General features: G+C 43.4%; 6 protein-coding genes across 9 annotated transcripts; 4 read left to right on the top strand and 2 right to left on the bottom strand.

Moving 5' to 3' along the window:
* The first annotated feature begins 50,746 nt into the window (after positions 1-50,746).
* On the top strand, positions 50,747-52,896 carry LOC120054896 (transcription factor AP-1-like). Its single transcript, XM_039002615.1, has one exon. It carries the CDS (start codon positions 51,191-51,193, stop codon positions 52,172-52,174), a length of 984 nt encoding a protein of 327 aa, XP_038858543.1. The 5' UTR covers positions 50,747-51,190; the 3' UTR covers positions 52,175-52,896.
* Positions 52,897-58,032: 5,136 nt separating this feature from the next.
* On the top strand, positions 58,033-67,989 carry si:dkey-86e18.1 (uncharacterized protein LOC557342 homolog). 4 transcript variants are annotated; one of them, XM_039002611.1, is made up of 5 exons: positions 58,034-58,332; positions 66,407-66,447; positions 66,557-66,631; positions 66,773-66,959; positions 67,292-67,989. In XM_039002611.1, exons 1-5 carry the CDS (start codon positions 58,266-58,268, stop codon positions 67,798-67,800), a joined length of 879 nt encoding a protein of 292 aa, XP_038858539.1. In that variant the 5' UTR covers positions 58,034-58,265; the 3' UTR covers positions 67,801-67,989. The 4 variants fall into 4 exon arrangements, with proteins under 4 accessions (XP_038858541.1, XP_038858539.1, XP_038858538.1 ...); XM_039002610.1 differs by having other exon boundaries at positions 58,035-58,332; positions 66,770-66,959; XM_039002613.1 differs by lacking the exon at positions 66,407-66,447 and having other exon boundaries at positions 58,033-58,332.
* Positions 67,990-87,645: 19,656 nt separating this feature from the next.
* LOC120054895 (tumor necrosis factor ligand superfamily member 6-like) lies at positions 87,646-90,290 on the top strand. Its single transcript, XM_039002614.1, has 3 exons — positions 87,646-87,927; positions 89,113-89,221; positions 89,414-90,290. Exons 1-3 carry the CDS (start codon positions 87,646-87,648, stop codon positions 89,827-89,829), a joined length of 807 nt encoding a protein of 268 aa, XP_038858542.1. The 3' UTR covers positions 89,830-90,290.
* A 73,440-nt stretch (positions 90,291-163,730) lies between these two features.
* LOC120054893 (glycosaminoglycan xylosylkinase-like) lies at positions 163,731-179,991 on the bottom strand. Its single transcript, XM_039002608.1, has 8 exons — positions 179,821-179,991; positions 179,480-179,727; positions 179,181-179,267; positions 178,949-179,058; positions 178,581-178,752; positions 178,216-178,407; positions 165,724-165,783; positions 163,731-165,524 (listed from the first exon to the last, which is right to left on the bottom strand). The coding sequence occupies exons 1-8, from the start codon at positions 179,947-179,949 to the stop codon at positions 165,293-165,295; spliced, it is 1,230 nt and encodes a 409-aa protein (XP_038858536.1). The 5' UTR covers positions 179,950-179,991; the 3' UTR covers positions 163,731-165,292.
* A 16,153-nt stretch (positions 179,992-196,144) lies between these two features.
* Positions 196,145-285,307, bottom strand: LOC120054266 (ras-specific guanine nucleotide-releasing factor RalGPS2-like). The gene is made up of 18 exons (XM_039001689.1): positions 285,263-285,307; positions 284,824-284,943; positions 278,180-278,230; positions 267,750-267,833; positions 264,386-264,475; positions 264,144-264,236; positions 262,713-262,839; positions 209,820-209,957; positions 209,652-209,742; positions 209,322-209,525; positions 209,001-209,152; positions 202,243-202,297; positions 201,715-201,792; positions 200,587-200,692; positions 199,388-199,480; positions 197,907-198,012; positions 197,318-197,409; positions 196,145-197,240 (listed from the first exon to the last, which is right to left on the bottom strand). Exons 1-18 carry the CDS (start codon positions 285,305-285,307, stop codon positions 197,211-197,213), a joined length of 1,755 nt encoding a protein of 584 aa, XP_038857617.1. The 3' UTR covers positions 196,145-197,210.
* Positions 213,673-259,345, top strand: LOC120054892 (angiopoietin-related protein 1-like). The gene is made up of 7 exons (XM_039002607.1): positions 213,673-213,964; positions 232,655-232,914; positions 232,995-233,323; positions 233,581-233,872; positions 256,656-256,849; positions 257,613-257,883; positions 258,088-259,345. Exons 2-7 carry the CDS (start codon positions 232,707-232,709, stop codon positions 258,273-258,275), a joined length of 1,482 nt encoding a protein of 493 aa, XP_038858535.1. The 5' UTR covers positions 213,673-213,964; positions 232,655-232,706; the 3' UTR covers positions 258,276-259,345.
* Positions 285,308-288,358: the final 3,051 nt, after the last annotated feature.

Genomic DNA, 288,358 nt, shown 5'->3' with positions numbered 1-288,358 from the left:
GTGTGTGTGTGTGTGTGTGTCAATGGGTTCCGGTGTCAACACCCCTCTAGGGGGGTTCGGGGGCATACCCCCCTGTGATATTCTTTGTTTTAAATAGCTGTGAAATGGTTGTTTCAGGTGAATTTTGAAGGGAAAATACATCCAAAAAAGTCCTGATAATTTGGTCCATATACACCATCAAAACTGAAACACAAATATTGTTCTATATTACTTCTGGGCTCTCCTCCGTGGCTGACGTGAGTACAACATTTAAACGCGTTAACCTTCACAAGGCTGCCAGACCAGACGGCATCCTTAACCACGTCCTCAGAGCATGCGCAGACCAGCTGGTTAGTGTGTTTACGGGCATATTCAATCTCTCCCTATCCCAGTCTGCTGTCCCCACATGCTTCAAAATGGCCACCATCGTTCCTGTACCCAAGAAAGCAAAGGTAACTGAACTAAATGACTATCACCCCGTAGCACTCACTTTTGTCATCATGAAGTGCTTTGAGAGACTAGTCAAGGATCATATCACCTCTACCTTACCTGTCACCCTAGACCCACTTCAATTTGCCTACCGCCCCAATAGATCCACAGACGAATCAATCACCATCACACTGCACACTGCCCTATCCCATCTGGTCAAGAGGAATACCTATGTAAGAATGCTGTTCATTGACTATAGCTCAGCATTCAACACCATAGTACCCTCCAAGCGCATCATTAAGCTCGAGGCTCTGCGTCTGAACCTCGTCCTGTGAAACTGGTTCCTGGACTTCCTAATGGGCCACCCCCAGGTGGTCAAGGTAGGAAAAAACATTTTCACCCCGCTGATCCTCAACACTGAGGCCCCACAAGGATGCATGCTCAGCCCCCTCCTGTACTCCCTGTTCACCCATGACTGTGTGGCCATGCACACCTCCAACTCAATCATCAAGTTTTCAGACGACACAGCAGTAGCAGGCTTGATTACCAACAATGACGAGACAGCCTACAGGGAGGAGGTGAGGGCTCTGGGAGTATGGTGCCAGGAAAATAACTTCTCACTCAACGTCAACAAAACGAGATGATCGTGGACTTAAAAAAACAGCAGAGGGAGCACCCCCCTATCCACATTGATGGGACCGCAGTAGAGAAGGTGGAAAGCTTCAAGTTCCTTGGCGTACACATCACTGACAAACTGAAATGGTCCACCCACACAGACAGTGTGGTGAAGACCACAGGATGCTGAAGAAATTTGGCTTGGCACCTAAAACCCTCACAAACTTTTACAGATGCCCAATTGAGAGAATCCTGTCGGGCTGTATCACAGCCTGGTACGGCAACTGCACTGCCCGCAACCACAGGGCTCTCCAGAGGGTGGTGCGGTCTGCCCAACGCATCACCAGGGGCAAACTACCTGCCCTCCAGGACACCTATACCACCCGATGTCACAGGAAGGCCAAAAAGATCATTAAGGACAACAATCATCCGATCCACTGCCTGTTCACCCAACTATCATCCAGAAGGCAAGGTCAGTAATTGGTGCGTCAAAACTGGGACCGAGAGACTGAAAAACAGCTTCTATCTCAAGGTCATTAGACTGTTAAATAGCCATCACTTGCACATTAGAGGCTGCTGCCTATATATATAGACTTGAAATCACTGGCCACTTTAATAAATGGAACACTAGTCACTTTAATATGTATACATATTTTGCATTACTCATCTCATTTGTATATACTGTATCTTAGTCTATGCCGCTCTGACATTGGTCGTCCATATATTTATATATTCTTAATTCCATTCCTTTACTTAGATTTGTGTGTATTGGGTATATGTTGTGAAATTGTTAGATATTACTTGTTAGATATTACTGCAATGTTTCTGCAAAGCTAGAAACACAAGCATTTCGCTACACCCACAATAACGTCTGCTAAGCATGTGAATGTGACCAATAAAATTTGATTTGATTTGATTACTCTTAACAGATCAGAAAGTCACCGTCAAACCCCTTCTTTAACTACATTTAAAGGTCAAAATCCATTATTCTATTTGTGTACTCTTCACCACGTTTGGCTAGTACATGGTCTTGAATAACTTAGTCTTTATACCCAATTAACTTAAAGGAGTTGAAAAAACTCCATAAACATCTTACTTACACAATTTAATTGCAGTATTAATTCATAAAATAATTCAGTGACACTCGAAATATAACTTTTCAATATGGATCAAACAATAGACTTCAAAAAATACATAGCAACAACCCATTTTCATTCACCATCAAGTAAATAACATACACATTCAATAACAGTCAATAACCGGTTGCAACCTTATACAATGGTGGGCATATAGTGGTGCAGAGAGGGATCAGATCTTCAGCTTCAATTAACTTAAATGCACCAAATGCCTGTTTATGCCTGTTACTGCCAGAAACAAAATTAGGGCATATTATTTTCCTATCTATGGTATCCATCTTCTCCTGGTGGAAATGACAGACGGCAACATGGTACAATCTGCTTTGTGTTATTTTTGAGCCGTGCTTTACCAGATTACCTTATAACTCAAATTCCAAATTCTCACTTGATGAACTGTTTGTCCTCTCCCTGTGGCTCAACATGGGCGGTGCTTTCCCGCTCTCTACTGACTGTCTCTGACCCCTGTAATGACAACCAAATGAAATCAGAATGCAGGCAACAACTGTTTTGTTATAGCATTGGGCTACAGTCAGCAAAGATGTGGAGTTGAACTGATAGTGCCTTCCTTATAACACAAATTCTCACCTGATAACCTGTTTGTCCTCTCCCTCCTCAACATGGGCGGCGCTCTCTCTATTGCCTGTCTTTGAATTCTGCCATAATCACGTGACCTAACAATCATGTGACCAAATTCCATTATCATATGACAAAAATGGCTGGCCTTAACAATGATGGGGTTAGCTTATTAACATGAATTAGATTCTGCTTTTATTAGCTGAAATATTTATTTACTGTCCAGCAATAGGTATAGCTAGCTAACTGAGAACATATTACTAGTCTTATGAATTGTACAGTGTAGCCATTAATTAACTTACTTACCTCTGCACGCTGAAAAAAATCGTATTTCCTGAACATTTCTTGTCTTTGGCATTGGCATCTCCATTAAGGGCACTAGCTACTTTTTTACTAGGGTGACCACTGACTCACTAAGTGCTGTTCATCTGAAACTGCAGTTGAAAAGGAAAAGGGGAAGATCCAGATACTGTGCTAACGTTGGTGCTAGCTTAGCTACCTAGCTAGCTACAGTGCCTTCAGAAAGCATTCATACCCCTTGATTTTTTCCACATTTTGTTTTGTTACAGCCTAGTAGTTCAAAATGGATTAAATATATATTTTTTCCTCACCCATCTATGCACAAAACCCCATAATGACAAAGTGAAAACATGTTTTTAGAAATGTTTGCAAACTTCTTGAAAATGAAATAGAGAAATATCTAATTTACATAAGTATTCACACCCCTGGGTCAAGCCCCTTTGGCAGCGATTACAGCTTTGAGTCTTTCTGGTTAATTCTCTAAGAGTTTTCCGCACCTGGATTGTGCAACATTTGCCCATTATTCTTTTCAAAATTATTCAAGCTCTGTCAATTTGGTTGTTGATCATTGCTAGACAATCATTTTCATGTCTTGTCATAGATTTTCAAGTAGATTTAAGTCAAAACTGCAACTTGACCACTCAGTAGCATTCACTGTCTTCATGGTAATCAACTCCAGTATAGATTTGGCCTTGTGTTTTAGGTTATTGCACCTGCTGAAAGGTGAATTCATCTCTCAGTGTCAGGTGGAAAGCAGACTGAACCAGTTTTTCTCTAGGTTTTTGCCTGCACTTAGCTCCATAATGTTTGTTTTTTATTCTGAAAAACTCCCCAGACCTTAATGATTACAAACATACCCATAACATGATGCAGCCACCACTATGCTTGAAAATATGGAGAGTGGTGCTCAGTAATGTGTTGTATTGGATTTGCCCCATACATAACACTTTGTATTCAGGATAAAAAGTGAATTGTTTTGCAAAATTATTTGTAGTATTACTTTAGTGCCTTTTTGCAAACAGGATGCATGATTTGGAGTATTTTTAGTCTATACAGGCTTCTTACTTTTCACTCTGTCAATTAAGTTAGTATTGTGGAGTTGTTGATCCATCCTAAGTTTTCTCTTATCACAGCCATTAAACTCTGTAACTGTTTTAAAGTCACCATTGGCCTCATGATGAAATCCGTGAGCGGTTTCCTTCCTCTCCGGCAACTGAGTTAGGAAGAGCGCCTGTATCTTTGTAGTGACTGGGTGTATCGATACATCATCCAAAGTATAATTACCATAATAAAAGGAATATTCATTGTCAGATTTTGTTTTTTTACCCATCTACCAATAGATGCCTTTCTTTGTGAGGCATTGGAAACCTCCCTCATCTTTGTAGTTGAATCTGTGTTTGAAATGCACTGCTTGACTGAGAGACTTTACAGATAATTGTATGTGTGGGAATAGAGATGAGGTAGAAATTCCAAAATCATGTTAAACACTATTATTGAACACAGAGTGAGTCCATGCAATTTATTATGTGACTTATTAAGCACATTTTTACTCCTGAACTTAATTAGGCTTGCCATAACAAAGGGGTTGAATACTTATTGACTCAATACCTTTCAGCTATTCATTTTTTACTAATTTGTAAAAATTTCAAAAAACATTATTACACTTTGAAATTATGGGGTATTGTGTCTAGGCCAGTGACATACAATTTCAATTAAATCCATTTTAAATTCAGGCTGTAAAAAGTCAAGGGGTATGAAGGCACTGTAATGTTGGCCTAGCTAAATTAGTCAACCTAGCATTGCATCACTCACTTTACACAATATTTTCTCCTCACCAATAGTTTGCTAGTTACACAACAACAACATAGGTATACATTTACGAAATGTTCATGAAGTTTTACTTGTTTTAAACTTCCAAACATTTCAACTTTGGAGCACTTTTTCCATCACCAACCCAGAATCTGTCCCAAACTGAAGATGAACCATCCTGTATTAAAATACATAGTTTATGTTTATGTTTTGATATTGCAACGTGTCTACTCTAGAACCTAGGTCATTCACAGTGATTGAAAAGGCTAATAAGAGTGCTACTGAAATAGATAAATGGGTCTGTCAACTGAGAAATTCACATTCAAACATGTGCCTCTAAAAAGGTCAACATTGGAATAATATTTAAATAGATTTTGCAAAAATGTACAGGTAACTGACAAAATAAAGGAAACACTATACTATGCACCCCCAATGTTAGTTAATTAAGCAGTTAACATCTCATCATGCTGTGTGTGTGTGTGTTCTGTGTGTGTGTGTGTGTGTGTGTGTGTGTCTCAGTCACCAGATCTCAACCCAATTGAATACTTATGGGAGATTCTAGAGCAGCGCCTAAGACAGCGTTTTGGACCACCATCAACAAAACACCAAATTATGGAATTTGTCATGGAAGAATGGTGTTGCAGCCCTCCAATAGAGTTCCAGACACTTGTAGAATCTATGCCAAGGTGAATGGAGGCTGTTCTTGAGGCTCGTTGTGGCACAATGCCCTTTTAAGACACTTTATGTTGGTTTCCATTATTTTGGGCAATTACCTGTACACAAATAATTAGCCTACATCTCAAATTGTAGCCTAGGTGATATGTTCACACCGATGCTGACCTGAGGGAGGCAGCAGAAAATGTAGCCAAACTTTTAATTACATACCTACGTAAATGTGACCCACCACCTGGATTCGGTCCTATGTAGCAAAATTTGAAATTCTGTTTTTTACATTCGATAAAAGTAGAGACTCACAGCTAGAAAATGGTATATCATACACTGCAGTTGAGGAACAATGGGAAAGTAATTCTGCTATGAAAGTTGATACATTTGTTACCCCACTTTTGAGAAAATGGCCTGTGAATGTTTGGAGAGCTCTTCTTCATCTACACCCTTTCAGCATTGTTCACACCCTCTTAAGCCTTAACCCCACCCATCTCTTTAAGGATTCACATGTGCTAAACACAGTGAATAAGGTAGTGCAGTAAACACCAAATATTTCAAGACTAAAAATGGTGAAAGTAGTAGCAAAATCTATTAGTAAAAATACACTTTATTTAGTCCTTGGCCTATATCCTAATCTGACTTTGGTGCAGGTCATGTTGTTCTTCACATTACCGTCTCTGGTAAACACACACTATATCAAAAGCAATTTCTACAGCTCCGACTTTCCAATCAAGATTTAACCTCGTATTTTTCAGAGTTCCCAGTTGTTTTGATAGCGGCAATATTACCATGCACCGTGCATGAATCTGCAGGTAGCTACAGCTAACCAACTAGGTTCAATGTTAGCTAGCTAGATAATATTACACTATAAATAGCAATATAAATGGATTTCTGAGAAACAAATAACACTACTACACAGATCATACACGTAACGTTACGAAACAGCCAGCTAACGTTAGCTAGCTAGCTAACAGTAGGCTTTAACTTGCAATGAAAACAACTTTCTGACAAAATTCTAAATGTATAACATCTGAAAATGTAGCTAGACTCTTACTCACATACATGGATGAACCCTTCTCCCTCTTCGTCATGGATGCCATGGTTGCCCTTGGTTTGAAGATGTATTCTGGAGACTGGTGTTTTATACAACAGCCTTCTGTGTTCAATTTAAGCATAAAGGAATGCAAAGGTAAAAAACAACAACATGCAGGCTAGCTTTAGAATAACTGTAACACTTGAAAATGAACGGCTGAATGAGTCTAAATGTCACGTTCTGACCTTAGTTCCTTTTTTATGTCTTTATTTTAGTTTGGTCAGGGCGTGAGTTGGGGTGGTCATTCTATGTTGTTATTCTATGTTTTGTTCTGTGTGTTTTATTTCTATGTGTTTGGCCTAGTATGGTTCTCAATCAGAGGCAGGTGTCGATCGTTGTCTCTGATTGAGAATCATACTTAGGTAGCCTGTTTTCCCACTATGGGTTGTGGGTAGTTGTTTTCCGTTTTCAGTGTTTGCACCATTCGGGACTGTTTCGGTTTTCATTTTGATTCTCTTGTTCTTTTTGATTTTGTATTCATTCTCATTAAAAGATATTATGGATACGTACCATGCAGCATTTTGGTCCTCCTCTCCTTCCACCAACGAAAGTCGTTACACTAAAAGCCGTGGCTAAAGACTTCCTTTTTTCAATGATAACATCTGAGCTCTTAAAAATCCTTCTTTAACCTGTCTCCTCCCCTTGATCGACACTGATTGAAGTGGATTTAACAAGTGACGTCAATAAGGGATCATTGCTTTCACCTGGTCAGTCTATCATTGAAAGAGCAAGTGTTCATAATGTTGTGTACACTCAGTGTATGTCATTTGATTGGCTGGTTTCTCACCCTTCGCACCATTGGGTCAGTTTCGACTTCATGTTCTTTCCACCCTTTCTGACAAACCAGTCCATGCTCTCTCTTGCTCTCTCTCTCTGTTTCACTCTCTCTCACAAAGGAATGCGTGGTGATTGAGTGAGTGGTAGGTCTGTAGCTCTGCTGTTATCTTTTGAGGTTAGAGTTCATAGCTCTTATCACTCATCTCTCTCTCCTCTGTCTGTGTGTGTGTGGAAGAATGTTGTAGAAAATCCCAAAAGACCATTGGGACCCTCCACTATGTGTGTGTGTGTGTGTGTGTGTGTGTGTGTGTGTGTGTGTGTGTGTGTGTGTGTGTGTGTGTGTGTGTGTGTGTGTGTGTGTGTGTGTGTGTGTGTGTGTGTGTGTGTGTGTGTGTGTGTGTATGTGTATGTATGCATTTGTGTGTCAGCATGAAGCACAGTTGAGAAGTCTCCTACTCTTATGAATATTTACGGGCTTCGTGTTTGCTTTGCTGGTCTTCTCACTTTACATTTTTCTGGCCTGGGATTTTAACCAGCAACCCTGCGGCTACTGGTCTGTTTGTCTACACCCTAGTCTCTAACCACCAAGCAGACCAAGGTTAAGAGAGAGTAAAAGAAGGAAAGAGAGAGAGAGAAAAAAGAGAGAGATTCAGTGCAATTCCACTAATCACTCCCAGACTCTGGGGACACACAGACAGCTGTATTATCTTAAGAGTCAATGGCCTGTCACACACGCACACAAATGCATGCGTGCACACACACAGTCACATACATACATCATTTTCATAGCTATTACACCATTATGACTTCCCTCAGACCCCCAGGTCTGTCATTTAGATGGTTAAATGTTTGACACTACCACAAACTATTTAGTCATTAAAGTCTCAGTCAATCAATCAATCAATCAACTAATCAAACTATTAGGGTTCATTTACGTTCAGTGATTAAAGGATTTAAATCACTTCTAAAAAACAACAGCGAACTGTTATGTAACAAACACTCACACACACATTCACTATGTGGGTTGAGGTGGGTTGATCTGTGTTTGTGCGAGAGACAGAGAGACAACAAAGGTTACGCAAAATCATTGTGACAACCGTTACCAAATATTTACATGGCTGGTGACCTGGTTTTACAGAGAAGGGGGGTAAGGGGTTAACCTCTCATACTGGCTTTTGCCTCTCTCTCCTTGTGACACCCTTTCTCAGTCATCTATGTTTCTTGTGTTTTGTCTTTCTCACTCTCTATCTTCGGCTATCAGTCTCGCGTTCTCTCTTGCTCCCCCACTCTTTCTCTCTTGCTCCCCCACTCTTTCTCGTTTTTTCCACTTTGTTTCTCAGTGTTGGATGGAGGAATGGAGAGGATAGACGTCACAGTCAGTCAATGTAGGAGCCAACAGATGAAAAGCCTCCCTCCCGTTCTCTCTCTCCATTACACACTAAGACAGCCCACCGCTCTCGCCCATCACGTTCTTTCTGTCTTCCTCTGTCTGTTGTTGTGGATTTGGTCTGCAGAGGAGAAGTGAAACTATAGTGTGGCCTCAGAAACGTCACAGCCTTTCTCACTTGTCTGTTTCAGCCTAAATACTTCTGTCAGTGTCACGCATAGGCCTACTCTCTAGGACCAAATCATATTTAGAAACATATCAAACATGAGACTCTAGGTTGGCATCTAGGTTTATGAAAGAGCAAAGGGTCTCCTCTGGCCATTACAGAACCTAGGGTATGTCCTTGTCTGTGGCTTTTAAATTGTAACATGACAAACTTTTCTATATTCCAGTTCACCACTGCACACATACGTAGAGGCCAGTGGTTACCAACCTGTGGTCGTACTAGTCGTGCAGGTGGTCCGCCAATCCAGCTGCTTCTGCTCTGATTGCTGTGTTGCTGACGCAGGTCATTGTAGGTCTATGTTACTAAGTAACATATCAAGTATCAAGTCATTTTAGCCATGTTGTTATACTAACCCAAGTACACTGTCACGTTCCTGACCTGTTTTCCTTGTTTTTGTATGTGTTTAGTTGGTCAGGGCGTGAGTTGGGGTGGGCATTCTATGTTATGTGTTTCTATGTTTAGGTTCATTGTCTATTGGCCTGATATGGTTCTCAATCAGGGACAGGTGTTTTACGTTTCCTCTGATTGAGAACCATATTAAGGTAGGCTGTTCTCACTGTTTGTTTGTGGGTGATTGTCTTCCGTGTCTGTTTATGTACCACACGGGACTGTTTCGTTTGTTTAGTCTGTTCCTGTTCGTGCCTTCTTCGTGTTATATTGTAAGTTCACATGTTCAGGTCTGTCTACGTCGTTTGGTTGTTTTGTAGTTTCGAGTGTATTTCGTGTCAGTGTTCGTCTTGTTTAATAAATTCATTATGTCTTCTGTCTTTGTGTTCTGCACCAGATAGGACTGTTTTGGTTTTCACATTTCTTGTTTTGTTGTTTGTAGTGTTCTAATATATTCTTTATTAAATCATGTTGAACACTAGCCGCGCTGCTTTTTGGTCCGATCCCTACACCTCCTCTTCAGAAGAAGAGGAGGAAAACAACCGTTACAGAATCACCCACCAACCAAGGACCAAGCGGCGTAACAGAAAGCAGCAGCAGCGATCGCAGGATTCCTGGACATGGGAGGAAATACTGGACGGTAAAGGTCCATGGGCACAACCTGGAGAATATCGCCGTCCTCGTGAAGAGCTGGAGGCAGCTAAAGCCGAGAGGCGGCGGTATGAGGAGGCAGCACGGAAGCAGGTGAAGGATCTGGGCTATACAACCTGGGAGGAGATCGACAGGTGGGCGATCGACCCAAGGAGAGTGCCGGAGCCCGCCTGGGATTCTCTGGCGCAGTGTGAGGAGGGATACCGTCGAATGGAGGCAGCACGACGACGCGGTAGGAAGCCTGTTAGTCAAGCCCAAAAATTTATTGGGGGGGGGGGGGGGCTAAAGGGTAGTGTGGTGAAGTCAGGTAGGAGACCTGCGACAACTTCCCAATCTTACCGTGGAGAGCGAGAGTACGGGCAGACACCGTGTTATGCGATAGAGCGCACGGTGTCTCCTGTACGTGTGCATAGCCCGGTGCGGGTTATTCCACCTCCCCGCACTGGCAGGGCTAGATTGAGTATTGAGCCGGATGTCATGAAGCCGGCCCAACGCATCTGGCCTCCAGTGCGTCTCCTCGGGCCGGCATACATGGCAGCAGCCTTACGCATGGTGTCCCCGGTTCGCATACACAGCCCAGTGCGGGTTATTCCACCTCCCCGCACTGGTCGGGCTACGGGGAGCATACAACCAGGTAAGGTTGGGCAGGCTCAGTGCTCAAGGGAGCCAGTACGCCTGCATGGTCCGGTATATCCGGCGCCACCTCCCCGCCCCAGCCCAGTACCACCAGTGCTTACACCACGCACCAGGCTTCCTGTGCGTCTCCAGAGCCCTGTTCCTCCTCCACGCACTAGCCCTATGGTGCGTGTCTTCAGCCCGGTACCACCAGTTCCGGCACCACGCACCAAGCCTCCTGTGCGTCTCCAGAGCCCTGTTCCTCCTCCACGCACTAGCCCTGTGGTGCGTGTCTCCAGCCCAGTACCTCCAGTTCCGGTACCACGCACCAAGCCTCCTGTGTGCCTCCAGAGTCCTGTGCGTCCTGTTGCTGCTCCCCGCACTAGCCTGAAGGTGCGTGTCCTTAGCCCGGTACCTCCAGTTCCGGCACCACGCACTAGGCCTACAGTGTGCCTCAGCTGGCCAGAGTCTGCCGTCTGCCCAGCGGCGCCTGAACTGCCCGTCTGCCCAACGCCGTCTGAGCTGTCCATCTGCCAAGCGCCGCCTGAACTGCCCGTCTGTCCTGAGCCTTCAAAGCCGCCCGTCTGTACTGAGCCTTCAAAGCCGCCCGTCTGTACTGAGCCTTCAAAGCCGCCCGTCTGTCCTGAGCCTTCAGAGCCGTCTGCCAGACAGGAGCCGCTAGAGCCGTCCGCCAGACAGGAGCCGCTAGAGCCTTCCGCCAGACAGGAGCCGCTAGAGCCTTCCGCCAGACAGGAGCCGCTAGAGCCTTCCGCCAGACAGGAGCAGCCAGAGCCTTCCGCCAGACAGGAGCAGCCAGAGCCTTCCGCCAGACAGGAGCAGCCAGAGCCTTCCGCCAGACAGGAGCAGCCAGAGCCTTCCGCCAGCCATGAGCAGCCAGAGCCGCCAGCCAGCCATGAGCAGCCAGAGCCGCCAGCCAGCCATGAGCAGCCAGAGCCGTCAGCCAGCCATGAGCAGCCAGAGCCGTCAGCCAGCCATGAGCAGCCAGAGCCGTCAGCCAGCCATGAGCAGCCAGAGCCGTCAGCCAGCCATGAGCAGCCAGAGCCGTCAGCCAGCCATGAGCAGCCAGAACCGTCAGCCAGCCATGAGCAGCCAGAGCCGTCAGCCAGCCATGAGCAGCCCCTCAGTCCGGAGCTGCCCCTCAGTCCGGAGCTGCCCCTCAGTCCGGAGCTGCCCCTCAGTCCGGAGCTGCCCCTCAGTCCGGTGTTGCCCCTCATTCCGGTGTTGCCCCTCAGTCCGGTGCTGCCCCTTAATCCAGTGGGGTTAATTTGGAGGGTGGGCATTTGGAGGAGGCTATGGAAGCGGGGATTGACTATGGTGGGGTGGGAACCACGTCCGGAGCCGGAGCCGCCACCGTGGACAGATGCCCACCCAGACCCTCCCCTAGACTTTAGGTGGTGCGCCCGGAGTTCGCACCTTGAGGGGGGGGGTTCTGTCACGTTCCTGACCTGTTTTCCTTGTTTTTGTATGTGTTTAGTTGGTCAGGGCGTGAGTTGGGGTGGGCATTCTATGTTATGTGTTTCTATGTTTAGGTTCATTGTCTATTGGCCTGATATGGTTCTCAATCAGGGACAGGTGTTTTACGTTTCCTCTGATTGAGAACCATATTAAGGTAGGCTGTTCTCACTGTTTGTTTGTGGGTGATTGTCTTCCGTGTCTGTTTATGTACCACACGGGACTGTTTCGTTTGTTTAGTCTGTTCCTGTTCGTGCATTCTTCGTGTTATATTGTAAGTTCACATGTTCAGGTCTGTCTACGTCGTTTTGTTGTTTTGTAGTTTCAAGTGTATTTCGTGTCAGTGTTCGTCTTGTTTAATAAATTCATTATGTCTTCTGTCTTTGTGTTCTGCACCAGATAGGACTGTTTTGGTTTTCACATTTCTTGTTTTGTTGTTTGTAGTGTTCTAATATATTCTTTATTAAATCATGTTGAACACTAGCCGCGCTGCGTTTTGGTCCTCTCCTTCATCCCAGGAAGAAAGCCGTTACATACACAGATAAACTGTTCAAGTTCAGGGTTCATTTCAAGTTTATTGTTAGTAAGTAAGACTGGTAAGTCAATCCAAACTGGAATCCATAAAATTGTGTCTCTCAAATCTGAATTTGACATTGACCGTGCAGAGAGAGAGAAAATACTATCCTTGTTCTGTTGCTCTTTTCGTTTAGGATAGGAGGATACGTCTCTGCTGCTTCTCTCTAATTTGGGCTCCCCAAACTTCACTTGAGACAGGATGACCTTTTGGATGAGTGAGTGAGTGTGCGAGCTTTGCATGTGTGTGTGTGTGTGTGTGTGTGTGGGTGTCCAGTAGAACATCTGCAGCTCGTTGGTTTTGTTTTTCCTCTTCTGGACGGCCCACCCCTGCGCCCTTAGGTGACTGAACTCTGGGCTCTCTCTGGTGTGCGCGTGTGTGTCCATTTCACCCACTCTACGTTCCAGGCTGTTCTTTACTGTAACATAGTTAATTGAATTGTGACCCTAGATATGAACAAAATCATGTTTCTAGCCTCAGTCCATTTCAGAGCTGTGACCAAGCATTTGGGAAACACGTATCAATTGCACCTATCTATTTTACTCTCTCTCCCTCTCTCCTCAGACAATAGATTTAGTCTCTCTGTCCAGATGTTTTCCATCTCTTTGACCAAGAAGAGGAATCCCTCTCTCCCTCTTTCCCAACACACTTCTAACACACTCATTACCTCCCTCTCTCCTCTCTGTGTTCAGACAGTAAACATTTAGAGAGGTGGCGTGCTTCACTGCAAAGTATGCATGCACGCACGCACGCGCACACACACACACACATACACACACACACACACACACACACACACACACACACACACACACACACACACACACACACACACACACACACACACACACACAGACACAGATCTACAGACTCTCCAGTAATGTGAGACAAACAAATGTGGGAGCGTGACCAGTATGGATGGTCTGTTATTTTTGACAGTGTGGACTTTGAGTCAACAACAGAGAGCAATCATGTGTGTGTGTGTTGGTGTCTATGTGCATGGGTTTGTGTGTGTGTAAGAGGCCTCATCACTATCTTTAATATTGCAGATATATGGGGGATTGGAAATGATGCAGACAATAACATTGATGGAAGCCACAATCACATTTTCTTTCTTGTAAATATACATATATTCAAATATAAAATACAGTGCCTTCGGAACGTATTCAGACCCCTTGACTTATTCCACATTTTGCACAGATACAGCCTTATTCTAAAATTGATTAAATCATCAATCTACACACAATACCCCATGATGACAAAGCAAAAATAGGTTGTAACAAATGTTTGCAAATTTTTTTATTTTTTTTATGATAGTCCCACTACGTCCCACTATATTTATATTTTTCACTGGCAGGGACTGGTAGACTAGTCAGGATCGAGGAATAGATGAATGGAACAAAGTACAGAGAAATCCTTGATGAAAACCTGCTCCAGAGCACTCAGGACCTCCAACTGGGGTGAAGATTCACCTTCCAATAGGACAACGACACTAAGCACACAACCAAGACAACCAAGACAACGCCGGAATGGCTTCGGGACTAGTCTCTGAATGTCCTTGAGTGGCCCACCCAGAGCCCGGACTTGAACCTGATCGAACATCTTTGGAGAGACCTGAAAATAATTGTGCAGCAACGATCCATCCCCATCCAACCTGACAGAGCTTGAGAGAATCTGCAGAGAAAAATGGAAGGTGTGCCCTATAAATAGGCCCATTTAATTTTGTCTGGCTTGCTGTTCCAAATTAAATGGAATCCTTTTTGCTTATATAATATAAAAACAAGTCGCGAGGTGTAGGCAAGGCCATAAACAAATAGGTAAACTGGGATATGACTAAAGAGTTCATCAGGGTGATTTCTCCACAAATAGACAGTATTTCCCTTTCCATGGTAGCAAGATCTTATCTACTTTGCTAACTTTCTATTCAAATGTATTGTAGTGAGATAATTTTTTCTTTCGGGATAGGAAAGTATGTCCACTTCACCGTAGACCCTTTTATTGGTAAACTACAATGTAATGTAAAATTTGCATTTTTTTGTGATCCAATACGTAATACAGTACACTCATCATATTTGGTTGTAATCCAGAGAGGTTAGGAAAAGTATCTAGATCCTCTATGAGGCTGTGGAGGGATCCACATTGTGGATTTAAAAGAAAACATGAATCATCAGTGTACAATGACACTTTTGTTTTTAACCTCTACTTCATCACCCTCCCGGATCCGGGATCCTCCTCATCAAAAAAGCTGACTAGCATAGCCTAGCCTAACGGGACAGGGATATCATATAATATAATGTTCATGAAATCACAAGTCCAATACAGCAAATGAAAGATAAACATCTTGTGAATCCAGCCATCATTTCCGATTTTTTAAATGTTTTACAGCGAAAACACAATATGTATTTCTATTAGCTAACCACAATAGCCAAACACACAACCGCATATTTTCACCATGTTTCCACCGCATAGGTAGCTTTCACAAAACCGACAAAATAGAGATAAAATTAATCACTAACCTTGAACAACTTCATCAGATGACAGTCTTATAACATGTTATACAATACATTTATGTTTTGTTCGAAAATGTGCATATTTGAGGTATAAATCATAGTTTTACATTGCAGCCACCATCAAAAATAGCACCAAAGCAGCCAGAATAATTACAGAGAGCAACGTGAAATACATAAATACTTATCATAAAACATTTATGAAAAATACATGGTGTACAGCAAATGAAAGATAAACGTCTTGTGAATCCAGCCAATATTTCCGATTTTTTAAGTGTTTTACAGCGAAAACACAATATAGAATTATATTAGCTTACCACAATAGCCAAACACACAAAGGCATTTATTCACCACAAAGGTAGCTTTCGCAAAAACCAGCAATAGATATAAAATTAATCACTAACCTTTGGACAACTTCATCAGATGACAGTCTTATAACATCATGTTATACAATACATTTATGTTTTGTTCGAAAATGTGCATATTTAGAGCTGCAAATCGTGGTTATACATTGTGAATACGTAGCAACATTTCCCCAGAATGTCCGGAGATATTTTGGACACTCACCTAATCTGACCAAAGAACTCATCATAAACTTTACATAAAAATACTTGTTGTATGGCAAATGAAAGATACACTGGTTCTTAATGCAACCGCTGTGTTAGATTTTTAAAAATAACTTTACCACAACATACAGCTTGGGTTATTGTGAGACAGCGCTCACCAACACGGCGGAGAATAGGCATCAACATATTACACAGAAATACGAAATAACATCATAAATGTTTTCTTACTTTTGCTGAGCTTCCATCAGAATGTTGTACAAGGAGTCCTATTTCCAGAATAAATCGTTGTTTGGTTTTAGAATGTCCATTTCTTCTGTCGAATTAGCAACCTTGGCTAGCATTGTGGCGCGAACATTCCCATCCTCTCTTGGCGCAAAGAAAGGAAAATTCCAAAAGTCCCATTAAACGTTGAATAAACTGATAAAACTCGGTTGAAAAAACCTACTTTATGATGTTTTTCTCATATGTATCAAATAAAATCAGAGCCGGAGATATTCACCGTGTATACCGAACGCTTTTCAGAAGACAATGTCGAGCTCCCCCGCGCGCCGTCGAAGACAAAGAAAATACCGGACCTGTCACTCCAAAAGCTCTTATTCGGTCTCAGATCAAGCTAGACACCCCATTCCACCTTCCACTGCCTGTTGACATCTAGTGGAAGGCGTATGAAGTGCATACATATCGATAAATAAAAGCCAGTTGAATAGGCAGGCCCTGAAACAGAGCCTCGTTTTCAGATTTTTCACTTCCTGTATGGAAGTTTGCTGCCAAATGAGTTCTGTTTTACTCACAGATATAATTCAAACAGTTTTAGAAACTTCAGAGTGTTTTCTATCCAATAGTAATAATAATATGCATATTGTATGATCTAGAATAGTGTACGAGGCCATTTAATTTGGGCACGATTTTTTCCAAAGTGAAAACAGCGCCCCCCTATTGACAAGAATTAAGCACTGGATTTATAGCCCCTTGATATTACTGTTGGATCTGATTTTAATAGCTAACACTTCGATGGTCACAATAAATAGATGGACAACCTTGATTTACTCCTCGACAGTTTAATACTTCTGAGAAGTATCCATTATTTACTATTTTAGACCTAGGGTCACTGTACATAACTTTAACCCATAATATAAGAGATTCTCAAATCTAAATATTCCAGGCATTTATCTATAAATTCCAGTAGTAGTTTATCAAAAGCCTTTTCAAAGTCTGCTATAAATACTAGGTCTGTCACGCCTGCTCCCGCTCCCCCTCTCTGGCGCTCGAGGGCGCCAGACTGCCCATCATTACGCACACCTGTTACCATCATTACGAGCATCAGCACTTCATTGGACTCACCTGGACTCCTTCACTTTGTTGTTTGCCCCCTCTGTACCGGTCTGTTCTTCAGTTTGTTCCTGGTGTCAGCATTAATGTCATTTTGTTTCCCCTGTCTAGACGCTGTCCGTGTTTAGTTTCATGTCCGTTATTTATTAAATGTTCACTCCCTGTACTTGCTTCTCATCTCCCATTGTCTGTTCTTACAGAATGCTGACACCAATATTGGAAGCATGAGGGTATTTTGTTTTTTGTTTTGGTTGGTGACATCGTGCCTGGGTGCCACTGCCGAAGGAACCGGGGAGCCTCAGCTGGCTCGTCAGGCTTCCACGCCTTAGCTGGCTCGAGAGGTTTCCTTGCCTCGGTTGGCTAGGCAGGCTCCCCCCCCTCACGTCATGCCTCAGCCGGCTTGTCGGGCTCCCACGCCTCAGCCGGCTCGTCGGGCTCCCACGCCTCAGCCGGCACGTTGGGCTCACAAGCCTCAGCCAGCACGTCGGGTTTACATACACTTAGATTGGAGTCATTAAAACTCGTTTTTCAACCACTCCACAAATTTCTTGTTAACAATCTATAGTTTTGGCGTGTCGGTTAGGACATCTACTTTGTGCATGACACAAGTAATTTTTCCAACAATTGTTTACAGACATATTTTCACTTATAATTCACTGTATCGCAATTTCAATTTCAATTTCAGAAGTTCACATACACTAAATTGACTGTGCCTTTAAACAGCTTGGAAAATTCCAGAAAATGATGTCATGACTTTAGAAGCTTCTGATAGGCTAATTTACATCATTTGAGTCAATTGGAGGTGTACCTGTGGATGTATTTCAAAGCCTACCTTCAAACTCAGTGCCTCTTTGCTTGACATCATGGGAAAATCAAAAGAAATCAGCCAAGACCTCAGAAAAAAAATTGTAGACCTACACAAGTCTGGTTCATCCTTTGGAGCAATTTCCAAACACCTGAAGGTACCATGTTCATCTGTACAAACAATAGTACGCAAGTATAAACACCATGGGACCACGCAGCCATCAAACCACTCAGGAAGGAGACGCATTCTGTCTCCTAGAGATTAACGTACTTTGGTGCGAAAAGTGCAATTCAATCCCAGAACAACAGCAAGAGACCTTGTGAAGATGCTGGATGAAACAGGTACAAAAGTATCTATATCCACAGTAGAACGAGTCCTATATCAACATAACCTGAATGGCCGCTCAGCAAGGAAGAAGCCACTGCTCCAAAACCGCCATAAAAAAGCCAGACTACGATTTACAACTGCACATGGGGACAAAGATCGTACTTATTGGAGAATTGTCCTCTGGTCTGATGAAACAAAAATAGAACTGTTTGGCCATAATGACCACCGTTATGTTTGGAGGAAAAAGGGGGAGGCTTGCAAGCCGAAGAACACCATCCCAACCGTGAAGCACGGGGGTGGCAGCATCATGTTGTGGGGGTGCTTTGCTGCAGGAGGGACTGGTGCACTTCACAAAATAGATGGCATCATGAGGTAGGAAAATTATGTGGATATATTGAAGCAACATCTCAAGACATCAGTCAGGAACTTAAAGCTTGGTCGCAAATGGGTCTTCCAAATGGACAATGACCCCAAGCATACTTCCAAAGTTGTGGCAAAATGGCTTAAGGACAACAAAGTCAAGGTATTGGAGTGGCCATCACAAAGCCTGACTCAGTTACACCAGCTCTGTCTGGAGGAATGGGCCAAAATTCACCCAACTTATTGTGGGAAGCTTGTGGAAGGCTACCCAAAACGTTTGACCCAAGTTAAACAATTTAAAGGCAATGCTACCAAATACTAATTGAGTGTATGTAAACTTCTGACCCACAGGGAATGTGATGAAAGAAATAAAAGCTGAAATAAATCAGTCTCTCTACTATTATTCTGACATTTCACATTCTTAAAATAAAGTGGTGATCCTAACTAACCTAAGACAGGGAATTTTTACTAGGATTAAATGTTAGGAATTGTGAAAAACTGAGTTTAAATGTATTTGGCTAAGGTGTATGTAAACTTCCGACTTCAACTGTATGTTATGTAAGAAAAAGTAAGTAATAAATTCTTCTGTCCTAGCTAAAAACAAGTTATCATCCAATAGGCTTGGATTACATTTCCAATATCCTCGCCCACGTCGAAATTCTGTAAGAGTAATGTATATGCCAATTATTTGATGGTCCGACCACATTCTATCCCTTATCAACACTTTTTTATTTTTGGTGCCAGAGAGAATGATATAAGAAAGGCTATTCACATCGGCTACAGAGAGCGTGATCACACAGTCGTCTAGAACTGTTGATGCTCTCATGCATGGTTCAGTGTTGATTGCCTCAAAGTGAGAATAGAAGGCATTTAGCTCATCTGTTAGTCTCTCATCACTCGGCAGCTTTCGGCTGGGTTTCCACTTTGTAATCCATGATAGTTTGCAAGACGTACGGTCACTGTGGGGATGACATCATCGATGCACATTAATGAAGCTGGTGACTGATGTCCAACTATATTCTCACGAGCAGTATCTGTATATCCAGTACCTACAGGTGTAGTATCTTAATTTGACCAGTTTCTCAGAGCAGGAAAATAATCCTCCAGCAAAAGGAAATGTGAATTATTGTGTGGATTATAATTAATGGACATTTTCCTAGGGGTTGATGCATGTCAAGTCTGACATTTTTAAGTTGAAATTACTAACTTTAAAAGCCTGTTTAAGCCGTGAATACACTACATGTTTCCTGTAACAACAGGGTGATCCAATTAAGATACCATATCTGTATAATTATAATTATACATAATGCAGTAGGGTAGGAGTAGACAATGCTCCCCATGGAGAGCTGCTGGGTGCAGGCTTTTTCTCAAGCCCTGTTCTAATACACTCGTGTGTGTGTGTGTGTGTGTGTGTGTGTGTGTGTGTGTGTGTGTGTGTGTGTGTGTGTGTGTGTGTGTGTGTGTGTGTGTGTGTGTGTGTGTGTGTGTCTGTCTGTCTGTCTGTCTGTCTGTCTGTCTGTCTGTCTGTCTGTCTGTCTGTCTGTCTGTCTGTCTGTCTGTCTGTCTGTCTGTGTGTGTGTGTGTGTGTGTGTGTGTGTGTGTGTGTGTGTGTGTGTGTGTGTGTGTGTGTGTGTGTGTGTGTGTGTGTGTGTGTGTGTGTGTGTGTGTGTTTTAAGACCGCATTACTGCCCTCAACATGGTTTTCAAAATCATTTCACCAGAATACAAAGAGTCCATTGATTTAGAGAAAGGGAGAGAGAGAAGAGTGAAAGGGAGGGAGAGAGGGATGAGGAGGGATGAGGAGAAAATGATAGAGAGAGAGGAGTGACAGAAGAACTTTCCAAAACATTTGGTTCTGGAATGTTGGTGGAAGGTGCCACATAGCTTCAAATATTTGTTGTTTCCATCGTCAAGGCAATGGAACGGCCAAGGAGTTTAATAGAGTGCTGAGGAGGATTTTACCGTGTCCAGAAGCAAATTCACCATTCATTTTCTGTATACAGGGTTCACTCAAACATTGTTTTAAGCTTTGTTTTACTATTGACAGTTACAGTTGATTTCGGAAATGTGTATCGATTTGCTCTCCTTAAATATAAGTAATCTGATTTATTAATTTCAGTCTCTGGATTGTTAAATTAAACTTTTCGCCGCTGCCGCACTAGGCCCGACCTCGTTTTCCACGGTTTTCCCTGGCTAAACTAGCTGGGTAGCTGAACTATGCTAGTTTTCGTCCTCATTGCCAAACTTCATAAATCCTGCACCCTCAACTTCCAAACTCCTTTTCTAGTTATACAATTATGTAACTAAGAAATTCTCTGGAAAGAAACTTGAAAATGATGTATTGTTTTATTGTTTTGTTGAAAAGTCATGACTGGTTCGAGACATCTGTCGTAAGACAACGGTGGCGAAGGATATTATTGCTACTTAACGCGGATCCAAGCTCAGTTTTGAGAGAGGGAAACGTTTACGGCAACTGCACCGTCCGCAACTGCAGGCCAACCAGGTATTGCGGTCAGCCCAACGCATCACCGGGAGCCTGTTCACCCCGCTATCATCCAGAAGGCGAGGTCTGTACAGGTGCATCAAAGCTGGGACCGAGATACTGAAAACCAGCTGCTATCTCAAGGCCATCAGACGATAAATAGCCATCGCTAGCCGGCCTCCACCCAGTACCCTGTCCTGAACTTAGTCACTGTCACTAGCACAGCTTTTTTCAGGTCTTTCCAGAGATGTTCGATCAGGTTCAAGTCCGGGCTCTGGCGGGGCCACTCAAGGACATTCAGAGACTTGTCCCGAAGCCACTTCTCCGTTGTCTTGGATGTGTGCTTAGGGTCGTTGTCCTGTTGGAAGGTGAACTTTCACCCCAGTCTGAGGTCCTGAGTGCTCTGGAGCAGGTTTTCATCAAGGATCTCTTTGTACTTTATTCTGTTCATCTTTGCCTCAATCCTGACTAGTCTCCCAGTACCTGTGGCTGAAAAAACCTCCCCACAGCATGATGCTGCCACCGCCATGCTTCACCTTAGGGATGGTGCCAGGTTTCCTCCAGACGTGACGCTTGGTATTCAGGCCAAAAAGTTCAATCTTGGTTTCATCCGAACTGAGAATCTTGTTTTTCATGGTCTAAGAGTCTTTAGCTGCCTCATAGCAGGCTGTCATGTGTTTTTTACTGAGGAGTGGCTCCCATCTGGCCACTACCATAAAGGCATAATTGGTGGAGTGCTGCAGAGATGGTTGACCTTCTGGGAGGTCATCTCCACAGAGGAACTCTAGAGCTCTGTCAGAATGACCATTGGGTTCTTGGTCACCTCCCTGACCAAGGCCCTTTTCCCCCGATTGCTCAGTTTGACAGGGCGGCCAGCTTTAGGAAGTCTTGGTGGTTCCAAATTTCTTAAATTTAAGAATGATGGAGGCCATGGCTTCCTGAGTGGCGCAGTGGTCTAAGGCACTGCATCGCAATGCTAGAGGCGTCACTACATACCCGGGTTCGATCCTGGGCTGTATCTCAACCGGCCGTGATCGGGAGTCCCAATTGGGACAGCGCACAATTGGCCCAGCATCAACCGGGTTAGGGGGCTTTACTTGGCTCATCACGCTTTAGTGACTCCTTGTGGTGGGCCAGGCACCTGCAGGTTGACCTCGGTCGTCTGTTGAACGGTGTTTCCTCGACACATTTGGGAGTTGCAGTGATGAGAAAATATCTAAATTAGGGAGAAAAAGGGGGTAAAAAAATGTTTTATACAAAAAATGAGGTATGATGGAGGCCACTGTATTCTTGGGGACCTTCAATACTGTGGAAATGTTTTGGTATCCTTCCCCAGATCTGTTCCTCGACACCATCCTGTCTCAGAGCTCTATGGACAGTTCTTTTGACCTCATGGCTTGTTTTTTGCTCTGACATCCACTGTCAAACTGTGGGACGTTATATAGTCAGGTGCAAATCATGTCCAATCAATTGAATTTACCACAGGTGTACTCCAATCAAGTTGTACAAGCATCTCAAGGATGATCAATGGAAACAGGATGCACCTGAGCTCAATTTCGAGTCTCATAGCAAAGGGTCTGAATACGTATGTAAATAAGGTATTTCTGTTTTTTGTTCTTAATGAATTTGCAAACATTTTCAAAAACCTGTTTTCACCATGTCATTTTGAGGTATTGTGTGTAGATTTCTGAGTCAAGGGGTCTGAATACTTACCGAAGGCACTGTATATACTGTATATATTATTTTACTTTTAGATTTAGGTGTATTGTTGAGTATTGTTAGATATTACTGCACTGTTGGAGCAAGGAACACAAGTATTTCACTACACCCACAATAACATCTGCTAAACATGTGTAGATCAAACCTTGATTTGATTTGATGTGGAGTTTTGTTGCATTGTGAAACACACAGTCTTCCACACACAGCGACAGCTCTTCTCAGGCAGACACAGCTTCGAGAGGTGAACAGATCAAACTACTGTCACTCAACTATGCTGATTCCTCTGCCTCGCCTCTCCACACACACACACACACACACACACACACACACACACACACACACACACACACACACACACACACACACACACACACACACACACACACACACACACACACACACACACACACACACACACACACAGAGAAGCACAGCATGTGCACAAATAACAGGCTGTAATATCTGGTGTAGTACTGGCATGCTGTATGTGAGTGGAGTGATCAGGCTGCTTTGGCTGATCTCTCTGGGTCTACACACACACACACACACACACACACACACACACACACACACACACACACACACACACACACGCACACACACACACACACACACACACACACACACACACACACACACACACACACACACAGGGCCAAGTGCTCTTCAAAGAGAAAATATTAAACCCCCTAACCAACCCTACTCCCCCCTAAGACCTCTAAGCATTGATCTGTGATCGGGTTTCATTGCTGCCATGCCGAGGGGGGATGAAGGAGAGGAGTGTTAAATCTTTATCTAGCTACACAGACCGAGCTACACAGTCTTTATTGCACACACCAACCAAGGCTCTAGGTACCAGCCAAACCAATGCTAGCTCACGCAAATAGCTTCATGAATAATTGACAGAATCAATAGAAGCCCCTCTCTCTCCGCTGAGGTTTAACGACTTAGACTAGTTCTGATCACTCAATAACTAACGCAGGGAGGGAGGTACATCTGAGTGCTCAAAGAGAGGCCTGATCACAAAGTATGATTCCTCTAAGATTGTATTGTACTGTATTACTCTCTCCCAAATCACAGAGCCTTTGTAGTCCCTTACAGCTGTGGTAGGATCTCATATAGAATCCCTGTGACGCTCCACACACACCCTCTACCTCTAATCCAGATAAAACAGCCTCAGCTCTCCTTCTCCTTCTCTCCCCTCTTTTCTCCCTCCCCCCATCTCTCTATACACACTCCCTCTCTCCTCACAGATGACAGAAAACAACTGGTCAGCTTAAAACAAGAGCCAAGTCCTGCTGTCACACTCTACTTCCCTCCCTCCACCACCCCTCCTCTTCTCCCCTCGGCCTCCTCTTTTTACCCCCCCCCCCCCCCCCCCCCCCCCTCCCTGTCCCTCGTGTTTTATTGCCTCTGAAAAGTCAGTCTAGCATAACCACAGAATATAAACACTAGCAGACAACCCCAACCCTTGACAACCCTTGACAACTCCCTCTCCCCCTATCCGACACCAGAGGTAAATGGGGTGGATCAGGTTAGAGCGTCGGCCATCTTGTTTCCCACCTGTATAAACACAGAGCTACATCTGGGTTCAGGAACCAGCGGTTTAATAGCTATAGATCATTATGCCCAGCAACACACACACACACAAACATACACACGCCGGCTTGTTATGTCAGGCAGTGTGCTAAGGCTTTCCATACCTACTACAGAGCATCAAGGAGGCCTTTCACACCTCAGACAGGCCGCCTGTTCACCTGCTGTATGACCGTGAGTGTGTCAGAGGAGGCTGGTGGGAGGAGCTATAGGAGGACAGGCTCATTGTAATAGCTGAAATGGAATAAATGGAACAGTATTAAACACATCAAACATATGGAAACCACGTTTGACTACGTTCCATTTATTCCATTCCATTCCAATAAACCCATCCTCCGTTAGCGTCTCACAAAGACATGACGGTTGGAACAAAACATTTCAAATTTGGACTCCAGACCAAAGGACAAATTTCCACTGGTCTAATGTTCATTGCTTGTGTTTCTTGGCCCAAGAAAGTCTCTTCTTATTATTGGTGTCACGACTTCCGCCGAGGAAGTCCCTCTCCTTGTATGGGCGGCGTTCGGCGGTCGACGTCACTGGTCTTCTAGCCATCACTGATCCATCTTTCATTTTCCATTGGTTTTGTCTTTATTTTCTACACACCTGGTTTTCATTATCCAATTACATGTTCATGTATTTAACCCTCTGTTTCCATGTTTGTTGTGCGTGATTAACTTTATGTTCAGTTCGGTTTATGATGGCTGGTTTTTCGACGGGTGCTGTGTTCACCCGTGCGTTATATTTACCGTTGGTTATTGGTCAAGTGTATTTGTTTACCTTGTGCCTGTATTTTTTGAGTAAAGTACGTTGCTCACTCATTTTGCTCTCCTGCGCCTGACTTCATGCACCAGCTACACTCACCTTCTGACAATTGGTGTCCTTTACTAGTGGTTTCTTTGCAGCAATTCGACCATGAAGGCCTGATTCACACAGTCTCCTCTGAATAAATGATGTTGAGATGTGTCTGTTACTTGAACTCTGTGAAGCATTTATTTGGGCTGCAATTTCTGAGGCCGGTAACTCTAATGAACTTATCCTCAGCAGCAGAGGTAACTCTGGGTCTTCTATTCCTGTGTGTTGGACCTCATGAGATTCAGTTTCATCTTAGTGCTTGATGGGTTTGCGACTGCAAAAGTTCTTGAAATGTTCCGTATTGACTGACCTTCATGTCTTAAAGTAATGAAGGACTGTCGTTTCTCTTTGCTTATTTGAGCTGTTCTTGCCATAATATGGGCTGTCTTCTGTATACCCTCCTACCTTGTCACAATACAACTGATTGGCTCAAATGCATTAAGAAGGAAAGAAATTCCACAAATTAACTTATAAGAAGTCACACCTGTTAACTGAAATGCATTCCAGGTGACTACCTCAAGAAGCTGGTTGAGAGAATGCCAAGAGTGTGCAAAGCTGTCATCAAGGCAAAGGGTGGCTATTTGAAGAATCTCAAATATATTATGATTTTAACACTTTTTTGATTACTACATGATCCCATATGTGTTATTTCATAGTTTTGATGTCTTCACTATTATTCTACAATGTAGAAAATAGTAAAAATAAAGAAAAAAACTTAAATTGGTAGGTGTTCTAAACCTTTTGACCGGTAGTGTACACTATATATACAAAAGTGTGTGGACACCCCCTCAAATGAGTGGATTCTGCTATTTCAGCCACACCCATTGCTGACAGATGTATAAAATCGAGCACACAGCCATGCAATCTCCAAGACAAACATTGTCAGTAAAATGGTCTTACTGAAGAGCATAGTAACTTTCAGCGTGGCACCGTCATAGGATGCCAGCTTTCCAACAAGTCAGTTCATCAAATATCTGCCCTGCTAGAGCTGTCAGCTGGAGTGGTGTAAAGCTTGCCGCCATTGGAGCAGTGGAAACGCATTTTCTGAAGGGATGAATCACGCTTCACCATCTGGCAGTCCAACAGACGAATCTGGGTTTGGCGGATGCCAGGAGAACACTACCTGCCCAAATGCAGAGTGCCAACTGTAATGTTTGGTGGAGGAGGTATAATGGTCTGGGGCTATTTTTCATAGTTCGGGCTAGGCCCCTTAGTTCCAGTGAAAGGAAATCTTAACATTACAGCATACAATGACATTCTAGACGATTGTGGCAACAGTTTGGGGAAGGCCCTTTCCTGTTTCAGCATGACAATGCTCGTGTGTACAAAGCGAGTTCCATACAGAAATGGTTTGTCGAGATCGGTGTGGAAGAACTTGACTGGACTGCACAGAGCCTTGACCTCAACCCCACTTAACACCTTTGAGGTTAATTGGAACGCCGACTGCGAGCCAGGCCTGATCGCCCAACATCAGTGCCCAACCTCACTAATGCTCTTGTGGCTGAATGGAAGCAAGTCCCCGCAGCAATGTCCCAACATCTAGAGGGAAGCCTTCCCAGGAGAGAGGAGGCTGTTATAGCAGCAAAGGGGGACCAACTCCATATTAATGCCCATGATTTTGTAATGATACGTTCGACGAGCAGGTGTCCACAACAAGCCTGCCCAGCATGCACACACACAGGCCCATCTAAAATTGCCATGGTGGCAACCTTGGCAGAGAGCTCATTACATTATGTACATATTTAATCATATTTAATAGTTTTTATGTAAATATTTTTCAATTGCTAAATGATTGCAGATCAAGTGTTGATATCATGAAAATCAGCATTGTCAACAAGCTAGCTAATACTAGCTAGAAGGTGTGTTGTAGATCAGCTAGATTGCATTTGATTATGTGGCATCGTCTTATTAATCTAAATGTGTTTTTTTCCCGAAATATTGGGGAGTTCCCGAAATATAAATCCTTTCAGTCTGGAAAAACCCCAGGGCTTGATGGCAAAATGCATAGCACTCAGAATTAAAAGGGTTTTACCAGGTATTGTTCATCCTGATCATACAGGTTTTTTACATGGACAATACATTGGAGATAATATACGACAACTACTAGAAATAATAGAACATCATGAAACATATAAGAAGCCAGGAATGGTATTTATAGCGAATTTTGAAAAGGCATTTGATAAAGTAAGACTGGATTTTATTTATAAATGCCTGGATTTCGGTAATTCTCTTATAATATGGGTAAAAATAATGTATAGCAACCCCAGGTGTAAAATAGTAAATAACGGCTACTTCTGAGGGAGTTTTGAATTGTCAAGAGGAGTTAAACAAGGGTGTCCGCTGTCACCATATCTATTCGTTATGGCCATCAAAATGCTAGCTATTAAAATCAGATCCAATAACAACATTAAAGGATTAGAAATCCAAGGCTTAAAAACAAAGGTGTCCATGTATGCCGAGGACTCAAGTTTTATGTTAATTCCGCAAGCTATATCCCTGCAATGTCTCATTAAAGATCTCTGTACTCTCTGGACTAAGACCGAATTATGATAAGTGTACAATATTACGTATTGGATCCTTAAAAAATACAACTTTTACATTACCTTTCAGCTTACCTATAAAATGGGCTGATGGTGAAGTAGACATACTTGGTATTTATATCACAAAATATATAAATAAGCTCTCCACAATGAATTTCAATAGAAAACTTGTAAAAATAGACAAGATCCGGCAACCATGGAGAGGTAAATACCTGTCTATTTATGGAAAAATTGCCCTGATTAACTCCTTAGTCATATCTCAGTTTACTCACTTACTTATGGCGCTGCCTACTCCTGAGGATTCGTTTTTTCAAATCATATGAGCAAAAAATATCTGGTAAATCTGGGACGCTAAACCAAACAAAATAAAACGAGCAAATCCATATAATGAATATGAATTGGGTGGGTTGAGATTATTAAATATAAAAGCACTAAACCTCTCTCTAAAAGCTTCACTCATTCAAAAGTTTTATTTGAACCCTAAATGGTTCTCAAGTAGATTAATATGAAAAGCTCATCCATTGTTTAAAAATTGCCTTTTTGTCTTTGTGCAGATTGCCATGTCTCATTTTCGATTAATTGAAAATGATATTTTTTTCAAAGTATCTGTCTTTTTCAAACAAGCATTGCAGAGCTGGCTACAGTTTCAATTTCATCCCCCTGAAAGATAGAACAAATATTAGAACAAATATTATGGCTGAACTCAAATGTGCTGGTTGATAAAATACCTGTATTTATGGGAAAGATGTTTGAAAAGGGTATTTTGTTCTTAAATGATATTGTAAATTGTAATGGTAGAGTTATGTCCTTCATGGAGTTATCAGAATTGTACGGGAAGGTCTGCTCAATCCAAGAGTACAACCAATTGATTACAGCATTGCCCCAATAATGGATGAGGCGGGTGGCAGCGGGAGGAGGTAGAGAACTGGTCTGTCTGCCCAATATAAAGGATCAAAACTGGTGGAGGAATAAAAATAGCATAAATAGGAAAGTATACCAGTTTCATTTTGGGACAGGATGTTGACAACTGTGCCATACATATTGCAAAATAGTTGGGAAGAGATTTTTGATGTACCAATTCCATGGTACAGGGTGTATGAGTTGATATATAAAACAACGCAAGATTCAAGACTTCGTGCTTTTCAGCTAAAATTATTATATAGAATTCTTGCCACCAACAAAATGTTGAATATTTGGGGCATCAAATCATCGAAGCTCTGCAGATTTTGTTGTGAGGATACAGAATCAATAGACCATTTATTTTGGTATTGCCCTCAGGAAGCCTGTTTCTGGTCTCAGGTTCAGGAATGGCTGAAAATGCATAGCATTGATCTAAAATTGACCCTAGAAATGGTACTGTTAGGAGATCTGGAGAGACCAGGTCAGTCAATTACTAATATACTAATACTCTTAGGAAAAGTATTTATCTTCAACACGCAATCTGTAGATTCTATTCGATTAGATAGATTGAAATTGTACGTTAAACATCATAGCATAGTTGAAAGATATGTGTTGCGTAGAAACACGAAGTGGGTGGCCAGCAGAGATAGATGGGATGGGCTGAGGGAAGCTGAGGGTTGGTTTGTGGAATTGGAGACAAGTGGGAGTGGAGTTGCTGTGTGAGAGAGAGAATGATGGTCAAAAGATAAAGGGGAAAAAAAGTCAAAATTAAACATAATAAAAGTATATTTGAATGACACTAAGTGGCAGTGTTTTTACAACTAATTCCGGTTTGCCTGAGGCTGATGCCGTGCAGGTGTTTGAACACATGCATATACACACACTATCATTCAAATAAACACATACAAGAACACACACATACATGTAATAGTGCCAGACATGCACACAAACATATACAGTTGGTATTGCTGTTATGATTTCAGTTGTCCTTGATGTCCTTTGTTTTAAATGTATTATTATTATTATTATTATTTGCATTGTTGTTTGCTGTTTTCTTCTGTCTTTTCCTTTTTTCTCTTTAGTTCATTCTCTTGGTTGTTGGTGCATTGGGGGGTTCTTGGGGATGGGGAATGAAATTAATTGTATTTTTATTTATTTTTCTTCCATGGGGGGGACATTGGGAGGGGTCTCGAATGGTTGAGAGACAGCTATTGGGGAACTGTGGGGGGGGGGGTCTTGGAGGGTTCGGGTTTCACAAGATTGTGATCATGAAAAATAAAACTATGAAAGATATTTTATATAACTATCATGCACACACACCCTCACACATAAGGATGGTTCTGTTGCGGAAAGACTGATACATGTTTGATAGTGTCTTGATGCTGTATTGTTTGTCCTTCATGTTCTAATACTTTAATGTTACCCCTTCCTTGTGTTTTTTGTAATAAATAAAAGTTTAAAAAAGTTTAAAAGAAAATAAAGAAATAAAGAAATGTTTTTTGTGTGTGTTACTGCAATTCAGCCTTTAGCTGTCATAGTGCACATGAAACCAAATTAAATAAAAATAAACCATTATCATCTATTGCAAGGCCAGTCCAACACAATCTACAGAGGCGCTTTTTCTCTCCAACAGCTGAAACAACAACTGCTGTAACAGTGTGTGTGTGTGTGTGTGTGTGTGTGTGTGTGTGTGTGTGTGTGTGTGTGTGTGTGTGTGTGTGTGTGTGTGTGTGTGTGTGTGTGTGTGTGTGTGTGTGTGTGTGTGTGTGTGTGTGTTTGTGTATAATTGGTCATCATTTTGACTCTCAGCCAAAGAAAATAGTATGTCAGAAAGACGATCTCAAAACACAGAGTAAGCGCCCTCTCTCTCTCTCTCTCATACTTAAGATAAAAGTGAGGGTAAAGTAGTAGTTCTGCTTTCAGCTCAACAACCTCAGTGATTCTTAAGCATACCCAATATAAAGGGTTTGCAACTTCCCTAACAAAGAGAGAACAAATTAAATCAAATGTTATGTCACATGCGTTGAATGCAACAGGTGTAGACCTTACAGTGAAATGCTTACTTACAAGCCCTTAACCAACAATGCCGTTTTAAGAAAATAAATGTTAAGTAGAAATACATAAGTACATTTAAAAAAAATAAAATAATAATAGTTAAAGAGCAGCAGTAAAATAACAATAGCGAGGCTATATACAGGGAGTACCGGTACAGAGTCAATGTGCGGGGGCACAGGTTAGTCGAGGTAATTGAGGTAATATGTACATGTAGGTAAAGTTATTAAAGTGACTATGCATAGATAATAACAGAGAGTAGCAGCAGTGTAGAAGAGGGGGGGTGCAAATAATCTGGGTAGCCATTTGATTAGCTGTTCAGGAGTCTTATGGCTTGGGGGTAGAAGCTGTTAAGAAGCCTTTTGGACCTAGACTTGACGCTCCTGTACTGCTTGCCGTGTGGTAGCAGAGAAAACAGTCTATGACTGGGGTGGCTGGAGTCTTTGACAATTTTTAGGGCCTTCCTCTGACACCGCCTGGTATAGAGGTCTCCGATGGCAGGAAGCTGGTCCCAGTGATGTACTGGGCCATACGCATTACCCTCTGTAGTGCCTTGCGGTCGGAGGCCGAGCAGTTGCCATACCAGGCAGTGATGCAACCAGTCAGGATGCTCTCGATGGTGCAGCTGTAGAACTTTTTGAGGATCTGAGGACCCATGCCAAATCTTTTTAGTTTCCTGAGGGGGAATAGGCTTTGTCGTGCCTTCATCACGACTGTCTTGGTGTGTTTGGACCATGATAGTTTGTTGGTGATGTGGACACCAAGGAACTTGAAGCTCTCAACCTGCTGCACTACAGCCCTGTTGTTGAGAATGGGGGCGTGCTCGGTCCTCCTTTTCCTGTAGTCCACAATCATCTCCTTTGTCTTGGTCACGTTGAGGGAGAGGTTGTTATCCTGGCACCACACGGCCAGGTCTCTGACCTCCTCCCTATAGACTGTCTCATCGTTGTCGGTGATCTGGCCTACCACTGTTGTGTCGTAATAATGGTGTTGGAGTCGTGCCTGGCCACGCAGTCATGGGTGAACAGGGAGTACAGGAGGGTACTGAGCACACACCCCTGAAGGGCCCCCGTGTTGAGGATCAGCGTGGCAGATGTGTTGTTACCTACCCTTACCACCTGGGGGCGGCCAGTCAGGAAGTCCAGGATCCAGTAGCAGAGGGAAGTGTTTAGTCCTAGGATCCTTAACTTAGTGATGAGCTTTGAGGGCACAATGGTGTTGAACGTTGAGCTGTAGTCAATGAATAGCGTTCTCACGTAGGTGTTCCTTTTGTCCAGGTGGGAAAGGGCAGTGTGCAACAGAGATTGCATCATCTGTGGATCTGTTGAGGCAGTATGCAAATTGGAGTGGGTCTAGGGTTTCTGGGATAATTGTGTTGATATGGGCCATGACCAGCCTTTCAACACAGGTTTTCCACTTGAATACGTTCAAACACATCACATGTGAGCAGGGCCGTTCTCATATTCTGTAGGATAGTCACCTCATAATCACATCCTGCTTCATATGTTATAGTATGTATAATGTGCAAGTGAGAAAGTGTGTGAATGTACAGTATGAGCGTTCACAGGTTTTTGTATATTTCTCTCTGTTCCTCATTGTGTGTGTGCTCTCTGCCCCATGCAGCCTTTGAGCACAGGAAGAGAACTACTTAGCTCACATGTGTCACGCGGGACTAGGTTGGCGAAAGAACCAGACGCAGAGAGAGAGAGCCGCTTGGGAAAAATATTCCTTATATTTTTACTTAACAAAAACTGAATAAGCCCGAACATCCAGGGCGCAGAGAGAACACTTGCCAAACACCCAAAATACACACACGTAACAAAAAACAATCCCGCACAAAACAAGGGCGGGTTAAACTCCTAATTATAGGGAAGCTAATTACGAAACAGAAAACAGGTGCAACTAAATAAGACAAAACAAACAGACAAACGAAAAAGGGATCGGTGGCGGCTAGTAGGACGGTGACGACGACCGCCGAGCACCGCCCGAACAGGCAGGGGAGTCAACTTCGGCGGAAGTCGTGACAGTACCCCCCTCCTGACGCGCGGCTCCCGCAGCGCGCCGCCACCGGCCTCGAGGACGACCCGGAGGGCGAGGTGCCGGGCGATCCGGGTGGAGGCGGTGGAAGTCTCTCAGTAGAGTAGGATCTAAAATGTCCCCCACCGGAACCCAGCATCTCTCCTCCGGACCGTACCCCTCCCAGTCCACGAGGTACTGTAGGCCCCTCACCCGGCGTCTCGAGTCCAGAATGGCACGTACTGTGTACGCCGGGGACCCCTCGATCTCCAGAGGGGGTGGAGGGACCTCAGGCACCTCACCTTCTTGCAGGGGACCAGCCACCACCGGCCTGAGGAGAGACACATGAAACGAGGGGTTAATACGGTAATACCTAGGGAGTTGTAACCTATAACACACCTCGTTTATTCTCCTCAGGACTTTAAACGGCCCCACACACTGCGGCCCCAGCTTCCGACAGGGCAGGCGGAGAGGCAGGTTTCGGGTCGAGAGCCAGACCCTGTCCCCCGGTGTGAACACGGGGGCCTCACTGCGGTGCTGGTCAGCGCTCCTCTTCTGCCGTTGTCCTGCTAACTTTAGCGATTCCTGGACGGCTTTCCAGGTGTCCTTGGAGCGCTGTACCCATTCCTCTACCGCAGGAGCCTCGGTCTGACTCTGGTGCCATGGGGCCAGGACCGGCTGGTAACCTAACACACACTCAAACGGGGACATGTTCGTTGAGGAGTGGCGGAGGGAGTTCTGAGCGAGCTCAGCCCAAGGAACATACCTCGCCCACTCACCAGGCCGGTCCCGGCAATATGACCGCAGAAACCTGCCCACATCCTGGTTTACGCGCTCCACCTGCCCATTACTCTCGGGGTGAAAACCCGAGGTCAAGCTGACCGAGACCCCCAGTCTTTCCATAAACGCCCTCCAAACTCTGGACGTGAATTGGGGGCCCCGATCAGAAACGATGTCCTCAGGCACCCCATAGTGCCGGAAGACATGGGTAAACAAGGCTTCCGCAGTCTGCAGGGCCGTAGGGAGACCGGGCAACGGGATGAGACGGCAGGACTTAGAAAACCGATCCACAACGACCAAAATCGTAGTGCTTCCCTGGGACGGGGGAAGATCGGTAAGAAAGTCCACCGATAAGTGTGTCCACGGCCGTTGTGGAACGGGGAGGGGCTGTAACTTCCCTCTAGGCAAGTGCCGAGGAGCCTTGCTCTGAGCGCACACCGAGCAGGAGGAGACATAAAATCTCACGTCCTTAGCCAACGTGGGCCACCAGTATCTCCCTCTAAGACTCCGCACTGTCCTCTCGATGCCAGGATGACCCGAGGAGGGGAGAGTATGAGCCCAACGGATTAGCTTATCCCGGACCCCTCCTGGCACGTACTGAACCCCCGCTGGACAGTTAGGAGGGGTCTGCTCTAACCGTGAGGCTCTCTCTATCTCCGCGTCCACCTCCCATACCACCGGTGCCACGAGACATGAAGGTGGAATGATGGGAGTTGGCTCAACGGACCGCTCCTCGGTATCATAGAGACGGGACAGCGCGTCGGCCTTGATGTTTTGGGAGCCTGGTCGGTACGAGATGGTGAACTGAAACCGGGTGAAAAACATGGCCCATCTAGCCTGACGCGGATTTAGTCTCCTCGCTTCCCGGATGTACTCGAGATTACGATGGTCAGTCCAGATGAGAAAAGGGTGTTTCGCCCCCTCAAGCCAATGTCTCCACACCTTCAGAGCCTTGACTACAGCTAACAACTCCCGGTCCCCCACATCATAGTTTCGCTCCGCCGGACCGAGCTTCCTCGAAAAGAAGGCACAAGGGCGGAGCTTGGGTGGTTCGCCCGAGCGCTGGGACAGCACGGCCCCGACCCCCGCCTCGGACGCGTCCACCTCCACTATGAACGCTAAAGAGGGGTCCGGATGCGCCAACACGGGCGCATTGGTAAACAGCTCCTTCAGACGACTGAAAGCTCTGTCCGCCTCTGCTGACCAACGCAAGTGCACCGGTCCTCCCTTCAGCAGTGAGGTAATGGGAGCAGCCACCTGACCAAAACCCCGGATAAACCTCCGGTAGTAATTGGCAAACCCTAAAAACCGCTGCACCTCTTTCACCGTGGTCGGAGTCGGCCAATTACGCACGGCTGTAACGCGGTCATCCTCCATCACCACCCCGTAGGTGGAAATACGATAACCCAGGAAGGAAACGGCCTGTTTGAAGAACTCACATTTCTCCGCCTTGCAATACAGGTCATGCTCCAGCAGTCGCCCAAGTACCTTACGCACCAGAGACACATGCGCCGCGCGGGTGGCAGAGTAGATCAAGATGTCATCAATGTACACTACCACTCCCTGCCCGAGCAGGTCTTGGAGAATCTCATCTACGAAGGATTGAAAGACAGCTGGAGCATTTTTCAACCCATATGGCATGACGCGGTACTCATAATGGCCAGATGTAGTACTAAATGCGGTTTTCCACTCATCTCCTCCCCGGATACGCACCAGATTGTACGCACTCCTCAGGTCCAATTTTGTGAAGAAGCGTGCCCCGTGAAATGATTCCACCGCCGTAGCGATGAGAGGTAGTGGGTAACTAAACCCCACTGTGATGGAATTTAGACCTCGATAATCAATGCACGGGCGTAAACCGCCATCCTTCTTCTTCACAAAAAAGAAGCTCGAGGAGACAGGTGATGCGGAGGGCCGAATGTATCCCTGTCCCAGTGATTCAGTAACATATGTCTCCATAGCCGCTGTCTCCTCCTGGGACAAAGGATACACGTGACTCCTAGGAAGTGCAGCGTTCTCCAGGAGGTTTATCGCGCAGTCCCCTCGTCGATGGGGTGGTAATTGGGTCGCCTTCTTTTTACTGAAGGCGATAGCCAAATCGGCATATTCAGAGGGAATGCGCACGGTGGAAACCTGGTCTGGACTCTCCACCGTAGTCGCACCAACGGCAACTCCTAGACACCTGCCTGAACACTCCTCTGACCACCCCTTAAGAGCCCCCTGTTTCCAGGAAATCACCGGGTTGTGCTGAGCTAGCCAGGGAATTCCCAATACCACTGGAAACGCAGGTGAGTCGATAAGGAACAGACTAATCTGCTCCTTATGACTACCCTGCGTTACCATGTCCAGTGGTACCGTGGCCTCCCTAACCATTCCTGACCCTAATGGTCGGCTATCTAAGGAGTGCACGGGGAAAGGTATGTCTAACGACACAAGAGGAATCCCTAGCCTTAATGCGAGCCCCCGATCAATGAAATTCCCAGCTGCGCCTGAATCTACTAGCGCCTTATGCTGTAGAGAGGGAGAAAACCCGGGGAAATAGGTTAACACATACATATGACTAACAGGAAGCTCTGGGTAAGTCTGGTGCTGACTCACCTGGGGTGATCGAGTAGTGTTCCGCCTGCCCTCCCGACTCCCAGAAGAGTTCCTCCAGCACCGGTCGGCCGTGTGCCCTCGCCGACCACAACTGGTGCAGGAGGACACTCCTCCTCCGGTCCCCCTTGACGCTGCCCCCCCTAACTCCATAGGGATAGGAGCAGGAGGGCTGGGAGGTGGAAACGACAGGACCTGTTCCGAACGTCCGCGGGCAGCCAGCAGGTTGTCGAGACGGATGGCCATGTCAATAAGTTCGTCCAGCGTGAGTGTGGTGTCCCGACACGCTAGCTCCCTGCGGACGTCCTCCCTAAGGCTACATCGGAAATGGTCTATTAAGGCCCTGTCGTTCAACCCTGCTCCTGCAGCCAAGGTCCTGAACTCCAGGGCAAAGTCCTGTACGCTCCTCGTCTCCTGACGCAGGTGGAACAGCCGTTCACCCGCCGCACGACCCTCTGGTGGGTGGTCAAACACAGCTCGGAATCGGCGGGTGAACTCAGGGTAATGATCCCTCGCCGAGTCTGGGCCATTCCACACTGCGTTGGCCCATTCAAGAGCTCGTCCAGTCAAACAGGAGACGAGGGCGCTCACGCTCTCCTCTCCGGAGGGAGTAGGACGAACGGTCGCCAGGTAAAGCTCCAGCTGGAGAAGAAACCCCTGACACCCGGCCGCCGTTCCATCATACTCCCGTGGGAGCGCCAGCCGAAGAGCCCCGGAGCCGGATGCTGTAACAGGAACAGGAGGTGTTGGAGGAGGGGGTGCTGGAGATGAGGTGGGAAGGCCACTCCTCTCCCATCGATCCATCCTCTCCATCATTTGGTCCATAGCCGACCCAATTCTGTGGAGAACACTGGTGTGATGGAGGACCCTTTCCTCCATCGATGGGAGAGGAGACGCGGCTGCTCCTGCTGGTTCCATTTTCAGTGGTGCGGGATTCTGTCACGCGGGACTAGGTTGGCGAAAGAACCAGACGCAGAGAGAGAGAGCCGCTTGGGAAAAATATTCCTTATATTTTTACTTAACAAAAACTGAATAAGCCCGAACATCCAGGGCGCAGAGAGAACACTTGCCAAACACCCAAAATACACACACGTAACAAAAAACAATCCCGCACAAAACAAGGGCGGGTTAAACTCCTAATTATAGGGAAGCTAATTACGAAACAGAAAACAGGTGCAACTAAATAAGACAAAACAAACAGACAAACGAAAAAGGGATCGGTGGCGGCTAGTAGGACGGTGACGACGACCGCCGAGCACCGCCCGAACAGGCAGGGGAGTCAACTTCGGCGGAAGTCGTGACAACATGTGAGTGTGTGGAACAGAATTACCAACACAATAGCGTTTCCGTCACAGAGGAAATCCTGCCTGCAGAGGCACTGATAGGAAGAAAGAGAGAGAGAGAGAGACAAAGAAACAGAGAAAGGGAAGGAGCGTGACATGCTGACCACACGGCTGGCGTCGCATGCGCGAGCGCTGCAAAATAAATGTACACATACATGTTATTCAATCATTGCATCCACACTGCTCGTGCGCCAACGTGCATCTGCGTTGCCAAGTACTAAAATATAAGTCAGTTCTTTTTATGACTCTCAATGTGCTGCAAGTCCTGCCTCTCCCATCTTCTCATTGGTTTATAGAAGCATATACCCACATGCCATCTCCTCATTGGTTATACCCACGTGGGTGATTGAAAGATGAACTGAGGTCGGTCGGTCAGTTGTGGTAATACACCTCGTTATGAAAGTTAGATGCCAATCGCCATATAAAGTCCAAAGAAGAAAAAGTCTGGAAGGAGGAGAGATGACTAGAAACGATTCGGTTGAACATTTAATGTGTGGATTAATTGTCGGAGTAGAGGACCTTGTGCATTTCAGGTAAAATAACAACTCAACGTTTATATCCCAGGACAAATTAACTAGCAACAGCAAGCTAGCTAAATAGGACATATTAGCTAGCAACTGCAAGCTAGCTAGCTAAATTGACATACATGTTTAATGCTTTTCAACCTGTCCCCAAATTAATATATTTGGTTCAGAGTTTGTTTTTATATTTCAACCTGCGTGTCGTGATCGAGTTTGGTGTGGGGGGCCAAAATCAATTTGCACACGATGGCGCACGCGTAAGTCCGGTTTGTGCATGGTGTTAGTGAAGGGATATTGTGGTAAAGAGAGGTGGAATGGGAGATGGAAAGGTGGATGCAATGAGAGACGGATGAAGGAAGAGGTGGAGGGAGAAATGCTAGGGGTAAGAGAGATTTGTTATTTTGTACTTATTTGGTATTTATTAGGATCCTCATTAGCTACTGAAAAAGCTACTCCTCCTGGGGTCCGCATGAAACATGACATAATACATAGTACAGAACATTATTAGTCAAGGACTGAAATAGATCAATGTAAAATGTCACACACAGCCTACATATTAGTACATACACACAATATTATGTTTTGTGTTGTACCAATGAGTGTCCGAACTGTGTGACAACTGTTTAAACAGACAGTTCGGTACCTTCAACACATCAATACCTCGCATAAAGACCATTAATGATGCAGTCAATCTCTCCTCAACTTTGAGCCAGAAGAGACTGACATGCATGTTACGGGCACTTTCCCTCCTTGTACATCTAAGTGCGATACGCGCTGCTTTGTTCTGGACCAACTGCAATTTACCTATGTCCTTCTTTGCCTCATATGACCACACAGCTGTGCAGTAGTCCAGGTGAGACAAAACTAGGGGTCTGTAGGACCTATCTGGTCAACTGAGATGTCAAGAAGGCCAAGCAACGCCCTATCATGGACAGACCTCTTCCCATTTTAGCAACCATTGAGTCTATATGTTTGACCATGACAGCTTGCTATCTAGGGTTACACCCAGCAGTTTAGTCTCATCAACTTGCTCAATAGCCACATTATTCAAAAATAGAGCTAAGTGAAGTTTAGCGCTGAGCAAGTGATTTGTCCCAAAAATTATACTTTTATTTATTTTTTGATATTTAGCACCAGCCTATTGCTAGTTACCCATTCTAAAACTGACTGGAGCTCTATGTTAAGTTATCGATTTTACTGTTGCAGCCGACATGTATACTGTTCAGTCGTCAGCGTACATAGACACACAGACTTTATTCAAGGTCAGTGGAGGGTCATTTGTAAAAACAGAAAACAATAATGGCCCTAGTCGGTTTCCCTGCGGTTCACCACCCAACTGAATTTGCATGAGAGAGGCTTCCATTAACGAAAACCCTCTGTGTTCTATTAGATAGGTAACGCTGAATCCATAATAAGGCAAAGGATGCAAATCCATAACACCTACGTTTTTTCAGCAATAGGTTATGATCAATGACATCAAAAGCTGCACTGAAGTCTAACAAAACAGCTTTCACAATCTTCTTACTATCAATTTATTTCAGCCAATCATCCGTCATTTGTATCAGTGCTGAGCATGTTGAACGTCTGTTGTTAATTTGTTTTCTGTAAAATAACTTTGTATTTGATCAAACACAATTTTTTCCCAAAAGTTTGCTAAGCACTTGTAACAGGCTGATTGGTCGGCTGTTTGAACCATTAAAGGGTGCTCTGCTTTTCTTGGGTAGTGGAATGATCTTTGCCTACCTCCATGTTTGAGGTCACACCCGTCTTCTAGGCTTAAATTGAAGATGTGGCAAACAGGAGTCACAAAGTATTCCGCAACCAACCTCAGAATTTTACAATCCAGGTTGTCGGTACCAGGTGGTTTGTCCTTATTTATTGACGGCAAAAAATAATGAACTCTTCCACAAAGTAGGTGTGGAACTCAAAACTACAGTGATTGTCTTTCATTATTTGGTCCATTATGCATGAATATGAAGACTCAGCATTTGTTGTTTGCATGTCATACCTAAATTAGCTAATCTTGTCAACAAAAAGTTATTGAAATTGTTGGTAATATCAAAGGGTTTTGTTATTAACAAGACACCTGCCTCAATGAAGGATGGAGCCGAGTTTGCTTTTTGCCAAGAATTTCATTTAAAGTATCCCAGAGATTTTTTACAATCATTCTTTATGTCATTTATCTTTGTTCCATAATATAGTTTCTTCTTCTTTTTGTTTAGTTTAGTTACATTATTTCCCAATTTACTGTATGTTTGCTTGTCCGCTGGGTTGTCAGACCTATTTGCATTTCGCTTTGCCTCATCCCTCTCAGCCATACAGTTTTTCAATTCATCATCTATCCATGGGGATTTGGCAGTTTTAACAGTCAGTTTCTTGATTGGGGCATGCCTATCAGTAACTGGAAGAAACAATTTCATTAATGCAGCATCTGTTTGTTCCTCATTACACACATCAGACACACAAATATGCTATGCGGACATACAGTTGAAGTCGGATGTTTACATACACCTTAGCCACATACATTTAAACTCAGTTTTTCACAATTCCTGACATTTAATCCTAGTAAAAATTCCCTGTCTTAGGTCAGTTAGGATCACCACTTTATTTTAAGAATGTGAAATGTCAGAATAATAGTAGAGAGAATGATTTATTTCAGCTTTTATTTCTTTCATCACATTCCCTGTGGGTCAGAAGTTTACATACACTCAATTAGTATTTGGTAGCATTTCCTTTAAATTGTTTAACTTGGGTCAAACGTTTCGGGTAGCCTTCCACAAGCTTCCCACAATAAGTTGGATGAATTTTGGCCCATTCCTCCTGACAGAGCTGGTGTAACTGAGTTGTAGGCCTCCTTGCTCGCACACGATTTTACAGTTCTGCCCACAAATTTTCTATAGGATTGAAGTCAGGATTTCTTTAGATTTTCCCATGATGTCAAGCAAAGAGGCACAGAGTTTGAAGGTAGGCCTTGAAATACATCCACAGGTACACCTCCAATTGACTCAAATTATGTCAATTAGCCTATCAGAAGCTTCTAAAGCCATGACATACATTTCTGGAATTTTCCAAACTGTTTAAAGGCACAGTCAACTTAGTGTATGTAAACTTCTGACCCACTGGAATTGTGATACAGTGAATCATAAGTGAAATAATCTGTCTGTAAACAATTGTTGGAAAAATTACTTGTGTCATGCATAAAGTATATGTCCTAACTGACTTGCCATAACTATAGTTTGTTAACAAGAAATATGTGGAGTGGTTGATAAACTAGTTTTAATGACTCCAACCTAAGTGTATGTAAACTTCCGACTTCAACTGTACTGTAGGAATCATTGCAAAACATCTTGTATGGGTCCAGTCTTTGAAACTTGTTTTTTTCGAGATATGGCTATTATATTATGATCACTGCATCCGATGTGTGTGGATACTGCGTTAGAGCAGATTTCTGCAACATTAGTAAAGCTGTGATGAATACACATGGATGAGTTAGTTCCTGTTCTGTTTGTAAATACCCTGGTATGTTGACTGATGACCTGAACCAGATTGCAGGCACTGGTTACAGCTTGGAGCTATTTTTTGAGTTGAGGATGGAGGAAGGGTAAGTGAAGAGAGAAGGAGCAGAATTTCCAATACCTTCAGTCAGGAAAAAGATGACATTGAGCAACACTGAATACAAACATATAACATGCACTTCATTGGAGAAATAGTCCTTAGAAAGAGGGTTTTTGTTCAAACATGAGTCTAGAGATAAAGAAAGACTTATGAAGCTTATAACCCAGTGCCTCCAGTCTATAGATGTGGGACAACCATGAGCCCTGAGCATTCTGAAACACCAAACATTACTTGAAAATGATATTTTCACTCAAAGCAAAACTGCTTTCATGAGATCAAAGACAATTGTATAATGAAACCAGACAGACTAACGGCCAGACACACACACTAGCTCCTCTACAAAGCAAGCACAGCAAAATACAATACTTCAGAATGCTGAATCATAAACTGAAAGCCCTGTGACTGTCTGTGGCCAGGGAGTTTATTGGGCCAGAGGTGGTGCTAGGTTTGGCTGCTGGTTTGGCTGATGCCAGCTCAGCTGTGGGTGTCCGTGAATCGTGGTACTGTGGTGTTGACTTAGACTCTGATGAAGAAGGTTAATAAATACACCCACCACGCACACGCATACACACACACACACGCATACACACACACACACACGCATACACACAGACACACACACACACACACACACACACACACACACACACACACACACACACACACACACACACACACACACACACACACACACACACACACACACACACACACACACACACACACACGGGTTGGCAGTTAGCCTAGCGGTTAAGAGCGTTGGGCCAGTAACCGAAAGAGCCAGTATTCGAATCCCCAAGCCAGCAAGGTGGAAAAATCTGACGTTCTGCCCTTGAGCAAGGCACAACAACTGTTTCCTGGGCGCTGATGATGTCAAGGCAGCCCCCTGCACCTCTGATTCAGAGGGGTTGGGTTAAATGAGGTCCGGAAGACACATTCCGGTTGAATGCATTCAGTTGTGCTACTGACTAGGTATCCTCTTTCGACACACACATGCTTTTCACCCGCTGGCTACCACATGTCTGACCATGAGGTTGTAAATTTGTGTATTTTCTAAACAGACTCCCCTTTACTAAACATCATCAGTTACCACTACAGTATGAGGTCCAAGACAGGCTGTATAGGGAGAACGGGGACTAGACTCTATAACGTCACAGTCTGAGAATGGGGACTGGAACCCAACAGGAGAATGGTGGATTGGGGACAGAACCCAACATCACAGTTTTTCACACATAGCCATTGCTCTCTCTCTCTCTCGCTCTCTCTCTCTCTCTCTCTCAAGCCATACTTTATTGCGTAAAGATCGCTATAAACCCACTCACCTTGTCCCCAGTCTCTGTTACGAGGACAAGGGAGTGACTGAGAATGCCTTGTTGTTTATGAATGAGGATGTGTACTGTAGTGTGCCCATTTGGACAACGTTATGATTATTTAATGTGATTTAATTCAAAAACAGCACAATTATGTGTCACATTCTGACCATAGTTCTTGTGTGTTTTGCTTGTTTTAGTGTTGGTCAGGACGTGAGCTGGGTGGGCAGTCTATGTTGTGTGTCTAGTTTGTCTGTTTCTGTGTTCGGACTAATATGGTTCTCAATCAGAGGCAGCTGTCAATCGTTGTCCCTGATTGGGAATCATATATAGGTGGCTTGTTTTGTGTTGGGGATTTGTGGGTGGTTGTTTCCTGTCTCTGTGTTTTCTCTGCACCAGATAGGGCTGTATCGGTAAGCCACATTTGCTATTTTGTATTTGTTTAGTGTTCAGTATTTTCGTAATTAAAATCATGTTGAACACGAGCTACGCTGCGTCTTGGTCTGATCCCTGCTACACCTCCTCTTCTCATGAAGAGAGGGAAGGCTGCCGTTACAGAACCACCCACCAAACTCGGACCAAGCAGCGTAGCAACGGGCAGCAGCGACAGCAGAAGTGGTACCAGGAGGAATGGACATGGGAGGAAATTCTGGACGGTAAAGGACCCTGGGCAGAGCCAGAGGAGTGTCGCCGCCCCAAAGCGGAGCTGGAGGCAGCAAAAGCGGAGAGGCGGCATTATGAGGCGCTAGCAAGGCAGAGCGGCTGGAAGCCTGAGAGGCTCACCCCAAAATTTCTTGGGGGAGGCTAAAGGGGAGTGTGGCGAAGTCAGGTAGGAGACCTGTGCCAACTTCCCGGGCTTACCGTGGAGAGCGAGAGTACGGGCAGACACCGTGTTGTGCGGAAGAGCGCACGGAGTCTCCTGTACGTGTGCTTAGCCCGGTGCGGTACATTCCAGCTCCACGTATCGGCCGGGCTACAGTGGGCATCGAGCCAGGTGCCATGAAGCCGGCTCAACACATCTGGTCTCCAGTGCGTCTCCTCGGGCCGGTGTACATGGCACCAGCCTTACGTATGGTGTCCCCGGTTCGCCAGCACAGCCCAGTGCGGGCTATTCCACCTCGCCGCACTGGCCTGGCTACGGGGAGCATTAAACCAGGTAAGGTTGGGCAGGCTCGGTGCTTAAGAGCTCCTGTACGCCTTCACGGTCCGGTATATCCGGCGCCACCTTCCCGCCCCAGCTCAGTACCACCAGTACCTACACCACGCACCAGGCTTCCTGTGCGTCTCCAGAACTCTGTTCCTCCTCCACGCACTCTCCCTATGGTGCGTGTCTCCAGCCCAGTACCTCCAGTGCCGGTACCACGCACCAGGCCTACTGTGCGCCTCAGCAGGTCAGAGTCGGCCGTCTGCCCAGCGCCGTCTGAGCTGCCTGCCTGCCCAGCGCCGTCTGAGCCATCCGTCTGCCCAGCGCCATCTGAGCCATCCGTCTGCCCAGCGCCATCTGAGCCATCCGTCTGCCCAGCGCCATCTGAGCCGCCCGTCTGCCCAGCGCCATCTGAGCCGTCTGTCAGTCAGGAGCCGCTAGAGCCATCCGTCAGTCAGGAGCCGCCAGAGCCGCCAGCCAGTCAGGAGCCGCCAGAGCCGCCAGCCAGTCAGGAGCCGCCAGAGCCGCCAGCCAGTCAGGAGCCGCCAGAGCCGCCAGCCAGTCAGGAGCCGCCAGAGCCGCCAGCCAGTCAGGAGCCGCCAGAGCCGCCAGCCATTCAGGAGCCGCCAGAGCCGCCCGCCAGTCATGAGCCGCCCGCCAGTCATGAGCCGCCCTCCAGTCATGAGCCGCCCTCCAGTCATGAGCCGCCCTCCAGTCATGAGCCGCCCTCCAGTCATGAGCCGCCCTCCAGTCATGAGCTGCCACTCAGTCATGAGCTGCCACTCAGTCATGAGCTGCCACTCAGTCCGGAGCTGCCACTCAGTCCGGAGCTGCCACTCAGTCCGGAGCTGCCACTCAGTCCGGAGCTGCCACTCAGTCCGGAGCTGCCACTCAGTCCGGAGCTGCCTCTCTGTCCTGAGCTGCCTCTCTGTCCTGAGCTACCTCTCTGTCCTGAGCTACCTCTCTGTCCTGAGCTGTCTCCTCAATCTAGGGGGGACCTTTGTGAAGGTTCCTAGACCAGGGTCGGGGGCGAGGGTCGCCACTCAAAGGACGCTAAGGAGGGGGACAAAGACAATGGTGGAGTGGTGTCCTCGTCCTGCGCCGGAGCCGCCACCGCGGACAGATGCCCACCCAGACCCTCCCCTTGAGTTTAGGGGGTGCGTTCGGAGTCCGCACCTCAGGAGGGGGGTACTGTCACGTTCTGACCATAGTTCTTGTGTGTTTTGCTTGTTTTAGTGTTGGTCAGGACGTGAGCTGGGTGGGCATTCTATGTTGTCTGTCTAGTTTGTCTGTTTCTTTGTTCGGCCTAATATGGTTCTCAATCAGAGGCAGCTGTCAATCGTTGTCCCTGATTGGGAATCATATATAGGTGGCTTGTTTTGTGTTGGGGATTTGTGGGTGGTTGTTTCCTGTCTCTGTGTTTTCTCTGCACCAGATAGGGCTGTATCGGTAAGCCACATTTGTTATTTTGTATTTGTTTAGTGTTCAGTATTTTCGTAATTAAAATCATGTTGAACACGAGCTACGCTGCGTCTTGGTCCGATCCCTGCTACACCTCCTCTTCTCATGAAGAGAGGGAAGGCTGCCGTTACATTATGAATGGAATGGATGTGTTTTAAGGACACAGTACACATGGATTATTGAGGATGCCTTGTTACATATTAAATTAATGGGAAGGTAGTCAGTAGTTTGGCAATTGGACCTCCTTCAGGACCACGTTATCATTAATGAATGTGTTTTAAATCAGAAGAAAAGAAGCCATGAACAGATGAATGAAGGAAACAAGATACATTTTTCAGAGAACTTCAGTGAAGTAATTAAGTATTTCAAACACAAGCCTCTAAACAACATTGGGTTTGACTCTGGTCTTTTCCTGGAGCAAGAGTTATGAACGATCAGAAAATGAATGAGAGAAAGACAGAGAGAAAGAAAGAGTGAATGAAAGAGAGACCAGCCGAACCCCACTTCTCATGCATCTCAAAGACTTCGTCCATGGTTCAACATCATCATCATCGTCAAAAAAGCACTGAGACCAGGTGAAAGCATTGCACTGACCTCCAGTCAACTACTGATGACATCAAACAGTTTAATCACATTGATCAGACAGACCATTATCATTACCATCTCTAACAGACGCCACAAAGAAATAAAATAACAACACAAATCACTGCAACAGAGCTTTTATGGAGCATTAAACTAGTTGAGACCTCACTAACCTAAACCCTTGCCAGGAGGACCACGTGCCTTGGAAGGAAGGTGTTGGGACATGAATCAAACAAACTCCATCAACAATAGTTCCTCTCTTCCTCTTTCTCTCCATAAAGGAAGACAAAGATAGTATAAGATGATACTTTATTGATCCCTGCAGGGCGATGTTATTTCAGCAGACAGTATATCAGACACACTCAGTACATAAAGACAACATAAGGAGTTGTAAAGAGTCCGTCTTTCTTTTTTATGTCCCAGGTCATCCTTCTCAGGTCTAATGCTGGGGGACTGATTTAAATGTTGCACCGGGGGACTGATTTACTTATGGCGCCAGGGACTGATTTAGGCTTGGCACGCTGGAGACAGTAGGTAGTAAAGATGGTTGGGCAGATAGTGACCCAGGCAGTGAGAGAGGTGTGTGTGTGTGTGTGTGTGTGTGTGTGTGTGTGTGTGTGTGTGTGTGTGTGTGTGTGTGTGTGTGTGTGTGTGTGTGTGTGTGTGTGTGTCTGTGTGTGTGTGTGTGTGTGTGTGACACACACACACACACACACACACACACACACACACACACACACACACACACACACACACACACACACACACACACACACACACACACACACACAGAGCTAGAGGTACACTGGGACTTTATGAGAGATAGCAGTACTAGATGGTATAGTTATAAGGATAAAATACATTCTGTGTCATGTTTAATGCAATGACACTGGGCATACAAAAGGATTTTATGAGAATGGATAGACTCTAGTTTTATTGTTACAGTATAGTTGAGTGGGATGGGTTACAGACAGTTATTCTAAAATACAGTAACTATTTGGTCTGAAAGGGTGGTGCTGTATATTGTGAACAGGTAAACATTTTAACCCAAATCAGGAATAAGAAATCAAAGCTGTTCATCATTCATCAGTTTAATCTAAATATAGACATAGCCAAGTGTCCCAGTGCCCCAGATATACAGTAAGACCACAACACTGTCCTCTGCGTGTGGCACCATTGAAGAGAAGACCACCCAGATGTACTGTTTGAGCTCTTCTACCATGGGCATCTATGGCAGGTGGGTCGTGACTAATTACTTTGGGCTGCCTAATTTAGTCAGGCTAAAGACCCTGGCCGTCTCCACTTGGTGGGTCCTGAGAAAACTCCTAAATCTTTAGGTGGGCCATACGGTATAGTTAAATTGTTTGGGAACCACAGGCTAATATAATCACAGTGTTTTACTGGGTGTCTAGGTAAATAAAAGTCTGTGTTTGTGTAGACTACCCTGCCCAGGTATCCTGTTTTAACCATCGCAGCATATACTGTGGGGGGTGGGCAACATTGAGAGGACCACCGTCAAGAGCCACCACTGCACCCTACATGCTACATGACAAGCCAAACACACGGCCCATGCACACACACCACACACTGCATACCGGTGTGTGAACAGGAGTGTGTCTTTGTTAAAAGGTCTGTCATGTTATACCTAAAACAGGAGGTGATTTTCCACAGGTGAGTGTATGCTGTGTGCGTGCATCCACTGATGAGATTTTTTAGTATCTCAACTGGATTATGACACTTCAAACAAATGAAAAACAGTATCTCCACTTCAGGTCTCTCCGATAGAAAGCAATATGGGTGTTTGTGTATGTTGTGATGTATGTTATGATTGTTAAACATACAGTTGAAGTCGGAAGTTTACATGCACCTTAGCCAATGTCACGCCCTGACCATAGTTTGCTTTGTATGTTTTATGTTTTGTTTGGTCAGGGTGTGATCTGAGTGGGCATTCTATGTTGTATGTCTGGTCTGTCTATTTCTATGTGTTTGGCCTGATATGGTTCTCAATCAGAGACAGGTGTTTTGCGTTGTCTCTGATTGGGAACCATATTTAGGTAGCCTGTTTTGTATTGTGGGTTGTGGGTGATTGTCTATGTGTAGTGTTTAGTGTCAGCACTATTTGTTATTTAGCTTCACGGTCATCGTTTATTGTTTTTGTATTAGTTTCGCAAAGTGTTCTCTTTCTATTAAAAACAAGATGAACACATACCACGCTGCATATTGGTCCTCCGATCCTTCAAACTTTTCCTCCTCAGGCGAGGAGGAGGAAGACAGCCGTGACAGCCAAATACATTTAAATTCAGTTTTTCACAATTCCTGACATTTAATCAGAGTAAAAATTCCCAGTCCTAGGTCAGTTCGGATCATCAATTTATTTTAGGAATGTGAAATGTCAGAATAATAGTAGAGCGAATGATTTATTTCAGCTTTTATTTCTTTCATCACATTCCCAGTGTGTCAGAAGTTAACATACACTCAATTAGTATTTGGTAGCATTGCCTTTAAATTGTTTAACTTGGGTCAAACATTTCGGGTAGCCTTCCACAAGCTTCCCACAATAAGTTTGGGTGAATTTTGACCCATTCCTCCTGAGAGAGCTGGTGTAACTGAGTCAGGTTTGTAGGCCTCCTTGCTCCCAAACGCTTTTTAAATCCTGCCCACCAATTTTCTATAGAATTGAGGTCAGGGCTTTGTGATGGCCACTCCAATACCTTGACTTTGTTGTCCTTAAGCCATTTTTCCACAACTTTGGAAGTATGCTTGGGGTCATTGTCCATTTGGAAGACCCATTTGCGACCAAGCTTTAACTTCTTGACTGATGTCTTGAGATGTTGCTTCAATATATCCACATAATTTTCTCTTCTCATGATGCCATCTATTTTGTGAAGTGCACCAGTCCCTCCTGCAGCAAAGCACACCCACAACATGATGCTGCCACCCCGTGCTTCACGGTTGGGATGGTGTTCTTTGGCTTGCAAGCTTCCCCCTTTTTCCTCCAAACATAACGATGGTCATTATGGCCAAACAGTTATATTTTTGTTTCATCAGACCAGAGGACATTTCTCCAAAAAGTACGATCTTTGTCCACATGTGCAGTTGCAAACCATATTCTGTCTTCTTTATGGCGAGTTTGGAGCAGTGGCTTCTTCCTTGCTGAGCGGCCTTTCAGGTTATGTCGATATAAGACTTGTTTTACTGTGGATATAGATACTTTTTTACCTTTTTCTTCCAGCATCTTCACAAGGTCCTTTGTTGTTGTTCTGGTATTGATTTGCACTTTTCGCACCAAAGTACGTTAATCTCTAGGAGACAGAACGCGTCTCCTTCCTGAGCGGTATGACGGCTGCGTGGTCCCATGGTGTTTATACTTGCATACTATTGTTTGTACAGATGAACATGGTACCTTCAGGCATTTGGAAATTGCTCCCAAGAATGAACCAGACTTGTGTTGGTCTATAATTTTTGGGATTTATTTTGATTTTCCCATGATGTCAAGCGAAGAGGCACTGAGTTTGAAGGTAGGCCTTGAAATACATCCACAGGTACACCTCCAATTGACTCAAATGATGTCAATTAGCCTACCAGAAGCTTCTAAAGCCATGACATCATTTTCGGGAATTTTCCAAGCTGTTTAAAGGCAGTCAACTTAGTGTATGTAAACTTCTGACCAACTGGAATTGATACAGTGAATTATAAGTGAAATAATCTGTCTGTAAACAATTGTTGGAAAAATTACTTGTGTCATGCACAAAGTAGATGTCCTAACCGACTTGCCAAAACTATATTGTTAACATTAAATTTGTGGAGTGGTTGATAAACTAGTTTTAATGACTCCAACCTAAGTGTATGTAAACTTCCAACTTCAACTGAATCATGTCATCTGCAGGTTCATGTTTTCATGGATCCCAGGACTCCTAAAAAACAGTGGTGATTATTGCTGAGTAGACTATCCTGGTTAAATAAAGGCCTGCCCTGGGCCAATAAATAAACACAGTAGTGAATGGATATAATTTCTCTCAATGTCCTGAAACAGACACACAGATACAGATAAAACATCTAATAAGTGATGTCCTGTATAACTTCATAAGCAAATGTTAGTCTATCATTCATTCAATCAAACAATGACATTCATCAAGACAATTATTCAAACACATCATTATTTGCATCATGGATAATAAAACAGTAACACATTACCTCAGGGCTGATCATGCAAAGTTTCTGGAGGCAGAGGAAGTCTGTCTGGCAGAAAATAATTTGAATCTCTATAAAAACGTATGGGGAGTATATTTTCTGTGGAATAATACATAATGCAGCATAGACCTATATATTGGATAACATACATCTATGAATTGTACATATCAAGGGAATTTTCCAAACACACACTGTCTATCCCGCCACTACTGTCTGTGAGCGCTAAGCCGCGGGTAACCAGATATTCAAAAACCACACGTCATTCCACAATGCACCGCGTCCCTTCTCTTGCAGCATTACCTCATCCCATCAGCCAACGCGAGACCGAGAATCTTCTGGGTGGTCGTCTAGGCAACGCGCCTTATCTGGCAACAGGGAACGCCCCGCGAACGCCTGCAACCAATGGAAGACTCCAGAGGTGACATCATGTCTATTTTTAGAGAGACAGTGGCTGCAGATAAGCTTTGCCTCCACGCTGGAAGAGTCAGTATACACACAGAGAGCTAGAGAGGCGCGCTTTGAGCAGGAATGCTGTTGAACTATAAGAACTTATAGCACTTGCCGCGTCTCATTCAAAGACTGTCAAAAAACGGTGGACAGAAGCGAAAGAACGAATTTGAAGAATTTATACAGCGTTCTGAGTCAGACTATCCGTGCAGCTGAACAGAATACTTTTTCTCGGGACAAGGAGTGCGCTTACAAGTTAGAAGTCTATGTACGGGACACGATTTTATTCCAGAGACTCTTAGCTCGGCTTCGGGGGTTGAAAGCATTGTCTGACACATTATGACACATTTCTCAGAGTTTTACAACGGAAAGAACGAAAGAGAGGTGACCGAAACACACATATCTTCTGTTTGAGTAGCCTACTAGAGACATTTCAAACTGAGTGTTTGGTTTATATTCTATGTCTACCAAGATGGAAACTACTTTCTACGACGACTCGCATAATGCTTTCTCCCAGCATCAGAACGCGGGCTACGGATACAACCCCAAAGCTCTGAAACACAGCATGACACTGAACCTGGCTGACCCAACCATCACACTCAAACCTCACCTCCAGGCTAAAGCCAGCGATATCCTCACCTCTCCGGATGTGCAGCTCCTCAAACTTGCCTCCCCAGAGTTGGAGCGACTCATCATTCAGTCCAGCAACGGCCTGATCACCACCACACCTACCCCGACGCAGTTCCTCTGCCCGAGGAACGTGACTGATGAGCAGGAGGGCTTTGCCGAGGGGTTCGTTAGAGCTCTGGCGGAGCTCCATCATCAACACGTCTTGCCCAACGCACCTGGGGTCCCAGTCACCTCCACCGGGCAGACAAGAATCAACAACTCGACCACACTCCCACCTGTTTGCTCCGTGGCTGGGAGCACTGTTTATAACAACGTAGCCATGCGCTCTGAGTCACCTGTCTACGAAAACTTGAACACTTTCACCCCGGCTGTCACCACCAACTCAGCCCCGGGTTACACCACCTCAGTGCCGGCTATGAGCTTCCCCTCTGCCCCGCCTCAGCTCCCCATCTATGGGCAGCAGTCTCACCCCCACCCCAGGCTCACAGCCCTGAAAGAGGAGCCCCAGACGGTACCTGAGATGCTCGGGGAGACCCCTCCACTCTCTCCCATCGACATGGAGAATCAGGAGAGGATCAAAGCCGAGAGGAAGCGCATGAGGAACCGCGTCGCCGCTTCCAAGTGCAGGAAGCGGAAGCTAGAGCGCATCTCCCGGCTGGAGGACAAGGTGAAGAACCTGAAGACTCAGAACTCCGACCTGGCTTCCACAGCCAACATGCTGAGGGAACAGGTAGCCCAGCTCAAACAGAAGGTGATGAACCATGTCAACAGCGGCTGTCAACTCATGCTGACGCAGCAGCTCCAGACCTTCTGAAGAGGAGAGGACACTTGGGGAAGAATAGAGAAAGAGTTTGAACGAAAAGGACAGATCGTTTATAAGTGACTGGATGGCTGTTCCGTGGCTCCGTGGCATTGTGACAGGTAGAATGGGACAGTAACAGCACGAGAATGGTGGGAGGGAACCGTGACTGGCTGGCTGCCTCTAACCGGGTGCTTCGCGCGCCACCGTTGCGCACAGGAGTTGGGGCCCCGGACAGAGCAGAGCGTGTGAAGGAAAAGAAACAGCAACAAACAGGACAAACGGATGTTTTGTTTCGTGTTGTTTTTATTGACTGGATATTTGTTGGCGTTGACCAAGCTGTGCTTTTATGAATGGACCTTCGTGATGATTCAGTATTAGAAAAAACAAAGACAGTAGATTTTAAAACTTCCTGGCGCTGAAGGAGAAGGCGTGTAGCCTAGTCTAAACAGATGAAAACGTTTAACAAAAGCTGCCTAACTTTTGAGTTACAATGTATTGTTTATTCTTAATTGTATTGAATTAAGTTTGAAAAAAGCTTAGTTACTTGTTTTTTTCTGAAGTTATTTAATGGGGTTCCACTCATTGTTATTAGTTGTATATAAGATCGACTTGGAGTACTTACATTTACAATTTGTAATAAGAAACAATATAATTTTGTATGTTCATTTTCTGAGCACTTCAGAAACAAATCAATATTTAAGAAATGTAATAAAACATATGTGAACTGAATACGATGCTTCTGTGTGTGTTGTGAAATGATGTGTATTGTGTGTGTACACTGAAACATGTTCCAACATGTTAAGAGAGCAGCAAGTTATCTGTACCATGAATGCCTTATTGATCCTGAGATTAGTGATGGAGTTTCACAGTCAATTACCCTTTTATCTCTCTACAGCACACTAGTTAGACATTGCTGTGGGACTGAGTAATCTGGTCCTAGGCCTGTGGTTATAGGTTCAACCTCTACAGCAGGGATGTAGGCCAGGAATGCCTTATTGATCCTGAGGTTAGTGATTGAGTTTCAGTCAATGACCCTTCTATCTCTCTAGTGTAGATTCGAGTGCAACATGAGTGGGCCACCTAACACCTCAGCTCCACTTGAGTCTCACCATCTAACAAGGTAAAAGGAACACAGATACTCTGTATGTTGTGAAGTGGCCTACATTCACAGGCCTCCAGGGCAAATGCTTCTGACACACTGCTATGGTTGAGGGACCTATAAAGTAAATCATGATTATAACTTCAATTACTCAATCATAATACATTGTCAATCATTTCTAAAGTTATTTTTAATGCATTGCAGCCAAAGTGTTTAGTAAATTCATAGCACAGCTGAATTGTGTGTAGTGGAACATGTTCTGTCCCTATATTGTATCATAAACTTAACTTCCTGTTGCCCTGGTCAACATGACTATAGGGTTGCTCACACAGCATTACAAGCATGATCACTGTAAACAACAATAACACCAGAGGAATAAGCGACAGGAAGAAACATGGTGGTAACTAATGTAAACAAATATATTTACAAACAAAACATTTGAGCATAGGTATATGGTTACATTGTATCTAGACATGTTATATTGAGGGGTGGGCACTGGGCAGAGTCATACAATTGTAATAAATAAGAGCATAATCATAACGTTTTAATAACTATCCAGCTAGATGGCCGATGAGCACCTGCTAATACAGAAACAGTAAAGAAAACATACATTTATACTGGATGAGCAGAAAGTCTGTGATTTCCTGTATGACTCTGAAATATTCACAAGAGGGCGACATTGCCGATGAGATGAGCACAGTTTAAAAAATCAGGGTATTTTCTCCAGAGCCAAGGCTCTAGTTTATTACTGATGAAGATCATGTTCAGGACAATACAGAACAAATAAAAACATGTTTATATTACAACAGTACTCATAGAGGAATAGAATCTGATGTTCAAGAAACAAGTAGTTGTTCGCTACACAAATAAATGTTCCCTATAATTAAAAACAGGAATATCTAGAAGTATCTAGAAGACATAATATCTACACAATGTACTACAAATATACAAACTACAAAGTAGGTCAAACTAAGATTTAAAATCCCATGAAAAAAATACATAGTCAGCCTAGAAGCAGCCTAACCAGAGAGCTCCTTTAAATATGTAACATGTAAATGTACAAATATTTGTAAGTGTTTTTAATTGTGTTTTTTTTATCAGCTGTTTTGTTTTTGATGACATTGAGTTTATTGCATATTTCTGGTGGTTTTGACCCACAGATTTGCAGATGGACTGGCAGATCAACTCTTTTGGCTATTTAGCTGGCTAATTGTTTTTGTTCAAATGATGGATCTGGACACTGTACCAGCTTTTTTGTTTCACCTGGCTGCTGGCTCCTGATCTTTTGAAATCATCAATTGAAGTGTCACCTGACGCTTGAGTTGATAGAGTACCACAGTATGAGTCATCATACCCATAAACCTAGTGATCAAACAGGGAAATGGTTCCAATTGTTTTTCCACCATTCATCTATGGGATTTTAGAAGCACTTAAAATGAGGGCTGTGTTTCATGTAGCCTTACCCTGGTGTGATGTTTTGATAACGGTGTAAACCTCTCTAAGATAAGTTGACTTTTATCAATATATTCGTCTGTATTTTTCCCCCAAGAATGAAATGCTAATTAGCTGCTAATGTGCCTATCATAAAGAACTTAAAAATGTCATGATGATCTGGACGAGACTGCCGAATGGAGGCAAAGGTAAGACTCTCTGGATTAACTATATAAATGTAAGTTAAATGTAGTAATTAATACATTGGCTGAATTTCTTTAAATAGACAATTCTGTGAACTGTCTTGTGCAAGTTTTAAATTGACACAATATCTGTTAGCAAAGGTGTCAGCTAGAGATGACATGCAACATGGTTACATGGTTATCAAAACATCATGCCAGGATAAACATACAAGATACACAGCCCTTATTTTAAGTGTTTCTAAAATTCCCTATGGGAAAAATAAATGGTGGAAAAACAATTGGAACCATTTCCCTGTTTGACCGCTAGGTTTTATGGGTATTATGACACGGCTCCATTGTGGGGCTCTATGGGAGATGCAGTACTAAGAGAGAGGGCTCATAGAGAGGATGACTGGCTACTTTATGGCGCCCAAAGCTGCTGAGGCATCACTCAAGTGGGTGTCATATTGTTAAGGAGGTCCAGTAGATGCATGACTCAGGCTGGTATCCAGAGTAGCCCTCTACATGATCGTCACCAGACTCTTCATCAACCATCTCCCTGACCACCTTCCTCTGATAAAGCCATGAACTGTACCTCTCCATCTTTGGAAGATGCATGCACTCAAAGACTTGGCCTCTATTGGTTGACCTAACTATAGCTAGGCTACTCATGATGATGAGTATTGCTTGTTTATTATTTGCTTTTGAAGCGCTTTGAGATTGTTATGAAAAGCGCTATAGAAATTATTATTACTGTTCAGGTTTTATTCTGTAGGCTACTTATAAGACCTAATTGAGAAAGTACAACTAATAAGTCTTATGGAAGAACATTGAGCCTGTATTTTAAATCAGATAAACAGACAAAGTAATTGACACAATATTCGAGTGGGTCAGAGTCTCAAACTGATGTTTTATCAGTCTGCTCTAATTTGATTGCCCTAACTTGGCAAAATATGACGTCATACTGGAACACATGGGGAACTTACCTGACCATGGGTGTGTTTGTAAATTCACTCTGGAGTGCCAGACTGCGCTATGAGCTTTCGTAATTTCAGAGCATTTTCAAATTGTATCTCTCAGAGCACACTGGACGCTCTGACAGGGAAGTAGGGTTGATCTGAGCGTTCTGACCTCACAAGTTGGCTAGCTTTAGCTTACATCTCACTTGGACCATTTTACCCCCCATAGCAGAGTTGGTTTGGCTCTTTTAATGTTATCTAGAGCGTTGGTCCCTGTCACTGTGCTGTTGGCAACAACTGAATTACGTTTTTTTGCCGATGTGCTCACATTCAACGGGTGTTGCCTGTTCATAAATTCATCAGTTATTTTACGCTCTGGCACACTCAGACGAGAGTGCTCTTAAATCGGAGTAGATAGCCAGAGGGAATTTACGAACGCACCCCGTATGATGACAGAGTACGTTCGGAAGACCCTACGTCACCCCGCCAGATAAGCACACATGCCGCGTTCACGTCCTAGTCAGAAATAGGAAACTCGTAAATTTCAGATTTGCTAAATTGTTGTATTATACACGTGCTGCGTTCAACTAGTTAGCAAGTCGAAACATTTTTAAACCCAAGAGTTTCTAAACCCAGATGCGCAACGTCGTGACAGTTCTGGGAAAGCTTGCGAAACAGACAAAGCAGACCAGGCCGGGTTTGAGATGTCAGTGAGAGAAGTGAACAATTCTTCCTTAGTTGTTCATTTTCTCGAAATCGAAAGACACTACCTATGCCAATGTCTTAAGTAGTTGAACATGTTATTACTCCAACCTCGTGAAAGTGACAAACTGACACGTTTTCATTCTTGTAAAAAAAAACGTTATATTGATGGAGTGGCTTTGATTTTAACGGCCTGCACATGCGCAGTTTGGCGCAAGACGAACGTTAGACCCGATGACGTGTTTCTGAGCATGACATTAGATAGCCAAAGTCGCCATGACATCGCCTATAGGCGTTATCGGGGATTTCTATTGGAGAACCAGTTTCATCCTATCTTCATAGGAAGTATGCGTGTTTCACCGGAAGTGGAGATCACTCTCTAATCTTTGCGCGGGACAGACCAAAGCATCCTACGTTGCACTTGAATGAGCGTTCACTGCACGTTGTCCTCCAAGCAGGTTGTTTGTTCGTTCAAAGGCAAATAACTAAAGACATAACCTTTATCTAACCAAGCAAGTAAGTTAAGAACAAATTCTTATTAACAATGACGGTCTACACCGGCCAAACCCTAACCCAGACGATGCTAGGCCAATTGTGCGCCTCCCTATGGGACTCCCAATCACGGCCGGTTGTGATACAGCCTGGACGCCTCTAGCACTGAGATGCAGTGCCTTAGACCGCTGTGCCACTCGGGAGCCTAATACACGGTGAAATGTTATAATGCAATGTTTAGCAGAATTAAATATATAAAAGTTAGTAATTTAAGAATATGCCAATCATTTATTCCATTTCTAAATTAACCCTTGTAAAGATGAGGTTTATTAATTGGTCACAAAAGTCACAAAAGGTTGTTTAAAAAGGGTGAAATTTCTGATGCTTATGAAGCTTATAACAGCTTATAACAGTTATCAGGATGGTCACAAACTGTAGCATAGTGTCGTCTATAAGTATGCATAGCAGCCATCTATTTTGTTTTCAATTTCACAGACACTGAGAGACAAATGTGGATTGTTCAATAACAAGGTGGGTTTCATAGCCTATATTAACCTTAAATTCATCTAACGTTTTCAGTACTGTAGCCCTTAGCGTGCAAAGACGTTGAATATGAAGTTTACTATTACTGCTGTGTCCCCCATTTTTAACTAATATATATATATATATATATATATATATATATATATATATTGTAATGAAGCAGCAGGGAGCAGGTCTCGTATCCTCGACCTTCTAGCCCGAAGTCCGGCGCGCTAACGACTGTGCGGCAAAAGCATGCTCGGGCGGCAGAGCCGATATCCGCGCTTATAAACCCAGGGTCGTTACATTATATATATATATATAGTTACATTTGTTTTGTTTAAACAACAATACAATAAAATACAAAGTCAATAAGAATGGCCGCTCCCACCAGGGAGTACTCTGGTTCGTGGTTGTTCATTTTTAACATCTGAGATGCACTAGAACACAGACATCCTGGAACGAGTCCGTCCATCGTGTCACATGACTTGGCTAGACAATTATGTGACATTTTGTTGATGTGTTGCTGGTAAGGTTTCGAATGACAGAGGAGTGGGAATATATATACACTTATATTAGTAGTTTATTTTCCTTTAGTTCATTGTTTAACCCCCATCCAATTGGTGACGACAATACACTTTTTTTTGTGTAACGTTAGTTCGCCAATATACCCCAAAAAGAAGAATGTCGCTGGTAAATTAGCGTGTCGCTCCCAAATGGCTAGAAACGAGGAGAAACAACTGGGGAAATTGAACAGATTATGGCTTCAAAAAGAAAGAGATGGTAAGTGATTAAGTATTCCGTTTTTATTTTTAGCTACACGTTAACTATGGCTCTTTGCAGTACTAGCAAACATTGTTAGTATTATCTAGCTAGCTAGTTAGACTTCCTATCAAGTTAATTTCGCTCTGGCAAGCTTGCTACTAGCCTATAGCTAGAAACACCCACTGCCTTAGTTATCAGCGAGCTAGCCTGTTCTTAACAAGCTAGCTATTTACATTATATATCTGGTCCACGATGATATGTTCGGTTTGAGTCTTTTTCAACTCCATGCAGCTTTCCATTCATCCCTCCAAAAATGATATTCCCCCGATTTGATCAATAGTGTGCCACTGCAGACCACAATTCGGGCATTCCTGCCCGTGGGAATCTGCAGGAATGCCCCCCCCCCCCACGTCATAAATTGACAGATTGCGGGATTATGCTAGTAGGAACTAGGAAACTCTGACATTTCCGACTTGCTAATTGGTTGTAGGTAATCACGTGCTGCGTTCAACAATAACAAATTGGAAATGTATGAGTTTCCTAGTTCTAGCACAAGAACGTGGCATTATCTTGCCTGGCCTTGTTGGTGTCTGAAAGTTGATTACATTCGATTTAAAACCAGACTGACTCCTGGGCATGAGCCATGTGACGTAATTAAGCATGAGCGGTAATTAGTAGGATTCTGTGTTTTCCCATGCAAAAGTGATTGATTTTGATAAAAACACTTTATCTAGTAAAAAAAAATCTAACAAGTATGGAGGGAAATCAATGGAATTAGAGTATGGGCATCTGTGACTGGGAGAAGTGTCCATCCATGATTTATACAGGTAGGGTAGTCTAGCTAGCTACATTTTCAGATATTACACTTTTCTAATTTTGACAGAAAGTTGTTTTAATTTCAAGTTGAAGTGTACTGTTAGCTAGCTAGCTAATGTTAGCTAGCTGGCTCGCTAGCTAACGTTACGTGTATGATCTTATTATTCGTATCTGAGAGCCATTTGCTTTGCTAGTTATAGCCTAATGTTAGCTAGCTAACATTGAACCTGGTTGGTTAGCTACCATATTCATGCATGGTAGTAACATGAGTTGGGATTATGGTTCATTGTTTAGCTAGCTAGCTACCTATGTGTCTTAACAAAAGACTCCACTATGCAAGTATCCATTTCAAGAATGTCACTGCGACAACTGTTGACAGACGTAGCTGGTAAATTCTGCCTGGCTATCTACTCCGATTTCAGAGCACTCGTCCGTGCCAGAGCGCAGAACAAATGAGGAATTTACAAACGCTCAACACCCGTTGAATATGGCCGGTGTCAGTAAACGTTGGCAAAAAAACGTAAATTGTTTCCAACGCTCTGGAGTTGCAGTCACCAACACTCTGGATAACATAAAAACAGCCTAACCAGCTCTGCTAGGATGAGTAAAATGGTCAGTGAACTGTTCTCTCATATGTGTCTGGAAGTAGCTAGCCAGTTAGCTTGGGTACTTGAATGCCGTTGTTAGGACAGAACGCTCGGATCAACCCTTAAAGAGATGGGTGGGGCTAAAGCTTAAGAGGGTGTGAACAATGCTGAATGGGTGTAGACAAAGAGGAGCTCTCCAGTAGGTACCAAACCATTCAAAGGGCATTCACCTGTATCACCTGTACTCCACACACAGAGATGCGTACAAAGTTCTCCCTCGCCCTCCCCTTGGTAAATCCGACCACAACTCTATCCTCCTGATTCCTGCTTACAAGCAAAAATTAAAGCAGGAAGCACCAGTCACTCGGCCTATAAAAAAAATGGTCAAATGAAGCAGATGCTAAACTACAGGACTGTTTTGCTATCACAGACTGGAACATGTTCCGGGATTCTTCTGATGACATTGAGGAATACACCACATCAGTCACTGGCTTTATCAATAAGTACATTGAGGATGTTGTCCCCACAGTGACTGTACGTACATACCCCAACCAGAAGCCATGGATTACAGGCAACATTCGCACTGAGCTAAAGGGTAGAGCTGCCGCTTTCAAGGTGAGGGACTCTAACCCGGAAGCTTACAAGAAATCCCGCTATGCACTGCGACGAACCATCAAACAGGCAAAGCGTCAAGACAGGGCTAAGATTGAATCATACTACACCGGCTCCGACGCTCGTCGGATGTGGCAGGGCTTGCAAACTATTACAGACTACAAAGGGAAGCACAGCCGCGAGCTGCCCTGTGACACGAGCCTACCAGACGAGCTAAATCACTTCTATGCTCGCTTCGAGGCAAGCAACACTGAGGCATGCATGAGAGTATCAGCTGTTCCGAACGACTGTGTGATCACGCTCTCCGTAGCCGACGTGAGTAAGACGTTTAAACAGGTCAACAAACACAAGGCTGCGGGGCCAGACGGATTACCAGGACGTGTGCTACGGGCATGTGCTGACCAACTGGCAGGTGTCTTCACTGACATTTTCAACATGTCCCTGATAGTCTGTAATACCAACATGCTTCAAGCAGACCACCATAGTCCCTGTGCCCAAGAACACAAAGGCAACCTGCCTAAATGACTACAGACCCGTAGCACTCACGTCTGTAGCCATGAAGTGCTTTGAAAGGCTGGTAAGGGCTCACATCAACACCATTATCCCAGAAACCCTAGACCCACTCCAATTTGCATACCACCCAAACAGATCCACAGATGATGCAATCTCTATTGCACTCCACACTGCCCTTTCCCACCTGGACAAAAGGAACACCTATGTGAGAATGCTATTCATTGACTACAGCTCAGCGTTCAACACCATAGTACCTTCAAAGCTCATCACTAAGCTAAGGAACCTGAGACTAAACACCTCCCTCTGCAACTGGATCCTGGACTTCCTGACGGGTCGCCCCCAGGTGGTGAGGGTAGGTAGCAACACATCTGCCACACTGATCCTCAACACTGGAGCTCCCCAGGGGTGCGTGCTCAGTCCCCTCCTGTACTCCCTGTTCACCCATGACTGCATGGCCAGGCACGAGTCCAACACCATCATTAAGTTTGCAGACGACACAACAGTGGTAGGCCTGATCACCGACAACGACGAGACAGCCTATAGGGAGGAGGTCAGAGACCTGGCCGGGTGGTGCCAGAATAACAACCTATCCCTCAACGTAACCAAGACTAAGGAGATGATTGTGGACTACAGGAAAAGGAGCACCGAGCACGTCCCCATTCTCATCGACGGGGCTGTAGTGGAGCAGGTTGAGAGCTTCAAATTCCTCGGTGTCCACATCAACAACAAACTAGAATGGTCCAAACACACCAAGACAGTCGTGAAGAGGGCACGACAAAGCCTATTCCCCCTCAGGAAACTAAAAAGATTTGGCATGGGTCCTGAGATCCTCAAAAGGTTCTACAGCTGCAACATCGAGAGCATCCTGACCGGTTGCATCACTGCCTGGTACGACAATTGCTCGGCCTCTGACTGCAAGGCACTTCAGAGGGTAGTGCGTATGGCCCAATACATCACTGGGGCAAAGCTGTCTGCCATCCAGGACCTCTACACCAGGCGGTGTCAGAGGAAAAAATTGTCGAAGACCCCAGCCACCCCAGTCATAGACTGTTCTCTCTACTACTGCATGGCAAGCGGTACCGGAGTGCCAAGTCTAGGACAAAAAAGGTTTTGCTTTGAGACATGAAATTGAGCTCAGGTGCATCCTGTTTCCGTTGATTATCCTTGATGTTTTAACAACTTCATTGGAGTCCACCTGTGGTAAATTCAATTGATTGGACATGATTTTGAAAGGCACACCCCTGTCTATGTAAGGTCCCACAGTTGACAGTGCATATCAGAGCAAAAAGCAAGCCTTGAGGTTGAAGGAATTGTCCGTAGAGCTCCGCGACAGGATTGTATCTAGGCACATGTCTGGGGAAGGTACCAAATCATTTCTGCAGCATTGAAGGTCCCCAAGAACACAGTGGCCTCCATCATTCTTAAATGGAAGAAGTTTGGAACCACCGCCCAGCCAAACTGAGCAATCGGGGGAGAAGGGCCTTGGTCAGGGTCAGGGTGGTGACCAAAACCAGGTGGTCACTATGCACTCTGACAGAGTTCCAGAGGTCCTCTATGGAGATGGGAGAACCTTCCAGAAGGACATCCATCTCTGCAGCACTTAACCAATCATGCCTTTAAAGTTGAGTTGAGTGGCCAGACGGAAGCCACTCCTCAGTATAAGGCACATGACAGCCCTCTTGGAGTTTGCCAAAGGGCACCTAAAGGGCTCTCAGACCATGAGAAACAAAATGATCTTGTCTGATGAAAGCAAGATTGAACTCTTTGGCTTGAATGCCAAGCATTAAGTCTGGAGGAAAGCTGGCACTCCCTACGGTGAATCATGGTGGTGGCAGCATCATGCTGTGGGGATGTTTTTCAGCGGCAGGGACTGGGACACTAGTCAGGATCGAGAGAAAGATGAACGGAGCAAAGTACATAGATCCTTGATGAAAACCTGCTCAGGACCTCAGACCTGGGGCGAAGGTTCACCTTCCAACAGGACAATGACATTCTACACACAGCCAAGACAATGCAGGAGTTGCTTTGGGACAAGTCTCAATGTCCATGAGTGGCCCAGCCAGAGCCCGGATTTGAACCCGATCTCTGGTGAGACCTGGAAATAGCTGTGCAGCAACGCTACCCATCCAACCTGGCAGAGCTTGAGAGTATCTGCAGAGAAGAATGGTAGAAACTCCCCAAATACAGGTGTGCCAAGCTTGTAGCGTCATACCCAAGAAGACGGGAGGCTATAATCGCTGCCGAAGGTGCTTCAACAAAGTACTGAGTAAAGGGTCTGAATACTTATGTAAATGTAATATTTAAGTGTTTTTTATATATATAGATTTGCACAAATGTCAAAAAGTTTTCTTTGTCATTATGGGGTATTGTGTGTAGATTGAGAAAATGTTGTAATTTAATCAATTTTAGAATGAGGCTGTAACCTAACAAAATGTGGAAAAAGTCAAGGGGTCTGACTACTTTCCGAATGCCATGTATGTCCTAGAAGAATGGACCCATGGCTATTTGTACTCGGTGTCGTCGGGAACAGGCTCTCACTTACTTTAATTGAGCACAGCTCAATCTTCGTGTGAAATTTTCTTTGTGGCCCGCAAATGCATTCTCCTTCACTGGGTAAAAGACCAGCCAACAAAAATAAACCAGTGGTATTGTGAGATCTTTAAAGTGTTAACACTGGAGAGAATGAGTGCTGTATTCAGGAACAAGTAATGAGATATCTAAACAATATGAGACCCCTTTTTGCTATCACTTCCCCCTAATCTTGCAGATACCCTAAGAAGTGTCAATATAACAATTATATGAATGTGTGTCAACTTGACGCTGGTCGCTTTCTTGTATAGAATAATTATTTTGTCGCTACAGCCTCACATTTTGCGACAGTCAAATTAAGGCATGTAAGGAAAATGTTTTTTTTCATTAAATTAATATGAAAAATTAAGAGCAGGGAACTGAAAGGGAATGTATAATTATATTGGTTTTGTATGCTTTTGTTTTGGTGTATGTTGGTTATGCAATGTTTTATGTTACCTTGTTTCATTTTGGAATTCAAATATATGTACATTCAGTACCAGTCAAAAGTTTGGACACCTACTCATTCCAGGGTTTCTCTTTATTTTTACTATTTTCTACATTGTAGAATAATGGTGAAGACATCAAAACTATTAAATAACACATGGAATCATGTAGTAACCAAGAGAGATTCTTCAAAGTAGCCACCCTTTCATGACAGCTTTGCACACTCTTGGCATTCTCTCAACCAACTTCATGAGGTAGTCACCTGGAATGCATTTCAATTAACAGGTGTGCCTTGTTAAAAGTTCATTTGTGGAATTTCTTTCCTTAATGCGTTTGAGCTAATCAGTTGTGTTGTGACAAGGTAGGGGTGGTATACAGAAGATAGCCCTATTTGGTAAAAGACCAAGTCCATATTATGGCAAGAACAGATCAAATAAGCGAAGTGAAATGACAGTACATCATTACTTTCAGACATGAAGGTCAGTCAATATGGAACATTTCAAGAACTTTGAAAGTTTCAATTGCAGTCGCAAAAACCATCAAGCGCTATGATGAAGCTGGTTCTCATGAGGACTGCCACAGGAAAGGAAGACCCAGAGTTACCTCTGCTGCAGAGGATAAGGTCATTAGAGTTAACTGCACCTCAGAGTTCAGCCCAAATAAATACTTCAAAGAGTAACAGACACATCTCAGCATCAACTGTTCAGAGGAGACTGCGTGAATCAGGCCTTCATGGTCGAATTGCTGCAAAGAAACCACAACTAAAGGACACCAATAAGAAGAAGAGACTTGCTTGGGCCAAGAAACACAAGCAATAGACATTAGACCGGTGGAAATCTGTCCTTTGGTCTGAGTCCAAATTAGAGATTTTTGGTTCCAACCGCCATGTCTTTGTGAGATGCAGAGTAGGTGAATGGATGATCTCCGCATGTGTGGTTCCCACCATGACTCATAGAGGATGAGATGTGATGGTGTGGGGGTGCTTTCTGGTGAACCTGTCAGTGATTTATTTTGAATTCAAAGGCACACTTAACCAGCATTGCTACCACAGCATTCTGCAGCGATACGCCATCCCATCTGGTTTGTGCTTAGTGGGACTATCATTTGTTTTTCAACAGGACAATGACCCAAAACACACTTCCAGGCTGTGTAAGGGCTATTTGACCAAGGAGAGTGATGGAGTGCTGCATCAGATGACTTGGCATCCACAATCACCCGACCTCAACCCAATTGAGATAGTTTGGGATGAGTTGGACCGCAGAGTGAAGGAAAAGCAGCCAACAAGTGCTCAGCATATGTGGGAACTCCTTCAAAACTGTTGGAAAAGCTTTCTTCATGAAGCTTGTTGAGAGAATGCCAAGAGTATACAAAGCTGTCATCAAGGCAAAGGGTGGCTACTTTGAATAGTCTTTAACACTTTTTTGGTTACATGATTCCATTTGTGTTATTTCATAGTTTTGATGTCTTCACTATTATTCTACAATGTAGAAAATAGTAAAAATAAAGAAAAACCCTTGAATGAGTAGGTGTCAACTTTTGACTGCTACTGTATGTCAAATCTGTCCCTAATGTTGACCTGAAATAAGGAAAATTATATAATAATAAAATATATTTGACCTTGAGCGAATCGATGTAGTCGGGACTGAATTCCACAAAGCCTGGTCCCTGCTCAACTCTGTTGGTTGTGTTCATCAGAAACTTCCTTCACCATGGAGTTTAGTCAGCTATATGAAGAGTTACATGTGAAGATGCAGCAGGGCGTTGAAGAAGGTTTAAGCTGCAAGTAACGCCTTGGACCAGAGCTAGCTACAGCTCGATCTTGGGTGGAGAGACTTTTGTTACAGCTGTTAGGTTCTGAACAAACAGAGTAAAAACTCACGGACAACTAGAAAAAGCTCAAACCAAGTTTGCTCACCCCACTGGGTCATACAGCTGTAAAAGACTAAGCATGATTACATAAGCACATATATTTATTACCTCCTACTATTCGGGGTCAACTCCTTATACATCTGGACAGCCAATACATCTCTGTTGTTAGGCTGGAACTTAATTAGTTATTTTCACTGGTGTAGTCATGGCCCTGCCTGATGCTAGAACATTTGTGGAAGTGTATGCGTATGAAATTGGACTGTTTCTTCTCACTTCATCTGACCTGACCTCGGGCCGAATTCCTCGCTCCTCCCTAATCCGCCACTGTCCTACCTTATCAGTGACTGAAACCAGACAGTTCTCCTTTTACCTCCCTTTTTTAGGAGCCTTGATATTCAGCAATAACATGCTTGACAGAATGTGACTTTCCATACACCACGTTCCTATACATCCTTCATTGACCCCAACCTATTCCTTATACATGTAAAGTAATCATTAAGTTCTAGTATGGTAACACGAATAAGTATATTTAAAGCTAGAACCCAACACCTTTCAACTTATTCAGATCTGGGTGATCAGTTAAATCCGGTGTGTTATGCAGGGCTTGAATAAAAGCCTGTGTTGAACATTTACTGTAAATGTGTAGCTAAATGTAATTCCTTCTCTGTGCCCTGAAACAGAGGGCCGTATCAAAGATGTTCATGAACCTAGACCCAAACTGGTGAGTTCTCCTACACATTTAATCTAATTGACAGTAATTCACACATGCTTTATTGGGGATAAATATGACTTGCACTAACGATCTGATATGTTTTTTTCCCCCTCCACAGTCAACACTCAATTCAGCCTCATCCATTAAAAAGTGGATTCCAAGCATCAAGAATGAAATTGAGTATTATCTGCAGGTAGGCTTGTGAAGTGATGAGTGACAGTAATAATGCTGTTGTTTATTGACTTGTGTGTGTGTGAAGAAAGGATACCCACACTGAAGTTTCATGTTAAAGTGAGTATGGCACACGTAATTTTTTTCTCCTCTCTCTCAGCAGTCCCAGTTGTCTCACTACCCTGAGAGGAAAATAGCAGAGTTCCAGCTGAGCATCCAGGGGCTGGAGAAAGAGTATAAACGCTTCATCTGTAAACTGCAAGCCCTGGACCCGACCTGTAAACACCAGCCCTGGACACTTAGAGCATACACCAAGAGGAGTGCAGACACACACATCTCCCCCAACACTGGTCAGTTTAACAGGGTTTGGCTCTGTTGTCTAGTTCTGACCAGTTTTGTTGTCTTACCTCTAACATAAACAATCAGCTTTCATATGCTATATGGGTTGTCTTCTATTAAGAAGAGAGGTTCCCAATTAGTCTTTTAATATGACCATAGTCATAACCAATCTAAAATATATTGTGGCACATAAAAAATACCAAACCTATTTTACAGTCAGGTTCCTGTCTTTAGCCTTGATCCCAAATATATCAGGCATGACTAACATTTTGAGAAACTCTGGTCTAGAGAAAGGAAATACTTATTTTTTTTAAAGGTAATTCCTGGTTTCTCTCATCTGTAGCCAAGAAACCACGCGGTCTCCAATCATGTGATCTGAGCAGGCCGGTGGGTGGAGCACAGAGTAACTGGGTCGTTGAAAGAACAGGAAGTGATGCAACCTCAGCCTCTGAGAACAAGGTACACTTCCACCAATCAGGGACTTTCCTCAGCACATTTCCAGTTGACCTGACTAATCCCAGCCCAGAGACCACCAATCCAGATCAGGACCAGCCCCTGAACTTTGATCGCACCCGTCTGGCGGTGGTTCTAGCTGGGTCCAGAGGCCCATTACAACCAGGGTCGTCTCACACTCAGAGCCTGGCCAGGGTGCTGCTCTCTGGGCTACCCAACCTCCACAGCTCCCCACTGGGAAGGGCCATTGCTGCACAGGACAGAGACAATACAGGGGGAGAGATACAAGACAGCACAGGGGCAGGAGGAGCCCATAGCACCGTTAATGATGAAAAGAGCACAGGGCATGTACTGGGACTAGGCTGCTACTCATCCTCAGACGATGAAGCCGACACATGACATGGCTATGTTATTAACACTGGATCCCTGATCACTACTCAGAACTCAATCTGCCATTCATGGACATCCCATGCTCCAGTACTTGTCCATTTTGCCCTGAACTCAATCAGCTGTTGTGAACCACAGGTTCTTTCTTTTCTTATTGTACATTATGTAAATACACAATAAAAAGGGCAATGATACAATATACTTCAAGGGCTTTTCTTTTGCTTGAGAAAACAAATGTGACCTGACAGACAGACCCTTCTGAGATTGTGGTGCTGAATTCTACTTTGGAAATAATATAAGAACCAATAATAATTAGTAGGACAGATTTTCACTCCATTCTGATTGTTTGATTAGAACATGAAACAATAAGTGCAACAGATGACCTGCTAAGGCGATGATGAGAATAGGATGTCTATATTTCAGGGTGACATATTAGCTGTCACTCTCAGGTTGCAGCTTCTGTTTCTGCATAATCAGGCTCTACCACTTCCAGCAGCTTTATGCAACAGACACCTCGCTGTGTTGATGACATGCTGACTCAATGTTAGCCAGACTGCTTATTCATATACAAAACTCACATCCCTGACGATGCACAGCCCACGGCCGACCCTAACCCCCCCCCCCCCGCTCCGTTGCTGTGGGGACCTCTATCAGCATGGCACTTCTGGGAAACAGGTGTGTTATATACCCAGAGAGAGTAGGAACTAGGAAACCAGAAGTGTCTCTGGTTGGGCTGACGTGGTGGTGAGGTGCCCTTTTAGTCAGAGCACAGTTACTGCAGAACCTGTTACCTGCAGATTTGTGCTGTTATTATATGGGGGGAGTAGTTTAGTGTTAGCATACAGTTAGGCAACATACTCTACCAGGATACACTTCCACACTTCATCCCGCAGATGGCACCACCAACCGGGTCAAGGGCTGTCCCTGCCAGGAAGCCTTGATAACTACATCAGGTGCTGCCAAACTCAGTGAGCAAAATAGCGGAAGCGGATGTTATGTTGGAATCCGAAAGCGTGTTGAGTGGAGATGAGTGTGAGAATTGGATTACAGTGGTGAATGCAAAAGGAAATAAGAGAAGTAAAGTGGTAGTGGAATTTGGTAAATCGAGGGCTAGTTTTGACAATATTTTGGTCGGAGTAAGGGTTTTTGATCTGGGAGATCCGTTTGAAGTGTCTATACAAATTGTGGATGCGCTGGATGAGGTAGCGTTGATGAGAGTAACAAGAAGTGGGCATATTATGATTTGTAGTGTATCTATGGAACAGGAGGAACATGCTCTGCACCTAAAGAAGATATCAGAGTGGAATGTGTGGTGTGTGGATCTTCGAAGCAGGGTGCATATCAAAGGTGTTATCTCTGGGGTGGCGGTAGAAGTAAATGCAAAGAATATACAGTACCAGTCAAAAGTTTGGACACACCTACTCATTCAAGGGGTTTTCTTTATTTTGACTATTTTATACATTGCAGAATAATAGTGAAGATATCAAAACTATGAAATAACACATATGGAATCATGTAGTAACCAAAAAAGTGTTTTATATTTGAGATTCTTCAAAGTAGCCACCCTTTGCCTTGATGACAGCTTTGCACACTCTTGGCATTCTCTCAACCAGCTTCATGAGGAATGCTTTTCCAACAGTCTGGAATGTGATAGTTGGTATGGGATGAGAGTGGCTGAGGGTTGGGATTAAATAGCTTATGTTTTGTAATGTATTATTGTTATGTGATTGCTTTATATAAAAGTACCATGTTGCAAAATGTGTATAGAATGTACAGTGGCATGCGAAAGTATTCAACACCCTTGGCATTTTTCCTATTTTGTTGCCTTACAACCTGGAATTAAAATAGATTTTTGGGGGGTTTGTATCATTTGATTTACACGACATGCCTACCACTTTGAAGATATTAAATATTTATTATTGTGAAACAAACAAGAAATAAGACAAAAAAACATAAAACTTGAGCGTGCATAGCTATTCACCCCCCCAAAGTCAATACTTGGGCATTACAGCTGCAAGTCTCTTGGGCTATGTCTCTATAAGCTTGACACATCTAGCCACTTGCATTTTAAACTGCTCCAGCTCCTTCAAGTTGGATGGGTTCCGCTGGTGTACCACAATCTTTAAGTCATACCACAGATTATCAATTGGATTGAGGTCTGGGCTTTAACTAGGACGTTCCTAGACATTTAAATGTTTCACCTTAAACCACTCGAGTGTTGCTTTAGCAGTATGCTTAGGGTCATTGTCCTGTTGAAGGTGAACCTCCGACCCAGTCTCAAATCTCTGGAAGACTGAAACAGGTTTCCCTCAAGAATTTCCCTGTATTTAACGCCATCCAACATTCCTTCAATTCTGACCAGTTTCCCAGTCCCTGCCGATGAAAAACATCCCCACAGCATGATGCTGTCACCACCATGCTTCATTGTGGGGATGGTGTTCTTGGGGTGATGAGGTGTTGGGTTTGCACCAAACATAGTGTTTTCCTTGATGACCAAAAATCTCAACTTTAGTCTCATCTGACCAGAGTAGCTTCTTCCAGATGTTTGGGGAGTCTCCCAAATGCCTTTTGGCGAACACCAAACGTGTTTGCTTATTTTTTTCTTTAAGAAATATATTTTTTTCTGGCCACTCTTCCGTAAAGCACAGCTCTGTCGAGTGTATGGCTTAAAGTGGTCCTATGGACAGATACTCCAATCTCCGCTGTGGAGCTTTGCAGCTCCTTCAGGGTTATCTTTGGTCTCTGTGTTGCCTCTCTGATTAATGCTCTCCTTGCCTGGTCCGTGAGTTTTGGTGGGCGGCCCTCTCTTGGCAGGTTTGTTGTAGTGCCATATTCTTTCCATTTTTTAATAATGGATTTAATGGTGCTCCGTGGGAAGTTCAAAGTTTCAGATATTTTTTTATAACCCAACCCTGATCTGTACTTCTCCACAACTTTGTCCCTGACCTGTTTGGAGAGCTTCTTGGTCTTCATAGTGCCGCTTAGTGGTGTTGCAGACTCTGGGGCCTTTCAGAACAGGTGTATATATACTGAGATCATGTGACACTTAAATTGCACACAGGTGGACTTTATTTAACTAATTATGTGATTTTGAAGGTAATTCTTATTTTGGTGATTCATAGCAAAGGTGGTGAAGACATGAGCACAAACTACTTTTCCATATTTTTTTCATTTCACTTTGCCAATTTGGACTATTTTGTGTAAGTCCATTACATGAAATCCAAATAAAAATCAATTTAAATTACAGGTTGTAATGCAACAAAATAGGACAAACTCCAAAGGGGATGAATACTTTTGCAAGGCACTGTATATGTAACATGTATGTATATGTTGCAAAAAAAGCTGTAAAAAAATGAAGATATTTGGCCTCAGAAGAGGGTGGGTAGTGGGGGGGTTAATACAAAATAAATAAAACAGGCTTGAAGGTGTTCACACATGCTGAGCACTAGTTGGCTGCTTTTCCTTCACTCTGCGGTCCAACTCACCCCAAACCATCTCAATTGGGTTGAGGTCGGGTGATTGTGGCGGCCAGGTCATCTGATGCAGCACTCCATCAATCTCCTTCTTGGTCAAATAGCCCTTACACAGCCTGGAAGTGTGTTGGGTCATTGTCCTGTTGAAAAGCTCAAACCAGATGAGATGGCGAATCGCTGCAGAATGCTGTGGTAGCAATGCTGGTTAAGTGTGCCTTTGAATTCTTAATAAATCAGCAAGTGTCACCAGCAAAGCATCCCCACACCATCACACCTCCTCCTCCATGCTTCATGGTGGGAACCACACATGTGGAGATCATCCGTTCACCTGCTCTGCGTCTCACAAAGACACAGCGTTTGGAACCAAAAGTCTCAGATTTGGACTCATCAGACCAAAGGACAGATTTCCACCGGTCTAATGTCCATTGCTCGTGTTTCTTGGCCCAAGCAAGTCTCTTTTTCTTATTGGTGTCCTTTAGTAGTGGTTTCTTTGCAGCAATTCAACCATGAAGGCCTGATTCACGCAGTCTCCTCTGAACAGTTGAAGTTGAGATGTGTCTGTTACTTGAACTCTGTGAAGCATTTATTTGGGCTGCAATCTGAGATGCAGTTATCTCTAATCAACTTATCCTCTGCAGCAGAGGTAACTCTGGGTCTTCCTTTCCTGTGGCGGTACTCATGAGAGCCAGTTTCATCAAAGTGCTTGATGGTTTTTGCGACAGAACTTGAAGAAACTTTCAAAGTTCTTGAAATGTTCTATATTGACTGACCTTCATAATATGGACTTGGTATTTTACCAAATAGCGCTATCTTCTGTAAACCACCTCTACCTTGTCACAACACAACTGATTGGCTCAAACACATTAAGAAGGAATGAAGGAATGAAATTCCACAAATTAACTTTTAACAAGGCACACCTGTTAATTGAAATGTATTCCATGGAACTTCCTCATGAAGCTGGTTGAGAAAATACCAAGTGTGCACTTTTGACTGGTACTGTATGTGAAGAATTGGATCAAGTGGTTGGTGCACACCGAAGCCCACTCCATCTGTTCTATTGTTTTTTGATGAAGCGTCTCTCATTTCTTACATGTATTTGGGTTTTATGCGATACCCTGTGACAGCCTTCATGCCCAAACCCATGCAGTGTGATAAATGCAATTATTTGGTCATGTGTCAAGTGTATGTAGACGGAAGGGTATCGTATGCCAGCTGAGTCTAAATGCTGCGATTGTGGCGGTGAACATGCACCCAAATTTCTGAATGGTCCTATTAGGGTGAAGGGGACGGAGGTGGCAAGAATGTCCAGCATGTCTCCTATCCGGAGGTGGTGAGAAGAGTAGAAGAAAGGATCACTCCTATTTCTCTCTATACCATTTGTATTTCATTAACCTTTGACTATTGGATGTTCTTATAGGCACTTTAGTATTGCAAGTGTAACAGTATAGCTTCCGTCCCTCTCCTCGCTCCTCCCTGGGCTCGAACCAGCAACACAACGACAACAGCCACCCTCGAAGCAGCGTTACCCATGCAGAGCAAGGGGAACAACTACTAGAAGGCTCAGAGCGAGTGACGTTTGAAACGCTATTAGCGCGCGCTAACTAGCTAGCCAGCCATTTCACTTCAGTTACACCAGCCTCATCTCGGGAGTTGATAGGCTTGAAGTCATAAACAGCGCAATGCTTGACGCACAACAAAGAGCTGCTGGCAAAACGCACAAAAGTGCTGTTTGAATGAATGTTTACACGCCTGCTTCTGCCTACCACCGCTCAGTCAGATACTTGTATTCTCAGTCAGATTATATGCAACGCAGGACACGCTAGATAATATCTAGTAATATCATCAACCATGTGTAGTTAACTAGTGGTTGTGATTGATTGTTTTTTATAAGATAAGTTTAATGCTGGCTAGCAACTTATCTTGGCTTACTGCATTCGCGTAACAGGCAGTCTCCTTGTGTGCAACGAGAGAGAGGCAGGTCGTTATTGCGTTGGACTAGTTAACTGTAAGGTTGCAAGATTGGATCCCCCGAGCTGACAAGGTGAAAATCTGTCGTTCTGACCCTGAACAAGGCAGTTAACCCACCGTTCCTAGGCCGTCATTGAAAATAAGAATGTGTTCTTAACTGACTTGCCTAGTTAAATAAAGGTATAAAAAAATAGGCAAATCGGCGCCCAAAAATACCGATTTCCGATTGTTATGAAAACTTGAAATCGGCCCTAATTAATCGGCCATTCCGATTAATCGGTCGACCTCTAGTAGAGACACCAGATAATATTCCTTGTCAACAGAGGGATCCTTACATGTTGCATATTAAGAAGGTGGACTTTAGCGTTTATTGCATTGGTTATCAATTGCACAGCCCAAACAGAGAGGAAATCTGAGAAAATAGGCATTGTGAGTGCGGCTGAGTGTTTTTTGGACTCAGGAATCCTGTCAATGAATGCTCCAGCCTCACATGTACCTGAGCCTGTTTAGGGATGTGACTTGAACTGTGACTGAAGGAGTGGGATGTTTTTATTTATTTGTATACAGTATTTGTTGAGAAAGTTTGTATCAGGTGTTTGTATCAGGTGTCAGCGCTAGTGTGAGTGTCAGGTTGCATGCTAGCAAGATAGCTGATGGTTTTGGTCAACAGAAATGTTTGGTGTGGCCATGCCCACGAAGGTATTCAATTGTTTGCAGCTGGTAGTTGTTAGCTACTGTAGGGCTGATGAGGTGTTTTTCTCTTAGGACAGAACATTTCTTGGGACAGAAAACACTGGTTTTGCCTATGGTTTTGGTAACTTTTTCTGGTGCTGTTTGAAGGATTAGATTTCCCAGTTTGGAGGACTCTATGGCACATGCATTTGTGTTAATGCTAGGCTGGTGGCTAACTGTTGCTATGTTTTTAGCCTTGGCACATGTGTTTGTTAGCGCTAGGCTAGTGGCTAACCCGGGCTATGGCTTGTAACATTTGTGCATGGCATACTGGTTTGGTTTTTGCCTGTTTAGAGTGGCTCTCTCTGGGGCTTTGAACTGTGGCAATGATTTGTAGCTTGATGTATGCGTTCGTGTTAGCGCTAGGCTAGTAGCTAACTGTGGCTATGGTTTATAACATTTGTGCATGGTGTACTGGTTTGGTTTTTGCCTGTTTAGAGTTATCTCTTGGGCTTTGAGCATGTGCAGGTATTGGTTAGTTAGCTGTGAGCTAGTGGCTAACTTTTGCCAGTCGATTTATTGGTTCTGTTTTGCCTACTGATTTTGACTATAGGGCATTTGAGCCAGCAGTGTGTTTTGTAGAGATAGTTGGGGGGGTTTTTCAAGCTAATGAGGGATCGTTACGTCAGGTGGCAGAAATGCTGGAGGTTGAAATAGCAGAGGAGTAGAACAAGTTAGACGTTGCAGTGATGTTTTGGGAGAAGTGGAGTGAGTTCTTGCCGCCGGTTCTGGTGTATAGCAGTCAGGAGGAAGACGTCTTGTTGGAAATGGAGTGGCTAGAACAGGAGATGGCACTGCTGAAACAGCATAATAATTAAAGACCGCATAGAGGACAGACATTTTGTGTTGCCAGTCGGTCAGACAGTCTTGTCACTAAACCAGTTTCCCGCCAGTGATCAGTGATGAGCTAGTTTCCTCAAATGTTTGTGAAAAGTCAGGTGTATTCGGGGGCCGGAGTCTCAAGGAGAGTTTTGAGGTGAGGTATCCCCAGTTTGTGAAATTACTCAGTGCTGATGGCAAACCAGATGAGGGAGGAGGAGGATTTGTGTGGGGACTTGGAGGAAACATTCCTTGGCCAAACTAGACAGTGGTTCCCAGGAAATGGTTCTCCCTTGTGAGGAAGGTGATTATTGTGTATCTCTAGCTGAGACCTGGGCAGAGATATGATGTAGTGTGCCCTGTGCAGGTTGAGGATGAGGTTGATTCAGGTGTCAATTTGGGGACACGTTCTTTGCCATGGTAGAGGAGGTTGGTTGTTGATCATTGCTGACCATGAGGTTGTTTGGGTGTCAGGTATTGATTTAGTTGACACGTTTCTTACTGAGCTGTGGAAAGGAGATACTTTCCAGTCATGTTGTGAGATTAGTGAGGATTTGCTGGAAGACGAAGTCTGTGTTTAGCAGGGTGACACGGCTGTCTAGCAATGAGAATCAGGAGCTTGAAGAATTGAGTTTGATGGAAAAGCCAGATCCACCAATATTGTCACTCTCAGTAGGTTGTCTGATGAGTGAGGAGGATATGATGAACGGTTCCCCTCCAGTGAGTGCTCAGGGCTGGAGAAAAGGGCTATTTGGGAACATGGATGGTGTGAGTTGGCTGAAGTTGTGGTCGATGTTCACTTTTCCCTGGTGGTGTTTGCTCCAAGTCTTTTAACGCTGGCTACATATCAGATGGAGCTTGTTGCTTGTGACCATGGGCCTAGTGAAGGAAGTTGGTCTCTCAATTTAGAACCAGATGGGTCACAGCTTGTCCCTTTTGTTTGTTCAAGTTAGACTCTTTAGCAGGAAGAAATTTCCTGTGCAAAGCAGTGAATTTTATGGTTTGTCCGGTTTTCTAGAATGTCTTTATCTCAGAGTTAAGGTTTTCTGTAGTCAGTTAGTTAGGTAGTTAGGCAACACTACCAGGATACACTTCCACACTCCATCCCTGAGGTGGCAACACCAACCGGGTCAAAGGCTGTGCTCTGCCAGGAAGCCTTGATAAGCACATCAGGTGCTGTCAATTAGGGTTCAGCATGGCGAGCCATGAGGCTGTTGGTTTGTTTGCTGGCCAAGTTTTGGTTTTGAATATTTCATTTGTGCGTGCCTGTGTGTGGTTTCTTTTTTTAATATATTTTTTCCCATCACCACCAACTGAACAACAGTAATCCATTTGTGCTGGCCGACCATTTTTATTTATTTATTTTTATTTCACCTTTATTTAACCAGGTAGGCAAGTTGAGAACACGTTCTCATTTACAATTGCGACCTGGCCAAGATAAAGCAAAGCAAAGGTGCAGTAATCTATGAGGTTCTTTGACAGCTGGTGCTTAAAGCTAGTGGGGGAGATAAGTGTTTCCAGTTTCAGAGATTTTTGTAGTTCGTTCCAGTCATTGGCAGCAGAGAACTGGAAGGAGAGGCGGCCAAAGGAAGAGTTGGTTTTGGGGTGACCAGAGAGATATACCTGCTGGAGCGCGTGCTACAGGTGGGTGCTGCTATGGTGACCAGGGAGCTGAGATAAGGGGGGACTTTACCTAGCAGGGTCTTGTAGATGACCTGGAGCCAGTGGGTTTGGCGACGAGTATGAAGCGAGGGCCAGCCAACGAGAGTGTACAGGTCGCAGTGGTAGGTAGTATATGGGGCTTTGGTGACAAAACGGATGGCACTGTGATAGACTGCATCCAATTTATTGAGTAGGGTATTGGAGGCTATTTTGTAAATGACATCACCGAAGTCGAGGATTGGTAGGATGGTCAGTTTTACAAGGGTATGTTTGGCAGCATGAGTGAAGGATGCTTTGTTGCGGAATAGGAAGCCAATTCTAGATTTAACTTTGGATTGGAGATGTTTGATGTATGTGAGTCTGGAAGGAGAGTTTACAGTCTAACCAGACACCTAGGTATTTGTAGTTGTTCACATATTCTAAGTCAGAACCGTCCAGAGTAGTGATGTTGGACAGGCGGGCAGGTGCAGGCAGCGATCGTTTGAAGAGCATGCATTTATTTTTACTTGTATTTAAGAGCAATTGGAGGCCACGGAAGGAGAGTTGTATGGCATTGAAGCTCGCCTGGAGGGTAGTTAACACAGTGTCCAAAGAAGGGCCAGAAGTATACAGAATGGTGTTGTCTGCGTAGAGGTGGATCAGAGACTCACCAGCAGCAAGAGCGACATCATTGATGTATACAGAGAAGAGAGTCGGTCCAAGAATTGAACCCTGTGGCACCCCCATAGAGACTGCCGGAGGCCCGGACAACAGACCCTCCGATTTGACACACTGAACTCTAACAGAGAAGTAGTTGGTGAATCAGGCGAGGCAATCATTTGAGAAACCAAGGCTGTCGAGTCTGCCGATGAGGATGTGGTGATTGACAGAGTCGAAAGCCTTGGCCAGGTCAATGAATACGGCTGCACAGTATTGTTTCTTATCGATGGCGGTTAAGATATCGTTTAGGACCTTGAGCGTGGCTGAGGTGCACCCATGACCAGCTCTGAAACCAGATTGCATAGCGGAGAAGGTATGGTGGGATTCGAAATGGTCGGTAATCTGTTTGTTGACTTGGCTTTCGAAGACCTTAGAAAGGCAGGGTAGGATAGATATAGGTCTGTAGCAGTTTGGGTCAAGAGTGTCCCCCCCTTTGAAGAGGGGGATGACCGCAGCTGCTTTCCAATCTTTGGGAATCTCAGACGACACGAAAGAGAGGTTGAACAGGCTAGTAATAGGGGTGGCAACAATTTCAGCAGATCATTTTATAAAGAAAGGGTCCAGATTATCTAGCCCGGCTGATTTGTAGGGGTCCAGATTTTGCAGCTCTTTCAGAACATCAGCTGACTGGATTTGGGAGAAGGAGAAATGGGGAAGGTTTGGGCGAGTAGCTGTGGGGGGTGCAGTGCTGTTGACCGGGGTAGGGGTAGCCAGGTGGAAAGCATGGCCAGCCGTAGAAAAATGCTTATTGAAATTCACAATTATAGTGGATTTGTCAGTGGTGACAGTGTTTCCTATCTTCAGTGCAGTGGGCAGCTGGGAGGAGATGTTCTTATTCTCCATGGACTTTACAGTGTCCCAGAACTTTTTTGAGTTTGTGTTGCAGGAAGCAAATTTCTGCTTGAAAAAGCTAGCCTTGGCTTTTCTAACTGCCTGTGTATATTGGTTTCTAGCTTCCCTGAAAAGTTGCATATCACGGGGGCTGTTCGATGCTAATGCAGAACGCCATAGGATGTTTTTGTGTTGGTTAAGGGCAGTCAGGTCTGGAGAGAACCAAGGGCTATATCTGTTCCTGGTTCTAAATTTCTTGAATGGGGCATGCTTATTTAAGATGGTGAGGAAGGCATTTAAAAAAAATAACCAGGCATCGTCTACTGACGGGATGAGATCAATATCCTTCCAGGATACCCCGGCCAGGTTGATTAGAAAGGCCTGCTCGCTGAAGTGTTTCAGGGAGCGTTTGACAATGATGAGTGGAGGTCGTTTGACCGCTGACCCATTACGGATGCAGGCAATGTGATCGCTGAGATCTTGGTTGAAAACAGCAGAGGTATATTTAGAGGGCAGGTTGGTTAGGATGATATCTATGAGGGTGCCCGTGTTTACGGCTTTGGGATGGTACCTGGTAGGTTCATTGATAATTTGTGTGAGATTGAGGGCCTCAAGCTTAGATTGTAGGATGGCTGGGGTGTTAAGCATGTTCCAGTTTAGGTCGCCTAGCAGCACGAGCTCTGAAGATAGATGGGGGGCAATCAGTTCACATATGGTGTCCAGAGCACAGCTGGGGGCAGAGGGTGGTCTATAGCAGGCGGCAACGGTGAGAGACTTGTTTTTAGAGAGGTGGATTTTTAAAAGTAGAAGTTCAAATTGTTTGGGAACAGACCTGGATAGTAGGACAGAACTCTGCAGGCTATCTTTGCAGTAGATTGCAACACCGCCCCCTTTGGCCGTTCTATCTTGTCTGAAAATGTTGTAGTTAGGGATGAAAATGTCAGAATTTTTGGTGGTCTTCCTAAGCCAGGATTCAGACACGGCTAAAACATCCGGGTTGGCAGAGTGTGCTAAAGCAGTGAATAAAACAAACTTAGGGAGGAGGCTTCTAATGTTAACATGCATGAAACCAAGGCTATTACGGTTACAGAAGTCATCAAAGAGAGTGCCTGGGGAATAGGAGTGGAGCTAGGCACTGCAGGGCCTGGATTCACCTCTACATCACCAGAGGAACAGAGGAGGAGTAAGATAAGGGTATGGCTAAAAGCTATGAGAATTGGTCGTCTAGAACAGAGAGTAAAAGGACGTTTCTGGGGGCGATAAAATAGCTTCAAGGAATAATGTACAGACAAAGGTATGGAAGGATGTGAATACAGTGGAGGTAAACCTAGGTATTGAGTGATGATGAGAGAGATATTGTCTCTAGAAACATCATTGAAACCAGGTGATGTCATCGCATATGTGGGTGGTGGAACTGAAAGGTTGGATAAGGTATAGTGAGCAGGGCTAGAGGTTCTACAGTGAAATAAGCCAATAAACACTAACCAGAACAGCAATGGACAAGGCATATTGACATTAAGGAGAGGCATGCTTAGACGAGTGATCATAAGGGTCCAGTGAGTAGAGGTTGGTTGGGGTCCCGGCGATTCAGACAGCTAGCCGGGCTATCGGTAGCAAGCTAGCATAGGATGGAGGTCTGTTTTTAGCCACCTCGTGCGTTTCCGTCAGTAGATTAGTGGGGTTCCGTGTGGTCGGGGGGATCAATCCAATTGGCAAAATAGATATAGTTATAGTGACTCAAGAAAAATTGTCCGATAGACTTATTCAGATAGCAGCCGATAAGACAGCTAACGATTAGCGGGCCCCAGATGAGCGTTCAGGTAACGTCGCGACGGAGGTGCCAGTTGGATAACTCCCTCAGGCAGATAACGTCGGTAGTCAGTCGTGAAGGCCCGGTGGGGCTCCGCATTGGCAGTAAAACGGGTCCGGATAGGTGATTGTAGCCCAGGAGTGGCTGATGGAACTCTTCAGCTGACTAGCTCCGGAATAATTGATGTTTGCTCTGGGATCGACGTAAGCCAATAGTTACACGGGTAGCAGCTAGCTAGCTGCGAAATGAAGGTGTAAATGTCCAGAGCTTGCGGTTGAAATCCGGGGATATGGAGAAAAATAGGTCCGGTATGTTCTGGTCTGAGTCGCGTTCTACAAAAGTGGCGATAGATTATCGAGCTAAAGGAATAGCTGATGACCACAAACCGTGGTTAGCTGAAATACTAACGTTAGCCAGTAAACTGGCTAGCTTCTGGGTAGCTTCAGGTTAGCTTCTGGCTAGCTTCTATTGTGGATTTTCAGATTTGAGGTAAATAATATATTTTTTTGTAATTGGTGAGGCGGGTTGCAGGAAAGCGTTTTGAAGTTGAGTTTTTGGAAAATAAAATGTATAAAAGATATGAGAAGAAAGGTGTAAATATATATATATATACGGGACACGACAAGATGAGGACAAAAGGACGTCTGACTGCCATGCCATCTTGGAAGAGTACTGACTGATGAATTATGGTCACTGATCAGAGACCATGACGTTAAGAGAGCCAGAGCTGGCCCTGGACCAAGGTAAGGTTGCTATCTCCTGGGTACATGAAGTCAACACCTGGTAACATACACTTACTTATAATATTAATACACACATCAAATCAGGTTACAGACCAGTTAACTAGACCTAAGACCCCTAGACTTAGCGATTGCAAAAATATTAGCAGGCTAGTTGTTGGTTTAGTAAGTGTCAGTGAGCAAAAAGTTGGTTTGGTTACTGGGAGATATGAGACATACTGTATTGCCTGTTTTATACTGAGATTTGCTTTGTATTGCAGTACACAGTGCATACATTCACATTATCACAGTCAATACAATGTTGCCATGTTACTTAATCTACAGTGCCATCAGACAATTTTCCTTATTGACCTATTCCACATTTTATGTTACAACGTGAATTCAAAATGTCTACACATTATTATTTTCAAAATTCTCCAAACTCTGTCAAATTGGTTGCCAAACATTGCTGAACATCCATTTTCAGGTCTTGCCATAGATTTTCAAGTAGATTTAAGTCAACTATAACTCTGCCACTCGGGAACAGTCACTGTCTTCTTGTTTAGCAACTCCAGTGTAGAGGTGGCCTTGTGTTTTAGGTTATTGTCCTGCTGAAAGGTGAAGTCATCTCCCAGTGTCTGGTCAAAAGTAGACTGAAGCAAGTTTTCCTCTAGGATTTGCGTGTGCTTAGCTCCATCCCAGTTATTTTTCATCCCAGTTCTTAAAGATTACAAACATACCCACAACATGATGCAGCCACTACTATGCTTGAAAATATGGAGAGTAGTACTCAGTAATGTATTGTATTTGCCCCAAACATAACACTTTTGTCCTGTATTCTGCTTTGCCACAATTTTTGTTTTGGAATATATTTATTCTGTACAAGCTTCCAACATTTAACTACAATGTTGTTGGGCCATAATCAGTTTTCTCCTATCAGAGCCATTAAATGAACTGTTTTATTTAAGTCACCATTGGCCTCATGGTGAAATACCTGAGTGGTTTCCTTCCTCTCCGGCAACAGTTAAGAAGGATGCCTGTATCGTTGTAGTGACTGGGTGTATTGATACACCATTCAATGTGTAATTAATAACTTCACCATGCTCAAAGGGATATTCAATGTCTGCTTTTTTTTTTTTTTTACCCATCTACCAATAGCTGCCCTTTGCGAGGCATTGGAAAATCTCCCTGTGTTTGAAATTTACTGTTCGACTGAGTGACCTTAGTCACTGGGTACAGAGATGAGGTAGTCATTAAAAAATCATGTTAAACACTTATTCACACAGTCCATGTGACTTGTTAAGCACATCTTTACTCCTGAACTTATTTAGGCTTGCCATAACAAAGGGGTTGAATACTTATTGACTCAAGACATTTTAGCTTTTCATTTTTTATTAATTTAAATTTTTTTAAATTAATTTCTTAAGTTGTATTAATAATTCCACTTTTACGTTATGGGGTATTGTGTGTAGGCCAATGACAAAAAAAATCATAATTTATTCCATTTACAATTCAGGCTGTAACACAGCTAAATGTGGAAAAAGTAAAGGGGTGTGAATACTTTCTGAAGGCATGGTGTGTGTGTATATATACAGTGGGGCAAAAAAGTATTTAGTCAGCCACCAATTGTGCAAGTTCTCCCACTTAAAAAGATGAGAGAGGCCTGTAATTTTCATCATAAGTACACTTCAACTATGACAGACAAAATGAGAAAAAAAAATCCAGAAAATCACATTGTAGGATTTTTAATGAATTTATTTGCAAATTATGGTGGAAAATATGTATTTGGTCAATAACAAAAGTTTATCTCAATACTTTGTTATATACCCTTTGTTGGCAATGACAGAGGTCAAACGTTTTCTGTAAGTCTTCACAAGGTTTTCACACACTGTTGCTGGTATTTTGGCCCATTCCTCCATGCAGATCTCCTCTAGAGCAGTGATGTTTTGGGGCTGTTGCTGGGCAACATGGACTTTCAACTCCCTCCAAAGATTTTCTATGGGGTTGAGATCTGGAGACTGGCTAGGCCACTCCAGGACTTTGAAATGCTTCTTACGAAGCCACTCCTTCGTTGCCCGGGCGGTGTGTTTGGGATCATTGTCATGCTGAAAGACCCAGCCACGTTTCATCTTCAATGCCCTTGCTGATGGAAGGAGGTTTTCACTCAAAATCTCACGATACATGGCCCCATTCATTCTTTCCTTTACACGGATCAGTTGTCCTGGTCCCTTTGCAGAAAAACAGCCCCAAAGCATGATGTTTCCACCCCCATGCTTCACAGTAGGTATGGTGTTCTTTGGATGCAACTCAGCATTCTTTGTCCTCCAAACACGACGAGTTGAGTTTTTACCAAAAAGTTATATTTTGGTTTCATCTGAGCATATGACATTCTCCCAATCTTCTTCTGGATCATCCAAATGCTCTCTAGCAAACTTCAGACGGGCCTGGACATGTACTGGCTTAAGCAGGGGGACACGTCTGGCACTGCAGGATTTGAGTCCCTGGTGGCGTAGTGTGTTACTGATGGTAGGCTTTGTTACTTTGGTCCCAGCTCTCTGCAGGTCATTCACTAGGTCCCCCCGTGTGGTTCTGGGATTTTTGCTCACCGTTCTTGTGATCATTTTGACCCCACGAGTGAGATCTTGCGTGGAGCCCCAGATCGAGGGAGATTATCAGTGGTCTTGTATGTCTTCCATTTCCTAATAATTGCTCCCACAGTTGATTTCTTCAAACCAAGCTGCTTACCTATTGCAGATTCAGTCTTCCCAGCCTGGTGCAGGTCTACAATTTTGTTTCTGGTGTCCTTTGACAGCTCTTTGGTCTTGGCCATAGTGGAGTTTGGAGTGTGACTGTTTGAGGTTGTGGACAGGTGTCTTTTATACTGATAACAAGTTCAAACAGGTGCCATTAATACAGGTAACGAGTGGAGGACAGAGGAGCCTCTTAAAGAAGAAGTTACAGGTCTGTGAGAGCCAGACATCTTGCTTGTTTGTAGGTGACCAAATACTTATTTTCCACCATAATTTGCAAATAAATTCATTAAAAATCCTACAATGTGATTTTCTGGATTTTTTTTTCTCATTTTGTCTGTCATAGTTGAAGTGTACCTATGATGAAAATTACAGGCCTCTCTCATCTTTTTAGTGGGAGAACTTGCACAATTGGTGGCTGACTAAATACTTTTTTGCCCCACTGTATATATACAATTACTTTCCTGCCACTAACTGCACATTTACTGAGGTTCTCGCTTGCAGTTTTACTGGTGTGTAGGAGTGCCACTATCGTAACCATTTATCATAATTTCAGTTGATTTTAATCTGGTCAACCGAACTGTGAGGATTGTGATGCCCTTTCAGTTTAACCACTGCCTGACTGTTTGTGTAACCACTATTACTCATTCCTTCACTGGAATCAGGCCCTCCCTGAGCTCTGACATTCAGATGATCAGGCCCTCCCTGAGCGCTGACATGCAGTCTCATGGAAACCTCCAGAAACACAGTAGAGAAGAGATTAGGGCATTGTTTTTTCCAGAAGTTATAATGATCAAAGAGCTTGTGATGTCCAAAATTAATACTATGGATGTTGTTTTGAGTACCATCACAAACATTTGTACTATAAACCAATTCCATGTGCCGTGAAGGGGAACTGGAGAAAGACCATTTAAATGAAAATTACTGAAAGGAGTAAGCTTCATATGCTAAATATATATATTTTTTTACATTTTAAGTTAAGTTGCTTGATGCAGAACATGTCAGATAATCATTTGATGGCAGAAACCACAGAGTAGAGATGAGGGGAGGATTTTATTACATAAAGAACCATTATCAATTGTTATGTCTAATACTTACAAATGAATGTATTGTGCAGAGCAGAGGAACTGGTAAAGACTAAAGATTATGAACACAAATTACTGATATTACACATTTTATTTTCTATTTCAATTAATACAGTTGAAGTCGGAAGTTTACATACACTTAGGTTGGAGTCATGAAAACTCGTTTTTCAACCACTCCATCAATTTCTTGTTAACAAACTATAGTTTTGGCAAGTTGGTTAGGACATCTACTTTGTGCATGACATAAGTAATTTTTCCAACAATTATTTACAGAAAGATTATTTCAATGTATCACAATTCCAGTGGGTCAGAAGTTTAAAGGCACAGTCATCTTAGTGTATGTAAACAGCTTGGAAAATTCCAGAAAATGATGTCATGGCTTTAGAAGCTTCTGAAAGGCTAATTGACATCATTTGAGTTAATTGGAGGTGTACCTGTGAATGTATTTCAAGGCCTACCTTCAAACTCAGTGCCTCTTTGCTTGACATCATGGGAAAATCAAAAGAAATCAGCCAAGACCTCAGAAAACAATTGTAGACCTCCACAAGTCTGGTTCATCCTTGGGAGCAATTTCCAAACGTCTGAAGGTACCACATTCATCTGTACAAACAATAGTATGCAAGTATAAACACCATGGGACCACGCAGCCGTCATACCGCTCAGGAAAGAGACGCATTCTGTCTCCTAGAGATGAACGTACTCTGGTGCAAAAAGTGCAAATCCATCCCAGAACAACAGCAAAGGACCTTGTGAAGATGCTGGAAGAAAAAGGTACAAAAGTATCTATATCCACAGTAAAACAAGTCTTATATCGACATAACCTGAAAGGCTGCTCAGCAAGGAAGAAGCCACTGCTCCAAAACCACCATATAAAAGCCAGACTACAGTTTCAACTGCACATGGGGACAAAGATCATACTTTTTGGAGAAATGTTCACTGGTCTGATGAAACAAAAATATAACTGTTTGGCCATAATGACCATCATTATGTTTCGAGGAAAAAGGGGGAGGCTTACAAGCCGAAGAACACCATCCCAACCGTGAAGCACGGGGGTGGCAGCATCATGTTGTGGGGGTGCTTTGCTGCAGGAGGGACTGGTGCACTTCACAAAATAGATGGCTTCATGAGGAAGGAAAATTATGTGGATATATTGAAGCAGCATCTCAAGACATCAGTCAGGAAGTTAAAGCTTGGTCGCAGATCTTCCAAACAGACAATGACCCCAAGCATACTTCCAAAGTTGTGGCAAAATGGCTTAAGGACAACAAAATCAAGGTATTGGAGTGGCCACCATAAAGCCCTGACCTCAATCCTATAGAAAATTTGTGGGCAGAACTGAAAAAGCGTGTGCAAGCAAGGAGGCCTACAAACCTGACTCAGTTACACCTTAGCCTGACAGAGCTGGTGTATGTAAACTTCCGACTTCAACTGTATGTTCCGAAATGTTGACATACAGTATATTATATCAATCATTTCCCCCTTTAGATTTTCAGTAAAGTTGCTTTGTGCAGAAAATGTCAGAACCGTTTGATTGAAACCTCCGCAGGGACAGAAGGGGATACTGAGTGTTTTTCTGATCCACACCCCTATCTGTGACCAACAGATGCCTATCTGTATCCCCAGTCATGTAAAATCTGTAGATTGTTGCCTAATTAATTCATTTCAATTGACTGATTTCCTTATATGAACTGTAACTTAGTAAGATCTTTGAAATTGCTGCATGTTGCATTTATATTTTGGTTGTTTGTGTGTGTGTGTGTACAAAATATAAAGAATGGTCAATCACACAAAGGACAACCAGGCAACTTGACACAACTGTGGGAAGCATTGGAGTCAACATGGGCCAGCATCTCTGTGGAACGCTTTCAACACCTTGTAGAGTCCATGCTCCGACAAATTGATGCTGTTCTGAGGGCAAAAGGGTGCAACTCAATATTAGGAAGGTGTTCTTAATGTTTTGTGCACTGTGTATATTAAGAACTCACTCAACTTACTATTGAGAGTAAGAATAGTAGAATACACCAGGTACATTTTCGAAACTTAGTTGTGCATCAGCAGTTTTTCTGTCAGTCACTGACAGTTACTCAATTAGCCATGTCAGTTAACCATTTTTAGATTGGTTTAGTTTAGCCAGCCATCTAAACTTGATTTAAAAACTTTGTTAGTCATTCTCACTCAAATATCAAATGAACATGGCATAAGTCATTAGAAAATGTGTAGAATTGCATTCTCTCTCTATCCCCCAACCATATCTTGCTAAGGGCCTCCAAAAGGCTGTCCAGAGCTAAGGGTCAATAGACACTGCTGGATACCATTCTTTGAGTGCAGAGTGGAGGCGCAAGTGTGTCAGTGTCACTTTCCTGTAAACCCAGGTTAGTTAACGTTTGGGGGTTCTGAGTCGATATGACTTCTTCCTTCGCATGGTTAGACCGCACAAACACCATACACACTAACACCCCATACCGTTCTCAGTTCTTACGAAGTGCAGCAGACTCCCGATGAAAGCAGGCTGAGTAGCTGTAAGCTTTTTCATGTGGCAGTTTCTACTTCCCACTGTGTGTGCTTCTGAAACTATCATTTTCTGCTGCATCACTGTTTACAAATAAAAATATACATGCACAATCCTCTCTAACTTAAATTTTTATTTATATAGGTGCAGCAGTCCCCCTACTCTACCCAAAAGCTCAAACTTTCCTCATAGGTCATATGTAGTTCTGTGGGGCCGTGAGTACAAGTGAGGGGTTTTCTCAAGAAGTCTTTCTAGGTTGTCCTCTTTGTCTGGCCCCACGGTGAGATGAACAAAGTGGTTAGAAGGGCGCAGGTCAGCTAAACACCCCACTTCCTCTCTCTGTAGCGTTGCACTGTGCAAAGACCCCACTAAGGAGAGGTGTGCAATGGTTTGGAGAGCATATTAAAGAAACACTTTTTCAGTGTTTAATGACACTGTAATAAACTATCACTGCGTCTTTAACTTCCATTTTCTAAGTCTGTGAGCGTATGTGCACATAGATGTATGAAAGTGTGTGCGAAAAGTGTAAATTAGTTTCTCTACTCTGAGGTCATTATCTACCTGCCCTGCAACAGCACCAGTCACCTGTCTAAGTTTCATTTTGACAGAGGAGAGGATGGCGAGAGTGAGTGCGAGGTGGTGTGAGCTTGTCACAGACCCACCCAGCATGGGGGTGGAAGCTGTGGGTTCCAGTCGCCTTGATAATTAAAAAAAAAAAAAATGTAAGACCAAGGCTCAGATAGAAGCACACACCTCCTGCACACAGAGGCGACACACACTCCTCTCACACAGACTGCACCATGAGCGGTACCCAGGGCTATATATACCCCCAGGTGTTTCTAGTGGACCGCAGTGGAGGTCCACAGCCGTCGGTCCAACCTCCAGGCCTGGTACCTTGCTGGTCCTTCCCTCCTGCCCAGGAGAGGGTAAGGGAGCAGGGCAGGGCCAGGGGCTGCAGGGGGGTTGGCTCCTGGAGCCTGGTTGTGGCTTTGCTGTTTCTACTGCTGCTGGTGTTTGGGGCTCTGGGGCTGGGAGCCTACCAGATACACAGGCTACAGACTCAACTGGATGGGATACAACAGGTGAGGGGTTTTGCTCAGTGTTTGGGTGGGGTTCTCCTGGAGCAAGTCTGCTCTCTGATTTCTATTTGTATCAAAGGGTCTTTGTATCTCGTCACTTCTGTCTCATAATGCTCTTTCTGTAGGATATTATAAGAGCATCTCTTTGCAATGACACTGCACTGCTCCTCTGCAAAAAATATCAATGAAATGGATGCAGGGAGGAATCTGTGGCAGTTCATATTTAGCATCTTGTTGCATTTCATTGTTTTGTTGTTGGGAACCTCTTAACTTACTGATGAGGAAAACAGGCATATAGAGAGCAATAGTAATGGCAACTTTTTGTGGGCACTAACTCCACCATGGCTCTTTGGGCAAAATTTTTCCTATGGGGGTTTTGGATAAATGCTGAAAATAGTCTGTGGTAAACACATGCTTAGGAGATCTTATGTTTTGTTATTTGATCATCTTCATCAGCTAACGTCACTTTTTGAGTTTAAGCATTTATGTGCTCAAAACGAGCACAAAAAAGGCTTAATAATTCATAAAGGTCATGTTAACTGACTGATATCATCTAGAACAAAATGCATAATAGCCCCTAAGACTGTGATAACCTCAGATCTCATTTTTGGCATTTAACCTCAAACCCTATTTTTTATTTCCCCAATAGGGGCAACATTCATTTCCCTCATAGGAATAGCAGAACGAAACGGACATAATTCACTTCTGGCTTCAAGTACTACAAGCTGGCGAGCTCTATAGTCTCTGTTTTTTCCTCCCTAAAATGCATTACAACATGCAACAACTGTTGAAAACTCTGAACCTAAAAATAGATGATTGTGACCACTGGAAATTGAGTGGGAGACTGGTGAGAGGTAGGTGGTACAAACAGACTGAGGTAAAGTCTAGATGAAAAAAGGTTTGACTTTGACTTTCGTGCAGGATTTATTGCTGCCTCTGCATCTCAGACTATTAAGTAGCAATGACATTTAAAGACCGGAATATGTTCAGAATTGTGGTCACCAGTCCAGCGCTGCTACAGGATATCCTTGACTCATATCAAAGAACACGTTCAGAAAGGAGCTGATGTTCAGCGCACATTAGCGCAACATTTCTCTTTAACCCTTAACCCCAAAATGTAATTTAAAATAACCTGTGTGTATGTTAACGTGATGTGACATTGATGTCTTTTTTCTTCTTATTTCACAGGTTAACATTGAGAGCCAAGGTTGTGCACCTGAGAAGCTAGTGGGTGACCTTCCAGAGTCTGATCCAGACACAGGGAAGAAGGCCAGCAGACCTGCAGCACACGTCATAGGTAAGTAAGCTGGGGTGTGCAGGCTATTGCTCCAGCCCTTCTCAAACACCTGATTCTAGTAATCGGCTGCTAATCAGGATCATGATTAACTGAATCAGGTGTGCACCCCTGATGTAGAGTAGGGACTGTAAAATCCAGTGAAGTCTCATATCTAACCCCACTCTCCCTGCTGTCTCCCGTTGTCTCCTTCAGGCCGTATCGAGAAGGATGTTTCCCAGAATACCTTGCGTTGGGAGCCCAAGGCAGGGCGGGCCTTCACAGAGGGAGGCGTGGTCTATCGGGATGGTGGTCTGCAGGTCAACGAGACTGGGCTCTACCACATCTACTCCCGGGTGCAGTTTGAGGCCAATCACTGCACCCCTACAGATGCCTTGGTTCACTCTGTGTTTGTGAGGAGGCCCTGGAGCTCAAAGCCTCTCACCTTGATAGAGTCGCACAGGGAGGGCTACTGCAGCTCAGGCTCTAATGGGCGTGTCTGGACCTCTGGGAGTTACCTGGGCTCCACATTGCAGCTGGAGAAGCAGGACTGGGTCTATGTGAACGTCTCCCACCCAGCCATGCTCAGCCACACTCATCATGCCAACTTCTTTGGACTCCACAAGATCTAGCAAAAAGGATGAAATCTGGAGTTGGTTTCAACTGATATTTCACTCAGAAAACCTAAACACTAAAATGCTGGAGAAAAAAGTTGTATTTATTATGATAAAGATCTGACACTGATTCCAGCTGCAGGTCTGAATGTATGTTCATTAGAACACAAAAATTTGCATGTTTGGGATTTTATATACGTCAACAGGGATCCAATTTTTTATATTCTAATAAAGGTATTAAACCTTTTTTTTTTTTAAGTTCAGACAGATCTTTGTCAGATGTGATTGTATAACAGGAGGATGATTCGTGTTCTTTTATTGTGTTTTTGGTTTGTGTTTTTTGCTATGTCCCTTACATTTTGTTCTCTCAATCTGTCACTCCATCGCTTCATTAACATTTTTTTTTAATGTAACCTTTATTTAACTAGGCAAGTCAGTTAAGAACAAATTCTTATTACAATGACAGCCTAAATATTTCATCACAGTTTGCAGACCTCCAAGTTTATGGTTGAGCCGGTGTGGACATGAAACTAAGGTTAGGGTGGGGTTGAGATATGAAAAGGGCTGACTGATTTACAGTGATTATACAGAACTGTGGGGAATTGTGTTTCTATCGCTGAGCACGTTGGAGTCTGGCCCTGAATGACATGAAATTAAATGCTTACTTTACACTAAAGTCATTTTACCCACAAACGCAAGCAGACTTTCCCCTGTAATTGTCAGGTTGTGCGCTACTGGTGTAGAAGTCAGGTGCAGGAGAGCAGAGAGTTGTGATCAGGCGCACACTTTATTTGGCAGAAGCAAACAACAGACGGACGTAACTGCGTCAAACAAACCTCCAGCCAAAGGCAAAAGTGAAAAGTGCAACAAAGTCACCAAGATGCAAAATGTTTAACAATTAAACATACTACGGGTTGAACATGGTACCTGGAGAAAAAACAGCCTGGCGCGTCATACAAAACACGTAACAAAAACAATTCCACACAAAGACATGGGGGGAACAGAGGGAATATATATGTATGTGATTAGGGAATGTAAACCAGGTGTGAGGGGAAACAAGACAAAACACATGGAACAATGAAAAGTGGAGCGGCGATGGCTAGAAGGCCGGTGACGTCGACCGGAAGTCGTGACAGTACCCCCCCCCCCCCCCCCTTGACGCGCGGCTCCAGCAGCGCACCGACACAGGCCTCAAGGACGACCCAGAGGGCGAGGCGCAGGGCGATCCGGCCGGAGACGGTGGAACTCCAGCAACATTGAAGTGTCCAACACGTCCTCCACCAGAACCCAGCACCTCTCCTTCGGACCGTACCCCTCTCACTCCACGAGGTATTGAAGGCCCCTCACCCGACGCCTCAAATCCAGGATGGACCGAACGAAGTACGCCAGGGCCCCCTCGATGTTCAGAGGGGGCGGACGAACCTCCCGTACCTCAGACTCCTGGAGCGGACCAACCACCACCAGCCTGAGGAGAGACACATGGAACGAAGGGTTAATTCGGTAATCGGGGGGAAGTTGTAACCTGTAACACACCTCGTTCACTCTCCTCAGGACTTTAAATGGCCCCACAAACTGCGGACCCAGCTTCCGGCAGGGCAGGCGGAGGGGCAGGTTTCGGGTCGAGAGCCAGACCCGGTCTCCCGGTGTGAACACCGGGGCCTCACTGCGGTGACGGTCCGCGCTGGTTTTTTGGCGCGACGCTGCCCGCTGGAGGTGAACATGGGCGGCTTCCCATGTCTCCTCCGCGCACCTGAACCAGTCATCCACCGCAGGAGCCTCGGTCTGACTCTGATGCCACGGCGCCAGAACCGGCTGGTACCCCAGTACGCACTGGAAAGGGAAGAGGTTGGTGGAGGAGTGGCGGAGCGAGTTCTGCGCCATCTCTGCCCAGGGCACGAACGCCGCCCACTCCCCCGGCCGTTCCTGGCAATATGACCGCAGAAGCCTACCCACATCCTGGTTCACTCTCTCCACCTGCCCATTACTCTCGGGGTGAAAACCTGAGGTAAAGCTGATCGAGACCCCCAGACGTTCCATGAACGCCCTCCAGACTCTCAAGGTGAACTGGGGACCTCGGTCAGACACTATATCCTCAGGCACCCCGTAGTGCCGGAAGACGTGTGTAAACAAGGCCTCCGGAGTCTGTAGGGCCGTAGGGAGACTGGGCAGAGGGAGGAGACGACAGGACTTAGAGAAACGATCCACAACGACCAGGATCGTGGTGTTTCCCTGTGAGGGAGGAAGATCGGTCAGAAAATCCACCGACAGGTGTGACCATGGCCGTTGTGGAACGGGTAAGGGATGTAGCTTCCCTCTGGGCAGGTGTCTAGGAGCCTTACACTGGGCGCAAACCGAGCAGGAGGAAACATACTGTAAACCCTCACGTCCTTTGCCAAGGTGGGCCACCAGTATTTCCCACTCAGACAGTGCACCGTCCGACCGATCCCCAGAGGAGGGTGAGGTGTGGGCCCAATAGATCAGCTGGTCACGGACAGCAGACGGAATGTACAGACGCCCGACGGGACACTGGGGGGGAGCGGGCTCTGTACGTAACGCCTGCTCAATGTCCGTGTCCAGCTCCCACACGACCGGCGCTACCAGGCAGGAGGCCGGGAGTATGGGAATCTGATCCATGGGCCGCTCCTCTGTCATACAGCTGGGACAGTGCGTCTGCCTTCACATTTTGGGAACCTGGTCTGTAGGACAGGGTGAACACAAAACGGGTAAAAAAAACATGGCCCACCTTGCCTGACAAGGTGGGCCTGCTTTATCTTGGCCAGGTCGCAGTTGCAAATGAGAACTTGTTCTCAACTAGCCTACCTGGTTAAATAAAGGTGAAATAAAAAATAAATAAAAACAAGGATTCAGTCTCCTCGCTGCCCCGATGTACTCCAGGTTGCGGTGGTCAGTCCAGTTGAGAAAAGGGTGTTTAGCCCATGTAGAAAGGAGTGGGTGTGTAGAAAGGAAAGTAGTGGGTGTGTGGACAGGAGTGGGTGTGTCGAAAGGAAAGTAGTGGGCGTGTGGAAAGGAGTGGGTGTGTCAAAAGGAAAGTAGTGGGCGTGTGGAAAGGAGTGGGTGTGTCAAAAGCACGTTGTTATTGGTTAGACTGTTCAGATTGAGCTGTGTTGTTTTTCTTCCATTACCAGGTGACTGCTGTACATTGAGTTACCATACCGCAAGAGTTTTGACTTTTGTTTTTAAACCAGAGAATGAGTCTGAGTTGTATTTCACTGTTAGTTTTACACAAATAATTGTACATTTTCAGTTGTAAACTGACGATTGATTTTGATTAAAGTATTGACGATGGGTGTACTGTTGTTTAGTGTGACAGTCACCCTGATATTGGCTACCAGGTAGCTACTTCCCACTCTGTTGCTGGACAGTAGTGCTTGTCATGCAGACGCAAACGGCACTGTGTCCTGTTCTTTTTATGCCCTTCCCATTGAGTTGTAGACTAGTGTAATGTATTTCCTCTTCGTCTGAGGAGGAGTAGCAAGGATCGGACCAATATGCAGCGTGGTAAGTGTCCATAATAGATTTTTAATAAATCAAAATGAACACAGAACAAAAATAACAAAACACAAACAATCGAAAAGGTCCCGTATGGTGCAAACACTGAAACAGGAAACAACCGCCCACAAAACACAATAGGAAACAGGCACCCTAAATATGGCTCCCAATCAGAGACAACGACTGACACCTGCCTCTGATTGAGAACCATACTAGGCCAAACACATAGAAATATAACAACAGAACAAAACATAGAAAAACAACATAGAATGCCCACCCCAACTCACGCCCTGACCAACTAAAATAAAGACATAAAAAAGGAACTAAGGTCAGAACGTGACAACTAGACTGTAGCCTATGTATCAAGGTGACATCTAGATGGATATCAATATAAGTTATTTCTTGTGTAGGCTGCTGTCCTACTTGAAAAAATAATAATGTGGGAGAAAAAAATGGCCAAGTTAGCTACCACCGGCAACACGACCGTGATACCCAGTAGGAAGCACCTGTGCACTGGTCGCTGGCTTATCTCATCATGCAGTCCAATCAGACACGCCAAACAGTCTTGAGTGGCAACAAATCTGCCCAATTAACTGATTAGATTTCCATACACCCATACTTTTCAACACACCCACTTGCCCATACTCCGGTTGCCATATTGGGCTGCAGCTACCCATACTGGAAGCAACCCGGATATATGTATCGGAGTATGGAAACCTCAGTAGATTACCTTGGACCCAGTCTCCAGTTATTGTTATACCTCAGCGCTTCATATCCGTGAGTCTGCACATTTTTGCAGGATCTGAAACCGGATTAAATACATACAGTTGAAGTTGGAAGTTTGCATACACTTAGGTTGGAGTCATTATAAAACTCGTTTTTCAACCACTCCACAAATATCTTGTTAATTAACAAACTATAGTTTTGGCAAGTCGGTTAAGACATCTATTTTGTGCATGGCACAAGTAATTTTCCCAACAACTTTTTACGAATAGATTATTTCACTTATAATTCACTGTATCACAATTCCAGTGGGTCAGAAGTTTACATACACTAAGTTGACTGTGCCTTTAAACAGCTTGGAAAATTCCAGAAAATTATGTCATGGCTTTAGAAGCTTCTGATGGGCTAATTTACATAATTTGAGTCAATTGGAGGTGTACCTGTGGATGTATTTCAAGGCCTACCTTCAAACTCATGGGAAAATCAAAAGAAATCAGCTAAGACCTCAGAAAAAAAATTGTAGACCTCCACAACTCTGGTTCATCCTTTAGAGCAATTTCCAAACGCCTGAAGGTACCACGTTCATCTGTACAAACAATAGGATTCAAGTATAAACACCATGGGACCACGCAGCCGTCATACCGCTCAGGAAGGAGACGAGTTCTGTCATCTAGAGATGAACGTACTTTGGTGTGAAAAGTGCAATTCAATCCCAGAACAACAGCAAAGGACCTTGTGAAGATGCTGGAGGAAAAAGGTACAAAAGTATCTATATCCACAGTAAAACGAGTGCTATATCAACATAACCTGAAAGGCCGCTCAGCAAGGAAGAAGCCACTGCTCCAAAACCGCCATAAAAAAGCCAGACTACGGTCTGCAACTGCACATGGGGACAAAGATCGTACTTTTTGGAGAAATGTCCTCTGGTCTGATGAAACAAAAATATAACTGTTTGGCCATAATGACCATTGTTATGTTTGGAGGATAAAGGGGGAGGCTTGCAAGCCGAAGAACACCATCCCAACCGTGAAGTACGGGGGTGGTAGCATCATGTTGTGGGGGTGCTTTGCTGCAAGAGGGACTGGTGCACTTCACAAAATAGATGGCTTCATGAGGAAGGACAATTATGTGGATATATTGAAGCAACATCTCAAGACATCAGTCAGGAAGTTAAAGCTTGGTCACAAATTGGTCTTCCAAATGGACAATAACCCCAAGCATACTTCCAAAGGTGTGGCAAAATGGCTTAAGGACAACAGAGTCAAGGTATTGGAGTGGCCATCACAAAGCCCTGACATCAATCCCATAGAACATTTGTGGGCAGAACTGAAAAAGCACGTATGCGAGCAAGGAGGCCTACAAAGCTGACTCAGTTACACCAGCTCTGTCAGGAGGAATGGGCCAAAATTCACCCAACGTATTGTGGGAAGCTTGTGGAAGGCTACCCAAAACATTTTACCCAAGTTAAACAATTTAAAGGCAATGCTACCAAATACTAATTGAGTGTATGTAAACTTCTGACCCACAGGGAATGTGATGAAAGAAATAAAAGCTGAAATAAATCATTCTCTCTACTATTATTCTGACATTTCACATTCTTAAAATAAAGTGGTGATCCTAACTGACCTAAGACAGGGAATTTTTACTCTGATTAAATGTCAGGAATTGTGAAAAACTGAGTTTAAATGTATTTGGCTAAGGTGTATGTAAACTTCTGACTTCAACTGTAGCTAGTTAAATCAGAGTTAAATGCCAACAAGATGATATTCGCAATTACACTAAGCAAGAAACAAACAACCAAAACATGATTTCAGTATGAATTCAGTAGACCTACCATTTACCATTTACATTTTGCGGACCCACACCTATGGTGTATATTGTCATTAGCTAGCCACTCTAGCTAGCTAGCAAGCTCTAGTCTAGTCCATGTGGCTAGCTAGATCACCAGCGGTGACAGTGAGGTCCATATGAGATTCTAGGCTCTAATAAGTAAAGAAAATACAGTTTGATGAGCTAGTTAAGTTAACTAGCAATGTACAGTACCAGTCCAAAGTTTGGACACACCTACTCATTCAAGAGTTTTTCTTTATTTTTACTATTTTCTACATATAGAATACTAGTGAAGACATCAAAACTATGAAATAACACATATGGGATCATGTTGTAACCAAAAAAGTGTTTTGAGATTTTTCAAAGTAGCCACCCTTTGCCTTGATGACAGCTCTGCACACTCTTGGCATTCTCTCAACCAGGTTCACCTGGAATGCTTTTCCAACAGTCTTGAAGGAGTTCCAACATATGCTGAGCACTTGTTGGCTGCTTTTTCTTCGCCTCTCCCGAGTCCATACCGAGTTGCAGTGATGGGACAACACTGTAACAACCAATTGGATATCACAAAATTGGGGAGAAAAAGTGGTAAAAGTAAAAAATAAGATGGCACAATCGATCATGGTTTTTAATTTACGGATAGCCAGGGGCACACTCCGACACTCAGACATCATTCAGAAACAAAGCATTTGTGTTTAGTGAGTCCCCCAGATCAGAGGTAGTAGAGATGACCAGGGATGTTCTTTGATAAGTATGTGAATTGGACCGTTTCTGTCCTGCATAGCATTCAAAATTTAACGAGTAATTTTCTCTGTCAGGGAAAATTAATGGAGTAAAAAGTACATAATTTTCTTTAGGAATGTATTGAAGTAAAAGTAAAAGTAATCCAAAATATAAATAGTGAAGTAAATTACAGATACCCCAAAAAACGACTTAAGTAGTACTTTAAAGTATTTTTACTTTATAAGGATTTTCAATTTTCGCCTAAAATGACATACCCATATCTAACTGCCTGTAGCTCAGGACCTGAAGCAAGGATATGCATGTTCTTGATAGCATTTGAAAGGAAATACTTTGAAGTTTGTGGAAATGTGAAATAAATGTAGGAGAATATAACACATTAGATCTGGTAAAAAATAATACAAAGAAAAAAACATGCGTTGTTTTTGTTTATTTTTTGTTCCATCATCTTTGAAATGCAAGAGAAAGGCCAATATATGACTTAGGAATCTAGGCGCAGTTTAGATTTTGACCACTAGACGGCAGCAGTGTACGTGCAAAGTTTTAGACTGATTCAATGAACCATTGCATTTCTGTTCAAAATGTTTTATCAAGACTGCCCAAACATTTTCAAGTTCATAACTGTGCACTCTCCTCAAACAATAGCATGGTATTCTTTCACTGTAATAGCTACTGTAAATTGGACAGTGCAGTTAGATTACCAAGAATGTAAGCTTTCTGCCCATATCAGATATGTCTATGTCCTGGGAAATTGTATTGTTACTTACAACCTCATGCTAATCACATTAGCCTGCGTTAGCTCAACCGTCCCGCGGGGGGACACCGATCCTGTAGAGGTTTTAACTACTTTACACCACTGGTAAAATGTCACTATTGTATATGAATTGTATATTATTAAGATACAGTACCTTGAACATTTATGGATCAAGTTATTTTCTCTGTAAACTTTTTTGACAAACTGATTTGCATTTCTGGGGTGAGAAGGGACAAACTAAATGAGAAATGGCAATCCAGAAAAAATGGAAATACAGCCTAATTTGTGATATCAAATGCCAACTTACACTTTAAGATGGGGAATGCAACCAAGCTCACATGAAACCATTCATGAATAAAAATGATCTGAAGTACGTAGGCTCCTACCTGCCGAGTTTAAACAATTATAGATACTCCAAAATAGATTGAATGGGCTTGTCATTCACAATACTGATGAAAAATCTAGTGCATTGATTTAAATATGGGTATACGAGGACATCTAGTGGGCACCGGGTTTTTCATCCTCGTCACTAGCTATCATAAATGTGTATCCCCCTTCACAAGCTTGATGTTGGGTGAGTCCCCTTTCCTATGCAAAAAAACAACTAGAAATATTATGCACTTACATACAATTATATATATTTGATGCAGGTATTTACTTTGCAACATATATTGTAAATAACTAGAACAAATTATAATTGCAGGAGCTATGCATCTGTATACCGGCATTTTTATATACCTCTACTAGCCAGCTAGATGGAGCAGTCCAGTCCCAGAGAGGCAGTTTGTTCTGCATGCCTTTTAAACTTCGATACAATGTGTCATCATGCATTTGTGCATGTACACTGGTAACTATCAAAGCCATAAAAAAATATAATGGCCATCTTGCTAGCTAATTTAGCTACCTCATCAATCAGTCTTTTCTGAGCTATTTCTGCACAATGGCAATTATTAAAGCCTTGAATCTGGTCATCTAGCTAGCCGGAAGCCAGCAGGGTTGCACCAGTTTCCATTGGACTAGAGCTTGCTAGGCTGGCTAGCTTCGGTAGCAGCCTATGCTGACTAGCGTCTCTAGCATGTTAACGTTAGCCAGCTAGCTAATGTCGATACACTAGTTGTGGGTATGCAAAATCAAGGAAATGGTACTGAACTCATGACAAGATCATGTTTCGACATTGTAGTGGCTATTGCGGTTTTGTTTGTTTGTTTTTTGCTTAGTGACATTGGTAATACCATATTTATGGCATTTAACTTTAATTTCACTACCGGTATGTATCTACTCCGGTTTCGGCATGAGAGATAAAGTCCCAAATTCCATTGAGATACTGTGAGAATTTGCCCACTCACGAATAAGGAGACTCAGAAATAAAAGATCCAGTCCAAAATGTTTACTAAACAGTGCTTGCTAAAATGTATGCTACGATGAGTAAATAGTATGCAGTTTAAGTATGTAGTACGCTACCAGTGACTGTGTTGTTCGCAATTTTAACCTGTGCCATAAAGCTTCAGCCTTCTTGGCATAGTTCCTAGCAGTGGAGATTTTAGCATGTAAATCTTGGTGGGGCAAAATGTTGTTGTTTTTCATGATGCAACACTAAACAATACATTAATTGCACTATAAGGGTGAAAAACGGTGCCCATAAACTGTTAGGGCCTACATAAAGCTGTCCCAACAGTAGCGCTTTCTTTTCAGCACCATGGAGTGAATCCTTACCACCACTACACCTGGCTATCAGCAGAGCCTTGTCTGACAGCGAAACAGTTCATTCAGCCTCATTTACTGCCTTTTTAAAAAACATAGCTGATATGGCTGACTTACCTAAACAATGTGGTTTTTACTGACAATTGAGATGTACAAACTATGGCATAAGGGAATGATGAGCGGAATGTACAGCGACAGAACTCAGAACATAGGCCATTCTTACAGTATTCTCCCTGTACACCAATTCAGAACCGTATGATAAATAAAGGAGGCATATAAGCAGACAATGAAAGCTCTTACAATATTTGATGATGACATTTCTCTAAAACAGGATAGAGGCTACATGTGCACCACCAAGGCAGAACAGTAGGCTAAGTTATGAAGGGAAAAGGGACCAAATTATGGCATAAGGGATGGAATAAGGGAATGATGAGCGGATAAGAGGCAATCCGTAATTTCGATTAAGACACTAATGAGCGAGCTAAGACGGACGTAGTCAATATAACTATTTGTTCAGCACAGTGACGATCCATTTGGCCAGTCTACCATAAAGGGCTAATTGGTGGAGTCCTGCTGAGATGGTTGTCCTTCTGGAAGGTTCCTCCATCTCCATAGAGGAACTCTGGAGCTCTGTCAGAGTGACCATCGAGTTCTTGGTCACCTCCCTGACCAAGGTCCTTCTCCCTCGATTGCTCAGTTTGACCAGACGGACAGCTCTAGGAAGAGTCTTGGTGGTTCCAAACTTCTTCCATTTAAGAATGATGGAGGCCACTGTGTTCTTGGGTACCTTCAATCCTGCAGAAATGTTTTGGTACCCTTCCCCAGAACTGTGACTCGACACAGTCCTGTCTAGGAGCTCTACGGACAATTCCTTTGACCTCATGGCTTTGTTTTTGCTCTGACATGCACTGGCAACTGTGGGACATTATCTGGACAGGCGTGTGCCTTTCCAAATCATGTCCAATCAACTGAATTTACCACAGGTGGACTTCAATCAAGTTGTACAGTCGTGGCCAAAAGTTTTGAGAATGACACAAATATAAATGTTTACACAGATGTTACTATGGAATACTGAAGTATAATTACAAGCATTTCATAAGTGTCAAAGGCTTTTATTGACAAATACATTAAGTTGTTGCATAGAGTCAATATTTGCAGTGTTGACCCTTCTTTTTCAAGACCTCTGCAATCCGCCCTGGCATGCTGTCAATTAACTTCTGGGCCACATCCTGACTGATGGCAGCCCATTCTTACATATTCAATGCTTGGAGTTTGTCAGAATTTGTGGGGTTTTGTTTGTTCAACCGCCTCTTGAGGATTGACCACAAGTTCTCAATGGGATTAAGGTCTGGGGAGATTCCTGGCCATGGAACCAAAATATCAATGTTTTGTTCCCGGAGCCACTTAGTTATCACTTTTGTCTTATGACAAGGTGCCCCATCATGCTGGTAAAGGCATTGTTCATCACCAAACTGTTCCTGGGTGGTTGGGAGAAGTTGCTCTCGGAGGATGTGTTTGTACCGTTCTTTATTCATGGGTGTGTTCTTAGGCAAGATTGTGAGTAAGCCCACTCCCTTGGCTGAGAAGCAACCCCACACATGAATGGTCTCAGGATGCTTTACTGTTGGCATGACACAGGACTGATGGTAGTGCTCACCTTGTCTTCTCCGGACAAGCTTTTTTCCGGACGCCTCAAACAATCGGAAAGGGGATTCATCAGAGAAAATTACTTTACCCCAGTCCTCAGCAGTCCAATCCCTGTACCTTTTGCAGAATATCAGTCTGTCCCTGATGTTTTTCCTGGAGAGAAGTGGCTTCTTTGCTGCCCTTCTTGACACCAGGCCATCCTCCAAAAGTCTTCGCCTCACTGTGCGTGCAGATGCACTCACACCTGCCTGCTGCCATTCCTGAGCAAGCTCTGTACTGGTGGTGCCCCTATCCCGCAGCTGAGTCAACTAGGAGACGGTCCTAGCGCTTGCTGGACATTCTTGGGCGCCCTGAATCCTTCTTCACAACAATTGAACCGCTCTCCTTGAAGTTCTTGATGATCCGATAAATGGTTGATTTAGGTGCAATCTTACTGGCAGCAATATCCTTGCCCGTGAAGCCCTTTTTGTGCAAAGCAATGATGACGGCACGTGTTTTCTTCCAGGTAACGATGTTTGACAGAGGAAGAACAATGATTCCAAGCACCACCCTCCTATTGAAGCTTCCAGTCTGTTATTCGAACTCAATCAGCATGACAGAGTGATCTCCAGCCTTGTCCTCGTCAACACTCACACCTGTGTTAACGAGAGAATCACTGACATGATGTCAGCTGGTCCTTTTGTGGCAGGGCTGAAATGCAGTGGAAATGTTTTTGGGGGATTCTGTTCATTTGCATGGCAAAAAGGGACTTTGCAATTAATTGCAATTCATCTGATCACTCTTCATAACATTCTGGAGTATATGCAAATTGCCATCATACAAACTGAGACAGCAGATTTTGTGAAAATGTATATTTTTGTCATTCTCAAAACTTTTGGCCACGACTGTAGTTCATCTGAAACATAGTAGAAACATCTCAAGGATGACCAATGGAAACAGGATGCACCTGATTTCGAGTCTCATAGCAAAGGGTAGATAAGTTATTTCCATTTTTTATGTTGAATACATTTGCAAACTTTTCTATAAACCTGTTTTTGCTTTGTCATTGTGGGGTATTGTGTGTAGATTGAATGGAGAATAAATAAAAAAATCAATTTTAGAACAAGACTGTAACATGATAAAATGTGGAAAAAGTCAAGGGGTCTGAATACTTTCCCGAATACACTGTAGTTTTGACTATAGGGTGAAATTCCTGTCTAAATAGAGAGAGGCAACAATATCTGAATGTGAACTGAAAGACAGTTTAGTTGCAGCTGCCAGACCACAGGTCTCTCAGGTGTTAAGTTGATGAAAACACTTGTCTGTCAGTGCTGAATAATATCCCCATGCCTCTCATCACCTGCACCTCTCAATGTGTAAAACTAACCCTGACACTCACTTGAGTTTGAGTCCAAGTGGAGTCTCAAGTTCTCATGAAAAGAGGGGGAAGTAGTTAGTGTAGGTATAAAAATAAATAAAATCCAGAAGTGTGTGAACTAATGTGCATGTGTGCAACTGTCCGTGTGCTTGTGTGTTTAAATATGTGTTTGGATCTGCATGTGTGGGTGCTCATGTGTGTCAATGCATGCAAGTGGGTTGTGCCGTGGCGGAGATCTTTGTGGGCTATACTCGGCCTTGTCTCAGGATGGTAAGTTGGTGGTTGAAGATATCCCTCTAGTGGTGTGGGGGCTGTGCTTTGGCAAAGTGGGTGGGGTTATATCCTGCCTGTTTGGCCCTGTCCGGGGGTATCATCGGATGTCTCCGGACCCCTCCACAGTGTCTCCGGACCCCTCCTGTCTCAGCCTCCAGTATTTATGCTGCAGTAGTTTATGTGTCGGGGGGCTAGGGTCAGTCTGTTATATCTGGAGTACTTCTCCTGTCTTATCCGGTGTCCTGTGTGAATTTAAGTATGCTCTCTCTAATTCTCTCTTTCTCTCTTTCTCTCTCTCTCGGAGGACCTGAGCCCTAGGACCATGCCTCAGGACTACCTGGCATGATGACTCCTTGCTGTCCCCAGTCCACCTGGCCGTGCTGCTGCTCCAGTTTCAACTGTTCTGCATGCGGCTATGGAACCCTGACCTGTTCACCGGACGTGCTACCTGTCCCAGACCTGCTGTTTTCAACTCTCTAGAGACCGCAGGAGCGGTAGAGATACTCTTAATGTTCGGCTATGAAAAGCCAACTGACATTTACTCCTGAGGTGCTGACTTGCTGCACTCTCGACAACTACTGTGATTATTATTATTTGACCATGCTGGTCATTTATGAACATTTGAACATCTTGGCCATGTTCTGTTATAATCTCCACCCGGCACAGCCAGAAGAGGACTGGCCACCCCTCATAGCCTGGTTCCTCTCTAGGTTTCTTCCTAGGTTTTGGCCTTTCTAGGGAGTTTTTCCTGCATTGCTTGCTGTTTGGGGTTTTAGGCTGGGTTTCTGTACAGCACTTTGAGATATCAGCTGATGTACGAAGGGCTATATAAATAAATTTGATTTGATTTGAACTGAAAGTGGGCCTCTGTGAGATAACACCGACAGGAGATTTAAGATGACTTTGGGGTACCGCATTCCAGAGCATGAGTTAATGTTTCTGTTCTATACGGTACCAGGGAGCGCAAAATGGAGACATGATCAGATTTGCCGAAAAGATGTTGGGGGAGGGCCTTGTAGACATCCCGGAAGTTGGAGTAGCAGTGTTCGACTGTTTTAGCAGCGCGAGTACTACAGTCAATCTGTTGGTCGAACTTCGGTAGTGTTTTACTCAAATTTGCTTTATTAAAATCCCCAGCTACAATAAATGCGGCCTCAGGATATGTGGTTTCGAGTTTGCATAAAGTCCAGTGAAGTTCTTTCAGGGTCGTTGTGGTATCGGCTTGAGGGGGAATATACACGGCTTTGACTATAACTGAAGAGAATTCTCTTGGGAGGTAATACGGTCTGCATTTGATTGTGAGGTATTCTTGGTCGGGTGAACAAAAGGGCTTGAGGTGATTGTTATCACAATCTCACCATGAGTTGTTAATCATGAAACATACACCCCCGCTCTTCTTCTTCCCGGAGAGATATTTATTCCTGTATGAGCGATGAAGTGAGAACCCAACTGGCTGGACAGACTCAGACAGTATATCCAGAGAGAGCCATGTTTCCATGAAACAGAGTACAGTGGTTCCTCCTTTAAAAGTTGCGTCATACTGCGGCACACCTTGCGTGCTGCTGCAGCATTCTGTGGCACGTCATTTAATTCTCAGCCATTTTTTCTGTTACTGCAAGTTATTGCTAGTTTGACCACCAGAGGGCATCTTTGAGAAGCATTTGATAGTATTCCGTATTGGCATTACCAGAGAATTTAAAACCTTTTTTGTAATGACATAGTATATGTTTGGGGTTTTAGGCTGGGTTTCTGTACAGCACCTTGATATATCAGCTGATGTAAGAAGGGCTATGTAAATACATTTGATTTGATTTGATATATGGGATTGATTTTGTGACGACCCTCCCACTCTGTCTGCCGTATTCTCTCTTTGTTCTTGTTTCCTTATTAGGATGCCGGTGGGCGGAGTTGGGAGGGTCGTCAGCTACATGGGAAACACCTGAGCCCAGTGTGTCCCAGGATAAATACACCACTTCCCCATTCATGGAGGAGACTCTCTCTATGCAGACACCTTTATAGATTTGGTTGTGTTTCTTGGTGTTTTTTTGGTTGGTTGCTTTAGCATCTTTCAACACCCTGCATTATCACATTCATGCATGCAAAACACTCACTTACACTACTGATTACTGATTACACACATCATTGTATATTATACCTAGTTACTTTATTTAATAAATATATATTTTGTTACTCCTTATCTCCACGTTGTCTCCCTTTTGTTACGGGCTTTGAGCCGGTTCGTGACAATTTTAAGAAATGTGGCTTAATTCATTTTATTAATATTATGGTGTTTCTATTCAGAGAAAATCGAAAAACCAAACCCTCAGGGATGGAATGGAAAATATGGCACTGTACAACGTGATTGTCAGGAGTAGGCTACAGGATTGGAGGATTCTAAATTGTTTGCCTTCATTAGACAACTTTGTTCCAATATTTCTGTAAATCAGTGACATTTATTCCCATAGCAATTCGTTATGTCTCCATAACTCAATCAACATCTGCATTTTGAAAGAGTATCTTATTGTCATTATTTTAGTAACGAAATGTGTTTATTGGTTTATTAGGCTACTGTGCATTCTACAATACATACTGTAGTAAACATGGGAAAATGCCTAATTCCTTACATAAGGGAGAGCAGGCCATGTCTGTACTACAGAATGCAGGGCACGCGGGAGACCAGTGTTAATTCATATTTGTGATGTCTTCACTACTTCACTATCTTGGGACCCAAATGCATAATGAGTGTTATTACTCCCCCTTGTGGTGGTCTGGAGCAATGACGCCGAGATGCTGGGTAGCTCTAAGTCCCGTGGTGCAAGCTCGCAACTTTTAAAGGAGGAACCACTGTATGTTACAATCACTGATGTCTCTCTGGAAAGAAATCCTTGCCCTGAGCTCGTCAATTTTATTATCCAGAGACTGAACATTAGCAAGTAATATACTCGGAAGTGGTGGGTGGTGTGCGCGCCTCCTAAGTCGGACTAGAAGACCACTCCGAGTACCTCTCCTTCACCGGCGTGGTTTTGGTTCAGCCTTTGGAATAAGCTCAATTTCCCTGGGGGGTACGAACAAAATATCAGATTCTGGAAACTCGTATTCCTGGTCGTAATGCTGGTAGTGCTGGTGAGTTACCGCCACTCTGATATCCAATAGTTCTTCCCGGCTGTATGTAATAACACCAAAACATTTCTGGGCTAATAATGTAAGAAATAACACATCAAAAAATAAAATAAAAGTTAGTGTTTCTATGTATGCAGATGACTCAACACTATACATGTCAGTTACTACAGTGAGTGAAATGACTGCAACACTTAACAAAGGGCTGCAGTTAGTCTCAGAATGTTTGGAAAGGAATAAATATTTAAAAAACTAAAAGCACTGTATTTCGGAGAAATCCTCCACAAGACCCTAAACCTCAACTAAATCTTGTAATGAATAATGTGTAAATTGAGCAAGTTGGGGTGACTAAACTACTTGCAGTAACCCTGGATTGTAAACTGTCATGGTCAATACATATTGAAACAATTGTAGCTAAGATTGGGAGAAGTCTATCCATAATAAAGCGCTGCTCTGCCTTCTTAACAGCAATATCAACAAGGCATGTCCTACAGGCCCTAGTTTTGTCGCACCTGGACTAATGTTCAGTCGTGTGGTCAGGTGCCACAAGGAGGGACATGTTGAATGCACAAGCTGTCTGTTTGAACTACTGGCACACAGCTCAGACACCCACACTTAATGTATTGTTAAATTTGTATTGTAATTTGCTGGACCCCAGGAAGAGTAGCTGCTTCCTTATCAGCAGCTAATGGGGATCCATAATAATTACAAATACAAATACAAACTAAATATCATAATGAAATGCAGCATGTTTCCTCAGTCTCTCAGTCTCTGGCGCCATATGCCTGTCAGATATGAAACTGCAGCCAGCTTAGGCGAAGATAGAAAATGACAGCTCAACGTGACTAGGCCCTTGTGCTAACAAACAGTACCATGGACTTGTAGGGAAAGAGAGAGAGGGAAAGAAAGAATTTGATTGAATTTGAATGCTTGTTTATTAGAGCTGGGGTCAACCAGTGAATCACCACACTGGCTCATCTCCACCTGCCTCTCTCTCTCTCTCTCTCTCTCTCTCTCTCTCTCTCTCTCTCTCTCTCTCTCTCTCTCTCTCTCTCTCTCTCTCTCTCTCTCTCTCTCTCCCTCCCACCCCTTCTCCTTTAAAATACCCTACTCCTACAGCTTCACTCACCCTGCTGCAGGCTCAGGTCCAAGGCACCCTCAGCTTCAGAAAGAACACCCTTCTGCTGTGCTTTCTCAATAATGATCTACAGGTCAGTACAGTTTTACTGTAATGTCTGGAATTCCCCTGTATGTAGGATGCCCAGACCCAGAGCCTTATCTCTCCCCTCATCTGCCCTTCCCCTCACTTGACATTTCACTGAAACTAACTGCTTTGATAATAACATTGTAAATGTAAGGTTAATATATTGTGACTTTAGGTGACCTTTGAAACTGACCAGGATTCCAGTAGTCCCACTGTTCCACTCTCACACTGTAGGTTATCACAGTCATATTAACCCTGGGTCTGTTGCTGGGCTGAGAGATGAGGTAAGATCTGAGGAGAGATGAGGTATTTGTTTTGTGTTCTGTTTTTTCCTTCTTGATTCTTCTCTTTATTTATTCTTTATTTGATGTTTTATATTGCTCCCCCTGTGTAGGCTACTGCTTGTATATTGCCTTATACAGAATATAATAATACAAATACTTGTTCACAAAAAAAGGAGAGGGAGAAATTGAGTGGAGGGAATGATATGGTTTGCGGAAGATTTAGAGAGTAGAGGTGAGAGTAGAGAGAATGAAAAGGTGAGATAAGAGAGAGATGAGGTATAGGGGGAGAGAAAGTGAGATGAGGGGGAAAGGCACTTGTTTCAGATTTCCTCATCCAGTCCAAATCTTAGTCAAGGCTTTCGAGAGAGAGAGAGAGAGAGAGAGAGAGAGAGAGAGAGAGAGAGAGAGAGAGAGAGAGAGAGAGAGAGAGAGAGAGAGAGAGAGAGAGAGAGAGAGAGAGAGAGAGAGAGAGAGAGAGAGAGAGAGAGAGAGAGAGAGAGAGAGAGAGAGAGAGAGAGAGAGAGAGAGAGAGAGAGAGAGAGAGAGAGAGAGAGAGAGAGAGAGAGAGAGAGAGAGAGAGATTCTAGTGTCTGGTTCTGACATTGGTTACCTTTATGGGATATGCATATAAAATATTAGAGGTCTGAATCCAACCCTCCATCAGTGTTTTCCTGACATAGACCTGGGCACAGGGCAGGAGTATCAGTTTCCTAGCTAATCTCTCCGTTTGCTCGAACTTTCACGCACAAACACACACGCACACAAACAAGCGCGTATTGGTCATTTTAGGAGCTGAAACTGTCACCAGTGATCAATCCAATTTTAGAAACTGAAAACATGAAACAGATGAGAAGAGTTGATGTGTTGTTTTTTTGGCTGTGGGGGATGTTTTCCAGTCACTTCTCTTGTGCCCACTCGCCGGTTTATAAAACGCAGAGCCGAGACGCGCAATGAGCATTCTGACAGCCGCGCCATGATGATCACTATTGTATATAGAATAAATATAGGCTACATAAAATGCGATGTAATATATTAGTTTAGACTGGAAAATACAGGTAAAAGAAGACACAAAAAAGCCTAATATTATACAGTGTATCAAGACATTACAAACCAGTAATGGATGGAGAGTTTCACGTTCGGGCGCACAGGCCCTGGAGAGGCTGGAGGCTCGCGGTGGTCCTGTCTGTTCAGAGCGCGCTCGTGGCAATTTGTTTGACTCTCAGCTTCTACTGCCTCTGTCTCGAGCATCGACGGGTGAGTATAGCTACAAGCCAACAGTGATTTTATTTATGTAGGCTTATATCTGGGATCTTTTTGAATAACCAAAAAGAGACCTCGGCACACAGACATCAAATCAACGTTTATTAGTCACGTTTAGCCTACAGCAGGGGTTCCCAAAGTGGGGTCCGTGGAGGTACCGCTGCCAGATCTCAAAATATTTTTTACAATTAAATGTTTTTATTAATATTGCTAGCAACAACACATTAAACGAATTTTGGCCTATGTGGAAAAAGTTTAGAGGGTGCAAAACAAAACAACGTAATATTATTCATCCACAATGTATGTTCTTAACCCTTAGATGCACAACATGGGCCTGGGAGGCTTGCAGGGATAATGGTATCCACAGTAATCCATCAATTATATATTTTTTCAACTCAACTTCTTGTATTCCCCAAAAAGGTTGTTTTGAACATAAATGCACTGTAATTTAAGCTTTAAAACTGCAAATGGTACACTGACCCATGGCAAGAATTAGCTTTAAAATGGCAACATTTTCTCTCTGATGCCAGGAGGGGAGCCTTAAACATTTTCTCTCTGATGCCAGGAGGGGAGCCTTAAACATTTTCTCTCTGATGCCAGGAGGGGAGCCTTAAACATTTTCTTTCCCAGGGCCCAATACTTGATTAGTCTGGCCATAAACTGCAGAAGTCATAGTAAAACTGCTTGTACACTATTTTTTATCACACTTTAAAGTAGGAGTTATTCTGATATTTTTTGTTATTTTTTGAATTTGTTATAAAAAATGTGTCCCTCCACAAAAATGTTTGGGAACCCCTGGTCTACTAACCTGGTCTCAGAACAGTTCATATTATTCTTTTGTAATCCCAGACACTCCATTTATGTTACTTTTTGTATGGTAAGTATTAATTTGTGGATGTCCATCACCGATTTCATATGAAATGTTACAAATTACAATTCGAGTTATATGTTACGAATTTGAAAAACGTACAATATGTTATGAATTTGCTAAACGTGTGATATGTTATGAATTCTAGTTAGGTGGCTAACGTTAGCTAGGATATTGGTTACATATCATACCAATTTGTGTGTCCTCGATTTCCGTTTACTATGTTACGTCTAGTTTATGAGACCAGGATGGACCTACAGGACACAGCAGGTGTAACCGTAAGGTGAAATGCTTAGGCTACACCTGAAATTGAACTGCAGATTCATGTTTTTTTTTGACACAATGGGAAAATATAAAGCACTTCTCTTTATCTCACATAACCAACAAATATAAATACTATTGATAAGCTACTGTTAGTGTTGAACTAAGCCAGTAGCCTATTTACTTACTTTTCAAGTTAGGGAGAATAGAATTTCCACAAACTATGCTTGCTCGTTTGTGATTAGTTTGTGTGCTCTGCTGTGGTAGGAGTTAAAACGACATCTAGCAATATAACGACACCGCTAACGACACGGTGTCATTATATTGCTAGATGTCGTTATAACCCCTACCACAGCAGAGCGCACAAACTAATCACAAACGAGCAAGCATAGCAAGTTAAACATATCTTATCTGTCAGTTTTTATATATATGTGAATATAAGGAGTATACATCTATGTGGACTGTTGTGGTTAGAATGATGGTATCATAATCATCATTAACCACCAAGAGTTTAACTGGTTTGTTCAACAATCTAGATAATAGTTGCCCTTATGCACAGATCTAGGATCACCATACCTGCCCCCAATTGTAACCATAACCATTAAAGGGTGAAACTCTAAGCTGACCTTAGATCAGTGCGTTGAGGCAGCTTTCTCCCACTTCCCCATACAGACCACCGGACTCCCCAGTGCTCTGTGACCTTTCTGACAGGATGTCAGGGAGACATAAAGGATGTCCCTTACTAACACACTGACTCACTAAACACTAATAACAGGACAGCAGGACGGACAACCACGTGTGTGTGTGTGTGCGTGTGTGTTTTTTTTCTAACGATGTGTGTTCTGCAGTTCCAGGGGTCTGAGAGGCCGGAAAAGAGTGAGAGTGAGATCTATATCTTTGCCTCTATTAGAAGTGAGTTATCTCCTGTTCAACACACTGTATCTCATTTCACTAGGCCTTATAACAGGACATCCTCTATACATACATTTATAACAGTAGGAGGAGGTGTTATAGCAGTTGAATAAAGCATTATAGCAGTTGAAAAATATGTTATAACATGAAAGTTATGCAGGAGGTTAGGTATCCTGAATACGCCTTATGATTGCTCACTCTCTCTCCCCTCTCTCCCTTCCTCCCAGACTCTCCAGTCAGGCCAAAAAGTGAACCAGTGAATATTATTAAGAGCGATGTTGGCCATAATATGAGTCTCAGCGAGAAGAGTGAGATCCAAGTCGGCTGTATTGGTCCTTACATGCTGTACATAGACGTCAGCTGTGAGGGTCTGGATGGGCAGGCAGGCAACGGGACCCTTGAGCTGAGGATGGGGGGAAGGGAGCTGGCCAGCTTCAGCCTACAGGCCACAGAGGAGAACTGTGGGAAGTCTCTCCTCCTCCACCAGACGGTGTACCTCAGGAACGGAGAGAAGGCCACTCTACACTTCACCTCCAAAGGCAAGGAGAACTTGGTGGTGAATAAGCTGACCCTGGGACTACACTACATGCTGGGGACGCAATGTCAACACTGAGGGGCTGGGGACAACACGCACACACACACACACACACACACACACACACACACACACACACACACACACACACACACACACACACACACACACGCACACACACACACACGCTTGAACAAGAAAATGTAAGAATTGTTTTAAAGATGATATTCAGGGAATGATGATGAATGTATAAATGATGCAAATCTTTATTTTCGTTGATATGATATCAACTGACATGTCATGAACTTTCATGAAAATTATGATTCCATTGGTCTTTATAGTAGATACTATAGTAGTAGATAAGGTGCATGGGTTTTCAGTTTTATGCAACTTTTATGGTAATAATTTATTTTATTTAATGCCAATAAATCATATAGTTTATGTATAGTGTATGTGGTGGAAATGTAGACAGTGATATTGTTATGCTTTTGTTATCTTTATTGTCATACTGTGTAAATTGTGAGGATAAGAATTGTTGTATGTCTTCAGAATGTGTGTCACATCAGAGAACTACTGTATTTCCTGTACCTGATCACTGACTGGTAAATTAGTATCAGTTTACATTCTTGCCTTATTGTTTACTTGAAACTCTTTCTCCCTCTCTCTCTGTTGGGTTTCGTCACCATTGCTCTCACCAGTCAGTGTACAGACAGGTAGTATTGCATATGACGCTGTGAAAGTGAAAGCAACTAGAATGTTTTTATTGGTTTTGGCTGCCGGTGGAGTCTGACTGTGGAACAGAGACCATACTGGTCTGACCTGTACTGGCTTGACCTGTACTGTGCAGTTACTCTATTAAGATTGTTGTTGTTGTGAGCTTAATGCACTTCTCCTCTTTCTATGGGAAACCTTTGTGTACCTTTTTTGTTTCATAAATAAAATGAGGAGATGGAACCTCTGTTTCACTGATGTCTCAGCTGAGTGTTCTACAGTGTGTGCGCACGCGCGCACACACACACACACACACACACACACACACACACACACACACACACACACACACACACACACACACACACACACACACACACAGGTCAGCCTGGACAGCTGTAGTTGCATAATTTCCATGGCACAATGCAAGTGGGTGTCACATGGGATATGCTACATTCTGCCAGACCTTTTCATGCTGGACCTGAGATTTGAACCGACAACCCTCTGGTTACTGGCCTGCAGCTCTAACCTCTAGATAAGGGAGAAATGCCTACCATGACTGATAAGACAGTTTCCCAGGGAATATCAAATATGTCATGTGATATTCATAGAGCCCACTCATAAATGGCCACCGGACTATTAGATTGAGCCCCCCTCAATTTGTTTGTACACTGCTGCTACTCGCTGTTTATTATCTATGCATAGTCACTTCACCCCTACCTACATGTACAAATTACATTAACTAACCTGTGCCCCGCACACTGACTCGGTACAGGCTACCCCCTGTATATAGCCTCGTTATTGTTACGTTATTGTGTTACTTTTTACAAAACATTTTATTATTATTATTTATTTTTTTACTTTAGTTTATTCGGTAAATATTTTCTTAACTCTTCTTGAACTGCACTGTTGGTTAAGGGCTTGTAAGTAAGTATTTCACTGTAAGGTCTACACTTGTTGTATTCGGCGCATGTGACAAATAAAGTTTGATTTGATTTGATGTCCCATGCTCCAGTCCAATCAACGTTTATCTACCACCTCACAGCTTCTCCTCATGATCCCTCAGATCCTTAATTCTGACTCAAACTCTCCTATCATCTCACCCTACGGACATAGATATTATACAATATAATTCTAATCAAATAAAATCCCACAAGCTTGGGCGGTAGGCTTCCATGGCAATGTAAAGAGAGCGACTCAGTCGGCAATACACCAGCACGAACCTAAAACATGAGTGGTCTCCTTGAATTATTAAAGTGATATTAATCATTGAGTTGGAACAGTATATATGAGTGGGCTTTGTGAGGTTCTGATATTTGCTATTCTCAAGAAAACCATGTTTCAGTATTCCTGATCATCATAGGTCTTATCCTTTCACATCTACATGGGATCAGTTAATGTTCGGCACACAAATGTATTACCTTTAAACAGAACAGAGGATCCTGAGAGGGCCAGGAGTTTTACCTGGACAGGTCACATGGTCAAGAACAAGTCTTGGTTCTACTCATCTTCACATCCTAGTGGGTCAGTAACTGACTCCGGAGATACACACAGGAAACACACAGGAAACTGTATTTTCAGTGTTTGCGTGGGATTCTCCTGCCTGAGGGCAAAATAGAACACTAGCATGGACCTGTCAGCTTTTCAAATTAAGCAGGTTTGTAGGCATGTGTGTTAATAGCATTGAGGGTGTGTTTTTCCAGGGTTTCCTATCCGTTTCCTCTGTCTGCAGGTAATCAAGCCTGTGTCAGAAGGAATTTCCAAACAGTTCTTGTTTTGTGGTTTTCTATTTTCCAGGTGTGGCTTCTCACAATTGGTTTCATAATTTGTCACTTTTGCCATCATGGCTAGGTTTTATCCTGGCTGTTCCACGGTAGTACATGATGAAATGGTATCTGACAAAATATATATATATATATATACACTGACTGTACAAAACATTAGGAACACCTTTCTAATATTGAGTTGCACCCCCTTTTGCCCTCATATCGTCAGGGAATGGACTTTACAAGGTGTCAAAGCATTTGACAGGGATGCTGGCCCAGGTTGACTCCAACGCTTTCCACAGTTGTGTCAAGTTGGCTGGATGTCCGTTTGGTGGTGGACCATTCCTGATACACACGGGAAACTGTTGAGCGTAAACAAACCAGCAGCATTACAGTTCTTGACAAACTCAAACCGGTGCGCCTGTCACCTACTACCATACCCCGTTCAAAGACACTTAAATATTTTGTCTTGCACATTCAACATCTGAATGGCACACACACACAATCCATTTCTCAAGGCTTAAAAATCCATCTTTAACCTGTCTCCTCCCCTTCATCTACACTGATTGAAGTGGATTTAACAGGTGACATCAATAAGGGATCATAGCTTTCACTTGGATTCACCTGGTCAGTCTATGTCATGGAAAGAGCAGGTGTTCCTAATGTTTCGTACATTCAGTGTATATATTGTGTATAATGTGTATATTTCTGTTGTATTATACAAGGCACATTTGAAAAAGAGACCTAGGTCTCATTATGTCCTCACTGTTAAAATGAAAGTTTAAATAAAAATAAATAAATACTTGTAAAAACCTGGCTCCTTCCCTAAGGCCTTACCCCTTTGTAGATCTGAAGGAATTGGATAGGTGCAAGCAATATAATGGAAGCACTGACAAGCTAGGATAGGATAGTAAAACAAGGAAAATTATCCCTCGTTGGGACATTTCCCACGTCTCCATGAGGACAACGGCTATTTTAAGCTTAGGGATTAGGTTTAGGGTTAAGGTGTGTGTGTGTGTGTGTGTTGGTGTGTGCGTGCGTGCGTGCGTGCGTGCGTGCGTGCGTGTAATAATTTGGTGGGTGCTTATATTGGTCCTAATTCACACATGTAAAAGTCTCTATTAATACACATGAATTGAAAACAAATGTTTTGCATATCCCAACTCTCTCCGAGACAAACTCAGAGAGTGGAGTCACGGTCAGGGTCTGCCATTATCAACGGCGACCCTCGAGCTATTAGGGTGCTCAAGGGCACATTGACCGATTTTTCACCTTTTCTGCTCAGGGACTTAAACTAGCGACCTTTCAGTTACTAGCCCAATGCCCTAGCCACAGATTGTGGCAAGTGTCCAGCTGTACTAACCCGCAATGAAAACAAAGCCTATGAAGTCACCCAACTATTTAAATCAAGACAAGGTTGGGTTGCGACAAGACAAGGGTGGGTTGAGACATGTGTGGGAGTGCTTGGTATCATTCCAACTTATGCTGAGGGTGCAGGGATGAATTACTCAGATGAATGAGTCAGTATAGATTTTACACTACTGACCTCTTCCCTGTCATCACAAGGAAAGTCCTACTACTACATTCTCTGTCAATTAAATTAGTAAAGGCCTCCCGGGTGGTGCAGTGGTCTAAGACACTGCATCGCAGTGCTAGCTGTGCCACCAGAGATTCTGGGTTTGAGCCCAGGCTCTGTCGCAGCCGGCTGCGACCGGGAGGCCCATGGGGCGATGCACAATTGGCCCAGCGTCGTCCGGGTTAGGGAGGGTTTGGCCGGCAGGGATATCCTTGTCTCATCGCACACTCGTGACTCCTGTGGCGAGCAGGGCGCAGTGCACGTTGACCAGGTCGGTGTTTCCTCCGACACATTGGTGCGGCTGGCTTCCGGTTTGGATGTGCATTGTGTCAAGAAGCAGTGCAGCTAGGTTGGGTTGTGTTTCGGAGTACGCATGGCTCTTGACCTTTGCCTCTCCCGAGTCCGTACGGGAGTTGCAGTGATGAGACAAAACTGTAACTACTACCAAATGGATACCATGAAATTGGGGGGAAAAAAGGGGGGGGGAAATAAATACATTTGTAAAACACAAAATCACTAAAATCACTGGTGCCAATCACTGAATCAATGAAATCACGGGTGGCAAACAATGAATCAATGAATTCACGGGTGGCAACAAATCTCCTATTACATTAAGTCATGTAATATCAATACAGTAAGCAGTCCTTCTCACAAAATTGTCTGTAGCGTCTGAACAGTTTGGCCTGCAAACTATTTTGTACGAACAGGTGTGGTATATGGCCAATATAGCACGGCTAGGGGCTGTTCTTAGCACAACGCAACGCAGAGTGCCTGGACACAGACCTTGGCCGTGCCAAATATCACAAACCCCCGAGGTGCCTTATTGCTATTATAAACTGGTTACCAATGTAATTAGAGCAGTAAAACTAAATGTTTTGTCATACCCATGGTATACGGTCTGATATACCATGACTTTCAGCCAATCAGCATTCAGGGCTCGAACCATATCTGAAACTTTGAACATTCCACGGAGCACCATTAAACCCATTATTAAAAAATGGAAAGAATATGGCACTACAACAAACCTGCCAAGAGAGGTCCGCCCACCAAAACTCACGGACCAGGCAAGGAGGGCATTAATCAGAGAGGCAACACAGAGACCAAAGATAACCCTGAAGGAGCTGCAAAGCTCCACAGCGGAGATTGGAGTATCTGTCCATAGGACCACTTTAAGCCATACACTCCACAGAGCTGGGCTTTACGGAAGAGTAGCCATAAAAAAGCCATTGCTTAAAGAAAAAAATAAGTAAACACGTTTGGTGTTCGCCAAAAGGCATTTGGGAGACTCCACAAACATATGGAAGAAGTTACTCTGGTCAGATGAGACAAAAATGTTGCTTTTTGGCCATCAAAGAAAACGCTATGTCTGGTGCAAACCCAACACCTCTCATCACCCCAAGAATACCATCCCCACCGTGAAGCATGGCGGTGACAGCATCATGCCGTGAGGATGTTTTTCATCGGCAGGGACTGGGAAACTGGTCAGAATTGAAGGAATGATGCCGCTAAATACAGGGAAATTCTTGAGGCAAACCTGTTTCAGTCTTCCAGAGATTTGAGACTGGGTCGGAAATTCACCTTCCAGCAGGACAATGACACTAAGCATACTGCTAAAGCAACACTCAAGTGGTTTAAGGAGAAACATTTAAATGTCTTGGAACGGCCTAGTCAAAGCCCAGACCTCAATCCAATTGAGAATCTGTGGTATGACTTAAAGATTGCGGTACACCAGCGGAACCCATCCAACTTGAAGGAGCTGGAGCAGTTTTGCCTTGAAGAATGGGCAAAAATCCCAGTGGCTAGATGTGTCAAGCTTATAGAGACATACCCCAAGAGACTTGCAGCTGTAATTGCTGCAAAAGGAGGCTCTATAAAGTATTGACTTTGGGGGGGGGGGGGGGGGGGGGGTGAATAGTTATGCACGCTCAAGTTTTCAGTTTTTTGGTTTTATTTCTTGTTTGTTTAACAACAACAAATATTTAGCATCTTCAAAGTGGTATGCATGTCATGTAAATCAAATGGTACAAACCCCCAAATAATACATTTTAATTCCAGGTTGTAAGGTAACAAAATAGGAAAAATGCCAAGGAGGTGAATGCTTTCGCAAGCCACTGTACCACACCTTATTGCTTAAATATACCATGGATGTCAGCCAATCAGCATTCAGGGCTCGAACCACCCAGTTTATAATGTTGCATAATCACCTTCCTATGTAGAAACCAAGACATTAAAAACAAAAAACAATGTTTAATTGAGAAGTTAAATTGGCATTGGTCTGAAGCCCCCAAAAAATATAAATTCACATGAGCACCACAATGCTTACTCCACTCATGCTCTACCAAGGTTTTCGAGCACACAGCTTTGATCTACTACAGTAGCTATGTTGGTCTTTTGTACTTCAAACAATGTTCATGCAGGTTGCTTCGAATTCAAACCTTCTCAAACAGCCTAATTCATACTCTTAGAGGAGGTGCTCCCACAATAATGTGATTTGTACCACATACAAGTTAAAGTATTGGATTCTTCACACACCACACTAATCCCATTCCACTGACTTTTCAAGCTTTTTAAAAATTATATCAAAACAAGTGTTGCTTTTATACAGGTGTGTGTGTGTGTGTGTGTGTGTGTGTGTGTGTGTGTGTGTGTGTGTGTGTGTGTGTGTGTGTGTGTGTGTGTGTGTGTGTGTGTGTGTGTGTGTGTGTGTGTGTGTGTGTGTGTGTGTGCATTTACAGAATGTTAAAAACAAAAATATTCAAAAACTGCAGCTTCATTTATTGAAAGTATATATTGCCATACAGTTTTCAGGATATTAGTGTTGGAAAAGTAGAACGCAGAGGTTCTCTTAATGAGTTTATTAACATCACTGCAGTAAAAATATGCTTTCAAGGATTTGTCAACACCTGTAACAGAAATAGCTCCCTGGCTGTCAGTAACAGTTTAACTTCTTCCTTCCTCTTTGTTTGTGCATGTTCCAGTCGTGCCAGTTTGCAGGCGGGCCAAAGAGAAGAGTATAAAGTGTACTGCGTGGGCGGGAGGGAGAATTGTAGTGTAGTTCGTGGGCGGTAGGGAGAATTCCCGGGTTCCCTCTGTTCTCTCCTCCAGTCTCTATGACCATGCTGTCTGGCTGGGGGATGGCCCAAAACCATGTTGCTGGGGGCCGGACTCGGGATCCCTGCCTTATCCCTGTGTGTGGGAGAAATTGGTTATAAATATGGAGCTCCCTCGATCAATAAGGAACACAATCAAAACTGCCAGTCAGACAGATAGACACACAACTCACACATAACATAATGGCGATACAGGTAGACTCACAGGTAGACTTCCAGGTAAACTTACAGATGGAAAAACAGAGAGATAGACAGATGGAAGCACTTGTGTTCATTCCAGGGCCCCCCTCACCTACAGCCATCCGCCCCTGGTCCAGGTGTGTAGCAGTGATGGGACTCGTGATCATGGTTCTATTCGTGGGGTTATCGTGTTTCTGCATTGGGTTCTACACCCAGAGAGTCACACAGGTAAGGACCAGTGTATGTGTGTGTGTATATGTATGTGTATATGTGTGTACAACTTTTCCAAAGTCTCATCTCTCTCTCTCTCTCTCTCTCTCTCTCTCTCTCTCTCTCTCTCTCTCTCTCTCTCTCTCTCTCTCTCTCTCTCTCTCTCTCTCTCTCTCCCTCTCTCTCTCTCTCTCTCTCTGCCTCTAGGGAACTGGACAATCACATTGCACAGAGAAATTCAAACAGACCTTCCAACTTCAAGGTGAATGTTTCTGTCTTTATTCTTCTATGGTCTTTAGATCACACAGTAATCTCAACCTCAGTATTGTGTACATCCTTTATGCAAGTGTATGTTAACAGTCTCTCAATGCAATAAAAATAAGTAGTCACAGCAATAGACACAATGTTTTGGTTATGACAAGAACAACTGAGTATCTAATACACACATGAACATTTATTCCAATCTGAATTTGCACTATGAGGATCAAAAAACGAAGAGGCCTTGAATCAAAGCTGGTCATTATCTTTCCCAGTGTGCAGCTTGGTAAATGTAAGTGTATTTCCTCTGTCTGCAGAGGGCAGAAAGTCAGTAGAAATACCAGACGAAGTACAGTACGACATCTTCACCGCACCGAAGGACGCCATCTATTTTATCCACGGCCAGGTGAGCAGAGCAGACGGCAAGGGGAAAGTCTACCTGTTTTGGAAACACATTAGCAGCCGTGAGATCAACACCAACAACGAAACCTGCCCTGAGATCACCTTCGCTACTGAGGTCAAGTTGGTCAAAGGTGGTCAAGTTTACCTCATCTTCAACGAGGGCAAACCCAACCTGAAAAAGAGCATTTTCACAGTCTACGAGCTTGTCGAGCTGTGACCAGACTTAAAAGCGTACAGTCTAGAAGTGTTAAGCCACACTGTAAGATAGCATTAAAGATTTCATTCCATGAGATATCTGTAGTGCTCAAGGAATGACATTCCATGAGAGAAACACCTGTGAACAAATGTTTAACTCCTTTATACTGAGGCTGTATAGACCAGTACAGTACAGTACAGTTTACATCTGGATCAAAGTTATGACCCTTGTTATAACACATAAGCTGGGTCAGGTGGTTAGTGTGCTGTCTATACCAGTGTTTCCCAACTCCAGTCCTCGAGTACCCCCAACAGCACACATTATGTTGTAGCCCCAGACAAGCACCCCTGATTCAACTTGTCAACTTATCAAGCCCTCAGTGAGTTGAATGAGGTGAGTTTGTCCGGGGCAACAACACTAATGTGTACTGTTGTGGGTACTCGAGGAGTTGAACCTTTCTGTTCAGGGTCCAGTCCACACATTCCCTCTGTGTGGTGACATTCCCTCAGTCTAAGAGACATGCACTAAGTGAGGGGCTAATTTTGGAGCTGGGCTGGAGGACTACCCAAAGCCATTATGGGTTAGATATTGAATGAAATAAAATGTTTTTTTAATAAGATGGTTATTTTTGTATCTAATATTTCCATTGCCTTCAAGATCAAATTAAGTATTTAATATGAAAACTCTGCACAGCCTCACATCAAATACCCTGTCATCAGTACTGGGTTTTCACTTATTCCATGGCCCTGGTCTTTCTGTCAGCCAAAGGCCGGGTGTTTGTTCTGTGATACTTTGTCCTGAGACAATTGCATAAGTGTCTGTTTCACTGCAAGGGCGGTTCAGAAAGTGAAAGTTAAAATGCAGCAGGGACGTGATGCAATGTGTGTGTGTCGTCATCATTGTCATGAAGCAATGTTTGATTGCTGGCTACACATGGCTGCCTGCCCTGAGCCTGCCCTGTGCCACACCTATGCAAAGTCTAAGCAGCCAAGCCTTCACAAGAGCCAGTAAAAATGCAGAGCGCCAAATTCAAATAAATTACTATAAAAATCAAACTTTCATGAAATCACACATGCAATACACCAAATTAAAGCTACACTTGTTGTGAATCCAGCAAACATGTCAGATTTCAAATAGGCTTTTTGGTGAAAGCAAACGATGCTATTATCTGAGGATAGCACCATAGTAAACAAAGAGAGAGAAGCATATTTCAACCCTGCAGGCGCGACACAAAACGCAGAAATAAAAATATAATTCATGCCTTACCTTTGACGAGCTTCTGTTGTTGGCACTCCAATATGTCCCATAAACATCACAAATGGTCCTTTTGTTCGATTAATTCCGTCGATATATATCCAAAATGTCCATTTATTTGGCACGTTTGATCCAGAAAAACACCGGTTCCAACTTGTGCAACGTGACTACAAAATATCTCAAGAGTTACCAGTAAACTTTGCAAAAACATTTCAAACTACTTTTGTAATACAACTTTAGGTATTTTTTTATGTAAATAATCGATCAAATTGAAGACGGGATGATCTGTGTTCAATACAGGATTAAAACAAACTGTAGCTAGCGTTCTGGTCACGCGCCTCTATCTAACAGTACACTTCAAGTGACCCTCGTTCAAGATGGCCGTACTTCTTCATTACACAAAGGAAAAACCTCAACCAATTTCTAAAGACGGTTGACATCCAGTGGAAGCGGTAGGAACTGCAAGAAGGTCAATTAGAAATCTGGATTCCCAATGAAAATCCATTGAAAAGAGAGTGACCTCAAAAAATAAAAATCTGAATGGTTTGTCCTCGGGGTTTCGCCTGCTAAATAAGTTCTGTTGTACTCACAGACATGATTCAAACAGTTTTAGAAACTTCAGAGTGTTTCCTATCCAAATCTACTAATAATATGCATATCTTATCTTCTGGGGATGAGTAGCTGGCAGTTTAATTTGGGCATGCTTTTCATCCAAACGTGAAAATGCTGCCCCCTATCCTAGAGAAGTTTTAACCAGTGACATGATGATGGAACAACAGGCTGGTTGTTTATCAGCTTTGTACTGTAATGAGTGGGTGTCTAGGACAGTACACACACTCATTCATTCGTTGTAGTGATACTACTATGTAAACAACCCTTTATAGTTGTCAGTCAGGTAAAGGCAGGTGTTTGGCAATCAGGGCAGGCAGGGCAGGGCAGGGAGTGATAATAATAGCTGCTGTGATTTTCTCACTAGATGAAAGAAAAGTTTGTTCGCTACACTTAGAATTTAAATTAGAAGGAACAGATATAGAATTATTAAACTCTGTGGGATGACAGCAGGGGAAGTACAGAGACTGAACCTCACGTTCCCTCATGATAATAAAATCTTTCTTGAAAGTCGACACTAGACTCTATCCAGGTGCGATCCAGGATATAAAATTATTATTTGGCTGTCCCCATAGGATAATCCTATGGAAAACTCCTTTTGGTTCCAGGTAGAACCGTTTTGGGTTCCATGTAGAACCCTTTTCACAGAGACTTCTACAAGGAATCAAAAAAGGTTCTACCTGGAACCAAAAAGGGTTCTCCTATGGGGAAAGCCAAAGAACCCTTTTGGAACCCTTTTTCCAATACTGTAGCGTGTCAAGCTGTCTAACCTTAGCACGACACTGGAGCATTAACTATTAGCTAGATACAGTGCCTTCGGAAAGTATTCAGACCCCTTGACTTTTTCCACATTTTGACTCACTGCCTGGATTCGATCTCAAGTAGCAAAATTTAGAGACTCAGAGCTACAAAATGGTATATCAAACACTGCATTTGAGGAACAATAGTAAAGTATTTCTGCTTTTAAAGTTGATCAACTTGTTAACTCACTTTTGAGAAAATGGCCTTTGAATGTTTTGGTATCTAGTGAAGAGCTCTTCTTTGTCTACACCCATTCAACATAGTTCACACCCTCTTAAGCTTTAGCCCCACCCATTTCGTTTCGCTCTCGGAGCGCACACTTGATGCTCTGGCCGATGATTGGAAAACATGAAAACAGCCTAACCAGCTCTGTTGGCAACATTTTCATTATGCTTTTTGGAAAGACGTTTACTGACACCAGCCATATTCAACGTGTGTTGTACACACGTCACGTAACGTTAGCTAACGAGCCAGCCAGCTAACGTTAGCTAGTTAAACAACAATGAACACAGTGCCAAATCACGTCGTTAGTACCCTGCATGAAAACGGCTCTGGGATACGAATAATAACGCCAGCTAGGAAGTCAGCCAGGTAATGTTAGCTAGCGAGCTAACAGTACACTTTAGCGTAAAATGAAACCACTTTCTGTCAAGAAACGTGTAATATCTGAAAATGTAGCAAGCTAACGCTAGACTATATTACCTATATACATCATCATATGCTGACCACACCGTTCGCGTTGCAAAATAAATGTACACATACATGTTATTGCATCATTGCACCCAGACTGCTCGCATGCCTCAGCGAGCGTCTGCGTGGCCAGGTGCTAAAATAAAATTGGTTCTATTTGTGACGCTCAACGCGTTGCAAGTCCAGCCTCTCCCATCTCCTCATTGGTTTTTAGGAGCATATACCCACATGAGTGATTGAAAGATGAACTTAGGTCCACACTCTGGTCAGTTGTAGTAATGCTGTGAAGTTGTTTGTCAACCGCCATGTAAAGTCCAAAGAAGAAAAAGAAGCCTGAAGGAAGGAGTAGAGATGACGAGAAACTAAACGGTTTACCGTTTTAATTGTGGATTAATTGTCAGAATAGAGGACCTTGTGCATTTCAGGTAAAATAACAACCCAGTGTTTATATACTGTCACGAACCGGTTCGAAGTTCGTAACAAAAGGGAGACAATGTGGAGATGAAGAATAACAAATATATGTATTAACTGAAGTAAATACAATTAACAATGGTGTGTGTAATCAGTAGTCAGTAGTGTAAGTGAGTGGTTGCGTGTATAAATATGATAATGAGGGGTGTTGAAAGGTGCCAACGCAAACAAACAAAACAGCCACAAAAATGCCACAACCAAAACCTGTAAGTGTGTCTGCATGGAGAGAGTCTCCCCAATGAATGAAGAAGAGGTGCATTTATCCTGGGACACATTCGAGCCCAGGTGTGTCCCATTTCTCTGACGACCCTCCCGGCTCCGCCCACCGACATCCTATTAAGGAAAACAAGAGCAAAGAGAAAGGATTCGGCAGACAGAGTGGGAGGGTCGTCACAATACCAGGACAAATTAGCTAGCAACAGCAAGCTAGCTAGCTAAATTGCCATAAATGTTTAATGCTTTTTGACCTGTCCCAAAATTAATATAATTGGTTTAGAGTTTGTTTTGATATTTCAACCTGCTGTGTCCTGATCGCTTCTGGTGTGGGTGAACAAAAGCGCTCGCGCGTCTGGTTTGGGCAGCATGTCATGCATGATGGACACGTCTCCCTGTTAGGAATACCATACCACGGTTGCCCTTATTTTGAAGATGTAATCCGGAGACAGGTGTTTTCTCCATCTCTTTAGCTATCATACTCTAATTCCAATGATTTCAAAACTTGATCGTCCAGAAAGTGGAGAGCAACACTTATGCAGCTCCACCACACAATAAAAAAATGTTTAAAGCCGTGATCGACGGGATTTCCAAAACAGACTGACGAGCTCAAATAGACAGAAACCTTCTATATGGCAGACCAATCCAAACTCATCTCTCTGCATGTCCAGCCCATTCATTATCTCAGCCAATCATGGCTAGTGGGAAGGTTGCTCACTTTTAACAATTATATTTGTATTTACAGATGGTATACAAGTTTGTTATTAAGGCACATGAAAGTTAACATGTTCGAGAAGGCATTTCTGCCCCAAAATATTTTACGTTAAAAACAGCTCTCCTGTGAAGTTGTGACTTGCGACATATGCCTAGTTTCCTAAATCGGGTCACATTTTGTTACATTACAGCATTATTCTAAAATGGATTAAATAAATAAAATCCTTAGCAATCTACACACAATACCCCATAATGACAAAGCGAAAACAGGTTTTTTGAAGAAAAAAAATATATATATATCTTACGTACGTAAGTATTCAGACCGTATGCTATGAGATTCAAAATTGAGATCAGGTGCATCCTGTTTCCATTGATCATCCTTGAGATGTTTCTACAACTTGATTGTAGTCCACCTGTGGTAAATGCAATTGATTGGACAAGATTTGGAAAGGCACACACCTGTCTATATAGGGTTCCACAGATGACAGTGCATGTCAGAGAAAAAACCAAGCCATGAGGTTGAAGGAATTGTCAGTAGAGATCCGAGACAGCATTGTGTCAATTCACAGATCTGGGGAAGGGTCATAAAAAATGTCTGCAGCATTGAAGGTCCCAAGAACACAGTGACCTCCATCATTCTTAAATGGAAGAAGTTTGGAACCACCAAGACTCTTCGTAGAGCTGGCCGCCCGGCCAAACTTCGCAAACCGGGTAAAAGGGCCTTGGTAAGGGAGGTGACCAAGAGCACGATGGTCACTCTGACAGAGCTCCAGAGTTCTTCTGTGGAGATGTGAGAACTTTACAGAAAATCACCCATCTCTGCAGCACTCCACCAATCAGGTAGAGTGGCCAGACGGAAACCACTCCTCAGTAAAAGGCACATGACAGCCCACTTGGAGTTTCCCAAAAGGGACCTAAAGACTCTCAGACCATGAGAAACAAGATTCTCTGGTCTGATGAAAGCAAGATTGAATTATTGGCCTGAATACCAAGCGTCACGTCTGGAGGAAACCTGGCACCATCCCTACTGTGAAGCATGGGGGTGGCAGCATCATGCTGTGGGATGGTTATTCAGCGACATGGACTGGAAGAATGGTCAGGATCGAGGCAAAGATGAACGAAGCAAAGTACAGAGAGATGCTTATTGAAAACCTGCTCCAGAGCGCTCAGGTCCTCAGACTGGGTGCTTAGGAGAACGACCCTAAGCACACAGCCAAGACAGCGCAGGAGTGGCTTCGGAACAAGTCTCTGAATGTTCTTGAGTGGCCCAGCCAGAGCACAGACTTGAACCCGATCAAACATCTCTGGAGAGACCTGAAAATAGCTGTGCTGCAACGCTCCCCATCTAACCTGACAGAGCTTGAGAAGATCTGCAGAGAAGAATGGGAAAACTCCCCAAATACAGGTGTGCCAAGCTTGTAGCATCATACCCAAGAATAATCTATGCTGTAATCGCTGCCAAAGGTGCTTCAACAAAGTACTGAGTAAAGGGTCTGAATACTTGTAAATGTAATATTTCAGTTTGAAAATTGTATAAATTAGCAAAAACTTCTAATAAACTGTTTTTGCTTTGTCATTATGGGGTAATGTCTGTAGATTGATGAGGGACATGCTTTTTAAATACATTTTAGAATAAGGCTGTAACATAACAAAATGTGGAAAAAGTCAAGAGATCTGAATACTTTCTGAAGGCACTGTATATACAGTTGAAGTCAGAAGTTTACATACACACAGGTTGGAGTCATTAAAACTCATTTTTCAACCACTCCACAAATGTCTTGTTAACAAACTATAGTGTTGGCAAGTCGGTTAGGACATCTACTTTGTGCATGACACAAGTAATTTTTCCAACAATTGTTTACAGACAGATTATTTCACTTATAATTCACTATCACAATTCCAGTGGGTCAGAAGTTTACATACACTAAGTTGACGGTGCCTTTAAACAGCTTGGAAAATTCCAGAAAATGATGTCATGGCGTTAGAAGCTTCTGATAGGCTAATTGACATAATTTTTGTCAATTGGAGGTGCACCTGTGGATGTATTTCAAATCCTACCTTCAAACAGGGCCTCTTTGCTTGACATCATGGGAAAATCAAAAGAAATCAGCTAAGACCTCCAAAAAAGTTGGTGTACCTCCACAAGTCTGGTTCAATTTCCAAAAGCCTGAAGGTACCACGTTCATCTGTACAAACAATAGTACGCAAGTATAAACACCATGGGACCACGCAGCCGTCATCCCGCTCAGGAAGGAGACGCGTTCTGTCTCCTAGAGATGAGCGTACTTTGGTGCGAAAAGTTTGTGAAGATGCTGGAGGAAACAGGTACAAACGTATCTATATCCACATTAAAACGAGTCCTATATCGACATAACCTGAAAGGCCGCTCAGCAAGGAAGAATCCACTGCTCCAAAACCGCCATAAAAAATGCCAGACTACGGTTTGCAACTGCACATGGGGACAAAGATTGTACTTTTTGGAGAAATGTCCTCTGGTCTGATGAAATAAAAATTGAACTGTTTGGCCATAATGACCATCGTTATGTTTGGAGGAAAAAGGGGGAGGCTTGCAAGCCGAAGAACACCATCCCAACCGTGAAGCACGGGGGTTGCAGCATCATATTGTGGGGGTGCTTTGTTGCAGGAGGGTCTGGTGCACTTCCCAAAATAGATGGCATCATGAGGCAGGACAATTATGCAACATCTCAAGACATCAGTCAGGAAGTTAAAGCTTGGTCGCAAATGGGTCTTCCAAATGGACAATGACCCCAAGCATACTTCCAAAGTTGTGGCAAAATGGCTTAAGGACAACAAAGTCAAGGTATTGGAGTGGACATCACAAAGCCATGACCTCAATCCTATAGAACATTTGTGGGCAGAACTGAAAAAGCTTGTGCGAGCAAGGAGGCCTACAAACCTGACTCAGTTACACCAGCTCTGTCAGGAGGAATGGGCCAAAATTCACCCAACTTATTGTGGGAAGCTTGTGGAAGGCTACCCAAAACATTTGACCCAAGTTAAACAATTTAAAGGCAATGCTACCAAATACTAATTGAGTGTATGTAAACTTCTGACCCACTGGGAATGTGATGAAAGAAATAAAAGCTGAAATAAATAATTCGCTCTACTATTATTCTGACATTTCACATTCTTAAAATAAAATGGTGATCCTAACTGACCTAAAACAGGGAAATTTTACTAGGATTAAATGTGAGGAATTGTGAAAAACGGAGTTTAAATGTATTTGGCTAAGGTGTATGTAAACTTCCGACTTCAACAGTATATAGGTATTAGCAATAGAGACCATTGTTACCTTAATATCTGCCTGGCTCAAAACTTTTGTAGCTTGTGTGTTTCACTCTTTTCCCTTCAACAACGTAAGTAAACAGCTGAATTCAAAGGAGGCGAACAATTTTCAAATGTTGCACTTTTTCCAGTTAATGGAAAAATGATCTGGCTTGATGTTGTGATGACCATGGTGAGGCCTATGCATGAAACTAGCAAGCCCATAGGGGGTTTTGGTGGGGAAGTGTTATACATGCTGTAGATTACAGTAGGAGGGGTAACATAGGAGAGAGGGAGAGGTTACAGCTCAGTCAGTTATAGTTACATATGAGTTTATCTGCTTTTCTTGTTCTTGGGAATTGTTATTTTTTGTGTGTTTCTTTTATTTCACCCAACCTAGGGTTAGCTGTAATTCTGGAAAGGAGTATCAGTGATACTTCGAGATCTTGGGACTATAAGGTTTTATCTGATATTTTGGTAAAAAATGAGTTATTCACAGTTGCTTTTAGTTCCCTTTTTAGGTGGTCCTTTACATGTGAGATATGTAAGATTGGTGAAAAAGTTCATTTACAATTTTTTTTATGTGAATGTTCTATCTGCACAAACACTTTTTGACTTGGTTCTATCTGCAATCCAATCTCACAATGCAGGCTTGTCACTCAAGAATAATTGTATATAAGGTGATATACTTATTGAGCCATGAAAAAGGAGGACATCACAAAAAAGTTCTGAGATCTGGGACTCATCTCAAAATGATATATGTTGAAGACATTCCCAAGCCCTTGATTATTCATATCATAGGTTCTGGTCTTCTTTTTCAATTACTTAGAATTTTTTTCACCACTTTCTCAGAATAATGGCATAACGTAAACTCTTTATGGTAAAAACAAATAAATACAGATGCCTTAGAGCATGTTTTAAGCCTTTGGGAGATTCATTGCTGTTTTTGACTTGTTCTATATCAATACGAAAACCTACACTTTATTGATTAATAGCAAGTAGTTTACTGACTTTGGGTGTCAGAGACCAGAAAGATATATCAGTTTACTCATCCAGAGCTAAGCTTTAGCAATGTTTCTAGTTCTCCATAGGATATAGCCTTGTTATTGTGTTACTTTTTATTCGTTTTTTTACTTTAGTTTATTTAGTAAATATTTTCTTAACTCTATTTCTTGAGCTGTATTGTTGGTTAGGGGCTCATAAGTAAGCATTTCATGGTAAGGTCTACAACTGTTGTATTCAGCGCATGTGACAAATAACATTTGATTTGATTTGATGCAGTGTATACAGTATGTCATTTTAGGGAACTATCGCTTAAAGAAATGTGTGAAGAACATGAATTAATATATTTGATGATGTGATTAGAAAGAAGGAAGGGTATTCTCTTTATTTCATCATAAAATGTCTGTTATTTTCTATTGAAATTGAAATAATTCTGTGCCAGATAAAACCTTATGGTAGAACCCAGATGGACATTTCAGAGCCATAAGGTTCTATCTGTGATTGCACCCCCCTAAAAAAACTGATTTACAAATGTCTTAGGATTTTGATACTCTGCACTTTAGGTGCCTTTAAGGTGAGGACCTTAATGGGTTATGAAAGAACAATTCACTACAAAACAGTTCTGGGATGTGAAAATGTTGATGCTCAATATCTCAGAACTATGCTTTATGCAGATAGAACCTTATAGTCTGAAGGTCTCGACTTACTTTTCACCACCAACATTTTGTTCTTACTTTAAATAGAAGTCCTGTTTCACACATGCACACATCATCAGAGAGATAATTGACAACAGGGAAACAGACAGTGATGAATGGTGATGATGATGACATATTTTTCCCATGCAGAGTAGCATGAAATGTTTCATCTGACCTATGCTCTAACATCATTCATGTTTGGGTATGGCCCAGAGGTTTGGTCAAAGTGTAATATCTTGTTATTGTTCTGAAACTAATTTGGTGCTCACCGTCCTCATGTTTGGTCATGGCCAAGATGAGATGCTTGCTTCAGGGATTAACAAAGTATTGTATATTTTCTTATGGAAAGCATTGATAATGAAATACTACATGTTGAGTGAGATCTCAGTCTTATACACTGCTCAAAAAAATAAAGGGAACCCTTAAACAACACAATGTAACTCCAAGTCAATCACACTTCTGTGAAATCAAACTGTCCACTTAGGAAGCAACACTGATTGACAATAAATTTCACATGCTGTTGTGCAAATGGAATAGACAACAGGTGGAAATTATAGGCAATTAGCAAGACACCCCCAATAAAGGAGTGGTTCTGCAGGTGGTGACCACAGACCACTTCTCAGTTCCTATGCTTCCTGGCTGATGTTTTGGTCACTTTTGAATGCTGGCGGTGCTTTCACTCTAGTGGTAGCATGAGACGGAGTCTACAACCCACACAAGTGGCTCAGGTAGTGCAGCTCATCCAGGATGGCACATCAATGCGAGCTGTGGCAAGAAGGTTTGCTGTGTCTGTCAGCGTAGTGTCCAGAGCATGGAGGCGCTACCAGGAGACAGGCCAGTACATCAGGAGACGTGGAGGAGGCCGTAGGAGGGCAACAACCCAGCAGCAGGACCGCTACCTCCGCCTTTGTGCAAGGAGGAGCAGGAGGAGCACTGCCAGAGCCCTGCAAAATGACCTCCAGCAGGCCACAAATGTGCATGTGTCTGCTCAAACGGTCAGAAACAGACTCCATGAGGGTGGTATGAGGGCCCGACGTCCACAGGTGGGGGTTGTGCTTACAGCCCAACACCGTGCAGGACGTTTGGCATTTGCCAGAGAACACCAAGATTGGCAAATTCGCCACTGGCGCCCTGTGCTCTTCACAGATGAAAGCAGGTTCACACTGAGCACATGTGACAGACGTGACAGAGTCTGGAGACGCCGTGGAGAACGTTCTGCTGCCTGCAACATCCTCCAGCATGACCGGTTTGGCGGTGGGTCAGTCATGGTGTGGGGTGGCATTTCTTTGGGGGGCCGCACAGCCCTCCATGTGCTCGCCAGAGGTAGCCTGACTGCCATTAGGTACCGAGATGAGATCCTCAGACCCCTTGTGAGACCATATGCTGGTGCGGTTGGCCCTGGGTTCCTCCTAATGCAAGACAATGCTAGACCTCATGTGGCTGGAGTGTGTCAGCAGTTCCTGCAAGAGGAAGGCATTGATGCTATGGACTGGCCCGCCCGTTCCCCAGACCTGAATCCAATTGAGCACATCTGGGACATCATGTCTCGCTCCATCCACCAACGCCACGTTGCACCACAGACTGTCCAGGAGTTGGCGGATGCTTTAGTCCAGGTCTGGGAGGAGATCCCTCAGGAGACCATCCGCCACCTCATCAGGAGCATGCCCAGGCGTTGTAGGGAGGTCATACAGGCACGTGGAGGCCACACACACTACTGAGCCTCATTTTGACTTGTTTTAAGGACATTACATCAAAGTTGGATCAGCCTGTAGTGTGGTTTTCCACTTTAATTTTGAGTGTGACTCCAAATCCAGACCTCCATGGGTTGATACATTTGATTTCCATTGATCATTTTTGTGTGATTTTGTTGTCAGCACATTCAACTATGTAAAGAAAAAAGTATTTAATAAGAATATTTCATTCATACAGATCTAGGATGTGTAATTTTAGTGTTCCCTTTATTTTTTTGAGCAGTGTATATTAAATGTTTGTCCTTGGCTGAGCGTGTATTTAGTGTTATATGTGGTAATTGTCTCTGGTTTATTGGGCCTCTACACAGTTTCAGTTAAGGTTGGGTTTTATGGCCTAGTGTCGCTCAATGAAACTAGCCATCAGTGCTCTCTCTCTCTCTCTCTCTCTCTCTCTCTCACACACACACAGAAACAATCGATAGAGTGTAAGTTAGGAGAATTTACGCAGCAGGTTAGGATAATTAACCTAGCAGGTTAGGATACTGAGGTTAAGGTTAGGAAAAGTGTTAGGGTTAGTGAAAATGCTCTCCTAACCTGCTACGCAAATCACTTCATATTGTAGTGGTGTGAAAAGAGTGTGCCCACCAGGATATTTTCCTAGTATGACAAGGTGGATTGTTCTAGGCAAAGTCTCCTTTTGGGAGGTGGTATAATTTCTCCCCAAATAATTTTTTGGTATAAATGTTTTGTCATTGTAGTTCGGAACCCACTTGTAAGTCGTCATCAAGTTTGCCATACCCCCAACCCTTGGGGGAAGGGCCTGTTGATCTGCCCTGTAAGGTTGCTTGCGAGGGCCCAGTTGCGTCTTTTTCCCCCAGTCTGCCCTGCACAGAGATTGCGGGTGCCCAGTAACCAAACATGCATGGCTTGAGAGATGCGCTCACTGGTCAAGTGTGTGTAGCTAGCTAGCTACCTAGTTTTAAATTCAACAGTATTGGCACAGCAGCATAACATTTGATTAACAGTTGATAACACTTGATTTAGCCTACATCATTTCCAATATTCAGTCTGGTTGGCTGACACCCGCAGCAGAGACAGGCAGAAAGACATAGAGGTAAATCACAATCAGTAAAATAAATCGATCTAGCTAACTAGCAGATTTACATCAATCATCAACATTAATGATCAGATGATAGCTCACCCTCTTTTCCCTATTTCAAACATATCTTTAGGAAACACTGTAACTAGCTTGCTTACAATTTGTGTTGATGGGTGAGTGTGTTGTTGCAGAAATAAATAGGCCTATGCTCAAAAATGTAAAACTATTTTGTTGCATTTTCAGCACCTGTCCCCTGTAAGGTCTGTGCACTGCCCTGAGGACACTCCTTTATATGGCTGTAAAGATAACAGTGAGTTAATCTGCAGTGGGTCAACTTGTGAACACGCTGCTTTTCCTACGGATGTCATCATCATCCCCTCTGCTCTCCTCCTCTGTGCTAATCTCTGCAGCAGCCTAAAATAAACTATGCTGTAACTACAATGATGAACATGGTGAAGCTATGAGAATAACACAAAAACAAGGAAAGATTACCCATAAGTCAATAAAATAAAGCACAGACAATTCAATAGCACTGGTCAATACAATAGTCTGGTTTGCTTCGTGAGCACCTGGCAAATCAAATCAAGTGTTATTTGTCACATGCTTAGTAAACAGAAGGTGTAGATGAACAGTGAAATGCTTACTTAAGGGTCCTTTTCCAACAATGCAGACTTGTATGGAACGCCGTTTGGGTCTTTGCGTATCAAAAAAGATACATATCAAATAACACTATTTGACGTGTCAAATAAGCTTTAAATTTGACAAGTCAAATAACACAATTCTATTATCAAATCAAATCTAATTTTATTAGTCACATACCCTGAATACAACAGTGAAATGTTTACGTACAAGCCCCTAACCAACAATGCAGTTAAAGAAAATACAGATAAGAATAAGAAATAAAAGTAACAAGTAATTAAAGATCAGCAGTAAAATAACAATAGCAAGGCGATATACAGGGGGGTACCGGTATGTGCGGGGGCACCGGTTAGTTAAGGTAATATGTACATGTAGGTAGAGTTATTAAAGTGACTATGCATATTTGATAACAACAGAGAGTAGCAGCGGTGTAAAAGAGGGGGAGGGGGGCAATGCAAATAGTCTGTGTAGCCATTTGATTAGATTTTCAGGAGTCTTATGGCTTGGAGGTAAACACTGTTTAGAAGCCTCTTGGACCTAGACTTGGCGCTCTGGTACCGCTTGCCGTGCAGTAGCCGAGAGAACAGGATGACTAGGGTGACTGGAATCTTTGACAATTTTTAGGGCCTTCCTCTGACACCGCCTGGTATAGAGGTCCTGGATGGCAGGAAGCTTGGCCCCAGTGATGTACCCCCCCAAGCAGTTGCCATACCAGGCAGTGATGCAATCAGTGAGGATGCTCTCAATGGTGCAGCTTTAGAACCTTTTGAGGATCTAGGGACCCATGCCAAATCTTTTCAGTCTCCTGAGGGGGAATTTTCTCGTACCCTCTTCACGACTGTCTTGGTGTGCTTGGACCATGTTGGATTTTTGAGGATGTGGACACCAAGGAACGTGAAACTCTCAACCTGCTCCACTGCAGCCCCGTCGATGAGAATGGGGGCGTGCTCGGTCCTCTTTTTCTTGTAGTTCACAATCATCTCCTTTGTCTTGATCACGTTGAGGGAGAGGTTGTTGTCCTGGCACCACACAGCCAGGTCTCTGACCTCCTCCCTATAGGCTGTCTCGTCGTTGTCGATGATCAGGCTTACAACTGTTGTGTCATCTGCAAACTTAATGATGGTGTTGGAGTCGTGCCTGGCCGTGCAGTCATGAGTGAACTGGGAGTACAGGGGGGGACTGAGCACACACCCCTGAGGGGCCCCTGTGTTGAGGATCAGCGTGGCAGATGTATTGTTACCTACCCTTACCACCTGGGGGTGGCCTGTCAGGAAGTCCAGGATCCAGTTGCAGAGGGAGGTGTTTAGGCCAAGGGTCCTTAGCTTAGTGATAAGCTTTGATGGCACTATGGTGTTGAACGCTGAGCTGTGGCCTGGTTTAGATCTTATCTGTCGGAAAGATATCAGTTTGTCTCTGTGAATGGTTTGTCCTCTGACAAATCAACTGTACATTTCGGTGTTCCTCAAGGTTCCGTTTTAGGACCACTATTGTTTTCACTATATATTTTACCTCTTGGGGATGTCATTCAAAAACATAATGTTAACTTTCACTGCTATGCGGATGACACACAACTGTACATTTCAATGAAACATGGTGAAGCCCCAAAATTGCCCTCGCTAGAAGCCTGTGTTTCAGACATAAGGAAGTGGATGGCTGCAAACTTTCTACTTTTAAACTCGGACAAAACAGAGATGCTTGTTCTAGGTCCCAAGAAACAAAGAGATCTTCTATTGAATCTGACAATTAATCTTGATGGTTGTAAAGTCGTCTCAAATAAAACTGTGAAGGACCTCGGCGTTACTCTGGACCCTGATCTCTCGTTTGACGAACATATCAAGACTGTTTCAAGGACAGCTTTTTTTCCATCTACGTAACATTGCAAAAATCAGAAACTTTCTGTCCAAAAATTATGCAGAAAAATTAATCCATGCTTGTGTTACTTCTAGGTTAGACTACTGCAATGCTCTACTTTCCGGCTACCCGGATAAAGCACTAAATAAACTTCAGTTAGTGCTAAATATGGCTGCTAGAATCCTGACTAGAACCAATAAATTTGATCATATTACTCCAGTGCTAGCCTCCCTACACTGGCTTCCTGTTAAGGCAAGGGCTGATTTCAAGGTTTTACTGCTAACCTACAAAGCATTACATGGGCTTGCTCCTACCTATCTTTCCGATTTGGTCCTGCCGTACATACCTACATGTACGCTACGGTCATAAAACGCAGGTCTCCTAATTGTCCCTAGAATTTCTAAGCAAACAGCTGGAGGCAGGGCTTTCTCCTATAGAGCTCCATTTTTATGGAATGGTCTGCCTACCCATGTGAGAGACGTAGACTCGGTCTCAACCTTTAAGTCTTTACTGAAGACTCATCTCTTCAGTGGGTCATATGATTGAGTGTAGTCTGGCCCAGGAGTGTGAAGGTGAACGGAAAAGCTCTGGAGCAACGAACCGCCCTTGCTGTCTCTGCCTGGCCGGTTCCCCTCTCTCCACTGGGATTCTCTGCCTCTAACCCTATTACAGGGGCTGAGTCACTGGCTTACTGGTGCTCTTCCATGCCGTCCCTAGGAGGGGTGCGTCACTTGAGTGGGTTGAGTCACTGACGTGATCTTCCTGTCTGGGTTGGCGCCCCTCCTTGGTTTGTGCCGTGGCGGAGATCTTAGTGGGCTATACTCGGCCTTGTCTCAGGATGGTAAGTTGGTGGTTGAAGATATCCCTCTAGTCGTGTGGGGGCTGTGCTTTGGCAAAGTGGGTGGGATTATATCCTTCCTGTTTGGCCCTGTCCGGGGGTATCATCGGATGGGGCCACAGTGTCTCCTGACCCCTCCTGTCTCAGCCTCCAGTATTTATGCTGCAGTAGTTTATGTGTCGGGGGGCTAGGGTCAGTTTGTTATATCTGGAGTAATTCTCCTGTCTTATCAGGTGTCCTGTGTGAATTTAAGTATGCTCTCTCTAATTCTCTCTTTCTCTCTTTCTTTCTCTCTCTCGGAGGACCTGAGCCCTAGGACCATGCCTCAGGACTACCTGGCATGATGACTCCTTGCTGTCCCCAGTCCACCTGGCCGTGCTGCTGCTCCAGTTTCAACTGTTCTGCCTGCGGCTATGGAACCCTGACCTGTTCACCGGACGTGCTACCTGTCCCAGACCTGCTGTTTTCAACTCTCTAGAGACAGCAGGAGCGGTAGAGATACTCTTAATGATCGGCTATGAAAAGCCAACTGACATTTACCCCTGAGGTGCTGACTTGCTGCACCCTCGACAACTACTGTGATTATTATTATTTGACCATGCTGGTCATTTATGAACAGTTGAACATCTTGGCCATGTTCTGTTATAATCTCCACCCGGCACAGCCAGAAGAGGACTGGCCACCCCTCATAGCCTGGTTCCTCTCTAGGTTTCTTCCTAGGTTTTGGCTTTTCTAGGGAGTTTTCCCTAGCCACCGTGCTTCTACACCTGCATTGCTTGCTGTTTGGGGTTTTAGGCTGGGTTTCTGTACAGCACTTTGAGATATCAGCTGATGTAAGAAGGGCTATATAAATACATTTGATTTGATTTGATAGAGATTGCTGTTGGGGCGGTGTGCAAATTGGAGTGGGTCGAGGGTTTCTGGGATAATGGTGTTGAAGTGAGCCATGACCAGCCTTTCAAAGCACTTCATGTCTACAGACGTGAGTGTAATGGGTTGGTAGTCATTTACGCAGGTTACCTTAGTGTTCTTGGGCACAGGCACTATGGTGGTCTGCTTAAAACATGTTGGTATTACAGACTCAGACAGGGAGAGGTTGAAAATGTCAGTGAAGACACTTGCCAGTTGGTCAGTGCTTGCTCGCAGTACACGTCCTGGTAATCTGTCTGGCCCTGCGGCCTTGTGAATGTTGACCTGTTTAAAGGTCTTACTCACATCGGCTGTGGAGAGCGTGATCACACAGTCTTTCGGAACAGCTGGTGCTCTCATGAATGTTTCAGTGTTATTTGCCTCGAAGCGAGCATAGAGTAGTTTAGCTCGTCTGGTAGGCTCGTCACTGGGTAGCTCTCGGCTGTGCTTCCCTTTGTAGTCTGTAATGTTTTGCAAGCCCTGCCACATCCGACGAGCGTCAGAGCCGGTGTAGTACGATTCGATCTTAGTCCTGTATTGACGCTTTGCCTGTTTGATGGTTCGTTGGAGGGCATAGTGGGATTTCTTATAAGCTTCCGGGTTAGAGTCCTGCTCCATGCAAGCGGCAGCCTTCACCTCAGTGCAGATGTTGCCTGTAATCCATGGCTTCTGGTTGGGGTATGCACGTACAGTCACTGTGGGGATGACGTCTTCAACGCACTTATTGATGAAGCCAATGACTGATGTGGTGTACTCGGAGGAAACCCAGAACATATTCCAGTCTGTGATAGCAAAACAGTCCTGTAGCTTAGCATCTGCTTCATCTGACCACTTTTTTATTGATCTAGTCACTGGTGCTTCCTGCTTTAATTTTTGCTTGTAAGCAGAAATCAGGAGGATAGAATTATGGTCAGATTTGCCAAATGGAAGGTGAGGGAGAGCTTTGTATGTGTCTCTGTGTGTGGAGTAAAGGTGATCCAGAGTTTTTTACCCTCTGGTTGCACATGTAACATGCTGATAGAAATTTGGTTAAAATGGATTTAAGTTTCCTTGCATTAAAGTCCCCGGCTAATAGGAGCGCCGCCTCTGGGTGAGCGTTTTCTTGTTTGCTTTGGCGGAAATCAGCTCATTCAATGCTGTCTTAGTGACAGCCTCAGTCTGTGGTGGTATATAAACAGCTACAAAAAATATAGATGAAAACTCTCTAGGTGGATAGTGGGGTCTACAGCTTATCATTAGATACTCTACCTCAGGCGAGCAATAGCTCGAGACTTCCTTAGATATTGTACACCAGGCGTATAACCAGCCAGCTGTGTGTTGATAGTGTCATCATTCAGCCACGACTCCGTGAAGCATAAGATATTATAGTTTTGAATGTCCCGCTGGTAGTTTAATCTTCCGTGTAGGTCATCGATTTTATTCTCCAAAGATTGCACGTTTGCTAGCAGAATGGAAGGAAGTGGAGGTTTATTCGATCACCTATGAATTCTCAGAAGGCAGCCTGCCCTCTGGCCTCTTTCTCTCCGCCTCCTCTTCACACAAATCACGGGGATCTGGGCCTTTTCCCGAGAAAGCAGTATATCATTCGCGTCGCGCTCGTCAGACTCGTTAAAGGAAAAACAGGATTCTGCTAGTGTCACGATCGTCGTTAGGAGAAAGAGAGGAGGACCAAGGCGCAGCGTAATAACAATACATCTTCCTTTTTAATGAAGACGAAACAAACACTTTTACAAACTAACAAAACAACAAACCGACAAACGTGAAGCTATACAAAACAAATAAGTGCAGACACTGGCAACTTACACATAGACAATTACCCACAACCTACCTAATGACTATGGCTGCCTAAATATGGCTCCCAATCAGAGACAACGATAGACAGCTGTCTCTAATTGAGAACCAATCTAGGCAACCATAGACTTACATAAACACCTACACTGAACACAACCCCATGAACTCTACAAACACCCCCTAGACAATACAAACACCCTAGATGAGACAAAAACACACAAACATCCCCCATGTCACACCCTGACCTAACTAAAATAATAAAGAAAAACAAAGATAACTAAGGCCAGGGCGTGACAGCTAGTCCGTAGTGAGTAATCGCAGTCCTGATATCCAGAAGTTATTTTCGGTCATAAGAGATGGTAGCAATAACATTATGTACAAAATAAGTTAAAAAATAAGTTACAAACAGCGCAAATAAACGAACAAAAAAACACAATCGGTTGGGGACACGTAAAACGTAAGCCTTCTTCTCCGGCGCCATTTCATCATAGAAATGTATAGAATGTTGTGTGTGTTGAATTTGCACGTGCAAGCCAAGCGCCACCATTACGATCATTGTCAAAGCTGTACAATAGCATGTTAGTAATAAGGCATTATTTGTTCAACCGAATGTGAAAACGTCTGTGTGAGCATTTGAAATTAGATCAGGATCAAACGAGCAGGATCAAAAATGTTTATCAGCAACTTCTGGGGTAACTAGCTAGCTTTAGCCACTACTGTGGATAATCATTATTGTGGCTAACTTCACATAGGTGGGTCCGACCACCATTAATCAAGTAAGAACTGTCTTATAAATGAGGGGTATTTTAGATGACTATAGCTACTGAAACAGATTATGTCGTTTTGCTATGTTTTTGGGGAAGAACATTGTTTGCATCCATCAGCTAGCTAGCTTTTTTACGATCAGCACTGTCCAGAGCTCGGGGAAGTGTGTCTGCACACATGCAGCAGCAGCACGGGCGCCAGACACAACTTTACCAGCATCATAGCATACGTATCGGTGAATCGTTGTGACATATGAAATACGAGTGATAGTGTAATCAATGTGTAATAACTACGTCAAAAATGTATAAATGTGTTAAATTATTATGTGACATGTTCAAGTCCTGATTGGTCAACAAGCTTATTTGACACGTCAAATAGTGTTATTTTACACGTCAGATAGTGTTCTTTGAGGTGTATCTTTTTTGACACGCAAAGACCCAAACGGCGTTCCATAGACTTGAGATAAAGATACAAAATAAAATACAAAATAGAAATAGTGACACTAGGAATAAATACACAGTGAATAACGAATTACAATAACTACTAAAAGTAACATGAGAATAACATGGCTGTTTTAGCAGCAAAGAGGGGACCAACTCCATATTAATGCCCATGATTTTGGAATGAGATGCTCGACTAGCAGGTGTACACATACTTTTGGTCATGTAGTGTACATTAGTTCATATGGGCAGAATATTGTATATATAGCCTACAGAAATTGGTTCAGTTATAAATGTGTTCATATGGGAAGGATGTTGGAGCCTAGGCCTATAGAAATGTGTTCATATGGACTGAATATTGTATATAAATAAGTTCATATGGTTATATAAAGGCTGAAGGTTAAAAACGGACTATACTATATCTATATAGTTTCTACAATGTATTCTCGTTTTAAAGAATGTATTTTTGTTTTATCTAGTTTTTACACCATCTATTAACACCAATCATTCACTATAAAACATTTATTTATCAACAAAAAAGTTAAGGCCTAAAACATTTACTTCAAATAAAAAAAATTACACCATCCATTAACACCAATCATTCACTATAAAACATTTATCAACAAATAAGCTTTGCAAAATACCAAAAATGATGGGTCAAAAATAAGTAAGCCTAAAACATTTATTTCAAATTAAAAAAAGTAAAAAAACAAGAGTAGGCTAAATGACAATGCAGTGCCATAAAAAAACTTCACAAAACAAATCATCCAAGAATGTGATTTTTGTTCTAGTCTCATACGGATTTTGGAGTCATTGAAAGGGTAGAAATTGATGTGTCACGAAGAAGTGTCCAAGTATGCTAGGTGCTCATTTCTCTCAGATGGATTTTGGAGTATTCACAACTTCAACTTGAAAGTGTAGGCAACTCTCTTCAGGTAAGTCTCCGGCCATTGAGTGGTGTACTTCTCAACCAGTGACTTCAGATCCTTCTGTTGCTTGTGGTAGCAGGGTCTTTGCCATGGCGGTGGAATGCCAGCAAGTCACTGCTCCATTCTCATTTTACTTCTTTGCTGCTGTCGTTGCAATGCCTCAATGAAATTCCAAATGGTGGGGTGGGTAGCGCCAATATTTGCCAAAAATATTCGATTCCAGCCCTCCACTCCGATGTTGGTCTTTGCCAAGTCTTTCAGGACAGCGTAGTAGCAGTTCTATAATCCTGAAAATAAAAAACAAATACATGATATGACCAAAAGTATGTGGACATCTTCTCGTCAAACATCTCACTCCAAAATCATGGGCATTAATATGGAGTTGGTCTCTCCTTTTCTGCTATAAGAGCCTCCACTCTTCTGGAAAGGCTTTCCACTAGATGTTAGAACATTGATGCGGGGACTTGCTTCCATTCAGCCACAACAGCATTAGTGAGGTCGGGCACTGATGTTGCGAAATTAGGCCTGGCTCGCAGTCGGCGTTCCAATTCATCCCAAAGCTGCTCGATGGGGTTGAGGTCAGGGCTCTGTGCAAGCCAGTCAACTTCTTCTGCACCGATCTCGGCAAACCATTTCTGTATGGACGTCGCTTTGTACACAGAGGCATTGTCATGCTGAAACAGGAAAGGGTCTTCCCCAAACTGTTGCCACAATGTTGGAAGCACAGAATTGTCTAGAATGACATTGTATGCTGTAGCGTTAAGATTTCCCTTCACTGGAACTACGAGGCCTAGCCCGAACCATGAAAAACAGCCCCAGATCATTATTCCTCCTGTAACAAACTTTACAGTTGGCACTATGCACTAGGGCAGGTAGTGTTCTCCTGGCGTCTGCCAAATCCAGATTCATCACTCCAGAGAACACGTTTCCACTGCTCCAGAGTCCAATGGCAACAAGCTTTGCACCACTCCAGCCGACGCTTGGCATTGCACATGATGATCTTAGGCTTGTGTGCAGCTGCTTGGCCCAGGAAACCCATTTCATGAATCTCCCAACAAACAGATCTTGTGCTGACATTGCTTCCAGAGGCAGTTTGGGACTCGGTAGTGAGTGTTGCAATGGCTGTGTGGTCGATTTTATACACCTGTCAGCAACAGGGGGCGCCCCGTTGTTCTTTTGTCGGCGCCTCTACACCAACTTCTTCATGTTCTTCAGAGAGGGCATTTCTCCCCAAATAGACGCAGGCAAGTCATGTGTACCACGGTCCACAACTTGTTTGTTTCTTTCTGGGTCTCCAGGCTTCTCTCCTTCAGGCCATTCATCACCTTTCGGATCAGAATCCAAACATTGTCCGGGATATGGTTGTGTTCTCCTGATAACTTGGAGACCCCAGCATTTGAAAGCATCATATTTAGTGTACATCTAGAAGGACTTGTTTGCAGGTTGTTGTTCCCATCTGTAGGTGTAGCTTTCATCCGCCAGGATATTTTCCAATGCACAGAGGTGATACATTTGGGTTCCATTGCTTGTTGTGACCTCTTCTAAGAATAATGTATGCTGAGGGTAGCAGTGCAAGATCTTTTTAACAGAACATTTTGATTATTAGCATATGAACGACTTGTAATTAGATTGCTGGACTATCGAATCAATCCGTCCAACCCATTTATTTAGATCTGGCAGTTCAAAGAGGATCATTCCAAAGGTAATTAATTAGGCCTAGTTGCTGCTACCAGCTCTCACAGTCTCATGTCAGAATTAGACGTTCATCCATGTTTCTCAAACATTCCAAACGTCAAATCTCTAAGTGTTTAAGATTAAGTATATGCATTAACTCCACATTTTTAAGGTAAGGGTCAAGTTCAGGCATTAACCCCAAATTCTTAAGGTTAGGCATTAACTCTGAATGGTTAAGGTAAGGGTTAAGGTTAGGGATAGGCTTAAAACAAAAATATAAACAACAACAAACAATGTCATATTGCCGGATTCAAACTTGCAACCTTTGGGAAGGTCACATGACCTACAAACGCAATGGTCAGAAGACTCTGAAGCATGCTGAAGCTCCTGCTGACATTTTCTCATTCTATATTTTATTCAGGTTATCTACTTCTACTTTTTACTTAATTTTTTATACTTTCTAGTTTAAACGTCAGTGGAAATGTCTGGGGTCAAGAAACATATGGGTTCACCCACTAAAATGGCAACTAAACACCAGAAAACCGAATTAGCTACTGATGCTAGCTTTAGATGAACAACAAGATCGGATGGAGGTGGTGGTTACACATGCTGGTGGTGCAGCAATTCAAGGAGTGAGGGAACAAGTTGCTAACTTGCAAGATAAGTTGGACACCCACATGGGATCAGTTCGAGCACTAAAATAAAAGCTGGATCGCATTCAGACTGAGGCAAGGGGCCTAAAAAGGGATATGAACCTCTGCACTTTGGAACTTGAGAAGATGCGGTTCAAAATGGCCTCGCTTGAGGATCAAGACAGACGCAATAACGTGAGGGTCATGGGATAGCTACAAACCGGGTTTGAGGTGATGCAATTGCTTTCCTGCAAGAAATCCTTCCCAAATGGATTCCGTCACTTGGTACTACTCCGATTCAAATGGAAAGGGCCCACAGGGTCTACAACCAAAATGCAAAGAATGACAACCCCCAGACCATGGTCTTCAAGGTTCTCAGATACCAGGACCGCAACGCTATTCTACAAGGAGCACGTGAAGCAAGAAAGAATGCGCCCGTCCAAGATACCGGGAGAACCATACGTTTTTATGCGGACTACAGTGCCTTCACAATTCAGTGAAGGAAAGCATTCTCAGATGCCCAGGGGGAATTGTACTTGCAGTGCATACCTTCTTTTCTGATCTATCCCACCACCCTGCGACTTACTTTCAATGGTGAGCAGCTCTCCTTCACCTCGGCAACAGAGGCAGAGGAATTTCGGAGAAGTCTCCCCAGCGACAGCGGAGCTGGAGGCTGGTTCAACCGGTTGACTTTATTTTGGACACTTTGTTTGATATCATTATTATTATTTAGTACCGGATTATATAATATGGTAATGTTTTCACTGTTTGAACCCATGGATTTGCAGCAATTACCTAAAGTTTCGACTACCTAAAGTTTCAACTATATTTAAATGAGAGTATGTTGAAGTTGGAACGTGATTAGTAGGTGTTGATGTTGCTAGCTTTTAGGTTGATTAAGTTAATCACTATTTCCCTAAACCACTGTAGCCAGGTTTTGTTTTCAGGTTTGGTTGCACAGCTTCACAAGCGTCATTCCTCTTGGTTATATCGCCTTTAATTTTTCTACTTTCGACTTTTTTTGTTTGTATAACCTGATTGGAATATATTTTATTTAGGAGGGACTAGGCCCGAGTTCTGGAGACCTACAAGAGCTGCGTTGTGTGGATGTCATGCTTCTCAGAAACAGCGGGGGTGTTTGGCGCGGGTGGGGGGAGGATACTTATCTCAGTTACATGTCACTGCTTATCTGACGTAAATCTGAACCACTTTCAGTTCAACTCGTAATTGTCAGGATCATAACAGTTTTTCTGCATATCACAAATCATACTGTAGAATTGAATGTTTTCTATTCTCGCATACTCCAAGTATGTGCGTTGCGCCAATACAGATATTGCCTGCAACCTTTTCAGATCATAATCGACTGGTTACCCAAGTGGATGTGAGCTTTAAGGTGAACAAAACAAAATGTTGGCATTTTAATACGACCATTCTTCAAAAACGAATTGTTTGTGGCTGATATTCAAGCCAAAGAAGTTGAATTCCTTCCTTCCAGTTCTCTGCTGCCAACGACTAGAACGAATTGCAAATATCTCTGAAGCTGGAGTCTTATATTTCCCTCTCTAACTTTAAGCATCAGCTGTCTGAGCAGCTTACCGATCACTGTATCTGTACACAGCCAACTTTTAAATGGTTTACCCGACTACCTCATCCCCATATTATTACTTACCCTCTTGCTCTTTTGCACCCCAGTATCTCTACTTGCACGTCATCATCTGCACATCTATCACTCCTTGTTAATGCTGAATTGTAATTATTTTCACCTCTATGGCCTATTTATTGCCTTACCTCCCTACTCTTCTACATTTGCACACACTGTACATAGATTTTTATATTTTTATTTTATTTTGTGTTATTGACTGTACGTTTGTTTATGTGTAACTCTGTGTTGTTGTTTTTGCCGCACTGCTTTGTTTTATCTTGGCCAGGTCGCAGTTGTTAATGAGAACTTGTTCTCAACTGGCCTACCTGGTTAAATAAAGGTGAAATAAATATATTGTTTTAATAATTAGAAAATAAACAAGTACTCTGTAGAGGACCCAAGGTTTACATGGATGGCTACTAACCACATCATCTTTTTCACCTCAATAAAACCAGGAATCACAGAATCAAGTTATTGGAGAAAAATGTTTTATCACTGGCATTCCACCTGAACTGTTACTACATTTTTGGGGCATTTTAGGACCAGTATTATTGGAGTCAATTCCTTCGGTCATCGACCAGTTTCTTTTTCATGAGCACACTAACTCTGCATTAATCTCTCTACTGCCAAAGAAAGGGAAAGATCACACAGATTGTGCAAATTATCATCTGATATCTTTAATTAATTCTGACCAAAAATTGTATTCAAAAGTGTTTGCATTACGGATGGAAAAGTATTTGGATAAGTTGATTCACATGGACCAGTCAGGTTTTATGAAAGGTCACCTTGCAGCTGACAATGTCCATTGATCAATGCATGTAACACATGAAACACAACAGCTGGACACACCGTGTGCTGTGATGTCTCTAGATGCTGAGAAAGCTTTTGACAGGTTTGAATGGCAGTACTTTGAGCTGTCTCTGAGAAATTTGTTTTGGGAAATAATTTTATCGATAAGGTTTGTATATAGGAAAATATCATCCTCATATAGTGATATGACTGTAGCTCCCTCCAGTAACCACGAGCACAACCGTTCCTTGATTTTAACTGGCGGCTTTATTCTGTAGATTTAGTCAGAATTATCACCTTCCATGAGAACTATAAAGTAAATGAAAATACAGTTAAGCACACTCTTACAACCTCCTTATCTTACGAGTGACTTATTAGCTTGGTATAACTCTGAAGTGCTTACATACATAAACAGTTTAGCCGGCGCTATAACAGTATCAGATTAAACACATGAATAAAGGAAAAATACCTCATTGGCTGCTTATTACAGAAGGGAGGAAATCAAACTTCACACGTATTATTCCTGGCATGAATTCACACTTAATTCTTAATTATTATAACGTTACCATCCTAACATACATGCTTTAACCTTTACGAACTACACCCGATGACATGAAAAATTAGCTAACACAGCGCGGGATTGCCTTCCCTCCAAAAGTGTGTTGCTACAATAAGGATCCCCATTACAACAGTTATTAGCTACGTAGTTCCGCTTGTCTTATCATTTCCCCCGCACAGCGAACACGTAAACAATTCAAACAAAAAACAACGACATAGACTTACAGGTTAACTGTCAGTTACACTCCCACCAATCACCGGTGATTTCTGTGAAAGGGGTCTGCAGGTTTCTTGATCGGCTTCCAGGAGGGTGACTGTCTTATGGATGGGCCTCTCCAGATAGGTGGGTTTGGTGATGCGTTAACCTCTCTCATCCAGGGTTGAGTCGCTGATCAGTAACTTGAATCTTCTCACCCGGCCATCCTGTCCCGGGTACACTTCTGTAACCTTTGCCAATTTCCACTGGTTGCGTGGTGCAGTATCATCTTGCAAGATGACAATGTCATTAATCCTTGCGTTTCTTCTGTCTTTATTCCATTTCTGTCTGTGTTGGAGGTTTAGGAGGTACTCTTTCTTCCACCTTGTCCAGAATTCATTGGCCAAGAATTGTACTCTGTGCCATCTCTTGCGGAGATAAAGATCTTCCTTAATGAACTGTCCAGGTGGTGGTAAGATAATTGTGGACTTCATTGTCAAGATGTGATTTGGCGTGAGAGGTTCTGGACCTAATGGATCATTCAGATATTCCGTAGTTAGGGGCCTACTATTTAAAATCGCCATGACTTCATAGAGAAAGGTACGCAGAGAAGCGCTGTCGAGTCTTCCGTCTGACTGATCAAGAATGGATGTTAAGACACTTCGTATCGTGCGGATTTGTCTTTCCCAAACACCACCCATGTGACTAGAAGATGGGGTGTTCATGATAAACTCGCATCCAAGTTCCTTCAGTCGTGTTTGATCCATTTCTTTCAGGGCGTCCACAAACTCGCGTCTTGCGCCAATGAAGTTGCTGCCTTGATCACATCTGAATTGACGAACATTACCACGTATGGCAATGAATGAACGCAGGGCATTGATAAAGGTGTCGGTGGTTAAGTCATCAAGCATTTCAATGTGAACTGCTCGAGAGCCCATGCAAGTGAGTAGGAGCCCATAACGCTTTAACTCTCTTCTTCCGTCCTTGGCATAGAAAGGTCCAAAGCAGTCCATCCCGCAGTATGTGAAGGGAGGCGTGGGCTCCATGATTTCCTTCGGAAGATCTGCCATCCTTTGCTCTTCTGTACATCTTCTGAATTTCCTGCATTTCACACATTTGTAGATGTGAGAGGAAACTGCATTGCTGCATCCTAGGATCCATATACCGTTGGATCGCAGCTCATTGATCGTCATTCCACGTCCTTGGTGTCGTACTCTTTCATGATAGTGCTTGACGAGCAGCACTGACAAGTGGCTATCTCTTGGCAGGATTGCAGGATGCTTCACATGGGAATGAAGAGTTGCATGAGCCAAGCGACCTCCCACCCTGAGGATACCTTGCTCATCCAGAAATGGACTCAATTTATGCAACTTGCTTGCTTTATCTTTGGTCTTGATGTCTTTCTGGTGCCTAAAGTTGTGTATCTCATGGGAGAAGGCTGATTCTTGAACCATCTTTATAATGGTGAGCTCTGCCTCTCTCCTTTCTTCTATGCTTGTAGCTTCACTGGTTCTCAATTTTAAGCCTACGGCTTCCTTGACACATCGTTTAAGCCTGGCAATAGCTTTTACCACTCTTGCCCAGTCTGAGAACTTGTGAAGGTGATCTAGTAACGATCTTTCTTCCTTTGCCTGGGTATCATGGACCAGGGATTTCTGCAGCTCTGGATCATTGTCTGAGAACTCTCCCCCCTTGACTTGTCCTTTGGGAAGTTCTTCTTGCCAAAGAAAGTCTGGACCTGTGAACCAGTTGGAAGCCATGAGCTGTTCTGATGTGAGACCTCTGGAAGCATGATCCGCAGGATTCTCTTCAGAGGTCACATATCTCCATTATTCAGGATCTGTGCTTTGCTTAATGCGTTGAATAGGGTTAGCTACAAAGACGTGGAATCTTCTGGCTTCATTGTTGATGTAGCCAAGAACTACCTTCGAGCCTGTCCAGAAGTATTCCTGTAGACCTTGTATCTCTAGCTCCCTTTTGAGCATGTCACTTGTTCGAACAGCTACCACCGCTGCTGAAAGTTCCAGTCGTGGTATGGTCGTAACCATGGAAGGGGCGACTCTCTACTTCCCCATAACTAGGGAGCAATAAACTTCTCCTGCTGTGTTGATTGTTCTGAGGTATGAGCACTCTCCATAACCTGAGGTACTAGCGTCGGGGAAGTGATGGAGCTCATAACTCTGCACCTTCTTGAAACTTGATGGCAAGTAGGCTCGTTGAATCCTTACTTCAGACAAGTTTTGTAGACCTTGGAGCCAGAATTCCCACTGGGAACGTAGGTCATCTGGAAGGGGGTCATCCCAGTCGATCTTGTCACGACACATCTGCTGCAAGATCTGCTTCCCTGCCAGGACAAAGGGTGCCACAAACCCAAGCGGATCATATAGAGAGGCTACTGTAGACAATACTCCTCTTCTTGTGAGTGGGCGTTCCTTGACAACTACTCTAAACTGGAACTCGTCTGATGCGACACACCACAGTACACCAAGCGCTCTCTCCATGTGTGGTTCACCCAGAGCCATATCCAGGTCTTTGGCACCCTCAGCACGTTCTTCCTTGGGAATTGTGGCTATAACTTCCTTGCTGTTAGAGATAAACTTGTGCAACCGGAGTTTGCCGATGCTGCAAAGCTCTCTTGCTTCTTTCACCAGCTGGGCCGCTTCTGCTTCAGACGATACGCTCGTCAACACATCATCAACATAAAAGTTCCTTTCTATGAACTAGATAGACTTCTCGCTGAAGCTTCCTCGTCCTCAGCCTCACAGCTGCGAAGAAAGTCTACAAGGTCTCTAAGTTCAAGACTGTCCTTGGATCCTATCTTAGGCCATGCATTGAGCTTATCTCTGAAGGACTTGGCGATGAGGAATTTGTTTCCGTACCTTTCTTCAAGAATGGTCCACGCAGCATGGTAGGCTGACTCTGTTCCTAACATAAAGTAACTTTCGATGGCTTTCTTGGCAGGCCCACCGACATATTTTCTTAAGTAATATATCTTCTCAGTTGCTGGTATGTTCTTCCTGTCTATCAGGGTCTGAAAAGAGACCTTCCAGTCAGTAAACAAGAGTGGTTCTCCATTGAATGTTACTGGTTCTGGTATGGGGAGGCGGCTTTCACTGATTGATTCCGCCAGTAACCTGAACATGGTCTTGGTGCCATCTTCTGTGCTTGTCACAACATGTTGTGGTGAGAGACTGTGAAATGAGCCATTTCTGTGCATGACTTCTTTCACAGATTTGCAGTTAGAGAGTAGTTCTCTCTTCTCGTCCTCTGAGTTTTCATCTTGCTCATACACTTGCATCCGCGCCTTGGCAGCATTTAGTTTCTTGAGTACTTCTAGGCACTCTAAGTCTCTACGCTTGTCTTCTAGCGTCCTTCGTCTGGCAGCATTTTCTAACTCTAACTTGACTTGCAGCCTAGCTTCTTCTAAGCTGTGTTTCACAGCCTCAGCTTCCTGCTCCGCTGTCCTCTTCTTATCTTCATCTTCGAGTCTCTGAAGCTCTTCTAGTTGGCGTTCTTGCTTAACCATTACTTCTAAAGCTGCTTGGTTAGCAGCAACTTCCGCCGCAGCCTCTTGTCTCTTGACAGATGACACGCTTGAGTGTCTGGAGTTGACCTTTGAGTTGCTTTGAGACTGGGAGGAAGCACTTGAGGGCTGATAGTTGAGACTTGACTTATGTGAGAGTTCGGAAATGCACAAGGAATTGCTGTCCTTCCAGTGCAGCTCTATCTGGTTACTTTGACCTTCTTCCCTGCCTTTTAAATTACACCTTACAGTCTTGATAATAAACATTGTAACTGCTTCACAAGTATCAACTCTAAGTTGTATATCGTTGTCGGGAATGTCGATTTGACGCAAATTTACATAGACAAGGTTTAGTTCTGTAGAGGTATGACTAATCTTGTTTAAGAGGTCTTCTAGTAGGTCTTCAGAGCAACAGCCTGTCAGTGACAGTTTTGCTTCCTTTACCAGAGCCTTCCACTTCTCATAGCTGACCCTGAAACGATGTTCGAGCTGTCTCCACCTTTCGTCGCGCCCTTTTCAGTTAACCTGCGGACCCTCTCTCCTTTTCGTGGCTCTTGTTGTGATATCTCATTAGCAGCCTCTGTATCATCATTCGCTGGCAGCAGTGACTCCACACCAGTCTGGGTCTCTTCCTGCTGCTCTGTTTGTTCTGATGAAGGCTTGAAGTTTGCGAGGTGTTGCTGCAGCTGCTCAACTTGACCTACCCCATCTCTATCACCTTTAGTGAAACTACCTCTTTCTGACATTCTAAATCAAATCCAATCAATTCTAGGTAAGGTTTGGATAAGTGAGTAGGTCATTTATACTCCAATTCACTGTAATTTAAACCTTAGTACATGGTGTAAACATGTATAATGCTTGTAACAAAGGCTTGAACAAACCCATTACCAAACAATTACACTATTAACTTACAGGTGAAAATTGAATTAATAGGTGTACGCTGACACTTAATGTTTTGTAATTATATATATATATATTTTTTTTTAGTAAGTATCAAAGAATATTTTTCCAGTAATACACATACCAGCGATACATTAAGATAGAAAGAGCAAATGCATAATACCAGCGTCTTGATGAAATACACAACTATCTCCAGTCCTTACGAATTGTAATCTTAAAGTCTCTTGTTAGCTGTTCACAAGGCTAGGACCACCTTCACACACCTTGACTTGTACTTGCGTGTCTGACTTTCCTGTTAGCCTTGACCTTATGTTGCCTCACCACGCTTCCTTATGTGGAGATTTTCTTCTTAGGTTGCAGGTACGTAGGTGCAAAACTCTTATCTGGAAGATGACAGGGCCTACCAGGATTTGGGAATCTTGTAGATGTTTTACAGCTGGATGAGATTCTTCTTTCTCTCTTGCTCGTGAAGAGCATTGAGTTCTCACTGTAGCTCCCTCCAGTAACCACGAGCACAACCGTTCCTTGATTTTAACTGGCGGCTTTATTCTGTAGATTTAGTCAGAATTATCACCTTCCGTGAGAACTATAAAGTAAATGAAAATTAGGTTAAGCACACTCTTACAACCTCCTTATCTTACGAGTGACTTATTAGCTTGGTATAACTCTGAAGTGCTTACATACATAAACAGTTTAGCCGGCGCTATAACAGTATCAGATTAAACACATGAATAAAGGAAAAATACCTCATTGGCTGCTTATTACAGAAGGGAGGAAATCAAACTTCACACTTATTATTCCTGGCATGAATTCACACTTAATTCTTAATTATTATAACGTTACCATCCTAACATACATGCTTTAACCTTTACGAACTACACCCGATGACATGAAAACTTAGCTAACACAGCACGGGTGTCACGTTCCTGACCTGTTTTCTGTTGTTTTGTATGTGTTTGATGGTCAGGGCGTGAGTTTTGGGTGGGCAGTCTATGTTTTCTGTTTCTATGTTGGTTTTGGGTTGCCTGGTATGGCTCTCAATTAGAGGCAGGTGTTTGACGTTTCCTCTGATTGAGAGTCATATTAAGGTAGGTTGTTCTCACTGTTTGTTTGTGGGTGATTGTCGCTGTGTCTGTGTTTATTGCACCACACGGTACTGTCTCGTCTCGTTCGTTCGTTCCTGTTCATGCGTGCTTCGTTATATGTAGTTTGCATGTTCAGGTCAGTCTACGTTGTTTGTTTGTTATTTTGTAAATTATTCAAGTATAGTTCGTTTTTGTCTTCGTTGTTTTGTCGTGTCTAAATAAAGCATTATGTATTCATCACCCGCTGCGCCTTGGTCTACTCTCTCACCGAAAGACGACCGTTACAGAATCACCCACCAAACCCAGATCAAGCAGCGGGTTAACGGACAGCAACGACAGCGCAAGAAGGAGGAATGGACATGGGAGGATGTTTTGGACGGTAAGGGTTGCTACACATGGGAGGAGATCCTGGCTGGAAAGGATCGCCTCCCATGGGAACAGCTGGAGGCAGCTCGGAGAGCGGAGGAAACCGGAGAGAGGAACCGGCGTTATGAGGGGACGCGTCTAGCACGGAAGCCCGAAAAGCCCGTGAGTACTACCCAAAAATTTCTTGGGGGGGGGCTAAGAGGTAGTGGGCCGAGGGCAGGTAGGAGACCTGCGCCCACTTCCCAGGCTAACCGTGGAGAGCGGGAGTACGGGCAGACACCGTGTTACGCAGTAGAGCGCACGGTGTCTCCTGTACGTGTTCATAGCCCGGTGCGGGTTATTCCACCTCCCCGCACTGGTAGGGCTAGATTGGGCATTGAGCCAAATGTCATGAAGCCGGCCCTACATATCTGGCCACCAGTACGTCTCCTTGGGCCGGCTTACATGGCACCAGCCTTACGCATGGTGTCCCCGGTTCGCCTACATAGCCCGGTGCGGGTTATTCCACCTCCCCGCATTGGTCAGGCGACGGGGAGCATACAACCAGGTAAGGTTGGGCAGGTTCAGTGCTCAAGGGAGCCAGTACGCCTACACGGTCCGGTATATCCGGCGCCACCTTCCCGCCCCAGCTCAGTACCACCAGTGCCTGCACCACGCACCAAGCCTCATGTACGTCCTCAGAGCCCTGTACGCACTGTTCCTCCTCCACGCACTCTCCCTGTGGTGTGTGTATCCAGCCCAGTGCCTCCAGTTCCGGCACCACGCACTAAGCCACCTGTATGTCTCCAGAGCCCTGTACGCACTGTTCCTTCTCCCCGCACTCGCCCTGAGGTGCGTGTCCTCAGCCCGGTACCTCCAGTTCCGGTACCACGCACCAGGCCTATAGTGCGCTTCGAGAGGTCAGTGTGCCCTGTCCCTGCTCCCCGCACTAGCCTTGAAGTGCGTGCCGTCATCCCGGTACCTCCAGTTCCGGCACCACGCACCAGGCCTACTGTGCGCCTCAGCAGGGCAGAGTCGGCCGTCTGCCCAACGCCTTCTGCACTGCCTGTCTGCCCAGCGCCGTCTGAGCCATCTGTCTGCCCAGCGCCGTCTGAGCCATCTGTCTGCCCAGCGCCGTCTGAGCCATCTGTCTGCCCAGCGCCGTCTGAGCCATCCGTCTGCCCAGCGCCTTCTAAGCCATCCGTCTGCCCAGCGCCTTCTGAGCCATCCGTCTGCCACGAGCCATTAGAGCCGCCCGTCTGTCCCGAGCCATTAGAGCCGTCCGTCAGTCAGGAGCCGCTAGAGCCGTCCGTCAGTCAGGAGCTGCCAGAGCCGCCAGCCAGTCAGGAGCTGCCAGAGCCGCCAGCCAGTCAGGAGCTGCCAGAGCCGCCAGCCAGTCAGGAGCTGCCAGAGCCGCCAGCCAGTCAGGAGCTGCATGAGCTGCCTTACAGTCATGAGCTGCCCTACAGTCATGAGCTGCCCTACGGTCATGAGCTGCCCTACGGTCATGAGCTGCCCTACAGTCATGAGCTGCCCTACAGTCATGAGCTGCCCTACAGTCATGAGCTGCCCTACAGTCATGAGCTGCCCTACAGTCATGAGCTGCCCTACAGTCATGAGCTGCCCTACAGTCATGAGCTGCCACTCAGTCCGGAGCTGCCATTAGTACAGAGTTGTCCCTCTGTCCGGAGCTACCTCTCTGTCCGGAGCTACCTCTCTGTCCGGAGCTACCTCTCTGTCCGGAGCTACCTCTCTGTCCTGAGCTACCTCTCTGTCCTGAGCTACCTCTCTGTCCTGAGCTACCTCTCTGTCCTGAGCTGTCTCCTCTATGTAGGAGGGGCCTTAGTGAAGGTTCCTGGACCATGGTCGGGGGCGAGGGTCGCCACTCAAAGGACGCTAAGGAGGGGGACAAAGACAGTGGTGGAGTGGTGTCCTCGTCCACCGCCGGAGCCGCCACCGCGGACAGATGCCCACCCAGACCCTCCCCTTGAGTTTTAGGGGTGCGCCCGGTTCTGTCACGTTCCTGACCTGTTTTCTGTTGTTTTGTATGTGTTTGATGGTCAGGGCGTGAGTTTTGGGTGGGCAGTCTATGTTTTCTGTTTCTATGTTGGTTTTGGGTTGCCTGGTATGGCTCTCAATTAGAGGCAGGTGTTTGACGTTTCCTCTGATTGAGAGTCATATTAAGGTAGGTTGTTCTCACTGTTTGTTTGTGGGTGATTGTCGCTGTGTCTGTGTTTATTGCACCACACGGTACTGTCTCGTCTCGTTCGTTCGTTCCTGTTCATGCGTGCTTCGTTATATGTAGTTTGCATGTTCAGGTCAGTCTACGTTGTTTGTTTGTTATTTTGTAAATTATTCAAGTATAGTTCGTTTTTGTCTTCGTTGTTTTGTCGTGTCTAAATAAAGCATTATGTATTCATCACCCGCTGCGCCTTGGTCTACTCTCTCACCGAAAGACGACCGTTACAGCGGGATTGCCTTCCCTCCAAAAGTGTGTTGCTACAATAAGGATCCCCATTACAACAGTTATTAGCTACGTAGTTCCGCTTGTCTTATCATTTCCCCCGCACAGCGAACACGTAAACAATTCAAACAAAAAACAACGACATAGACTTACAGGTTAACTGTCAGTTACAATGATATGAGAGGGAGATTTAATCAGTATAGGAGAAGCAACTACATTCTGTCTTAGATATTGTGCAGAAGGCTCTAGCGACAAAATTAATAACGTTGGGGATAGGCCGTCTCCTTGTCTACATCCCCGAAGAATAGGGAATGGACTTGAGTGTATACCATTAGTAGAAACCATAGCAACAGGGTTAGCATATATAACTAATTAATTTGTACAAATTTCAAAAAAACATAATACCCCATAATGTAAAAGTGTAATTGAGTGTAGGCCAGTGACAAACAATCTCATTTTAATCAATTTAAAATTCAGGCTGTAACAGAACAAAATGTGAAAAAAGTAAAGGGGAGTGAATACTTTCTGAAGCCACTGGAGGACAATGGGTTGAGTCTTGCAATGCGAACCGATCGCCGATGGCCCATCTAAATCATGTCCAGAAACATGTGGGATGTATCCTCTAGTCTGAACAAAGAGGGCCTCGTTTGGAGAGAAGGTCTGCTGCCTGATTCTCCACTCCTGGCAGGTGTGTTGCTCCGAGGGATGTAAGGTGTCTGTTTGCCAAAGCAGTAGCTCCCTTGCTACCTGGTGCAGTGCCATTGACCTCAGTCCGCCCTGGCGGTTGATGTGTGCAACCATGGTTGTGTTGTCAGACCATGTTGTCCTCTCAGTGCTGGGAGGAAGTGCCGTAGTGCAAGGTGAACCACCTTGAGCTCCAAAACGTTAATGTGAGCTGTTAACAATGGTGCGGACCATACACCATAAACCCCTGACTGGTTCAAAACTGTTCCCCATCCCTGTAGGGAGGCATCTGTGGTCAAAGTCACCCGGTTGTGAACTACGCTGTGAAGAAGAAACCGAAGCGGCGGATCGGACAGTGAGGAGACAGACAGGATGTTCTGAGGATGCTCACCTCTCTTAGAGGCTTTTATTTACAATATTAACAGGTGCAGGACTAATTGGCCCATAAACTTTGCACAGAAAATCACAAACAGGACGGACAAAGACGGACAAATCAAACATATTCTCAGTATAAACTATTCTGGCAACAACTCTCTGCCTATAACAAAACTCAGGTATAACTCTACTCTAGCCAAAATGTTACCTGCCCAGCCTGCTCTCTCCCAGGCAAAAGCCAACTGAGCACCTAAGTACTCTTTTCAGGAACTCCCTAAAGCTAGGAATGTTCAATCATGATAGCCCCAAAAAACATTTCTACCATAAATGTGTAATTTCCCATGAACATATATGTATATATATATAGTCAAGCGAGGACCGATAGCCTACAGCACTGCTGATCTCTGTGATCATAGCTACGATAGCTATGTGTGGCTAATTTAGCTAGCTAGCTACAAGATAACTTCTGAGGTAACGGGAAAGACCCGAAGCTAACTAGCTAGCTAGCTAACACACAAAGATGGAAATGCCCGACAAAAAGCTATAAAAGTTAGCTAGTATGGGCAGGCACAATAACGAGAGGGGGAGTAAATTAGATTAGGTTGTAGAGCAATACGTAAAACACCATTGTGTTTGTGAGAGTCTCATCTTTCCATAGAGTGGTCATAACCGTTCGGACGATACAGACATTTTTGTGAGAAGAACGATTTTCGGGATGTCTGATGGTCTGAAAAACACTGCTGTAGCACGGCCATCTTCCACCGCATGCGGAAGGCTGCCATAGGCGGATGCGGTGGATTGAGATGCAGCCCATGCAGTTATCTCTAGCTTAAACTGATAGATTCTGATGGGGATTTTTTAAATTATGTTACTTAGATTGACGCATACAGGCTCTGATGACCTCCTGGTAGGGGGTAAAAGGCAGTGGTGAAAAGTACTTAAGTAAAAATACTTGAAAGTAGTACTTAAGTAGTTTTTGGGGGTATCTGTACTTTACAATTAACATTTTTGACACCATTAACTTTTACTTCACTATATTCCGAAAGAAAATAATGTACTTTTAACTCCATACATTTTCCCTGACACCCAAGAGTATTTGTTACATTTTGAATGCTTAGCAGGACAGGAAAATGGTCCAATTCACACACTTATCAAGAGAATATCCCTGGTTATACCTACTGCCTCTGATCTGGCGGACTCACTAAGCACATGCTTCGTTTGTAAATTATGTCTGAGTGTTGGAGTGTGAAACGATATATAATTTTACTTTTGATACTTATGTATCTTCAAAAGCAAATACTTTTAGACTATTACTCAAGTAGTATTTTACTGGATTACGTTCACTTTTACTTGAGTCATTTTCTATTAAGGTATCTTTACTTTTACTCAAGTAGGAAAATTGGGTACTTTTTCCACCACTGGTAAAAGGTAGAAGCAGTTGCAGCACATACATTTGTGGCCTGGAGGTGTGGAACCTGGCAACAGGGTCATCATTCCAAGTTGCTGTGTGTGCCTAGTACTGGCCTCCCATGATCCACCGCGGCACCATGTAGGCTTTTTTCATGGGAGCTGGTAGCTAGCTGTATTGTATGGGTGTTTTATTTAAGTTCTACAAGCGTTCAGTTGTTATTGTAATTGTCCCATTTTTTTGTAGTTGAAAAGTCACTTTTACCTTGTAAAGTGTTTTTAAATGTGAATTAAAATGAAAACGTGGATTTTTACATAACAGATTTGTGTTCATTTTTTATTATGCAGCAAGTTGTCCAAGTCATCCATGGTTCTGTTACTCCGGCAGTTTTGATGCTGATGGGAGAAAAGAACAATATTACTGAAATGCATTGAAATCACTTATTAGTGCAAGTGTCAATGGCCTTCTGAACCAAGTTTTCATGGTATTGATTCTAACTCAATGTATTTGTATATTCATTTCTCAAGTTTTATGAAGAAAAGTTAAAATACTTATAACAAGCGCAATGTCTGCCATTCTGTATGAACAAAAGTATCCTACCAAGCCCTTTGTATGTTAAGGACACTTTTGTGACTGACACTGACTTATTTGGTGCTAATGTCTCTACATTTAGCTGTAGTCAACAGAGCATTGATGGTAATGATCAATGATGATGTTTCTTGAGAAACTCTTGCTTGGTTGGTAGTGGGACAGGAGGGACAAGTCCGAGTCTTTGGGGATTGTTGGCACTGTGGGAAGACATCAAACAAATTTTTACTTCAATAGTACAACGCAATGTCATATTCCCGTATACACCCCACTGTATCCTGTGCATATACCAAATAAATGTTGATTTTGATTACATAATATGGGGAATGAGTAAATTATAATGAGAACATATGTACCGTTTATTAATTCAACCATCAATGCTCTGTTGACTACAGCTAAATGTAGAGACATTAGCACCAAATAAGTCAGTGTCAGTCACAAAAGTGTCCTTAACATACATAGGATGTGTTGGTGTGCTGTAACCAGTGTAATGTGTTATACTAATGTCCCATCCTATGACTTGATGGCCCATAGTCCACCAATATGTCATGCAAATGAGCCATTGTTTACTTCACTGACCGCTGGATATTCATTCAGTCGTTCTGGTGGGTACTTCACACTAGGTAGGAATCAATGCTGTATATAGGCAGGAAATATGTGATGTACAGGCAAACATAGCTAGCTATTTTCGGCGATTACGAGCAAAATAATTATTGAATTACTAAGCATAACAGAAAATACATACAGCATTTCTTATCTTAACTTGTACAGCCTTAGTTTTCTCGAAATCAGACTGCCTCCACCAGTATCTCCCTGAGAAATGCATGTTTGTGTGATTATTTTATAGCTAGATGCATTTTTTGGGGTGGTCGTGGGCCGAAAATGCTGCCAACCTCCTAAATTAACATTATCATCTACAAACAAATTAACACATTAGAGGCTGTTGTCCTACTGTATACACAGACAGTAGTAGCAACAGCATCAACTTCTGGTAGAGAAGGCAAAGAACTAGTACGCTCAACTGAAAGTTCAGTTACACTACAATTAGGGTGTGGAAATGTTATGCCCCATAGATATTAATTTAGAATCCTCCAATCCACTTATGCTGTAGCCTACTCCCGACCGTCATATTTGGATACACCTACTCATTCCAGGATTTTTCTTTATTTTTACTATTTTCTACATTATAGAATAATAGTGAAGACATCACAACTATGAAATAACACATATGGAATCAGTTAAGAACAAATGATTATTTACAAGGTCAGCCTACTCCTTCCTACCCATTGGGGAATTGAACCCCGGTTTCCCGCGTGCCCTGCCCCCACCACACAGGGAGTCTTTAGCTAAATAGCCCAGTACTGTACTGCCGACCGTCACGTTGTACAGCGCCATATTGTCTGTTCCATCCTAACGGAAACCCAGAGGGCTTTTCATTTTTCTTGGAATAGAAACACCATAATATTAATCAAATTAATTAAGCAAGTACCAGTCAAAAGTTTGGACACCTACTCATACCAGGATTTCTTTATTTTTACTATTTTCTACACTGTAAAATAATAGTGAATACGTCACAACTATGAAATAACACATATGGAATCAGTTAAGAACACATTCTTATTTACAAGGACAGCCTACTGCTTCCTCCCCTTCAGGGTATTGAACCCCGGTTTCCCGCGTGCCCTCCCCGTCTCTGGTAATGCCAATATGGAAGACTATGGAATGCTTCTCAAAGATGCCCTCTGGTGGTCAAACTAGCACTAACTTGCATTAACAGAAAAAATGTCTGACAATTAAATGATGTGCCACAGAATGCTGCGGCAGTCCGCAAGGTGTGCCGCAGTATGACACAGCTTTTAAAGGAGGAACCACTGTATACATCAACTTGAAATCACTGGCCACTTTAATAATTGGAACACTAGTCATTTTAATAATGTTTACATATTTTGCATTACTCATATGTATATACTGTATTGTGTCCTATTCTACTGTATCTTAGTCTATGCCGCTCTGCATAGCTAGCTTTAGCTAGCTAACGTTAGCTAGTTGAAATAAAGGCATTAGGCATCTTGTGGGGTTTATGCAGTGTAATTACATGATGCTATCATTAGATTCCTTACATTAAACACACTAACGTTAGCAGCTAACGTAACTAGCAGGCTAAAAACGCATCCCAACAATTACCTAACATTACCAGTCCATTAGAATGGTGGCCATTTCGGTGTCACTCTTCCACCTTTCAAAATTAATTCCAATGTTTATCCGGTTTCTGGATTGGTCATGAGCAATCTTTTTCTTGCTCCTTTTTCTGTTTTGGGGTCGAGTTGATTCAGAACCGAGAATGATGCTTGTTGGCTTCGTCGGCTTTGTTTGTTTCTGGTGGCTGTAACGTTAGGTTGTAAGTGATTTCACTTCCCCTCCAGCTCCGGGGCACCAGGGTCATTCGAGTAGACGAGATTAGCGCAAAGACACACTTTGCCCAGAAGACCAAGCGGCTCAGGGCTCAACCATCTTGTTTCCGTTCAAAGTAAAAATACTAAGCAAGAAGTGGGGAGGCATTGGGTCGCCCACAACCTCTGGATTCCTTCTTTAAAGGGGCATTCAACAGTTGAAACAATAATAAAGCGTTTCCCCGCCCCTGTTTCAGTAAAAAGCTGAGGGATGGGACTGGAGAAATGTAACCACTCTCAAATTCATAGACAGAGCTAGGGATGCAAATTATAGTTTTAACCATGTTTTGAGGCTATATAGTGTTGGTTTACATTTACTTGTTTACGAACATTTGAGTTGTGATGGGTTACGACAGTTGAGCTAAGCTCATGAGGTATTAATAAGTTATTTTCTTCAAGAATCAATGGGTACATACCATGAAACCGAAATTCCATGTAGCAACTACAGATTTCCCCTTTAATGGTTAAAGGTTGCGAAAAAGTGACTACTGGCCAGTTTACATTCATACCAGGGTCCTGGAGAGCTGCATGGGTGAAGGCTTTTGTTCCATCCCAGCACTAACACAACTGATTCAGATAATTCAGTTATCTCTACGTTGGACACAGGTTTTTTAAGGAACCAACCAGAACTGCAAGTGTGAAAACAATTTGATCCACATGTAGAAAAGACGAGGTGAAATAATCCACTGGTTAGCCATAGTTAGACTGGCTGACCATTTAGGAGAATGGAGGCCTTTTTCAGTAAAAAGCAACATTTTACTTGAATCTATGAATCTATAGGTTCTACTAGATAACTATCCACAGACTGTCAGTTTCTTTGATTTTAAGCATAAACTGCAGCATGGCTACTTGCTGTTCTTTTTATAGCTACTTCAGGAAATAACAGTGCAGTACCACAGTAAACATAGACCTTTACAGCATTTCCTGGAAGAGTGAACACTGCATCATATTCTGTTAATGTTTACACAAGTTATATCAGTTTCAGAGATAATTGATTGAGATTTGACACACATAAAAATATAAAAGCATTTTTTAAGGTGTAAGGTGACAGACACGTAAGGTCACAGTAGTGTCATTGTGTTCTAAATATCACACACTAACACACACACACTTATTTTTTTAGATCAGCCGTTGATTTTTCCTTTCTGATGAAGCTGGGAAACTCTGCGGTGGGCCGTGCGTCACGATGCGGCCTCTTTTCCACCCAGTCCACACAGCATCTCTTACTGTGTGTGTGTGTTTCCATGTAATCCACCGAACATCTTGTCTATCTTCCTCACCCTCCTCCTCTTACACGGTTGCCCAGGGATGTGTTTTTGTAAGGGTCCATTTGCGGCATTTCGATGTCCTTTTTTTTTGCTCTTGCTGTCTCTCTCTCTCTCTGCCTTTCTCTTTCCGTTGTGACAGTAACATCACCCTGTCAGAGGCAGCAGACCCATCTTCACCACACGGGTCAGCTGACATCCTGACATACCACACTACATGTTTATGTGTGTGTTGTAAGGCCTTAACCTTAAATAAAACCTGTCTCCCATCCAGGGCCGGCTCCAGGCATAAGCAGTAGTTAATACAATTGCAACTCAGTCAGGGTCTCAATTTACTGTTGAGATTTAGAATAGAAGAATACGCAAGGTGAAGTTCGAAATCTGGTTCTTCATCAGCAATTTTTCGGTTGTTATGTCAGTCCCTGATGGTCACTCAATGAGCAATGTGAGCTAACAAATTTTAGATTGCTGGCTAGACTAACCAATCTAAACTTGTAGAAAATCATGGCCGAATACCAACTGCATGCCCAGGGCCCTCCCTGACCTCCAGGGGACCCCCATTGATTTTTGTTAGTCACTCTGAGTCAGATATCATTAATATGGCATAAGTCATGGCAAAATGTGTAGAATTGCAGGAAATTAGATTTAAACTGCAAAGATTTCTCTACCCCCAATGGCAAAATGGGTAGAATTTCAGGGCAACCAAATCTCGCTTAGGGCCTCCAAAAGGCTAGGGCCAGCCCTGCTCCCATACCAGGCACTAACTAAGCCTGCACCTGCTTAGCTTAACTTCATTAGAAAGCCGGGCTTCTATCTGACCCTCAGTCCAGACTAAGTCACTGTTTTCCCCCTGATCTAACCAGTCTTTCAGAGGTACAGTATGCATTTACTGTGTTAGAGTTTAATCATCATGATTGCATTTCAGTGTTCTCATGATGGCAAACACTCCAAATAATGAATGACTGGACTCCAACCAGGTTGATCATTAAACAAAGGACCTCTGAGCTGAGCTGGTCTAAGGTGTGTCTGAGTCTGTTTTCCAAGACCTCTGATAATAGTGTGCTGACACAGCGAGAGCTAAGCTGGTCAGTTACATGGTTTTGGCCCTCATCTACTGTTCTCAGCAATCACACATGGGCAACCACCCACTGACTTGTGTGTGTGCATGCATGCGTGTGTGGTGGTGGTGTGTGCGTGAATGCATGCCTGTGAAGGTCAGTAAAAACCTTTATATATACGGTCTCTGGTAAATACCCCTCCAACCCACAAAGCAGTAGCTCCCATTAGGGGCTGTACAGCAATTGTAGTTGTGATATGTTTAATCAGGATGGGATGTGGTGACAGATGAATCACTCTCACACAATCCGGTACCATGATGCTTTCTCTCTCTTCTCCCATCTCTTATAAAAATGTTTCCCCTATTTCTCAATCAGTGGTGCTGATTAACAGTCAGTGTTTTAAGCATCAAACAACAGCTTGAGAGATCTGCTTCCGGTTAGCTGGTTGATATAGGTCAGACACCGAGGTTGGTACTGCATGTCTGGACATGCTCTATCAAACAACTATTCTCCTGAAATCCCCCAGGTGGTAAAAATATTGCACATATTTCCAGATGACCTTTTACTTCAGAGGGCCGATATGCAGGGTAGAACAAAATGCATCGACTGTCCACATTCAAGGTACAACACATTCAGAACAGTTGGACACAACAAATCTTCAGGTCTCAGGCAAGTTTACTCATCATCATCATCATCATCCCACTAGCATCCAGTAGTTCACTGACCCACCTAGTGTAACAAGCACCTTGAGCATAAAATTATACAGTGGAGTGAACTTTGGGATGTAGGGTAGAGTTGAGTGTTAGTGCGGGAGATCACACAGAAAACCCACACAGTAATAAAACAGACATGGAGACATTTGAGATGGACTTTCTGTCACAGGGATAAACTTATCTGGAAGAGCCCACCTACTGTAACCCCATACATCCCCCCCATCTGATATCGGTGTGTGTGACATGTTTTTGCTGTCGCTGACTCATAATGAACCTGAGAAAGTGCATCAAACAAAAGAGTGAGATGCGGAGGGAGAGAAAGAACATGAAACCAAGCATCTCTGTAAACACGATTCCATGGAAAATAAAGTGTGTGCGTGTGTGTCTGCGCGTGCGGGTGTTATTTTGGCACGCAAACAGCTGAGAACTGGTATAAGTGGAAATTATGGGTGGATGCAGGTCTGTGCTGGATCTGATTCACATACAATCACACATGGTGAGACACCCGAGGACTATGTGCATGTTCCTCCCACTCTGATACTGGGAGACCAGGCCTGACTCTGGGTATGAGTGGGCTGTTATCACACATATCAATGGTGTGTGTTTGCCATCTTCCCCCCAGAGATGGAGAGAAGGCCCATTCTCCAGTAGTGTTGTCCAGGGGACTCCCCTCTGTATGAATGTCTGTATCTGACAGCTGCATTTCAGCTCTAACACGTAAAGTGAGGTTTTTACAGTTAGCTCAACAAGGATTGACTTACCGGTAAAAGACCCCCTTTGTGACATTAATAACCAGAACATGGACTGTATCTGTATAAATGCCATAATTAAAGGGTTAATAACACCTATCAGACACAAACAATATTCAGGCCAGCTAGTCACAGGAGGAACTTCCAGAGATCAGTCTGATTAGAAACTATAGGTCATGAGGCTACCACCACCAGTCATCCCACACAGCCTTTCATACTGTTTTCTATCCTCTAGCCATACATCTGTGATTATAAATGTATCTCTCGCTTTTAATCTGTTACCACCAGGCTATGCCACAGATGACCTCAGGCTGTTTGTGCAAGATAGTAGAGGAAAAGTGGTGGCATCGGTTGTCCTGTCTGGCATGTCTGTATCTAGAGGTTTCTACTGTAGTGATCTGGCTCCCTCTAAAGGGAGGAACAGTAAAACTATAAATTGTTGCAAATAGAAAGAGTAACATTTGATAGTTTGAGCATCTTTAGACCCTCTATATAGGAGCATCTATACAAAAGCATGTACAGATAGATGTAAGCTCTTAATTTGACCAGTAAAATTGAGCTACATGAAAAGTGCAGGTTTTCAGTAAATCATGAATCTCATCTGCATTTCCTGCAATGCAGGAAAATTCTCAGGAACAAGTGCGATAAAATGAATATCCTACATCTGTATAAACCACCTTTTCAAGAAAAGCCAATTGGATAGGAGCCATTACTTGTTTTTGTTTTTATACAGAACACTGAAATACAGAATATTAAAAAAAATATTTTTTAATGTTGAAAACATGACATACCTATACAGCCCCAAACTTCCCATCTTCCCCCTCCCTGTCCCAAATTCTCTCTTTAAATCGTCAGTAGCATACTCAACTACAGTATGATACCCCCTACACCAGGTTTAGGCAACTAGATACAGCTGCCGGATGATTTTTGTTGGAGCAGATGGTCGGGGGGGCAGAACATAATAATGAACACTGCAAATTAACCACAACTAAGCTCAAAGAGATTGAATTTGAAAATAATGTCATACCTTGATTAGATTGACACGATAACATCTCTTTTCATTTGTCAGAATATCTGGGAACAGATTTTCCAAATTACACAATATTTTTGCAGGATTCCTGGTGATTTTAGTATTTTTTGACAAAACTGATTGCGGGACGTTTTTTGGGGTGACCGACTCCTGTCCTACACTCATGCACACACATTCAGACACGACATTAGGTTAATTTAATATTACAATTCTCATAATTATACTCCCTCAGTAATGCTATTCAACAGTTAATTATGTACACACTGGTAATGTCTCAAAGGATACCCTATTCCCAAAATAGTGCACTAGTCTTGACCAAAGCCCTAGAGTATGTAGCCAACCTTTAAAACCTCATAGGCCAGTTTCTTAGACCCAGATCAAGTCTAATCCTGGACTAAAAAAGCATGCTTAATGAACAATCTCTAATGAAAGTGCTTTTAATTCAGAAATAAGGTCTGAGAAACTGGGGCCAAAACTAGTGCAATATATGTTGAATAGAGCAGCATTTGAGACACACCCATAGTCAGTTGGCAGATTCTGAAATTGCACACAATTCCCTCCCTATACAGTGCACTACTTTTGGCTAGAGCCTTATGCACTATATAGGAAATACAGTGTCATTTCGGACACAGACACGTCTGTTTGTCAGTCACAATCAGACTGACCACAAAATTCCCCTTGGTCAATTAACCAGTTTCCCTCTCCACTGTCTGTCCAGTGGATTTCGCTGGGAGTGTTGTGTCCACATGGAGTGGGGTGCTATGGCTGTGTGAGCGACCCCTGCTATCCTGAGTGTCGCTGGGTTGAGTCCTATGGCTTTGGTTCCCTCGTTATTACTGGACAAGAGAGGGAGGGTTTGGCACGAGGTGTGTGTGTGTGTGTGCGGAAGGCAGAGGAGAGACATTGGGGATACAGTTCCTCAGATATAGATCCCATTAGGTTCAAGTGTTCTAGTGTGGAGGGAAACAGTTTGTAGAGGAAACCACTTCCTGCTGCTGGAGTCATTTCCTGTCCCATTCTGGGAGGCCCTGAGAGGAGGAGGGGGAGTGTGGGAGGGGGTTTATCATCCAGCTCCTCCTACCATGGCTCAACCCTCTCTCTCGATCTCTGGGTGAGACAGCTTCTCCTTTCCCTCGTCTCTCCTCCATCTATCTATCCCTCTCTCTTGTCCTCCACAAGGGATTGGACAGGTCTCTACCCCTTTCCTCCATCCCTCTTTCTCCTGTCCTCGTCTCGGGATGGGACAGGTCTCTCCTCTCCTCCATCCCTCTCTCCTGTCCTCCTTTAGGAGTGTGGCAGGTTCATGCGGTCCTCTATCAGTGTGTTGTCAGGGCCCTGTGACTCCACACACTGCCGGATGGTTGCTATGATACCAGACAGCCGTCTGTCCAGGGCGGCCAGGTGGGGCTCGGCCAGGACGGGGTTGATGGGGTCAAAGGTCAGGGCCTGCCTCATGGCTGAACTCAGAGCCCCTGCCCTCAGCAGGTTCAACCTGTTCCACGTAGACATACGCACCCTGACAGATGGCGGGAGAGAGGTGTAAGAATGTAAAGATATGGAGAAAAAAAAAAAACTGCTCATAAACACACTGCAGAAAAGAGAAATGGGTTGTGATTACTGACAAATGTTGGTATTTTCAGTGTGTGTGTGTGTGTGTGTGTGTGTGTGTGTGTGTGTGTGTGTGTGTGTGTGTGTGTGTGTGTGTGTAAACTCACATGCAACATTGATACAGAGAGGCCAAAATGCTTCTTTCATCCAGAGCTGCATTCCCAAAACTACAAAACAAGAAAAAAACACAGTAAGATTGGTTAGACACTATGGATGTGCATCTCTCCCTTTCAAGACGATTCGATAAGTATCTAGATACATGGGCTCCGGTACAGGAACGATACATTTTGGTTTGAAATGATTCGGTAAGATTTGGTTTGATTAGAGGAACGAATCAATGCGATTCAGTTCAATGCAATTCAATGCATTTGTTGCATAAACACATTAATTTTCCATTCTAAATTAAAATCTGCTGCTGATGAACCTTATGAGCTGGGCCTCTCTGAGCTGGACTTCTGTGTGTGTGTAAATTATGTATATGTCTATGTTATATGTAGGCACCTGAGCTGAGCCATAAGGGAAACTGGGCATCTACCACCCCACTTTCAGTTAGGGGGGGACAAAGTTAGCTTTTTGTCCACCCCTCCAAAAAAAAAAATCTGATATCACCATCAACCACTAATTCATTTGTCATTTTTGCAGATGAAATGTGTTAGAGCTAGTAATGTATACATATTTATCTTTAACAATTAGCTATGACATAGACGATGAATATATAGCGCAACTTTGGATTTCATCCCAGTCTCAAATCTAATGGTAGACTGTTTGGAAATGTTGACACAGTGAGCTTCTCTTCTTCTCCCGCGTTGACCATGCAGTGCGGGTAGCAAAAGTGATTGCTGTATTTGTTAATAAATTATCAATTTAACAAGTGCTTAATTAGTAAATCGGGAGGTGCAGGAACAAAAAGTCGGCGCGAGAGGGGTGACCTGGGGAGCTCTGAGGTACCAGAACACATTAAAAAAAGCATTGCATGCATATCATGACATTTGCGTAGTGGCAGAGTAGAAGCGCTTACAGAAGTTGCACACATGGGGGAAATGTTAGTAGCCTACAGACCATGAAAAATGTGGCCTTTTATAAACCCATTTCATGCAATTCTCTGTCAATTTACATGACTGGAGACTTTGATAGAATCTTTAATACCACACAAATGATCGAAATGACACTGACAAACTGAGATCGATAAAAACGACCTTGTCTTGAATCCATCAATATCCTTGGCCTAGGTGTGTGGAGACATACAGCAGGGTACACTATGAGGGGGAAATTATTGTCCTAAAAATGCTTTCCAGTTTCACTGATTCCCCAAATGATGCGCAGCTCACTCGCCGGTGATGCCAAAAACCTATCTGTTTTACTTTGTAAAACAATATTTGGAAGTTGATGAGATATTTTGGTAGCCTACAACAGATAGATTATAGTCTTCTCTTTTCAGCAGGAGCCATTTACTTTCCAACCTGTGATTTCCACAATAGTATTTGAAATATTGGGAAAGGTTTGTTGTCTGCATGCTGTTCACTGACAGATTTGCAGCACGTTCCCAACTGTAGGCTAGGTTGGTAGGCTATGCCTTGTTATTGGGCATTTTCATGGTGTAGTAGGCTATTCTGAATAATTAAATTTCTTTACGAACAGATGTAACCAATGTGAAATGGCTAGCTAGTTAGCGGGGTGCACGCTAATAGCGTTTCAATCGGTGACGTCACTCACTCTGAGACCTTGAAGTAGTTGTATCCCTTGCTCTGCAAGAGCCGCGGCTTTTGTGGAGCGATGGGTAACGATGCTTCAAGGGTTGCTGTTGTCGATGTGTGCAGAGGGTCCCTGGTTCGAGCCCAGGTAGGGGCGAGGAGAGGGAAGGAAGATATACTGTTACATTGATGCTGTTGACCCGGATCACTGGTTGCTGCGGAAAAGGAGGAGGTCAAAAGGGGGGTGAGTGTAACCGATGTGAAATGGCTAGCTAGTTAGCGGGGTGCGCGCTAATAGCGTTTCAATCGGTGACGTCCCTCGCTCTGAGACTTGGAGTAGTTGTTCCCCTTGCTCTGCATGGGCCGCGGCTTTTGAGGAGCGATGGGTAACGATGCTTCGAGGGTGGCTGTTGTCGATGTGTTCCTGGTTCAAGCCCAGGTAGGGGCGAGGAGAGGGACGGAAGCTATTCTGTTACACAGACAGCAGTAATTCTATAACTTTGGCAAATGTATTTTGTTTGGTTCTGAGAACATGAAATATATTTATTCATGTCACTGAGGGAGAGAGGGTAATCTATAACGTTTACATATCAGGTATCCTATTGAAATATTGAGTGCCAGGAAGCGATCACGTGGCAGGCATTGATAAGGAGAGAGAGCTTTGGATTAGGCATCAAGGGGGTTGAGCTCAGGTCAGCTTAAGGGAGAAGGAATGGTTTATTACCCTATCACTTCGTCTTCCTGTTGAACCATAAAAGATGTAAGGGCTAGAGAAGGAGTGCATCTAAATTGGAGTATAAATATATACACTTGTGTTGGTGAAAACATGTTGTCTAATGCAACTGTATTGATTCTCTGGGAAGAATAAACTTGGTTAAGCTCTCATAGTGTCTGAGTATTTTTACTCAGAGAATTAGAACATAACAATTTCAATTGATCAGGGCTGCTGCAGACCCTCCAGAACCCGCACGGCTATGATTCTACAAGGAAATAAATGATAAAGTGCATCGCTGGAGAGATGAGTTGCAGGCTCATGTCGACCAGAGCAAAGAGAAGTTATAGAAAGTGAAACTTTGAGAGATAGGGTTGAAGTCGGAAGTTTACATACACTTAGGTTGAAGTCATTAAAACTCGTTTTTCAACCACTCCTCAAATTTCTTGTTAACAAACTGTAGTTTTGGCAAGTCGGTTAGGACATCTACTTTGTGCATGACACAAGTCATTTTTCCAACAATTGTTTACAGACAGATTATTTCACTTATAATTCACTGTATTACAATTCCAGTGGGCCAGAAGTTTACATACACTAAGTTGACTGTGCCTTTAAACAGCTTGGAAAATTCCAGAAAATGATGTCATGGCTTTAGAAGCTTCTGATAGGCTTATTGACATAATTTGAGTCAATTGGAGGTGTACCTGTGGATGTAGTTCAAGGCCTACCTTCAAACTCAGTGCCTCTTTGCTTGACATCATGGGAAAATCAAAAGAAATCTGCCAAGACCTCAGAAAAAGACCTCCACAAGTCTGGTTCATCCTTGGGAGCAATTTCCAAACGCCTGAAAGTACCACGTTCATCTGTACAAACAATATTACGCAAGTATAAACACCATGGGACCATGCAGCCATTATACCGCTCAGGAAGGAGACACGTTCTGTCTCCTAGAGATTAATGTACTTGTGCGAAAAGTGCAAATCAATCCCAGAACAACAGCAAAGGACCTTGCGAAGATGCTGGAGGAAACAGGTAAAAGAGTATCTATATGTACAGTAAAACGAGTCCTATATCGACATAACCTGAAAGGCCGCTCAGCAAGGAAGAAGCCACTGCTCCAAAACCGCCATAAAAAAGCCAGACTCCAGGTTGCAACTGCACATGGGGACAAAGATCGTACTTTTTGGAGAAATGTCCTCTGGTCTGATGAAATCAAAATAGAACTGTTTGGCCATAATGACCATCGTTATGTTTGGAGGAAAAAGGGGGAGGCTTGCAACCCGAAGAACACCATACCAACTGTGAAGCACGGGGATGGCAGCATCATGTTGTAGGGGTGCTTTGTTGCAGGAGGGGCTGGTGCATTTCCCAAAATAGATGGCATCATAAGGGAAATTGTGTGGATATATTGAAGCAACATCTCAAGACATCTGTCAGGAAGTTGAAGCTTGGTCGCAAATGGGTCTTCCAAATGGACAATGACCCCAAGCATACTTCCAAAGTTGTGACAAAATGGCTTAAGGACAACAAAGTCAAGGTATTGGAGTGGCCATCACAAAGCCCTGACCTCAATCCTATAGAACATTTGTGGGCAGAACTGAAAAAGCGTGTGGGAGCAAGGAGGCCTACAAACCTGACTCAGTAACACCAGCTCTGTCAGGAGGAATGGGCCAAAATTCACCCAACTTATTGTGGGAAGCTTGTGGAAGGCTACCTGAAAAGTTTGACCCACATTAAACAATTTAAAGGCAATGCTACCAAATACTAATTGAGTGTATGCAAACTTCTGACCCACTGGGAATGTGATGAAAGAAATACAAGCTGAAATAAATCACTCTCTCTACTATTATTATTTCACATTCTTACAATAAAGTGGTGATCCTAACTGACCTAAGACAGGGAATTTTTGTCAGAAATTGTGAAAAAACTGAGTTTAAATGGCTGATTTCTTTTGATTTTCCCATGATGTCAAGCAAATAGGCACTGAGTTTGAAGGTAGGTCTTGAAATACATCCACCTCCAATTGACTTAAATTATGTCAATAAGCCTATCAGAAGCTTCTAAAGCCATGACATCCTTTTCTGGAATTTTCCAAGCTGTTTAAAGGCACAGTCAACTTAGTGTATGTAAACTTCTGACCCACTGGAATTGTGATACAGTGAATTATAAGTGAAATAATCTGTCTGTAAACAATTGTTGGAAAAATGACTTGTGTCATGCACAAAGTAGATGCCTTAACAGACTTGCCAAAACTATAGTTTGTTAACAAGAAATTTGTGGAGTGGTTGAAAAACTAGTTTTAATGACTCCAACCTAAAGTGTATGTAAACTTCTGACTTCAACTAAGTATTCAGACCCTTTACTCTTTTTTGTTGAAGCACCGTTGGCAGTGATTATAGCCTCAAGTCTTCTTGGGTATGACGCTACAAGCTTGGCACACCTGTATTTGGGAAGTTTCTCCCATTCTTTTCTGCAGATCCTTGCAAGTTCTGTCAGGTTGGATGGGGAGCATCGTTGCACAGCTATTTTCAGGTCTCTCTGGAGATGTTCGATCGGGTTCAAGTCCGAGCTCTGGCTGGGCCACTCAAGGACATTCAGAGACTTGTCCCAACGCCACTCCATTGTCTCGGCTGTGTGCTTCGGGTCGCTGTCCTGTTGGAAGGTGAATCTTCGCCCCCAGTCTGATGTCCTGAGCAGGTTTTCACAAAGGATCTCTGTACTTTGCTCCTTTTCATCTTTCCCTCAATCCTGACTAGTCTCCCAGTCCCTGCCACTGAAAAACATCCCCACAGCATGATACTGCCACCACCATGCTTGACCATGGGGATGGTGTCAGGTTTCCTCCAGACGTGACGCTTAGCATTCAGGCCAAAGAGTTCAATCTTGGTTTCATCAGACCAGATAATCTTGTTTCTCATGGTCAGAGTCCTTTAGGTGCCTTTTGGCAAACTCCAAGCGGGCTGTCATGTGCCTTTTACTGAGGAGTGGCTTTCATCTGGCCACTCTACCACAAAGGCCTGATTGGTGGAGTGCTGCAGAGATGTTTGTCCTTCTGGAAGGTTCTCCCATCTCCACAGAGGAACTCTGGAGCTCTGTCAGAGTGACCATTGGGTTCTTGCTCACCTCTCTGACCAAGGCCTTTCTACCCTGATTGCTCAGTTTGCCTGGGAGGCCAGCGCTAGGAAGAGTCTTGATTGTTCCAAACTTCTTCCATTTAAGAATGATGGAGGGCAACGGTGTTCTTGTGGACCATCAATACTGAAGACATGTTTTGGTACCCTGCCCCATCTGTGCCTCAACACAATCCTGTCTCGGAGCTCTACGGCCAATTCCTTCGATCTCATGGCTTGGTTTTTGCTATGACATGCAATGTTAACTGTGGGACCTTATGTAGACAGGTGTGTGCCTTTCCAAATCATGTCCAATCAATTGAATATACCACAGGTGAACTCCAATCAAGTTGCAGAAACATCAAGGATGATCAACAGAAACAGGACACACCTGAGCTAGCAAAGGGTCTGAATACTTGTGTAAAAAGTTTTTTAAATTTATAAATCTGCAAACATTTTTAAAACCTGTTTTTGCTTTGTCATTATGAGGCATTGTGTGTAGATTGAGATTAGTTTTTATCCATTTTAGAATAAGGCTTTAACGTAACAAAATGTGGAAAAAGTCAAGGGGTCAAAAAAACTTTCCGAATGCACTGTAATCAGGCAGGTCCTTGTTTAATAGCCTACAACATGTTGAACCTTCTTACTAAAGCCTACTTCAATACTAAATGGCACAGTCACAAAATTAGATGGGCTGTTAATTAAATAATTTTTAATTCATACGTGAGGGATTTCCGACTGCTCAACTCACTCAAATACTCTACTCCAGCGGTAGCTTAGGCTACTTTTATTGCGGTAAAACATTTAACTGGACATTTTATAAAAAATAACTAAGCAAATAACATTGGTTGTCACTCAACTAATAAACTCTAATATCGCACAAGCCGTTTTACAAACATTTGAAAGCTGAAGGTGATGCGCAGATGTGTCAGATCAGGAACAGGCCTACCTCCAACCTGATCTCGAACATTTCATATTATTCTCTAAGTAAATCTGAGACACTGCATTTAGTATGATGTGTTACGTTTCGTATGGTATGTATTAATATCTGGATGTCCATCACCCATTTCCTATGATATGAATTACAAATCGATTAGAAATTAGCAAAATGTACAATGTTACAAATTTGCAAAACTAATGTTGTTATCATATGAATTCTAGCTAGGTGGCTAATGTTAGCTGGGCTAGGGTTAAGTTTAGGAATTAGGTTAAAGGGTTAACTAACATGCTAAGTACACTGAAAAAAATAAAACATGCAACAATTTCAAAGATTTTACTGAGTTAGAGTTCATATAAGGAAATCAGGCAATTTAAATAAATTCATTAGGCCCTAATCTATGGATTTCCCATGACTGGGAACACAGATATGCAAAAAATGTTAGGAGCGTGGATCAAAAAAAACAGTCAGTATCTGCTGTGACCACCATTTTCCTCATGCAGCGCGACATTTCATTCGCATAGAGTTGATCAGGCTGTTGATTGTGGCCTGTGCAATGTTGTCCCACTCTTCAACGGTTGTGAGAAGTTTATGGATATTGGCGGTAACTGGAACACGCTGTCGTATGTGTCGATCCAGCGCATCCCAAATATGCTCAATGGGTGACATGTCTGGTGAGTATGCAGGCCATGGAAGAACTGGGACATTTTCAGCTTCCAGGAATTGTGTACAGATCCTTACGACATGGGGCCGTGCATTATCATGCTGAAACAAAAGGTGATGGCGGCGGATGAATGGCACGACAATGGGCCTCAGGATCTCGTCACGGTATCTCTGTGCATTCAAATTTCCATCGATAAAAATGCAATTGTGTTCATTGTCCGTAGCTTATGCCTGCCCATACTATAACCCCACCTCCACCATGGGGGCACTCTGTGAGCGGTTTGCTGATTTCAACGTTGTGAACAAACACTAGGCCATACACGTGGTCTGTGGTTGTGAGGCAGGTTGGACGTACTCACAAATTCTATAAAACAACGGAGGCGGCTTATGGTAGAGAAATTAACATTCAATTATCTGGCAACAGCTGTGGTGGACATCACTGCAGTCGGCATACCAATTGCACGCTCCCTCAAAACTTGAGACATCTGTGGCATTGTGTTGTGTGACAAAACTTCACATTTTAGAGTGGCCTTTATTTGTCCCCAGCACAAGGTGCCCCTGCGTAATGATCATGCTGTTGAATCAGCTTCTTTATATGCCACACCTGTCAGGTGGATGGATTGTCTTAGCAAAGGAGAAATGCTCACTAACAGAGATGTAAACCCATTTGTGCACAAAATTTGAGAGAAATAAGCTTTGTGTGTGTATGGAACATTCCTGGCATCTTTTATTTCAGCTCATGAAACATGGGACCAACACTTTATATGTTGTGTTTATATTTTTGTTCAGTGTAGTTGCAAAGTAGCTCAAATGTAGTAAGTAGCACCTCTCTGATTCAGAGGGGTTGGGTTAAATGCGGAAGACACATTTCAGTTGAATAGATTCAGTTGGACAACTGACTAGGTATCCCCCTTTCCTAGTTGAAAAGTTGCTAATTAGTTAAATTGCTAAAGTCTGATGAGATGCGAACAAGCAACCTTTGGGTTAATAGACGTTCACGTTATACGCCAACCCACCTTATCGGTAAATCATTAAATCCCTATTAAACACCTGCATACACATTGTCATAACACACACAGTCTAGGACACACAAAGCTCAGCAGATTAATCTACAGGATCAGAGGGAAAAGAGTAGGGGTGTAATAGTACACATTCATACTGAACCGTTTGGTCCTCTCACTGTCAACTGCGTTTATTTTCAGCAAACTTAACATGTGTAAATATTTGTATGTACATAAGATTCAACTACAGACAAACGGAACAAGTTCCACAGACATGTGACTAACAGAAATGGAATAATGTGTCCCTGAAAGGGGGGGGGGGGGGGGGGGGGGGGAAAGAGTCAAAATCAAAAGTAACAGTCAGTATCTGGTGTGGCCACCAGCTGTATTAAGTACTGCAGTGCATCTCCTCCTCATGGACTGCACCAGATTTGCCAGTTCTTGCTGTGACATGTTACCCCACTCTTCCACCAACGCACCTGCAAGTTCCCGGACATTTCTGGGGGGGGAAATGGCCCTAGCCCTCACCCTCCAATCCAACAGGTCCCAGACGTGCTCAATGGGAGAGAGCCGGGCTCTTCGCTGGCCATGGCAGAACACTGACATTCCTGTCTTGCAGGAAATCACGCACAGAACGAGCAGCATGGTTGGTGGCATTGTCATGCTGGAGAGTCATGTCAGGATGAGCCTGCGGGACGGGTACCACACGAGGGAGGAGGATGTCTTCCCTGTAACGCACAGTGTTGAGATTGCCTGCAATGACAACAAGCGCAGTCTGATGATGTTGTGACACACCGCCCATGACGGACCCTCCACCTCCAAATCGATCCCGCTCCAGAGTACAGGCCTCGGTGTAATGCTCATTCCTTTGACGATAAACGCAAATCCGACCATCACCCCTGGTGAGACAAAACCGCGACTCGTCAGTGAAGAGCACTTTTTGCCAGTCCTGTCTGGTCCTGCAACGGTGGGTTTGTGCCCATAGGTGACGTTGTTGCTGGTGATGTCTTGTGAGGACCTGCCTTACAACAGGCCTACAAGCCCTCAGTCCAGCCTCTATCAGCCTACTGCAGACAGTCTGAGCACTGATGGAGGGATTGTGCGTTCCTGGTGTAACTCGGGCAGTTGTTGTTGTTGCCATCCTGTACCTGTCCCGCAGGTGTGATGTTCGGATGTACCAATCCTGTGCAGGTGTTGTTACATGTGGTCTGCCACTGCGAGGACGATCAGCTGTCCGTCCTGTCTCCCTGTAGTGCTGTCACAGTACGGACATTGCAATTTATTGCCCTGGCCACATCTGCAGTCCTCATGCCTCCTTGCAGCATGTCTAAGGCACATTCACGCAGATGAGCAGGGACCCTGAGCATCTTTCGTTTGGTGTTTTTCAGTCAGTAGAAAGGCCTCTTTAGTGTCCTAAGTTGTCATAACTGTGACCTTAATTGCCTACCATCTGTAAGCTGTTAGTGTCTTAACGACCGTTCCACAGGTGCATGTTCATTTATTGTTTATGGTTCATTGAACAAGCATGGTAAACAGTGTTTAAACCCTTTACAATGAAGATATGTGAAATTATTTGGATTTTTACGAATTATCTTTGAAAGACAGGGTCCTGAAAAAGGGACGCTTCTTTTTTCGCTGAGTTTATTTACAAAACAAAAACACTAGGCCTATAGGCGTTGTAGGCCATGTGTAGGCCATGTGAACGCTGTGTTTTAGGCCTACAGGCCATGTGAACGCTGCGTTGTAGGCCATGGGAACCCTGCGTTGTAGGCCTATGCCTCAAGTAAATCTGACTATTCTGTTAAAACAACTTGAGCCCATGCGCACATTGTAATCAAAATGTAATTCTTAATTGCTGAACTTCAAACTGTTTTGAGGCGCAGCCGGGAACTAGTTCTGTACGATGGCGAGTGGTGGAGTCGATAAACCAGAATTAGAGGATCCTCCATCACGTTAACAGTATGTCACCACGCCACAAGTGTGCAATGCTGTCATCAAGGCAAAGGGTGGCTACTTTGAAGAATCTCCAAATATATTTAGATTTCTTTAACACTTTTTTCATTACTACATGATTCCATGTGTTATTTCATAGTTTTGATGTCTTCCCTATTATTATACAATGTGAATATAGTAAAAATAAAGAAAAACCCTGGAATGAGTAGGTGTGTCCAAACTTTTGACTGACTGTATCTGGATGCTTTATAAAGCCAGGCACATTTAACAGTTAGGCTGTTGATTATATACTTAAGTTTGTTTGCTCTATCCTCTATTTTTTGGGGACAATTAGGCAAAGCCCAATTCACATGGGACTAGTATTACTAGATTGGTTAATTATTACCCCAGAATGTCTGTTATTCCAGAGGATGATTTGGATGGGATTAGTTTTTTACAAACCCCCCCCCCCCCCCCCCCTCTGTAATTCTTTGTTTTTTCCCTTTAAATTGACAGAAGTTTGGAGGTTATTTTCTTGGCGTGAAGATATTTCAAGTCCAGGCGATAACAGGGCTACCCTGTTAACTCGAGCTTGGTTCCCAAAAACCATACCAAACCTCTTTGGTATAGTGTCGCCATAATATTTGAATTGAGCAAGTGTTAAGAGAATCATTAGTATATTTTAGCGATCCGCAGTAGACGTCCTAAATGCCCCCCAGTCTTCAGATGTGAGCTAAACAGTGCCCTTGCACTTGAGATGCGTTTTAAGGCTATGGATGTGAAAGTTAACTTATAATGTCCAAACATTTAGGTCAGTTGTATGCTGCTTTGCGATCTATTAACAGCAAGGGTTACATTAAATAGGCTCAATATTTTTTACTGATGTATTTGGCAATATTCTATTCATACGCACAAAACAAATGAACAAAAGCATTCACTTTGAAAGCTAATACAGGCCCTTCATATATAGGCTATGCGCAGCACTTCGTTCAATTATTCAAATCAGTTGTTTTCTTGCTCAAACCGTAAGCAACACCTGTCAAACTCAGACAATTCTCTCAAAACACAGGGATGTCAATTCACACGGGGACTAGTATTATCAGAGGACCTTGGAGTTCGCCAAAACACAGTAGGTTATTCTGTCTGGAATTTTTACTCTCCAGCCATGTACAAATGACTGACAGATTCAGACGGGACTAAAATTACAGATGTGGTGTTTTGTGCACGTAATTACATTACCCGATCTCCCCCAGTAAAACTAATCCCGTCTGAATAGGGCTTAAAGCAAGGGCTGTTTCCTCGTCTCTGCTGCTGCTGCCTCCGCTGCGTTGTTCTCAATCCCAATATGCTGGTTCATTTAGCTATTATGTAGATAGGGGTTGGGTTAAATGCGGAAGACATAGGGAAAGGCAACATAGGGAAAGGCACAAATTCTACAGCTCAGTAAAGATTGTTTTGGAACCGCGGACAGCGACCATACCCAAAGCGGGAGAAAGTGCATTTGTTATAAAATAATACTAGATTTATTAGTGTTGCACCATTATTTTTTACATAATATAACCATATAAAATGTCAGTATCAGATGTCTTAGAGTGATGGACTGTGCCATCCCTGTAGCCTCCACAATGGATTAGTGCACTGTGACAGGCATGAATCAGACAGGTGTCTTGGCAACCATAAAAAACAATCGACCAGTCAACAAAGGGGTCTGCCCTGCGCTCTTTATAAGCAAAACAAAGCAGGAAGTTTTCAACCAGTGACAGCCCATCACATTACCCCACAGTGGGAGATGTACCATGCTACAGACACGCCCCCTTTATGAGAGTCACAAGTGCGCATCTGGCACTGAAGTGTCATGGTGCGTTCGTAACCAAGTGAGAATTTACCATGACTGGGAAAAATCCACTTGAACAGCTCTCAAACTGGTATTTAATAGTGGGAAACTTGTCCATCATCCTGAGCACCAACTTCTCCCATTTGGTTACCTCTGTCACCTACCTAGGAAATGGCCTCTATAACAGCATTTTCAGCAGTTAAATTTAACAAAACATTATTTATAAAAAGCAAACTATTAAATGTGGTTTTTGAACTCTGTTTCCAAGCATGATCGCTGCACTTTTAGTTTATGGTTGACACAGCTTGTTGAACATTAGCCAATCAGCGTTTCTCAACGAGTTCAAATCACATGAATGCATACAACTGGCATTACGACTTCACAACTGGTTAATTCCCACCACCAACATGCAGCATCAGAGTGGAAACTTGAGAAGTCAATCAAAGCAATCCGGTCACAAGAGACAATGCAGGGAACATTGTGAATGTTGACCATTATTAATTTTCGCTGTACCGAACCGTAACCACAATACGTACCAAACCGTGGGTTTGGTGAACCGTTACATCCCTAGAAAAGAGGAGTGATGTGTGTGATGTAGAGATGGAGACAGAGAGAGGTGAAGGAGAGGTCATCTTAGTCATGTCTAGAGTTCCTAAATGTGTTTATACCGTTCATGTGCTAACATTAGCTACAATAAGTAGAGTGTGTATGTGTTCCACCTCTTTGCATTATCCAGCAGAATGAGCATGCTGGCTCCTCCATCGTCTTGGAAACTCTCATAATGATGTCGGTCTGCGTTGCCGATGAGGTAATCAAAGATGGCCGTGTCGATGACGTCCAGCAGTCTGGGACCAGCGTCGTACGGAGGCATCTTCTTTACCGCATCACAGTAGCTCTCATCATACTCCCACCTACACACACACACACACACACACACACACACACACACACACACACACACACACACACACACACACACACACACACACACACACACACACACACACACACACACACACACACACAATGAATAATCAAGCACACATAGTTAACATATACATAGACAAATAGTTAATACACACACCTGGCCAGTTTGCCCTCCCTGTAAGTGCGTCCCCAGGGGTGTCTATGTTTCTGGAGCGGCCAGACATCTGGCAGCCAGAGAGTTAAAGATCCCTCCATGTTCTCTCCCTCCGCACATGCCGGCTCACTCTCTCTACAGTAGTAACACTTCCCATAGAAACAACTATTATTACCTAGAGAGAGAGAGAGAGAGAGAGAGAGAGAGAGGTTAACCATTTCCATTTAGAGAGAGGTCCAGCCCACTGCTGCTTGAACCCAGACACAAAACATTATCTTATCAACGTTTAAGGAGTGGCATACCTATACACAAACATATTATGGGTGGGACCGAACAGAGCCCTGTTGTGTGTGTGTGTGCTAGCATCTCACCCTGCATTAGAAAGGTACTGAGTAGCTGGTCCGTGGCGACAGGTTTGAGCTCAGTCCTCAGGTTGAAAAACCTCCCTACCACTAGGGGTGCTCTCCTGAAGCCCAGGATCCTACAGCACAGACACAGGACAGACACTCAGATACAACTAGCAACACCAGTATCCAGATTACCAATCCCAAATGTAAAATGTATATATTTATGCATAAGACCGATACGTGTGTGTGCGCGTACCTGTCCAGGTGAAAAGCTGCCACCTCTGCATTGTGTCTGTCATAACCTGCATATGGCTCTCCTTCTACCATATAGTCTCTACTATACCTAGAAAGAGAGGGAGGAAGGGAGATGGAGGGAGTGATGAGAGAGTTATCCTCTTACATAAACCAGAGTAAAAGCACAGTGCCTATTCTTACATAAAACCAGACAACAAACAGACAGATGTCAGAGTGAAACAAGGACACTCAGTTCCTGAGGACTGTTCAGCAGCACAGAACCAAAGAATGGAGTGTGCATGTGTGTTTTCTCGCTCTCACCTCTTGGGTTTAAAGACCACTTTCTGCCCCCCGTCCAGTACTAGTAGAGCTTTGAGCTGGGTGCCCTTGTAGCCCACGTCTGCTCGCTCCACGCTTGCAGTGCCCAGCGCGGTGAGGACGGCTGCCAGCTCAGGGGTCTCCTCAGGGTACACCTCCCTTGGGCCCACCCACTGGCCTGCCACCTCCCATGGAGACTGGAGAGTGTGTGTTAAACGGGCACCGCGGGAGAGAGACAGGCCTGCCTCCATCTGATAACACACATGGATAGAAACGTTCATTCATAGCCTACACGCAGGCACCAGCTACAATAAATACACACTGACACAAAAACACAACCCTACCTTGCGGAAGGCTCTGAGGTCTCGTCGGCTGGCTGCGGACTCCTCTCCTCCGTTCAGCAGAAGAAGTTTGGCAAGCCCCAACAGGAGTAGCACGGCAACCAGTACAACCACACGCTGCTTCAACTTCATCTCCTCTGCAACCTCAGCCACCACCCCTGACCTGTGAGTCCCCCTCTTCCCCACCTCACCCCTAGAGCATGGCACCTGCCCCCCCTCTAGTCGCTTCCCCCTCCCAGCTCCTACACACACCCTTCTGTAGGGCAGGAGGTGTGGATCTCTGTCTCACCACAAGACCCACAGCTAGACCAGGCCCCTACTGTATCAGCAACCAGCCTGTTGGAGGTCAGAGAGGACATTAGTGATGAAAAACAGTTAGATATAAAAACTTAAACTTGTTGACAGACATACAAACAGAAAAAGCAGGAGCCAAGATGCTGGACAGGCTGGTACATGATTGACAGGAGCATGATGACAAAGTAATGTATAATTACTGGGCTCAATTCGTAACAGATTACAACTCTAATCTGTGTCATCGGAGCTGAGAGAGACACCCATACCGTGCCAAACCTGACTGATTCCTGGATCCACACCCGGGATTTTAAACAATCACTTTACTGACAACATAACACCCTGTCTAACCCACTGGCTGTTTTCCCACCAGTTACAGGATCAGTTAGAGGATCCATCTAGCCTATCACTCCCTGTCTTTCAAAACAACATTTTATGTTTTGATATTGAATAACACCTTGCTTGTCCTCAGACTGTCCCCACCAGTCTGTTTTGGGCTGTCAGACAGTGACCCTCGCCTGTCTGGCTCCACAGCTCCAGGCACACTGAAATATTAGCCTGTCCTCCCCCCAACAGAGGAGAGTTGAGCTGGGTTAACAGAATCAGGACAGGACATGAAGGCTCCAAAGCAGGGCTCCTCTCATATAGACCCACGTCAGTTGAGATGGATGTATTGATCGGTTGGTAATGTGTGTTTTCAGGACAAAGATATTGATCAGATGTGCCCATAGATGGGGGTTGTTGTGCTATTTGGGGCAGATAAGCAAACTGCCTGCAAGATGGCAAATGAGCCTGCATAACAATGGCGATACCATATTCAGTATGATGATGATGATGTAACTGTATCCAACTATCTAAGTTCTCCATAACTCAACAACGACAGATAGGTCTACCTATTGTGAGCAACTTGTCCTTGCCAGAGCTATGTATTTATTCTAAATGTATGGCTCTGGTCCTTGCCGTATGTCAAAGTGCCACTGTCAATGTCACAGAATCATCATAGCTAACAACAACTTTCCAGTCAGCTGGAGGATACAATTGCCACCCTCATCAAAAACAGCAATTATGTTTCCACTCAAATTAAAGGGCTGTCATTTGAAAGGTTATTTATGGAGCCCAAAATAGACATGAAACGGACTTGAGAATACATTTTAAAAATACACACTATACCAAAAAATGTTTGTACTAGGTAGTTTGTACTGAGGATTGTAATGTTTGTACTGAGGACAACCCGTGAATTAGCCGGCTAAGTTAAACATTAGCCATATAAGCAACCCGTGTCTAGCAGTGCCGGTGGCCATGCAGGCAGGAATGACTCGAGTTGCATTCCACACAATCGGTAATTCATGGGACCAACTACATACACGTCCCACTACTGCGGAAACTCTACACTAACAGTAGTTGGCTAGCTAGTTGGTTGGAAATCGCAAAGGCCCACACGGTTAGTTTGCCATCTAGCAAACGCTTTGTTGATTTTAGAATAAATCTGCATCGACAGCTGCTAACGGTACCGTATTGTCCGTTTTGCTTTCGTCCAGCAATGCAGTACTAGCCGGGTGGTTAGCTAGCCGGATGATTAGCTAGTTGATTTGCTAGCCAACTATCTAGGTGGTTAGTTAGCCAACTAGCAAAGAAACGGTTAGTTATCCAAGTTCGTTAGCTAGCTGCTACTTAGAAGTACAACCTAACTAGTTAGTCGCTAACGTTCTGATAGCTGACGAACTGCATCATATTTTCCATATCTAAACTTGCGTTGAAAGCTGACAAGCGTGTGCTAGCTAACTAGCGAGCAAGCTAACATCAGACATTATCAAACATTCTATGAATGTGATTAAAAGACTACTGATAACGTTACTGTTAGCTTGCCAACACCGTTGATTGCAAAGAAATGGCTGTTGTGAGGTAACGTTAGCTATCGTATTAGCAAGTCTGATCAAATGGCTTACCTTTGCGATTACGGCTACTAGGTGTTAAACGACATCAATGCAACGGTCAGTGTGTTTTCGATGTTTTGTGTGAAATTGTGTATTATTCATCGATAGTCTGTCAAAAAAAATATCCGCGTTTCGTCAGCAACAGTTAAACAGTTTTTCCGGGTCACGGAATTTTTCCAAATAAAAGTCCCCCACTTAATAGTAGAAGTGTCAATAACTTGTATTTATTCATGATATATGACACATATTTGTCTAAACATAAACCAATGATTCATATTTGCTCATATTTAAGTCACATTTGCATAAAATGTGGGTTCTAAAACATGTCCAAAGTCAGACAAATGTCCTCATTGTGAATCACTGTATACAGTAGAGGCTGCTGAGGGGAAGACAGCTCATAATAATGTCTGGAACGGAGCCCATTGAATGGCATAAAACCATGTGTTTGATCCATTTGATACCATTCCACTTATTCCACTCCAGCTATTACCACGAACCCGTCCTCCCCAATTAAAGTGCCACCAACCTCTTGTGATGGAATACATATTGGCTTATAGAGCAAAAACTATTCTGGCTGCTGCAGTACAAGTATTGTAGGGAATACTTAGTAGGGTAATAGTAGAAAAGTGTCATTAACCTATATTTAACAATGATTCGCATTTGTTTATATTTAAGTGACATTTGCATTAAATGTGGCTTTTAAAACATGTTCCAAGGTCAAATAAATGCCACCAATGCAATACACTAGCTATGGTATGAATTACATATTGGCTTATAGAGAGAAAACTATTCTAGGTGCCAAAGTAAAAGTGGGGTTGAGATTACTCACTAGGGTCTATAGAATATATATACCTTCCAACAGATCAACAACCCTAAGCACACAGCCAAGACAACGCAGGAATGGCTTTGGGACAAGTCTCAATGTGCTTGAGTGGCCCAGCCAGAGCCCGGACTTGAACCCGATCAAACATCTCTGGAGAGACCTAAAAATAGCTGCACAATGATGCTCCCCATCCAAACTGACAGAGCTTGAGAGGATGTGCAGAGAATGGGAGAAACCCCCCAAATACAGATGTGCCAAGCTTGTAGTGTCATACCCAAGAAGACTCAAGGCTGTAATCGATGCCAAAGGTGCTTCAACAAAGTACTTAGTAAAGGGTCTGAATACGTATGCAAATGTGATATTTCTGTTTTTTTGTTTGTTGCTAAAATGTCTTAAAACCTGTTTTTGCTTTGTCATTACGGGATATTGTGTGTAGATTGATGAGGGAGAAAAAACTATTTTATCAATTTTAGAATAAAGCTGTAACGTAACAAAATGTGGAAAAAGTCTAGGGGTCTGAATACTTTCCGAATGCACTGTATAGGCCTACAGTTTATTGAATTGGGAACAATAGAAAGGTTGGAGTAGAAAGTGTAGCTGGGCATTTAAACCTCAGTCCCCCATGAAATAATATAGATTCTACGGACCCTACTGGGTGTTCCCAACCCCACTTTTACCTCGGCACATAGAATAGTTCTCTCTCTATTAGTCAATATTCAATTTATAGGCTGACAGTGTTGCATTGGAACAAATGGAATGGGTGGAGTAGAAAGTGTTGCTATGTTTTCCATTTACAATGATTCACATTGTGGCCAATGGAATTGGTGGCGTTAAAGACCAGCAACACTCCCATGAGAGCCCCATGATATATATATATAATTTCTACAGACCCTGCTGAGTTTTCCATACAATAAGTTTACTGCAGCACACAGAATAGTTTTTGCTCTATAAACCAATATTCCATATACAATGATTCACACAGTTAATATAAGGAAATCAGTCAATTGAAATAAATTCATTAGGCCCTAATCTATGGATTACAAATGACTGGACAGGGGCGCAGCCATAGGCCCTCCCACCTGGGTGCCAGGCCCACCCACTGGGGAGCCAGGTCCAGCCAATCAGAATGAGTTTTTCCCCACAAAAGGGATTTATTACAGACAGAAATACTCCTCAGTTTCATCAGCTGTCTGGGTGGCTGGTCTCAGACGATGCCGGACGTTTAGTAGCCGCATGTGAAGGTGTCGGATGTGTAGGTCCTGGGCTGGCGTGGTAATACGTAGTCTGCTCTGTAAAAAGCTTTTTGTGTGTAAGGAACATTTATGGGATCTTTATTTTAGCTCATGAAATATGGGACCACCATTTTACATGTTGCGTTTATATTTTTTTTCAGTACAGATCCTACAGACCTTACTGCAGGGCTCTCCAACTCTGTTCCTGGAGAGCTACAGTTCTGTAGGTTTTTACTCCAACCCTAATCTAGCACACCTGATTCTAATAATTAGCTGGTTGATAAGCTGAATCAGTTTAGTTACAACTGGGGTTGGAGTGAAAACCTACAGAAGGGTAGCTTTCCAGGAACAGGGTTGGAGAGTCCTACTGAGTATTCCCAATCCCACTTTTACGTCGTATTTATACGGCACATTTCAGACATGGAATGCAACACAATGTGCTTCACAGGGGAAAAAAACAAGTACAAACTGAAATATTACACAGCAAACATGAGGAAAAACAAAGCTAAAAAGGTGTGCTTTAAGATCTTAAATATGTCCAAAGTTTCAGCCCCCTTCAGGTTCACAGGGAGGCTATTTCAGAGGCTTCTACTTATCTAAAAACCAATAGAAGTAAGATATAACATTAATTCATAGAAAAAAATTACTATAAATAGACATCCTAAAGAATACATTTCAATACATTTCTTTAAAAAACAAAAGAACAAAATAATATACTGTATTTTGGATATTTCTTTTAGTGATTACTTGGTCAAACTGATTCATTTTTTAACACGTGACATTCTGTACAAATGAAAGAGAACCTGCTTGCAAAGCTTTCTGAAGAGGGGTTGAAAATCTTAACTCTTCAACAAAAACAAAAGATCTATAATCACCATTAATGCCTGTAAATGTTTAACATTATTCCTTTTTTTGGTACTTCTATAATTGTTATATAAAATGCACAGGCAGCCAGTGAAAACCTTCAAACTGATGCAATGTGTGCTCCCTGTCTGGTCTTGGTCAGTACCCATGCTGTAGCATTCTGTATGTTTTGCAGTTGACCAATGGCTTTCTTGGGTAGACCAGACAGGAGAGCATTACAGTAGTCAAGCCTGCTTGTTATAAAAGCATGGATGACTGTCTCTGTATCAGCCTGAGAGAGAAACGACCACACCTTGGCGATGTTCCTCAGGTGGTAAAAAGCTATTTGTCTCATTCTAAATGTGCGATTTGAAATTGAGTTCAGAATCTTAAATAACACCTAGATTTTTTAACCTGCTGTTTTATCTTTATAAGATAAAGATAATAAAAATTAATTAAAATGTTCGGCCAGATTCTCTCTCTTTGCTTTGTCTACAACAATAAGTACCTTGGTTATGTCTTGATTTAGCTGGAGGAAGCTGTGAGCCATCCAAGTATTTACATCACTAATACAGTCTAATCGTTTATCAGTGGAACTAAAATACTCGACACAGAAATGTAGTTATGTATCGTCTGCGTAGCAGTGAAAATCAATGCTGTGCTTTCTGATAACGCTGACAAGGGGTAACATACTGTATATAAACTGAACAGTACCGGAACCAAAATCAAATCTTGTGTAACGCTACATGTGATATGTATTTTCTGAGTTATGTTCACCAAGAGTGACAAAAACTCTCCACTGGTTAAATAGGTCCTACACTAATTTAGAATTGGAGTGGAGAGGCCAACCCACCTCTCCAGTCTGTCCAGAAGGACATCAACGTCAACAGTGTCGAACACAGCACTTAAATCCAAGAGTACAAGGACAGAGAGCTGTTTGGCATCTGTGTTGGCTGTAAGATCATTTACCACTTTAACTAAGGCTGTCTCTGTGCTGTGGTGGGCATAAAAACCAGATAGAAAAAAAAATAAAAAAAAATACAATTGGCACTTAAAACAATAATTTAGCTGTTTGAAAACCAAATTCTCCAGAATTTTGGTTAAGAATGGGAGGTTGGCTGAAAATTGCTAAGAGTTTAAGAATCTAGATGACTTTTTTTCAGAAGGCGTTTCACCATAGCAGTTTTTAGTGCAGTGGGGAAAGTGCCTGTGAACAGGGAGTGATTAACAATAACCTGCACTTCTTCAGATATGCAATTAAAAACTGTTTTGAAGGTGGTCGGGATAGGATCGAGAAGGCAGGTAGAAGGCTTCAGTTGGGGTATCACTTTCGTGAGCATGTCTGTGTCAACAAGGGAAAATAAATCCATAGTGCCTTAGCGTGGTAGGCTAAGGCACATATCAAAACTTCTCATCAGGTCTTGCTTGACTGATACCCAGCCTAATGTTTGTTATCTGATCTCTGAAATATTCCACAAACTCATCACATTTAGATGTGAAGGAAAGTTTTTGGGGTAGGATTTATCAGGCCATCAATGGTCGAGAAGAGCACTCTTAAATTATTCTGATTATTAGAAAAATGAGCCTGTCTGGCATTTCTAATTGCCTTGTGTCGTAGAAAATTGCAAGATTATGTTATAGTTCTTGTAAGATTATATTAGAATCTTTGTATTGCATTAGAATGTTTTATTCGACAGAATAGAGGATTCTGTCAACTATTGCGTGTGTGTGTTCCACTGAGGATGGGCCTCTATGAGATAGCACTGACAGAGGAGATTTAAGATGTCTTTGGGTAATAAAGCCTAAAGAGCATTCCAGATAGTAAAGCTAATGTTTTTGTACTATGAAGTACCAGGAACGAGATTAGAACCTAGTTTTAGAGACCAAACTGAGCGATAATTTATAGCGAATGCAATCTGGCTAAGGGATACTCCTTTCTCAAGTAAAAGGCCCTTTGTGAAGAGTTCCTAAGATCTGTGGTTCATCATGTAAGTTGAGAGGGGTGTATCTTGGCTATAAAATATCTTTGTATTCTACTGTAGGGACTCTCAGAATTCATTATAGACACTGAATTGATCTGAGAGTCAAAGGGCTATTGTAAAGCTAATATTATTAAAGATGAAGTTTAAGTATAACTCTGACTGGTGTGTGGTTTGTAACTCTCCTCAATTGGTAATAAAGGAAATTGCCACGACACTTGTTATACAGTGCCAGTCAAAAGTTTGGACACAACTACTCATTTAAGGGTTTTTCTTTATTTTTAGAATAATAGTGAAGACATCAAAACCATAAAATAACACATATGGAATCATGTAGTAACCAAAAAGTGTTCAAAATATATTTTATTTTTATTTGTTTGATACTTCAAAGTAGCCACCCTTTGCCTTGATGACAGCTTTGCGCACTCTTGGCATTCTCTCAACCAGCTTCACCTGGAATGCATTTGCAACAGTCTTGAAGGAGTTCTGCTGAGCACTTGTTGGCTGCTTTTCCTTCACTCTGCGGTCCAACTCATCCCAAACTATCTCAATTGGGTTGAGGTCGGGTGATTGTGGAGAACAGGTCATCTGATGCCGCACTCCATCACTCTCCTTCTTGGTCAAATACCCTTCACACAACCTGGAGGTGTGTTGGGTCATTGTCCTGTTGAAAAACATATTATAGTCCCACTGAACCCAAACCAGATGGGATGGCGTATTGCTGCAGAATGCTGTGGTCGCCATTCGGGTTAAGTGTGCCTTGAATTCTAAATAAATCAGTGTCACCAGCAAAGCGGAGATCATCCGCTCACCTATTCTGCATCTCACAAAGACACAGCGGTTAGAAACAAAAAATCTCAAATTTGGACTCATCTGACCAAAGGACAGATTTCCACCGGTCTAATGTCCATTGCTCTTGTTTCTTGGCCCAAGCTAGTCTCTTATTATTATTGGTGTCCTTTAGTAGTGTTTTTTGTTGTTGCAGCAATTCAACCATGAAGGCCTGATTCACGCAGTCTCCTCTAAACAGTTGATGTTGAGATGTGTCTGTTACTTGAACTCTGTGAAGCATGTATTTGGCCTACAATTTCTGAGGCTGGTAACTCTAATGCAGCAGAGGTAACTCTGCGTCTTCCTTTCTTGTGGCGGTCCTCATAAGAGACAGTTTCATCATAGCTCTTGATGGTTTTTGTAACTGCACTTGAAGAAACGTTCAAAGTTCTTGAAATTTCCCCGGATTGACTGACCTTCATGTCTTAAAGTGATGATGGACTGTCGTTTCTCTTTGCTTATTTGAGCTGTTCTTGCCATAATATGTACTTGGTCTTTTACCAAATAGGGCTATTTTCTGTATACCACCTCTACCTTGTCACAATACAACTGATTGGCTCAAATGCATTAAGAAGGAAAGAAATTCCACAAATTAACTTTTAACAAGGCACACCTGTTAATTGAAATGCATTCCAAGTGACTAACTCATGAAGCTAGTTGAGAGAATGCCAAGTGTGTGCAAAGCTGTCATCAAGGCAAAGGGTAGCTACTTTGAAGAAACTCAAATATAAAACATATTTTGATTTGTTTAACACTTCTTTGGTTACTTCATGATTCCATATGTGCTATTTAATAGTTTTGATATCTTCACTATTATTCTACAATGTAAAAAATAATAAAAATAAAGAAAAACCCTTGAATGAATAGGTGTGTCCAAACTCTTGACTGGTACAGTATGACAAGTTCTCTCTCATAATATCATAATAGACCTGCAACTTTGACTTTCTCCACTTCCGCTCTGCCTTTCTGCAATTTCTCTTTAATTGATTAGTTTCCTCAGTCATCCAAGGGCCTCTGTTTGGATGTGGCCTTTTTCCAACTTTACTGGAGCTATGGAGCCCCTTGGTAATAACCAGGTCCAGAGTATGGCTGTGGTTATGGATGGGCCCAGTAGAAAGCCCCTTGGTAATAACCAGGTCCAGAGTATGGCTGTGGTTATGGATGGGCCCAGTAGAAAGCCCCTTGGTAATAACCAGGTCCAGAGTATGGCTGTGGTTATGGGTGGGCCCAGTAGAAAGCCCCATGGTAATAACCAGGTCCAGAGTATGGCCACGGTTATGGGTGGGCCCAGTAACATGTTGAATAAAGTAAATAGAGGCTGTCCCCCCCCACCCATTTTTCCTTTTCTGATAGAGTATGAAAAGCTGTAGTCATTACTGACCTCAGTAATGAGGTCATTCACGAGAAAGGTTATACTAGTGATTGCTCTAACATTTTAAAATGCCATATTCAATAACTGTGGACCACTCTGTCCCTGGGGCATCTGCCTTGAGGTAACCAATGGAATAACAACCAAATTAATAACATTACACCCACCTTTTCTAACAGTCTACAATCGCTCAGAATGGTAGTTCAGTTTGTATAAAAACCCACTAGAAGACAGAGTTAAAAGGAACATAAATTAGGTTAGTCAAAATATATATATATTTTAAACGTAACCTTGATTTAACTAGGCAAGTCAGTTAAGAACAAATTCTTATTTATATTGACGGCCTACACCGGTCAAACCCGGACGACACTGGGCCAAATGTGTGCCGCCCTGTGACTCCCAATCACGGCCAGTTGTGATACAGCCTGGATTCCCACTAGGATGTCTGTAGTGATGCCTCTAGCACAGATGCAGTGCTTTAGACCGCTGTGCCACTCAGGAGCCATAGTGCCATTTCTACAGGAGTTAAAATGGTTTCCAAGTCCTCTTGCTTATTCTAACAGGGAGAACTGGAGCACCACCAGACCCTATCCGTCAGTCTCTAAAACAGTGTGCAATGGTGCTGGAAAATAACCCTGGAAAACATTGAATAGTTCTCTCTATAAACCAATATGTAATTCATAGGCCTAGTGTATTGCATTGGGACCAATGGAATGGGGTGGAGTAGAAAGTGTTGCTGGATATTTAGACCCAAGTCCCCCATGAAATAACACTGTATATACAGTGCATTCAGAAAGTATTCAGACCGCTTCACTTTTCCCACATTTTGTTATGTTACAGCCTTTTTCTAAAATTGATTAAAAAAAAAAAATCCCCCTCATCAATCTACACATAATGACAAACTATTCAGACCCTTTCCTCAGTACATTGTTGAAGCACACCTTTGGCAGCAATTACAGCATCAAGTCTTCTTGGGTGTGATGCTACAAGCTTGGCAGACCTGTATTTGGGGAGTTTCTCCCATTCTTCTCAAACTCTGTCAGGTTGGATGGGGAGCGTCGCTGCGTAGCTATTTTCAGGTTTCTCCAGAGATGTTTGATTGGGATCAAGTCCGGGCTCTGGCTGGGCCACTCAAGGACATTCAGACTTGTTCCGTAGCCACTCCTGCGTTGTATTGGCTGTGTGCTTAGCTTCATTGTCTGTTGGAAGGTGCCTCTTTGCTCCAGTCTGAGGTCCTGAGTGCTCTGGAGCAGGTTTTCATCAAGGATCTCTCTCTGTACTTTGCTCCGTTCATCTTTCCCTCGATCCTGACTAGTCTCAGTCCCTGCCTCTGGAAAAACATCCCCACAGCATGATGCTGCCAACTCCATACCACAGCCAAACCCAGACGACGCTGGGCCAATTGTGCACCGCCCTATGGGACTCCCAATCACGGCTGGATGTGATACAACCTGGATTCAAACCAGGGAATGTAGTGACGCCTGTTGCACTGAGATGCAGTGCCTTAGACCGCTGCACCACTTGGGAGCCCAACAATCTGAGACAAGACTGGCCTTCTATTCCATCAAAAGGAACAAAACTCAACCTCCCAATTAGGATCTGGCTAAAAATACAAATTAGTTATCAAACCCATTGCCCTCCATGGTTGTGAGGTCTGGGGTCCACTCACCAACCAATAATTCACAAAATAGGCCAAACACCCAATTGAGACTTTCTGCAAAAATATACTTTGTGTACAACGCAAAACCCCAAACAATACATGCAGAGCAGAATTAGGATTATACCGCTAGTTATCAAAATCCAGAAAAGAGCCGTTCCATTTCCACAACCACTTAAAAGGAAGTGATGCCCACACGTTCCACCACAAAGCCCTCACCTACAGAGAGATTAACCTAGAGAAGAGTCCCCCCAGCCAGCTGGTTCTGGGGCTCTGTTCACAAACAGACCACCAGGACAGAAACACATTTAGGGGCCTTCCGAGTGGTGCAGCGGTCTAAGGCAATGCATCGGGATGTCCTTGTCCCATCGCGCTCCAGCGACACCTGTGGCGGGCAGGGCTCATGCACGCTGACACGGTCACCAGTTGTACGGTATTTCCTCCAGCACATTGGTACGGCTGGCTTCTGGGTTAAGCAAGCAGTGTGTCAAGAAGCAGTACGGCTTTGTAGGGTCGTGTTTCGGAGGACGCATGGCTTGAGACCTTCACCTCTCCTAAGTCCGTACGGAAGTTGCAGTGAAGGGACAAGACTAACTACCAATTGAATATCATGAAATAGGGGAGAAAAAGGGCTACAAAAAAATATACATTTTGAAAAACACATTTTAATCCCAAAAAATAAATAAAAACATTTATACCCAACCAAATTATGAGAAAGCAAAAAGATAACTGGAAAGAATCATCCAAGAAACAGAGCAAATTGGAACACTATCTGGCTCTTAATTAAGGGATTAGCCCCCTTTTTTCAATTTTTGCCTAAAATGACATACCCAAATCTAACTGCCTGTAGCTCAGGCCCTGAAGCAAGGATATGCATATTCTTGGTACCATTTGAAAGGAAACACTTTGAAGTTTATGTAAATGTGAAAGGAATGTAGTAGAATATACACAATAGATCTGGTAAAAGATTTAAAAAAAAAAAAAAGTTATTTTGTATTTTCTTGTACCATCTTTGAAATGTAAGAGAAAGGCCATAATGTATTATTCCAGCCAAGGTGCAATTTAGATTCTGGCCACTAGATGGCATCAGTGAATGTGCAAAGGTTTAGACTGATCCAATGAACCATTGCATTTTTGTTCAAATTTTGTATCATGACTTCCCAAATATGTCTAATTTGTTTATTAATAACTTTTCATGTTCAAAATTGTGCACTCTCCTCAAACAATAGCATGGTATTCTTTAACTGTAATAGCTACTGTAAATTGAACAGTGGAGTTAGATTAACAAGAATTTAAGCTTTCTGCCAATATCAGATATGTCTCTGTCCTGGGAAATATTCTTGTTACTTACAACCTCATGCTAATCGCATTAGCCTACGTTAGCTCAACAGTCCCGTGGAAGGGACACCGATCCCGAAGTAGTTTTAACAGAGTACACAGTGGCAGAACACCCAAAATTAAGAAAATCCTTGACTATGCCAACTCCGTGAGCATGGGCTTGCTATTGAGAGGCCACCATAAGCAGACCTGGCTCTCAAGAGAAGACCGGCTATGTGCCCACTGCCCACAAAATGAGGTGGAAACTGAGCTGCACTTCCTAACCGCCTGCCAAATGTATGACCACATTAGACATATTTCCCACAGACCCACAAAGAATTTGAAAACAAATCAAACATTGATAAACTCCCATATCTGTTAGGCAAAATACCAGTGTGCAATCACAGCAGCAAGATTTGTGGCCTGCTGCCATGAGAAAAGGGCAAGCAGTGGAGCACAAACATTGTAAATACAACCTATTTTTATCTGTTTATTTTCCCTTTCATACTTCAACTACTTTCACATTGTTACAACACTTTACATAGCCAATAATATGTCATATGAAATGGCTATTCTTTTAAAACTTTTGTGAGTGTAATGTTTACTTAAGTTTCTCTTGTTTATTTCCCTTTTGTTTATTGTCTATTCAATTTGCTTTGGAAATGTAAACATGCTTCCCATGCCAATAAAGCCATTTGAATTGAGAGAGAAATTGAGATCAAGTCAATTGAAAAACTATAACACTAGTTCAACAATTCAAGTAGGTTTATTTCAGTAGGAAAGATTGTAGGTCAATCAGGACATAAAGTGTATTAACACCAGCTTACACACACACACATTTTTTTTCTAACCACAAGCACTGTCCAGGACATTTAACAGTTCATGTGGTAGGTCAAAATTTCTGGCCCTACACACACATTCATACACCAAATTTAGCTGAAAGCTGAAACCATGTTAAAATAAATAAAAGTGAGCCAAAGGGGCAGAGTATAAAAAGGGCGGAGTGTTTATTGGTTGTCTGGATGAGACTCAGGTCACATCACTCAGTTCAGAGGTCATAGTGCAAACCTGGGCCACATGACATGGGTGGGTCCTCACCAGGGTCAGGGTACAGGTGGTAGAGGGATGGCACATGGACACACCCCACAGTTCATGGGGCATGGACAGAGCTAAGTGACATCTTCAACACATCATAAACATCACTCTCCAACTGAGCTATATGGAGTATAGTAGGTAGATGTCGCCCTAGACAATGATCCAAGATCAGTTATACATTTTCCCTATGGTTAAAATTAGGATTTGGAGGGAATATGCTGAACTATGGCTACGGGAAACTTCTCCATTCCTACAGCGCACACACAACACCACGGCACCCCCCTCCTGTGTAAACCAGTCACCTCAGCTGAACTGTAAAGGAAAATAAAAATTAGAGCTGCAGACAAATCCAAAAAGCAACTTCACTCAGACAGTACACACGGTTTTGCATTTGTACATAGACACAGAAACCTTGTAAACTTTGGTTACAATGTGGAAACCTCACAAACCTTTTTGACATTCAGAAAGTTCTCAGAAACAGAAGGCCCACCCTAACAGATTGTAAAAGCTCAAGGGCACTCCTAACCCTTTACCTATAATAGTAAGTTAGTTATGACACTGGTATACATGCAAACATCACTCATGCCCTGTTTGACACTACACTAACATGGGAGAATACCTTTCTTGCATTTCATCTCTCACCCTTTTCATCTTGCATTGAAGCCCTCTATGTCCAGAGGAGAAAGAGAAGGTGAAGGGGAGTAGTGATGTGAGAGGAAACAAGAGATGGGAGTGGAAAAGAGGACAACAGAGGGGAAACAGACTGCTTTCGCCTCTGCTGGTCTTCTGTGGGCAGCTTCTGTCCGATTGCGTCGCTGTCCAGCTCCTGTTGCATCAGAGTTCACTACACCCCACCATCTGTACTAGATTCATTCAACTCTCTGTTCATACTCACTCCACATAGAATATGCCATACAACTTCCCACAGAGCTCTACCCACTGCTCAACAGTGAGGAAATGACAGCCTAGAGGCTCTGCCTATCTAATCCTAATAAGGTAAAAAAAAAAAAAAGAGGTTTTACACACTCATACTATTACTTTCCTCTCTCATCCCTTTGTACCACTAACACTACCTCTCTCATTCCTCTTTCTTTCTCTGGCTTCCTCATCCACTCGTTTGTGTATGACAGAGCCCTGCTGGAGCGTAGCTGTTAATGGAGCTGATGCTGTAGATGTGTGTGTGGGGTCATGTTGGGATAACTATCAGGAGCTGAGGAGTTGACCATCTGAAATGAGCCTCTGTAGGTCATTGAAATGGAGTATGTAGAAGTTGCCCTTAGCCTCAGATCTAGGATCAGATTACACCAAGCCCAATCCTAACCTTAACCATTAGGGGGTGAATAAAAGTCTGACCCTATATATCAGTGGTTAGGGATACGTTCTACCTACCTACTCCCATTAGCTCAGCCTCTAGAGGACCTAAGAGAACGGCTGCCACACTAGGCCCATGGGAGATGGAGTCTCTTGCTGCTAGAGTACAGTGTCAGTTTGAGGTGTGAGGAATGTTATGCGAACTTGCTGGACCTCCGATTGTGTGTAGACAACAGACATGCTAACTAAAAGAGACATAAACATAGCTATAGGAACAGATGGGAGATGTAAATCATTGTTACAAGTCAGAACCTAACCTGACTGTCAAGTTGAGACAGAGACAGGAGAGAATTAAGCAATACGGCCCGAGGGGGTGTGGTATATGGCCAATATACCATGGCTAAGGGCTGTTCTTATGCAAGACGCAACACGGAGTGCCTGGATACAGCCCTTAGCTGTGTTATATTGGCCATATACCACAAACCCCCAAGGTGCCTTATTGCTATTATAAACTGGTTACCAACGTAATTAGAACAGTACAAATACATGTTTTGTTATACCCATGGTACAGTATACAGTTTGATATACCACGGCTTTAGCCAAATAAGCATTCATCGCTCGAACCACCCAGTTTATAATGTAGGATAAATCACTATTAAAGCGTTAAGTCCTTTCTGAGATGACTAGTATCAGAATATATGTTGCTACACCATCCTTCCTCCTTTCCCCAAAAACATATTCATTTAATTTGTTCTAATTGTAACACTTGCTCCCAAATCTGAATTAAAATGTGCTTGGTACATTGGCACACCCCTGTGAAGATGCCAGGAGTATGGACCAAGGGGAAAGGTCTAGAGGCTGCCAGGGAACTCTGCCTTAGAGTGTAGTAGGTCTGTACCGTACTCCTATGTGAGAAACTCACAGGTGGGAAAACAAAAAAAACTACAACAATAAAATAAAAAACAAATAAAAAAAGGTATACAATTGTCAGAAATAGTGAAGAAACCAAAAATGAAATGTAACAGAAATGTAACAGAATTAAAACAAGCTAGACATTTGCATGTCATCTACAGGGTAATACTGCTAATACATCCAACACACCAAGGAAACTAAAACACTAAACAACATCGTTAAAATTAATTCTGAATGGCTCCAGATAGCTTAATGTGTGTGTCTGCAGCAGTGTGTGTGTATAAAACACACACTCAAGAGTTGTGAAGCAGGTTAGCTCAGGACCTGAATCTCCCACTCATGTTAAAGCAACAACAAAACAACAAGTTGAGATAAAATCATTTGTCTGGTGTTGAAGGGACACTTGGGGATTTTGGTGATGAAGCCATTTATCCACTTCCCCAGAGTCCGATGAACTCATGGATACCATTTGTATGTCTCTGTGTCCAGTATGAAGGAAGTCAGAGGTAGTTTTGCGAGACAATGCTAACTAGTGTTAGCACAATGACTGGAAGTCTATGGGTATCTGTTAGCATGCTAGTAGATACCAATAGACTTCCAGCCATTGTGCTAACACTAGTTAGCATTGGTTTGCGAAACTACCTCCAACTTCCTTCATACTGGACACAGAGACATACAAATGGTATCCATGAGTTCATCGGACTCTGGGGAAGTGGATAAATGGCTTCATCACCAAAATCCCCAAGTATCCCTTCAACACTCCCCCATCTTTCACTCTGCTCTATCGTTCACCTTTTCACAGCTTTCAAGTCTTTAGTGTTAATGTGTGTGTGTGTTCTTGGGAATCTAGAGCCTTAACAAGTGGACAGAGCACAGACAGCTGTCCAGAGAATAACCCAAAAGCCTATTTCTAAAAGAGACATAAGTGGGTCCATAACAGTGGAATAGAGGAAAGCTTAGACACTGGGTTTATGGTATGGGTGATGTGACATACGTGCTCACATACATAGGCCCGAGAAGGGGAGGCTCTGGAATATAAAACAGTTGGAGACATTCAGGACGTGTGTGTGGGAGTAGATTCTGCTGGAATAGATTGAGAATCAGAGCCCTTCATATTCACAATGCTGCAATCACACGCTCACTCCCCCTTGTCCGAGTGTGTGTGCTTGTGTGTACATTTGTGCATATGTGAATGAGCGAAAAGTGTGTCAGTTTTGTGAGCCCAACTCATGTCAAGTGTGTGAAGACACCATTGGGGTCTTGTGTGTGTGAGTCAAAGTGTGATAAAGAAAAGTGTTTAAAATCCCAGTCCAGTGTTGTTTGTGTGTGTGTTGTTGTGTGTGAGAGTCCTGCCCTACAAAGTGCAGACTGTCTTCCACCAGACCTCGGTGTGTCAAGAAGAGGGGGAGTGATGAAAAACAAGGATAAAGGATAAATAATGTCCATCCATCCCAAGAAAGAGGAGAGGAGACATCCAATAGTTCCACGAGGTTGATAGTCCACTGGAAAAAACTACGGAGACAACGAGAAAGGAGAAGTGGTGTAGTTCCCCATTCAGTAATCTACGCAGCCAAATTAACCACTGCTTCAACACACTCATACACACTTGCATGCACACGGCTCCTTAAGTTAAGGCAGTGGTGGCGGGGGGGCTGCCGTGGGGCTGGGGTCAGGGTGTATAGGTCAGGGGTCATGGCAGTGAAAGCTCCTGCTGCTAAGTCACTAACCCTCCTTTCTTCTCATCTCCTCCCCTATTCCTTTCTTTTATCTCTCTATCGTTCTGTCCTCTTCAGCAGCACTCATTCAAAGGACATCAAATTGGCTGGCACCTGGAGAGAGAGAAAAGTGTGAGGGCTGGTTGGTGTGGGTATATGTGTGGGTGAGTGTGTGTATGTGTGTCTGTTACCTGTTGTCTGTTGCTCTGGCAGGCAGCACTGAGGTGTTTGAACCACAGCAGGGCGTTCATTTTGTTCCCTGCCTGGTACTTATAGGTGTTACCTAGGAAACACAGAGACACACGGTCACAAGATGTCACTGTAGCAAAGAACTGGGATTCAGTCTCCCATCCCCATCTGTGTACAGCAGGAGCCGTGAAGCTGCCGTAATACAGAACATATGAGAACAGAGACTTAGACTGTATATGTATATATGTGTGTGTATATATGTGTGTGTGTAGGGAGAAAAAGACAGACGGTCAGATATGACAGGCATGCAGTACACATAGCAGACAGGGATACTGCTGGGTCAGACAGACAGGAACCTGTGTGTGTTTGTGTGTGTCGGTACACACGTGTATAAGTGTGTATCCATGTGATCACATTTGCATACAATATGGGTGTATAGTGCATGTGAGAGAGAGTATGTATGGGGTGTGTTGAGGATTTACACTAAGGACATCCAGACCATCTGAGGAAAGGAGATAAGTAGTTTGGCAGAACAATCCTGTCTGTATGTGATTGGCTGATTAACTGTTAATCAAAGTCAGTCAGTCTCACCATGTTCAGAGTCTGTGAGCAGGAAGATGTCAGGATGTTCAGGGTCGTCTGCCATGATGGCCATTAACCCCACGACACACACACTCTTACTGCTAGATGACTTGAACTGAAGAGAAGATAGGGAGAAAAGTAGAGAAGAGGAGAGAGGGAGAAGAAGAGGGAAAAGAAGAGAAGGTAGAAGGAGAAGAGGAGAGAAGGTAGAAGGAGAGAAGAGGAGAGAGGGAGAAGAAGAGAAGAGGAGAGAGGAAGAGAGAAGAGAGGGAGAAGAAGAGAGAAGAGAGGGAGAAGAAGAGAGAAGAGAGGGAGAAGAAGAGAGAAGAGGGAGAAGAAAAGAGAAGAAGAAAAGAGAAGAGAAGAGGAAGTGAAGGGAGGGAAAAGAAGAGAAGAAGAGATAAGAAGAGAGAAGGTAGGGGAGGAGAAGAGAAGGGAGAGGGAGAAGAGGAGAGAAGGGAGAGGAAGAGAAGGGAGAGGGAAAAGAAGAGAAGATAGGGAGAAGGAGAGAAGAGAAGGAGGAGAAGAGAAGGGAGAGGGAGAAGAAGAGATAGGGAGAGGGAGAAGAAGAGAGAATAGGGAGAAGAAGAGAAGGGAGGAGAAGAGAAAGGATAGGGAGAAGAGGAGATAGGGAGAAGAAGAGAAGAGACGGGAGAGGGAGGAGAAGAGAAGGGAGAGGGAGGAGAAGAGAAGGGAGAGGGAGGAGAGAAGAGGAGAGAGGGAGGAGAAGAGAAGGGAGAGGGAGGAGAAGAGAAGGGAGAGGGAGGAGAGAAGAGGAGAGAGGGAGGAGAGAAGAGGAGAAGAGAAGAAGAGGGAGATGGAGAAGAGAGGAGAGAAGGGAGAGGGAGAAGAAAAGAGAGGGAGAAGAAAAGAAGAGGAGAGCATTCTGATATTATTGCTGATTCTTATAGTCCTATACAAGTACTATTTCTGAAACCTAACACAAACTACAGAAATAAAAAAAAATTGTGAGAGTTTGAAAACAGTTGTCTCTGCAGACTGCACTCAGTTTGTAGGGAAGATGGCGCTGTATGTGTGTGTTTCCCTGCCACGAGGTTCCCATTACCCTGCGAGTGACACAGAGGACTAGGATTATATCCTTGGTCTCATTATCCAATGAGTGCTACCAGATGCTGCTCCACTCTTAAAATCCCTCCATCCCCTCCCACTGCGCTAGCCCCTATGCCCATGACAACATCCCTTCATCAGGCGCTCCACTAGTTTTTCATTCCTCTCGCTCTCTCCTTCCTCTGAGCTCCTGTGCAGTTTCAAATCTGCTGTGTGAGTACCGTTACCCTGTCAAACTGATACTGGCCACACACACACTTGCTTGCTCCCTCCCTCTTTCCCTTTGCTTCATTTGCTGGCTGGATTTATCACACTGGAACAATGAGGCAGCAACAGCCAGGTCTGGAGACCCAGAGTGTGTGGAAGGGGATGGTATGAGGGAGGGAGGGAGGTGTAGAGTGGGAGGGCTGAGAGAGACTTACATGCTTTCTCTCTGTGGCCTTTAGGGACTTGGCAGGGTAGAAGTAGAGCTGAGTTCCACACAGAGCCACCCAGAACTTGGTCCACGACGCTACCTATACACACAGGGGTCAGAGGTCAGGGTTTATAGGTCACACGCAGTAGTCACTTACACCAGTCTATCAATGCAATACAACTTTAAAGATACACCTAATACATAAAACTAGTTTCAGGGCAACATACAGTACACATAAATCAATAGGATATGCTTATAACAGTAGTCCATTATTGAAGACCGAGTTTAGGCTACTACATAGACCAGTACAGACGCAAATATACATTTATGTTATCGTGGAAATCTGTGAGTTATGTTGGCTACAGATATAATTCTGTTGCCGCTTGTTTGCTTCAGCAGAGAGACATGGACAAAGAAGTAAATATGGAGCAAGTGAGATGTAGAGCAAGACAGAGACGGAGGGACGGAGAGAGAGAGAGTATGAGGTTTTTCCAGGCCTGGTTGGTTGGAGAATAAAATATCTGCTCTAAACGAGACCTGCTGAGAGGAAATACAGGCTCACAGAGTAATAAAAGACTAATGGAGTGTGGCTTTGACTGTGCGTGTGTTGCGTGCATATTCAAAAGAAAGAGAAAGAGGGAATCATACAGAGAGACCGAGAAGTTGTTATATCAAAGAAAACAGGTCTTATGTCACCTACTGTAAACCTTATGCCACCCTTACGTAACCTTATATCAGCTCTGCCAGCCTCAGGCATATAACCATGTCCAGGTGAGTTTCCATCCCAAAGCGACAGCAGAGAGAAGCTCATTAAATACAAATAACAGTCAGGATGACAGCAATAGATGAGACAGCTGAGATACAGCAGGGAGAGAGGGAAGAGAAAGAGCACGGAGAACAGGGGTAGCACAGTGAAAGGGCAGAGAAACAGAAGAGAGGGAGAGAGAGGGAGAAAGAGAAAAGGGAGCTGGTGGTTTGAATGTATTTGAGTCTCTGAGGTATACTATTTTGTTAAGTCTTGAGAGTGTTTCTACAGCACTGCTGGGCTCTCACCATCAACACACAGCTACAGGGACAACCCTGACAAAACAGATGGCTGGCTGTGTGGGTGTGTATGTCCTTCTCTGTCTGTACAGTACACGTTTTGGTGTTCCTTCTGTCTGTACGTACAATATGTTCTGTGTGTGTGGTGATGTATGTTCTCACCGTGGGTTTCTTGCCCTCCTTGAGGACAGTCTTGCGTCGTAGGACTCCCTGTACGGTGACGGCTCCAGGGTACAGGTGCACTGCTAACTCCTCAGACTCTGCCGAGCTACCCCAGAACACAGCAGGGTTACAACACACACATACTCATACAGAAACACACACAAACAGACGCACACACCGTGACAAGGACACTCACAGGAATAGGAAAAGCACTTTGTCTGAAGTATGGCCAGTCGGAATCTGCAGGGAAGTTCCCTCATTAATCAATATCTGAACTGACCTATCTGCATATTCAATCAACTGTGTAGCAGCAGTATTTGGTTTGCTTTGAATCAATTCCACAGATGCATTTTCCTTTCAATAGATTCCTGGGAGGTTCCAGTGCAGAGTCTGTCTGGCTGTGATCACAGAGAGTAAGAAGAGGGCAGCCAGTGGGAGCAAGAAGGAAACCAGTGAAGCATTAGAGAGAAGAGAACACAATCCATCATAACTGTATGGAGCTAGAATAGAAGTCTATAGCAGGTCCTCCCTGACTGACACAGAGCAGAGCTCCCAGCAGTATGACACTGGAAATTTACTAGAACATTCTGAATCTGTCACCTCTTACAAAACCTGCAGGGTCCACATTGCATAATGATTAATTGACGATCCCATATCAATGTTTGAACAGTAAACAAGTCATTAAAATATGTGTGAGATATGCCATACAGGGAGAGCAAGAGTGTTGCTAAAATGGTCTGGTTTAACGGAGAATCACCCACAGAGGCCCACCACCTGATTATACCACAAACACACGTTATGATCTTCTATCCTCATGGGAACCTAAAATTCATTTCCAATCAAAATATTATTTTCCCTAACCCCTAACCCTAAAATAGCGTTTGTCCTCATGGGGACGTGGGAAATGTCCCCACAAGGGAGAATTTCCCTTGTTTTACTATACTATATTAGAAGATAGAAGAACCAATCCCCCCCCACCCACACACACACAAGCACACTGGCCCCAGGCAGAGATAGGAGCTGTGGGATATGGGGGCAGCAGATGGCAGGGTGGAGAGGTGGTTGAGAGGGGTGTAGAGGAGGAGTAGGGGCACAGAGGAGGAGTAGGGGCGCAATGTGTGTGTGTACCTGCTGGGCCTCAGGCCTCCTCTGTAGGGGATTCTGGCCACGCGGGTCACAGGCCCCAGAGAGTGATAGAACCGAGTCCTGTTCAGGGTGGGACAGGCACAGGGTGGGGGCACGGAACACTGTTAAGGTCAGGTTCTCTCAGCGTGGCTCATTGTAAAGGTTCAGATTAGTGTTACGGTTGTAAAGGTTAAGGTTGTTGTCGTTTTGGCAAAGTGTGAGGGTTGGGTTCAGGACGGTTGTTCAGTTTCTTTCAGGACGGTTGTTTTTGGTACAGATCAACGGACGGTGGGACATAAGGGCTTCTGTGACCTGTTACTGTGTTTGAACCTCAATACGTCAAGACTGTGTTCGCCCACTGAGCTGAAGCCTAGGCATTACCAAAACACCTCTGTCACACTAGCATGGAGCCGGTGAGAGAGACTAGGAGAGGAGAGCAGCTCAGAAGGCAGCAAGTGCTGCTTGCCTGTAGGCTAAGCTTTGGTCAAAGACCTTCACACATCGTGTGTGTGTGTCTGTACAGATTGTTACCTCTCAAAGGCTGGCCAGGACATCTCTTCGCTGAGTTCTGAACCTTCACTGCTCCCTGCAGACAGACAGAGACGTGTTACTGTCAAAGTCAACAGACAGGAATGATGTTAAAGGTAATTATGATGCAACTATGGTGGTGATATGAATTACAATTATCATCCTGAATTTTAAGGCTATACTTCATGTTACACACATAGACACTCAACCATGCAAATTGGCTGGGTTATTATTTATTTGGACATCACACATTATAGTCTTACTCTTATCCAGACATCACACACTCACTAAATCACATCCAATATCATACACAACTTACTCAGATTTACTACACACATATCTTGACTCAATTTTCTAACATCTGTGGCATTGGCTCACAGGCAAACAGGCAAGGGAATAAAACAAATATTGCTAGAACCCGTTTCTTGAATTGTAAATATCAGACATTTGAAATCTCTAATTTTGACCGTCATAATACCTCATGACAGTAACGTTACAAGAGCTAAGTATGGCCGATTTAGACTGAGAATATTAACGGGCAAGGTGATGATAGTTTGAGTGATTTCCTTTACGGTCCATTGAGGTACTTAACACTGTTATAGTCTCCCATCATAATGATTTGATCGTTTGTTGCCTGTAAATTCAATAAATTGGTATAACATTTTTGTTAATTAATATCGTCACACCTTTCGAGTTCCTTTGTCCATGACAGAAAATTATTTCACCACCCCCATTCCTTTTTCCAAACAATTTAATCTAAGGATGTAGAGTGAGTTTCCTGTAAACATTATATGTTATATTCCTTTTCTTTTAGCCACATAAAGACTGATCATCTTTTTTATAATCTGCTAAACTGGTACAATTATAACTGGCTATGCTTATTCCCTCCTTACCATAACTAGATACAAACTTCAGGACAGGAGTCCCGTCAACGGGACAGTTGTAAATCATGCAGCGCGTAATGTCAAAATCGCAGATTTTAGAGAAACAACAAATGTCGGTACATATACGTGTCTGATATCAGCTGAAAGCTTAAATTCTTGTTAATATAACTGCACTGTCCAATTTACAGTAGCTATTACTGCGAAAAAATGCCATGCTATTGTTTGAGGAGAGCTCCTAACAACAAAACAGTTTTTTCACCGCGATAGGTTTGATAAATTCACCTTTGGAGGTGAAATGTGTACTTACATTCTGAAATTTTGCTCTGATTTATCATCCAAAGGGTGCCAGAGATATGAAGTGTCGTTTTGTTAGATAAAATCCTTTTTCATATCCTGAAATGGTCAATATTGCATGCACGATCAATTTTGTATTTCCACTCGTTCAATTTGCAAAGAAAGGAATCTGAAAATCTCACCCTAAACGTTGTTTCAACGAGTCAAACCACGTTCGTATCTATTCCTCAGAGATCCTAGAAGGTAACAAGACTTCAATATTTTATTAGGGGTGTAGTATATCCTACAGGCCACCATATTTGGTCAGAGAGCGACGCCTTCGTGGCATGTCGATCACTTGAACGACTGTATTGTCAAATAAGCACCAATCAGGGTCAAACAAAGCTAGCTAGATGGCCAATGAGCTGGGCTTTACGGGAGTATCCCGAAACCATGTATATGTCGTAAAATGTAGCTACTAACCTTGTACGACAGCATGCCTTTTCATTTTGGACAAAAATAAGAATATTCAGAGTTATGAAGTTATGAAAACTGGTTGTTTTGCAAATGTTGAACTTATATGGCTACTAATACTTGTATACAGATTTGACGATATTCTTGCAGAAAAATGGAATATGAATGCGAATGTCTCCTTCACGATTTGCCCAAATGTACCTGGGGACTTCACACTAAAAGTCTTGAGTCATACTTCAAGTTATCCATCTGAAACTTTGCACATAAGCTGTTGCCATCTTGTGGACACTATCGGAATTACAACCAGAGTGATGGCTATAACTGTGACCTTTCCCTTGCATTTCAAAGATGGTGGTAAAAAACACTGGTTGTTTTTTTCTTTGTATTTTCTTCTACCAGATCTAGTGTGTTATATTCTCCTACATACATTTCCACAAACTTCAAAGTGTGTCCTTTCAAATGATACCAAGAATATGCATATCCTTGCTTCAGGGCCTGAGCTATAGGCAGTTAGATTTGGGTATGTCATTTAGGCGAAAATTGAAAAAAAGGGGCTATCCCTAAGGAAATCAGAAATATTATGAACACAGAGTGGATATTTGGAGACTAAAAAAAACAAAAAACTTGAGAGATATACATGGAGGAGACTAAATTAAGCTAGTCATCTTGACTTCTTTGTCTTTCTTTCTTGCATCAAAGGTTAAAAAAGTTAATAGGAGACAGAATGCGATTGGATCATCATCTAATTGGCCTTCACATAATTTCCACATGGACAGGGATATTTAATCTAAGTTTACTGGAGGACAACTTATTTTTAACTAAGACAGAATAATTCAGAATTGAATATTTCCAGTTCAATATATGTTCAGAAAATCCCCTTATTGTTTGGGATACCTTTAAATGTACCTTCAGAGGTCATTCAATTCAATATTCATCAATAATAAAAAAGCAGTTTCTGGCTAAAGAGACAAGACTAACAAGGGAAATACATGAACTAATCGTACAGATAGCATAAAAACGATACTACAGAGATAAAAATAAGAGAGGAAAAGAAAGAAATGGAGGAACTTATTCAAGAACGATCTAATGTAATCTAATACAAAAATAAAGCAAACTGGAAGGAATATGGATTAAAATGCACCCAAATTCTTCCTGAATCTCCAACACAAATAATTTGCATAAACTCATTACTGAAGACAGAGTCATCTATGATTCTCTGATTATATTTTAAAAGATGAAGCTAAATATTTTAAGCAGACGTTCTCTTTTCCGTCTCATCCTCACCCACTGAATGACGATTACTGTAAGGAATTCTTTTCAAATAATAAAAATGGAAAATTAACAAAATGTACAGAAAGATCAATGCGAAGACCAAATTACAGAGGAAGAACTTTGAGACTATTAAATCCTTTCATTTTGGAAAAACCCCAAGGCTTGATGGCATACCGGTAGAGGTATATCAAGCCTTTTTTTATATACTCAAAGCTCCATTGTTAGATTGTTTAACTACTCCTATAGAAATGGTAGTCTGTCAGGTACTCAGCAGAAAAGTCTGATTTCCCTATTATTAAAACAAGACCCTGATGGCAAATATAAAGATCCAGTCTATCTTAAACTGGAGGCCTCTTACACTTCAATGTTGTGATGCAAAAATACTAATGAAATGCATAGCACTAAAAAGGTTTTACCAGGTATTGTTCATCCTGAGACATTTATTTATTTATTTTTTATTATTATTTTTACATGAATGATACATTGGAGATAATATACGACAACTTCTAGAAATAACAGATCATGAAACATCTAAGAAGCCAGGCCTGGTATTTATAGCGGATTTTTAAAAGGCCTTTGACAAAGACCGGATTTTATTTATAAATGCCTGGATATTTTCAATTTAAGCGATTCTCTTATAAAATGTGTAAAAGTAATGTATAGCATTCCCAGGTGTAAAATAGTAAATAGCGGCTACTTAAGAGTTTTGAATTGTCAAGAGGGGTTAAACAAGGGTGCCCACTGTCACCATATCTATTTGTTATGGTCATCAAAATGCTAGCTATTAAAATCATATCAAATAACGTTAGAGGATTAGAAATCCAAGGCTTAAAAACAAAAGGTGTCCATGTATGCCGATAGCTCAAGTTTTATGTTAAGTCCGCAAGCTAGATCCCTGCAATGTCTCATAGAAGATAATTTGTCTGGACTCTCTGGACTAAAAACGAATTATGATAAGTGTACAATATTACGTATAGGATCTTTAAAAAACACAACTTCTGCAGTTGACCTATAAAATGGTCTGACGGTGAAGTAGACATACTCGGTATTCATATCACAAAATATATAAATAAGCTCTCCACAATGAATTTTAATAGATAACTTGTAAAAATAAACAGGATCCTGCAACCATGGAGAGACAATACCTGTCTATATACGGAAAAATTGTCCTGATTAACTCCATAGTCATATCTCAGTTAACTCCTTTATGGCACTGCCTACTCCTGATGATTCGTTTTTCAAAACATGAGGAAAAAATATATATCTGGGCTGCTAAACCAGACAAGATAAAGCGTGCCTATCTATATAATGAATAGGTTGGGTTGAGATAATTAAATATAAAAGCACTAAACCTCTTTCTAAAAGCTTCACTTATTCAAAAGTTTTACTTGAACCCTAAATGGTTCTCAAGTAATTTACTAAGAAAAGCGCATCCATTGTTTAAAAATTGCCTTTTTGCCTTTATGCAGATTGCCATGTCTCTTTTTCGATTAATTGAAAATACTTTTTTTCAAAGTATCTCTCTTTTTCAAACAAGCATTGCAGAGCTGGCTACAATTTGAATTTCATCCCCCTGAAAGAAGAACAAATATTACGGCTGAACTCAAATGTGCTGGTTGATAAAATACTGGTATTTATGGGAAAGATGTTTGAAAAGTGTATTTTGTTTTTAAATTATATTGTAAATTGGAATGGTAGAATTATGTATTTCATGGAGTTATCAGAATTATATGGGAAGGTCTGCTCAATCCAAGATCACAACTAATTGTACCCCAAAACTGGAGGAGGCAGGTGGCAGCGGGAGGAGGTAGGGAACTGGTCTGTCTGCCCAATATAAAGGATCAAAACTGGCAGAGGAATATAAATAGCATATATAGGAAAGTATACCAGTGTCATTTGAGGATCAGGATATTGACAACTGTGCCATACAGATTGCAAAAATAGTTGGGAAGAGATTTTTGATGTACCAATTCCATGGTACAGGGTGTATGAGTTGATATATAAAATTTACTTAAGATTCAAGACTTCATGCTTTTCATCTAAAATTATTATATAGAATTCTTGCCACCAACAAAACGTTGAATATTTGGGGCATACAATCGTCGAAGCTCTTCAGATTTGGTTGTGAGGATACAGAATCAATAGACCATTTACTTTGGTATTGCCCTCAGGTAGCCTGTTTTTGGTCTCAGGTTCAGGAATGGCTGAAAATGCATAACATTGATCTAAAATTGACCTTAGAAATAGTACCGTTACATGCTGACCAGACCGGACACGTCGCGTAAGCGAGTGTCGCAAAGTAAATTTTGAAATCCATGTTATTCAATTATTGCGCGCGCCAACGAGCGTCTGAGTCGCCAAGGGCTAAAATAGAACTCCTTTCTATTTCTGACGCAGATCGTGCTGAAAATCCTGCCTCTCCAACCTCCTCATTGGTTTATAGAAGCAGGTACCCACGTGCCATCTCCTCATTGGTTATACCCATGTGGGTGATTGAAAGACGAAATGTTTTGCCGGTTGTTGTCGTAAAAGTGTAGATGCCAATCACCATATAAGTTCAAAGATGAAAAAGCCTGGAAAGAGGAGAGATGACTAGAAACGATTCGGTTGGCCGTTTTATGTGTGGATTAATTGTCGGAGTAGAAGACTTTGGGCATTTCAGGTAAAATAACAACTCAATGTTTATATCCCAGGACAAATTAGCTAGCAACAGCAAGCTAACTAGCTAAATTGCCATACATGTTTAATGCTTTCGACCTGTCCCAAAATTAATGTAATTGGTTCAGCGTTTGTTTTGATATTTTAACCTGCGTGTCGTGATCGCGTTTGGTGTAGGGGGACAAAATACATTCATGCACGATGGCGCACGCGCGCAGCCGGTCTGGGTTCCGTGTTAGGATATCTGGAGAGACCAGGTCAGTCAATTACTAATATACCAATGCTCTTAGGAAAATAATTTATCTTCAACTCACAATCTGTGGATTCTATTCGATTAGACAGATTGAAATTCTATGTTCAAATTCACAGCATAGTTGAAAGATATATGGTGCATAGAAATCTGAAGAGTGTGGCCAGCAGAGATGGGTGGGATGGGCTAAAGGAAGCTGAGGGTTGGGATGCGGGATTGGAGACAAGTGGGAGTGGAGTTGCTGGGCGGGGGATAGGATAACAGTCAAAGATAAAAGTTTTAAAAAATTACGTCAAAATAAAACAAAAAGTACGTTTGAATGACACTGAGGGGCAGTGTTGTTTAAGTTAATTCCGTTTTGCCTGAGGCTGATGCTGTGCAGGTGTTTGTACACATGCAATATACACACACCCTCCTTCAAATGCACACACACACACACACACACACACACATATAGTGCCATACATGCACTCAAACATATTCAGTTGGCCTTGCTGTTATGATTTTTGTTGTCCTTGATTTGATGTCTTTTGTTTTTTGCATTGTGGTTTCCTTTGTCTTTTTTTCCTCTTTTGTTCATTTTGTGGGTTGTTGGTGCAACCCACAAAATGGGGGGGGGTTTTGGGGATGGGGAATGGAATTATTGTATTTATTTGTTTATTTTTCCCAGGGGGGGGGGGGGGAGAATGTGAGGGCGGGTCTTGGATGGTTGAGGGGCAGATCTTGTGGAACTGTAGGGGGGGGATCTTGGAGGGCTGGTGGGAGATCTGTTGATGTGCCCGTGAGCAGGGCGTTGACCCTGGTTGCTTCGGTGTGTCGCTCTGGATGGGAGGCTGTTAGATGACTAATGTGATGTAGTTGTTGAGTTGCTTCACTGCAAGTATATTGTATGTTTCAAATATTCAATAAAACAACAGACAGGAATCAAAACACAGTTGTGTGTGTCTAACCCAGTGAGATGCCGCTGGAGAGCGTTGAGCTCTCAGTTTGTCCTCTTGCAGGGGTGTGGCTCTCCATGACGCTGTCGTCCAATAGATGACGAGAACCAGCGTTGGGGAACGTAGCGCTCTTAAACTCCACCGTATTCATCTTATGGATAAAACTACAGAGAAACAAAATAACTATTAAAAACATGATAATGAACCAATGCAGTAAAATTTGCAAACCCCCTAAAAAAAGCTCATAGGGGTGATTATGGCATACAATACAGACGATGGGGTAATGGATGCTATAGTGAGCTAAAGTGAGTCCGCAGTGTTGAGGTGACTCACTTGTAGCCCAGGCTGTGACACTTTCTGTGTCCGTAGGGGAGGAGGTTCCTAGGGGAGGGGGGCGTGGGAGGGATTTTGGTTCCGTCTGCAATGGGGCCCTTATGGCCACAGAGAGGAGACGCATAAGCGTCAGGACCTACGAGGTCCTCTCTAGAGGCAGTAGAGCGAGGGGTGCTGGTGGCTGGCTCAATCTTCAACGACAACCTGAACACAACACAACCCATGAGGACCACATGCCACACCTGAAGCAGACACTAAACACACCTGATTATGACTTCCAATAAATGTCACCTTATCAAACTCCATTAATGTAACAGAGCCACTACTCACTTGTAGTTGTCATCCTCCACAAACTTCTGTAGCTCCTCAATGTACCTGACTGAGTTGAGATACTTCTGGACATGAGGCAACACTGGTATATCTACAAAGACAGAGAAAATAGTCTTAGGGTATGGAGCAGGGAGTGGTGTGTGCGTGTGTGCGTGCGCGCGCATGTACCGTAGGTGCAGGAGCGTTGCAGGTCAGATATTATCCTCAGGATGTTGTTCATGAGGTTGGATCTCTGTTCATTCTCCAGGATGCTGCCAGTAGAGGGATACGCTGAGTCTATATATGTCAGGTCAGACAGATACATCCCTACAGAGAGTGAGAGAGAGGGAAACAGTCTGACTTTTAGACAGTCATGGGTAAACACTATTAAACACAAGAGATGCTAGGCTAAGTAGAATCCTGGAACACTAACATATACTAGAGTAACAAATGCAATGGCGAAGGTGCATAAAGATGAAGGAATCAGATTTGACATCATAGTTTAAGAACTCTGTGGGTAGTGCTAAACAAAGGCGTGCAACATGGTTCAATGTGCCAGTAAAACAGCACAATCTAGTTGTTTTTTCAAATTGCCGCCATCTTGGAGCTAGAATTGAGATCATGTGTAGTGAGCTAATGCCTTTACAAAAAAAGTGTAACGAGAGCAATGTACATGGCGAACTAGGCAAACAAGGCATTTGTGGTAAGTACATGGGGGCCGACATCTTTATGTACCTTCGCCATTGCCATGGGAACTAACATCACTTCAACATTTACTTTCATACAAACACACAAACATGAACGTAAACAGAAAACAGAAACTGCTGACTCAGTGAAAAACTTTGCATTAGTTGCCCTGCAGACCAACCGATCGTTCCTTCTCTCCCTGCCTCTCCATTTCTCAGACCTCTGTTGTTCCAGCCAACTGAGGACACGGCCCATCTGACCGAGGTATGATTCAAAACAACACCAGGGAGCAGAGGTCATTCCAGACCACATACTGACTAAGCCCTACTCCTTAGTCAACACACACATTCTGATCACTCTCACACACACGCAATTTAGTCATTCATATATACACAAACATGAGTGTTGAGCGATGGTGTTAACTATACTGTATACAGTGCCTTCAGAAAGTATTCACATACCTCGACTTTCTCCACATTGTTGTACAAAGTGGGATTAAAATGGATTAATTCGATGTGTTTTGTCAACGATCTACACAAAATACTCTAAAAGTGGAAGAAAAATAATTTTCAAAATTTGATTTTATCTTGATTACCTTGTCAATACATGTTAGAATCACCTTTAGCAGGTATTACAGCTGTGAGTCTTTCTGGGCAAGTCTGAGAGCTTTGCACACCTGGATTGTACAATATTTGCACATTATTATTTTTCAAACTCTTTAAGCTCTGTCAAGTTGGTTGTTGATCGTGGCTATAAAGTCATTTGTAAGCCTTGCCATACATTTTTATGCCGGTTTAAGTCAAAACTGTATGTCATCTTGGTAAGCAACTCAAGTGGGTTATTGTCCTCAACAGGTTATTGTCCTGTTGAAAGGTGCATGTCTCCCAGTGTGTTGGATAGCAGACTAAACCAGGTTTTCCTTGAAGATTTTGCCTGTGCTTAGCTCTATTCTGTTTATTTTTATCCTAAAAACTCCCTCGTCCTTGCCGATAACAAGGATACTCATAACATGATGCAGCCACCACCATGCTTGAAAATATGAATAGTGGTACTCAGTGATGTGTTGGATTTGCCCAAAAAATAATGCTTTGTATTCAGAACACAAAGTTAATTTCTTTGCCACAGCTTTACTTTAGTGCCTTATTGCAAACAGAATGCATGTTTTCGAATATATATATATTTTTGGTACAGGCCTTATTTTCACTGTCATTTAGGTTCGAACTGTGGAGTAACTACAATGTTGTTGATCCATCCTCAGTTTCTCCAATCACAGCCATTCAACTCCGGAACTGTTTTAAAGTCACCATTGGCCTCATGGTGAAATACCTGAGCGGGTTCCTTCCTCTCTGGCAACTGAGTTAGGAAGGATGCAAGTATCTTTGCAGTGACTGGGTGTACTGATACACCATCCAAAATGTAATTAATAACTTCACCATGCGCTAAGGAATACTCAAATGTCAGATTTATTTTCTTTCCATCTACCAATAGGTGCCTTCGTTGTGAGGCATTGGGAAAACCTCCCTGGTCTGTGATTGAATCGGTGTTTGAATATGTGTTTGAAATTCCCTGCTCGTCTGAGGGACTGTACAGATACATGTGTCAGATACAGAGATGAGGTAGTCATTCAAAAATCATGTTAAACACTATTATTGCACACAGAGTCCATGCCACTTAAGCTCATTTGTATTCCTGAACTTATTTAGGATTGCCATAACAAAGGGGTTGAATACTTATTGACTAAAAAACATTTCAGCTTTCCATTCTGTATTAAATTTGTAAACATGTCTAAAAACATAATTCCACTTTGACGTTATGGGGTATTGTGTGTAGGCCAGTGACGCAAAATCTAAATTTGATCAATTTGAAAAACTCAGGCTAACACAAAATGTGGAAAACGTCAAGGGGTGTGAATACTTTCTGAAGGCACTGTATAGTGTTAATGACATGCTCTTCACTCCTCTTCTTAGCCCAGCCAACTCCCTCTCTTTCTTGATGTCTCCATCTATCTTGGTCTCTCTCTCCATGACAGTACTACAGCTCTAAGCTTCTCAGTTTCTCATTACATAAATATTATCATTAGGAGACAAAGGCAGTAGCTGGTTTCCATCTCTGGAAATTGAGATTAATTTACAGCACCATTTAACTGCCTGTCGCTTTCTCCCATCACACTGTCTCCTACATCTCCCTCTCCATATATCTGTCATTCTATTCTCCTCTCTACTGCTTTCTATCCCTGTTCTATTTATCTCCCGCCCAGCACCACTGAACATAGAGCCTTTCATACCATCAAACTCTGACTAGAAGCAGAGAGAGAAGGGGAGAAAAGGAGGGAGATATAGGGAAGGAGAAAGGGAGAGAGAGCGGGAGAGACAACAAAGGCTTAACCGCCATTACTGGTAATTTCATAGCGTGTCAGACGGATGACTACAGTTAGTCATGCAAGAGTGAAGTCTGCCCAGAATGTGTGTGGACACACAAATCTAGGACAAGAGTAGGAAGCAGTTACTAAGTCCCAGGGTAAAACAAGGTCCCTCTTCTCCTACTTTCCTCTCCCCTGATCCCCCTCTTCTCATTCCAGTGTTCTATCTGGAAGTGTGTGGTACATGAATAGAACTCCCCATCTGGTGGGTTTAATTATCAACTAGTCTGACACCCCCCCCAAAAAACTTTCCAAAACATGTAGATCTGCTCTCTTTCTGACATCTCATATGGCTGAGGGAGGGAGGGGAGGAAACGGGAGGGATAGGGGAGGTGAGGAAGAGGGTCTCTCCATACACCTGGAGCCTCCTTTGCATCTCTCTACAAAGTAGTGTGACCTACAAACACCCACTCGTGCACAGCTGTCTGTCTTACATAGTGTCTAAAGGAAGCTGCTGTAAACCCTGAGACGACGACATCAGAATTACTGTGGCACAGCATGAACCCTATCACTACAGGCTGGGGAGGAAGGGATGGACGGAGTCTCTGACTCACACAGAGGGGTATGCCAGAAAGAGGCTGGTGAGTTTGGAGTACTAGTGGGATGGGGGTTACTGGGGCAGACCTGGACCTGTGCGTGTCTGCTGTTCCTAACCCCAAACAAAGTAAGTTCAGAGTTCAAGAAATCAGTTTGAAGTTTCTCCAACTACCTACATCTTTCCTTAAAAAAACAACTTTTAGGGGGAGGTTCTTCTGATCCCCTCTCTTTTTCTCAGACCAGTGACATCAGAGGTGGGCTGGGGCATACCAAAAGAGACAGGGAGAAAAGGAGGTGGAAAAACAGCCTCCCTCCTCCAAACCCTCCTCTCCCTCCCTTCCCTCTCCAGCCAATCATTTGTGAAAACATTGAGGAACCAGAGCTCAGTAAGTAGAAGTAACCGGTAGTTTAGCCATGGACAGAGAGCTCCAGCTCTAAACCCTCACCCCAGCCTCACTGAGCCCACAGAGAGGAGACTTTGCTAGGCAGCAGGCTTCAAACAGCAAGCTTCTGGATTCTGAAGCGCCAGAGATCTAACCACATGACAGATGAGCACCTGTGTAAGATGGGAGAAGTGTAGATGAGCAGAGCCTGAGGAGGGGACTGAACTGGAGCACCGAGGCTCACTGAGGATTGCTGGTCAATACACCTACACCTGCTGAAGGATACGGTCTTACAAACACACACTTAGGTAAGCAGCCCCCCCCCCCCCCCCTCTTTCTCACTCCATGCATTGTGTTGTGTAGCTATGTGAGCAGCTGGGAGAGCTCTGCTCTGCAGGAGAGGTTAGAACGTTCTGTTAGCAGTTATTTTCTGGATGCAGAAGAATCAGGGGAGTTTAGCAACGCTCTGTTTCTCCAGGGGACTGGTATCTAGATCGTTCTAGCTTTACCTTGAGGCTTACGTACGGCGAGACTCTGTACAGTGTGAGTGAGAAGGACTCCTCAGACACAGAGCCTGAGACAGACATGCTGTATGTGGACGTCAAGGGAACTAGCTACACACAGGAGCTCAGCAACAGGTAACCCGCTATACTGTAAACGTCCATTCACTGCTGCTGGGCCTTTATTGGGATATGGAAACTTTACCTTTCAAGTATCCTGAGTGGTGCAGTGGGCTAAGGCACTGCATCGCAGTGCTAGAGGCGTCACTACAGTCCAGGGTTCGATTCCGGGCTGTATCACAACAGGCGATCGTGATTCCCATAGGGCGGTGCACAATTGGCCCAGCGTCTGTGTTAGGGGAGGGTTTGGCCTTTATTTTAAATAAGAATTTGTTCTTAACTGACTTGCCTAGATCAATAAAGAGCATATAGGGAGCAGCAATGAGTCAGTGGACATTTACTGTATTTCACTGGAGTAACTTCCTTATCTCGGTCGAGCTGTAGTTTTTCCATAATTCTATTGTGTGACTGATTGAGTGAGAAGGTCAGATGGAGAGATCAGAGATGTGGTGTGTGTGTGTGTGTGTGTGTACCCATGCTCCTGTTAAGCTTTGGTTTCCTAATATCCTCTCTGCCTGAGAATGAGAAATGGTTGTTAAATTAACCAGGATAGATTAAGGGTTAAATAAATAAGTCAACATTATGAGGTGGTGATACTCTACAGTGTGTGGCTGAATGTTACTCGCACACGCACGCATTTTGTGACAATCGATAGCGAATGGAGTTGTTTCTGAATTAATAGAAAGTTCCATTCATGGTGTCGTTTGAAGAAAAACAACCCTGATAATACAATGTAATTCTACTCTGACCACATCATCCTACAGCCAACGCAACCCTCCATCCAGACATCAGATAGAAACCACTCTAAACCTCACACTGACACTGGGGGCTTGGAACGCTTATAATATCGGTCTGCTAGCGTTGATATCGCCACTCACAATTACGTGCCACTGTCTTGCTCTGCTGTCAAGTGAGATCCATGGAAAACTCTCCGCTCACTCTGGATGCACATCTGTTAATGCTGTATGACTGGGGATAGGGAATGCACGTATGAGCACAGCAACACAGTTCACATAAGACTGTCTATGTGAACTGGCCTAACAGCTAAAGCAGATCTTAAAAACAAAATGAGGGCAGGGCTAGACGTTATGAAAACGTTTCGTGAGGCGGAGGGTTTTTCAACGATCGATAAATCAGAGCAAATCACAGCACTAACTCATCTGACTGACACACAGAGACAGCGGCAGAGATAGAGATATGGGGGAGAGGGAGGGGGGGGAGAAGTGCTTGGCTCCCAGTTCACCTGAAACACATGTGTTGAGGGACTTAAATGGGTCAGCACTGTGGCTACAACAACCCTAACCCATCCTTATCAACAATTTTAGGTTATGTGGCTTGTGAAGGTCCTGTAGTTAAACTACAGAGACAGCTAGTGGAGCTGGCTGGCCATAACAGCAGGCATGGGGCCAACCAAAACTATACCTCACAGTGGGGTGCTCCCTGTGCTGCCCACCACAGGGGCCACACACGGCCCCAACGACACCCCTACGGTCTTCCAAACATCACTCTCTCCCTACCTCAGTAACAGACACACACGAGCTCATGATTCCCAGCACAAACGAGACTTGACATCCCAAGTTTGAGACGATTCAAACTTAGACTTTTGAGGAATAGGTGTATTCTGAACAACTCAAACACAAATCTGAACAACTTAAACACACAATGCGGTCAGCCCACAAACACAACAGGGATTCAGTTTGCGCCTCTCGCTCTGACCACAAGCGGTTTACCCAGCCACAACACACACACTCGTATAACTGACCTTGTTGGGACACACAATTCAGTCCCATTCAAAATCCTATTTTCCCTAACCTTACCCCTAGCCCCTAACCCTAAAGGAGCTAGAAATAGCATTTGACCTTGTGGGGACTAACAAAATGTCCCCAGCTGGTAAATGTTTTTGTTTGTTTACTATTCTTATGGGGACTTCTGGTCCCCACAAGTATAGTTGTACACACACACACACACACACACACACACACACACACACACACACACACACACACACACACACACACACACACACACACACACACACACACACACACACACACACACACACACACACACACACACAGCGTTGTCCTCTGAGCCTGTAATCCATCACCTATTAAGCAACACGAAATCTTAAAATCTGTTAACAAGCGAGCACTTAGATGTGGCCATTTTCACAAATTCATAGAATGTTTGGAATTCCATATAGTAAGGCATTTGAAAATTCTATAGCAATAGCCAAATCAGAACTACAGTAGGACATTATGCAAATAGGCCATTTGCCACACAGGCCTGCCATCATTCACTTTTAACTCAACTGTGTTTACAGGCAGTAGCAACAGCGCAACTTTAGAGCATTAGAACACATTCGCCAAAAGCCACAAAATACACCTGAATGGACTTCTGTAAATACCTCGGGTGTCCTCCTACATTTAGGAACTTCACAGTCCTATTGATCAAACAACCATGTAAAAGGTAGGTTCTATTGCCCTCAGTTGCTTATGCACATCAACAAGAACAACAACTAACACTAGCCAGACCAGAGCGAGATGAGCTAAAATCTAACAAGGGAACCATACATAAACCCTCTCACACTTTTTCAGCTAGTTGGCCGTCAAAATTCCACTGATAAACGGAAGGGAATAGTAGCCTGCTCGTCCTTCTGCAGCTTGCCTACCAATGCATGCTTGTCCCAACCTACGTTTTGACAGCTGAATGGGAACTTGCAAACCCGCCAATTTGATCGATGCCAAATACATCTGATTGACAACTAAGAGATATGCTAACTGTGGATAACAGTTGTTCAAGTTCAGCCTTAGCAAGCAAAGTGATTCACATTTCTTGCTTGCTAACCAAAATGACAACTGAATCTCTAGCTGTAGCCACCTAAAAACGGTGAGGGGAAAAAGTTGGTCACTCACCCACTCCAATGACATGACATCCTCCCAGCAGCTAGCCAGCTGTTGGGAGGATGTCTAGCTAGCATTAGTTGATCTTGCTGATGTGCATAAGCAACTGAGGGCAAGATAACCTACCTTTTCATGGCTGTTTGATCAATAGGACTGAAGCTAGCTAGCTAACGTTAGCTATTTAGCAATCTAAAAACGTGGAGTCAATCAGCAGACGGGCCATATTGAAAAAAAACTACGAGTTTGCGGGCCAGACATAGCCAATTTGTTTTTACAAAAAAAATGTGCAACTAAGACCCAAACTGGCTATTGTTTTATTAGAAAAAATATGTCCCTTTATAATGTCCACTACTGTATATAGCATAAACATATTAAAACAAGAGAAAAAAAGTGTCCATGCTTGCTGCGATGCTAATCAAAGAGTATTTATTGCAAATAACAGAAACCTAGCTATAGGTTGTAGTAACATTTAAACTTTTTTTTTTTTTTTTGCACTGCATGGCTCACCGGTGTGGTTGAATGCAGCATCGCTGTATGGTGCACTCAAAATGTATTGTAGTTGAGTAGCCAGCCTAAGCTACTGCTCAAATGTTGCTGTAATAGGCCTACATGTTTTTCCTTTGCATGGTGTTTTGTTGCAGGTTTTGTTTTTTGGTTATTCGTCAAGCTTTAAAAACCGAAGCCAAACTTTAACATTTTGGTAGTCTTGCAAGACTGTGGCATGTTTCTGTACACTTTCCCTCCCCTGCAGGCAGTAAACGGGACACGAAAACAGCGCAATTGAAGTTGAATTCACCGATGCTAGTGCATCAGGTTGTAATTTCATTAAGTAGAGGACTCAACTGTTGACTCATTTATGCCCGCATGCCTTGTGTTCGACACCTGTGCTAGCCTATTAGCCCCGTTATGACTGATTTGTGATCATTGCCCTTGCTAGTTTGATTGTATTGACATTCCCAGCTTTAGTTACAGGTGTCCGTTTTTGTTTCAAAATATTGAGTCACTGGAACAGTTCATCCTGAATGTGTGCAGGCAGCAAACAATGTACCAGGCCATCTGTGATTTACAACCTGATATCAATATTTTTTGGGGCTACCAAGAAATGTATTGATGAATTATACTAATCATGCACTGAACTGCCTCCATCTATTCTGCCAAAAATACTTGACTGTACGTCAAGGCATTTTTGATCAAATAGAACTTATTTTAAAACATCTTATATAATTATAAACTGGGAATTTTATATTTTTGACTGATATTATGATTGTTTCATATCTACAACGCAGTCAGCTCCACTTTAAAACACTGTATTAACTACAATAAAACCCTCCATAACTATCAGTCAGCCGTTACCTGCACCAGTGGAAAGAACATATGCTTAAGGAGGAGAGGAAGGTGATATACTGTAGCAGACGAAAAGAGCTCATTCAAAGATCTGTTAAATGTTAAGGGAGAATCAAACAGGGGAGTTGAGTGTGTGGAGTCAAAACTACTCTGGTAGGAAAGGAGAGAGAAGGAACAAAGAGTTAGAGAAGGGAGAGGACAGAGTGAGCGGACGGAGGGAAAGGACAGTGGGAGACGCAAGACACAGGCACACACAAAGCAAGAGTCAGAGGACACTGTGTGCGTGCAGCGGAGTACATAGAGGTTGTGTTCGGGTTGAGAGGAGAGTTATCTTGAGAGTGAGTGTGTGTGATGGAGAGAGTAAGGGAAGCCTTGTAGACACAAACATGGCGAAGCCCACGAGGGAGCTTTGTGTGTGAGACATGCTTGGGCTTTTGACACACAAAGAGTGATTGAGTTTGGGGTGGGGTGAAGGCAGAGTGGGGCCACACCCTACTACGCTGAGACCCCCACATTTGAAACTGAAACTCAACTAGGGTTCCAGTTCACACACACACGCCAATTCCTCCTTTGGCCGCCTTTCCTTCCAGTTCTCTGCTGCCAATGACTGGAACGAACTGCAAAGATCACTGAAGCTGGAGACCCATATCTCCCTCACTAGCTTACAGCACCAGCTGTCAGAGCAGCTCATAGATCACTGCACCTGTACATAGCCCATCTGTAAACAGCCCATCCAACTACCTCCTCCCCATACTGTATTTATTTATCTTGCTCCTTTGCACCCCAGTATCTCTACTTGCACAGTCATCTTCTGCACATCTACCATTCCAGTGTCTAATTGCTATATTGTAAATACTTCGCCACCATGGCCTATTTATTGCCTTACCTCCCTTATCTTACCTCATTTGCACTCACTGTATATAGATTTTTTCCCCCTGCTGTATTATTGACTGAATGTTTGTTTATTCCATGTGTAACTGTTGTTGTATGTGTCGAACTGCTGTGCTTTATCTTGGCCAAGTCGCAGTTGTAAATGAGAACTTGTTCTCAACTAGCCTACCTGGTTAAATAAAGGTTAAATAAATAAATAAAAAACACACTAGAAGAACCAAAACATCAACTCCAGTCTCTTAAGACATTCTGGGTTTGGGAGATCCAACCAGAGAACCAAAACCATATTGTTATAACGCCTTCCTCTCATTCCCTCGGTTTTCCTCTTCATCCTACATGCAGGCTACAGGACCAATTATAGTTGTGGTTTAGATTGACTTCCACGTCATAAACCCTTTGGTCTCGCTCTCTCATTTCCCCAAGCACTAGTTTACACCATGACTTAAATCACCCTACTCAGAAAGAGGTGACCACTATAACCCCACTTTCCCTAAATCCTACCCTCTATCCCTTCCTCCACATCTACCATCTCTGGTTCGATCAGTTAGTTGTAAGTATGACATGTTGTCTAGCGTGTGGAGGTTGCCTGGAATGTTGATGCTTTGCGCTCTCCTCTGACTGTTCCAAGTAATTGCTAACATTTTGAGGGTGCGTGTGAGAGACAGAGCAAATGGTGCGTTTGTGTGTGTCTATAGAGGGAGCAAGCGCGATAACTGCTTTTTTGAGGGGGGTGGGGGGGACCAAGTGTGTGTGTGAACAGTAGGGTTCTGACAGGGCCATGTTTGTAGTAAACCTTTAACAACTGTGCTAAAGCATCCTCTCCCCTTCCTATGATCCCTCTATTCTCTCCTCTTCCCTCTGTTCTTTCGGGAGATGGATGTGTTGTGTGTTTGGGGGTTTTGGAAGGGGACTGGGAAAGTCTGAAGGCCAGATGGGACATTGGAAGCTGGAACTGTCAGGCTGGGAAATACATAGTCTATAAAAAATATTAATAAAATAGCTTCCAAATATGGCCTCTCTTCCTGGTGCTGCTATCCATCAGACTGAACACTGACATATAGATGGAACCTGCTCCATCAATCATAGCTGGGCATAACAGGTACACAAATCTGATGACTTCAATCAAAATGAAGGGGAAAGACAGAGGCCATACAGCCATATATATACACAGTACTTGTCAAAAGTTTGGACACACCTAATTAAAGGGTTTTTATTTTTAGTATTGTCTATAATGTAGAATAATAGTGAAGATATCAAAACTACGAAATAACAAATGGAATCATGTAGTAACCAAAAAGTGTTAAACAAATCAAAATATATTTCATATTTGAGATACTTCGAAGTAGACACCCTTTGCCTTGATGACAGCTTTGCACACTCTTGGCATTCTCTCAACCAGCTTCACCTGGACTGCTTTTCCAACAGTCTTGAAGGAGTTCCCACATATGCTGAGCACTTGTTGGCTGCTTTTCCTTCACTCTGCGGTCCAACTCATCCCAAACTATCTCAATTGGGTTGAGGTCAGGTGATAGTGGAGGCCAGGCCATCTGATGCCGCACTCCATCACTATCCTTGGTCAAATAGCCCTTACACTGCCTGGAGGTATGTTTTGGGTCATTGTCCTGTTGAAAAACAAATGACAGTCGCACTAAGCTCAAACCAGATGGGATGGCGTATTGCTGCAGAAAGCTGTGGTAGCCATGCTGGTTAAGTGCCTTGAATTCTAAATAAATCAGTGTCACCAGCAAAGCACCCCCACACCATCACACCTCCTCCTCCATGCTTCACGGTGGGAACCACATATCTGGAGATCATACGTTCACCTACTCTGCATCTCAAAAATCTCAAATTTAGACTCATCCGACTAAAGGACAGATTTCCACCGGTCTAATGTCCATTGCTTGTGTTTCTTGGCCCAAGCAAGTCTCTTATTATTGGTGTCCTTTAGTAGTGGTTTCTTTTCAGTAATTCGATCATGAAGGCCTGATGCACGCAATCTCCTCTGAACAGTTGCTGTTGAGATGTGTCTTGTTACTTGAACTCTGTGAAACATTTATTTGGGCTCTAAATTCTGAGGCAGTTAACTCTAATGCATTTATCATCTGCAGCAGAGGTAACTCTGGGTCTTCCTTTTCTGTGGCGGTCCTCATGAGAGCCAGTTTCATCATAGCGCATGATAGTTTTTGCGACTGCACTTGAAGAAACGTTCAAAGTTCTTGAAATGTTCAGAATTGACTGACCTTCATGTCTCAAAGGAATGATGGACTGTCATTTCTCTTTACTTATTTGAGCTGTTCTTGCCATAATATGGACTTGGTCTTTTACCAAATAGGGCTATATTCTGTACACCACCCCCACCATGTCACAACACAACTGATTGGCTCAAACGCATTAAGGAAAAAAATTCCACAAATTAACTTAAGGCACACCTGTTAATTGAAATGCATTCCAGGTGACTACCTTATGAAGCTGGTTGAGAGAATGTCAAGAGTGTGCAAGGCTGTCAAGGCAAAGGGTGTCTACTTAGAAGATTTTAAATATATTTTGATTTGTTTAACACTTTTTTGGTTAATACATAGGTGTTATTTCATAGTGTTGATGTCTTCACTATTATTCTACAATGTAGAAAATAGTAAAAATAAAGAAAAACCCTGCAATGAGTAGGTGTGTCCAAACTTTTGACTGGTACTATATACAGTTGAAGTCAGAAGTTTACATACACCTTAGCCAAATACATTTAAACTCAGTTTTTCACAATTCCTGACATTTAATCCAAGTACAAATTCCCTGTCTTAGGTCAGTTAGGATCACCACTTTATTTTAAGAATGTGAAATGTCAGAATAATAGTAGAGAGAAAGATTTATTTCAGCTTTTATTTCTTTCATCACATTCCCTGTGGGTCAGAAGTTTACATGCACTCAATTAGTATTTAGTAGCATTGCCTTTGTCGGGTAGCCATTGTCCGGTAGCCTTCCACAAGCTTCCCACAATAAATTGGGTGAAAAGTTATAATAATAAGTTGGGTGAATTTTGGCCCATTCCTCCTGACAGAGCTGGAGTAACTGAGTCAGGTTTGTAGGCCTCCTAGCTCACACACACACTTTGTCAGTTCTGCCCACAAATTGTCTATAGGATTGAGGTCAGGGATTTGTGATGGCCACTCCAATACCTTGACTTTGTTGTCCTTAAGCCATTTTGCCTCAACTTTGGAAGTATGATTGGGGTCATTGTCCATTTGGAAGACCCATTTGCAACCAAGCTTTAACTTCCTGATGTCTTGAGATGTTGCTTCAAAATATCCACATAATTTTCCTGCCTCATGATGCCATCTATTTTGTGAAGTGCACCAGTCCCTCCTGCAGCAAAGCACCCCCACAACATGATGCTGCCACCCCCGTGCTTCACAGTTGGGATGGTGTTCTTTGGCTTGCAAGCATCCCCCTTTTTCCTCCAAACATAACAATGGTCATTATGGCCAAACAATTCTATTTGTTTGGCCATAGGACATTTCTCCAAAAAGTACAATCTTTGTCCCCATGTGCAGTTGCAAACCATAGACTGGCTATGTTATGGCGGTTTTGGAGCAGTGGCTTCTTCCTTGCTGAGCGGCCTTTCAGGTTATGTCGACATAGGACTCGTTTTACTGTGGATATAGATACTTTGTACCCGTTTCCTCCAGCATCTTCACAAGGTCCTTTGCTGTTGTTCTGGGATTGATTTGCACTTTTCGCACCAAAGTACGTTCATCTCTAGGAGACAGAACGCGTCTCCTTCCTGAGCGGTATGACGGCTGCGTGGTCCCATGGTGTTTATACTTGCATACTATTGTTTGTACAGATTAATGTGTTACCTTCAGGCATTTAGAAATTGCTCCCAAGGATGAACCTGACTTGTGGAGGTCTACAATTCTTTTCTGAGGTCTTGGCTGATTTCTTTTGAATTTCCCATGATGTCAAGCAAAGAGGCACTGAGTTTGAAGGCAGGCCTCAAAATACATCCACAGGTACACCTCCAATTGACTTAAATTATGTCAATTAGCCTATCAGAAGCTTCTAAAGCCATTACGTAATTTTCTGGAATTTTCCAGAAAATGTAAACTTCTGACCCACTGGAATTGTGATACAGTGAATTATGAGTGAAATAATCTATCTGTAAACAATTGTTGGAAAAATTACTTGTGTTATGCACAAAGTACATGTCCTAACCGACTTTCCAAAACTATAGTTTGTTAACAAGAAATTTGGGGAGTGGTTGAAAAACGAGTTGATGACTTCAACCTAAGTGCATGTGAACTTCCAACTTCAACTGTATGTTATATCTCTATATGACTTAGGAATGTATTAAATGTAAATGTAGACTACTACTTGTGATATATGTAATGGGGAATTGATAGACAGCAAACAATGCACACATTGTTTCATAACTTCAATTAATATGCACAAAATGGCAAGCGAGCACATTCTGGAGAGATGTGCGTTCTCCATCTGAGCCACACTCCCCTTATTCTTGGACCATTAGACAGGTGTCTCATGTCCCATAAAAAGATTATATTTGTGACTGCTGGACTAAAAGAATCTTGGTTGACCAACAGCCTATCGACCAAACAATCGACCAGTCGACTAAATGGGGACAGCCCTAATACAGTAATACCCTAACAGAGAGAAAAGGTGAGATGGTGAGTGTCTCTTGTCCCGTTACTTCTCCATTAACAGCTCATGTGTGTGCAAGTGAGCGGGAGTATATGGCTGAGAGAGAAGCAAAGGATTGTGGCCAAAGTCATAGGTCAGCTGCCTATTAATAATCATTAGCAAGGTGAGCAGCCAGAGAGACTGATGGAGGTCACACTGTTTCCATCATGTAAGGCTGGGAGAGGGGGACAGGCCAGGGCAGTTCCAGAACATACTGGCACAGTTACAACCCACACACACACCACTAAGCTAGTTTTCCTTTGGCTGGGGTTGGACATTGCGACATCTGTTAGGGGATACACGAACCGTCCGCAGTGGTGCCTGAGCCAAAAATACTTCTCTTTTTATTAAATTTAGTTGAGAAGGGGGAGAAAGGGAAAGAAAGGGTTGAGATTTCTAACTGGCTGTGTTTTCTGCTTTCCCAAGTCTGTCCATCTTCCCTCACCTCTGTCACCACCCATTATCTACTACAGCCTCAATACTGACCCAGAAAGAGGGAGGTAGGAGAGGACAAAGGGGACAGCGAGAGAGCAAGTCAGAAGAGAGGTAGAACAGTGTTACATCCGTACTATACTGTAGGTGATTGTTGGGGCGTAGTGTTCTGGAGACAGCCAGGGAGAGGAGTAGTGCATGTCCCACTTCCTCCAGATCCAACTCTCCATCTAACAGTCAGTCTGTATTTACCTCCCTCGTCAGTTATGCGGCTCTGGGTGTGTTGTGCAGGTCGGAGTTGCTTTGGTTTAATCGGCTTTGGTTGGACTGAGATTTAATCTGGCCTGGATGTCTTACTGAAAGAGACACTTCTCTTCAGCTTTTCTATACACTAACCTCTCAAACCTCCACCAGTCTCTGTATGTCCCAAATGGTACCGTATTCCATATACAGTGCATTCAGAAACATTTTGTTACGTTACAGCCTTATTCTAAAATGGATTAAATAAATGTTTATCCTCATCAACCTACACACAATATCTCATAATGACAAAGCGAAACCGGTTATCATTTTTTCCAAATTGATTAAAAATAAATAACAAATACCTTATTGACAGTAGGGCACTAAATAGGCAATAAGGTGCCATTTGTGAGGTAGTCTGCAGCTGACTCAGTAGAGAGCTGGTTCGGTTTACATTCTGCCCCCTGCTACAGACCCTTCCTGTAGGCCTTCACTAGGCGTTAGGGCACAGTGTACTGACACACAGAGTACAGGCCACTGACAGGTCTGGTCTGGATGATCTACTGTTGTGTTGTGCTTTACTTAGTGTAGACAGAGAGGGGGAGAGACAGAATGTAATGACAGTGGACAATAACAGGTATGTGTATGGGTTTGTATGGAGTTAAAAACAGTAAAACTCCTCTCTCACAACCTGGAATGTCTTTCTTCTGGTGTTCTAGTTCTAAGAACCACCCCAGAGGGGAAAAAATGACCCTGAAGGGGGAGAAACAGAGATGAAAAGAGAGTAAAAAAACAGTGACACTCAGGGGAGAGAGAGCAAGAGTGCAAGCATGATGGATGAGAGAAACATGTGCATGTGAGAAAGAGAAAGAGAGAACAGAAAATCGAGATGAGGATTGCGAGTGAGTCCGTCCTGTAATGTTACCTGTCACATTCCAGACACCTCTGCCCCTGCAGTGTCTCTCAGAGGGAGCCTGATAATGGCGCAATATGGGCATGGATGAAGGAGCTGCTAAACTACACGGAACAAAAATATAAAACGTGCAACAATTTCAAAGATTTTAATGAGTTACATTTCACATAACGAAATTAGTCAAATGAAACATGGGACCAACACTTTACGTGTTGCGTTTATATTTTTGATCAGTATAGCTGCCTTTAGAGAGCGATGTGTGTGTATGCTTTTCAATAACCAGGTTTCCATCAAACCTTTTTATGTGAGTAAAGTACATGTCGGATAAAGAAAAGTCATCGCAGGCCTGATGAAAACTTTCCAAATGTAGACAAAACAAAACATACTAGACAAGGTGGGATCTTTTAGTGTCTGTAAAATTAATCATACGAGAAATGTCAGTGTAAACGTTTTTATGCGCAAATATAGATATAATCATCATCATATTGAAGTAAACTTGAAGTCACACGATGACGTGTGGTCCTTCCACTACGACTAGTCGAGAAAGCATGCAGTTTAACAGGCTACAGATATGAATGATGAATTTCACAGGGTGGTGAAAGTGCAAGGTGATGAGCTTGATGCTCCTTTCAATAAATATCAAGGGTATTTTTCTGGTGACATGATAATCACTGCTTGGCTGCAGTTTGACAAATAAAAATTCTCACTATTTTGTCCATCATAATAATAATCTCATCATGTAGGCCAGGGGTACTCAACAGGTCCAGAGCCTGCTGGTTTTCTGTTCCACCTCATAATTAATTCAACACGCCTAGTGTGCCAGGTCCAAATCAGTCTCTGATTAGAGGGGAACAATGAAAACAAGCAGTGGAACTGACTTCGAGGTCCAGAGTTGAGTTTGAGGGATGTAGGCTACACATGCGCTCTAGCCAACAGCATGCAGATAGGAGTTGAAAATGTGATTGAAACCCATTTAACTTGTATTTTTTATTCGGAACCTGGGAATTTAACCTGAAAAAGGTATTATGTGCACTACTGTAAGTCATCACGTACAACCATTCATCTGCAACAAGTCAATTTGATGGAAACATCTCTGCTGGGAAATCACACATATTGTCTTTATGCAGATTTTAAAACATACACTACCGTTCAAAAGTTTGGGGTCACTTAATTTCTTTGTTTTTGAAAGAAAAGCACATTTTTTTGTCCATTAAAATAACATCAAATTGATCAGAAATACAGTGTAGACATTGTTGATGTTGTGAATGACTATTGTAGCTGGAAACGGCAGATTTTTAATGGAATATCTACATAGGCGTACAGAGGCACATTATCAGCAACCATCACTCCTGTGTTGGCCGCCTTGGCCGTGTTGGCCGCCTCGCTTCGCGTTCCTAGGAAACTATGCAGTATTTCATTTTTTTACGTGTTATTTCTTACATTGGTACCCCAGGTAATCTTAGGTTTTATTACATACAGTCGGGAGGAACTATTGGATATAAGAGCAACGTCAACTCACCATCATTACGACCAGGAATACGACTTTCCCGAAGCGGATCCTCTGTTTTGCCAACCACCCAGGACAATGGATCGGATCCCAGCCGGCGAACCAAAACAACGACGCCGTAAAAGAGGCAGATGAAGCGGTCTTCTGGTCAGGCTCCGGAGACGCTCCCGAGCATACTACTTGTCAACTCCAGTCTCTTGACAACAAGGTAGATGAAATCCGAGCAAGGGTAGCATTCCAGAGAGACATAAGAGACTGTAACGTTCTTTGCTTCACGGAAACATGGCTCACTCGAGACTCGGAGTCGGTACAGCCAGCTGGTTTCTTCACGCATCGCGCCGACAGAAACAAGCATCTTTCTGGTAAGAAAAAGGGCGGGGGGGGGGTATGCCTTATGATTAAAGAGACGTGGTGTGATCATAACAACATACAGGAACTCAAGTCCTTCTGTTCACCTGACCTAGAATTCCTCACAATCAAATGTCAACCGCATTATCTACCAAGAGAATTCTCTCCAATTATAATCATAGCCGCATATATTACCCCCCAAGCAGACACATCGATGGCCCTGAACAAACTTCATTTGACTCGATGTAAACTGGAAACCACATATCCTGAGGCTGCATTCATTGTAGCTGGAGATTTTAACAAGGCCAATCTGAAAACAAGACTCCCTAAATTCTATCAGCATATCGATTGTGCAACCAGGGCTGGCAAAACCCTGGATCATTGTTATTCTAACTTCCGCAACGCATATAAGGCCCTCCCCCGCCCTCCCTTCGGAAAAGCTGACCACGACTCCATTTTGTTGCTTCCAGCCTATAGACAGAAACTAAAACAGGAAGCTCCCGCGCTCAGGTCTGTTCAACGCTGGTCCGACCAATCTGATTCCACGCTTCAAGATTGTTTAGATCATGTGGACTGGGATATGTTCCGCATTGCGTCAAACAACATTGACGAATATGCTGATTCGGTGAGCGAGTCTATTAGCAAATGCATCGGCGATATCGTACCCACAGCAACTATTAAAACATTCCCAAACCAGAAACCTTGGATTGATGGCAGCATTCGTGTGAGACTGAAAGCGCGAACCACTGATTTTAATCAGGGCAAGGTGACCGGAAACATGACCGAATACAAATAGTGTAGCTATTCCCTCCGCAAGGCAATCAAACAAGCTAAGCGTCAGTATAGAGACAAAGTAGAGTCGCAATTCAACGGCTCAGACACAAGAGGTATGTGGGTAGGGTCTACAGTCAATCACGGACTACAAAAAGAAAACCAGCTCCGTCGTGGACCAGGATGTCTTGCTCCCAGACAGACTAAACAACTTCTTTGCCCGCTTTGAGGACAATACAGTGCCACGGCCCGCTACCAAAACCTGCGGACTCTCCTTCACTGCAGCCGACGTGAGTAAAACATTTAAACGTGTTAACCCTCGCAGGGCTGCAGGCCCAGACGGCATCCCCAGCCGCGTCCTCAGAGCATGCGCAGACCAGCTGGCTGGCGTGTTTACCGTCATATTCAATCAATCCTTATCCCAGTCTGCTGTCCCCACATGCTTCAAGAGGGCCACCATTGTTCCTGTTCCCAAGAAAGCTAAGGTAACTGAGCTAAACGACTACCGCCCCGTAGCACTCACTTCTGTCATCATGAAGTGCTTTGAGAGACTAGTCAAGGACCATATCACCTCCACCCTACCTGACACCCTAGACCCACTCCAATTTGCTTACCGCCCGAATAGGTCCACAGACGACGCAATCGCAACCACACTAACACACTGCCCTAACCCATCTGGACAAGAGGAATACCTATGTGAGAATGCTGTTCATCGACTACAGCTCAGCATTTAACACCATAGTACCCTCCAAACTCGTCATGGGCTCGAGACCCTGGGTCTCGACGCCACCCTGTGCAACTGGGTACTGGACTTCCTGACGGGCCGCCCCCAGGTGGTGAGGGTAGGTAACAACATCTCCACTCCGCTGATCCTCAACACTGGGGCCCCACAAGGGTGCGTTCTGAGCCCTCTCCTGTACTCCCTGTTCACCCACGACTGCGTGGCCATGCACGCCTCCAACTCAATCATCAAGTTTGCAGACGACACTACAGTGGTAGGCTTGATTACCAACAACGACGAGACTGCCGACAGGGAGGAGGTGAGGGCCCTCGGAGTGTGGTGTCAGGAAAATAACCTCACACTCAACGTCAACAAAACAAAGAAGATGATAGTGGACTTCAGGAAACAGCAGAGGGAGCACCCCCCTACCCACATCGACGGGACAGCAGTGGAGAGGGTAGTAAGTTAAGTTCCTCGGCGTACACATCACGAGCAAACTGAATTGGTCCACCCACACAGACAGCGTGGTGAAGAAGGCGCAGCAGCGCCTCATCAACCTCAGGAGGGTGAAGAAATTCGGCGTGTCACCAAAAGCACTCAAACTTTTACAGATGCACAATCGAGAGCATCCTGTCGGGCTGTATCACCTGGTACGGCAACTGCTCCACCCACAACCGTAAGGCTCTCCAGAGGGTAGTGAGGTCTTCACAACGCATCACCGGGGGCAAACTACCTGCCCTCCAGGACACCTACACCACCCGATGTCACATGAAGGCCATAAAGATCATTAAGGACAACAACCACCCGAGCCACTGCCTGTTCACCCCGCTATCATCCAGAAGGCGAGGTCAGTACAGGTGCATCAAAGCAGGGACCGAGAGACTGAAAAACAGCTTCTATCTCAAGGCCATCAGACTGTTAAACAGCCACCACTAAAATTGAGTGGCTGCTGCCAACATACTGACTCAACTCCAGCCACTTTAACAATGTAAAAATTGATGAAAAAATGTATCACTAGCCACTTTAAACAATGCCACTTCATATAATGTTTACATAACCTACATTACTCATCTCATATGTATATACTGTACTCGATACCAACTACTGCATCTTGCCTATGCCGTTCTGTACCATCACTCATTCATATATTTTTATGTACATATTCTTCATTCCTTTACACTTGTGTGTATAAGGTAGTTGTTGTGAAATTGTTAGGTGAGATTACTCGTTGGTTATTACTGCATTGTCGGAACTAGAAGCGCAAGCATTTCGCTACACTCGCATTAACATCTGCTAACCATGTGTATGTGACACATTAATTTTGATTTGATTTTGTACTACTCCCTTCACAGAACAGCGCAAACTGGCTCTAACCAGAATAGAAAGAGGAGTGGGAGGCCCGGGTGCAGAACTGAGCAAGAGGACAAGTACATTAGAATGTCTAGTTTGAGAAACAGACGCCTCACAAGTCCTCAACTGCCAGTTTCATGAAATAGTACCCGCAAAACACCAGTCTCAATGTCAACAGTGAAGAGGCGACTCCGGGATGCTGACCTTCTTCTGTCCAGTGTGTGTTCTTTTGCCCATCTTAATCTTTTCTTTTTATTGGCCAGTCTGAGGGATGGCTTTTTCTTTGCAACTCTGCCTAGAAGGCCAGCATGCCGGAGTCGCCTCTTCACTGTTGACATTGAGACTGGTGTTTTGCGGGTACTATTTAATGCCGCTGCCAGTTGAGGACTTGAGGCGTTTCTAAGTGAACCCAAACTTTTGAACGGTAGTGTGTGTGTGTGTGTGTATGTATATATAAATAAAACGTCACCAATTGGATGGAAACCTAGCTAATGAAGAAAATGTGTAATTCCATATTTTTCAAACTTTCTGAATAGCCTGGAATTCATTCATCATTGGAACTGACCCCAACCCTGGTGTGCTATCTTCAGCAATACATAAGCTTTTTTTGATTGAGTTGCGTTTTGCTGAACCTCCTCTTTCCTTCAGTTTGCTCCTTAAATTCTTGCACCTTGGTTGGAAAGTGAGGTAATGGCAGTGATCCCTTCCTTTTGTGTGTGTGTGTGTGTGTGTGTGTGTGTGTGTGTGTGTGTGTGTGTGTGTGTGGAGAGCTTGAAGATGCTAAAGCCATTAACAGGGCAATGAGTATACAGGATACAGAACCTGGTTACGCTGTCAGGGGAATCTGCTGTTGGACTAACACACAGCCAGTGAAATAAAGAAAAGCACTCTACGCACACACTTCTCACACAGTACTGGCTCAGCTCGCTAACATACACTGACACAAGCAGGCTCCCTCTCACAGTATCCACACTACTGATCTAAGTGACAGATTTGACTCCAGGCCTGAGGAGCCACAACAGCATCATACAGGAGCCACACAGAGCCCCAGTTTCAGGGTGGGGGGTGTTGAGTAGTGTTGTTTGGACTCACATAGGCCAAACTCAGAGTGTAAAATGGAGCTGTGTGTGTGAGAGAGAAGTGTTGATGAGAAGCAAACACCAGCAGAGACAAAAACCACAATGGGGGTCAGAGAGGATACAGGAGTCTGAGAAGGGCCAGGGAACTAGGGCAGAGTGGTGGGCAGGGCTGGGGGCATCAGACACTTCCAGAGATAAATTACATTTTTTACTTAACATACCTGTGAGCTTTGGTGCCTGGAGCCTTGTGGTGCCACGGTCTGTGTGTGCGAGTGTGTCTGGGTGTTTTTTTGTGTGTGTGTGTGTGTGTGTTCGTGTCTGGAGCCTCGTGGTGCGTGTTTACAAAACCTGTCTGGCAGGAGGAGCCAGAACAGACGAAGGATGTACAGCCAGGGGTTAAGAGGGGGGCAGTGGGGCGGGGTGGAGGGTTGGGGTCAGTCCGGAGGTTAAACCCTGGGAGGGAGCAGCCAGCCAGAGAGCTCTCCTCGCTCATAGAACTATCCTGTTAACACAGCCACATCTGCAGGGAGAGGAAGTATGTCTCAGAGCCCTGCAGCACCAGGGAAGCCCAGGGGACTCAGCAGTCTGGGTGTTAGAAATCAGCTCTGACAGAGAACAGACATCCAGACCTCCTCCTGCAGAATGACTGAACAGCAATTTGTTCCCCAGCTCCCTGTGAGACCAGCTAGCCCTCCTACTGCTTGGTTTCAGATCATTACACAAACCCTTTTTGTCCGAGTATTGTTCTGGATGAAATTTCTGGCTTTAGTGCTAAAACATCTTATTGGGAATCATTCTGCCGCATGACTAACCGACTGCCGTGGGGATCATTGACGATCATTGACCATTTCCGCCAGGGCATTCACATAACGTCTACCCCAACCTGGTGTTTAAGTTGTATACTGTAAATGTCCACTGTTGGCAAGCCTGACTATTACTTCTGACTGAGGGAATGTCTGCTAGTAATTAGCTGTAAACATTTGTTGAATTCCAACCCTGTGTGTGCAAGCTACGTGTGTTCTTCACATCCTGCTTTGTTGTTATGAATGATTCTGCTGCCAAACTATTTTCCCTTTTTAGGGATAAAATATACATGACTAGCACTTCTGGTACTTTGTTGTCAACAATTTAATTGTTGGGAACAGTAAGCCATTACTTCACACCAACTCCTGTTCCTTCATCCATTGCAGAGAAGCCCAGAGGAAGTCCAGGAGTCATCCAGCCAGCTAGTAGAAGTACACTATGCAGGGTGTGGTGGGGGTGAGGCAGGGAGTGTCGTGGAGCCTGTGTGCCCTGCTCTGCCTCTCTTTCTTGGAGCAGAGCCAGTGCAGGGGCTCCAGACAGGCTAGAGAAACCAGGGAATATCCCCTGCTCAGGGCCAAACGAACTCCCACAGAGGACGTCAAGAAGTGCTCCTACACCTTTCTGATTCCCCAACAGAAGATCACAGGTCAGTGTTTAGTCTTCTGTGAAGACGTCTATTTTACATCTTGTCACGTGACTTCGAATTAATCTAATGCCCATCATCAGGCCCCATCTGTGCCAGTGCAACAGGCCCCGAGCCGGACAAGGAGCGTGTGACACGGATGGACATAGCTGACGTAAGAGAGGTGCTGTCCAAGCAGAGACGGGAGATTGAGACCCTGCAGCTGGTGGTGGACGTGGACGGCAACATGGTGAACGAGATGAAGCTGCTCAGGAAGGAGAGCAGGAACATGAACTCCAGGGTGACCCAGCTCTACATGCAGCTGCTTCACGAGATCATCAGGAAGAGAGACAACTCTCTGGAGCTGGCCCAGCTGGAGAACCGGGTTCTCAATGTCACCTCAGAGATGCTGAGGCTAGCCTCGCGCTACAAGGTTAGAATGCCAAGGTGGAACTTAAACGCAACGTGGTTAATGTTACTTTCATGTAGAGGTAAAATCGAATGAAGGAGTGTGCTAGAAGCAGAACAACAGTGCTATAATATGGAACTTTAGAAGGCCAGCACTCACTTAATATAGCTGGGGACAATATTTAGATGTGCCTACAGCACATGTAATGTTGCTAAAATATCTGTTAGAAATATATCAAGACACTTCTGGTCTTTATGCTAACTTCTCTGTCCTGCCACAAGGAGCTGGAAGGGCGTTTTGCAGCGATGGCAGGGGTGGTGAACAACCAATCGGTGCTGATCACTGCGTTGGAGGAGCAGTGTCTGCGGACCCTGGGGCGCAGTGAGATGCAGGTGGTCCCCCCGCTGGTCCAGGTGGTCCCAGAGAACATCCCCGTCAACAGCCGCTTCACCAACGAGATACAGAGGGATCACAACAACCGGGCATTCCCGCGGGGGTCACGCATGGACTCCCCCACCGCCTCCCCATTTGGACTCAACCCGCCGCCACCGCAGGGCACGCTCACCTCAGACGGTACGTACCAAATAACCCCGGGAGGGGTGGTTAGCGTTAATGAGACAAAAACTGAATAATTGTGTCCATTTACCAGAGCATGTCGAGTTGGTTGGAAGCAGTGCTGGTATGGCAATTTCTGAATTAGGCAGAAGCTAAACTCACAGTAGGCCGGGCAGACATTACACATTTCTAATTGTCGGAGACGCTAAATTAGAATTGCGGCGGCCAATGGTGCATGTAATTTGATGAACGCCTGGTGAAAGGGGAAACGGTCTAGACAATGGGCCGGCGGGTTCATCCCTGGCAGGACAGACAGCGCAGTGAGATCACACATTCCTCTCAGTGCCAGCTGGACTGGCTATACCCTACTGCTGCGTGTGTGTGTGTGTATGTATATGGAGTGAGTTCTGGAGAATTACACTTGGACCTGAGAGTATGGGTTAATCTGCGCTCTGGGCGTGAATATGTATTTCTGGGTGTATGGCCGGACGAAACTCAGTGCTGGCTTAAATGGGCCTTTGTGAGGATTGGCAGATCTACAAACTGAAATAAAGAATGCTCTAACTGCAGTGCAACACTGAGCAGGCACTCACAGTCGCAAACACACAACACATTCACACGGCTGGCTGGTCGGAGCCAGGCTATAACCTGACCTCTGGCTGGATGATGCAAGCATATTCTGGCATATGGGCCAGTTTAAGGAAGCCTTTTCTGAGACCAGGCAGACATACAGTGGGGATAAAGACAGCTCTATCTGCAGTTAATCACTGACCAGACACCCACACCACTGAAAACAGAATATAATAAGGCCCATATTATGAATATATATATATATATAAAATAGAGTCGCTAGTAAAAGTCCAGACACCCCTTGCATAGTCTTTTCATTTATGCTTAAAATGTCATCTAAAAAGGGTTTTACATTTGCATCTTGATCTACACAACCTAGATTTTCAAAGCAAAAGCAAAATGACAGAACATTTTCCAAAATACTAAGAAATACAAATTAAGCATGTATTGTTTGCATACGTCTTCACACTCCAGTGTTAATACATGGTGGAAGCATCTTAAGCAGACATTACAGCTCTGAATAAGATTCTACCAACCTTTCACAACTCCTACGGCAACATATATCAACTTCGCGGCTGAGCCATTGTTGCTCCTAGACGTTTCCACTTCACAATAACAGCACTTACAGTTGACCGTGGCAGCTCTGGCAGGGCAGACATTTGGCGAATTGACTTGTTGGAATGATGGCATCCCATGGCAGTGCCACGTTGAAAGTCACTGAGCTCTTCAGTAAGGCCATTATATTTGTCTATGGAGATTAAATGGGCGTGTGCTCGATTCTATACACCTTAGCAACAGGTGGCTGAAAAGTCAAATCTACATACTTTTGTATATATAGTGTATATTCCGAGATTAATCTGACGGCATTGAGTTTACCACATCAGTCACCGGCTTCAATAATAAGTGCATTGAGGACGACGTCCCCACAGTGACCGTATATATCCCAACCATAAGCCAGGTATTACAGACAACATCCGCACTGAGCTAAAGGCTAGAGCTGCCGCTTTCAAGGAGCAGGACACTGATCTGGACGCTTATAAGAAAATCCTGCGTCTGTGTGATCACGCTCTTCGTAGCCAATATTAGTAAGACCTTTAAAGAGGTAAACATTCACAAGGCCGCAGGGCCGGATGGGTTACCAGGATGCGTACTCAGAGCATGCGCTGACCAGCTGGCAAGTGTCTTCACTGACATTCTCAACCTCTCTGACCCAGTCTGTAATACCTACAATGTTTCAAGCAGACCACCCTATGTTCAAGAACACAAGGTAACCTGCCTAAATGACATTCGCCACGTACCTCTCATCTGTAGCCATGAAATGCTTTGGAAGGCTGGTCATGGCTCACATTAACACCATTATCCCAGAAACCCTGGACACACTCAAATGCACATATCACCCCAACAGATGATGCAATCTCTATTGCACTCCACACTGCCCTTTCCCACCTGGACAAAAGGAACATGTGAGAAGGCTGTTCATTGACTACAGCTCAGCATTCAACACCATAGTGCCCTCCAAGTTCATCACTAAGCTAAGGACCCTGGGATTAAACACCTCCCTCCAACTGGATCTTGGACTTCCTGATTGGCCTCCCCCAGGTGGTGAGGGTAAGGACCACATCCACCACACTGACCCACAAGACAGGGGCCCCTCAGGGGAGTATGCTTAGTCCCCTCCTGTGTTCCCTGTTCACCCACGACTGCACATGACTCCAACATCATAAAGTTTGCCGACAACATGATGGTGGTAGGCCTGATCACCGATGAGACAGCCTATAGGGAGGTCAGAGACCTGGCAGTGGTGCAAGGACAACCACCTCTCCCTCAACATCAGCAAGACAAAGGAGCTGATCGTAGACTACAGGAAAAGGAGAGCTGAGCACTCCCCCATTCACATTGACGGGGCTGTAGTGGAGCGGGTCGATAGCTTCAAGTTCCTCGGTGTCCACATCACTAAGGACCTATCATTGTCCAAACACACCAACACAGTTGTTAAGAGGGCACAACAATGACTCTTCCCCCTCAGGTGGCTGAAAAGATATGGCATTGGTCCTAAGAATCTCCTAAAGTTCTACAGCAGCATAATTGAGAGCATCTTGACTGGCTACATCACCGCTTGGTATGGCAACTGCTTGGCATCTGACTGCAAGGCGCTACAAAGGGCAGTGCGTATGGCCCAGTACATCACTGGGGCCAAGCTCCCTGCCACCCAGGACCTCTATACCAGGCAGTTTCAGAGGAAGGACCAAAAAATTGTAAAAAGACTCCAGTCACCCAAGTCATAGACTGTTCCCCTTGCTACCGCACGGCAAGCGGTACAGGAGTGCCAAGTCTTGGACCAAAAGGCTCCTTAACAGCTTCTATCTCTAAGCCATAAGACTGCTGAACTATTAATCAAATGGCCACCCGACAATTTACATTGACACCCTCCCATTTGTTTTTACACTGCTGCTACTCACTGTTTATTATCTATGCAGTCACTTTACCCCTACCTACTTGTACAAATGACCTTGACAAACCAGTACCCCCTGTATATAGCCTCGTTATTGTGTTACTTATTATTTTTTTACTTTAGTTATTTAGTAAATATTTTATTAACCAACAATGCAGTTCAAGAAATAAAGTTAACGGCTTGTAAGTAAACATTTCACGGTAAAGTCTACTACACCTGTTGTATTTGGCGCATGTGACGAATAAAGTTTGATTTGATTAACTTTTTGGCCTAAATTAAAAACCAATACAGAGTGAACCCCTCAGAATTTTCAAGTATTGTTGTGGCAGCATCATGTTACGGGTATGCTCGTCATTGGCAGGGACTGGGGAGTTTGTAACGATCTAAATCAATATGAAAGGAGTAAAGCACATGTAAAAAGTAAAAGGAAAACACCCCGAGACAATTAAACACATTTGAATGCCAAAGACACACCAGAAATGCTTTCCAAGAGGTGCTGAATGTTCCTGAGTGGTCTAGTCTCAAATCAGAGCCAAGGTTTGAATATTGCTGTCCATCAATGATTCCCAACCAAATTTACTGAGCTTGAGCAATTTGAACAAAAACAAAATGGACATTATACTAAGAGTTGTGAAAACTTGGTATATTACTATTCAAAAAGATTCACAGCTGTAAAAGACTGCCAAAGGTACTTCCACTAAATATTAACTCTGGGTATGAAGACATACGCAATTGAGAAATATATATATATTTTTTTTTACAGTGGTGTAAAGTAAAAAATACTTTAAAGTACTAATTTAGACGTTTTTGGGGGGGGTATTTGTACTTTTTTATTTGAAATCTTTTACTCCACTACATTCCTAATGAAAATATTGTACTTTTTACTCCATACATTTCCCCTCAATCAAAAGTATATTACATTTAGAAAGCTTAGGACAGGAAAATGGTCCAATTCACGCACTAATCAAGAGAACGTCCCTATTCATCCCTATGCCTCTGATCTGGCAGACTCACTAAACAAACACTTTGTTTGTAAATGATGTCTGTGTGTTGGTGTGCCCCTGGCTATCCATAAACATTTTAAACAAGAAAATCATGCCGTCTGCTTTGCTTAACTTCTCTAGGGTAGGGGGCAGCATTCGGAATTTTGGATGAAAAACATGCCCAAATCAAACTGCCTGCTTCTCGGGCCCAGAAGATATGATATGCATATAACTGGTAGATTTGGATAGAAAACTCTAAAGTTTCCAAAACTGTTAAAATAGTGTCTGAGTATAACAGAACTGATTTGGCAGGCGAAAACCTGAGAAGAATCCATTAGGGAAGTCGTTTTTTTGTGTTGGTTTTGTAGTTTTCTATTCAATGCCATTACAGTATCCATTGACTTAGGACTCAAATTGCAGTTCCTATGCCTTCCACTAGATGTCAACAGTCTTTAGAAATTGTTTCAGGCTTGTATTCTGAAAAATGAGGAAGTAAGAGCAGTCTGAATGAGTGGACCCTAAAGTGTCACAGAGCTTTTTCATGCACGCGACCGAGAGAGTGCCTTTCTTGTTTACCTTTTATATTGACGACGTTATTGTCCGGTTGAAATATTATAGATTATTTAGGCTAAAAACAACCCGAGGATTGAATATAAACATCGTTTGACATGTTTCTATGAACTTTACGGATACAATTTAGATTTTTTTTGTCTGCCTGTTTTGACTGCGTTTGAGCCTGTGGATTACTGAAGAAAACGTGAACAAAACTGAGGTTTTTGGATATAAAGAGACTTTATCAAACAAAAGGAACATTTATTGAGTAAATTAATGTCTGCTGAGTGCAACCATATGAAGATCATCAAAGGTAAGGGATTAATTTTATATTTATTTCTGACTTGTGTAACTCTACTTGGCTGGTTACTGTTTGTAATGATTTGCCTGATGGGCTATGTTCTCAAATAATCGTAAGGTATGCTTTCGCCGTAAAGCATTTTTTAAATCTGACACTGTGGTTGGATTCACAAGACATTCATCTTTAAACCTATGTAAAATATGTTTTCTTTTCTGAATTTTTATAATGAGTATTTCTGTATTTGAAAACCGGTTGCCCAGCAGTTTCACTGGCTGTTGAAGTGGGACGCTAACGTCTCACGTACCCAAGAGAGGTTTTAATATAAGGAAAGTGAAATAATTTATATTTTTACTATTGATACTCTTGTCAATATGGGGGCGCTGTTTTCACTTTGTAAAAATTCGTTCCCAAATTAAACTGCCTCGTACTCAATTCTTGCTCGTACAATATGCATATTATTATAACTATTGGATAGAAAACACTCTCTAGTTTCTAAAACCGTTTGAATTATATCTGAGTAAAACAGAACTCAAGTTGCAGCAAACTTCCTGTCAGGAAGTGAGAAATCTGAAATCGGGCACTCTGTTCCAGGGTCAGTTTATTAATTTGCATGTAATCTATGAGTCGACATGCACTGCATACGACTTCCCCTAGATGTCAGTAAGCAGTGAGAATTGGAATGGGGTTGCTAGGTAGATCTGAGGCCGTATAAAGGCTCTTGGAACGGGGGGTGCACTCTTTTCAACGTTCGTCATGGCGCAAGACAGACCTCAGGATGGCATTCTGAAAAGCTCTCGTTATAGGCTTTAGATATATCCGGCTCTGATTTTATTCGATATAGGTGTTAAAAACATCATAATGTAGTTATTTTAAACCGAGTTATATCAGTTTATATCAGTATATTGCGATTTTCGGTATTTCATTTGTGCTGCGTTATAGTGAGTTGGACACGTCTTCGTCACATGGCTAACGTTTGCTGCTAATTCCAAAGTTGAAGACGACAATCTACAACCGAGCAACGATTCTTCTGGACAAAGGACAACTTGCACAAGATTCTGATGGAAGCTCATCAAAAAGTAAGAACTATTTATGATGTTAATTCGTTGTTCTGTTGAAAAATGTTACACTACTATTCTGCCATTAATTTCGGTGCGGTCTCGCTTTAACGCACGCTGTATGTCGTAGTAACGTTAATTTTAAAAATCTAACACAGCGATTGCATTAAGAACTAATGTATCTTTCATTTGCTGTCCAACCTGTATTTTTTAGTAAAGTTTATGATTAGTTATTGATTAGATTAGGTGCCTCTCCCAAGATTTCTCCCGACATTTTGTTGGCAGCTTGGCTACTATTCTCATTGTATAACCACGATTTGTGCCGCTAAATATGCACATTTTCGAACAAACAATATATGTATTGTGTAATATGATGTTATAGGACTGTCATCTGATGAAGTTTTGAGAAGGTTAGTGAAAAATGTAATATCTTTTGCTGGTTTATTCGCTATCGCTAACGTGCATGAATCAATGCTGCTGTGTGGTTGGCTATTGTAGTAAGCTAATATAATGCTAAATTGTGTTTTCGCTGTAAAACACTTAAAGAATCTGAAATATTGGCTGGATTCACAAGATCTTTGTCTTTCATTTGCTGTACGCTGTGTATTTTTCATAAATGTTTTATGATGAGTATTTAGGTAATTCACGTTGCTCTCTGTAGTTATTCTAGTTGCTTTGGTGAGAGTTGTGATGGTGGCTGCAATGTAAAACTATGATTTATACCTGAAATATGCAAAAAAAAAATCGAACAAAACATATGCTATACAATAAATATGTTATCAGACTGTCATCTGATGAAGTTGTTTCTTGGTTAGTGACTATTTATATCTTTATTTGGTCGAATTTGTTATAGCTATCTATGCAGGAAAAAAATGGTGGGGAAAAAAAAGTTGTCTTTTGCTATCGTGGTTAGCTAATAGAAATACATATTGTGTCTTCCCTGTAAAACATTTTAAAAATCAGAAATGATGGCTGGATTCACAAGATGTGTATCTTTCATTTGGTGTCTTGGACTTGTGATTTCATGAACATTTTATTATATGATATCCCTGTCGCTTTAGGCTAGGCTATGCTAGTCAGCTTTTTTGATGGGGGGGATCCCGGATCCGGGTTTGTGACTCGTTAGAGGTTAAGTATATTTAGAACCAAATACTTTTAGACTTTTACTCATGTAGTATTTTACTGGGTGACTTTCACTTTTATTTGAGTCATTTTCTATTAAGGTATCTTTACTTTTAATCAAGTAGGACAATTGGGTACTTTTCCACCACTGGTTTTTGATTTATTTGGACAATTTTCCTCTAACTTTCTTTTACTTTGAAAATGCTGAGTAGGTTGTGTAGAGGAAAAATGCAATGTAATCCCTTTATAGATAGAATTTTAAGGCAGCAAAATGTGAAGACTGGGTAAAGGGTTGGGACTTTGCACTGTATACTATACCTATTCAAATCCATCTGGTTGGCCAGGCCTAGATTACAGTCGGAAGTAGTAATCAGCTGCAGAAAGCTGAGAGACCCTCTCCTAATCCGACTCAAACTCTCTCCAGACTAGTGCCCACAAAAACACAACATCTCCCATGTGAGCAAGATCATTTTCAACATGAAACCAATTTGCAGGGTGATAATACTTATTGGAAATGCCTCTGAAAGATAGGGAAAGAGCATTTTATTATGACTGGAGATTTGACCGTGGTGGTTTGAAGACCGCAGAGCGATTTTAAACAAACAGATGGCTGACAATGAACTTACTGCAACTGTCACTCACTAGAATAATGAGCTAGGGCTATGTCCTGGGGAAGGAGTGAGGTGAAACTGAGAAGACAGATGGAGCATTTGATTACGGAGGACAGAAGAATCTCTGGTCAGTCTTTGGGTAAAGTGTAATGGCGAGGAACGTCAAACTAATCTCAAGGTCAAACTGCCACTACCTGTCTCTAATCGGCCACTCTCAGGCCTGCTGTGGGCCAGCTGGCGTCTGCCTTATATAAACCCTTCAGCTGGGAGTACTGTAGGGCCACAACTACTGTGCCAGGTCAATAGGTAGGGCTGTGAACATTTAAGCGTTAAAATGTTTCAACAAAGTTGGGATACTTAACGTTAAGAAAAAACCCTAACCGAAAAACTTTGTTTCATACCCCCACCCTTAAAATCACAGTGCATTTATCGCAAAACATGTTCTGTGTTATAGTCGATAGGCTATAAAAGGACAGTTGTGTAATTCAAATAAAACCAGAGGGGAAGAGGTGAACTTCAGGCAACTTTGGTTCATTTGCAAGGCAAGAAATTGCGAGATGCAGATTACCCCAACCTCTCTCCCCCCCTTGGGCAGGCCTGCCTGCTCGGTCTCTTCGCTAATGATGCAAGTGTGTGTTCAGTCTTTTGTCTATTGCATGCAGAATATTCTATCCTATTCATGGCACTGATGTCACCGGGAAACAGAGGTATCTTCAGGACAGTCTTGCGAGTACCAGGTAGCCTACTAATTTTTTCCTCATAATAAGAAATTACAGTAGGCTATCGGTAGCCTTTATTGATTACCCCTTTCAGACATAATGGAATGTGGCCCCCTGAAAGTGCCTCGCCTACGCCATGTTTATTTGTCCGTTAGGTTAGTTGATGGAAGGCTACACACTATGGATTTTTAAATGCCGACATAACCTTTTGTAATATTTCAGTTTTGGAGAATCTTACACAATGCGTTAGTTATTTATAGTAATCCTAGGTGTATAATGGTAAATAATGGCTATTTCTCAGGAAGTAGTAAAATTGTTAACAGGAGTAAAACAAAGTTGTCCACATGTTCAAAAGTTTGGGGTCACTTAGAAATGTCCTTGTTTTTGAAAGTAAAGCAAATTGTTTTGTCCATTAAAATAACATCAAATTGATCAGAATTACAGTGTAGACACAATTAACTTTGTAAATGACTATTGTAGCTGGAAACGGCAGATTTTTTATGGAATATCTACATAGGCGTACAGAGGCACATTATCAGAAACCATCACTCCTGTGTTCCAATGGCACGTTGTGTTAGCTAATCCAAATGTATCATTTTAAAAGGCTAATTGATCATTAGAAAACCCTTTTGCAATTATGTTAGCACAGCTGAAAACTGTTGTTCTGATTAAAGAAGCAATAAAACTGTCCTTCTTTAGACTAGTTGAGTATCTGGAGCATCAGCATTTGTGGGTTCGATAACAGGCTCAAAATGACCAGAAACAAAGAACTTTCTTCTGAAACTCATCAGTCTATTCTTGTTCTGAGAAATAAAGGCTATGCCATGCGAGAAATTGCCAAGAAACTGAAAACCTCGTATAACGCTGTGTACTACTCCCTTCACAGAACAGCGCAAACTGGCCCTAACCAGAATAAAAAGAGGAGTGGGAGGCCCCGGTGCACAACTGAGCAAGAGGACAAGTACATTAGTGTCTAGTTTGAGAAACAGACGCCTCACAAGTCCTCAACTGGCAACTACATTAAATAGTTCCCGCAAAACACCAGTGTCAACATCAACAGCGAAGAGGCGACTCCAGCATGCTGTCATTCTAGGCAGAGTTGCAAAGAAAAAGCCATCTCTGACTGGCCAATAAAAAGAAAAGATTAAGATGGGCAAAAGAACACACACTGGACAGAGGCAATATTAACTAGGGAAATTGTCACCTCTCTTGCGTCCATTGCACACAGAGTCAGGGTATATGCAACAGTTTGGGCCGCCTGGCTCGTAGCAAACAAATTTCCCAGAATTTTACATAATTATGATATAACATTGAAGGTTGTGCAATGTAACAGCAATATTTAGACTTAGGGTTGCCACCCGTTCGATAAAATACGGAACGGTTCCGTATTTCACTGAAAGAATAAACGTTTTGTTTTCTAAATTAGTTTCCAGATTTGACCATATTAATGACCAAAGCCTCGTATTTCTGTGTTTATTATATTATAATTAAGTATATGATTTGATATTTAACAGAGCAGTGTGACTGAGCGGTGGTAGGCAGCAGCAGGCTCGTAAGCATTCATTCAAACTTACCTGTGTTTGCCAGCAGCTCAAAGCAATGCTTGAAGCACAGCGCTGTTGATGACTTCAAACCTATCAACTCCTGAGATTAGGCTGGCAATACTTAAGTGCCTATTAGAACATCCAATAGTCAAAAGGTATATGAAATACAAATGGTATAGAGAGAAATAGTCGACGTGTCATAATTCCAATAATAATTACAATCTAAAACTTCTTAACTGGGAATATTGAAGAAGTCGGAATATTGAACCACCAGCTTTCATATGTTCTGAGCAAGGAACTTACATGGCACATATTGCACATTTACTTTCTACTCCAACACTGTGTTTTTGCATTATTTAAACTAAATTGAGCATGTTTCATTATTTATTTGAGACTAAATAGATTTTATTTATGTATTATATTAAGTTAATGGACTGCACCAGATTTGCCAGTTCTTGCTGTGAGATGTTACCCCACTCTTCCACCAAGGCACCTGCAAGTTCCCGAACATTTCTGGGGGGAATGGCCCTAGCCCTTACTCTCCGATCCAACAGGTTCCAGACGTGCTCAATGGGATTGAGATCCGGGCTCTTCACTGGCCATGGCAGAACACTGACATTCCGGTCTTGCAGGACAGAACGAGCAGTATGGCTGGTGGCATTGTCATGCTGGAGGGTCATGTCAGGATGAGCCTGCGGGAAGGGTACCACACGAGGGAGGAGGACGTCTTCCCTGTAACGCACAGCGTTCAGATTGCCTGCAATGACAACAAGCTCAGTCCGATGATGCTGTGACACACCACCCCCAGACCATGACGGACCCTCCACCTCCAAATCGATCCTGCTCCAGAGTACAGGCCTCGGTGTTACGCTCATTCCTTCGACAATAAACGCAAATCCGACCATCACTCCTGGTGAGACAAAACCACGACTCGTCAGTGAAGAGCACTTTCTGCCAGTCCTGCCTGGTCCAGCGACGGTGGGTTTGTGCCCATAGGCGACGTTGTTGCCGGTGATGTCTGGTGACTACCTGCTTTACAACAGGCCTACAATCCCTCAGTCCAGCCTCTCTCAGCCTACTGCAGACAGTCTGAGCACTGATGGAGGGATTGTGCGTTCCTGGTGTAACTCGGGCAGTTGTTGTTGTTGCCATCCTGTACCTGTCCCGCAGGTGTGATGTTCGGATGTACCAATCCTGTGCAGGTGTTGTTACATGTGGTCTGCCACTGCGAGGACGATCAGCTGTCCGTCCTGTCTCCCTGTAGTGCTGTCACAGTACGGACATTGCAATTTATTGCCCTGGCCACATCTGCAGTCCTCATGCCTCCTTGCAGCATGCCTAAGGTACGTTCACGCAGATGAGCAGGGACGCTGGGCATCTTTCTTTTGGTGTTCTTCATAGTCCGTAGAAAGGCCTCTTTAGTGTCCTAAGTTGTCATAACTGTGACCTTAATTGCCTACCGTCTGTAAGCTGTTAGTGTCTTAATGACCGTTCCACAATCACATGTTAATTGTTTATTGAACAAGCACGGGAAACAGTGTTTAAAGCCTTTACAATGAACATCTGTGAAATGATTTGGATTTTTACGAATTATCTTTGAAAGACAGGGTCCTGAAAAAAAGCCGTTACTTTTTTTGCTGATATATATATATACACACACACACACTCTCGAGTGGCGCAGCGGTCTAAGGCACTGCATCTCCGTGCAAGAGCCGTCACTACAGTCTCTGGCTCAAATCCAGGCTCTATCACATCCGGATGTGAATGGGAGTCCCATAAGGCGGCGCACAATTGGCCCAGTGTTGTCTGGGTTTTGCTGGGGTAGGCCGTCATTGTAAATAAGAATTTGTTCTTAACTGACTTGCCTAGTTAAATAAAGGTTTAAAAAAATATATACAGTTGAAGTCGGAAGTTTACATAAACTTAGGTTGGAGTCATTAAAACTTGTTTTTCAACAGCTTCACAAATTTCTTGTTAACAAACTATAGTTTTGGCAAGTCGGTTAGGACATCTACTTTGTGGAGGACACAAGTCATTTTTCCAACAACTGTTTACAGATTATTTCACTTATTATTGAGAGCATCATTGACAGCATCCTGTCGCATTGCATCACTGCCTGGTATGGCAATTGCACCATCCACAACCGCAGGGCTTTACAGGTGGTGGTGGGGTCAGCTCAATGCATCGTCGGGGGCACACTGCTTGCTCTCCCGGACATCTACAGCACCCGCTGACACAGGAAGGCCAAGAAGATCATAAAGGACCTCAGCCACCCGACCAAAGCCGGTTCAACCCCTACCATCTAGAAGGAGGAGACCGTACAGGTGCAACAAAGTTGGGATCGAGAGACCGATAAACAGCTTCCATCGCCAAGCCATTGCACTGTTTAAACAGCCTCTGCCCAATACCCTGCCTTGAACATTAGAGACTGCTTTGCCCTAAGTACATAGTCATTGAACACTGTTCACTATAATTATGTTCACATACAGTTTTTCCCACTTTATATGTACAGTTGAAGTAAGAAATTTACATAAACAAGTTTTAATGACTCCAACCTAAGCGTTTCAACAGCTCCACAAATTTCATGTAACAAACTGTAGTTTTGGCAAGTCAGTTAGTACATCTACTTTGTGCATGACACAAATAATATTTCCAACAATTGTTTACGGACAGATTATTTAACTTATAATCACAATTCCAGTGGGTCAGAAGTCCACATACACTAAGTTGACTGTGCCTTTAAACAGGTTGCAAAATTCCAGAAAATGATGTAATGGCTTTAGAAGCTTCTGAAAGGCTAATTGACATCATTTGAGTCAATTGGAGGTGTACCTGTGGATGTATTTCAAGGCCTACCTTCAAACTCTGTGCCTCTTTGCTTGACATCATGGGAAAATCAAAAGAAATCAGCCAAGACCTCAGAAGAAAAAAATTGTAGACCTCCACGTCTGGTTCATCCTTGGGAGCAATTTCCAAATACCTGACGGTACCACGTTCATCTGTACAAACAATAATACGCAAGGATAAACACGATGGGACAATGCAGCCGTCATACCGCTCAGGAAGGAGACGCGTTCTGTCTCCTAGAGATGAACGTACTTGGGTGCGAAAAGTTTGTGAAGATGCTGGAGGAAACGGGTACAAAATAATCTATATCCACAGTAAAATGAGTCCTATGAGTCCTACCGTGAAGCACTGTCGTGGCAGCATCATGTTATGGGGGTGCTTTGCTGCAGGAGGGACTGGTGCACTTCACAAAATAGATGGCATCATGAGGCAGGAAAATTATGTGGATATATTGAAGCAACATCTCAAGACATCAGTCAGGAAGTTCAAGACTTGGTCGCAAATGGGTCTTCCAAATGGACAATGCATACTTCCAAAGTTGTGGCAAAATGGCTTAAGGACAACAAAGTCAAGGTATTGGAGTGGCCATCACAAAGCCCTGACCTCAATCCCATAGAAAATTTGTGGGCAGAACTGAAAAAGCGTGTGTGAGCAAGGAGGCCTACAAAACTGACTCAGTTACACCAGCTCTGTCAGGAGGAATGGGCCAAAATTCACCCAACTTATTGTGGGAAGCCTGTGGAAGGCTACCCGAAATGTTTGACCCACATTAAACAATTTAAAGGCAATGCTACCAAATACTAATCGAGTGTATGTAAACTTCTGACCCACAGGGAATGTGATGAAAGAAATAAAAGCTGAAATAAATCATTCGCTCTACTATTAATCTGACATTTCACATTCCTAAAAGAAAGTGGTGATCCTAACTGACCTAAGACAGGGAATGTTTACTGGAATTAAATGTCAGGAATTGTGAAAAACTGAGTTTAAATGTATTTGGCTAAGGTGTGTAAACTTCCGACTTCAACTGTAAGTTCAACTGTAAGTATTCAGACCCTTTGCTATGAGATTCGAAATTGAGCTCAGGTGCATCCTGTTTCCATTGAGATGTTTCTACAACTTGATTGGAGTCCACCTGTGGTAAGTTCAATTGATTGGACATAGAAAGGCAAACACCTGTCTGGAAGACCCAGCCACGACCCATCTTCAATGCTCTTACTGAGGGAAGGAGGTTGTTGACCAAGATCTCGCGATACATGGCCCCATCCATCCTCCCCTCAATACGGTGCAGTCGTCCTGTCCCCTTTGCAGAAAAGCATCCCCAAAGAATGATGTTTCCATCTCCATGCTTCACGGTTGGGATGGTGTTCTTGGGGTTGTACTCATCCTTCTTCTTCCTCCAAACACGGCGAGTGGAGTTTAGACCAAAAAGCTCTATTTTTGTCTCATCAGACCACATGACCTTCTCCCATTCCTCCTCTGGATCATCCAGAGGAGCTTGAGCAGGGGGACCTTGCGTGCGCTGCAGGATTTTAATCCGAGACGGCGTAGTGTGTTACTAATGGTTTTCTTTGAGACTGTGGTCCCAGCTCTCTTCAGGTCATTGACCAGGTCCTGCAGTGTAGTTCTGGGCTGATCCTTCACCTGCCTCATGATCATTGATGCCCCACGAGGTGAGATCTTGCATGGAGCCCCAGACCGAGGGTGATTGACCGTCATCTTGAACTTCCATTTTCTAATAATTGCGCCAACAGTTGTTGCCTTCTCACCAAGCTGCTTGCCTATTGTCCTGTAGCCCATCCCAGCCTTGTGCAGGTCTACAATTTTATCCCTGATGTCCTTACACAGCTCTCTGGTCTTGGCCATTGTGGAGAGGTTGGAGTCTGTTTGATTGAGTGTGTGAACAGGTGTCTTTTATACAGGTAACGAGTTTGAACAGGTGCAGTTAATACAGGTAATGAGTGGAGAACAGGAGGGCTTCTTAAAGAAAAACTAACAGGTCTGTGAGAGCCGGAATTCTTACTGGTTGGTAGGTGATCAAATACTTATGTCATGCAATAAAATGCAAATTAATTACTTAAAAATCATACAATGTGATTTTCTGGATTTTTGTTTTAGATTCCGTCTCACAGTTGAAGTGTACCTATGATAAAAATTACAGACCTCTACATGCTTTGTAAGTAGGAAAAATCGGCAAAATCGGCAATGTATCAAATACTTGTTCTCCCCACTGTACATGATAAAACCATCCCAGCTCTGCAGATTTTGCTGCGAAGAAAACCACAAGATTATTTGATTTGGTAGCTTGTTTTTGGTTTAGGGTTCAGGAATGGCTGAAGAATTGCAACATTTACCTGGAGCCAACTGTGCAAATAGTACTGCTCTGTGATTTGAAAAGTCAGTCAAATCGAACAATAATATAATCTTAGCAAAAACATGTATCTTTCATTTACAATCTTTAGAAATTATGAGAATAGAAAGGTTCCGAACTGTTGTGAAACACCACAGCACAGTTGAAAAATATTTGGCAAATAGAAACTGGATGGTGTTCGGAGATAAATGGGAGGAGTTGAGTGGAGCTGAAGTGTGGGACTAAAAATAACACAATAACTAATGTATAATATCCTGTGTTCGTATAATGTATATAGTATGTATAAGCTGGAAGTAGAAGCCTAAGTGTTGTTGTTCATTAGTTTACTCCAATTAGGGGAGGGGTGCTAGGGAAAATGTACAATGCCAAGAGTGTGCAAAGCTGTCGTCAAGGCAAAGGGTGTCTACTTTAAAATCTAAAATATATTTGACTTGTTTAATACTTTTTTGGTTACTACATGATTCCATATGTGTTATTTCATAGTTAGACTGCAATGTAGAAAATAGTAAAAGTTTAAGAAAAACTCTTGAATGAGTAGGTGTGTCCAAACTTGACTGGTACTGTATATATGGGGGATTCAAAATTATGCAGACAATTACATTGACGCAAGCCACAATCTGCAATATTAGAGCTTATCAACCCCCCCCCACAAAAGAACTTGATCAAATAAGCTTGCCAGCCACCAGCCACCTGCGCGCTGACCAATCTCTCCTAAAAATGGTACTTTAAAGTTGGTTAAATACCGTACCATAAAAAACATAATATAAAAACAGCAGCTAATCAATCAGCAACATTTGTTGTTACGGGAAAAAAATACTGGACATTATGCCAGAGCAGAATTGTCAAAAAAAATTATTGTCTCAAAAGTTACCAATTGTCGCTATCGACAAGTTACTGTAGCTGCGTTCTATGGCTGTAAAGGGTTGCAGTAGATAGAACTTCATTAACCAGCCCTAGTGGTCATACATACGTAATAGGACCATTATTCTACATTGTAAATTGCCATGGAATTTTATGATCTTTTCAAAACGTTTTAACGGAAAACCGATAAAATGACGGTTTAAACATTAAGCACTACGCCATCTTGGACTTAATACGTTGCATGGACTCGCTCTGTGTGCAATAATAGTGTTTAAAATGATTTTATGACGACTACCTCATCTCTGTACCCCACACATACAATTACCTGTAAGGTCCCTCAGTCGAGCAGTGAATTTCAAAAAGATTCAACCACAAAGACCAGGGAGGCTTTCCAATGCCTCGCAAAGGCCGGCTATTGGTAAATGGGTAAAAAAAAAAGCAGACATTGAATATCCCTTAGAGCATGGTGAAGTTATTAATTATACTTTGGATGGTGTATCAATACACCCAGTCACTACAAAGATACAGGCGTCCTTCCTAACTCAGTTGCTGGAGAGGACGGAACCCGCTCAGGGATTTCACCATGAGGCCAATGGTGACTTTAAAAAACAGTTACAGAGTTTAATGGCTGTGACAGGGGAATGGATCAACAACATTGTAGTTACTCCACAATACTAAGCTAATCGACAGAGTAAAAAAAGATGCCTGTATGTCACGCCTGTCGTCGGGAGAAGGAGAAGAGGACCAAGGTGCAGCGTGGTAAGTATTCATAATACGTTATTTTAATAAATATGAACACTAACAAAACAACAACACGACAAACAAACAGTTCTGTAAGGTGACAAAAAACACTAAACAGAAAACAACTACCCACAAACACAGGTGGGAACAGGCTACCTAAATATGGTTCTCAATCAGAGAACGAAAGACAGCTGCCTCTGATTGAGAACCACACACGGCCAAACACAAAGAAATAGACAACATAGAACACCAGACATAGAATGCCCACCCAAACTCACGCCCTGACCAAACAAAATAGAGACATAAAAAGGATCTCTACGGTCAGGGCGTGACACTGTACAGAATACAAATAATCCAAAACATGCATCCTGTTTGCAACAAGGCACTAAATTAATACTGCAAAAATGTGGCAAAGCAATTTACTTTTTGACTTGAATACAAAGTGTTATGTTTGGGGCAAATCCAATCCAACACATTACGGAGTACTGTGCATCATGTTATGGGAATGCATGTTATGGGAATGCACATTACGGAGGGGGAGGTCCGAGGGGGAGGTCCGAGGGGGAGGGGCGGGAGAGAGAGAGGTCCGAGGGGGAGGGGCGGGAGAGAGAGAGGTCCGAGGGGGAGGGGCGGGAGAGAGAGAGGGCCAAGGGGGAGGGGCGGGAGAGAGAGAGGGCCGAGGGAGAGGGCCAAGGGGAGAGGAGAGGGCCAAGGGGAGAGGAGAGGGCCAAGGGGAGAGGAGAGGGCCAAGGGGAGAGGAGAGGGACAAGGGGAGAGGAGAGGGCCAAGGGGAGAGGAGAGGGCCAAGGGGAGAGGAGAGGGACAAGGGGAGAGGAGAGGGACAAGGGGAGAGTGAGGGACAGGGACAAGGGTCAAGGGGAGGGCCAAGGGGACGAGAAAGGGCCAAGGGGGGGCCAAGGAGAGGGCCATGGGGGAGGGAGAGGGCCAATGGGGGGGAGGGGGACAAGGGAGAGGGACAAGGGGGAAGGCAACCAGTGGGTCCGTCTCCTCTGTACCATGTTTCTTGTAGGATGACAATGTCTGTATTTCAATGTCTTTGATGAAGTATAGGTTTCTGCTCTTTAGGCCAAAGGCAGACCTTGGATATTCCAGGATGAGATAGTGAAGGCTTTGTGTTCCATAAAATGTTAAATGTTGTTGGTCGTGTGGTTTGGCCTCAGGCCATGAAGTGTGAGCAGAGCCTGCTGAGAATCTGGTACATGCCATTGGCTTGGGCTAGTGTAAGAGTGGGGGTTTGGCCTGTTTGCCTGCACACGGTCTGAGCGGGGGTGGGTGCATGGGGTGGGCAGGAGGGCCATAGATCTGATCTGAGGGGGCCTAAATGGAGTGTGGGCATGGTTGACCAGGGGGGGGTGGGGGGGTGGGGGGGGGGGGGGGGGGGGTGATTGGTTGGGGTGGGGTTGTGGCTGGTGGTGTTGTGGTCTGGATGTAGGCCCTCTTAGTGTGGGTCCTCTATGTGTAGGTCCGGGGGGGGGGGGGGGGGGGGGCACTGGTCATAAAGGCTGTTAAAGTCCAGGGTGGAGTGGTGGGCCAGGTAAACATTTGGTTTTGAGGGACAGTCACGGGAAATACTTGCATTTAACCGCTGTATGGTAGCAGGGTGGTAGCAGGATATTTGTGGTATCGGGGTGGATATAAGCACTTGTGCATCGGGGAAAGTAGAAGAAGCTTTTTCAATCACTCCTTTGAGTGCTGTGGCCACCCTTTCCTGCTGTGCTCTCAAGTCGTTTGTGCCTGTGTGTATTATTATGTGGCTGGGTGAACCTAGTTGGTTCTCAGACAGAAGGTCTAGGGCGCACTGGGTGTTTGGACACCAGAGTTTAGACACACTGTGTTTGGGAAAATGTTGTTTTTCTTGTATACATTTCCCATTTGAGTTCATAAGGAGTACAATCTGTGTCTTGTGTACAGTCGTGGCCAAAAGTTTTGAGAATAACACAAATATTAATTTTCAAGGAAACTCCCCAGACCTTAATCCCATTGAGAACTTGTGGTCAATCCTCAAGATGCGGGTGGACAAACAAAAACCCACAAATTCTGACAAAATCCAAGCATTGATTATGCAAGAATGGGCTGCCATCAGTCAGGATGTGGCCCAGAAGTTAATTGACAGCATGCCAGGCCGGATTGCAGAGGTCTTGAAAAAGGAGGGTCAACACTGCAAATATTGACTCTTTGCATCAACTTCATGTAATTGTCAATAAAATCCTTTGACACTTATGAAATGCTTGTAATTATACTTCAGTATTTCATAGTAACATCTGACGAAAATATCTAAAGACACTGAAGCAGAAAACTTTGTGGAAATTAATATTTGTGTCATTCTCAAATCTTTTGGCCACGACTATGCCCTCAGTGGGTGGGTGTGTGTGAGGGGGGGGGGGGGTGTTCACAGGGGGTTAGATTCTCTGGGCTTGGGGTTCTTCGTTTGTCTGTCCCGCTGTGATGTCGACGTGGTCAGGATCTGGGGTGGACTGTTCTGCTGTTGAGACTTTTGTCGGGGGCTGAGGTGGGCTGTTCGGCTGGCTTCTCTGCGGGGGTGGCCACCTCTCTAATGGGTTGTTCTCTGTCACACGCCATCCCCCTCACCCTCTCCTCCAACTGTCTGATCCTGTTTTTCTCCTGGTCCTTCTCCTGTTGAAGTTGTCTCACCACAGTCCAGAGTAGAGGTCGACCGATTAATCAGAATGACCGATTAATTAGGGCCGATTTCAAGTTATCATAACAATCGGTAATCTGCATTTATGGACACCGATCATGGCCGATTACATTGCACTCCACGAGGAGACTGCTTAGCAGGCTGACTACCTGTTATGCGAGTGCAGCAAGGAGCCAAGGTAAGGTGCTAGCTAGCATTAAATGTATCTTATAAAAAAGCAATCAATCTTAACATAATCACTAGTTAAACTAGTAATATCATCAACCATGTGTAGTTATCTAGCTTGTCCTGCGTTGCATATAATCGATGCGGTGCCTGTTAATTTGTCATTGAATCACAGCCAAACGGGTGATTTAACAAGCGCATTCACGAAACAGGACTGTCGTTGCACCAATGTGTACCTAACTATAAACATCAACGCCTTTCTTAAAACCAATACACAAGTATATATTTTTAAACCTGCATATTTAGTTAATATTGCCTGCTAACATGAATTTCTTTTAACTAGGGAAATTGTGTCACTTCTCTTGCGTTGTGTGCAACAGAGTCAGGGTATATGCAGCAGTTTGGGCCGCCTGGCTCGTTGCGAACTGTGTGAAGACCATTTCTTCCTAACAAAGACAGCCAACTTCGCCAAAACGGGGGATGATTTAACAAAAGCGCATTTGCAAAAAAGCACAATCGTTGCATGAATGTAAACATCAATGCCTTTCTTAAAATCAATACACAGAAGTATATATTTTTTTTAAACCTGCATATTTAGTTAAGAAATTCATGTTAGCAGGCAATATTAAACTAGGGATATTGTGTCACTTCTCTTGCGTTCATTGCACGCAGTCAGGGTATATGCAACAGTTTGGGCCGCCTGGCTCATTGCGAACTAATTTGCCAGAATGTTACGTAATTATGACATAACATTGAAGGTTGTGCAATGTAACAGCAATATTTAGACTTATGGATACCACCCGTTAGATAAAATACGGAACGGTTCCGTATTTCACTGAAAGAATAAACGTTTTGTTTTCAAAACTATAGTTTCGGATTTAACCATATTAATGACTTAAGGCTCGTATTTCTGTGTGTTATTATATTATAATTAAGTCTATGATTTGATAGAGCAGTCTGACTGAGCGGTGGTAGGCAGCAGCAGGCTCGTAAGCATTCATTCAAACAGCACTTTACTGCGTTTGCCAGCAGCTCTTCGCAATGCTTCAAGCATTGCGCTGTTTATGACTTCAAGCCTATCAACTCCCGAGATTAGGCTGGTGTAACCGATGTGAAATGGCTAGCTAGTTAGCGAGGTGCGCGCTAGTAGCGTTTCAAACGTCACTCGCTCTGAGACTTGGAGTAGTTGTTCCCCTTGCTCTGCATGGGTAACGCTGCTTCGAGGGTGGCTGTTGTCGATGTGTTCCTGGTTCGAGCCCAGGCAGCGGCAAGGAGAGGGATGGAAGCTATACTGTTACACCGGCAATACTAAAGTGCCTATAAGAACATCCAATAGTCAAAGGTATATAAAATACAAATGGTATAGAGAGAAATAGTCCTATAATTCCTATAATAATTACAACCTAAAACTTCTTACCTGGGAATATTGAAGACTCATGTTAAAAGGAACTACCAGCTTTCATATGTTCTCATGTTCTGAGCAAGGAACTTAAACGTTAGCTTTCTTGCATGGCACATATTGCACTTTTACTTCTCCAACACTTATTGTTTTTGCATTATTTAAACCAAATTGAACATGTTTCATTATTTGAGACTAAATAGATTTTATTGATGTATTATATTAAGTTAAAATAAGTGTCCATTGTTCATTCAGTATTGTTGTAATTGTCATTATTACAAATATATATATTTCAAAAAATAAAATAAATATAAAATCTTAAAAAGAAATCGGCCGATGAATTGGTATCGTCTTTTTTTGGTCCTCCAATAATTGATATCGGAGTTGAAAAATCATAATCGGTCGACATCTAGTCCAGAGTACAGATATGTCTCTCTCCACCTCCAGCTCGTCGGGTCTGGTTAAGGGGGTGTTGTTGTGCTGGACTGTTGTCTGGGTCTGTGCTGAGTGTAGTGTAATCACCTGCTGTTCCAGCTGGGTAAACGTATCCTTCATTTCAATGAGGGAGTAGTACTCTGTGCTGGGAGGTTGACTTTCCGCTCGGGGGTGCTCGTCTGTGGGGTTATATAATGAAGAGGTCTGGTCTGATCCGCTCAGGGTGGGGATATCTTTCTCCAGGGAGAGCTTCTCCTGCTGAGCTAATTCTTTGATTAGGTTAAAGTCCAGCTGAAACTGTTTGGGGTTGCCCTGTACAAATACTGTTCCAGACTTATAGAGATTTATATTAGCTGACTCAGAGTCCTCGTTGTCTATTATCCTGAGTTTCCACCCCTCGGTAACACCTCCCCAACAGAGGGGCAGTGTGCCAATATAGCACTGTGCCATGCCAGGAGATGGTCTGTGTGGAAGATGAGGTTGCTGATGTTTCCATTTTTATAATAGTCAGCAAAAAGTGTCTTGATTTTCCATAAGGAGCTTCATTTTGTGCTCTTTTCGTGTCTTATCATTCTTTACATACACAAGGCACTGTATTTTAATTACCTCTGAACAGCGGGAGGCAGCTTCTAAGGTTTCTCCATTTGGTTGGAATAGACTGTGCGACTCTAGCCCAACAATGGCAGGAAAGGGCTTTGACACCTCTCACGTCAGTGCTAATTGAAGTTGTATCAAGCTTGGCAGCCTTAATTTAGCATTCAGTCCTTATAAAGTAAAGTATGTATTTTTCTTCTTGGCCTTTGGAAATAAAATAAAGCTTTAGTCTAAACATTACTAACTCAGTTCCAGGTTGGATGGTGTTTTCAGGTTTCTGTTGTTTTCCAGAGCATTTGCTGTATAGTTTTGGAATAATAATCTTTGGTCGTTTTAAACCTTTCAGGCGATTCCGTAATTCCGTCCAAAATCCGGTTGTAGGTTTTGATTTGGAGTGAAGGTTGTGTTGTACAGGGTAGCATCCTGTATACGTCCCTGACAAAAAAATCAAAGTTTATCTAAATCTACATTATTATTTTTTTTAAACATGCTGAAAAATGCAGGAGCTCATCTGCTCATGACCTCTCCTCTCTTTGGCACCATCTTTGGTGCTCCCCCCCGCCTCAGCGAACGCTACATAATGTATTTTGTGTCTGTGATGAAAGAAGACATCTCATTCACCTGAGGCAGGATATGGTTTGGTGTTTAGTGAAGAGGATGTTATGTCATAGAAGCAGCACTGACAGACTAACAGAGTAGAGACATTGGCTTTGGGCCCTGGTCAAAAGGAGTGCATTACATAGGGAATAGGGTGCCATGACAACGCAGGCACTGACCCATTCCTCCCTCCCCCTCTCAGGTCCGTTTAAGGACTGCTACCAGGTGCGCCAGGCGGGCCACAGCACCAGTGGGATGTACCTGCTGAAGGCAGAGAGTAATGAACAGCTGATCCAGGCCTGGTGTGAACACAGCCTAGACAACGGAGGCTGGACCGTGCTACAGAGGAGGAAGGATGGATCAGTCAACTTCTTCAGGAACTGGGAGAACTACAAGGTGGTGTAGCGCAGACGATCACACACTGACACACACCGAGAGAACAAAAGTATCTGCATCCATCGGTCTATTGTTAACCACTGAGCCATTGGTGCTAACCCATGGCCTGTAAAGTCTAGCCCTCTCCCTCAAACCTCCAATCAGCTGTGACCTCAGCAGGGACAGGGGGGGCCTGATGTAGGAAGTTCCACGTCCCCCTGATTTCCCTCTTTTGTTACATAACCAACACCATTCCGCCAACACACTCTGGGCTGCTAACACACTCCATCACTCTGGAGAAAGCCCTGGCCCTGCCAATGTGTGCGTCTGTGTGTGTGTGTGGTGTCTGTGCAGCCCCCATAGTCTTTCTCCCCTGCCACAGCCAGTTAATTCACCTTGACTGGGAAAGCAGAGGCAGAACTTTGACACATTATCGTCTCCAACTGAGATTCAACATGTTCCATTGATTCTGAAGGTTTGGCTTCCTTTAACATGATGTGGCGAGAAATCACATTAGTGGAGTCTACCGTCTGACTAACCATTTCTTTGTCCTCTGAGCGTGACTGTATCTACTGTCTGCAGATAGGTGTGGTTCCTTCTGCTCCTGACTAGAAAAACTGCTGCCGTTTAGGCTAGTTGGTGGATGACCGGAACATTCTAAATGCTTTAGGTGTGAAACTACACAACCACCACACAACTCACAGACCATTAACCATTTACTAGAAACCCTTGGAACCTGGAAAGCATATATAATATAACCTGCTGTGTGTTTCTCCCCCTACAGAAAGGCTTTGGGAACATAGACGGTGAATACTGGCTGGGTCTGGAGAACATCTTTAACCTGGGAAAGCAGGGGGACTACAAGCTGCTGGTAGAGCTGGAGGACTGGGTGGGGAAGAAGGTGTATGCTGAGTACAGCAGCTTCCGCCTGGAGCCTGAGAGTGAGGGCTACCGCCTGAGACTGGGCACCTACCAGGGAAACGCTGGAGACTCCCTCAGCAGCCACAATGGGAAAATGTTCACCACGCTGGACAGGGACAAGGACGCTTTCTCAGGTAAAACAAGGGAAAAACAGTGTACGCTAGAATACGAGTACAAAACTAGTACACCAACACACTGCTATGCTACAGTTTCCCAAGCACTGTTGCTCAAGCTTCTCTGTACTGTGGTCCATCTCTGTAACATATCTGCTCAAGTGACAACTACCACTAGAATATTCTGTACCACTAAGCCCTTTTCTCCTCCTCTCCCATCGCTAGGTAACTGTGCCCACTTCCATAAGGGGGGTTGGTGGTACAATGCCTGTGGTCAGACCAACCTGAATGGAGTGTGGTACAGCGGAGGGGTTTACCGCAGTAAGTTCCAGGATGGAATCTTCTGGGCTGAGTACGGAGGAGGATCGTACTCCCTCAAGTCTGTCCGCATAATGATACGACCTATCGACTGAGCCTGGAACAGTCTCCACCCCACTATCTATGCCATGACCTTTGACCCATCCTAATCCCTACCCTCCCACCCCGTGACGTCTCAACTTCTCCACCAAGCTACCCATCATCTTCACATTCTTTTCCTTTCTTACATTTTTAAGCGGAGCAGAGAAGCTGTTTTCAACTGTCGAGGCCCAAATCCCAAATCAAACTGCTTCATGGAAACCCTGGTTCTTCTTCAGCCTCTCTGAAGGGAAGATGACACAGCATTCTGCTATTGTTTCAGCTGTGCTTCTATTGAGTCCTCTCTAGCATGGCCAGACAGCCATATGATAGTGCTGTGAAAGACAGCAGTGGACAGACAAAGTATGAACTCTAACACAGAGCTAGCTGCCACGGCCTTCTACAACAGTCACTATGTTATACTCTGTATGGTCCTCCACCATGTCACACTTCAATACGCTATGAAGGTGGTTACATTAGGAATATCAGATGCTTATTTCACAAATGTTGACTGGAAAATAAATGGTTCATTTTGCCATTTTATTTTGCTCGTCTCTAGCTGGGTCTGTTGCTAGTGAATGCCTTTCTTCACAGCGTACTAAAGATTTAATAAGAAGTTCCTTATGATGTCATTAGTTAAAAACGTTCCACAGTCAAAAGGTTTAACTCTCTCCCCCTCTCTCTCTTGCTTTGTTTGGGCTTGTTTCGGGGTTCCCACAGAGAGGAAACGGATTGTAACAATGTGCTTTGTGATGTGGAAACAGCCCAGCTCGCTTTGGTATGTAAATATATTTGGTTTTATTTGCGAGAGTTAATTTAAGACGTACGATTCTGCTGAAGCCAAATGTTTCCTCCATGGTCTCTCCCTTCTGTTATTTATCAACGTATTTATAATGAGTATAGTCAGTCACGCCCTGCTCAAGTTTGCCCTGGTATGGCCTTTCTGTTTATTCCAGTAAAAAAAATACAAAAATTCAAACACCCATCAGTACAGACAAACGTCAAGTTGACGGAGGTACATACCTGCCACGCTCTGCCATCACTTTCCATGTAGTTAAATACTAAATAAAACAGTTTCTAAATACCCTCTGTTCTCACCACGCCTCACTCACCTGGTCTGTCTCTCCTTCAACCACGCCATGGCAAACAGACAATAACATCCAGGACATTGAGTGAACATGGTGTACAGTCAGTCAAACTAGAGGAGGTGAAGTGAGGGGGAGAGAGTAGAGGAGGTGAAGTGAGGGGGAGAGAGTAGAGGAGGTGAAGTGAGGGGGAGAGAGTAGAGGAGGTGAAGTGAGGGGGAGAGAGTAGAGGAGGTGAAGTGAGGGGGAGAGAGTAGAGAAGGTGACGTGAGGGGGAGAGAGTAGAGGAGGTGACGTGAGGGGGAGAGAGAAGAGGAGGTGACGTGAGGGGGAGAGTAGAGGAGGTGAAGTGAGGGGGAGAGAGAAGAGGAGAGGAAAGCTTTTCTAAAGACAAGGAGAGGAGGAACAATGAAAAACACATTTCTGTAGTTCTACATCTGCATTGCTTGCTATTTGGGATTTTTGGCTGGGTCTCTGTATAGCACTGACATCTGCTAATGTAAAAAGGGCTTTAAATACATTTGATAGATTGTAGTTCAGAGAGAGAGCAAAAGAGAGCTGGTAGTCAGGGCTACAAAGACGTAAAAATGGAGGGAGAGAAAGAGAAAACAGGGAAAGATGATACTGAAGTAGAGGGGAAACGAAAGATTAACAGAAAGATCACCATAGCGAGGGCATGAACATAGCGGCTAGATGGAAAATAAAAAGGACAAGGACACAGAAGAGAAAAGGGTAAGGGGGGTGAAAAAAAGACAGGAGGAAGGAGGGGGACATTCGTTCCATGTAAAATGCAAGATTTTCAGTTTTACAAAGACAGTTTTACAGTTGAAGTCGGAAGTTTACATACACTTAGGTTGGAGTCATTAAAACTCGTTTTTCAACCACTCCACAAATTTCTTGTTAACAAACTATAGTTTTGGCAAGTCTGTTAAGGCATCTACTTTGTGCATGACACAAGTCATTTTTCCAACAATTGTTTACAGACAGATTATTTCACAATTCCAGTGGGGTCAGAAGTTTACACACACTAAATTGACTGTGCCTTTAAACAGCTTGGAAAATTCCAGAAAATTATGCCATGGCTTTAGAAGCTTCTGATAGGCTAATTGACATAATTTGAGTCAATTGGAGGTGTACCTGTGGACGTATTTCAAGGCCTACCTTCAAACTCAGTGCCTCTTTGCTTGACATCATGGGAAAATCAAAAGAAATCAGTCAAGACTTCAGAAAAAAAAGTGTAGACCTCCACAAGTCTGGTTCATCCTTGGGAGCAATTTCTAAAACGCCTGAAGGTACCACATTCATCTGTACAAACAATAGTACGCAAGTATAAAAGTATAAACACCATGGGACCACGCAGCCGTCATACTGCTCAGGAAGGAGACGCGTTCTGTCTCCTAGAGATGAACGTACTTCAGTGCGAAAAGTACAAATCAATCCCAGAACAGCAACAAAGGACCATGTGAAGATGCTGGAGGAAAGAGGTACAACATTTTAAAAAATTTGACTGGAGGGGATTTGTAAGGTACAGTAGCTACCTCAAATGAGAACAGCCTCTTGTTAACAGAGCAAGCTTGTTTGCCTGTTTGTACCATGAGTATTACACATCTCTGATTTGCACACACTCAGATGAACAAACCTCTACTTTACTGCCTGTTTAGGAGAAAATCACAGGTGGACAAAGAGCTCTCACAGGACCAGGATTCCACTGAAGAACACAGAAACACGCACACAAACTTTTCACTAATCTGTCTTTTGACCATTCAGATCAGCTGATTTGAAAATATCTGATTGATAAAAAAATAAAGTGGAAAAAAGATCCGAATTTTGCTGCCTGTGTGAACGCAGCCTATGATAACAATCAGAGAGGGAAGTCAATCAATCACTGCACACACACACACACACTTTAGGATATGGTTGCTTCTATGCCAGCACTGTGCCTCCCTCGCTCTCTCATCCTCTGCCTCAGTTTCTTTCTCTAACGACGTCGTAGATTTATGGCAGTAGAGAATGATCGAGTATTAATGCGTTTCAGATCTGCTGTACAACACACACAGCAGCATTTTCCCCCCAGTCTGCCAGAGAGCTCAGCCCAGCACCCTACACAACTTTCACACAAAACCTAAAATATAGATCTGTACTCTGAAACACATGTGCCTGTGCACACACACTTTGTGTTTTAGCTCTCTGTTTTATTACTTTCCTCTCTTCTCTAAAGCCTCTGACAGGGATGCTGGCCAGGCTATAAAGAGAAACGTAATGCAATGTGCTCAGAAATGACACCAGCATGACTGGATCTCTCTCCACACACACGCAGTGTGAAGATACATGCAAATATATAATGCTGTGAAACAGCATGCACCAATCTGACTTATTGTCTTTACAGAGCTGAGAAACCCCTAGAGAGAGAGTGTGTGTGTGTGTGTGTGTGTGTGTGTGTGTGTGTGTGTGAGAGAGAGAGACCTGCCTTTCACATTCATCCTGTATGAACCACAACAGGAACCAAAAACATGAGTGAAGTCTGGTTTTACTAGCTTTAATAAAATAGGAAACCTTCAATCTAGCCCTCAAGGAACACAGGTAGAAAAAACAGGCTTACAATAAAATCCAGAAAAACAACCACAGAGACAGAAAGACAGAGAGAAAGGAAGAGCGCAAGAGAAAGGGCGAGTGAGAGAAAGAGAGAAAGATGGATGGTGCTGTAGTTCATAGGGGATTCCTGGGCTTTGTTAGTGCTCAGACAGTCTGTGCTGCCAGCTTCCAGAGAGGAAAGGATGGAGCAGAGGAAATAAACATAAAAAGGATAGAGCAGAGGAAATAAACATAAAAAGGATGGAGCAGAGGAAATAAACATAAAAAGGATGGAGCAGAGGAAATAAACATAAAAAGGATGGAGCAGAGGAAATAAACATAAAAAGGATGGAGCAGAGGAAATAAACATAAAAAGGATGGAGCAGAGGAAATAAACATAAAAAGGATGGAGCAGAGGAAATAAACATAAAAAGGATGGAGCAGAGGAAATAAACATAAAAAGGATGGAGCAGAGGAAATCTAGAATGTGATTTGAATGATTTCTCCATAACTCATGTGTTTGTCCAGCTCTAAACAACACATGGTAACATACTCCTCATGCAGGGACCTGACAAGAACTTCTCTTTCACTCCTTTCATTATCACCATTATCTCTGCCCCGCTTTCTCTCACTCTGCCCCTCAGAGGGCAGACTGACGAATGGGAAAGAGGTATACTGTAAATTGATGACTTTTACCAGTGGGTGCAGCTGATTGTGGTTATCGGTGATTGCTGGGGACATAATATGGGGGACTCATGAAAACGTCACTTTAAAATAGGAAGTGTGTGTGTGTCTTACCCAGGTATGGTATGCAGGAGTTCATGCTCTGGCTGCGTATGTAGTCTCTGAGACGCTTGTAGTTGTCTTCTTTGGCCATGAGATACTCCAACCGCTCAAACGTTGCTTTGTCCTTCCGACTCAACAACTAAAGAGACAGACAGAGAAATATGTTTGAGTTGAGTTATTGTACACATACTAGCGCCGTGACAATACCAGTATTGCAATATTTTTACCATGGCAAAACTGAAAACACGAAGCAGACCAACTTTTTGGTTCTTTAAAATATTATGTGCTATAGCTTTAACAATAAATTGATGTGACTCTGGATAACAACAATGATGTTAATTTCCAACATTAGGGCTGTTTTCCTGAAGGAGTTAAATTAGCTTTGGGTTTTGTTACTTTGCCATGATACTAGCGAGTATCTACAAGTTCAATCATATTGAAATCAATTTCATGTTCAATCAATTGAGTTATATTTTGCAACAAGACTACTGTCTAATTTTTGCCTCAATGTGTTTCATGAGGGACAACATGAACACAATAACGTGCACAATTGATTTAGTGCATTATTATCGGGTAAGCACGATAAGCCGCCTCAATAGCCTATTTGCAGTCATAGGTGGTAATATCGCTCTAGGAGCTGATTTGTCATCAGTATTGTGGAATAATGCCAATGTTAAGGTAAGATTTGAATGGCAAAAGCTGATCCGAGAGCAGCACTGCTTTTCTTTCGCACTTGGCAAACTTTCTCTCTACGTGCTTGTTTGGAAAACACTTACAAATGTGGCTGGTAAATAACGATGCATCTGGTATGATCATCGTAATGCTTAAGTCACATTGCAACAGTGTGGTAATGCAACAGTTGTCATAACAGCTCAGCAGGGTCTCAGGAGACGTCGTGATAACACTACTGATGATATCCACAGGAGCTCTGGGTGAGGGATAAGCTCTGCTCTGGCCACGGCCTAATGTTATCCACAGTGTGTTTGAGAGAGTGTGTGTGTGTTGACTAGGAGCAGGTGTGGCGGTCTCTCTGGCCAGGCAGGTCTAGTGGTCCAGGGGATTTTCTGGCTGTCTGCTGTGTGTACTGCTGACTACTGGGGTTTATATCACTCACATTAATATTACATTTCCACCATGACATCACCGCATCAGTATGTCATTATGTCAGCCCTAATCTCCAAGGCTCTGTCCGTCTGAGGATGGATCAGAATCAGACCGTTCCCTCTCGCGGTTCTCTCTGTTCTGAGGTTTCTGCACAGATGTTTCCAATACACAAGACCATTACATATTCCAGCAATGTATTGACAGTGTAATAACTGGTGAAATAGAGAAGGACCATTTACATATGCGACTGCTCTTCACACCGTCAACACATCTCAGTTGGTTGTAGAGAGCGGTTAGAGAAGGATCATTGTTTTGAGCTGCAGGGACACAGTAACTCACCGCCCATGTCTTGGAGAGTCTATAGATGGGAGCGCTTTGTAGGCCTGACACCACAGCCATCACTGCATGCAGGTTGTTCATGTCACACAGTTTCTGTTGGGAACAGAGAACACGGATGAATACACACACTTTCACATTACAATATATTTACTGTCCACTCGTGAATATGAATCAAGAATCTGTGGTTCTTGCTTCACAAAGTACTACTGTAGAGCATAAGCAGTAGAGTACAGTGTGTGTACCTTGGCAGTTCTGATGTAGAGACTGAGTACCTCAGCTCTGATCTTCAGGGTCTGAGCATGCAGGATCTCCCTCACCACCCAGAAAGTCGTCTGGAGACACAAAACAATAAACCAACGGCAATAAATGCATAGCACAAAGTGCTGAACAAAAAGCAGACCGATGGTTAAGGAGCACTTCCCAACAGAGAAGACACACACTCATAAATGTGATTGCTGGCTGAGACCTAACCATAATAGCCATTTAACATCATGTACCGTACAATGTTCCTGCCATGGTTCCTGACACGTTGTGAGTGAATGAGGTCTGTCTGCGTGTCTGTCTGCGTGTCTGTCTGCGTGTGTTAACCCCCAGACAGAACAAAGTGATCAGACCGAGACATCAATGGCCATTGGCCAAGAGCTCTCTCACACATGCACAGATCTCCTCTCATAGCAAAGCAAATAAGGTCAATAAATCAGACAGCATCTGGTCCAACAGCCCTCATGAGAGAGGAAAGAAAGATGAGAAGTAATGGGGAAAGAATAAGCTGATATCAGGCCTCCTGAGTCTTTTATAGTCTACAGCTGTCTGTACACTGTTCAAGAGAGAGATCAGGGCAGATCCAAGATGAGAGATCTAGAGCGCTGATGTCACCTAACCACAGGACAAACAAAGGAAATAGATCCAGCCTGTCTGTGTAATAGACCAAGACATCAATGTCATCAACTATACACAATACACACAGTACCGATGGTCCCTGAAGTCTTTTCCTCTGCAACCATCACTCTCTTACACTGCCTACTCTCCCACTCACTGGCTTTATCTCCATCTCTCCAGGAGTCACGCTATTCCTCCCACTCACGTTCTCTCTTCCCATCTCCAAACCTTTAGAGAGTGTGTGTGTGTGTGAGTGTGAGTGAGTGACTATGGTTCTACTGTACGGTGCAGGGCTGTGCTGAAGGGGGAGAGGGGGGTTGCTCTGGTTAACAAAACTGACCAACCCCTCCCAGAGGGACAGTGTGAGATATTAGCTAACTGCAGGTGGCTCTGTATAGAAACGTAAGATATTAGAGTGGTTGAAGAGTTGCAGGGTAGGAAAATCACTTTTTTTCAGCCTAGACTCTAAATCCTAGCATGCGAAGAACTACACCAACAGGGTCCTACGCTATGAACCAGACCAAGGGTTCTACAATTGGTGCGACAGTCACACCACTACACTACCCTCTGGCTCAGGAGATGTCCATGCACCTTGACTCTCTTTCAAAACGTCAAGTTATTCACTGGCCTGCATCTGGTTTGAGTGCCTCTTCTCAGAAAAGTCCGTGTTTTTGCTCCATGGAAGTCAAGACGAAGGGAATAGTAAACAGGAGGGGGCACAGGCTAGAATCTAAAACACTGCAGTAAATAACAGAAAGAGAGAGAAAAGAGAGAGACCAGCAGACAGAGAGAGAATGGAGATCCACTAATAAAACTAATCCCATAATACAGTGAGGCAGTACTGTTCACCTGAACAAGCTCTTCCCTCTAGCACGCACACACCTGCCCTCAGCCACAGGTGCAGTGCAGACACAGCGGTCAGTGGTGATATTATAAGCCACTAAAGTCTCATATAATATCCAGCTAAAGCTGCAGCAGCCTTGTAATACTACTCCCAGCAGAGAAGGTTTATAGGCCTGTCCAATATGGCCACTACACTGTCCTCATGTCACTGTAAATCACCATGCTGCTTCTGGCAGCTGTTACAACACAGGTGCTCTGTGTCTCTCTCTCTCTCTCTCTGTCTATGTGTGTGCACTCTACAGGCCAGAGGAAAAAGCAGAGGCTCTTAGTTGTCTTTCCTGTAGTGTTTATGGTCTTATAAAGTTCTGCTGTTTCATCATAAATAGTTTGGAACATAGAGACACCAGCTGATAGCTGTAGATTAGCTCTGTAATGTGGCTGAGTCCCTCATAAAAGCAGTTCACGATAGCTCCCTCTCTCACTGCCTGGGTAAGGAGTGCTGAAGAGGCTACAGCTGGGCCTGGCTAGGGTTAGGTTAGTGGCTGATGCCTTCAACTACTTCTAGTGACTCACTAAACAAACTGAAGTGTAATTCAAACCATGACCCGGTCTAAAGTAGCCACCCGGTGGTACTGGCTGTGACCCACCTAAAGAGTCTGATCCTACATTATGGGAAACTGGACTAGGTTAATGAAACAGCCTCCTCTCAGGCACCATCCACCCAGAACTTTCTCTACCCCTCTTCAACCTTCATTAGCTCTAACCCTAACACCCCCATTCCCCTTTTCACCCCTCTCCATCCCTGTACCCAACTCTCCACTACATCCCACTCAACAGCTACCCCTCTCCAGTCATACCAACCTATACACTCAATCCAAAACCTTCATCAGAGTGCAAGGTTGAACAATTACCTTACTGCTTCCATTAATCCAGTGTTTTCAGATAAACATGAAGTCATACCTACGCAGTATGGAGCTAGCTACGGGTTGATTTCCACTTGAGCAGTACTAGACTGAAAGAATGCAGACGTCCCCTTGTCGTCCAAAGACTGCTGCCAATAACAGAGTTAAAGGAAGAGTACAAAGACAGGAGCATCTCCGGGACTGCCTCTTCTCCCTGTCCAAGCCCCATTATTCACAAGGCTCACTTTCCTTCACTGATGCCCGTCTGCCTGCTGCTTGTCGGCCAGCCCTGTGGTGTACAGCGAACTAACATCTGTAAAGGCTGTTTGGGCTAGCCTAGAAATGGGGAAGTTTCCATAGAAACACATTCCTCTAACATCATCTCATACGGAGACCGCAAGGTCTTAAAGACACTTAAATGGTCAGGGAGAGACTGGGGAGATTGGAGAGAGGGAAGGGGCAGAAAGAGCAGGATTAAAGGTGAAGGCCGCCTGTACGTCGAGAGAGCTTCCTGTGGATGACTTCACAGGGCACTGAGTGTGTGGGCCCCACACACACTCAATTATACTCACGCACACATACTAAAACCATGCACAAACACATTCTCAGACCACAAAGAAATGTGTCCAAAAAGTTAAACACCAGAGACAGTGAGGGAAGGAGTCGAAGGTCTCTTCTGAGCCTTCATTAGCCATATCAGTCTGATGAGGCTAAACAATGAGACAGACGGGGTTTGAGTGTGTGTTCCCTATAGGAGATGAGTCAACAAGTCAGCAGGAGGTACGTTTTGTTACCATGACATCCTCCAAGCTCCAAAACAAAGGATTAGGGAAGAGGGGATGAGGTGAAGAGAGGATGTAATCGCTCCATTACCTGCTAGCCAAGACTGAAGGCTCATAACTCAGCTCTAGGGGTACATTACTCCCCCTATCCACCCCCCCGCTTTTCTGCCTGCCTCTGTGTGTGTGTGTGTGTGTGTTACCTGGTTGAATCTGCGGGTGAAGGCCACAGCATTGGGGGCAGAGCTGTGCTTCTCCTTCTTGTTCCAGCCACAACTCGACAGCTCCTAAACACACAAACACTCAGTTAAGAGATAGAACAGACACAAACACACAATCAGATAAGAGATTGTGTGTGTCTGTCAGAATGACATGACACACCCAAACACACAACAGATCCTAAAGCAGTTACACACACAGATTTAAAACAACTTTCACAGTCGGTCTTGAAAGTAGTAGAGAGTTAATGTTTTCCACAAAAGACAAACCCAGTTTGTTCTTAACAGTTCAGAGAGAGAAGGGGTACAGGGCATATAGGAACACCAATGTTCCCTCCGGCTGAGCAGCATACGACTTTTAACTACAGAATAAATTAAAATCAAATCTATCAAACTCTGCACCACCTTGTGCTTCCTCGGAGCAGAGGGTGAACAATAATCCCAGTAATCAGAGGGGATCAGTCAGATACTAGTGCCCTTGGACAGGCCCTGTACCAGCACTGAGGGGCGAGACCACACACACAGACAGCAGGGGAGGAGAGACTTCTCTGGGCACAGCAGACTGGATCAGGGGCCAGGGATACTATCAGGGACACATTGATTGAAGAGCAGGAAAATGTGGTGTAATCTCTACTAATCAGCTGAACTACTCTCCTGATGACCTCCTCTGACACTGGCTGTCTGGAGGCGGCAACCTCCTCCACCACCACCCCCCGGGCCAGTGAGCCGTCGCAAAGAAACATACGCAATGTCTCTGTGTGTGTTTGAAGGGGAACAAGTGGGAGTTGGCAGGTCGGAGTGGAGTGGAGAGAGAGAGCGAGGAGGTGGTGAGGAGTCCAGAGCCTCCTGACAGCAGCTTTCAGCAGGCCTCAGTAAACTGTTAAACTTCTGCCCTGACAGACACTCTACACCACTAAGAGAGAACCAACTGCGTGTGTGTTAGCCCAGTAGTTAAGTCGCTTACGACTCATTAATTTAACCTACATTCCTCTTTAAACATGCGCCCACCTCTACCTGTCTCGCAAACCCTCTATCCCGCTCTTGTTATTCACGCCTCCAGTGTTCTCCTTCCCCATCTCCTAATAGAGGCTCCCACATTGGAATATGCCATTGGGAGACTGACTAAAGGCGTCCGCATGCTTCCCAGCTGAAAGAGTTCGGATGAGTTTGTGCATATATTATGATGACATTGTGATGTTTTTATTAGTTTTGGACTTCGTTAAGGGTTTTTTCAGTTGTTCGGGCAGACAACCTTTTTGGCTGCCCAAACAAGTCTACGCCCTTTCGTCTGTGATTGTTCAACAGCAGGGATTCTTCAGTAATGACGAGATTACTCGTTTTAATGCAAATGTTTTCATTGAGAAAACATTTGTATAGTTAGACGTAAAATTGTGCGACTAAGATCTCCTCTGTAAAATCCTTCTTAGATGGGTTTAGCTAGTATCCACATCGTCAAGGCCTAGAGATAAAGTACCAGAATCAATCAGTCAGAATCAATCAATGATATTAACCTACCACATAGCTGTTGCGTTACTTACAATTGTCACTTGGTCATGTCTGTGCCATGCCATTGTCGAATTGGTGCCAATGCCTTTGAGCTTAAAGCAGAAAAATTGCTTTTTACAACAAATTCGGGATCATTACTTGAAAGGCACTGGTTGCCTTGGCAGTTGACGTTGGTCCCAGCCCTACCCTCACCTCAAAGCTTTCCATCGCTAAATCAGACATACAGTCAAGTACACAACTCTGGCTAACACACGGATGAGTCCACAGCATGCATTTTCAAGTACACACACACAGCGAAATCAACTCTTGCCAAACCACTAACAGAGCTGAGCTAATGTAAGATACCACCGCCACTTCTCTGCTCTGGGCCTTGTTTCAGTCAACACAGTGGAAACCTGGAGCTCCACACACCCTGTGGACTTAAAGAGCATCAGCTACAGCTGAGAAGAGTGGGATGAGGGAGAGAGAGCGGGTTAGAGAGAGAGTGGGGGGGGCATCAGCTACAGCTTGTGGAGAGATGGAGAGGGGAAAGAGAAAGAGAGAGCGAGAGTGGTTGACAGCAGGCATGATGGGAAGTTAGTGTGAGGTAATATTACATGGAGGGGTCCAGGTCTGTGCTGTAAGGCCAGGAGAAAGGCAGTAGGAGACCCTCCTAATTGCATGAGCCGAGTGCCTCAATACCACAGCAACATTACCTACAGCACTGACACCTGATTGGCATTCAGACCATTACCTTACCTGCCTTTAGGAAGCCCTATGTATTGGTGTGTGTATGTTGTACATTCCCCTCATTGAAAGCCTATGAAAATAAATCTCAGACAGTGCCTCATTCCCTAGCCCTACATTCCAGCCCCCTATTGGCTAGTCTTATGTTAGGTGGCTAGCTCATATCCTGTGAATATGCATGCATCCCTACATGCCTAGTTTTATGTGATATGTAGGAGATTAGTTTCACAGAGACACTCCGTCTATAATGCCTGTAGTGCATGTTCTACTACTGTCCTGGGCCGGTTTCCCAAAAGCATCTTCAGCATCTTCAAGTTCATCGCTATATCCTTCGTAGGAGCATTGTTAAATCGCCGAGCCGTTTCCCCAAAACCATCGTTAATGTTGCACTTGAAAACGCTCGTAACGTAACGGCTGCCTCACACCACTCTTAGAACAATTAAGGGTGCCGTTAGATGCTTTTTTACTGATAGCCAGGGACACTCCAACAATTTACAAACAAAGTATTTATGTTTAGTGAGTCCACCGCATCAGATGACCACAGATGTTCTCTTGAGAAGTCCGTAAATTAGACAAGTTTCCTGTCCTGCTAAGCATTCTAGATGTAACTGGTACTTTTGAGTGTCAGGGACAATGTATGGTGTAAAAAGTATATTTCTTTAGGAAAGTACTGGAGTAAAAGTAGTTAAAATAATAAATAGTAAATTAAAGTACAGATACCCCCAAAAACAACTTAAGTAGTACTTTCAAGTATTTTTACTTAAGTACTTTACACCACAGCTTAGAACCGTACCCTGTTCAAAGGCACTTGAATATTTTATCTTGCCCATTCACCCTCTGAATGGCATACATACACAATGCATGTCTCAACCCTTCTTTAACCGGTCTATTCCCCTTCATCTACACTGATTAAGTGGATTTAACAAGTGACACCAGTAAGGGATCATAGCTTTCACCTGGTCAGTCTACGTCACGGAAAGAATGTTCATAATGTTTTGTACACTCAGTTTATAAACAGTAGGCTATAGGCCTATTTCAATCATATTGAAGGAAAGTTCCATCGCTAGCGGGAAACCAGGCCCTGTTCACTTTCCCACACAGGTAATGTCATGGCTCATAAAATGGTAGGAGGGGAACGATGTGATTGGACACAAATAAACACACACAGTAAGCTGAAATGCTCTACTCAAATAAACTGTTTTTAAAAGCAACACACTGCCTGTGTGTGTCATGTTTAAACTAAAAGTTGCGTGTGTTTCCCATTTCCAGTGAGTGTCTGACTGTGTATGGTGGGTACAGACTTCTAAGAGAAGTTGCATACTTCGCAGTGGTACGTATTAAAATGTCAGTGATGCCGCTTCCCTACAAGCCAAAACAATCTCTTCCTGACAAAACATAATTTACTTCTAATGTTGTTTATGTAACCACAGGGTAAAAACATGACTCTTTTCCTCTCTTGCTCTGTTCATGTTTCAGCCCCAGAACAGACAGCGATCACTGAGCATATGGAGAGAGATGAAGCTACAGAGAGATGGAGGGGTGGGGGAGAGAGAGGACAGAGAGACAAGAGGATGAGGTGATATCTGCAGATGACAGGGTCTAGAGTGGGGCACCGCCCATCTCCTGAGCCAGGGGTCTGTCTGCAGCCTCTACCAGAGTATCCTCTCCCCTCTGTATCATTGCCTGTTCAGAGCTATTTACAGTTAACTTCTTGTGGCTGCAGGGGCAGTAATGAGTAGCTTGGATGAAAGGTGCCCATAGTAAACTGCCTGCTCCTCAGTCGCTAATATATGCATATTATTATTCGTATTGGATAGAAAACACTCTGAAGTTTCTAAAACTGTTTGAATGATGTCTGAGTATAACAGAACTCATATGGCAGGCAAAAACCTGAGAAAAAATTCTGAGGCTGGTCGATTTTCAACCAAGATCCTATTGAATTCACAGCAAGATATGGATGAGTTTGCACTTCCTACGGCTTCCACTAGATGTCAACTGTCTGTAGAACCTTGTCTGATGCCTCTACTGTGAAGTGGGGCCGAAGGAGACAGGAATTAGTCAGGTCAATCATGACCTGACCATGCGCGTTCACATGAGAGGGAGCTATGTTCCATCGCACATCTGAAGTCAATGAAATTCTCCGGTTGGAACGTTATTCAAGATTTATGTTAAAAACATTCTAAAGACTGATTCAATACATCGTTTGACATGTTTCTACTGACTGTTACGGAACTTTTGGACATTTCGTCTGCTTTTAGTGAACGCGCTTCCTGACGTTGGATTTGTTTACCAAACACGCTAACAAAAATAGCTATTTGGACATAAATGGACATTACCGAACAAAACAAACAAACATTTCTTGTGGAAGTGGGAGTCCTGGGAATGCATTCCGACGAAGATCAGCAAAGGTAAGTGAAGATTTATAATGCTTTTTATGAGTTTTGTTGAATGCACAATTTGGCGGGTAACTGTATAGCTTGCTTTTGTGGCTGAACGCTGTTTTCAGATGATTGAATATTGTGTTTTGCCGTAAAGCTTTTTGAAATCTGACACAGCGGTTGCATTCTTGTCAATACGGGGGCGTTGTTTTCACTTTGGAAAAAATCGTCAAAGAAAATTCGGGAAAAATTCAAATAACTTCAGAGCTTCATTGTAAAGGGTTTAAACACTGTTTCCCATGCTTGTTCAATGAACCATAAACAATTAATGAACATGCACCTGTGGAACGGTCGTTAAGACACTAACAGCTTACAGATGGTAGGCAATTAAGGTCACAGTTATGACAACTTAGGACACTAAAGAGGCCTTTCTACGGACTATGAAGAACACCAAAAGAAAGATGCCCAGGTTCCCTGCTCATCTGTGTGAACGTGCCTTAGGCAGGCTGCAAGGAGGCATGAGGACTGCAGATGTGGCCAGGGCAATAAATTGCAATGTCTGTACTGTGAGACACCTAAGACAGCGCTACAGGGAGACAGGACGGACAGCTGATCGTCCTCGCAGTGGCAGACCACGTGTAACAACACCTGCACAGGACCAGTACATCTGAACATCACACCTGCGGGACAGGTACAGGATGGCAACAACAACTGCCCGAGTTACACCAGGAACGCACAATCCCTCCATCAGTGCTCAGACTGTCTGCAGTAGGCTGATAGAGGCTGGACTGAGGGCTTGAAGGCCTGTTGTAAGGCAGGTCCTCATCAGACATCACAGGCAACAACGTCGTCTATGGGCACAAACCCACCGTCGCTGGACCAGACAGGACTGGCAAAAAGTGCTCTTCACTGACGAGTCGTGGTTTTGTTTCACCACGGGTGATGGTCGGATTTGCGTTTATCGTCAAAGGAATGAGCATTACACCGAGGCCTGTACTCTGGAGCGGGATCGATTTGGAGGTGGAGGGTCCGTCATGGTCTGGGGCGGTGTGTCAGCATCATCGGACTGAGCTTGTTGTCATTGCAGGCAATCTCAATGCTGTGCGTTACAGGGAAGACATCCTCCTCCCTCATGTGGTACCCTTCCCGCAGGCTCATCCTGACATGACCCTCCAGCATGACAATGCAACCAGCCTTACTGCTCGTTCTGTGCGTGATTTTCTGCAAGACAGGAATGTCAGTGTTCTGCCATGGCCAGCAAAAAGCGTGGATCTCAATCCCATTGAGCACGTCTGGGACCTGTTGGATCGGAGGGTGAGGGCCAGGGCCATTTCCCCCCAGAAACGTCCGGGAACTTGCAGGTGCCTTGGTGGAAGTGTGGGGTAACATCTCACAGCAAGAACTGGAAAATCTGGTGCAGTCCATGAGGAGGAGATGCACTGCACTACTTAATGCAGCTGGTGGCCACACCAGATACTGACTGTTACTTTTGATTTTGATCCCCCATTTGTTCAGGGACACATTATTCAATTTCTGTTAGTCACATGTCTGTGGAACTTGTTCAGTTTATGTCTCAGTTGTTTAATCTTATGTTCATACAAATATTTACACATGTTAAGTTTGCTGAAAATAAACGCAGTTGCTGAGTTCACGCAAGACGTCAACATTAATGTCTTTATGAGGGTCTGGTGTTGTGAGAAAAAAGGTACAGTTGAGAAGGACTAAAGAAGATAAGTGATCCACGGTTAAACTACTGCATCACTGGTCTGGATAAGACTTAAGGCATCACTTCATGGAAAACATACTACCATGTAGTGTGCCAAGTCTTATTTTGGAAAAAGTTATTAATATTAGTAGTATCAGCTTTCATTTAGGGCCGGGACGATACCAGTATTGCGATACTCGTTAGTATGTTAGCAAGGAAACAAAACACGACGCTGATTTAACTTCTTTCAGAAAACAGCCCTAATGTTGGAAACAAACATCATGTCAGAGTCATATTCATTTATTTTCCAAGCTATAGCACACAATATTTCACATACGCTAGGTTTTTCCAAGGACCAAAGAGTTTGGGGTTTATTTTTGACAAAAAAATAATAATAATCATACTGGTTTCTTCACAGCCTTACTTTTATTACTACATAAAACGTGCCATGTCATGTACCATTAAAACTCCTCAATGAGAATTTCAACCCAAACTTGCGTAACTGACTTATTTGTACTGCCGTCAATGAGAGAGTTCCCCAAAAAATGAGTTAGACATTTCCAGTAAGGATTTGGCCACTGTGAGACAGTCAGAGATCAGGCTCTAGTCGTGGCGAGTTTCCAGAGTGGTAGCAGAACGACAATACATTTCAGTATCATAACAGCACATACTTTAGAGGACACTAAAATATAAACTCAGTATTTTACTGTGACAGAAACTACATCCCATTCACCATTTTCATATTCATACATTTAGTTAAACCCACAGTGATATAACAGGACACACACAGACATCCATATCATGGACAAGGACACATGTTTTCCCCCATTCTAGATGCGAGTAGAAGGAGTGACAGGAGTACAAATTCCAGCTGATGTCAGCTCAGTGATGGCTCTGTATTACAGAGCTCTTTCACACACGATCAGAGAAACACAGAGCAGGAAGAGCCTTCGGTCTGTGCCAACACACACAGGGTCACACTGCTCTCGTCTTCCCATCCATCCCACTTACCTCTACTGTCGCCCTCTTCCCTGCCCCCCACCTTTAACCTTATTTAATGTCACTTCTGCTCTCCCTCCATCCTTTCTCTTTCCCTCATATTCCCCATCTCCCTCTACTGTTCTCCCCTCCTTCCCTCTCCAGCACTCCAGCACATAAAAACAAAGGGCCCAGAACAGTACATTGGGTTTCAATGTGAGGAGAGATCATCAAATGCCTTATAAAGCTCAGTCAGTCAGTGCAGTCAAGCAGAACAGAAAACAAGGGCACGTTAGTCTCTATAAATCCTTCAGTAGCAGAGCTGTGGAAAGGCCCCAACAGAGACAACAGTAAAACTGTCTTTCATTGGAAGTTGATTCAAAGGAGGGCTCAGGCAGCCAGAAAAGTCCCACCATAGAGGCTAGCAACAAATCCATTTTGACCACCAACCTTAACCATGATCATATTCTTAACCCTTTACTCGTGTATGGGTTGAAAATTGCAGATTTGGGCACTAACAAATGCCTAAATTGGAACGCAGTGGCAGTACAGTAACATGCTATACATGACATCAGAGCTCAGGCTTTGCGCTTCACAGTGCTTTATGGGATTTGACTGACAGCCGAACTAAACTTGAGCACCTCGCGTGACAAGTTGCCCCAATCCCTCACACTAATTGGGCAACTTTAGCACATTTTTGGTTGCCTGAGTAAGGGAAATTCTGTAAATTAAGAGTACTCCATGTATTTTGAAAGATGAGATGTTGAGGATTATAATAAATACCGCTTTGATGTCATACAAGCATGCCAAACACCTGTGAGTCCAAATGTGCACTTAACATTTCCATATCTTTACAATCAATGTTTATGATCACTATGCTTGATGTACAGTTACAAGATGACATGGCCTCATACCCTGGGTTGTTCTGAACAGAAAGAGCCGGTTTGTCTATTGTGAATAAAATGTGGCACGCCACACACCTGAATGCACTCATGATTAATTTCTATGCGCACCAAAACTGCGATCGATTTCCCTAAATTGCATTGTTAAAGCCTTACACTAATATTGTATTTTATAAGTTAGCTAGTCATGTTGGCAATGGAATAGGACTTCAAATTATGCCCACCTGACCCAGATTGCAATTGATAATTGACTATTTTTTGGATTGCGCAAACTACAGTAGTTGTGTGAGGGTGGGGATAGAGTGTAGTGTTCCAAATAAAAAAACAAGTGCGCTTGCTCTAGTTCCTCAACAGCACAGCTTGGAGAGCTCCACAAAGCACCTTAAAGTTGAAGACTCCTCTTTGAGTCATAAAAGTGCATTGAAATTACTTAGAAAATGTGCATACTTGTGGCCACTTGGGGAAACCAGTTAGTCCTCTCAATCAAACTAGCCAATTTGTTGGCTTATGTTGCACCTACTCCACATTTTCCAAGAATATTCTTATCATGTTACTGAATGTATCCAAAGTATTGTGAGATTTTGTTATCAACAGATGTGTCAAAAAGAACAGTAAATGCAGTGCCTTCAGAAACTATTCATACCCCTTGACTTAATCCACACATTCAAAATTAGATTTTTTTCACTAACCCATCGACACACAATACCTCATAATGACAGTGAAAACATGTTTTTAGAAATGTTTGCAAACGTATTGAAAATTAAATACAGAAATATCTAATTTACATAAGTATTCACACCCCTGAGTCAATACATGTTTGAATCACCTTTGGCAGTGATTACAGCTGTGAGGCATTCTGGGTAAGTCTAAGAGATTTGCACACTGGATTGTACAATATTTGCCCATTACTCGTTTCAAAATTCTTCAAGCTCTGTCAAACTGGTTGTTGATTATTGCTAAACAACCATGTTCAAGTTTTGCAGATCTAAAACCTCTTAAGGATCCACAAGGACATGCATATTCTTGGTACCATTTGAAAGGAAACACTGTAGTTTGTGGAAATGTGAAAGGAGAGTAGGAGAATAACACAATAGATCTGGTAAAAGAAAAATAATCTAACGTTATTTTGTATTTTTTTCTGTACCATCATTTTTGAAACGCAAGAGGAAGGCCATAATGTATTATTCCAGGCACGTTGCAATTTAGATTTTGGCCACTAGATGGCAGCAGTGCATGTGCAAAGTTTTAGCCTGATCCAATGAACCATTGCATTTCTGTTCAAAATGTTGTATCAAGACTGCTCAAATGTGCCTAATTTGTTTATTAATAACTTTTCATGTTCAAAATTGTGCACTCTCCTCAAACAATAGCATGGTATTATTTCACTGCAATAGCTACTGTAAATTGGACAGTGCAGTTAGACTAACAAGAATTTAAGCTTTCTGCCCATATCAGATATGTCTATGTCCTGAGAAATGTTCTTGTTACTTACAACCTCATGCTAATCGCATTAGACTACATTAGCTCAACCGTCCCATGGACGGGACACCGATCCCGAAGAAGTCAAAAATAGTCCAAATCAAATGGCTAAATGATCCTTGGTATGACCATCTTAAAAATAGTCCATATGTTAGCTTAGTAGAACCCCCCTGCCGGCATAGACTCTTAGAAATAGAAGTAAGGATTTATTTTAATCCTTAACTTAAACAAGGGCCAAATGTAGTTTGAGCATAGGTGGAATGAATAGGCCTACACTGCTAATCAATCAGAACCAAGAGTGATTCCTAGTTGCAGCGGGCCTGTGTTATATCTGGCCACAGGGGTGGTGGTGTGGTCGCTGCTTCAACTGGTCGGCTGTGGCCAACCCTAAACACATGTTAGCCCTGAGGCCTGTCAACTCCCTTAACAAGGCTACAGAGGTAGCGCATACACGCACACACTGGCTTTCACGGAGGCCCTTTATAGGGTGAGAGTGTGTGTGGGCATGTATTACTATCCTCGTGGGTACTGGAAATCCCCAGAAGTCCCCGCAAGGATAGTAATACATTTTGCATGTCCTCACGAGGACAAAGGCAATTTAAGTTTAGGGGTAAGGTTAGGATTAGGTTTAGGGAAAACAGGTCCCCACAAGGATAGTAAAACATATGCTCTGTGTGTGTGTGTGTTTGAAGTGTGTAAGAGAAGCAGGAAAAAACAGACGGGTCCTGTACTGTAACGCACCTCAGGCTGGATGGCTTTGAACACTGGAGCGTCCATGAGTGTGATCTGACCCTGGAGAAAGAGACAGACAGAGAGAGAGAGAGAGGGGAGAATGGGAGGTGCGGAGCTGTAATTTGGCCCACAGATTTGGAATGAAGAGTTGACCAGACAACATTGCAGTGCTTTCCAAACTTTATTCAATACTTAGAGTAACTAGAATAACCAGGAGAAATCCCATATTTTGGGGAGAAGTAACATAGCGGTTACAGCATTGGACTAGTAACTGAAAGGTTGCTAGTTCAAAAATCTGTCGATCTGCTCTTGAGAAAGGCACTCAAGGGCATCGTCATCGAAAAGGACCCATGAGCACCAACATGTGAAGTTAATAAGGGCATATCAAATTGGGTGTCAAATGTATGCTAAGAGACCATATTTTGGGGAAATTAAGGCATACAGTTGAAGTCGGAAGTTTACATACACCTAAGCCAAATACATTTAAACTCAGTTTTTCACAATTCCTGACATTTAATTAGAGTAAAAATCACCGGTCTTAGGTCAGTTCGGATCACCACTTTCCCAGTGGGTCAGAAGTTTACATACACTCAATTAGTATTTGGTAGCATTGCCTTTAAATTGTTTAACTTGGGTCAAACGTGTTGGGTAGCCTTCCACAAGCTTCCCACAATAAGTTGGGTGAATTTTGGCCCATTCCTCCTGACATAGCTGGTGTAACTGAGTCAGGTGTGTAGGCCTCCTTGCTCACACACGCCTTTTCAGTTCTACCCACAAATTCTCTAAAGGATTGAGGTCAGGGCTTTGTGATGGCCACTCCAATACCTTGACTTAGTTGTCCTTAATTAAGCCATTTTGCCACAACTTTGGAAGTATGCTTGGGGTCATTGTCCATTTGGAAGACCCATTTGCGACCAAGCCTTGAACTTCCTGACTGATGTCTTGAGATGTTGCTTCAATATATCCACATCCTTTTCTTCCCTCATGACGCCATATATTTTGTGAACAGCACCAGTCCCTCCTGCAGCAAAGCACCCCTACAACATGATGCTGCCACCCCCGTGCTTCACGGTTGGGATGGTGTTCTTCGGCTTGCAAGCATCCCCTTTTTTCCTCCAAACATAATGGTCATTATGGCCAAACAATTCTATTTTTGTTTCATCAGACCAGAGGACATTTCTCCAAAAAGTACGATCTTTGTTCCCATGTGCAGTTGCAAACTGTAGTCTGGCTTTTTTATGGCGGTTTTGCAGCAGTGGCTTCTTCCTTGCTGAGCGGCCTTTCAGGTTATGTCGATATAGGACTCGTTTTACTGTGGATATCGATACTTTTGTACCCGTTTCCTGCAGCATCTTCACAAGGTCCTGTGCTGTTCTTCTGGGATTGATTTGCACTTTTCGCACACAAAGTACCTTCATCTCTAGAAGACAGAACGAGTCTCCTTCCTGAGCGGTATGATGGCTGCGTGGTCCCATGGTGTTTATACTTGCATACTATTGTTTGTACAGATGAACGTGGTACCTTCAGGCATTTGGAAATTGCTCCCAAGGATGAACCAAACTTGTGGAGGTCTACAATTTTTTTTCTGGGGTCTTGGCTGATTTGTTTAGATTTTCCCATGATGTCAAGCAAAGAGGCACTGAGTTTGAAGGTAGGCCTTGAAATACATCCACAGGTGCACCTCCAATTGACTCAAATGATGTCAAGTTAGCCTATCAGAAGCTTCTAAAGCCATGACATCCTTTTCTGGAATTTTCCAAGCTGTTTAAAGGCACAGTCAACTTAGTGTATGTACATTTCTGACCCACTGGAATTGTGATACAGTGAATTTTAAGTGAAATAATCTGTCTGTAAACAATTGTTGGAAAAATTACTGGTGTCATGCACAAAGTAGATGTCCTAACCGACTTGCCAAAACTATAGTTTGTTAACAAGAAATTTGTGGAGTGGTTGAAAAACTAGTTTTAATGACTCCAACCTAAGTGTATGTAAACTTCCGACTTCAACTGTACATACATTTTTCAACCATTTCCATCCCCCAAAAATGTGGCTTAAGTAAAGACTTGGATTTGTGGATAAACAGATGGAAAAGGGGTCTTAGAAAACATCTAGCAGAAAAAGCCAAAGGCTATCAGAAATACATCAAAACAATAATTATGAAGTTAAATCCCTACCAACTATTATCAACACTTAGATTTAGTTTGAGAAATGGTTTACATTCTTTAACATTAAGAAAGATTGCCTTGTAATTCCGTTAGCAACTTTAAGATATTTTCAAATTTCTCTCATGAGAGGTTAATGAAAGTTTACAGAAGTAACAAGTAATGGTTGACCGACCAATTAGTTAGTGATTTTACTGATTTCAATTTTGTTTATGAATTTGAAGGTGATTAAAACTCCTAATTCAGTTACCAAATTGGTAACGGATTTACCCAAAAACCAGTAACGGAAATACTGCAACTGAACCGGCTACAAAGAGATATTATAGTTGTCACAATCACAAACCAGTTGGGTCACCTGCTATTGTCCTCCCATCCACTGACATACTGTTATGTTCAGCTCATAATTGGTTTGTGTCTTTCTGTTGTCTGCTGGTCAAACTAAAAAGTATTACAGTCTGAATCTGGACAACCCCTCCATCTCTCACTATCCACTTAATGTCACCTCACCCAGCTCAACACACCTCCATTTACTGTAACCAGCATCCTCACCCACTGAGCTCTGACCGACACCAAACGTCCATGGACTAGAGGTCGACCAATTATGATTTTTCAACGCCGATACCGATTATTGGAGCACGAAAAAAAGCCGATAACGATTAATCTGCCAATTTTGTCTATTTATTTGTAATAATGACAATTACAACAATACTGAATGAACACTAATTTTAACTTAATATAATAAATCAATAAAATCAATTTAGCCTCAAATAAATAATGAAACATGTTCAATTTGGTTTAAATAATGCAAAAAACAAAGTGTTGGAGAAGAAAGTAAAAGTGCAATATGTGCCATGTAAGAAAGCTAACGTTTAAGTTCCTTGCTCAGAACATATGAAAGCTGGTGGTTCCTTTTAACATGAGTCTTCAATATTCCCAGGTAAGAAGTTTTAGGTTGTAATTATTATAGGAATTATAGGACTATTTCTCTCTATACCATTTGTATTTTATATACCTTTGACTATTGGATGTTCTTATAGGCACTTTAGTATTGCCGGTGTAACAGTATAGCTTCCATCCCTCTCCTTGCCGCTGCCTGGGCTCGAACCAGGAACACATCGACAACAGCCACCCTCGAAGCAGCGTTACCCATGCAGAGCAAGGGGAACAACTACTCCAAGTCTCAGAGCGAGTGACGTTTGAAACGCTACTAGCGCGCACCTCGCTAACTAGCTAGCCATTTCACATCGGTTACACCAGCCTAATCTCGGGAGTTGATAGGCTTGAAGTCATAAACAGTGCAATGCTTGAAGCATTGAAGCACAGTGAAAAGTAAGGTAAAATACATTACATTGTACTGTAAACAAAAATATAAACGCAACATGTAAAGTGTTGGTCCCATGTTTCATGAGCTGAAATAAAAGATCCCAGAAATGTTCCATACTCAAACTTATTTTTCAAATGTTGTGCAGAAATTCATTTACATCCTTGTTAGTAAGCATTTCTCCTTCGCCAAGATAATCCATCCACCTCAACGGGGTGGTATATCAAGAAGCTGATTAAACAGCATGATCATCACACAGCTGTCACACAGCAAAGTTGAGGGAGCGTGCAATTTGCATGCTGACTGCAGGAATGTCCACCACCGCTGTCGCCAGAGAAGGTAAACGTTCATTTCTTTACCATAAGCTGCCTCCAATGTCGTTTACAGAATGTGGCAGTACGTCCAACCAGCCTCACAACCGCACACAATGTGTAACCACGCCAGCCCAGGCATAAGCTACGGACAACAAACACAATTGCATTTTATCAATGACAATTTCAATGCACAGAGATACCGTTACGAGATCCTGAGGCCCACTGTCATGTCATTCATCCGCCAACATCACCTCATGTTTCAGCATGATCGTGCACAGCCCCATGTCGCAAGGATCTGTACACAAATCCTGGAAGCTGAAAATGTCCCAGTTCTTCCATGGCCTGCATACTCAGACATGTCACCCATTGAGCACGTTTGGGATGCTCTGGATTGACGCATACGACAGCGTGTTCCCGCCAATATCCAGCAACTTCGCACAGCCATTGACGAGGAGTTAGACAACATTGCACAGGCCACAATCAACAGCCTGGTCAACTCTATGCGAAGGTGATGTGGCACTGCATGAGGCAAATGGTGGTCACAGCAGATACTGACTGATTTCCTGATCCATGTCCTTTCCCGTTTTTTTTTGGGGGGGGGGGGGGTCAGTGACCAACAGATGTATATCTGTACTCCAACTCATCCATAGATTAGGGCCAAATTTATTTATTTCAATTGACTAATATCCTTATGAATTTCAATGCAGTAAAATCTTTGAAATTGTTGCACGTTGCGTTTATATTTTTGTTAAGTGTATTATCTACAGCACTGAACTCTACTCTGCTGGATTGTACTGCACTGTACTCTACTGTGTTGTACAAACTTGAGAATGTCATTGATATTCATAATTATGCATTTCGGTATCGTACAGATGAGGGACCCATGATGTAATTCCATTATCGGGTGTAAATTCACTTCACTTCACCATCTCATAGTTGACACACCAGTCTTTCTGCAGACATCTATGAATCTTAATATTTAGTTTTAGGAAAACGCGGTCGCATACAAACCGGAGGGATTTTACATTCATTCTGCACAGATGTTCCACTACATTAGTATATGTACATTTTTTGTGGAAAATGTAAAAGTAGTCCTTGTATGGTTTGTTAAGCTTTGAAATTTGTTTGGAATAGATTTAAAACAATTACCCTGATTAAGACAGTTTGGCAGTCGAAACGTTGGTTATAAAATTATTGCATTTGAACTCCAAAAGCGTAAATTCGCTACTGTGGAATTGCCCTTAACCCTAATTGCTCCGGTGTCGCAGGTAGAGTGGGATACACAAAAAACACATTTCCATTGAACACCATACACTTGTACAGGTTACACACTCTCACATTTGTGAAACAGGACAAATATAAGCACCCCCTATTTGATCTTTGAACATGAAAGGGTAGTGCTCCCTGTCTGTCTAGCTGGGTATTGCAAGGCAGGGAAGAGGACTCCCAACAGTGAGAAGAATGGCTCAAACTAGAGTTATACATAGAGCCTAGAACATTGAGTATGGAACCTTCCTAAAAACTTAACCAGAGGAACTGTGTCAGCGATAAAGAGCTGCTGCCCTAATCACATGCGTTGCAGTAATGCTCTAACTGTGCTGCCTGTAGAAATACCAGGATCTAAATCAGCTGCGTTGCAGTAATGCTCTAACTGTGCTGCCTGTAGAAATACCAGGATCTAAATCAGCTGCGTTGCAGTAATGCTCTAACTGTGCTGCCTGTAGAAATACCAGGATCTAAATCAGCTGCGTTGCAGTAATGCTCTAACTGTGCTGCCTGTAGAAATACCAGGATCTAAATCAGCTGCGTTGCAGTAATGCTCTAACTGTGCTGCCTGTAGAAATACCAGGATCTAAATCAGCTGCGTTGCAGTAATGCTCTAACTGTGCTGCCTGTAGAAATACCAGGATCTAAATCAGCTGCGTTGCAGTAATGCTCTAACTGTGCTGCCTGTAGAAATACCAGGATCTAAATCAGCTGCGTTGCAGTAATGCTCTAACTGAGCTGCCTGTAGAAATACCAGGATCTAAATCAGCTGCGTTGCAGTAATGCTCTAACTGTGCTGCCTGTAGAAATACCAGGATCTAAATCGGCTGCGTTGCAGTAATGCTCTAACTGTGCTGCCTGTAGAAATACCAGGATCTAAATCGGCTGCGTTGCAGTAATGCTCTAACTGTGCTGCCTGTAGAAATACCAGGATCTAAATCGGCTGCGTTGCAGTAATGCTCTAACTGTGCTGCCTGTAGAAATACCAGGATCTAAATCAGCTGCGTTGCAGTAATGCTCTAACTGTGCTGCCTGTAGAAATACCAGGATCTAAATCAGCTGCGTTGCAGTAATGCTCTAACTGTGCTGCCTGTAGAAATACCAGGATCTAAATCAGCTGCGTTGCAGTAATGCTCTAACTGTGCTGCCTGTAGAAATACCAGGATCTAAATCGGCAATAAATAATATACAGCGCTTTGGCTTTTCAGGGAAAAGCAGGTAAATGACAGGCCATTCATTATACTCTACAGAGTGATCGTCTATAATACGCAGTGAGCTGGTTTATGTTGTCTGACATCATGGAAACTGACTGTCTAGGATATTAAGGTGGACTGTTTTGATCCATCTAAGGCTGGGAGCTGTAGCTTTTGGATAGGCCTTGTTCTATTGAGCATGTCAGAGGAAATTAGGGCGAGTGTGTCCTCCTGCCAACACACATCAATTATTACTGAACTCACCCACTTAATCCTCCTTCTAAAAGACTGTCCAAGAGGCATCATTGTCATTCCCCTTCCCTCTAGTGTCTCACTGTCACATAAGCACTATTCCTTACACACACAAACACAATATGTTGGATAGGTAGCTACTTACTGCATACTCCTCCGGGGTGACCTTCAGGACATCGAAGACGACGGCATCAAAACTCTTCTTCAGTTCAGAACCCTTCTCACTGAGAGACTCTGAGCTGCTGCTCTTCTGGAGACATGCACGTTAGGACAGGGAACATGGGAAACTAAAAGCTCAAAGAAATAAGGTTTTGATTTACACCCACAATGCTCTTTATATCAGTGTTTCCCAAACCTCTCCTGGGGGAACACTACAATGCACTTATGTTCAAGCCCTGCACAGACACAGAAATTAAAGGGATACTTCAGGATTTTGGCAAGAGGCCCTTTTTTACTTCCTTTATGTACTAAAAACGGTATCTACGAGTTCATCTAACTCTGGGGAAGTAGATAAAGGGCCTCATTGCCAAAAAATGTTATAATTAGAATGTAAGGAGTTTAGGGGGTAAAGGTGTGTGTCTCACCTCAGAGGCAGTGGTGATGCTTGATTGGCCATTGGGGAGGTCCATCATTCCCACACCATCAGTCTGTTAGTGCAGGAGACCACTCCTCATCCTCAGTGTGTGCACTCTGGACACACAAACAATTACAATGACAAAGAGAAACTACATGTAAACCCATGTCTGCTAAATGACTAAAATGTACAAATCTAATGCTTCATTTATCAGACCCTGGATCAACAGTGCCACCTTGTGGATGAAACTGGTAAGTTCACTTCAGATGTGGAGCGAGAGACAGACGAGAGAGAGAGATAGACGAGAGCGAGAGAGAAACACATGAGACAAGAAAGATGAGCGAGAGAGACGAGAAAGATTGTTGCTAAGGTACAGGTAACTACCAAAATAATGGAAACACTTGAGTAAATGAACAATACAAAATATATTGAAAGCAGGTGCTTCCACAAAGGTGAGATTCCTCAGTTAATTAAGAAATTAACATCATCATGCTTAAAGGGTCATGTATAAAAATGCTGCGTAGACCATTATTATGCTACGACCCCAGAGAATGACAGTGCCCCCCAGGGCTCATACCATCATGGACCATCTTGTAATAGACACTTGTAGGCTTAAAGGGATACTTTGGCAATGAGTCAGATTAATCAAATCAAACTGTCACATGCGCCGAATACAACAAAAGTGTAGACCTTTCCGTGAAATGCTTACTTACAAGCCCTTAACCAACAGCGCAGTTCAAGAAGAGTTTAGAAAATATTTACCAAATAAACTAAAGTTAAAAAAAATAATAATAATAAAAAGTAACACAATAACGAGGCTATACACAAGGGGTACTGGTACCGAGTCAATGTGCGGGGGGTACAGGTTAGTTGATGTAATTTGTAGGTAGGGGTGACTATGCATAGATAAACAGCGAGTAGCAGCAGTGTACAAAACAAATGGAGGGGGGGGGGGGGGGGTGTCAATGTAATAGTGCGGCTATGGAACCCTGACCTGTTCACCGGACGTGCTACCTGTCCCAGACCTGCTGTTTTCAACTCTCTAGAGACCGCAGGAGCGGTAGAGATACTCTGAATGACCGGCTATGAAAAGCCAACTGACATTTACTCCTGAGGCGCTGACCTGTTGCACCCTCGACAACCACTGTGATTATTATTTGACCATGCTGGTCATCTATTAACATTTGAACATCCTGGCCATGTTCTGTTATAATCTCCACCCGGCACAGCCAGAAGAGGACTGGCCACCCCTCATAGCCTGGTTCCTCTCTAGGTTTCTTCCTAGGTTCTGGCCTTTCTAGGGAGTTTTTCCTAGCCACCGTGCTTCTACACCTGCATTGCTTGCTGTTAGGAGTTTTAGGCTGGGTTTCTGTACAGCACTTTGTGACATCAGCTGATGTAAGAAGGGCTTTATAAATAAATTTGATTGCTTGATAAATGTGATTGATAGTCCAGCGGCCATTTGATTAATTGTTCAGCAGTCTTATGACTTGGGGATAGAAGCTGTTAAGGAGCCATTTGGTCCTAGACTTGGCACTCCGGTACCGCTTGCCGTGCAGTAGCAGAGAAAACAGTCTATAACTTGGGTGACTGGAGTCTCTCAATTTTATTGGCTTTCCTCTGACACCACCTATTATATAGGTCCTGGATGGCAGGAAGCTTGGCCCCAGTGATGTACTGGGCCGTACGCACTACCCCCTGCAGCGCCTTACGGTCGGAGGCCGAGCAGTTGCCATACCAGGCGGGGATGCAACCAGTCAGGATGCTCTCTATGGTGCAGCTGTAGAACCTTTTGAGGATCTGGGGACCCATGCCAAATCTTTTCAGTCTCCTGAGGGGGAATAGGCTTTGTCGTGCCCTCTTCATGACTGTCATGGTGTGTTTGGATCATGATAGTTTGTTGGTGATGTGGACACCATGGAACATGAAACTCTCGACCCGCTCCACTACAGCACCGTTGATGTTAAATGGGGAACTGTTCGGCCCGCCTTTTCCTGTAGTCCAGGATCAGCACCTTTGTCTTGTCCACATTGAAGGAGAGGTTGTCCTGGCACCACACTGCCAGCTCTCTGATCTTCTCCCTATAGGCTGTCTCAACGTTGTCGGTGATCAGGCCTACCACTTGTGCAGTCAGCAAACGTAATGATGGTGTTGGAGTCGTGTTTGGCCACACAGTTGTGGGTGAACAGGGAGTACAGGAAGGGACTAAGTGCACACCCCTGAGGGGCCCCAGTGTTGAGGATCAGCGTGGCAGACGTGTTGTTGCCTACTCTTACCACCTGGGGGCAGCCCGTCAGGAAGCCCTGGATCCAGTTGCAGAGGGGGGTGTTTAGTCCCAGGGTCCTTAGCTTAGTGATGAGCTTTGTAGGCACTATGGTGAATGCTGAGCTGTAGTCAATGAACAGCATTCTCACATTCCTTGTGCACAGGGACTATGGTGGTCTGCTTGAAACATGTAGTTATTACAGACTCAGACAGGGAGAGGTTGAAAATATCAGTTTAGACACTTACCAGTTTAGACACTTACCAATCCATCTGGCACCGTGGCTTTGTGAATGTTGACCTGTTTAAAGGTCTTGCTCACATCTGCCACCGAGAGCTTTATCACACAGTCATCCAGAACAGCTGGATGCTTCAGTGTTGCTTGTCTCGAAGCGAGCATAAAAAGGCATTTAGCTTGTACGGTAGGCACGCACGCGTCACTGGGCAGCTCACGTCTGGGTTTCCCATTGTATTCTGTAATAGTTTTCATGCCCTGCCACATCCAACGAGCGTCAGAGCCGGTGTAGTGGGATTCAATCCTAATCCTGTATTGACGCTTTGCTTGTTTGATGGTTCGTCTGAGGGTATAGCGGGATTTCTTATAAGCGTCCGGATTACTGTCCCACGCCTTGAAAGCGGAAGCTCTAGCCTTTAGCTCGATGCAGATGTCGCCTGTAATCCATGGCTTCTGATTGGGATATGTACGTACGGTCACTGTGGGGATGACGTCGTTGATGCACTTATTGTTGAAGCCGATGACTGAGCTGGTGTACTCAATGCCATTGGATGAATCCCGGAACATATCCCAGTCTGTGCTAGCAAAACAGTCCTGTAGCGTAGCATC

The sequence above is a fragment of the Salvelinus namaycush genome, chromosome 10, assembly GCF_016432855.1.
Source record: "Salvelinus namaycush isolate Seneca chromosome 10, SaNama_1.0, whole genome shotgun sequence".
Classification (NCBI taxonomy): domain Eukaryota; kingdom Metazoa; phylum Chordata; class Actinopteri; order Salmoniformes; family Salmonidae; genus Salvelinus; species Salvelinus namaycush.
This window is presented reverse-complemented; position numbering and strand designations above follow the sequence as displayed.

Excerpts from the sequence above, each read along its gene's own strand:
- LOC120054895 (XM_039002614.1), top strand. The coding sequence starts at position 87,646 with ATGAGCGGTACCCAGGGCTATATATACCCCCAGGTGTTTCTAGTGGAC. Across the intron at positions 87,928-89,112 it reads AACTGGATGGGATACAACAG|GTTAACATTGAGAGCCAAGG; the intron begins GTGAGGGGTTTT and ends CTTATTTCACAG. Across the intron at positions 89,222-89,413 it reads ACCTGCAGCACACGTCATAG|GCCGTATCGAGAAGGATGTT; the intron begins GTAAGTAAGCTG and ends TGTCTCCTTCAG.
- LOC120054892 (XM_039002607.1), top strand. The coding sequence starts at position 232,707 with ATGCAGGGTGTGGTGGGGGTGAGGCAGGGAGTGTCGTGGAGCCTGTGT. Across the intron at positions 233,324-233,580 it reads GGCTAGCCTCGCGCTACAAG|GAGCTGGAAGGGCGTTTTGC; the intron begins GTTAGAATGCCA and ends TCCTGCCACAAG. Across the intron at positions 233,873-256,655 it reads GGGCACGCTCACCTCAGACG|GTCCGTTTAAGGACTGCTAC; the intron begins GTACGTACCAAA and ends TCCCCCTCTCAG.
- LOC120054893 (XM_039002608.1), bottom strand. The coding sequence starts at position 179,949 with ATGAAGTTGAAGCAGCGTGTGGTTGTACTGGTTGCCGTGCTACTCCTG. Across the intron at positions 165,784-178,215 it reads CTGCTGGATAATGCAAAGAG|TTTTGGGAATGCAGCTCTGG; the intron begins GTGGAACACATA and ends CTTGTTTTGTAG. Across the intron at positions 165,525-165,723 it reads TCTCTGTATCAATGTTGCAT|GGTGCGTATGTCTACGTGGA; the intron begins GTGAGTTTACAC and ends GCCATCTGTCAG.
- LOC120054266 (XM_039001689.1), bottom strand. The coding sequence starts at position 285,307 with ATGGACCTCCCCAATGGCCAATCAAGCATCACCACTGCCTCTGAG. Across the intron at positions 209,526-209,651 it reads GTGGAGGATGACAACTACAA|GTTGTCGTTGAAGATTGAGC; the intron begins GTGAGTAGTGGC and ends TGTTGTGTTCAG. Across the intron at positions 198,013-199,387 it reads AGGCCACAGAGAGAAAGCAT|TTCAAGTCATCTAGCAGTAA; the intron begins GTAAGTCTCTCT and ends TCTTCTCTTCAG.
- si:dkey-86e18.1 (XM_039002610.1), top strand. The coding sequence starts at position 58,266 with ATGGCTAGAAACGAGGAGAAACAACTGGGGAAATTGAACAGATTATGG. Across the intron at positions 66,448-66,556 it reads ATGAACCTAGACCCAAACTG|TCAACACTCAATTCAGCCTC; the intron begins GTGAGTTCTCCT and ends CCCCCTCCACAG. Across the intron at positions 66,632-66,769 it reads AAATTGAGTATTATCTGCAG|CAGTCCCAGTTGTCTCACTA; the intron begins GTAGGCTTGTGA and ends CCTCTCTCTCAG.
- LOC120054896 (XM_039002615.1), top strand. The coding sequence starts at position 51,191 with ATGTCTACCAAGATGGAAACTACTTTCTACGACGACTCGCATAATGCT.